Below are 284,910 nucleotides of genomic sequence, written 5' to 3'. Positions count from 1 at the left end.
AGCTCCTTACAGAAGAACAAAGATTTTTCTGGAGAGAACAGAGGACACGGTGGTCAATACTTTACTCACTAAGAAGAACATTGTAAAGAATACTGCAGAATTCATGTTCCAACTTTATTTACCCTCGTGTTGATCGTAATATATGACCTACCCTTCACTACAATGGATGATGTCGTGACCAGACTACCAGCACAGCATTTGTAGGAGCCACTATCAGAACTTCTCAGATCCTGGATCATAAGCTGCAGTTCACAACCATCCTGCTTCATCTCATACTTCTCTCCAGGTTTCAGAAGAAGAGCTCCTTTCTTCCACTGCACTGCAACTCCAGGTTTGGAGATCTCACAGCACAGCAAGGCAATTGTACCCTCTTCTACCTCCAGATTTTGAAGCTCCTTATAGAAGAACAAAGGTTTTTCTGGAGAGAACATAGTACATGCTGGTCAGTTCTATATCTCACAAAGGCGTAGTACCTAAAACCTATTGTCAAATGTATGCTTCACTCTTTGGTCAATCATATTTATTGTGATGATCACAAGAAACTACACACCTTTCACTACAATAGATGCTGTGGTGACCAGACTACCAGCACAGCATTTGTAGGAGCCACTATCAGAACTTCTTAGATCATGGATCTTAAGCTGCAGTTCACATCCATCTTGCTCCATTTGATACTTTTCTCCAGGTTTCAGAAGAAGAGCTCCTTTCTTCCATTGTACAGCAACTCCAGTTTTAGATAGCTCACAGCAGAACACAGCAGATTCACCTTCTTCTACCTCCAGATTCTGTAGCTCCTGGCAAAAGAACAAGGGTTTTTCTGGAGAGAGCAAAGAAGATGGTGGTCAGTTCTTTTCTCACAAAAATCTCATCATAAAACTTGTTGCCAAATTCATGTTCCAACTTTATTTACCCTTATATTCGCCATAGTACCCCACCTACCCTTTACAAGAATTGAGGCTGTCGTGGTGTGTATACCAGCACAACATTTGTAGGAGCCACTATCAGAACTCCTCAGATCATGGATCTTAAGTTGTAGTTCACATCCATCTTGCTTCATTTCATACTTCTCTCCAGGTTTCAGAAGAAGAGCTCCTTTCTTCCATTGCACTACAACTCCAGGTTTAGAGAGTTCACAGTAGAACAAGGCGGTTGTACCTTCTTCTACCTCCAGATTTTGTAGCTCCTCGCAGAAGAACAAAGGTTTTTCTGGAGAGAAAAAATAATGTCAGATTTTCTCACAACAACACAGTACATGAAGCAGACTGTCAAATTTATGCCCTCACTCTTTGGTCAATCGTATTTGCTCACAACAAATATGTCATCTAAAACCACATACCTTTCACTACAATGGATGCAGTACTGACCAGGCTACCAGCGAAGCATTTGTAGGAGCCACTGTCAGATCCCCTCAGATCATGGATCTTAAGTTGCAGTTCACGTCCACCCTGCCTCATTTCATACTTCTCTCCAGGTTTCAGAAGAAGAGCTCCTTTCTTCCATTGCACTGCAACTCCAGGTTTTGATGTCTCACAACTCAGCAAGGCAGTTGTACCCTCTTCTACCTCCAGATTTTGTAGCTCCTTACAGAAGAACAAAGGTTTTTCTGGAAAGAACAAATAACCTGGTGGTCAGTTCTTATCTCACTAAGATGGTCATCATAAAACATATTGCGGAATTCATGTTTCAACTTTATTTACCCTCGTGTTGGTCGTAATATATGACCTACCCTTCACTACAATGGATGATGTCGTGACGAGGGTACCAACACAGCATTTGTAGGAGCCACTATCAGAACTTCTCAGATCCTGGATCATAAGCTGCAGTTCACATCCATCCTGCTTCATCTCATACTTTTCTCCAGGTTTCAGAAGAAGAGCTCCTTTCTTCCACTGCACTGCAACTCCAGGTTTCGAGATCTCACAGCACAGCAAGGCAATTGTACCCTCTTCTACCTCCAGATTTTGAAGCTCCTTACAGAAGAACAAAGGCTTTTCTGGAGAGAACAGAGATCATGGTGGTCAAAGTTCTCTCCAAATGACAGAGTTCATAAAACTTATTGTCGAATGTATGGCCCCACTCTTCAAAAACATACCTTTCACTACAATAGATGCTGCAGTGACCACACTACCAGCATAACATTTGTAAGAGCCACTGTCAGAACTTTTTAGATCACGAATCTTAAGCTGCAGTTCGCATCCATCCTGCTTCATTTCATACTTCTCTCCAGGCTTCAGAACTATTGTTTCCTTTTCCCACTGCACGGAAACCCCAGGTTTCGAGAGCTCACAACACAACAAGCTGGTTTCACCTTCCTCTGCTTCTTGATTTTTGAGCTCCTTGTAGAAGTACAAAGGTTGTTCTGAACACGACAGATTAATACGTTGTTAAATAGTCGTGTAACCTTTCTCAGCTCTTGGCAGATTAATGCATGCATGGAGAAGGTAATCAGTGTAATAATGGAAAATGATTACACATACCTTTGACAAGAATGATCGCTGTGGTCGCTATGGTATCAGCATGACAACTATAAGTGCCACTGTCCTCACATGTTAGATGACGAATTTGAAGTTGTAGCTCACATCCATTCTCCTTCATTTTATACTTATCTCCTGGTCTAAGCAGGACTGATCCCTTCTTCCACTGCACTGCAACCCCAGGTTTAGAGGTCTCGCAGGTTAGCAAAGCAATTCCACCCTCCTCCAACTCCATATTTTGGAGTGCCTCATGAAAGAATACTGGTACTTCTACAGAGAATTCAAGGGTTATTACTAAAGTTTATTTTTACTAAACGTTATTACCATACTCTTAAATACAGTGCCCATTCTGCCAAAATGCCGTGTACCTTTCACTTCGAGGGATGCCACGGATTCAAAGCTACCAGCACAGCACTTGTAGGAACCACTGTCTTGATGTGTTAAGTTATGTATTTTAAGCTGTACTTTACAGCCATTTTGCCTTATCTCATATTTACCCCCAGGCCTCAGACGGGTTGTACCTTTCTTCCACAGCACTGGAACTCCAGGTTTAGAGAGCTCACAGAACAGCGAGGCAGTCTCTCCTTCCACTGCTTGCATACTTTTGAGTTCCTCAAGAAAGAATGGTGGCTGTTCTACGTGTACATAAAACATAAATACATCAGTTGATTTTACGTCACTTGTTTAGTTGTTAAATTACAGGGGACCAAAACACCAAGTGTAGGTTTCCATGATTTCAAGCTTCTTGAATGACCCGATTGCATCACTAGCGGTAATCTAGTAAATGGTTGACATTTTGCGAGTAAGAAGCAACTTGCTACATAATTAGACAAGCAGGTGAATGGATATTTTACTCCTTAACATGTTCCCTTCAGGCCGCTAGCATGGCTCAATTTGACCCACTATTCCTCAAGACAGAAGGAAGATTCGGCTCTGTCCTGGTACTGTGGTGGTGGAATGAATTTCCCCTGGCTGTCTTCAAGTAAAGACTGAAGACCTACCTCTTCACTGAGCAGTTAAATGAGCACTAATTAAAAAGAAAAAAAACATGTAGTAATTTTATTGCCGTACCAACTCGTACTTACTCATCTCTAAGGGTTTTAGGTTAATGGTATTCTTAGACCCTGGCTTATTTTTACGAGGATGAGGGTATGTTTTTGATAGTGACTACAAACACTTCTGTAAGTTGTTCTAGATCAGGGGTGTCCGATCTTATCCGGAAAGGGCCGGTGTGGGTGCAGGTTTTCATTCCATCCAATCAGGAGGCAGACCTGATTCCACCTGTTAGATGGCTTTCAATAGACTTTAGGTGTGGCTTCTGCTTGGTTGGAATGAAAACCTGCACCCACACTGGCCCTTTCCGGATAAGATCGGACACCCCTGCTCTAGATAGTTGGCCATCTGACATTGTAAATGTCAATTTTGGCTTTAGACAGACTCTTCTACCTGACATGATGATCCAAAAAATGCATTGTACATACCTTTCACATCAAGGGATGCTGTAGTCACAATGCCACCTGTACAGCATTTGTAGGTACCACTGTCGTGATTTGTTAAGTCATGGATTTTAAGCTGAAATTCGCAATCATTCTGTTTCATTTCATACTTAGTTCCAGGCTTCAGCACTACTGCTCCTTTTTTCCACTGCACTGGAACTCCAGGTTTAGAGACTTTACAGCAAAGGGAAGCGGTCTCACCCTCTACTGCTTCCAGATTTTGAAGTTCCGCATGGAAAAACAGGGGTTGTTCTGAAATTGTAAAATGGACAATCTTGAGCTGGATGACTTTACATACACACATATACATACATATATATACATGCAATATTACCCAGAGACTGGACATACCTTTTACCATAACAGACGCTCTAGTAACCAAGCCACCAGCACAGCATTTGTAATTTCCACTGTCCAGACCCTTCACGTCATGGATCTTAAGCTGCAGTTTGCAACCATCCTGCTTTAATTCATACTTGTCTCCTGGTCTAAGCAGCACTCCTCCTTTCTTCCACTGCACCGAAACCCCAGGTTTAGAAAGCTCACAGCACAAGAAGGCGGTTTCACCCTCCTCTAACTGCTGACTTTGTAGCTCCTCAGAGAAGAAGAGTGGTTGTTCTGGGGGGGGTTATTCCATTAAAAGTTGTTTAGCTCAGTTCCAAATATATACATCCAACGGAAAACTTGTCATTCCTGAAATTTTATATTCTTTACCTTTTACTAGGATATTAGCCGTTGTCTCTAGGCTACCAATACAACACCTGTAGACTCCACTGTCCTCACATTTCAAGTCATTTATCTGGAGCTCTAATTCACAACCATTCTGCTTCATCTCATATTTGATTCCAGGTCTCAGCAGCACGGTTCCCTTCTTCCACTGCACTGGAACTCCAGGCTTAGAGAGCTCACAGCACAGGAAAGAGGTTTCACCCTCTTCGGCTTCCATACTTTGGAGTTCCTCACGAAAGAACAGAGGTTGTTCTAGAAACAGGTGGCTTCAATTTAGACGTCATTAACAGAAAACATTTTTGATCATTGAATACGCTTGACACATTATGTCGAATACCTTTAACACTGAGACTAGCCTTCGTCTCAATGCTATCCACACAGCACCTGTAGATGCCGCTATCCTGAACTTCCAGGTCGTCGATTTGAAGTTGTACTTCACGACCGTCCTGCTTCATTTTATACTTGTTTCCTGGTCTAAGCAGAACACCTCCCTTCTTCCATTGCACTAAAACTCCAGGTTTAGAGAGCTCACAACGCAGGAACGCAGTTTCACCCTCTTCTACCTGTTGATTTTGAAGTTCCTCACGAAAGGAAAGTGGATGTTCTAGAACACAGAATATAGGTCCAGTTTCACCATCAACGATCCATGTACTAATAAGGCGCAATGGGATTTACGTTACAAATCATACGTACATTGACAATCTGCGTGATAATGTTTTGTAACTTTGATAACACTCTAGAACAAGGATGTGAAAGGTTCTAATGAAATTAATTTGAGATCCAAATGCCATAAATATCAAAAGTGTCTATATACAAAAACATATCATTTATAGATTCAGTCCCAGGTTGTACAAATATACTGCATATACCGATTTTTAGATTAAGCTTAATGAGTTTGACAACCATGGTCTGGAAATTATACAAGAACATACCCTAATGTTCATATTACATTACCTCTGATGGTGAGAGCAGCCATACTTTGCATGTCTCCTGTGTCACACATATAAGCCCCAGTATCCTCTTTCTCCACTCTATGTATTAAAAGTAGGTTGCGCTTCCCTTCTTTACGAGGTTCATACTTTTCCCCTGCCAGAAGGGTGACGCTGTTTCGTTTCCATGTGACGGGTGTGCAGTCGTCCGAGGTAACACAGGATAATGTGGCAGTATCGCCCTCAAAGACGACCATGTCTTTCAATTGCTCTTCTATCAAGACTGTGCAAACAGAAGGTCATTAAGGATGGATGGTATAACATATTATTGGAGAAAACTATTGGAAAACACTCTCTTGGCATCTGACTAAGCTTTAAATAAGTCAAGGTTTCACATGTGCAGTGTTTATTCTGTTTGATTGGAACCCTTGTATGTTCTCCCCTCTTTGTGGTTCTTTAGGCAAGTAAGAACACAGCAATCATGCTCCAGTGTGGACCAAACCAACCAGTCTGAGAGCATCTGAGTGAGGTCAGTTACAGTTAAATTTATATAGCGCTTTTCTAGACACTCAAAGTGCTTTACATAGTATGGGGAAGGGGATCTCCTAAACCACAACTAGTATGTAGAATCTACCTGGATGATGTGATGGCGGCCAGAACACCCATCACACACCAGCTGTTAGTGGAGAGGAGAGAGTGATGTAGTCTATTCAGAGATGGAGATTATTAGGGGGCCATGATAGATAAAGGCCAATGGGGGAATTTCACCAGTTATACCCCTACTCTTTACGAGAAGTGTCCTGGGATTTTTAACGACCACAGAGAGTCAGGACCTCGGTTTAACGTCTCATCTGAAAGATGGTGCTGTTTTTACAGTATAGCGTCCCTGTCACTATACTGGGGCATTAGGCCCCACACAGACCACAGGGTGAGTGCCCCCTGTTGGCCTCACTAATATCACTTCCAGCAGGTTGTTTCCATCTGTTTCAAAGCATACTCTAGCATGGTTCATTTGTAGTGCGAAAGTGATTCAAACCTGAAGTGACTCGACTTCAAGAGTATCAAAGATGGAAGAGGAATCAAACATTATGAGGGAGTTTTTAGCCATTTTTGGTTTTCTGGTTTCATTAATTTGATTAACATTTTCATTAATTGATTAAAATGTTAAATGTCCAGTGTGAAACCAAATCAAACCAAAAAGCAAATAAACCCAAAGTATTAATTTTGTTCTAATTCGGACGTGAGAACTCGACTAATCGGTGTGAAAGTGTCCTAAGGGTAAATAGGCAGCAGAAGGACCCTCACTTCCATTCTCACCTTTGGGTTTACTATTTACTTGTAGACGAGCTGAAGTCCACTCTTCTCCTACCACAAACGCCACGATACCCGACTCCTCGGGTGTTGTCATGGTAAGTGTCAGGTGATGCTCACGACCGCAACACCTCATCTGATTCATTTCATTTTCCTGCAGAACAGTGGAGTCAAGCCACCACACTCCATCTGTGACATCGCTATGTGAAAGCTCGCACACAAAATGAGCATTTTCTCCTGCAGTTACAGTCAGGTCTCGTAGCTCTCTCACAATTCTCACACGCTCTAAGAGATAAAAAAAAAATCCTTTAACACGACGATGGAAGCGTCGTCGAATATTTTACGCATTTCCTAAAAAGACTTTTGCCATTTACCGATCACTCTAAGGTGTGCTGATGTCGTCTTGCCCCTTGTGCTACATGTGTACACACCAGCATCCTCAGACCTTACTTTCCTGATCTCAAGCTCCTGTGTTGAGCCCTTTTGGTGTAGAGTAAATCGGCCACCTTGTGTGATCTGCTGTGAGTCTTTTTTCCAAGCCACTGGTGCATTAGGACTTGACAGCAAACAACTGAACACCACAGAGTTCCCCTCCTTCGCCTCCTGGTCCTGTAGTTCTTTCTCAAAGAACACAGAGGCTGCAGCTGTGTGTAAAGAGGAGTCATGAAAAAAAGGTTTGAATGCAGGATCTCACTTCTTTCTAAGATCTTAGAAAGTGATGTTTTTTTTATTTTATTTGAAGTGATATATGAAGCAAAATCTTTACAGATTCAGGTTTAGAAGAAAAAAAAAAATACGTCTCAGTGGTCCAACATGGTCGTCAGACGTCTTCTCTTCATTTAAAAATGGGTGCAACGTGAGAATGGGAATGTGTTTGAGCAGCACAGCATGAAATTTTGAACAACGAAATGTTCTGTACAATGATATTCCGTTCATTACATGATGAAGCAGGCGTATATGGGCATGTATAATGAGTAATGGATGTATAACGAACGAGAAAACGATTGCAATACATTTACCTGCATTTATTAAAATCAACACCTTCTCGTTTAGGAGATGAAACAGTCTGCACGGGACCTACCCCTGACGTTAACTTCAGCCGTTGTCTTTTGGTCTCCGATAACACAGCTATACTCCCCGACGTCCATAGGAAGCACGTTCCGGATGTGTAACTCAGCAACTAACCCATCCTGCTTCATCTTGTACTTAGATCCGTTACTAAGTTCCTCTTCATCTTTCCACCACTGCACAGGTACCCCAGGTTTAGAAAGCTCACAGTGCAGGACTATGATCCCTCCTTCTGGAGCCTCCTGGCTCATTAGATGTTGTCTGAATGTGACCGGAGTGGCTAAACAACCAAAATAGTTGGTTATGAGGAGGCAAAACATTTACTCAAGTGACAATAAAAGCTTGTGAAGACCTCGTCCTACCAGACACTTTGATGCTGGCTTTAGTAATCTGATCCCCACATGTGCAGCTATACACTCCACTGTCTTCAGGCATCGCTTTCTTGATCATTAGAGCCACTGTAGTATCTTGGTGTGTAATTTGGTATTTCAGTCCAGACTTGAGCAGTTCCTCCCCTTTTTTCCACTGAACAGGAACACCAGCTTTGGAGAGTTCACAGTGCAGGCGTACATTGCTCTCCTCTTCGACGTCTTGGTTTTTTAACTTCACTTTAAAGATAATGGGTGGAACTGGAAATAGTAGCCAAAGGGATGAAAAATGACTGAGAGGCTTAGCTTGCCTACGTTCTAATTGAAAGCCATGCAAAGCCTGAGAGCACAAGAAGCAGATTTATATACTATACGAAGGAAAGTACTTTGCCACAGCAAGCAAAGCAGGAGCCGTCAAAAGCTATCCGTGCTAGCTGAATGGTGCACACCACTGGGAAACCGACACGCCTTACCCTGAACCGTAAGCTCAGCGGTCGACTCAGAATCCTTGGTTTTGCATGAATAGTACCCAGCATCACTTTCCTCAATGTTGTGTATGATAAGCGTGGTGATTTTTCCATCTTGCTTAATCTCATATTTATCTCCTGCTTTCAGAATAACTCTTCCTTTCCTCCAGTCCACCGGTGCGCCAGGTTTTGAGAGCTCACAACTGAACACGGCAGTTCCCCCTTCTTTGGCAACTCCGTTTTGGAGCTCTCGTTTGAATGTGACTGGTAGAGCTACAAACCCATAGAAATGAGACATATCCATGTGGAACAATATGAACGAAAGAATAACGTGATACGTTTTTTAAATTAACCTGCCGTGAGTGTAGCAAAACCTACCCCGAACTTTGATTTCTGAGCTAGTCTTTTGGTCTCCTATTGTGCAGATGTATACACCAGCGTCCTCACATAAAACGTTCCTAATAACCATCTCAACACTCTTTCCCTCAGTCTTCATGTGGTATTTTTCACTGCAGGTCAGCTCCTCCTGACCCTTCCACCATTTCACCAATGCTCCCGGTTTAGAAAGTTCACAACGTAAAGTGATGCTCTGGCCTTCCGCTGTTTCTTGGTTTCTCAGGTTTTGTTTGAAGACCACTGGTAAAGCTGAGAACATTATACAAATTATACATGTGACATCAGAAGAATGCCAGTCAACATGTCTGTGTTATGAGGTATCCTGATGTAAGTGGTTTCATACCTTTTATTGTAACTATAGCATTGGATTTCTGATCCGGTCCTACACAAGTGTAGACACCACTATCTTGAGGTACTACTTTTCTGATGACAAGCTCCATTTTTGTGGCCATTTGTCTCATCTGGTATTTCTCCCCAGGCTTGAGCAGTTCTTCTCCTCTCCACCACTCTACCTGAGCTCCGGACTTTGAGAGTTCGCAACGCAATGTGACATTGTTCCCTTCTTCAGCTTCTTGGTTCTTCAGTTCTTGCTTGAAGGTGATTGGTAGAGCTAGACAAAACAACAGTTTACACCTACAGGAAATCTGCTTTTTTGCATTAAATGGTGCCCCGTATGAGGGTATAAGATGATCGACTATCAGCTGATGATAATCAGGCAGTCTTTCCTACCATTGACTTTGATGTGTGCCTCGGCACTCTGCTCTCCACAAACACAGCGATACACTCCACTATCTTCTGGCTGTGTTCTTCTTATTAAAAGTTCTGCTGTTGCATCTTTTTTTCTCAACTGATACCTCTCCCCAGTGCTTAGCATTTCATCTCCCTTCCACCACTCCACATGTACTCCAGCTTTGGAAAGTTCACACTGCAAACTGACGCTGTTTCCCTCTTGAACTTCCTGGTTCTTCAGAACGTTTTTGAAGGTTGCAGGAAGTGCTACAAAAAGCCAGGGAAATTGTTGGGTTTCAACATGTCCCAGCATAAGCATGACAAGGAGTCCAAGAAGACATTAGTAAATAAAGTGCTGATTCCGACATTTTGAATTTTAATTTAGTCACTTTAACCAGACCAGTGCAAGCGATGGGGTTGAGTGTCTTCCTCCAAGCAACAATGGAAGTATCTGCTAAAGGCAAATTTCTGACTATAGGAATAGGATGAATCTCTGAAAGGGGGTTAAACATGACCTTATGGAGAGAAGTTCAAATGTGATGTTCTGGCGCATCAAATCTTACAGTGGATCATGGAATCTTCAACAGAAGTTCTTCTGTTGCTAGTTAGTATATGGCATGCAACCGTCCAAGTTCTGCATAGAATTATGTGCAACACAGGTACTAGGAATCTATTGTGCAATCTGTTTTGTGCCTTATACGTCTTACCTTGCACAGTAAGTTCAGCAGTCGATTGTGCGTCTTTGGTTTTACAGTTATAGTTTCCAGAATCACGCGCTTCCAGGTTGTTTATTTCCAATTTGGTTAACCTTCCCTCCAGCCTCATCTTGTACTTCTCTCCTGGTTTCAAAATAACCCTTCCTTTTCTCCACTCTACTGGAGCCCCAGGTTTGGACAGTTCACAGATGAACACAGCCATGTCCCCTTCTTTACAAACCTGATCCTGGAGCTCCCGTTTGAAAGTAATCGGAAGAGCTGAGGCACCAGAAACAGACTTTTCAATCTAACACTGTAGATTACAGAATGCGTATTCAACTGATTCGAGCAAACCTTTCATGAGTACCTGTGATTTTAACCTCTGCAGAGCTTTTGTGCTTTCCTGTATCACAACTGTACATTCCAGCATCGCTAGGAAGAACATTTGTGATCGCCATCTCAGCAATCTTGCCGTCTTGTGTCATCCGGTACCTCCCACCTGGCATCAAACGCTCTTCACCTTTCCACCATTGCACAGGTGCTCCTGCTTTAGAGAGCTCACATCTTAGTACAACATTGCCTCCTTCTAAAGCTTCCTGGTTCTTCAGGTTTTGCTTGAAAGTAGCAGCCACACCTCCAAAAACCCAAAAGCAAGCCATGTAATTAAGGTAATTGGTAGAACTGTCATACTTTGAAAAATGAAACATAATACAACTGAGTAATAACTGACTCTCTTACCAACAATCTTTATCATGGCTTTGGTCTTCTGGGTTCCACATACGCATCTGTAGACTCCACTGTCTTCAGGCACAGTGTCGCAGATAATAAGCTCATGTGTCGCATCTCTTTCTCTCATCTGATACTTTTGTCCAGGTCGGAGAAGCTCTTCTCCTTTCCACCATTCCACTGGAACACCAGCTTTCGACAGTTCACAGCGCAAGGTCACTGTCTTGCCCTCCTCAGCGACCACGTTTGTTAGCTTCTCTGTGAAACGGATCGGTTGCACTACAGAAAACAATTCACCACAATAACAAAAGCGTTAACTCCAGACATACCCCTGACGATCCACAAATCAAGTAGAACAACCGGTGGAATTTTGTGACACTTACTGCTAACAGTAACCCTAGCTGATGTCTGGACATCGCCACATGAGCAGCTGTATACGTCACTGTCCTCGCATATCAAACTGAAAATCGTTAGCTCTAACGCACAACTGCGTTGTCGCATCCGGTACTTTTCTCCAGACTTGAGCAACTCTTGGCCCTTTCTCCATTCTACAGGAAGTCCATCATTTGATACCTCACAGTGCAAGGTGACACTGTTTCCTTCTTCAACAACTTGAGATTTAAGCTTCTGTTTGAAGGAAATGGGTTGGGCTAGGGGAACAAAAGTTTCAGGCAATCTTCTGGTATTTATAACACCAATGCTACTAATAATGCGCTTTTATTTACCAAGTGTCCAAAAACACTGCCAACCTTTTATCTTAATCGTGGCGTTGGTCCGTTGGTCAGTACACACACAGCTGTAGGTTCCGCTGTCCTCTGGCACTGGATTCCTAATGACCAGCTCATGTATGGATACTATTTGTCGTATCTGATACTTCATCCCAGGGCTGAGCACTTCCTCGTTCCTCATCCACTCCACTGGTACTCCGGCTTTGGAGAGCTCACAGCGTAATGTCACGGCCATGCCCTCCTCTGCTTCTTGATTTTTAAGTTCTTTGATGAATGTGATGGGAATATCTGCCGACAAAAATGGCAGATGTTACCCTACTGTCTTGCTATAAAGCAAAAACACTTAAGTGAGAATATTTTTTTTGTTTGTCATATCTTACCACGGACTGTAACAGTGGCCATGGTCCGCTGGTTTCTGCAAATGCAGGTGTAAGTCCCTGAGTCCTCAAGTTTCACGTTGTGGATTGTAAGAGAAAGATAGTTTTGCCTTTGCTTCATTAGGTATTTCTGTCCTGACCTGAGCGTCTCGGCTCCTTTACGCCACAAGTACTGAACGCCAGGTACGGAGAATTCGCAGAACAGCGTCACACTACTTCCCTCGTCAGCTTCTTGACTATACAGCTGCCTTGTAAACTCAGCAGGCACAGCTAATAATGATGAAACAGAGAACAGATTCAGGGTAAACATTAGCTGGACTCTTTTAAGGTTTTAGACCAAAGGCATGTTAATTTGGTAAATACTAAGGGGCAGGTATGAAAAGCTCAACTTCAAATTCAGGGGTACCAACTTTAAACAGTTGGTTTAATAAGATCTCTAGAATCTCTTGAAGTATCTAACCTCAAAATATGCATTACAGAATTGACGCTCTCACTATTACACTGTCATGAAGGACTTTTCCGGATGCAGAAAAACGGAAAGTTTTAGTGTTGCGTGAAGCTTCACCTTTAACAGTCACTGTCGCCTTGGTGCTGACGGATCCCGCGTTACACTCATACACTCCTGCATCAGTGTCCTTGACCTCGCGGATGGTCAACCTGGCCTCATTTCCATTGCGAGTCATGAAATAGCTGGAGGAATTCCACATTAAGCAGCCATCCTTATACCACAGGATATGGCATGGTTTTGAGGTCTTGCATAACAGATTTAAACTTCCTCCCTCTATAGCTTCAGCGTCCTCTAACGGTTTGATAATTGTTGGACGTCTTTCTGAAAAAAGTCCAAATTCAGTATATCAACCTCAACACCACTTTCAGTGTATTCTGTCTAAATGCTGTTTTACAGTGTCCGATTTCCTCATGATAATGTCTCGCAGACAAAAATTTCGTTCATTTCGGTCGAGATTTCTATCGCGCAAACGTCTGGACAAAATCTCGGAATATGATATTCCATCATAGGACAATCGGGAGAGAATCTATCATGTAGTCTGATATGGAAAAATATGCGAACATGAATTAGATCGCACGGCCGGCCACGGAAACGTTACCTCTTACCTCTTACTAGCAGCGAAGCGTAAGATCTCTTGTCCCCAGCTTCGAAAGATATTGTTCCTGTGTCTTTGCGTGCAAGCTGTTTGATGGTAAGCGTGTGGTAGCCACCACTGGTCATTTGGATCTCGTTTAAATCATTAGTATACAGCAGAGTCTCGTCAAGATACCATTTAACCTCGGTGAAGACACTTGGACAGATACGACACTTGAATACGGCAGTGTCCCCTTCCAGACATTTAACATCCTCCAGTTCATCCAAAATAAGCACTTTCTGACCTGAAGCAGAGATCAGCAAGGATATAAAGAGGGTTATATAGTGTTTATAAGAATTCCTCATATGAGCGAATGCAGAAAAGCCTTACCTTGTACCGTGAGTAACGCCCTGCTCTGCATCGACCCAACATCACATGTGTACAAATCGCTGTCACCCTTCTCAAGGCTGAATATGGTGAGTGAGAGGACAACACCTTTCTTCACCATCAGGTACTTCTGACCTGACTTTAGCACCACCATGCCTTTTAACCAGGTCACCTTGGCGGCAGGTCGTTTGGTCTCACACTCCAGGACTACCATATTCTTTTCCTCTGCAGTTACATCTCTTAGCTCCTTAGCAAATGTGTGCTGTAAGTCTACCAGGGAGAAAGGGAGAGTTTTGGACATAAAGTATATTATAAAAGCTCAGTAGGCAACTGCAGGAAGCGAATCAAACTTGGCCGATGCTTGGAGAATGCATTTTGCTGTCTGGTTAGATTACCTACGTATGTACAGTGAGAAAACAAACCAAAACGCAAACGAACCCAAAATAGTACATTTTGTTCTGATTCGGACTTGGCAACCGGAATAACAGTTGCCCTGAAAGGTATCTAAAATCTCTTGATGTCAAAGGATTCCTCCGTATATTTCATCATAACTTCACTTAGCTACAAGTTGCACAATATGACATTGCTGCACTCGCAGCAACGAGCCCATTTTATAATTACATCAACCAATAAATAATGCACTTACCTCTGACCTCTAACCTTGTCCTAGTGGCGATTCCGTCAGCCTCGCAGCAGTACTCTCCGGAGTCCTTTACAGTCGCATTTTGGACTACTAGTATAACCACATAGCCTTTTTGGACCATTTTATACTTAGAACTAGACTTGATCAACCGGCCATTTTTCAACCACTTGATGGTCGCTTCAGGTTTGGTAATCTCACAGCTAAGCTCTGGATCTTCTCCAGGTACTGCCTTAATGTTTAGCGTGTCCTTAAATACCCGTACAGGCTTCTCTGAGAACAGACGACACGGAATATGTTCTCAATTTTACAGTTAACCAAAACAGTGTACCTTCTTCAAAATCAAGATGTACAGTATGGTATACCTTTGACAAACAGCATGGTCCTGCAACTGAGATCCTTGATTGTGAAGACCACATCTCCAGCATCAGTAATCATAACCTCTTGGATGTTCATGGTGTACTTGCGCCCCTGGTTAGCAACTTGGATTCGACCGTTGCTGACGATCGGCTGGCCATTCAGTGTCCATGAGGGTTCATCAATGATGTCATGTGACAGAGTACATTCGAAACTGCAATATTCCCCCTCAAGAACCGAAATTGTCCGTAAGCGCTTGACAATGGTGATGTACAGGTCTAAAAAAGAAAAAAGGAAGTCAATTTGAATTACTAGAAATGCCATGTCTGTTAGTCGGTTGATTAGATTTCAGAGTTCAGATTGGACTTACCACGAACGACAACCTTGGCTTTTGTTTGGCTAGTCCCTACATCACAAGAATATTCCCCAGCATCGTCTTTTCTGAGCTTGTGAATGATCAGAGATAACAACTTTCCCAATTGAAGAATTTCATGTTTCTCACTGCCATTTAGGACCGTACCGTCTTTCCTCCAAACAGGGGTTACTTCTCGCTTGGAGACCTCACAGTGTAAGCAAGCTTTGTCACGTTCCTCAGCCACAACATCTTCCAAAGATCTAAGAAACACTGCTGGCCTTTCTGAGCAACGGAGACATACCAAATAAATTTCTTCTTAGATTTCTCATCGGAGTATAAATAAAAACACAATCCTTACCTTTGACCCTAAGTATGGTGGACTCACTGATGCCGACAGTCTTGAAGGTCACCCTGCTCTCCTGCTGGGTAAGCCTTTTCAGGACCAAAGTGTACACTTTGCCTGAATTTTGGATCTTGTTTGTGTGACTGGCATGAATTGCCCTGTCATTGAGAAGCCACTGGACACTTGGTGCTTCATGGTTTAGCTCGCAGGAAAACACAGCTGTTCCTTCTTCTTCGACCTCTACGTGTTCCAGATGCCGTGTGATCTTCAGCTGTTTCACTGAAACAAAAAACTTAGTTGTTTCTTACTATAAGAGCATTCCCCTACCCCCAGTTTTTTCCCCAATTTGGTCACTTTCCCATCCATCAGCTGTCATATGACAGCTACAAACCGGGGACACAGCTACCAACACATTCATCTGAAAGTTGTGATGCCAGCCGCCATATCTTCTCAAAGTGATGTTCATGCTGTGTCACAGGGCAGTGTATCGATAGGGTGAACAGTTTTCGGTTGCACCACTCTGGAGCCCCAGCACAACAGTATTTTCTTCACACCGTACAACTTGATTAAAACTTTCAGGCAACACAGAGGCTTTGGAAACATTTAGACCCATACCTTCTACATTGACTCGACCCTTGCTCTCAGCTCCACCAGCCAGGCACCGATATTCCCCTGCATCTGCAGCCTTCACATTCCTGATGGTCATCTCAATGTGGTTCTTCTCCTGCCTCATGTTGTACTTGCTTGAGGGCAGTAAAGGAGCTCTACCCTTGAACCAGCGCACCACTCTTGGTGAAGGACAAAACTCACACCTGAGAGTCACCAAGCAGTTCTCTTTAACCTCCACATCTGAAATGGGCTGGGTGACCACCAAGGGGCGCTCTGTTTGGTTAAATCAAGAGGTACGTATTAATTCGTAGCAGCAAACAGATCTCTGGATCACCCCTTTGCTTTCTTTACCTGTAACAGTAAGCTGGGCGGTCGACCTGCTCTTCCCTGAGCTGAACTGGACGATGCCACACATGCTGCTGTTGGTGTTGGTGAAAGTGAGTCGGTGTGATGTTCCTTTCCTCTCGATCCTCACCTCGGGGCCGGAACTTAGCAGCTCCCCATTCAAAGTCCACTTAGGGGCTCGTTCTGCATCAATGCTTGTCTCCACTCTGAAACACGCCTCCTTAGGCTCCATTACTTCGACTGAGCTCAGTCCACGGACAATGCTGATAGCCTGCTCTGGAAGGACAGGCATAACTTAGAATCTGTAAAAGTTAATCCAGTCTTGAAGGGCAGTTAGAGGAAAGGGTGGAGCTACTGTAATCACCAGGCTGGATTAGTACAAATAATTAGGATACTAGTTGGTACGTAGTAATAGTACATAATCTGAGAATCAGTACCTGCTAAATTTGGTCGAAAACATAGAAAACAACTGCATTGCTGGGTTTAAAAAAACAAAAGAACAAAACATCAAACATGAGACGTAGCTGAGCTCTGAGCCAGAATTTACACACCAGGAAGAACAATGACATACTGATACACCTCTATTACATGTCATATAAAACATGCTAAAACTGAAAATCCAAGCCAAACATGAAACCATGACTCTTCTGATTTAAGTCGAACTACAGTCCGTGACTCGCCTCACATCTCCAGGTTCTCTGGTTTGATCCCGAGGTTGGGGTACTGTTTGTGTGGAGTTTCGCATGTTCTCCACTCTCCCCCTGGTTCTCCAGTTCCTTCCCACCTCCCAGAAACATGGCAGGAAGTAGACCGACTATAATAAATTACCCCTAGGTGTGAATGAGTACCCTGAGATGGACTGGCTCATATTCGTCCAGGTGTACTCCTGACTCAGTGATCCCGGGATACACTGGTATATCGACACCATATTGTCACGACGACCCAAGGATGTACGTTTTTTTAAGATGCCTACGTTCTGAGATTGTAAGTGATCCGACTGTAAGTGTCTCACCCTCTACAAACAGTCGGCAAGAAGTCTTATCATCACCGGCATCACAGACGAAGGTGTCCTCGTCTGACGAGCCCACTTCTTCAATGGTCAGCTGCCTGTAAAGACCTTCACTAATAACCTGGTACTTCTCATCAGGTGCGATTTCTCTGTCCCGTTTGTACCATGTAACCTCAGCGTTCGCGCGGGAGACCTGGCACTCCAGCAGGGCGCGGTGTCTGTACAAGGCAATCTTCACCCGCAGCGGTTTCACAATCTGAACCGGAAGCTCTGAAACACATCGCTCGGTTTTAAACCTTGGTGCGTCACACATCCCAACGCTATGACCGGCTAAGCGTTTTTAAAATATCGCATCATTGATGTTTTTACCTTTCACTCTTAGCATTGCTGTCGATGACACTCTCTCTGCCACGAAGGTGATTTCACCAGCATCTTCTGGCTTGATGGCTTTGAAGATCAGTGAGTGAGTTTTACCTACATTTGTGTTTGGAGACAAGTTCACAAGAACAGGTTATGCTAGCGAGAAACCGCAAAGCGCAAACCTCGTCTGTTACGGCGTTCCCTCCAGGTGTTACAAAGAGCTGGCGCTGGAGACTCCTTCCGTAAATGTTAAACAAACGTCTCCTTACAGAAAACTCCACCATCTGACCAATCAGAATTCGTAAGTGCTGTAAACCCCAAGTTAACAACTATTCAGACACCGACACTCACCTTCTTGTCTAATTCTAACGTCGTCCCTAGCTTTAATCCTGCTGCTGTTCTTGAACCATTTTCCATCCACGTCCTCCAGGTTCACTTCACACACGAACGTCACGCTCTCCCTTTCCGTCACGCAGACATCCTGAAGATGTTTTAGGATCTGTATGTCTCTGGCTGGATGCAAAGAACAGCGGGAAATGAAAGTGGAAATAAAAATGCGTGTCTCAAAACGAGTTTCATAACGGTTTCATTAGCATTAATACAGTTCGCATGCACATTTTTTTTTTGCCATTTACGTGGGGAAAAAAAGCATTATTGCTGCTATCCTTATTATTCTCGTGCGACTCCATCAATCTGATCAGACTTTTCTCATTATTCTATGATTATATTTATACTACAGCATGTAAAAAAAAACAACAAACAAGCCCAGACTAACAATCTCATATAGTAGCGTATCTTTTTTTCATCCAGTAGCAGAAGTTTACAGCATAATGTACGACTCTGTCGTAATCTGTTTGAACTATAACAGTGTTTACCTGCTACAAAGTAATTTCATAGCTCAATACTAAAGCAATGGATATTCACTCCGTTTTAAATATCGTCATGACGCAAGTCAAAGATTGTATTTTACAGCACTCGTTTTATATAAAACATCCCACGTCACCATGCAAATTATTGACCTGAGCTTATATACGTACAGCACATTCCCATGCATTATACACCTTCTTTAAACGTTGAATAAACATCTCCTTACAGATAAACGTCCCACGTGTACTCCGTCTTGTTCGGTTATGTTTGATATGTTTTTTTTTTCAGGAGACGAGCTCACTTCACGTTGTTACCTGTTACCGTGAGATTAGCGAAGGTCTCCGCTCCTTCTGCCCGAAAGCCGATCAGGCCCATGTCTAACAGCGAGACACGTGTCAGCGTGAGAGTGTGTCTCTTCCCCTGCGTTGCGATACGACATGTGGGCTTCGATTTGAACGGCAGCCCGTTCCTCGTCCACACGCTTCGGACATAAGCGTGACTCAAAATCACCTCGAACGTCCAGGCTTCCTTTTCACACAGCGTCACATCTTCAAGACCTTTGATCACCTGGATCTTATTCACTACACAGCAAGCAACGGATGAGCAAGCATTTATCAATAAAAAACAAAACAAAACAAAGGTTTAACCCTAAACAAATATGCGTCCTTACAAGTCATGGTAAAGCCGTCTATTCACTCACAAACGCTTGCGTCAGTTTCCACCTGGGTCACCATTTCCTCTCCTGGTGAAAAAATGATTTACATATATATATATATATATATATATATATATATATATATATATATATATATATATATATATATATATATGCACATAAAATGGCAATTATATTCATGCACAAATTGAAAATCCTGGATATGATCGTAGAGTTTTGGTATCCTGCTGATTCTTCACTCTACTGCAGTCTACTCTTATGACCCGTTATTGTTTCTGGGTTCCTGGTCCCGTTTCACTCCACTTGAACAACTGCAGTTTCATCTAAGCCAGGGGTGTCCAATCTTATCTGGAAAGAACTGGTATGGGTGCAGGTTTTCATTCCGACCAAGCAGGAGCCACACCTGAGTCTATTGAAAACCAAGATCCAGTGATTAAACAGGTGGAATCAGGTGTGGCTCCTGCTCGGTTGGAATGAAAACCTGCACCAGAACTTTCCGGATAAGACCGGACACCCCCGATCTAAGCCCCGGTGCGTACACTTCACGAGAGATCACTACAACGGCTGCATAATAATCTGTCTACTCCTACAGATTTAGTGATAAAATACATTTTTTATCTTCGTATTCAGATTTGGATTACACGTTTAATACAAAATGGCTTCCACGCTTCTTATCCAGCAGTGCATAAAACAGCACCTGATCCAGCACGTCCCATTATTTTGCATTATTTAAAAAAAACAAAAAAAAAACAACATTTTTATACCGTTCATCAAGTTACTTGTAATGTGCTAGGTAATTAAGCCACGGTACTAAACCGGTCTCATGGCTTGAAGGATAAGCTGACCAAGCGCTCATTTGCTGTGCATACAATTACATAGCTCTCTGTAATTCAATTCGTAACTTTATCGGTAAATATTTCAGTTAAAAAAAAAAAAAAAAAGTAACGTCTCCGATTAAGTCTCCTCCGAAGACCTCTATATCCTCGCTTGGGTTAGGGTTCGAGTTAGGGTTAGTGATGATGACAAACGAGAAACGCGATGCTGTATAAACTGAAACATGATCCCAAGCTAGCTCACTGAATAACAACAACAACAACAACAACAACAACAACAGCGTATGTCTAAAAAAAAAAATTCTGGATTATTCACAAGTAAAAAATAAATAAATAAACATATGATTGAACAGCACAAGGTATTCACACACATCATTAAACATGATACCGTGACGTCAGTGTCATTTAACTTTAATTAATTACTGGCAATGTTTATTAACATAACCTGCCGCTTTCCCCCCCCCACAATTATGAATAAAATTGGTGCAAAGAAAATCCAGAGACACATTTCTGCAAGTAATGTTGTTCACGCTCAGACTTCTGCAGAATATTACATCAAGACGTTGCATATAAACTGACCGTCATGTTATTACTCACCCACTGCATTATTAGCCGAAGGTTTTGCACAAATCCCTAAAGATCAACAAAAACAAAAAAGGTTTGTCCAGAGTCTCCCGCGTCGCCCCGCGCACACTCCCTCGTTCCCCGAGCTACCACACGGCAGAAAGTGTTTCCTCTCGGGGTTTTTTTTTTCTTCTTCACTAAAGCTACACTAAAGCCTAATGCCGAACAGCTGACATGTCTATCCTCACGCTCTCTCTTTTTTTAAAATAGATACGCGTCATTACCCATAAAGATAGCAACGAGTGAGTATCGGCCTGCACGGAGCAAAGCTTTATGACCGTACCAGTCTGAAAAGTTAGAACTGTTCCGGCTCATATCGGACTATTTATTCATCGCCGCACAGAACAGGAACGAAACATCCGCTATCCGTCACTCTGATCTTTATTCTTAGTTGTTGTTTTTTTTTTTTTTTGAAAGAAAAATTTACTTTGACAAATAATCTGCTCAAATGACTACGTTTTTCATTGTTGCGTCATAAAATATAAGAGCCAATCACATTCCGTTATGCAAATACAGGACATGCGACATGGCTTTACCAGGGATTGGGGGGCGGGGTATGTAGGTTTGCAGGTGTTTCTAATTTGCATAATCAGAAAATAGGGATTTATTTGATGAGGGTGACTTTTGATTTGTTTAAATGATAATACTGAAAAAATTAAATGGTTAAAATAAAGATAGATAAGTGAAAAAAGTAGATATTAGGCAAATTTATCTAATATTTATTATTCGAATAATATTCTATGATCATTGTGAGATTTTTGGCTTCAAGTGAAATGACTGCATCTTATTGTACTGAATGATTCATTTGTTACTTTAAACATTTATAATTCATTTAGCTTATGGACGGAATATCCATCGAAATGGCTTGAATAATCGTATAATGATTCTATAATAAAGTACTGATCAGATCAGCTAGCTGTATTTGACTGTATACGTGATGTTTTCACCGCGGTTTCGTTTGTAGGTGTTGGGCTTTGCGCGTATAGAATTATAGCACCACGTGCTATAATTCCGTGAATTCTCGGATGCCTTTTGTCATCGGAGAACATCTCATGAGCACGAGTGGCACGCAGTGTGTCTCTGCCCATTAACCATCCATACTTCGTCGTCGTCCGAGTGACACGATCCATACCCGTGTGAGAGAGGTTCGATGGAAAGGTCAGGGAAGGTTACCGTACCGATAAATCGTCACTCACACGATCGTCGATATTCCTCCGATACCCCGCCCTCTCGGAGTACTTGGAGCGATCGTCATAGCAAGCTTAATATTTATCAGTAAGAGAGGACAAATGAAACCCTCCGCAGTGTTTTATTGGTCCGTTTTGGACTCCTGAAGCCTTAGCTTAGTAATATAAAGAAAACAAGACTCCATTAATGGTCCGTCGCTACGTTAAAAATAGCGCGGTGGAATGTGGCACGTAAGCTTTAAAGGTCCGAGCACGTTGTTATGCGTTTCACGTTTCCTGCGGTCCCGTTTCTTTCCTCCGTGATGACAGGAATCTTAACGACTGCGTACGCGGGTACAGAACCGACTCCAGACGTGATGTTATCGATGGAAATTCATCATCCGCCCGGACGTTTATAGAGCCAGCCATCGTTATTGCGGTCTCAACGTGAGCAGAGGTTGCGCAAGACCAAATCCGAGCACCGCTTCCCGTGACACCATGGGCATGCGGCGGGGAACCACGGAGAACCTGACCTTTACGGCATCGAATCGGTATCAGCGAGGCGTTTCTCACCAAACCGAACGAAACGTGAAAGTGCTTCATGTATCGTAACGGTGGTGAAGTTCAGAGAGCAGAAACACGGCAGAAACACACATGTATCTGGATTTGTGAACGCTGATCCCCTGGCCATTTGTTGCTCTGAGATAATCTCTTAAATCCCCCGTCTGAGGGGAGCGTCTCAGTTTCACAGCTTCACCCGAGACCAATCACAGAGCTGCGGCTCTAACCGAGGCCCCAAATCCCCTTCTCCTATTAGCCGACCTTGAAACTATCCCGAATCACATACCACCTCTTCACCGCTGCGTACGGCTCCTAGCTCTGGTGTAGGTTTCAGAAAGCAAGGATAGTCTTTTTCCTTCACGTGCACCCCGTGATTATTTACGGACGTAGTACGTGTTTGTAAATTCAGTATCGAGATCCGTTCAGAAATGTAAAACATTGTGCTCTCGGTTCCAATCCTAGTCCTGACATACATGTACTGTACGAGTGATTAGTTAAGTAACAAGCACACACTGTTGGAAATGCGACTGGATTTGTGAGGACTTCAGTACAACATGCACACAGTATTACTCAGCATCAAGCTATTCCTCCGATACCCCGCCCTCTCGGAGTACCTGGAGTGATCGTCGTAGCAAACTTAATATTTATCTGTAAGAGAGGACAAATTAAACCCTCTGTAGTGTTTTATTGGTCCGTTTTGGCCTTCTTGATCGCTGCAGCTGTGGACAAGCGGACTCCTGAAGCCTTAGTTTACCTTATAGCATAGTAATATATAAACACGGTGTATCCTCACGTTCATCCGTTTAAAAGACTCAAAGTCAAAAGTATGTTCATAAAACTAAAGATCCATTTTTTTAAGCAACGTTTTAATCGAATAAAACAGCAACGCACACTGCTCTCTGCGCATCGCCTCGGGTCGTATGCTAAAATATGCATTAACGATGAGTGAAGGCGGGTACTAATCACCAACTAATGTAGAGATAACCTTAAGGCGGTCGTTATCGACGCACGAATTCATAAGACTCGCATCGTAATCCAGGTTAGCTCGTGATTAGTTGTTGATTAGTGCACGCCTTAACTCGTCGTTAGATCGTATTTGAATAAGGATTAGTTCAGGTTTTAATTAGTGCATGATTATTCATGTACCGTTATTGTAAAGTGTTACCGATGAAACACCCTAACACACACACACACACACACACACACACACACAAGCGCGCGTCCTGAAATGTTTAATTCCTGTTAAAAACATGTTGTACTTTTTATCCGCATATAGTTACGTTCATCGGTGGCGGTAGCTCGGTGGTTAAGACAGTGGACGTCTGACTGGACGGTCGTGAGTTCGAACCCCAGCAGGACCGAGCTGACACCGCCGGGCTCTTGGGCAAGAATATTAACTGCTCAGATATGAAATAAGATAAACGTAAGGCACCCTGAACGAGGGCGTCTTCCAAATGCTCCTGCGCAAGTTCCTTGCGAATGTGTTTTTCTAGAAGAGAATTCCAAAATCTCACATCTTGTAGCTTTAAATGGCAAAAAAACAAAAAAAAACATTCTTAGGATATTTCCCATCGCTTGTTAGTTCTCTTACTAAAGGATTTCCTTTTGGTCTAATAATTCTAATCGACATCTCAGAAAACATCTCTGGAATGCCGACGTACTCATTTCTGTACAAACTTCACGTTTCACGTCCTGACTCCAGAGAAACGTGACTCTAAAAACGTGTTTTATTTTTGAACTGCACTGTTTTATTGTACGTGGAATGCGATACAGTCGTGGGTCGAGTCTACGTCCGAGTCACTTCTTTCCTTTCTTCTTGTCGTCTTTGCCTCCTTCAGCTGCCTCGTCTTCCTCTGCGTCCAGCCCTAAAGCGGCCCGCGTTCTCTTCTTACCCAGAGGAGTATTCGCATACCAGCTCTGTGGAAATAAACAAACAAACAAACAAACAAACACATCAGGCGTCCGAGTTACAAAACGCTGAACGTCCGAGTGCGCTACTGAGATCTGGTCGTATTTTAACGCCTTGCGCCGGGTTTCTCTGGTTTGTCTCGGTGGGGAAACCATGAAAATGTTCAAAGTAGAACCCTTAACTAGCCAAAGGACCCTTGAGGGAATCCCGAGGCGGGAAATTCATCATCGTTCACTACGTCACACGTTATAGCGCAGTCTCTGGAGACTGTGAAATACAGTATATTGTATATTCTGATATTTAAAAAATGATTTATTCTATCTCTGCCTCTTTCTTTCACACAGAGCCGGGGGGTTTGTGTTGTTACTACATCAGTATTCCTAATAAACTGGCCACTCAGTCTATCGTTTTATTCAATGCTCTTCATTAGTGGGATCTATAAACCATCCATCCATCCATCCATCCATCCATCATTGCATTACTTTGAGGGCTTCCTCTTTGTCCTGGAACACGGGGTCGATCTTGGCGAGAGGCGAGACGAACTCGGCGGCGGTCAGCGGGCGTTTAGAGAGCTGCTGAATGCGCCGCTCCGTCAGGATCCCCTTCACCACGCGCACCATGTGACCCGGCGTGTATCCGTCTGAGATCTTCACCAGGGAGCTGAGGTCCAGGGCGCTGGTCACAACGCCGCCGTTCCGCCGGATCAGCTCCTTCCACAAGACTACAGGAAAACACACGGCACCTACGCTTTTATTCAAACCCAAAACCTGCGGAATACGACTCGAACGATGCGACGAACTCCAACTGAAAACCCCTCGTATTAAAACTACAGCAGATCTGAAACCAGATCTTACTTATTATTTACACCACGGCGCTGTCGAATCCCGGATTCTGATTGGTCAGAAGGTGCTGATTAATTGTCTATAAGAGCAGCTCTGAAGGTAGTGCAGGTTTATATTAATTCGATCGTTCTTATACGTTATTGTTTCTATAGCAATAGTTACACCTCATTCACAGGTCCTCGTACGACACACGCGCCACGTAAATGGATTAAATACATTTTTTTGATACGTTTCAGAGATGTTTATGTAACGTTTACAGGAGGAGTCTCCAGTCTCGGTGCTCCGTAACACTCGGAGGTAAAGCCGTAACTTCACGCTCACGGGTTCACGCTTCTTTGCGGTTTCTCAGGAACACGACAAGCCGCGTTTTTTAAAAAAAAAAAAAACGTATTTATTTGAAGAGAGAGAAAACAGAGAGGGCTGATGAGGAACGACGGTTTATAGCTGCTGTAACGTGAGCGAGAACAGGAACGAACTCGTTTCACCGACGTTCCAAAACATTAAACGTAACTAGAAATGGACAGAAAGTACGATATCGCGTGAAAATCGTAAATGTTGGTAAATTGCTGTGGTGTAAGAGAAATAAAACACTTTGAGATGTGCCGTTATAACTCTGCTTCATCACACCACACCGTCACTGATTGCTGTGCGTTATATTTTGACTTATCTCTACTGATAATCTGAGAATTATTGTGGTTCTTGTAAATAAATAAATCGATAGAAAGAGGGGCGGACTTTACCATTAGGCAAAGGTCGGCAATCCCCCCCAGTCCCGCAAAACGCTATATTTTTAGTTTTATTTTTTATTTTTTGCTAATTAATTATGTTTTTCTAAAAAAAACAACAACAACAGAATGCTTAATTCATGACTGTCTCAAACCAAACCCCCCCCCCCACCCCCCACCCCCAGGTCCACCCCTGATTATGGCTATTAAAATGTAAATATCGGCGTCAAAACACTGAAACGAAGGCCCCATACCTATATTTCGCCTAGGGTCCCCGAATCCCTGAATCCGCCCCTGAATCTTCTTTTCAAAATATAATTTGACATTCATCGTATTCGTTTTTCACGTCTTATAAAGTAAAACTTATTTCTGCTACTGGATTTCTTCTGTATCTTCTTAACGAAACTAAATTAGCATGATCATAATGCGTCCAGGCATATATTTATACTCCTGAGTCGATACGGTTCGGATCACATACCGAATCGCGAGGCGTAGTCCGGCCGTGGTATGAGGATGATCTTGCTGTAAAGCTTACACAGAGACTTTAGGTCTGCGTTGAGAGGATTGTTTGTCGTCCCTACGATAAGGATACGGTCTTCACCTTTGAGAGTTTTAAGGATTTTGGGCAGATCTTTCTTGAGCCGCTTTGGATCTAACTGTAAGTAAAAATAAATAAATAAATTTTTAAAAAAGCAAGCAATGTGTTTAAACTTCAAACACTTCCATCCAGGTGTTAATATAGATTTATATAATTTAAGAATAACATTTTGAGCAAATTACCGCTTTCTCCTCCTTTGGTATTTTCTTATAAAACATTTTTTCAGCGTCTCCGATCCATACCACAGATGGCTGCATCAATCTGGCAACCTGGAGAGGACATGAAATTCCCAAAATCATTTCAATTCCCAATTCTGCTTATTATGGAAGTCCTTTATTAGCTTCAAACACTTGGGATCAACAATAAGTCTTTTTTTTTGTACTGATGAGAATAAAAAATGAGCTCATGTGACGCGAACACCGTAAAGCATTACAACGCTCTTACCGGTCCTAGCTAGTATCGGCTAACTAACCAGCGTAGCTTGGTATGGAAATGAAATAAAGACTGGCGTAACTCTGGTGGCGAGGAGGACGTCTGCGTTTGCTGTCGTTTTGGAGGCAGTTAGAGTGATTAAAGAAGTGAAAGAGATGTAAAACTCTCCGTCGATCTTCTAAGACCGCATATCTTATCTACGACACGGTAGCTTCACCTTAAACACCATGTGCAGCATCATCTGGAGCCCACTCTTCCCTGGATACTTCCCCACCAGGTTCAAAGGGGAAAGGTCAAACAGGTTAGCTCCCGTCTCCTGACAGATAGCATGGACTAGCATCTTCTTCCCCACTCCTGAAGGCCCCACCAGGAGTATGGACTTTACTAGAGGGGCTTTCTCATGGATCACCTGGGAACCTTCAGCAGAGCAAAAAAGACCGAGTGAGAACACGTGAGAGATCGAGAGAGATTTTCTTTCATTTAGCTCAAAACACACGGATCTGAGAACGGACTGAACTACGCACCCAGCGGTAAGACGGCACAGAGAGATATGACTTGGCGCACGTCCGATAACGAAGGCATGGGTTCGATGTCGGTCTGCCTCAGGGTCGTACCGAGGTAGCTGTAGTCTCCTGTAATCGGAGATTTTAGAGGCATTGATAAGCGCTTTATGACCAACTAGGACTGAGTTTCCCAAAAGTGTAGACAGTACACAGACAGCTGTTGAATGGTGGAGCGAACATCATGATGAACTCTCCTAGTCACGTCTTAAACGACGCACCCAACGCTAACACAACCCGGACGTTAAAACGTCCGTACCTATGAAGTCGTGTAGTCTCACGTTAGTGGATGGTTTCAGCAGGCCCTCCACCGCCAGCTCTTCATACAGCGACTCGACGCTCCTGGTGAGAGAATTAAAAAAAAAAAAATCAAATATACTTTACTTTACACTGGTGAATTCCGGATTCTGCAAATCACAGGTTTGTATTAATGCGCCCGTTCTAATACGATATCGTTTCCATAGTAACAGCTCGTTCACGGGGACGTGTGCGGCAGACGCACCCGCACAGACAGATTACAATATAAACCTCCGTAAATCGTTCACACGGTTGCGATTTCTGTAAGGAGAAATGTGTTTATTCGAGATTTAGGGAAGGAGTCTCCAGCGTCAGTGCTTTGTGACGGTTTTCCGACATCTTCAGGACAGAAGAGAGGGTATGAACAGAACGTTTAGAGCTGCTGTACAGGAACGAGCAACATTAAATGTAGCAACAAATGGATAAAAAGTACAACACGTGCCATCCTTTACTAAATAATTTCAGAATGCCACCGCGTGTTTTATTCTCTTACGTCAAACGCATATTTAAAAACACAGAGAACCAAGTCACCTGTCGGCTGTAAGGTCTCGCTCTTTCTTTTTCTTCTTCTCAGCCTTTGGTGGCTTCTTCTTCTGCGTGTAAAGTAAAACGGACACGTTTAACCAATCAGCGAACACGGATCTCGACAGAACGAGGTGTATTAGACGATCAGAACCTTTCCTGCAGGCTTGGCCTTCCCGCCTTTTTTTCCTTCCACGGATAACTTCCAACTAGCGAGCTCCTGCCTCATCAGCTCGTCCACCTGAACACACGAGCGTAAAAAGGCGCGTCAGGAAGTTTTTTCCGCCAGGGTCCTGCTTAAGATTTGGGTCTTAAAATGTAAGCATCCTGGCCACATTAGGAGGAAAAAAAGAAGAAAAAAAACACACAACAAGCACGTTTTCATTTGACCTGCAGTCTTATTTCCGCCTCGAGCTCTTTCCTCTTCTCCTCTTTAATGAGCTCTGCTTCGTGTCTTTGGCTGAAGTTCTTCGACTCGTCACGGTTTCGCCAGACCTCTGTGTGTGAGAACGTAGTTCAAGCTTAGTTGATGGACCGATATAATAAACGGCGAGATTTAAATACAGGACTGCGGAGACGTCTCGGGTAACGAAATGCTGTAAATTTGGCTTTAATAATGCATCGGTAGTCTCAGGTCTACAGACAGATCGTCTTTATACGACAGTGTGCTTGAGAGCTACAAAGCGGGTACACGTGAACACGCCCGACTCACCTGTAAACGTCTTGTGGCCCGTCTGTAGCTCGGACAGAAACTCGGACGGCGTCAGCTTCAGTCCAGGTTCCTTTTCCTGTAAACGGGCCAATAAATATCACAAGCTACACTCTACGCGCTCTACGGCGCACTATTCCGAGCGTCAAGAGTAAAAAAAAAAAACCTATTGCACAAGCATTCCCCGCATCGTTACACGTGAAGCTATAACGTGACGGGGAGACTGTCTGTGATGCTGAGATGATCAGATCGTGCGTACCTCCTCTTCTTTCCCGGTCACCTTTGTCCCTTTGCCTTTCTGCATTTTGTTTTCTTCCTCCGCTCTTTTAGCTGCCAGCTCTTCCATCAGCTGCATTCGGTTTCACAAAACAGTCAGACAACATCGTAGAACATTTATAGCTGCTATAACGCAAGTGAGGACAGGAACAAGTTTTGCAGACAATCCACAACGTTATACGTAACTACAACCAGATAAAAATAAATAAATAAACAAATAAATAAATAAATAAATAAGCATGACGTGTTGTTCTTTAATGAATAAATGAATCAGTTTGAGACATGTTGCAGTATTATGAAAGGAATAAAAACGCTTGGAGACGAGCTGTTACAGGAAGACAATCAGCTTCCGGGTGGTCAGAGTAACGCCGCTTCATCACAACACTCGGTCGTTGATTATTTTACTATAACAGCACGACACACAGTGTTTTATTCCTTAATGATGACACCAAATTAAAACGTTTTTTTGACATGGAGATGCTTCAGTGGTACTATATATTGTGTAACATATATACGGTACAGTATTAAAGCATATAATACATATGATATGTAAATATGATCTGATAGCACTGGATCTGACGCAATGTGACACAATCTTGATTCGTGAGTCAATGATTCGATATTTGACTATAACACCGGATCTGACATAATACGATACGAAGGCAGTGGTTTAATATTTAAAGGTATAATTGAACCTGATACAAAACGATACGCTACAAATTCGATTCATAAGGAAACGATTCGATATTCGACAATACCGCCGAATCTGCTACGATACGATTCAATCCATGAGGAAACGATTCAATATTCGACAATACCGCCGAATCTGCTACGATACGATTCAATCCATGAGGAAACGATTCGATATTCGACAATACCGCCGAATCTGCTACGATGTGATTCAATCCATAAAGAAACGATTCGATATTCGACAACACCGCCGAATCTGCTACGATACGATTCAATCCATAAAGAAACGATTCGATATTCGACAACACCGCCGAATCTGCTACAATACGATTCAATTCATAAGGAAACGATTCGATATTCGACAATACCGCCGAATCTGCTACGATGCGATTCAATCCATAAAGAAACTATTCGATATTCAACAACACCGCCGAATCTGCTACGATACGATTCAATTCATAAGGAAACGATTCAATATTCGACAATACCGCCGAATCTGCTACGATGCGATTCAATTCATAAAGAAACGATTCGATATTCGACAACACCGCCGAATCTGCTACGATACGATTCAATCCATAAAGAAACGATTCGATATTCGACAACACCGCCGAATCTGCTACGATACGATTCAATTCATAAGGAAACGATTCGATATTCGACAATACCGCCAAATCTGCTACGATGCGATTCAATTCATAAGGAAACGATTCGATATTTGACAATACCGCCGAATCTGCTACGATACAATTCAATTCATGAGGAAACGATTCGATATCCGACAATACCGCCGAATCTGCTACGATGTGATTCAATCCATAAAGAAACGATTCGATATTCGACAACACCGCCGAATCTGCTATGATACGATTCAATTCATAAGGAAACGATTCGATATTTGACAATACCGCCGAATCTGCTACGATGCGATTCAATTAATAAGGAAACGATTCGATATTTGACAATACCGCCGAATCTGCTACGATGCGATTCAATCCATAAAGAAACTATTCGATATTCAACAACACCGCCGAATCTGCTACGATGCGATTCAATCCACAAAGAAACGATTTGATATTCGACAACACCGTTGAATCTGCTATGATACGATTCAATTCATAAGGAAACGATTCGATATTCGACAATACCGCCGAATCTGATACGATACGAATCATAACGCAACAGTTCATCCTTTACGGTGATACCACTGAATCCGACACGATGCGATTCGATTCTCAAGGCAACAGTTGGATATTTGAAGATGCCACCGAACTTGAGGCAATACAATATGATTGAGGTTATCAGCCTCGGATTGATAAGTGACCAGCTTTGTTTTATATTCGACTTGTAATCGATTATAACCCATTATATTTCATTTATGAACTGTTGCATCAAGTATTCACAACGCTTCACTTTTCCCACATTTTGTTATGTTACAGTCTTATTCCAAAATGGATTAAATTTATTATTTTCCTAAAAATTCTACAAACAATACCCCATAATGACAACGTGAAAGAAGTTTGTTTGAAATCTTTGCAAATTTATTAAAAATAAAAAACAAAAAAAGCACATTTACATAAGTATTCACAGCCTTTACCATGACACTCAAAATTGAGCTCGGGTGCGTCCTGTTTCCACTGATCATCCTTGAGATGTTTCTACAACTTGATTGGAGTCCACCTGTGGTAAATTCAGTTGATTGGACATGATTTGGAAAGGCACACACCTGTCTATATAAGGTCCCACAGTTAACAATGCATGTCAGAGCACAAACCAAGCCATGAAGTCCAAGGAACTGTCTGTAGACCTCCGAGACAGGATTGTGTCGAGGCACAGATCTGGGGAAGGGTACAGAAACATTTCTGCAGCATTGAAGGTCCCAATGAGCACAGTGGCCTCCATCATCCGAAGAAGTTTGGAACCACCAGGACTCTTCCTAGAGCTGGCCGCCTGGCCAAACTGAGCGATCGGAGGAGAAGGGCCTTAGTCAGGGAGGTGACCAAAAACCCGATGGTCACTCTGACAGAGCTCCAGCGTGTCTCTGTGGAGAGAGGAGAACCTTCCAGGAGAACAACCGTCTCTGCAGCAGAGTGGCCAGACGGAAGCCACTCCTCAGTAAAAGGCACATGACAGCCCGCCTGGAGGACTCTCAGACCATGAGAAAAACAAAATTCTCTGGTCTGATGAAACAAAGATTGAACTCTTTGGCCTGAAAGGCAAGCGTCATGTCTGGAGGGAACCAGGCACCAGTCATCACCTGGACAATACCATCCCTACAGTGAAGCATGGTGGTGGCAGCATCATGCTGTGGGGATGTTTATCAGCGGCAGGAACTGGGAGACTGGTCAGGATCGAGGAAAAGATGAATGCAGCAATGTACAGAGACATCCTTGATGAAAACCTGCTCCAGAGCACTCTGGACCTCAGACTGGGGTGAAGGTTCATCTTCCAACAGGACAACGACCCTAACCCGATTGAACATCTCTGGAGAGATCTGAAAATGGCTGTGCACCGACGCTCCCCATCCAACCTGATGGAGCTTGAGAGGTCCTGCAAAGAAGAATGGGAGAAACTGCCCAAAAATAGGTGTGCCAAGCTTGTAGCATCATTCTCAAAAAGACTTGAGGCTGTAATTGTGCCAAAGCTGCTTCAACAAAGTATTGAGCAAAGGCTGTGAATACTTATGTACATGTACTTTTTTTGTTTTTTTATCTTTAATAAATTTTCAAAGATTTCCAACAAACTTCTTTCACGTTGTCATTATGGGGTATCGTTTGCAGAATTTTGAGGAAAATAATGAATTTAATCCGTTTTGGAATACGGCTGTAACATAACAACATGTGGAACAAGTGAAGCGCTGTGAATACTTTCCGGATGCACTGTAAATCGGCGCACCGGTCCAAATCGCCGAATTATTACACCCCTGATATTAATGCATACTTTAATGCATATGCTTAATAACATGTTTATTAGGCTCAAATGTGTTAATAACTGCATTATATTGTGTATACTAACACAACTATCGGAAGGTTTGTAAATTTCCGATTTACCTGCTCAGGTGTTTTATTAGTGAAAATACAAGCCGAGCCGCCCTCTTCCTCGTCCGGATATTCGGGAAAGGAACCCGTGGCATCACTGCACAAAAAATAAAGCTTTAGATATAGCGACCTGAGAAATGTAGAGTCCATAACAACATATTACACACACACACACACACACACACACACACGTAGGGTAGGTGCATGTATGTGAATGTCTTTGTGTGATCTAATCACTCACTGGTACTCGGTGAACCATTGTCTGATCTGATCCTTCATCGTCTCCGTCATGTCAGGACCCTCGGTCTCGCGCAGGTTCATGTAGATGGAGATCAGAGCTTTCTGATAATCCTCCTCGTGCTCCTCCTGCTTCTCCTTCCTCACGGCTTTTTCCTTGTCTTCAGCGAGGACTACAGTGGGGTATGGCGGACCCAGACTGGACTTCATCGACTACAGAGAGAACAGAGACACCAGAAACCAGACATCCTCACTACACAGGGTCACAGCGACCTCTACTGGACATTTATATTAGAATAACAAAAACTAACAAACAAACAGAACCTCATCAGTATGTAAATATGTAATTACCATATTTAACATTTCTTATATCAAATAATATAATTTGTTTTTTTTAAAATAACCAATTCATGTAAAATATATATTTTTTTAAAACCCTATTTAGATTATTTAGATATTTTATTACTTAAAATTGCCAAATATATATTGTCAAATATAACTTTCTTTTTCCTAAATATCACTCAATGAAAGAAAAAGAAATAAATAGATTGCCCATATGCAGGAATACCATAAAAATACCTGAAATAAAAAAAAAAAATCTTCCAGTGTGTTTATTAAAAAAATAAAAAAAGTTAACATTCAGGCCTAAAATATTTATGACCAGAATTACTTAAAAAATATCATTTTTGCACAAAATATAGCAAAATTTAGGACTGTTGCATGACGCAGTTAATTTCAGAGATGAATAAATAAATAAAATAAATAATTGTTTTTAAAAAAAAAAGCTAAGGCTGGCACATTTTCTTTTGATTTACGATGGTAAATGGTAAAATTGTCACGGTAATGATTCGTTTTAAAGGACGTAATGGTCTCAAGTGATTTGGGATCTTATCTTTCCCTAAAAACAGCTTTAAATCGACTCTCAGTTTTGCATGAAAGGGTTCAATAAAAATAAATAAAGACGTGCAGCTCTGAGAAACGACAGACGTTCAGCTCACCATGCCCAGCATAATCATCTCCTCTTCACGCTCCTGCTTCATCCTTTTCCTCTGTATGTAACCTTTCCACACCTACAGAGACGGAGATGAAGAAATTCCAGCTTTTTATTTACTCTGTATCCATGCAGTTCTTTAAATCCTCTCACAACCAGATTTTTTGATTTTTTTTTAATTAAAACAGATGTACAAATGCTGAATGAGACTTGTGGCTCAGTTACATCACCTTCTGGATTCGAACAGCAGCTTGGTGCGCGGTAGCTTCGCCGAGATCCTTGGCTTTAGTCTTGCTCCATCTCTCCGCATCCTTATGGATCTCCCGCATGATGCTGGCCCTCAGGCGACCCTGCCGCGCCCTCTCCGACACCTGAATGATCCTGATGGCCTCCTCCTGACTCAGGACGCGCACTTCAGTAGGCTAAGAGAAATACGAGAGGTTTAGAATCAGCACGACCATGTGATTAAAAAAAGAAAAAGAGCATACTTTCCACACACTTGTGCTTTCTCCACCGATCCATTTCGGTCCAGTAAGCTGGAGAGAACCGCGGCTCGCTCCTGCAGCTCTTTACGCCGTTCAGTAATGAAGTACTTCGGGATTGGAATCTCAAGATCCTCCTACAAACAAAGACGGAGAATGACACGGTTAAAAAAAAAAATCATAACAATGGAAACGAACAAACCGAAACCATTTGCGGGAGAATTAACACATGAGATGTGATATTCATGAAAATCCAGTTAGTGGGGGGGGGGGGGGGATAAGTTGGGACTTACTAATGTGAACCTCGAGTGATAGTTGATAGAAAGTCATTCAAAAACAATCCATAGACTAAGATAAATAAGTCTCGGCATTTAATCAGGAAAAACTAATGGCACCCTATAAAAGGAGGGAGAGTTAGTGTGTGCCTGTGTTGGCCGACACGCTGCGATGGCTGAGCTGCATTACTGGAAGTTTCTGCTGAGAGAGCGCTTTGCTATTTATGGAGTTTTGTGGGTGTGGTTAATGTAAATGTGGCATGAACGTGCTTGGTAATTTACGGCCGATTGAGTACGAAGCAAATCGGCATTACTGAAATTTTATACATACGTAATATGACCCCAATTCCAAAGACCTTATTTTTTTCTTAAAACAGTGCACTTCCTATTTTCTATGTTCTATTGTGAACAACATATGGGTTCATGAGATTTGCAAATCATTGCATGCTGTATTTATTAACATTTTACACGGCGTCCCAACTTTTTTGGAACCGGGGATTGTAAAAGATAAACGATGAACTGCGAACATTTGAATTGCAACCCAATTTTCCAACAGGGTCATAACCGGGACTACAAACGTACAGGCGTCAGTTTCAAATCCTGGATGATATCGTCCATGTAATGGTACTCGGAGTACTCCTTCTCCACCATCTCGTTCTTCAGCTCAATCACGCGTCCCATCACGCCATCTAGCACGACCCGGATCAGCCTCCTCTTCTGCGGGTGGATGTTCTGATCGTAGACCTCCTCCAGCTGCCTGAAGATTCTGACGTAGCGCACGTACAGGGTGACGAGGCGCTGGAAGAACACCACGCGGTCTCTCTCGGGCCGTAAGGGCTCGGAGGGAAGCTCCTGGCTCAGAAGATCGTCGAGTTCCTCATGAGCTTCAGTCCAGAGTTTGTTACAGCTGCTGCAATACACGAGTGCACTTAAGTATACAACATTCATTACAACAAGTGGACATCAAAACGTTTGCTAAATAAACACATGGAAAAAGTTTTAAAACTTTATTAATAAATGTATCGTAGAGACTGAAAAGTTTGTAGTAACACTGTGTTTATATGATTACATCCAAAACATAATCATGGGGGGAGATAGTGGTGGGGTGTTGGGGGGAGATAGTGGTGGGGTGTTGGGGGAGATAGTGGTGGGTTGTTGGGGGGAGATAGTGGTGGGGTGTTGGAGGGAGATAGTGGTGGGTTGTTGGGGGGAGATAGTGGTGGGCTGTTGGGGGGAGATAGTGGTGGGGTGTTGGAGGGAGATAGTGGTGGGGTGATGGAGGGAGATAGTGATGGGGTGTTGGAGGGAGATAGTGGTGGGTTGTTGGGGGGAGATAGTGCTGGGGTGTTGGGGGGAGATAGTGGTGGGGTGTTGGGGGAGATAGTGGTGGGGTGATGGAGGGAGATAGTGGTGGGGTGTTGGGGGGAGATAGTGGTGGAGTGTTGGGGGAGATAGTGGTGGGGTGAAGGAGGGAGATAGTGGTGGGGTGTTGGAGGGAGATAGTGGTGTAGTGTTGGGGGAGATAGTGGTGGGGTGATGGAGGGAGATAGTGGTGGGGTGTTGGAGGGAGATAGTGGTGGGGTGTTGGGGGGAGATAGTGGTGTAGTGTTGGGGGAGATAGTGGTGGGGTGTTGGGGGAGATAGTGGTGGGGTGATGGAGGGAGATAGTGGTGGGGTGTTGGGGGGAGATAGTGGTGGAGTGTTGGGGGAGATAGTGGTGGGGTGATGGAGGGAGATAGTGCTGGGGTGTTGGGGGGAGATAGTGGTGGGTTGTTGGGGGGAGATAGTGGTGGGGTGATGGGGGGAGATAGTGCTGGGGTGTTGGAGGGAGATAGTGGTGGAGGGTTGGGGGGAGATAGTGGTGAGGTGTTGGGGGGAGATAGTGGTGGGGTGATGGAGGGAGATAGTGGTGGGGTGTTGGAGGGAGATAGTGGTGGGGTGTTGGAGGGAGATAGTGGTGGGGTGTTGGGGGGAGATAGTGGTGGGATGATGGGGGAGATAGTGGTGGGGTGTTGGGGGAGATAGTGGTGGGGTGTTGGGGGGAGATAGTGGTGGGGTGATGGGGGAGATAGTGGTGGGGTGATGGGGAGATAGTGGTGGGGTGATGGGGGAGATAGTGGTGGGGTGATGGAGGGAGATAGTGGTGGGGTGATGGGGGAGATAGTGGTGGGGTGTTGGGGGGAGATAGTGGTGGGGTGATGGGGGAGATAGTGGTGGGGTGTTGGGGGGAGATAGTGGTGGGGTGATGGGGGAGATAGTGGTGGGGTGATGGAGGGAGATAGTGGTGGGGTGATGGAGGGAGATAGTGGTGGGGTGTTGGAGGGAGATAGTGGTGGGGTGTTGGAGGGAGATAGTGGTGGAGGGTTGGGGGGAGATAGTGGTGGGTTGTTGGGGGGAGATAGTGGTGAGGTGTTGGGGGAGATAGTGGTGGGGTGATGGAGGGAGATAGTGGTGGGGTGTTGGGGGGAGATAGTGGTGGGGTGATGGAGGGAGATAGTGGTGGGGTGTTGGAGGGAGATAGTGGTGGGGTGATGGAGGGAGATAGTGGTGGGGTGTTGGGGGGAGATAGTGGTGGGGTGATGGAGGGAGATAGTGGTGGGGTGATGGAGGGAGATAGTGGTGGGGTGTTGGAGGGAGATAGTGGTGGGGTGATGGAGGGAGATAGTGGTGGGGTGTTGGGGGGAGATAGTGGTGGGGTGATGGAGGGAGATAGTGGTGGGGTGATGGGGGGAGATAGTGCTGGGGTGTTGGAGGGAGATAGTGGTGGAGGGTTGGGGGGAGATAGTGGTGAGGTGTTGGGGGGAGATAGTGGTGAGGTGTTGAGGGGAGATAGTGGTGGGGTGATGGAGGGAGATAGTGGTGGGGTGTTGGAGGGAGATAGTGGTGGGGTGTTGGAGGGAGATAGTGGTGGGGTGTTGGGGGGAGATAGTGGTGGGATGATGGGGGAGATAGTGGTGGGGTGTTGGGGGAGATAGTGGTGGGGTGTTGGGGGGAGATAGTGGTGGGGTGATGGGGGAGATAGTGGTGGGGTGATGGGGAGATAGTGGTGGGGTGATGGGGGAGATAGTGGTGGGGTGATGGAGGGAGATAGTGGTGGGGTGATGGGGGAGATAGTGGTGGGGTGTTGGGGGGAGATAGTGGTGGGGTGATGGGGGAGATAGTGGTGGGGTGTTGGGGGGAGATAGTGGTGGGGTGATGGGGGAGATAGTGGTGGGGTGATGGAGGGAGATAGTGGTGGGGTGATGGAGGGAGATAGTGGTGGGGTGTTGGAGGGAGATAGTGGTGGGGTGTTGGAGGGAGATAGTGGTGGAGGGTTGGGGGGAGATAGTGGTGGGTTGTTGGGGGGAGATAGTGGTGAGGTGTTGGGGGAGATAGTGGTGGGGTGATGGAGGGAGATAGTGGTGGGGTGTTGGGGGGAGATAGTGGTGGGGTGATGGAGGGAGATAGTGGTGGGGTGTTGGAGGGAGATAGTGGTGGGGTGATGGAGGGAGATAGTGGTGGGGTGTTGGGGGGAGATAGTGGTGGGGTGATGGAGGGAGATAGTGGTGGGGTGATGGAGGGAGATAGTGGTGGGGTGTTGGAGGGAGATAGTGGTGGGGTGTTGGGGGGAGATAGTGGTGGGGTGATGGAGGGAGATAGTGGTGGGGTGTTGGAGGGAGATAGTGGTGGGGTGATGGAGGGAGATAGTGGTGGGGTGTTGGGGGGAGATAGTGGTGGGGTGATGGAGGGAGATAGTGGTGGGGTGTTGGGGGGAGATAGTGGTGGGGTGATGGAGGGAGATAGTGGTGGGGTGTTGGAGGGAGATAGTGGTGGGGTGATGGAGGGAGATAGTGGTGGGGTGTTGGGGGGAGATAGTGGTGGGGTGTTGGGGGGAGATAGTGGTGGGGTGATGGAGGGAGATAGTGGTGGGGTGTTGGAGGGAGATAGTGGTGGGGTGTTGGGGGGACATAGTGGTGGGGTGTTGGGGGAGATAGTGGTGGGGTGATGGAGGGAGATAGTGGTGGGGTGATGGAGGGAGATAGTGGTGGGTTGTTGGGGGGAGATAGTGGTGGGGTGTTGGGTGCTACTGTCTCTCGTCTGTTTTAGTTAAATTTTTAGTAAATTTTAGTATCTCGATATAAACACAAGATAAGTTTAAATGCACACTTCCTCATTAATTACAGTACGTAACGCTTTGCTCCTAGAACAGAATGTTCATTTTGGTTTAAACATTTTGTTCGTTCATTTTTTTTGTAAATTTGATATAATGTATGGTATAATACGATTCAATAATGAGCATCTCATTTCTATCACACTTTTTCTTCATTCTGATGTTTGATGTGAACGAAGCTCTTGACCTCTATCTGTATGATTTCATGCACTGTGCTGCTGATACACGATTGGCTGATTGGACAACCGCATAAATTAACGTGGAAGGTGAGTTTACTGCGTGACTTTAAAATGATATTAAAGTAAAAATTAGCAGTTGATATAGTACACCCCTGGCATTGTGATACATTACAGCTTTCTGCAATGTGGACCTGACTAACATGTTTATCATGGTTACAGCCCTGTATAGTTACAATATAGATATACAGTTAAAAAGACATTTCAGGTAACAGGAGACATTTTAAGTGGTGTAACCTTCCTTTTCTTTGAAAAACAAACTAAGAACTTTTCTGTTTTTATATTTTTATTACTAATAAAATGATACCGGATTTCAGATATGAATTATATGCATTATATATTTCATATTATGTGATATAGTGCACTGACAGGGTTTACTATTGAGGAAACAAATATTTTAGAAAAGTATACTGTGTGTATATATATATATATATACACACAGTATACTGTATATATATATATACTCACTTTAGCTTTCTCTGGACTTAAAAAAAAATATATATATATATATATATATATATATATATTTTTTTTTTTTTTTTAAGTCCAGAGAAAGCTAAATTGAGTCTGCAGGATACTCACCTGTGAGACATGGCGCTGTTTGAATATTAATATCCAAATACCGCAGGAAACGGTTGTGGTGGTTTTGCGCATGCGCAGATCACAATAATAGTAAATAAGGCGCTTGTGCTCGCGCTTAACTGCTCCAATGAGTGAATAACTGTCAGAAAATGTCCTTTCTGCTCAAAATACAGCGAGTTCTCTCTGTTTTTGTTTTTTTTGGTCAGCTTGACTTCACACAGTTCCCTTTGAAGCTTCCAAAAGGCAAGTCTTGACCTGTCCAAGTAGGAGTCTTTGTTACGTCAGTGGAAGTTCAGGACGCTTTGATCGTCACGTGATTCGTGGAGACTTCAGATAGATCCCGGAAGTACTTGGCGGTCTATTTGAATCCATAGAGTTAGAGAGAGAGAGAGAGACAGAACTTTGCATTTTTTGATCATTAGAAGTCAATACATGCATTGATTTAAAACATTTATATAACACACAGACTATGTGTATATAGTTACATCAATGATGTTAAAAAATAATATAAAAAAATCCATTAATATTTGAGGATTAGTGTGGCCTATTACCTGCCTTGTTAACACGCCATGGTTAAAGGCCGTGCTGCTGTTGTTTTAAATGAAATTAAAAACAAAACAAAGCCTGTTTGAACTGCCTCAAACTGCTTCTTATCGGTACACAGAAGTGTGTCATGCTCTGCGTTTCATACATATAGTAGTGGTTCAGCACAAGCACTTCAGAGCGCTCTCATTATTCTATCCTGCTTTATTATATCCTGTATTAACCATCTTTCTGTAATAAACCTTTTTTACCTTCAGAGGGCGAGTCTGCGAGTGTTGTCTAATTTACACGACAATTTGTCGTCTATTGGCCGGGCTGCGCGAGTCTTTCAGCTTTTCTGGACAACAAGCAAACCAGAGGAAGCTCGTGGAAAAGTTGGAAAAGTTTCACCCTGAAGTCTGTGTTGATGCGAAGGCGATTTGCCCTTTGTTGTGTAGAGTGAAAGACCGATGTAGCCTTACCACTGACTGGTAGGAGTCATCGAGAATTTAGAATTAGAATTTTATGAAGTCATTGTGTATTGCTGTCTCTATGGAAGGGAGTCAAAATGATAAAAGAAATGCATGTATTATATTGAGAGAAGTATTACATAGAGGCGATTTCTTATAAGAAGTATCAGGAACTTTGCCTCTGCGACGGCAGAGATATTGGTGTTTCTTAGATCACAGCTTCAAAACTAAGATATATACCGACGGGTGTATATATAGAGAGAGAGAGATAATAACGGTAAAAATATTTGCTAACGGAAAGAGTCCGGTTCGAGCAATAAATAAGTAAAGAGAGTACTTATTAAGAAGCGCGAGCGGCGCAGGATTATTATCAAGTGGCATGCCCCATTGACTCATTCCATCATATCAGCGGTACATGATACATTTGGCAAATTAAAGCCACAAGTAAATTTTACTGAGATAAATAATAATAATAATAATAATAATAATTACGGGTGAGGCACCTGGGAACAGAAGAGGTGACATCAGACACCCAAACTATCAGTTAGCTCACAAAGAACAGGAGTATATTCACAAACCCACATCCAACATTAGTCAGACTGACAATTCACAAATGTCTGAACCAGTCATGACCCTTAACCTTTTAAAGTATAATGCCTCTCCTTTCACACAGTTACCATGTATATCTCTTGTAGTTAATGGGCAAAGTGGCACTTTTTTGGTAGATTCAGGAGCAACGTATTCAGTGATAAAACACTGCGAATTAAAAGAATCCCTGAAAATGAGTTCACGGTCGCTGCGCTCCATGGGTGTAACAGGACATTCAGTATTAGAACGTTTCTCTGAACCGCTAGTTTGTGAATATTAAAATGGGAAAAGAGTAAACTACCAATTCCTAATTTTGTCTTCATGTCCAGTCAATCTACTGGGCAGGGACTTAATGTGTGTTTTACACTTAAATTTGATCTCCTCACCTCAGGGAGTAACAGAAACTGACGACTCATCTTTGGGAACTCCGTTTGTTAAAGAAAGAGTGCTCTGTGTTTATCAATGGTCCATGCATAACAAGCCTAGAGCCTGTTCTCGTTTGTTGACAGGTTAACCTGGATGTAATATGTCATGACAAGGGAATGTTTCTGAACCTTGGGACAAACCCCACACCCCTAGAGATACACCCACAATAGAACAAGGTGCCTCTCAGGCTGGGGGCCCAAGGGAAACATGACGTAGGCCTGATTAGAAGTGCACCACCAGTCGTGATCACGCCCAAATCTGACTTTAGGCCCAGACAATCTCAATACCCTCTTAAATCAGAAGCTAGTGAGGGAATTAGGCCAGTATTTAACTCACTACTAAAAGCAGGGGTCATTGTTCCCTGCCCGGATTCGTCAGTGCGCACTACAATATTTCCAGCATAAGAAGCACAAAAAAAACCAAAAAAACAAACCCTACCACGTGATGAATGGACATTTGTAGAAGATTTGTAAGCGGTTAATGCAGCAGTAAAATAGAGAGCTCCAGACGTGCCAAATCCTTACACTACATTACGCCAAGTGCCAGCAAATAGCGAATGGTTTTCAGTCGTAGATTTAGCTAATGCGTTTTTTTCAGTACATCTCTTGATAAAGACAGTTTGGGTTTGCATTCATATTTAACGGACGTCCTTACACTTTCACCCGCTCGTGTTGGGGGTATTGAGAGTCACTAACGATATACAACCAAATGCTAAAGGACAGCTTAGCACCTCCACCACGTTCTCCAGGGCACAGTGTGAAACTGACACCATTAATTTGTTGCAGAATCTCGCCAAAGAAGGACACAAAGCCAGTCCCTCCAAATTACAGTATGTACAACAAGAAGTGAGATTTCTAAGGCATGACATTTCTGCAAAGGGAAAGAAAATCTCAGCCGAATGAGTATCTGCAATCCAGAAGATTCCCAAGCCTCGGACGAAGAAACGGGTTCTATCTATCCTAGGCATGTGTTCGTATCGCAGAACTTTCATTCTAAACTATTCCAGTCTAGAAGCACCGCTCAGAGAGATGGCATATGCGACAGGTTGGACAGCTCATTCTCGGGAAAGTTGGATCCAGTCGCTGCAGGGTTTCCCCCGTGTGTACGTGCAGTAGCAGCAGCTGAGAAAGCTGTGGTGGCATCCAGAGACCTGGTAGGTTACTCTTTGAACCTTGTGGTTTCACATGAGGTGTTGCTAACTCCTACTTGAACAGAAAACCTCACACCTGTCCACTCAACGGTGGCTGCACCATAACACTACACTACTGTCCACGCCACTAGATGTCACTAAAAGCTGATCATTTATGCACAGACTGCAGGACTTTTTAAACAGCAGTTCAGGGCAGTCTGCATGTGTCTGTGTGGGGTTCAATCTAACACTCAGCTGGGGTTTGTAGATTAAATATGAGTTTTGTTAAAACCTTTGTTTTACTGATTTAAAAAAAAAAAAAGTTGCCTCTGCAAGGAGGTTAAAGTAATATTGTCTTCAATTTTGTTAGACATTACCCCCGCCCAAAAAAAGGCTCAGTGCTGTTATTCTCTCTCCAGATATGAATTCTGGGGTGCCAATAATTTTAATACCAGTGTTTTGCATTACTTTCAGCTTTTTATTATGTTAAAATTATCATTGGAATGGTGAGTGTGTGTGTGTGTGTGTGTGAGAGAGAGAGAGATGTTTCTTTTACATTTTTATGGAAGGAGTCTCCAGTGTGAGTGCTTTGTAACAGTCAGACGTGAAGCTGTAACTCTGTAAAACTGTCGTTTTCAGGGCAAGAGAGAAAAAAAAAGCGGTTGGTGAGGGGCCGACTGTTTATAACTGCTATACCGTAAGTGATAATTGTTTGAGCAAAGTTTCACAACATGTAAATGTAACTATAAAAGGATAAATATATAAAAAGGTATGCTGTGTCCTTCTTTAATAAATAACAAATTGTAATTGTTGGCAAATTTGTGTACAGTAAGAGGAACAAAACACTTTGGGGTAGCTACAGTAACTCGGCTTCATCACACCCACCCTGCTGCTGATGATTTTCCTGTAGCGGCACGACACACACGTGATTTATTCCGATGAAATGAATGTGTCTGAGACATGTGCAATCCAGATTTTAAATTAGGGGGAGGAGGTGAACGGAAGGTTTAGAGAGATCATAAGACTCATGAACACCACACACACACACACACACACACACACACACACACACACACACACACACATTGTGATACATTACAGCTTTCTGCAATGTGGACCTGACTAACATGTTTATCATGGTTACAGCCCTGTATAGTTACAATATAGATATACAGTTAAAGAGACATTTCAGGTAATAGGAGACATTTTAAGTGGTGTAACCTTCCTTTTCTTTGAAAAACAAACTAAGGACTTTTCTGTTTTTATATTTTTATTACTAATAAAATGATACCGGATTTCAGATATGAATTATATGCATTATATATTTCATATTATGTGATATAGTGCACTGACAGGGTTTACTATTGAGGAAACAAATATTTTAGAAAGTAAACTGTATAATTATTATTATTTTAAGTCCAGAGAAAGCTAAATTGAGTCTGCAGGATACTCACCTGTGAGACATGGCGCTGTTTGAATATTAATATCCAAATACCGCAGGGAACGGTTGTGGTGGTTTTGCGCATGCGCAGATCACAATAATAGTAAATAAGGCGCTTGTGCTCGCGCTTAACTGCTCCAATGAGCGAATAACTGTCAGAAAATGTCCTTTCTGCTCAAAATACAGCGAGTTCTCTCTGTTTTTGTTTTTTTTTGGTCACCTTGACTTCACACAGTTCCCTTTGAAGCTTCCAAAAGGCAAGTCTTGACCTGTCCAAGTAGGAGTCTTTGTTACGTCAGTGGAAGTTCAGGACGCTTTGATCGTCACGTGATGCGTGGAGACTTCAGATAGATCCCGGAAGTACTTGGCGGTCTATTTGAATCCATCGAGTTAGAGCGAGAGAGACAGAACTTTGCGTTTTTTGATCATTAGTAGTCAATACATGCATTGATTTAAAACATTTATATAACACACAGACTATGTGTATATAGTTACATCAATGATGTTAAAAAATAATATAAAAAAATCCATTAATATTTGAGGATTAGTGTGGCCTATTACCTGCCTTGTTAACACGCCATGGTTAAAGACCGTGTTGCTGTTGTTTTAAATGAATCTATTCATTTATATCTATATTTTAATATTCTTAAATTTGTAAGTTAGTCAAGCGCAATCACTAAATGTAATCTTTATGACTTTCAGACAGGGCAAGAGACAGGAGACTATCAGCGATTGTCGACTGACTGCACAATGGGCTAGCATGATGCTAAGTGTGCTGTCTTAGAAAGTCCATTGCAAATAAGTGAAAGGCAAATTTTAATTAACCTTAATGTTTACAATTCTCATGCAGCCCTGCACGTATTAAAATATACATGAATAGATCATATATTCCGATGGAAAAACAACTTAAAACACACGTTTATACACATATTATCATATATATTTGATGTCTTTTGACTTATGCTATGCACTCATTTACAGCAACGGATTTAGAAATAAATTTCGAATAAACTGAAAAGCACGTCAAGCGTTTTTTGTCCGTGTCGTTTCCTCAGTGTTGTCCTTGTGTACACCATGTCCGCCATGGTGTGCTGTGCTGCATGGGGATGCTCTGATCGATCAGAGAGAGGACGGCGAATGGATGGTTTCCCCCTCTACCTTTGCCATCAATTTAGAAATCACCTGGGCTGAAACATTATATAGACAGGTGATAGCCAACAGAATAACAATGCCTAAAACCCTTCACCTGTACGTTTTTGCTTACACAAATATGTAGCAATAGGATGCTCTCTTCCTACAATATTCCTGAAATATACGTGTAATAAGGAATAAAATGGATCCATTGGAGTGAACAGAGTTGAAGCAACTCTCTCTCTCTCTCTCTCTCTCTCTCTCTCAAAGGCTCTGGACCAAGCAAGACTTAACAAGTTCATTAAGTTATGAGTTTTTACAACTGGAAGGGTGTGCAAACTTTTTTCTCTTTTTTTTTTGCATGCAACAGTTCCTGTTTGTTTTCTTCTCTTTTTTTTTTCCAGTTCATCAAATATAAAGTTTTTTTTCTTCAGTGGTTATGTTGACTTCTTTTCACTTCATTTTATAATTAAAAAAAAAAAATCACCTATTTGTCTGGGGTGCTGAAACTTTTGTATACAAGTGTATATTATGTTACAATGTTAGTTTATTGGATATACATAGAATGTGTTGAAATAGTGAAATAATGTGTTAAATAAACTCTCCAAACTTTTACTCTTGTACACTCATACATATTGTTATATATGTATATATTTTTTACTTTAAACTCTGGTTAATGTGTTGATTCCACAAGGGACTACAGAAAACAAATTCTCATGTGAGCCAGTTGAAGCAGTTTAAAATCCACGCCACTAGATGTCACTAAAAGCTTTTTTCATTTATGCACAGACTGCAGGACTTTTTAAACAGCAGTTCAGGGCAGTCTGCATGTGTCTGTGTGGGGTTCAGTCTAACACCCAGCTGGGGTTATAGATTAAATATGAGTTTAAAATAACTATAGATTACCTTTGTTTTACTTATTTTTAAAAAAAAAAACAAGGTTGTCTCTGCAAGGAGGTTAAAGTAATATTGTCTTCAATTTTGTTAGACATTACCCCCCCCAAAAAATGCTCAGTGCTGTTATTCTCTCTCCAGATATTAATTCTGGGGTGCCAATAATTTTAATATCAGTGTTTTGCATTACTTTCAGCTTTTTATTATGTTAAAATTATCATTGGAATGGTGAGTGTGTGTGTGTGTGTGTGTGTGAGAGAGAGAAGATGTTTCTTTTACATTATTATGGAAGGAGTCTCCAGTGTGAGTGCTTTGTAACAGTCAGACGTGAAGCTGTAACTCTGTAAAACTGTTGTTTTCAGGGCAAGAGAGAAAAAAAAAGCGGTTGGCCGACTGTTTATAACTGCTATACCGTAAGTGGTAATTGTTTGAGCAAAGTTTCACAACATGTAAATGTAAATGTATCATCAGCACAAGGTGGGCGCATGGTAGCTTAGCAGTTAGCACGTTCGCCTCACACCTCCAGGGTCGGAGGTTCGATTCCCACCTGTGTGTGTGGAGTTTGCATGTTCTCCCCGTGCTGCGGGGGTTTCCTCCGGGTACTCCGGTTTCCTCCCCCAGTCCAAACACATGCATGGTAGGCTGACTGGCATGTCCAAAGGGTCCATAGTGTATGAATAGGTGTGTGTGTGTGAATGTGCTGATGCTCCCTGGGATAGGCTCCAGCTTTCCCCGTGACCCTGAAGGAAGGATGAGCGGTATAGAAGGTGGATGGATGGATGGATATAAAAAGGTATGCTGTGTCCTTCTTTAATAAATACCAAATTGTAATTGTTGGCAAATTTGTGTACAATAAGAGGAACAAAACACTTTGGGGTAGCTACAGTAACTCGGCTTCATCACACCCACCCTGCTGCTGATGATTTTCCTGTAGCAGCACGACACACACGTGATTTATACCGATGAAATGAATGTGTCTGAGACATGTGTAATCCAGATTTTAAATTAGGGGGGAGGAGGTGAACAGAAGGTTTAGAGAGATCATAAGACTCATGAACACCACACACACACACACACATTCACACACACACACACACACAAATCCCTCCAAACTCCCAAACTGATTCCTTTTCCTTGTGAGCGTGCCACAGCGGGAGCGCGCATTCAGCCTTTACGCGGGACCGCGCGTTATCAGGAATAAAAAGATACACATAAAAGGAAGAGGAGAATAAAATGTCAATTAAAAAAAAGTTGTGTGAGAGGAGAAGTGATGGTGTGATGCTTTGGAGCTGAAAGGTGGGGCGAGTGTCACTGAAGAAGAAGGAGGAGGAGGAGGAGGAGGAGGAGGTAATAATAATAAATATAAAAAAAAAAGAAAGAAAGAAAGGAAAAAAAAAAACCCTGATGGAGGGTAAAAGATGTCTGCGTCTCCTGCCACCCACCCGAAATCGATTGCGTTACATCCAGAAATCTCTCCAGTTTGAAGTATAAAACGAGGCGCATGGTGTGGAATAGTCGAGTGTGTTCTCCAGAGTCGAACAGGAATATACACACACTCATACACACTCACACACACGCATTCACACACACACTCACACCCACACACTCACACACACACCACCGGCTGCCACCAAGCTGTGTAAGTGTGCACTTTTTCTTTTTCTTTTTCTTTTCTTTTCTTTTTTCTTTTAATTCTAAAGTTGTTTAAAGTGAAAAAATGTGTTAGTTAGAAGTAGTGAAAAGAAATCCGCGCGTGCTTAATTCATAAACACCTACAGTACCGAGTTAACACCTTAACACCGCGTATCTGTGTCAAGCTGGACTTATAATAAGGTGACTGCTTATTATAACCCTCATCACCTACAGTATGTACCTGTTATTATACCCGCGCCTTTAATGTATAGCAGTCAAACGAACTGAACACAGGAGCTGTTCATTCAGTGCCGCTGCTGTTCATTCACTATAAGACACAAGAATCGATTCAGTGCTTTAAGAGTATTACAGGTGTCGGTTCCATCCAGTAATTAAAACGCAGGTAAATCTGAGGGGCAGTTAATTCATCACCGACGGTGTTAATGCGACACAGTGACTGCTGTAAAGTGTTCGGTTTAAATATAAGAGGTCATTAATCAACACCTGGGGTGTGTTTATTCTGTATAAGTCAGATTTGATTCAGTCCTGTAAGAGTAGGCTGTTCGAGGTGCTCAGTCAACACAGTAGCCCAGTCAGAGGTGTGTATTTGAAAACTTTTAATGTAAGTATTGATTCAGTGTTCATTCAGTGTAGTGAGTAAGAGCTGATCGGACACTATAAGAGTGGGCTTTTAATTCAGCCGTGCAGTTACATGCAGTAAATTAGACACCGCTTAGGTTTTAAATCCAAGTGGTATTTAATCAACACTGGAAGTGTTCAGTCGAGACACTGCTGTCTTGTGGTTTTTATTTCAGTAAGTGAGAACTGATTGAATACTTTAAGAGTAGGCAGTTGTAGGCGTTCATTCGACACGGTAACTGTGGTAATTAACATGGTAAGTATTGATTCAGTGTGTTGGGTGTTCAGTATAATAAGGAAGAACTGAGTATTAAAGGTGTTAATTCAGCACAATAACTGAACACAGTCTAACACAGGTAAAAGTATTCAACTGAAGTCTAACACTGCTGCCGGTGTTAATTCGATATAGTAAGTGAGAATTGATTTAGTTCGGTAAGAGTGGGCTGTCTGAGGTGTTGATAAACACAGTAACTGTTGAAATGTTTAGATTAAAAACTGAAGTGGTGATTCATCAGTACTGTAAGTATTGAGTGTTAATGAAATATTCGAGTTAAGAACAGAACTTCGGTACTTTAAGAGAGGGCTATTGGAGGTGTTCATTCGACACAGTCAAGTATTGATTTAAAATCTAAGCGTTAATGAATCACTATTAGACTGGAGGCATTAACATTTATTTCATCTGTAATCCAGACGTAAATTCAACGCTGTTAAAGTTTGAACTCAACCCTTAATGTAAGTTAACATAATGACTAACAGTTGAGGTGATACTTTAAAACGAAGCTGTTACCGGTGTTAACCCTTAAAACACTTTTAAAGTGCGAGAAGTCAATAATCAGCACGGTGTTAGTTCAGTATATTACGTAAGAGTTGACTCAACACTTTAAGAGTGTTACAGCGATGGAATTAAATACGGCGAAAGCATGACTTCAAGTCAAAGAGGTAATTCATCGACACTGTAGGTGTTAATTCACTGCTGCAGGGGTTCATTAAACACATTAAGGGTTTGCTGCAACCTAGACCTTCATTAAACTCGGAATAATTGCACTAAAACGAATCATTACAGCACTGACGGTCCACGTATAGACGCCGTATGTGTTAAATCAGCGCAAACCGATGTTAATTTTACACTGTAGGTGTTAATTTAACACTGTAAAAGTTACGCAAAGACACCAAAAGCGATCGTTTAATGCCGAACGTTCATTTATAGACGCCGTGTGTGTTAAATCGACACAATCCGATGTTAGTGTAATAACGTATGCTGCTGTATGTGTTAATTCGGTGTTGCCGGGTGTTCACTGAAGATCGTTAAACAGTGTAGGTGTTCGTTTAAACACTGTAAAGGTTAAGTAAAGACACCGAAAGCGATCATTTAATGGCAACAGATCGGTTATATAGACACGTTCGGTGTTCAATCAATACAGATACATGCTACTTTAATGCTGTACGTGTTAAGTGAAGGCTCTTATGTGTTCACTGAAGATCATTAAACATGGTAGGTGTTAGTCTAAGACTGAGGAGTGTAAGTCATTGTACTAAAATGAATAATTCTAAGGATAATAATAGGTTCAGTCATAGACATGACATTAACTCAACACGTATCTGTGTTAATTGAATGCTGTATGTGTTCAGACTGAAAACTGTTAAGCGGTGTAGGCGATCATTTAACACTGTGGAGACGCCATTTAATGCTAATAATTTAATATGAATAATTAATTTAGCGATGGCGTGGGACTAATGAGGAGTGTCAAGTATGCAACGGTAACATTAAATAAAATATGAATTAATCAGCCGTTAAAATATGTACAGTATACACAGCATTGTTTATTAACTCTATAGGTGGGTCAGCGACAACAAAAAAACTTTCACCGGACATCGGGTGGCACGAGCATGCACGAATAAATAATCATTATTTTCTTTTTAAAAAGTAAAAAAATATATAAATAAATGTATTTACAATTCACTGATAAATGCGGTTAATGGTCTTTATACGGTAGCGTCTGCATTTTATACGACGTCATACAGCGCATTTTTATTTGTTCTTTCACAGACACGACCGTGTTTTAAACATTCGGTCTCTTTTTAAAAATACAGAAAACAATTATCTTGGTTTTGTAATAAATAAATAAATAAATAAATAAATAAATAAATAAATAAATAACACGGAGAGCATGTATGAATTACAGAAGCTGTTGCACTTACAGGTCTCACGTGTGGGAATTTACAAGTTTCTGAAGAAACTCTTTCTTTGTTAAGCTTCAGATCGTTTTACGGATTTTGGGTCATGGCTTGTGTAGTTGTCTGGTGGCCTTGACGTGATCTGTCTAGCTCGTTAACACAGCGTTTAACCCTTTATAACTGTTTGCTTAGTGCTGTCGTACATCTTAAAGCACACTGAAATATATGGGGATCAAATGCTGTCAGATTGTCAGGGATTTTTGTACGAACGTGTTTTGACTGGGTTTCCTGTGCGTGTGTGTGTGTGTGTGTGTGTGTGTGTGTTTGTTTATCAGGCTGAAAAAGCCATGCAGGCTGAGAAGACATGGCACATATTGTTGAGTGTAATTCTTTTGCTCATCACCTCCAGCCAGTGCATGGACAGCAGGGAAGCGACGCACGGGGACAAGCAAACTCTGCTGGACCTGCTGCTGCGCGTGATCAGGGACGGCCAGCGGGAAAAGCTCAACACGCGGGAAAAATCCGCCCACAGCAGGCCCATAGGTGAGCTTCTGCTGACGATGATGATGATGATGATGATGATATCCGTGCTGTTACATGTTCGTGTGAGCGTTCTAGCATGATCTCTGGATGTAGCTGTGGTTTCACATGAGTTCTTATAATCCACTTCTAGTCCACTTCTGGTGTACTGACGGACTTAAAAGTGTGAGTGAATCAAGTCGCTTGTGATCGACCACGAGACGTCGTACAGGGTGAAATGCACGTACAAACGAACGCCGTAGGAGATCGTTCATTTAATGATTACAGTAAAGTTTAATCTGACACTGTACAAGCTGTAGTTACAGTCCGTTCAATATGACTGAATTCTCAAATCTCCAAAGTGTTGGTTATTTTTCTGTAACACCCCGGCTCTGACCCGGGTCCGTCTGTAATGTACGGTACAGTAAATAAGTCACAGGTTTACACGAACACGCTCGTTCTTATATGTTATCGCTTCCATAGTAACAGCTCTGTCCCAACACTCTGCATAATCTAAGGCTGATGATGAACAGGCGAAAAAAACATACAATCCTTAATATAGTCCTAACAGTTCGTGTTCACTGCCTCTAGTGGCAGTTGGATGTATTGCACCTACATTTTGTTCGTCCCATGCGAACATGGTGTACCTTCGATGCACAAAAAATGGTATTAAAATCTCTAACCTACGTAAAACGTGTCATTTATAATAGAAAATTGTTCATGATTCAGATCAGGTATATATTTCTGACAAATCGTGGCGTTGAAGCTTCCAACCCATGAACACATTCCTCCGACAACAGTAGTACACCTCATTCTAATGAAACAAAGACATTAAACGATAAAATAGCAAATTAGCGCCTGCTTTACTGCAGTGCGGTGGCGCTACGTATTCCACCTCGCTAGCTAGCAAGTTGTGGAGAGCTCAGACTATAACTCTTATGCTTTGCTGTAGCGCTAACTACCTAACCTCAGCTAGATATATCCACATAACATAACAGCCAAGTTACATCTATGTTCGTCTTTTAGGAATTTTTAGGAACTTTCTTTGGTGCTAATGATATCACTGAGTCACACAACACATTCAAAACAAATGTAGTACGCGCAAAGCTAAACTGGTGTTAGCATACTGGTTAGCTATATTAGCTACGTGATGTCTGTGGTAAAGGAAACCCTATGTTTAAAACTCATGCTATATTTAGTGCTGGTGTTTATTTTGCCCGGGTTGATGGTGGCGATTTGCGTGACCGAGCGTTCACTCGCTCCTCGCTCTAAGGAAGGAGGTTCGCCAGCTGCCGTAGCGATGTTTGGCTCAGAGCTCGAGCGCCGGCGAGGCTAACCTGACGGGTGATAATGATGTGAGAGAGCGTCGTACCGCCAAGCATTAAAGTCTGATCCAGAGGTAGAATTGTGTGATGGATACTACATTAATCTAAGGACTAATAATAAACAGATTAAAAGACGTGCACAGTTATTGAACCAGTTAAAGTGTATACGGAATAATATTATGGTTTCTATAGTAACAGCTCGTTCAGAGGGAGCCGTACGGCATGAACGGATTTTTAAAAAGCGTGTAATCGTCGATGTTTTCTAGAAGGAGGTGTGTAATTTAACGTTTACGGAAGGAGTCTCCAGTGTCGGCGTGTTCTAACAGTCAGACGTAAAGCTGTAGCTGTTAAGCTTTCAGACATTTTCAGGACAGATGTTTTATTTCTTATTTATTTGAATTTTACTTTCGATTTTTTTTTTTTTTTTTTTTTACGTGGTACGGTTTGATTAAAGACGAAAAACACGAGCCCTGATAACGCTCACGTGTGAGATCTTTGAGAGTCAGATTTCATTCTGTAGCCTGTGAAATGTCTGCAGAATGACGGATTATGTTGTGAAAGAAGTCAATTCTTCCTCCTAGCATCTGCAAGTTTTTGGGGTTCCCCCCCCCTTTGCGCTTTGGAGTTTAATTGATTACAAGCGGTGAGTCTGGCGCTGGACCACACACGCGCTGGACTTGAGCCACGTCAGAATATCTACGCACGCGTCACACGTACGACTCACGTGGAGGAAAACGTGTAAAGAGCTGTCCGTAATGTCACCGAATCCTAGCTAATGTTGCGCGTAATGTCCCTAATGGCCGGCTATTTCCTCTTTACTGTCAGAAATAAACCGAGTTACGCTGACATGTGAGCGCTTTGTGTTAATCAATCACGCTGTAAATTAACCATCCATCTCAAATTCATTCATAATACAGGGTGAGTAATCGCCGTTGTCCGCAGGAGGCTATAATTAGCAACCGCACGGATTTGGGCATCTGACGTTGATCAGCATTACAACGCTGAGAAATAATCTCCTTACAACGGGAGATTATTTAGGAGATGTTAGAATTTATAATGACAGGATATTTTGGACAAAAGTCACGCGTGAACTGTTTAAGCAGACCGCTTCTGAAGCCGTAGTGAAACCAGTGGATATTGCGTCGAAGCGTCCCCACTCGACTGTACAGCGCCCTCCAATAATATCGGCACCCTTGGTAAATATGAGCAAAGAAGGCTGTGAGAAATTGTCTTTATTTTTGAACCTTCGTTGAACGGCGCGTTCCAGGTTTATTCCCCCCTTTGCTGTTATAATACGCTCTACTCTCTCTTCTGGGAAGGCTTTCCACTAGATTTCGTGGGCGTGGCCGTGGGGATTTGTGTCGTGTCGTGTTCGGCTACAAGAGCGTTAGCGTTAGCGAGGTCCGGTTTGCCGTCGGCGTTCCAGTTCATCCCAGAGGTGTTCGGTCGGGTTGAGGTCGGCGCTCTGTGCGGGACTCTTCTACCTTCTCTTCCAATCTTAACACACCACGTCTTCACGGAGCTCGCTTTGTGGACCGGGGCGTCGTCGTGCCGGAGCGGTGTCCGTGCCTCGGAGTTCCCGTGAAGAGAAATCGCAATGCTACAGCGTACAGAGACGTTCGATACGATCGTGTGCTTTAAACTTCGTAGGGAAGAACCACATACGGGTGTACGTACTTTTGGAAGTATAGTGTATGGAAACCGATGGAGCCTTCACACCATCCGAGGTGCATTTCGAGTGTCGCTGCAACCTCAGAAGCACACGCTACTAAGGACTTTCCGTTTCACTGGAAACTCTGTGCCTGATACTAAACCTTCACCACTTCTACCACTGCGCTGAGACGAAACGCCGTGCAGCTGGATTCGGGAGGAATCCGGGCGTGGCTGCTGATTCAAACGAGGTTTGGTCGATGACGATATCGAAAACAAATACCTCCACACACCCTCACATATCATGCGCAGATATTCACTTATCTCGGTGTAATAACACGCAGATAAACAGGGCTCCTGATTTCCATCGGCTCTTCATCACCAGCGGGATAAAACATAATCAGCACGGATAGAGTCGAATTGTCTAGAGTGAAGCGAATAAGGAAGGCGCGAAGGTACTGACGCGTTTGGTCACGTGACTGAGAAACACATAAAAGCGTAAAAACTCCTCTGTCCTGAAGATGTCGGGACATTTACAGCGTTACCTCTGACGCTGGAGACTCCTTCCGTAAACGCTAAACAAACATCACTGTATCAGTTAAATAACAGTTTGCTCATCCTCTTAGCTGAGCTGTTACTATGGAAACGCTAACATATTAATAAAAATAATAATAATAATAATAATAATAAGAAGAAGAAGAATAAACTTTATTTTATAAAGCGCCTTTAAAAGCAGCTTCTCAAAGCGATGTACACAAAATTCGGAGGTAGTTTATAACATTGCAAGGCGTTAGCGTCGTTAACAAATAACCGGCTATCGCTAACATTACATGGAGCGTAACGTTCGCCGGTTCCACGGCAACAATGCCAGCCGCCTCAAACAAACATAATATAGGACCCGTCTTTCAGGTGCTTCGAAAAAAAACTCCAGGTGTTTCCTCGCTTTGTCTGAAATGTCCGATAGCATCGGTTGCACACCGGAAACCGATACTCGCTTTCCTCTCTTTTCCTCTCAACGAGTCGGGGCGGAGCTAAACTTGTTAAGCTAAGCTAATCTTCTGTAGTGTTTCCCGTGTGCTTGTAGGCGTTCTTCTTCTTCTTCTTCTTCACCGCTCGTGGGCCGACTAATACACTTACGCGTATCTGCTGCCCCCTTCAGTTCCGGAGGAATTGCAACCTCGGTACCTGCGGTACTCACGCAACTGCAGAGAAACAAGTACCGTCACGTTTTGAGCATGTTGGTACCGACTTGGTACCGAAGTATCGGTTCTGGTGACATCACTACACAGAAAATTAAAACGTATAAAAGTTAATAAGAACAACAACGTGAATAATAATAATAATAATAATAATAATAATAAAAGTAGACATCAGCAATCAAATGCAAGTTTAAAAATGTGTGTTGAGCTTTAAAAAGGCCAAAGGTCTGAGCTTCCCTGCGTTCAGGAGGAAGAGAGTTCCAAAGTGACCAGTGTAGAAACCTAAATATATTTGCATACTGTCAGAGATACTGTTATATAAAATTATTCAACACATTCTGACCAATCAGAACCCATTATGATGCGGTGTATATATGTATATATATATATTTAATTCGCGGCAGTCAATCTCACTTTCGAAGCCATTCGCAGGTTGTCTTTGAAACGTTTATCCTCGTAGGCACTTCTAAAAACCTTCCACAATCAGGCTGTAGCGTTATCAGTGCTAGTCGATGGAACGCTCACCCAACTGCTTCATCAGTGACCTGCCGCTCGCTCTCCCGGGCTCTCGGCTTTTTAGTATTTTGCTTGCGTTGATAACGATAACCGCGTTCTTATCGCCGTGACGCGCTCTACAACGCGAGACGTGTGTTTGGTGTCCGTGTGGTGATCTCGCGTACGCCTGTCTGCTTTACGGTGATGTTTATTTATCCACCCTTACGCTGTTTAAACCGGAACAGATCTTCAGAAACAGCGTACAGACATGTACGGAGAACCTGCGGGACCTAAACATCTGCTCACCTCATCTGGGATCTCTAACGTTCTCTAAAGTTGTCTGATGTTCTCCTCTGCAGCTGAAGGCGAGCGCACGCGTCAGACTGTTTCAAAAGCTTGTCTTCTGTTTTTGTGTGTTCATCAGAGATCGTCCTGAGAGACATCAGCATTAAAGACAGGTTTATAAAACATTTCGCAGGTAAGAAATCCTGATTTGCAACTTCCATCTTTTACATGAGTGACAATAGCAGAATAGAAAACGTCTGAGGTCTGATTTATGCTCCGTCTGTTCGTCTGCAAACGCACCTAATGTCATTAAAAAAATTTTTAAAAAAAGACCTAAAACTAGCACAAAAAAAACCCCAGATCTGGTTTTTCCTCTGCCGTCGTGCGTGGGGAAACAAGCTCACGCCTTTCTGAAGTTCTCCCGTTTCCCTCCGCACATCTTTGCAGTATAATCTCACGATAGAATCGGTTCCGTATGCCGTGAACACGCTCGATCATGCTCGGACGTGATTGACGTTTGACCATCGACACGACGTCACCGCTATCTTGGCTGTTAGATCCCGGTAGAAATTCAGCAAGCGTTTGAACCTCAGCAGCAGTAATTTTGCATCAGTTAGACGTTCACGTTCAGGTGACCCGGAGCCGTTTAAGCCGATTAATCGCCCCGGGTCCTGAGGCGGCCGCGATAAACGGTGCGAAAATCCATTATCCGGAAGCTAATCCGAAGAACCTGACACGCTTTATTGAAACGTTTAATTCTTCGGCCTCGTGCGAAGCGGGCGCCCGCGCTAATCCCTTCTTTCGGATCCCTGCACGGCTAAAGCGGGCCGACTCGCTTTTCCCGAGAGGATAAAGACATCCCCAGCGACGTGAAAAACGTCAGCTCTGTCGCCGTCAGCGGACTGTACGGATGTAAAACCGCGCTCGCGCGTCGACGACTGACGGGAGCGTCTCAGACCTGTGAAGTTTTCTTTCTTTTCTGTTAGCATGTCTGTTTCATAACCCTGACTAGAAAACTGTCTTTCTTTTAAGCAGGACCAGTCAAGTTCCCGTCGGAGTGCGGGATGCATTTTCACAGAATTTACCACAACACGCGGGAGTGCGCGAGACCAGAATGTACGTCCGCACGTCACCTTTCACCTTTCACATCCGAGTGGTGTTGAATTAGTCGTCGATCGGGGATGCGTCGATGCTGATACCGGTGTGCGGTACTGATCCGATACCCTGCTCCGATACCAGCAATGACAGCGATATAGAAATAGACTTATTTCTCTACGAATGATCAAAGCAGACTGCAAGCGGCTCTGCGAAAATATCAGAAGAGAACGAACTACAGCTTCGATCTTCTGTACCATTCGGAAGAATTCAATCCGGGACAAAACTGCCGTCAAACTAACTGTTAAAGAAACGACCAAAAACAGACAAGGAGGAAGAAGAAAAAGTGTCTGAAACTGAAAACAGTGAACTCAGCGTAACATGGGCTTCAAATAAACAGCGCTCTTGGTTAACAGCTTCCTTTTCCGCAAGTTTACCTCACGTGTGGGCGGGGCTTAACAGCGACGTACTCTCATTGGCTAGTGAGATTTGGATCGACAGCTTCCCTGACCAGGAAGTCGAGACGCCAGTGTCGTGAATTTTGGAGAGCGTTCTGGAACGTTCTGGTTCTCTGTGTAGTTCATTAGTGTTTGTACTTTGTAGTGGGAATGACTTCCTTACTGAGTCAATATATAAGTGCGTATATATAATATGTAAATATTTAAATATTTGAGGTTTGGGTACGACTCGTACGCCAATTTTTTTCTAGATGAGCTCTCAGGAGCGGCACGGAACGGCGTCATCATCATCATCAACGCCGTCCTCCTTCTCAGCTGGACACTCGAGCTGCCGATCCAAATCGCACTAGCCAATGAGAGCTAAGCCCCGCCCACACGAGAGATTTCTGCCAGAATCGGCGAACGTAAACGTGCGGATCATGACCGAGATCTCTGGCAGCGCGTTCGAAAAGCGAAGAAGAAGACCGCTAAGAAAGAACGCCGTTCAGTTGAAGAGCGGGTCCGATGTTCGCCGCCGAGTTCACTGTGTTCGGTTTCAGAGCGTTTTTCTTCTCTTAGATTTTCTATTCGGTTCTTTCCGGCGCAATCGCGAAGGACGCGTGCAGAGAAACTGCCGAGCACTTCAGTTCTGCAGCGCTGAAGAAAACGCTCCATGGCGTCCCTGATCGATTAATACGAAACAGGTTACTCATTCTCTGGTTGTGTAACTGTAATTTTGGAGGGAAGGGTGGGGTGGGGTGGGGTGGGGTGGGGGGGTGGGTGTTTTTTGTTTTTGGTTTATTTTTGCTTGATGCTGGAATGCACAGGGAGGCTTTATTAGACAATTTCACAATCTCTGTGCAATGTCTGCAACTTCAACTCCCAGGCTTCCTCTCCACCCTTTTTAAGGAGTTTTCCTCAGTACACTCACCGTCCAGGAGCCAAGATAAAGAGAGACAGGATTTATTTGTAAGGGTCGTACGGTGGAAAGTCAGAGATTCATTAAAAAAAATAAGGGATTAAAAGCAAAGAAGCGGCCGTATTTGAAAAAGGATCCTTAATACAGAAGGTTGCAAATCACTTATATACTTATATTGATGCTCTCGCTCTATCGCGTTATCGTTTCTATAGCAACAGCTCTTCTTTCACGTGGACCCAAACGGATGCGTAATTGTTGATATGGTGACCTTTTTGGGGTTTTTTTTTGTGTGTGTGTGTGTAAGAAGACGTTTCATTGAACGATTATGGAAGGAGTCTCCGGTGTCAGCACTTTGTAACAGTCAGGACAGCTTTTTTTTTTTTTTTGTCTTATTATCTTCAAGAACGAGAAGCAAAAAAGCGACGCAGGTAAAGGGAACGAGCGTTTATAGCTGGGACAGGAACGGACTCGTTTCTCCGACGTTCCACGACTTTCAATTGGACTGTAAATGGATAAAAAGTAGGATGTGTCACGGTCAGAGAAATCGCCAACAAGTCTCGTTTCGAGCGGCGTAAGCCCTACACGGAACGCCGGTTTGGACTAGCAACCAACCTGGTCACGTGACGTGTGTTTTCGGCCGTGTGGTGCGCACGGAGATCGTTTCTGAAGCGTGGACGAGGATCGTTTTCGTTTTTGAAATCAAAACGCACTCGTGTAAACAGCGTGATGTCATCCGTTTACATTCTAAACAGAAGGTAACACGGTGATGTATATGTATTTCAGAAGACATGCAGCAGCCGATGTAGATCGTGCCGCATCAGGACGTTTATCATCGTAACAATTCCGTGAGGAAGAGTGAAAAATAAAGGCAACAAAAGAGAGAGTGCTTGGATGACTAGGGGACACTTGAAGGTAAAGGTGTTTTATTTATTTTTTAAACCTGCTTTATTTTTTTCCTCCTCAGTCTATAAAAGATGCGCAAGATTGCTGATGAGGCTAGCGATGAGCCCGCTGTGTGCTCAGCCGTAGCAGAGAAAGTGTAAGGTAAGTCTGATTTCTAAATAATCCCCCTGTTAAAAAATGTTCCAAGTTTGCTGAACCGAATCAAAATGCAGATTGATTGGACTATTGAGTAAGACTTAATGCGAGTTTAATCGCAACCACCGGTCAGCTTTCTTGTATAGAGTGGATCCAGGCCAAGGTTGGACAAAATATTAAGAACCGCCGCAGCTGTTCGATGACCCCTTTGGAAACCCGATGGCAGGTGAACATATCCACAAATTGGCTGCTCTCTCGTGTCCTGGATTGATGTTTCTGTTTGGATGAAGATGAAATGAGAAGTAAAAAAAAAAAAAAAAAAAAGATGAATTTCAGCTGGATTATTCGTTCTTTCGCAACGCAGCATGTGTAAGCGTGACTCACCGCCCCAGAACTAAACACACAGAAACGTCTATATTTCGGTATCCGTGCCTCCAGGAGACGAGAACCTCGGAAAGAAGAAACGGATTAAGGCGTAATCGATGCAACAAATGTACGTCGTGGGTTCTGCGCCAACACCGTGCGTCGTTGCTGTTGTGTTTATTGTGTGTGATTCTGTAAGGACTGACGTTCTCCTGTTGAATTCTGGCTTCGCTGTTGTTTATTGTAATCAGGGGTAAAGATCAGAAGGGAGGAAAAAAGGAATGGAATAAGGATGAGAACAAACTGCTAAACTTTTATTAAAAAAAAGAAGAAGAAGAAAGAAAACACTGTTATTAAAATCTAGTCTGGATCCGAATAAATGACCAAGCGTAGGAGTCAGCTGTCATTTTAATTTTATTCTGATTTCACGAATTCCCCTCTCTGAGAGCAACAAAAGCTGCTTTGATGTTTTGTTTTTTTCCCTTTTCCAAGCTCTGCCCCTGTCCTGTCATTTGTTTGTTACCTGATTGTGTTCACCTGTTCCGTGTCTCGCCCTTGATTATTTGCAAAGTCTTTTTTTTTTTTTTTTTTTACATTTTTTGCGTTAAGTCCAAGTGTTTTTGCTCCCCGGTGCCGTGTGACACGTTTTCCCCGTCTTATGATTACGGATAATCCGAGTTTGTTGCACTAAGAACTCGGACAGTGATTTACGGATTCGCCGTGATAAAGCAAGCGCTTTTGTTTGCACGCTTACGTCCTGCCTTCTTTCCTTTCACCGTTTATTACATTACTACACCGTTAAGCGATCGTCAGTTCTTCGGGTCTTCAGCTCTATGTAGAAGGGTGTGTTTCTATACCATAAACGGGTCCAAGCAGAACCCTTTTCAAAAGGATAAGAATTACCCCTTATTATCCACTGAAAAACTATTGAGGAATTATTTTTCTGAGTGTGAGCTAAATGTTAAGGAAAATAACGTGCAATAATTTGGACTTTGTACCACAAACCTTCCCAGTTAATACACACGAAGGGTTCTTCAAGGGTTCTTAGCCCCTGAAAAGCGATCGGATCTTTGCGAGATCGTCGTTTTTACCGATTAAAGCAGAACTGCTGTCATTTTTCATCGGACGAACAATAAACCGATGACTAAAATCTGACTGAATCTAAATCCAAATGAGCTGTTAGAATTAACACCGACGTAATCCTCAAATGAGCTGAAGAGCAGAGTAGTATTCTTCCACCTGTGTTGTGACACGTGCGGTGGCAGTAATGGACGGCCGAGGACAAATCCTAACGCGTGAAAGCATGGAGAGTGTGGCTCGATTAGGAAATGAAGTGTGAAAGATTCACCCGGAGTCACTGTTCCTCTTGTGTTTCCTAAAAGCTAACAGAAATGTTCAGTGGGCCGTTGATATATTGAGTCAGTAATTGTCTGCGAATTAGTAAAAGACGTGTCTCAGGCACTTTATGACAGTTTGAGGGGTCGAACTTTAAACCCTCTCACACTCAGGATCGATTCTGGGCTTGTGCTTTGGGGGCGGGGCTTATAACGGCTGCTTTGCGTTCACTGGATTCACTGTATAAAAAAAAACAAAACAAAAAAAAAAACGCCTTTCTTGAAACTTTAAGCAAGACACGCTTAAATCTAGTTAAAGTGTACTAAAATAAATAAATAAAAGAAATAAAATCTGCCGGTGGGGTCAAGCAAAACTGACTTGGTAAGAAGTCTTGAAAATATCATAAACATCTAGTCATTAAAAAATGCAAGTGGATCTTAAAACTAGACAAAAATGCCAACATTTAAGCAAGTTGTGCTAATTGCGAGCAATGAATACTCGTTTATTCAAGGTAGACTTACTTAAAGTGAGTATTTGGTGGTTTGATTGAGCTGACTTTAAGAATTTATTCACATGACACATGATAACAACAAAAGCTTGACAATTATTGGGGGTAAGACAGGACAGGTGCGAGTGATCAGTGGGACATGTGACATGCTGGGGCTGATGGGTAATGTAGTTCAGTGTGGATTTCAGCATAACCATGACACATAGCTGCTTCATTGAAAATTTTGAATTGTGCAAGTGATCTCAGTCTAAAAATAAAGAAAACCATCTTGATCCACTGATGGAATGTTATGCAAACTGTTGTTGTAGCTTGTTACTGGTTAAATCTCGCTCAGTATTAGCTGGAGATATCGTATTAAGACAAAGTTAGCTATGTTTTCTTCAAATGAGATCAGTTTTCTAACGCAAAACATGCTCGACAAGATTCATTTTCTTTTTACACACAGAAACGAGGCTTTTTTTACTTTCGTGAAATGTTTTTTTTTAGAAAAAAGGGGTAGAGGGATGGATGGATAGACAGGTAGAGGGATGGGTGGATAGACAGGTGGGTGGATGGATGGATAGACAGGTAGAGGGATGGATGGGTAGACAGGTAGAGGGATGGATGGGTAGACAGGTGGGGGATGGATGGATAGACAGGTAGAGGGATGGATGGATAGAATGGATGGATAGACAGGTAGAGGGATGGATGGGCATACAGGTGGGGGGATGGATGGATAGACAGGTAGAGGGATGGATGGATAGACAGGTAGAGGGATGAATGGATAGACAGGTAGAGGGATGGATGGATAGACAGGTAGAGGGATGGATGGACAGACAGGTGGGGGGATGGATGGACAGACAGGTAGAGGGATGGATGGATAGACAGGTAGAGGGATGAATGGATAGACAGGTAGAGGGATGGATGGATAGACAGGTAGAGGGATGAATGGATAGACAGGTAGAGGGATGGATGGATAGACAGGTAGAGGGATGGATGGATAGACAGGTAGAGGGATGAATGGATAGACAGGTAGAGGGATGGATGGATAGACAGGTAGAGGGATGGATGGACAGACAGGTGGGGGGATGGATGGACAGACAGGTGGGGGGATGGATGGACAGACAGGTGGGGGGATGGATGGATAGACAGGTAGAGGGATGGATGGACAGACAGGTGGGGGGATGGATGGACAGACAGGTGGAGGGATGGATGGACAGACAGGTGGGGGGATGGATGGATAGACAGGTGGGGGGATGGATGGACAGACAGGTGGGGGGATGGATGGACAGACAGGTGGGGGGATGGATGGACAGACAGGTGGGGGGGATGGATGGACAGACAGGTGGGGGGATGGATGGACAGACAGGTGGGGGGATGGATGGACAGACAGGTGGGGGGATGGATGGACAGACAGGTAGAGGGATGGATGGACAGACAGGTGGGGGGATGGATGGACAGACAGGTGGGGGGATGGATGGACAGACAGGTGGGGGGATGGATGGACAGACAGGTGGGGGGATGGATGGACAGACAGGTGGGGGGATGGATGGATAGACAGGTGGGGGGATGGATGGACAGACAGGTGGGGGGATGGATGGACAGACAGGTGGGGGGATGGATGGAGAGACAGGTGGGGGGATGGATGGACAGACAGGTGGGGGGATGGATGGATAGACAGGTGGGGGGATGGATGGACAGACAGGTGGGGGGATGGATGGATAGACAGGTGGGGGGATGGATGGAGAGACAGGTGGGGGGATGGATGGATAGACAGGTGGGGGGATGGATGGACAGACAGGTGGGGGGATGGATGGACAGACAGGTGGGGGGATGGATGGAGAGACAGGTGGGGGGATGGATGGACAGACAGGTGGGGGGATGGATGGACAGACAGGTGGGGGGATGGATGGACAGACAGGTGGGGGGATGGATGGACAGACAGGTGGGGGGATGGATGGACAGACAGGTGGGGGGATGGATGGAGAGACAGGTGGGGGGATGGATGGACAGACAGGTGGGGGGATGGATGGACAGACAGGTGGGGGGATGGATGGAGAGACAGGTGGGGGGATGGATGGATAGACAGGTGGGGGGATGGATGGACAGACAGGTGGGGGGATGGATGGACAGACAGGTGGGGGGATGGATGGACAGACAGGTGGGGGGATGGATGGACAGACAGGTGGGGGGATGGATGGACAGACAGGTGGGGGGATGGATGGATAGACAGATGGATGTTGACAATTCCATGTCACTTTTGTGCAAACTAAATGATGGGCAGAAAGTCCATACTTTAATTGCTTGTTGTATTATTTTTCACTCAAAAAATCAAAAAAATTATTTTTCTCAAAATTCAGCTCTCAGTGGCTCTAATGGGTTTTAACACAGAACAACAGAATGTCGGATTATTCTTTAAATCATTTCCGAAACAGAGATGATGACATTTGAATGTATTTCGGATGAATTGTAGGTTGAGTGGTGAACATAGTTTGGGCTACGAAATGGCACATCTGCATTAAAACCATCGAGTTCTAATCCAGAATGCGTGTTTATGTTTCAGATACTGGATTTACAGAAGACGGAGCTCTGGGGAACTTGGAGCAAATTTATTTTCAGAGGAAGTGCCTTCCAGTCACACCAGTTAGAGCTAGAAATTAAAATATCTTACTGAAATAAAAAGAAATAAAAAGAATAACTCTTTTTTTTTTAAACCATTAAATAATTTGTGTCCATATTAAAAATCCTTCACACTATAGTTCGCTTTGAATTTTCTGTGTTATTTAACACAACAGCCGTTTATTTATTTAAATGATATGTAAATATGGAGTCCTGATAATCAGATAATATATATTTAAAAATGTACGTTTTGTTCTTGAAATATATTGTTTTGTGTCCCACAGATAGTTTTATAGATATTTCTATATCCTTCATTTTATCCTCATGTTTGATTTTGTGTTTTTGTGAATATGAAAGTTGCCTCTTATTTGTCCGAGTTGTTACGATGCTGTGGTTCCGGTGATGGTTAATGTGGCACTTATAGATATCATTTCAAACAGTTTAAACAAAGAAAAGTCGATAATGGAAAAATTGCACTGATGTTTTGAAAAAATAAAAAAAGATTCAAGCACATGACTGTAGTGAAATTGTTTAAGATGGGATTGAGCAGAAAGAAAGAAAGAAAGAAAGAAAGAAAGGTGGACATTTGGATGGATGCACAGACAGGTGGGGGGGATGGGTGTATAGACAGGTGGGAGATGGATGGGCAGACAGATGGGAGATGGATGGATGGATAGACAGGTAGAGGGATGGATGCACAGACAGGTGGGGGGGATGGGTGTATAGACAGGTGGGAGATGGATGGATGGATAGACAGGTGGGGGGATGGATGGGCAGACAGATGGGAGATGGCTGGATGGATAGACAGGTAGAGGGATGGATGCACAGACAGGTGGGGGGGATGGGTGTATACACAGGTGGGAGATGGATGGATGGATAGACAGGTGGAGGGATGGATGGGCAGACAGATGGGAGATGGATGGATGGATAGACAGGTAGAGGGATGGATGCACAGACAGGTGGGGGGATGGATGGGCAGACAGGTGGGGGTATTGGATAGATCGACAGGTGGGTGATGAATGGGCAGACAGATGGGAGGATGGATGGATGGATGGATGGATGGATAGACAGGCGGTGGGTTGGATGGATGGATAGGCCAAAACCAATAAATTCCACACTAAAGAATAAACCAAGAGTCAAAAGCACTACAACCAGCAGAAACATGTAAATTACCAAACACTCCTTAACATTGTTCTTCAGCTGGATCAATTATTTTTATAAAACATTTCTGATTAAAGAACAAATACAGAAAATCGCACTACAAATGTACAACCTGAGTCTGTGAATCAGGCAGTAAAGAAACCCAGCTAGAAATGCAAAAGATTTTTCGCCCCCTTGTACACAAACAATACAATTCATACAAGAACAAATGTACTAACTGGAACGCTGGTGCTTTGGAGCCAATTCTGAAATACTTGGCAACCCGTTCTTCCGTCTCGGGGGAAACACAATTTCCTCATAATCTCTGAAGAACAGCAAACCTCACGGTCTTCAAACGTGTAACAGCTGACAGAAGCGAGTCTCCAGCTCACTCATATATTTCAGATTAATACAGAGTGTATAACTTTCATACACTCACAGACTGAAACACTGAAATACTGAAACACTGAAATACTGAAACACTCAAATACTAAAATACTGAAACACTGAAACACTGAAACATTAAAATACTGAAACACTGAAATACTGAAACATTGAAATACTGAAACACTGAAACATTAAAATACTGAAACACTAAAATACTGAAACACTGAAATACTGAAACACTGAAATACTGAAACACTGAAACTCTGAAACACTGAAATGCTGAAACACTGAAACTCTGAAACACTGAAACACTGAAACTCTGAAATACTGAAACTCTGAAACACTGAAACTCTGAAACACTGAAACTCTGAAATACTGAAACTCTGAAATACTGAAACTCTGAAACACTGAAATACTGAAACACTGAAACACTGAAATACTGAAACACTGAAATACTGAAACACTGAAACATTAAAATACTGAAACACTAAAATACTGAAACACTGAAATACTGAAACACTGAAATACTGAAACACTGAAACTCTGAGACACTGAAATACTGAAACACTGAAACTCTGAAATACTGAAACACTAAAATACTGAAACACTAAAATACTGAAACACTGAAATACTGAAACACTAAAACACTGAAACACTGAAATACTGAAACACTGAAACACTGAAACACTAAAATAATACTGAAACACTGAAATACTGAAATACTGAAACATTAAAATACTGAAACACTAAAACACTGAAACACTGAAATACTGAAACACTGAAACACTAAAATACTGAAACACTAAAATACTGAAACACTGAAACACTAAAATACTGAAACACTAAAATACTGAAATACTGAAACACTGAAATACTGGAACACTAAAATACTGAAACACTGAAATACTGAAATACTGAAACACTAAAATACTGAAACACTGAAACATTAAAATGCTGTAACACTGAAGTACTGAAATACTGAAACACTGAAAAGTTTTATTAAATTTGACATTTTATACACTCAAAATGCCTCAAACTCAAACACTCCTCCAAAACATACCACCCATTTTTACATCACATAAACTCACTTATATTCACATATGGATATAATAATTAAAAAATAAATAACAACAAGTAATTAAGTATAAAATATTTTTAAAAACTCCCCTTTTCAAATATGTACAAAGATACGAATATCACTGGATTATAATTCACACTGGACTGTCAGGAACTTCACCACCTTCTGACTCCTTCAGAGTCCACTAATGTGCCCCATACTTTATAAAACACTCTCCGTTTCTGTTTCAGGGTTTTGTTAATAAACAGGAATTTAACTCTTCCAGACAAGTCTTCAAAGATGGTCTACATACAGCATGTTCTTCCCCGACGTGCGAATCAGGCATCTAGCACGCAGTAGGCAGAAATCCAGCAATTTACCTTTGCGTTTCTTAAGTGCTAATGTCTCAGGGTATAGGCCCAAAAGCGTACGTAGCTAGGAGCACAAGGGAATAATCTGGAAGAGAATTTTGGAAATATTTCCACTTATCTGTTTGCAAACATTCTGTATTACTACACACAAGTCCCTTGCTGTTCAGAGCATTTTATATATGTATCTGGGAGAAAAGCGTGTTAACTACTGAAGAAACGTCAGCGCACGGGGTCGCTCTGAGGCACCGCTCCAGCCGATCGTTTGGATTCATCGCTTCACAAACGGAGAAAATCTCAGTTCAGATATTACACTTTTGGGGGGGTTTTTTTTTCCACTGAAATTCTAGGAAATATGTGAAACTTTGTGGTTTCACATATCTAAAGGTACTTCGTGTGTAATTTAGTAAATACGCAGATGTCCCTTGTCAAAAAGGTCTAAATGACTCCAATAAGAAACATGTACAGGATTCTAATTAGAATGTCTGTCATATTTGGGAAGCATTCCTATAAGATCGCTCTAGGAATTGTCTAACAGGGCAAGACATAAATATGCCGTAGGACCCCTTCTACAGGAGTTTTTTTAAATGGGATCCATGTGGGTTCCTATTCAGGTCTATACGGGGATTCAATATGATAGTTTTAAGAAACCTGAAGGTGCACTTCCCACTGCAACTTTTTATTTTATCTTTATGGTATTTTGCAGACCCCCTTATCCAGAGCAACTTACAGTTATCTCATTGACAACCGAGCAGTTGAGGGTTAAAGGTCCAGCGCTGGGATTCGAACTTACAACCTTCTAATCAGTAGTCCGACATCACTACCACTGAGCTACCAGTTTTTACAAAACAACACTAAATATATTTCCAATGAGGTTATTCACATGAAATTTTCACCAGACATCTGTGTTAATTCCAGAAATCTGGGACTATAAAGAATTAGGCGATTGCAGCTGGTTCCTTGCGTTACCCTGCCTTGGAGAACTGTTGTTTCTTCGCGTGTTCAGTACTTTTTTCCCGTGTCATTCCACTTTATTACACGTAACTTTATTTATGGCCTTTAATGTTGTGAATTCTTTATATTTTCCAGATTTCTTGAATTTCTTGAGTTGAATTTCATGTGAATAACCTGATCGGAAATATATTTACCGAAGACAATGTTGACGCGACCGATACTTATTACCCCACCGCTGTATTAGTAATTTAAAGATTTAAAAAAAAAAAACTCTTAAAGAAAACTCTTTTAGGATTTTAAAACTTCCAAAGCACCCTCTGTAACTTCTTATAAGTTTCCGATAACAAGACATTATTTCCGATACGGTTCTAAAAATCGAAGACGAACCTACTGGAACAACTGCAATTTTTTTGGAAGGGGTGTGAGATGGTATGATGTTATTATAATGCGAGAACTTTACGAACCGCTGTAATGGTAGGTGATTATGGAAATCTCTCAGGAAGAGCTCGGGGAGGAATTTGAGTTGAGATGCTTATCTCGCCGCTTTCCTCACAGACCAGAAGACCGTTTTTGGCTCGCTCTCCACTATAACGCTTGTTTTTACATCAGCGAAGAACAACACAGACAGGACGTGACATCAAACGAGATGAATTTCTGTTTGCGCTGCTTGTTTGTCCTCATTAAACTGAATTGTTGCAGGCTGAATATACACTGTAGAGGTTAATACCGACACCAATAAACCGCTGAGAACTTAACCGTCGACTACTGCGGGAATAACACCCAGTGTGTCACAAAGTTATAGGAAGATAATCGGCGACAGAACGGTGTGATGAAGCAGAGGTACTGTGACCACCCTGAAGTGGCGCATTTACCTAAAACATCATGTCCTGAAGTGTTTTCTTCCTTTTATCCATCCATCCATCCATCTTCTACCGCTTACTCCTTTTCAGGGTCACGGGGAACCTGGAGTCTATCCCAGGGAGCATTGGGCACAAGGCGGGGTACACCCTGGACAGGGGGCCAATCCATCACAGGGCACAATCACATACACACTCACACACCCATTCATACACTACGGACACGTTAGACACGCCAATCAGCCTACCATGCATGTCTTTGCACTGGGGGAGGAAACCGCAGTACCCGGAGGATCTTCCTTTTATATCACATACATTTTTTAAAATTATGTTTAAAGTTACCTGTAATGTCGTAGAACGTCCACAAAGTTAGTTCCTGTCCTCGCTTATGTTATAACAGCTATAAACAGCAGCATCACTCCCACACCAGCCTCTCTCTTTTCTCTCTCTCTCTCTCATCACGTTACTGAGAAACCACAAAGCATGAAAATCAAAGCGGTGACACTGGAGACTCCTTCCATAAATGTTACATAAACATGTCAACAATTACACACATGCAAAAGAAAGAAAGAAAGAAAGAAAGAAAGAAAGAAAGAAAGGGATGGACTACGTTTGTTTATTTATTCCACTATAGATGCTAATTTATTCTGAAGAGTTAGCCAGGATTGGCTTGCTAACTAGCTAGCAGAGATTGTTGACCTTCTATCGGCTGTCCTGTTCAAGTAAAATAAATAGATAAATAAATAAATATAACATTCGAATCCATCATATAAAATGCTTACCGTAGAATAGAATTATTAGAGTAGTCATTCTGTGTAGAGTTAAATCCACTACAGATCATGAATTCCATATAGCACTGTGTATAGGCTTGTGTGTAGCTTTACTCTTAAACTGAAATAGTTCATGAGTGCTGAACGTTAAAATTAAAACATTAACATCACCGGCGTCCTGGTTTGATGTGAGGGGCTACAGAACAGGTCTCGAGATAGCGTGACCCTGCGAGAGACTTTAATTGTGGCTTAATGTGTTCTCCAAACACTCATAGCTCCCTAAGAATATCACCCCGGCCCAAAGCGGAGCTAAAACAAGCAACATCTGTGCCAGAAAAACCGGTCCGCACAGCATGTTCTCACGCCACGGAGTCTCTGAAGACTCCTCAGAAACGCTGGAGATCGTCTGAAGAACACTGAGCTAGTTCCAGACACGATCTCTTCGGATTGCTTACATCCACCGTGCTCCGATTCGCACGTTTTTAGGACTTCAGCTCGTTCACTTTGCAGGGGAAAGTAGCTACCACGTGCTCTAAAGCTAGCTAGAAGTGGCCAGACGATGTCATGGACTAATCTGCATGGTCGTTCGCATATCGAAACGTGTTGCGCGAAGAAGGACGATTTTTTAAATCTTCTAATCTTTCTAATGAGATAGACTAGAGTTTATCAGACAAGACAAGCATGGATTTAAAGGGGTAGTTCACACCAAAATTAAATTCCTGTAATCATTTACTCGTCGTCGTGTCGTTCCAGACCTGTACGCGTTTCTTTCTTGTGCGGGACATAAAAGAAGATATTGTGAAGAATGTTTGGTAACCAAACCGTTTTGGTGCCCATTGACTTCTACTGTATGGACAAGAAAAGAGAAAAACACAGACATTTCTCAAAATGTCAGCAACGATGACAGAATTTTCATTTTGGGGTGAACTATCCCTTTAACTCTGAAGCGGTTACGTTATTTTCAACCGCCGCATGTCTGGGGTGTGTATACATACCATACGTATATACTACAGCGTTTCACACAGCGCTGTTGGATACCGGATCTCTGATCGGTCAGGAGGTGGCGATGAAGTTTCTGTAACCGCGGCTCTGACAGTAGCGCGGCTGCAAATCACAGGTTTATTATTATCAAGGCGCTCCTTCTAATACGTTACCGTTTCTACGGTAACGGCTCGTTCACAGGGACTTGCTTTTATGGAAGGAGTCTCCAGTGTCAGAGGTTAAAGCTGTTTTCCCACGTCTTCAGGACAGAGGGGTTTTCGGGGAATCGTCGCGTTTTCTCGGTAACGTGACGAGCTGCGCGTTTTGGGTTTTTTTTTTTTGTCTTGTTAACTTCAAGACAGAGAGAATAAAGAGAGGGCCGGTGATGGAACGACTGTTTACAGCTGCTATAATGTAAGTGAGAACAGGAACGAATTTGTTTCGTGGGCGTCCGACAACATTAAACGTAACTATAATTGGATAAAAAAAAAAAAACGTATGATGCTTTGTTATTCATTAAGTGAAAAATTGTATTAATCTATACGGTTGGTTAGCGGTTAGCACGTTCGCCTCAGACCTCCAGGGTCGGGGGTTCGAGTCCCACCGTGGCCCTGTGTGTGCGGAGTTTGCATGTTCTCCCCGTGCTGCAGGGGTTTCCTCCGGGTTCTCCGGTTTCCTCCCCCAGTCCAAAGACATGCATGGTAGGCGGATTGGCGTGTCTAAATTGTCCGTAGTGTATGAATGTGTATGTGATTGTGCCCTGCGATGGATTGGTACCCCATCCAGGGTGTACCCCGCCTCGTGCCTCATGCGCCCTGAGATGGGCGCCGGGTTTCCCATGACCCTGAAGGATAAGCGGTATAGAAGATGGATGGATGATACAGTGGTTGAAAAAAAGGAATGAAACACTTTGGTGATAACAGCAACTCCATAACCCTATCTCAAGTGTTGTACTGATGTACCATAGCTTATATAGAATACCCATAATGCACCATGGTGTATGTATGGAAGATGGAGAGGAGCAGCATTTCAGACACAGAGTTAGTTAGCATCTGAAACGAAGTTTGTTACTCCGTCTAATTCTGACAACCCTGAAGAGAAGACCTCGCTCCGCCACTCCACGGTTAAAGATTTAAGGATTTAAAAACGTCTGAAAAGTTTCCAGTCGACGTTTATCATTTTTATCTCGGGTGACATTTTTTCTTTCTTTTTTTTACAGCCCTTTTTAGACCGTTGGCCAGACTGGTCCCTGGTCGGCTTTAAAAACCGTCCTCACAGTAAAACACCCGGAGTGTTTTCGTGAATCAACACAGTTTATTGGAGACCATCTGGATACCAGTGGACGACATTTCAACACGTAGCTGAACATCAGTGGTGCTAAACAGCCTAAAAAATTCATGCGTTCATGTATTCATTTCCTCTTTATAATGGAATTCGAATCAGGAGATGTTTTGGGCTGTGGTTACAGTATCAGGTGAAATGTCACGGATCTATATAGTTTGCAAAAGTTAAAAACAGTTAAACATGGTATAAGTCGTGATTAACGGTGTGGAAACCGTCAGCTCAGATGGGAGAAGCTGTCCATAGGACAACCACAACGCTGGACTTTACAGAAGAGTGGGGAGAAGAGAGGGGAAAAAAAAGAAAAGGAGACTCTGCAGACAGTCGGAAGAATGTTCTCGGGTCTCGTCGTGACGCGTACGTTTCAGGCTTGGGTACAGCGTGTAGCGTTTAGCAGAAATTCACGACTGCTCATCGTTCTGGGAAGATCGCCTGTGACGTGAAGCGTGGTGGTGGTAGCATTATGTGGCTTTCAGGGTGGAGGGAAGGATTGATGGAGTACAATACACACACACACACACACACACACACACACACACACCTTACTTAATAAAAAGTTCATGCTGCAAAATAAAGTCCTTTCCCCACATAGGAAGTCTAAAGTTTAACTTTATCAATCAGTCCATATGAGAGGAAGTAATGAAGAGGCCACGGTGCCAGGTGTATGTGTGTTCATGTGTTCGTGTGTGTGTGTGTGTGTGTGTGTGTGTGTGTGGACCCTTGAGAAACACACTAAACCAATTAGCAGGGCTATAAATAAAGTCACGTCCATCACCGGCCCCTACAGAGCGCCCTTCACCTGATCCCTCCCCGAGCTGGAGATCACTTTAACCAGGAGACAGACAGCACAGATTAAAGGAAGAGACAGAGGAGACACACAGGGGAATGTGTGTGTGTGTGTGTGTGTGTGTGTGTGTGTGTGTGTGTGTGTGTGTGTGTGTGTGTGTGGGAGGGTGCTAACACAATTACACACAACACACACACACACACACACACACACACACACACACACATGCTGCTTCTGCTTATGATCCTGTCTGATTTCCTGTTCAATAACACACACACACACACACACACACACACACACACACACGCTGAGTGGCAAAAACAAACACACACACACACACAAACATACACACACACAACTGTTCACACACACACACAACTGTTCACACACACAAACACACATACCTGTTCACACACACACACACACACCTGTTCACACACACACACACACACACACACACACACACCTGTTCACACACACACACACACACACACACACACAAACATACATACCTGTTCACACACACACACACACACACACACACACACACACACACACACACAGAGAGAGAGTGTTGAGCAGCACTATAACAGTGTGTGTTTCAGTAATGTCTGTGCATCACTCGGCCCTGGAGCTTCAGCACCGCGAGTGTAAACACTTTAATCCCGTTATCCGCTCCGAGGCTCCGAGTGAACACGGTGCTGTTATTTACAGCGCTCCCTCCGTGTGTTTATGGAGGCGGCTTCACTGCATCTGTTGGTGTGTGACGTTACTTTATGACTCATAACTCTTCATTCAGGAAAACAAACTTCTTTTCTGAATTGAAAAAAGCAGATGATTTTATCTGCGTGGAGCCTCACGAACATCTCTCTTACGTTTAATAAACGTCACGTTCACTTCGGTTCACTGCGATCACTTCAGCGCTAATCTCACAACCTCGACGTCACTCCTCAAAACTCTAGACAACAAAACTCACCATCAAAATGCACATCGCTCTAAACTCGGACACTTTTTCCAGTCGCTCGGACGCAATAAAGTTCAGAAATGACATTCGCCTTAAAGCGCATCTATTATGGATTTGAATCGCGCCTAATTTTGTTTTAAAGTTCTCATACGATAGATTTACGCGCATCCGAGGTCAAAAACACTTTCATTTAACGTGCTCATCATTTAAACTGCAGCGTTACGTTTTTCCCCCCAGTGTCACAAACGACTCGTTAAATGATCCGTTCTAAATGATTCGTTCTAAACTCCTCCTTTCGGAGAGCATACCCTGCTCTGATTGGTCAGCCGTCCCAGTCTGTCGTGATTGGTCTACCGCCGTCAGCGTGTGTTTCAGAAAGGAAACGCCCACTAGCGTAACGTGTTTCAGCTCCGTCTGTCAGCGAGCAGATAATGAAGACCGGAGGCGGGGCTTTGTGTTACAAACCTACGTAGGTTAGTACAGGACGTAAAGTCTGGAATCGCTAACGACTCGATTCAGCTGTTCAGAATCGGTTCCTTCGTTCGGGAGTCGATAACCCCGTCTGTCGTGCGCTTTGAATTTTTGAAACTTTGCAGATGTTTTTACATTCACAAACAGCTCCGTATATAACACACTACATGAAAGGGAATGTCTGAAAAACCCTAATAGGTGCGCTTTAAAGCGGCGCGTCTCGGACAAGGTGGACGCCATAAGTTTGACTACACTATTGCACGCGTGCTGAAAAGGCACCAGGTGTCTCTAAAGCATCTATACCGTGTGTCTTTGGAAAGAAGCGCAGACACGGTGAAGAAACTGAAGACCGGGTAGGTTCAGGTCTGCTCGGTTTCGAGATGCGTGCCGTGAAACTTTGAAGCTGGATTGCTGACAAAAACCATCCGGAATACATCTTTTTGGCTGGGGCAGGATTCTTCAACCTGGCCAAGACGAGGAGACGTCGGAATTTCATTTGGCCAGCGGGCAACCGTCCAAGTACCTGGACAACCTGGGGCCAACTTCAACATGGGTGGGGCTGTATTGGAAGATAGTGCAGTGGGATGCAGACCTAGTCTTAGATCATATCATGCAGGTCTCCTCGTAACGTCCTTGACGAGGTCTGTCGAGCTGATGGTGTGACCTGGTGTGATGTCATTGTGTGGGTTAATGTTCAGGATCATCCACAGTTTACCATCCTGTACTCACCCCCACTCTCTCCTTTCCTTTACCCGACTGAGGAACTTTTCTCCACATGGAGGTGGAAGGTACAGCGCGGAAATAAGCATCGGACGCGTCAACATTTTTTTCAGTAAATATATTTCCAATGAGGTTCCTTGCCTCGGAGAACTGCTTTTCCTTAGCGTGTTCAGTACTTTTTTCCCCGTCTCATTCCACTTTATTCCACATGACTTTATTTGATGGACTTTAACGTCGTGAGTTCTTTATGTGTGCGGATTTCCTGAGTGAATACGGACGTCTGGTGAAAATTTCATGTGAACGACCTCACTGGAAATATATTTACTGAAAAAAACGTCGACGCATCCGATACTCATCCCCCCCGCTGTGTCGTTATATTTCCACGAGATGCTTTCGTATTCATACAGTACACTGATGCAAAAATAAGACATTTTGAAGTATTTTAATGCGTATATTTCAGGATAAAGTGGAGTTACAGTGAATCCAGACGGTACATTTTGTAGATTTTATGAATGTTTTGCATTTTGTATATTTGTTGCTGTTGTTGTTGTGAAGGAAACTGCGTTAATGGTGTTTAAAATGTCTTCTAACTTTACTTTTCATGCACGTTTATAAATGAAATATCAACCAGACACAAAAGAAAAGCTGTCTGTCAGGTTGCCACATCCTCTTGCTTTTTCGTTTTATTAACCGTCTCGTTTTGCGGACATTCCACGGCAGCAAACGCGACTACAACGGATCGTTTTTTAAGTTCGTAGTTCATAAGTAATACATACGTTAGACATGCGAGTCGCTGCTAACTCTGTGGAGACGAACGTTAGCATGCTAGTCAGTCCTGTTGGAGATGACAGTTGGTGTGAGACATTTCCGAACTTGTAGAAAGGATGGGGTCAGACCTAATATCCATCCAAAACCCGATCGAAAGCGATCTACGACAAATCCAGACGTTAAGGCGGATAAATTAATACTAGCCGTTCAATCAGGACGAAAGTAATGGCGCCGTATACAAGGAGGAAGCACGAGGAGTTAGTGTGTTTCTACGGTGTTACCAAAACACGCTGCGGTGGCTGAGCCGCATTACTGGAAGATTTAGCACACGCCGCGCTTAAAGGGGCGCTTTTTCGTCCTTCGGTCGCCATTTTGTGTGCGCTTGGCCTTTTACGGTGCTCCGGAGGCGTGGCTAGATGTAAATCAGCTGTGCCGCGAACACGTGGCGATTTCACTTGGTAAACAGGTTGCCCTGAGAATGAAGAAAAAACAGCCACGCTTGTGTAAAGCTGGTGTGAAGCTTCAGTTCAGGCGGTGAATGCGGGGTTTTATGCGGTCAGTATTAACAGGAAAAGGACGTCAGGTGACGCCGCACTGTCGTCGTGCGTTCGGGTGTGGTGTGTCGGGGGAAAAGGTCGGATAAGGACACTCGAGCTGCGTCGGTGCGTGGGTGGAAAGGGGTCCGTTATCGAAAGGCTAAAATTAAAAATGCCAGATGGTCCTGTATAAACTGATGGGGACAATTTCCCAGGAAATTGTCAGAAGATCCGGTTGTGATCAAACCGGACACACACACACACACACACACACACACACACCCTCTAGAAATGTGAAACAAAATGTGCTTTCTAAAACGATTCTGTAATAACTGATATTATAATATCAGACTGTGTTTAGTATCACACACACACACACACACACACACACACACATTCTGTGAGTCATTCTGGTCATTTTTGCTGATTATAAACATTAATAGTTCTGTAATTCAGCACAGTTGTCTCGTACTGGCATCTTACACTAGAACCCTTAGTGTGTGTGTGTGTGTGTGCGTGTGTGTGTGTGATTCAAGTGAAAAACAAACAACAGAAAAGAAAAAAAAAAGAAGCAGTTTTAACTGGGGTGTGTAAACTTTTTACCTCCACTGTAGAGGCTCGCGGAGGTACGAAATCTAGACGCGGGCGTTTTAGTAGCTGTCACTCGACGTTACGTTTATTCGACTGGACGCCGCTTTTATGCAAACAGTCCGATCTCAAATCCGATCTTTAAACGAAACGGAAATAAAGGCCAGGAGCCGCTCATGCAGGGATGGATGGATGGAAGAAAGAAAGGCGAGTATAATACGATCTGATAATATTAAATATATCATCATAATCCATTAGGATTAAATAAAACATGCAATAATGGCAGCTCGTGAAATCTAAAACCGTATAAAAGCAAACAAATCAACTGAAACACACACAAACGTTTAAGAAAATCAAACTAAAAAGTAAAAAAAAACATCTCAGCTGACGCGGAGTTTCCTCGTACCGGGTCCTGAAGCTCTGATGTATCTGTGTGACAGCGGGTCCTGATTTGTTTCCGTCCTCTTACGCCACAGAAATGCCAAGAGTGAACATTTTTCATTAATCGAAAGGAAACGTCATCGTTCGGATCAGTTTGTGGTCGAGGAACGTCCAGGAAACAACGTTATAGCAGCTATAAACACTCGTTCCCTCACCAGCCTCGCTTCAAATCCATCATCATAATAATGATAATTATATAACAAACGCGTCCTCGGCCCTGAACACGTCGAGAAGCGTAACGTTCCAGTTTTACCTCTCACACCGGAGACTCCTTCTGTAAAGGTGAAATGAGTGTCTGGAACCCGCTGTGGTAGAAGCGGAACGGAACACGCAGAGACGTGCTGTTAGAGGAAAGTGACGCCGCCGATGGAAGGGACGGCAAGCTATTTGAATAAATAAGAAATAAGAAGAAGGTGAATAGCGTGTACTCGTGCAGCAGCGGAAATACGGACGATAAAAATACGGACGGGAAAAAAAAACGCAGGAGGAGGCGGGTGAGGAAACCGAGACCAGCGTTCTGATCGATCCGGTAATCAGAGAATGGGCTCGCTGTCGTTCCAGCTCACGGCTGCGTCCGTCCATCTGTAAAACCAACACACACACACACACACACACACACACACACACGTGTACATTTTTATATCGCGGGGATTGTCGGTTTTATGTTAGAGCTCAAAGCGTTTCAGAAACGGACCTGGTCCTGATGCAGAGCTCCAGTGGAGGCGTGAGGTCCGAATCCACATCCTCGGCGTCCGCCATCTTTACAGCCGAGTCTGGATCTGAAAACACACACACACACACACACACACACACACACACACACACACACACACACACACACAACACCATTCAACTCTTCAACTACAGTACAGATCGGATTTCTCATGTAATCTTCACTGATGTTTAACATTGTGGTTTGTTCGATGTCTTTTTTATAGAACTTAAAACGTGAGGCCTTACAGGCTACCTGTGAACCCCCGGGTGACCCCCCCCCCCCCACACACACACACTCCCAAGTAAAATCAGTCCGTACAGGATTTCGCGGCGTTTCTTTGCGATCGTTGCGTACAAAAACGCTCGATTCTGCGGCATCATTTTTTCCCAAATTTGCGACGCGACTTGCGGAGTTTCCGGTCTTTCCGAGTGAGACCTTTCAGCCGTACTCGTGTTCGACGCACGTGAACCCGAAGAGCGCCGAAACCTGCAGAAAACCTGCGGCCATTCCGAAAAAACTGCAAGCTCCTCCGAATACCGCGGAGTTTGCTGGATTCGGCGTTAATTCCTGCCGTCGCGAAATCCTGGAGGGACTGTACCACGGTTCGGGAACGCGCGTGTCGAGCTCCCGTGCACACTCACACACTGTTAATCGGACGGGTTCTTGCTGGTTGGCCAGGCCGTCGTAGTAATGCAGGTCAAACTCTCGCGGGCTCCGGCGGCTGGACGTCAGATCCTCGCACGGCGAGAACAGGACGCTGAAGTGACTCTCGCTGCACACCACCCAGATCGGAAACCTGGGGTTCTTCAGGTAAGAGCCGACCTGCAGCGGCAAATCACGCTCTTTCGTTACTTGTTACAAATAATAAACGATGGAGACGTGGCCTCCGCAGAAGCGTATTAAACCTCTGGGAAAACACGCTGGGAAAACTGGAATTCTCTGCGCTACGGAGCTTCCTGAACGTGGGCGGGAATGGAGGCGTGGGCTCGAGGAGTAAAAATAAATAAATAATTCAAACGTCAAACCAACCTAACTGTCAGAGACTTCATCTTAAAATAATAATAATAATAATAATAATAATAATAATAATAATCTTACCTAATGCATCTTTAAAGGGGCTTTTGAGAGTATTTGAGAAAGTGCTGTTATAGGAAAATAAACAACTTCAGGACGTCTTGAGAATAACTTATTGCATATGTATGGCGATTACACAGAAAATAAACACACACACACACACACACACACACACACGGTTTTATGATTTTAACACGAGGAATATGCGTTTAAAAAAACCCGTGTTCGTATGTAATCACGAACGCGAAGGCTCTCTCACCTTACAGATGTTGTAATGCTCGTATAACGACAGCAGTCCGAAGTCGCAGCGCTCTTTGATCCCCTTCAGGAGGGTGAAATTCCCGTTTCCCGAGTCGAGCTTCATCTCGTCGTCGAAGACGTTCGAAACCGCGCGTCCGCAGAGCAGCAGGTTTACCAGTTCCTGCAGAAAAGAGAGCGGATCCGGAGGCGTCGATGAGTTTTCTACAACGGCGGCTCTGACGCTAGTGCGGCTTGCCCGTCAGATACGCTAGCGTTTCTATAGTAACGGCTCGTCCACAGGAACTCGTACGTGAACGGGTTTTAAAAACGTGTGCGATTGAATGATAACGCTTGCTGTAAGGAGATGTTTATTTATTTACGGAAGGAGTCTCCAGTGTCAGTGCCTTGTACCGGTCAGAGGTTGAACTTTTTCGACACCTTCAGGACGGGGGTTCACGCTTTTACGGCACGTGTGAAAACGTAAAGTTACAGCTTTACCTCCGTGGTGTGTCGCTGTTTAATGAAGACACTGTTTTGTTCCGTTTATTAGGATGCTGATGTGATGATTATGAGCGTTTTATGCAAACAGCAAACACAGATTAGAGCCTTTTCTTGGATTATAGTGCTGATGCACGGCTTTAAAAAAAAAAATTCATTTTTAATTAAAGCTATCCTTTACGCTCCGTCTCATGTTTACTTCTATAGGATGAAAAAAGGGAACAGTTTGGAAGTCTGGAGTTTCTCCTATGAGCTTCGGACCCCTCGGCGTACGTGGTATGGTTCAGCGTCGTGTTATATCTAAACAGCTCTAAATCGTAGCACGCTGAATGATCGTTTTAAACGCATCACGTCGACGCTGGACGTGTCATTTCAGATTTTCCTGCAGGCACTGAGTCAGGCTTTCATTATTCGAGTTAAAACGACGGGCTTTCTGCGTATTTTTCGCATGGGTGCTTCAGACTAGTCGTCAGGGTTCACGCACCAACCTGCGTGCAGTAGCCGTGTGCGCCAATCAGAGTGGAAGTAGGGACGTCCATGTCCCCTCTGACCCTGCACACAAAAGGAGAAAGAAATGAATCCGCTGCTTTAACGCAGGAATGGACCTGTTTTAAGTGTTAGACTCTGTGTGGAACAAATGGAGCGTTACGTGTGAATCGTTCTGGACAGGACGGCAGAGACGATGAGCAAGACGCAGCCGAACGGACCCGACTCAAACTGGAGGAGGGGAAAAAAAAACACACACACACAATGGCCTGGATGAACGGCTGCGCCGATCTGGACACGTGATGCAGACGTTAGCCATATGGTGAAGCGGTACGCGTCAGATTAATGAAACGTACCTGATGAATGTGCTGTGCGATCAGCAGCTTTAAGTCGTCGAAGCTCTGAACGTCCACGCAGGTGATCTGAGGAGACGGAACAAATGAACACGCTAATACGTTATTTTCAAATCGTTAAACGCTTAAACAAACCGTGTGTAAATGTCAAACGAAGTTAGAAATCACTAACGTGAGTAATCATTTACTTATTAATCATACAACAACGATAACAAGCTACTTAACATTTGTAGGCGAAGTTAGCCCAGTCTGCCTCTTAGGAGGAGGCGTAGCCTGTGTGTCTGTCTCTTAGAAGGAGGCGTGGCCTGTGTGTCTGTCTCTTAGAAGGAGGCGTGGCCTGTGTGTCTGTCTCTTAGAAGGAGGTGTGGCCTGTGTGTCTGTCTCTTAGAAGGAGACGTGGCCTATGTGTCTGTCTCTTAAAAGGAGGCGTGGCCTGTGTGTCTGTCTCTTAGGAGGCGTGGCCTGGGTGTCTGTCTCTTAGAAGGAGGCATGGCCTGTGTGTCTGTCTCTTAGAAGGAGGCGTGGCCTGTGTGTCTGTCTCTTAGAAGGAGGTGTGGTCTGTGTGTCTGTCTCTTAGAAGGAGATGTGGCCTATGTGTCTGTCTCTTAAAAGGAGGCGTGGCCTGTGTGTCTCTCTCTTAGGAGGCGTGGCCTATGTGTCTGTCTCTTGGAAGGAGGCGTGGCCTGGGTGTCTGTCTCTTAGAAGGAGGCGTGGCCTGGGTGTCTGTCTCTTAGAAGGAGGCATGGCCTATGTGTCTGTCTCTTAGAAGGAGGCGTGGCCTGTGTGTCTGTCTCTTAAAAGGAGGCATGGCCTATGTGTCTGTCTCTTAGAAGGAGGCATGGCCTATGTGCCTGTCTCTTTGAAAGAGGCGTGGCCTGTGTGCCTGTCAGTCTCAGTGAAGGATGTGTCTGACGTCACACATCAGATCATTAACGACGTATCAGGTTGGGTATCGGATTGTCTCAGAAGGAGAGAGACACACCCAATCTCTGGACTCACAAATGAGAACTTTTTTCCCACAATAATCACGTTATAAAAGAGTTGATTTGAGAAAACTGAGCGAATTATTTACCATGTCCAGAACACCGTCAAATCTGTAGTGGCCCATGGGGGTGAACTGACTCCTCCCTGAGTTTCTGTAGACAGAACGTAAGCAGGTGAGGAGCTCTTTATTATTAAATTCAGTTACACACTTAATCATCCGTTTTTTGTTTTTTTTTACATGGCGACGGTGACGTTCTTCCTGTCTGCAGCTCTCCACAGGATTCCAGCCACGGCGTCAGTCAGGCACTTCGTCCTCGTGGCGTCGGACAGTCTCCTAAAAACAAAACCCTGCGTTAATAACGTAGTAATAACTCCCGCTTTAAACACGCCCACTGCAGTGACCGGTGCTGAAGCAGACTTTTACAGACACAACATACTTTTGTGATGAGAATCCGTGGCCCTTTAACGAAGGTGTTTAAGTGAAAGAACTCAACAGGGTTCACGGAAAAGCTGTAAGAAGGTCGAAATGACATTAAGAGGAGAACTGATGCGTGAAAGCGCTTACTCAGAAAGTGCGTCAGTGCTGGTTCCTTCGAACAGAAGCTTCTGGAGGACGGCGGCCTGAACGGCAGCCAGCACTCCACACGGCCCGCCCTGCTCACAGCATCACAACACAGTGCGCTTATTAACAGCGGCTCAAACCGTAACCTCTCAACACGCACTCTTAATCGCTCACGCAAGCGTGCGTTTGTGGAAACATTTCAACGTTGTGCGATTTGGTATTGTCTCTTTAGGAAATTTTCATTAACAAAATTATCCTAAGCATTTATTTACTAATTTATTGTTTTTATTATTTTTTTTCCCCCATTCATTCGTTCATTAATTCTATCTGCTGTTATGAATTATTTCATTGTTTATCATCATCAACAATTTCCAAAACATTTATATATTTATTTACTCATTTGTTTACTTTATTTTTAATTTTATTAATTTATCTAAGAATTATGGGTTGCTGTTTGTTTATTGATTGGTTTGTTTGTTAATATTTATTTATTTTTATTTTACTGTTCTGTTTGCTATTATGATTTATTTTTTAAATTTATAAATAATTTTATATATAATTATTTATTTATTTCCTTACATATTAATTTATTTTTAAAAAAACAATTATTAACGTATTTATTTATTTGCCTTTTTTTTTTTTTTTTTTTTACAATTTATCATGTTTATTTATATATTTCATTTGTTATTTATTTACTTGCTTGTGCCTATCGATTCATTTGCTTAAGGTGCACTAATATTGGCACCCTTGGTAAATATGAGGAAAGAAGGCTGTGAAAAATTGTCTTTATTGTTTAACATTTTGATCTTTTGTCCAAAAACTTCACAAAAAGACTCTGCTCTCATGGATATCAAACAATTGCAAACACAACACAGGTTTATATAAAAAAATATCTTTGTTAAATATATACACCCCTACGAATTCATATGAGAAAAATATATTTGAAGTATATTCCCGTTGATATGTTACATTTATTTTAGTGCACCTGGGTGACTAGGAACAGGAAATTGTTCAACCGTGACTTCCTGTTTCACAGGGGTATAAATATGAGGTAACACACAGGCCAAATTCCCTTAGTCATTCATAACGATGGGTAAGAGCGAGGAATATAGCTGTGATGTGCGGCAAAAGGTTGTTGAGCTTCACACAATGGGAAGAGGCTGTAAGAAAATGTGCTCACCAAGGGTGCCAATATTAGTGGTGGGCACTTCACTTATTAATTTATTTCAAACATTATTTACTTATTTTTAATTTTTTTTTAATTATTATTTATTTGAATCGTTAATGATCTTTTTATTTATTGAATCTGTCGTCATGAGTTTATTGTGTTTCAAAACATTTACTTCATTTTTTCATTCATTCATGAATTTGCTTACTTATTTATTTACTCATTTATTTATTCCCTGCCTTAAAGCTCTCTGTCGATCATTTAGAAATATTCATCTTGCCGTTTTGGAGACATTTATGTACCTGAACCCTTTTAATTGACCCCATTTTGCCATTTCTTAAACCCCAGACAGCGTTTTAGATTAGCGGCTAATGACCTTCTTCTGCACGATGCCGTATCTCAGAGCGGGTCTGCTGGAAAAGGTGAAGCTCTGACATCTCCATTCCTCGCTGAAGCAGGCCGCGGGGGAGCCGAAGATGATCTCCTTCAGTGCCTGGAGTTACAGCGGGGATAACATCATTGTCCAGGGGCAGGTCACATGGTACAGGCTCAGACTCATAAAGCGTAACGGGAACGTATTCTACGAAGCTAACACAGCTACGATGAATGTAAGTGCAATGTCGATTCTGGAGGTTTCATGCTGTTTATTACGTGAGGAATAAATCCCGCCGTGTCGTGCTGTTTCAGGACAATAATCCCTGATGCAGAAGCCTTAAAGCTCCAGTGTTACCTCTGTCTGTTACAAATCGCTGACACTGGAGACTCCTTCCATAAACGTTAAATAAACGTGTCTTTACAGAAAACACAGACGATTACACACGAATCTGTTAATCTCTTCACGTCCAATATACAAGCCCTGCACTGTATATAAACGCCCAGTTACTATAGAAACGATAACATATTAGAACGACGGCATTACAGCAGTTTTAGACAATTAACCATCGCCTTCTCTTCTGGCCAATCAGAATCGAGAATGTAACAGCACTGGGTTTACAAGGGATCATGTTTATCCTACCGTGACATCACAAGGTCACTATTCATTTGTATTAGCTAATATAAGCATAACGTCATATTGTTCTGCACCTTTTCACATTTAGGCTTCGATAATAATAATAATAATAATAATAATAATAATAATAATGTCCTTACGATAGCTGTTTTCTGGTCCATGGGACATTTATTCCAGTCACGGTGACGCGAGAAGATATCGATGGGAACAGCGGGCAGTCCGGTCGAGACTTCCCGATCGTCTACGTCATCTGCAAAGCAGATCAAACGAGTGTCACGTTCACGAATGCACGTAGATAGGCGTCATTAGATAGGAGGGGGGAGGGAGGGGGGGGGAGACTTTTTGTTATGCGTGTCTTTGACATTAAAGACGCAGTACCCAGGACCAATCCCGCCATGTGAAGAGCATCCGGTCTTGGACTAGGCGCCCAGTCATTTCTGAAGGATATAAATAAATAAATAAATAAATAACACTGAGTTCATGCACGTTTCTGATAATAACACGTACAGTCAGGATTCCTAGGCAGGAACGCGAGTTCACTTACTTGTGAGCTCTGAGTCGAGGTGTTCTGTCGCTCTGTCCACTCTGTCTGATCGACGGCGTGCTTTCTCGCTCGAGGGCGTTCAACTCGTCCGATCCGGTGTGTGACGCGCCCGTGGTGCTGCTGCTCCAGTTCCTCCGGTTCAGTCCGGATGAATCCTCTTCTTCGTTCTTGGGTAAAAGAGACGGAGACGCTGCGGTCTTTCTGACAGGACCACGTCTCCTGGCGTTTTCCTGCTGAGCGACACGTCAACATGAGCACGCCGTTTGAAAAAAAAATCTGTGACGCTTTATAAAATAGGGCTTTCAGAAGGAGTATTTCAGAAGCAATGCTGGAGCCTTACTCTCTGGAACAATAACACTGAACAACCTGCGAGACGGCAAACAAATTGGATACAGTCTCTGCTAACATCGTATTCGTGAACCGCTGGGATGTCTTCATCTGTCGTCTTCACTTTTACTTTATCTGCATCCCGTAGGTGCGCAAACTCGGTAAAATAAACCTCTCGTGTCGCCTTCAAACTTACGGAAAGCTCCCAGGAGCGGTCCATGACAACAATCACGACGACAGCGGGACGTTTTAAAGAGACACGGAGCTCGTCGGTTTGCGCTCGGCTGCGCATAAAACCGCTAAACAGGGACGTTTCGGCTCTAGAGGCTGGCGTACGTCGCTTTCGAATCATCGCGCACGTACGACACGCGGCGAGTGAGTGAACGACGTCGATAAGGAACCGGGCTTGGGCGGTTTCACATCGTGATTGTTGATATGGTGACGTTTTCTGTAAGGAGAAGTTCGTTGGACGTGTAAGGAAGGAGTCTCCAGTGTCAGCGCTTTGTAACAGTCAGAGGAAAAGCTGTAGCTTTACATTTTCCGATATCTAACCGTCGAGAGAGAGAGAGAGAGCGAGAGAGAGAGGAGAAAAAAGAGAGGCTGATGAAGGAACGTAAGTGAGAATGGGACTGTAACTGTAACTTTGCTTCTGTTGATTGTTTTCCTAACACGGCACGTCCTGGAGTGTTTAACTGCTTGCTTTGCTCGTGTATTAACACAAACTTCAGCCATGTTTTCTCTGGTGAATTTCTCAGTAAAAAGAAGCCACAAGAAATGATGTTAATCGGTAGACGTGCGGATGAATCGGTGCGAGGTACCTTAGAGGAGGCAGCAATAGGACCTGCCATGATGCCTCTCCTCATTCTGCTGCCTCTGCTTGTCTGCCCGTCCCCACCTCTGAGCGTCTGCTCCAAGCCCGGGCCTGCCGTCGGTGACATGGTGTTGAGGTTTCCTTCTATCTCTGGCGGAGACGAGGAGCCGAGCCGGGACACGGCGCTCGTCTCGGATGACCTGAAAACGTTTCGAAATAGAAATGAAATATACGCAGCGTGTATATTTATACAATGAACACTTTCTTTACGAAACACGTTAAGACACCTCATCTCGTCCGTGTGCGGTTGTGCGAGATCTCGTCCCCTTGTCACGCGATCTTCATCGGCAGCGGAGTCAGAACCGGGTTTCGACGCGGTACGCTCCGCGCTCCCATCCCCTTCGACTGGGTGCTTTTTGACGTCCCCGGCCTTCTTCATCCGCTCCTTCGTCATGATCTCCAGCATGGTTTTCAGCGGCCGATCTTCGCTCTACAGATTTTTCCGAAAGAAATTAGACAGAACCTACCGCGCCGGTCTGTTGCGTTACGCGCCGTGTTGCGTGACTCTTTACCTTATTCTTCTTGTACAGACTCTCCAAGTGGAGCACTCGGCACAGCTCCGAGCGGTTGTTTATGCTCGAGTTTGTCCGTGGAAACTCTTCGTCCATGCAGGCGATGGTTTTCTTCAGACCCTACGGAACAGGTTTAATTTTCGCCAGTGCGAAAGCATCAGAAATGTAAACGTGTACCACGCAGGTAGTCCGTCTAAAATTATACCCGAAGTTTGTTTTATTGATTTTTTGCACTGATTTTATTTGTTGTTGTTTTTTTTATATCCTAATTATACATCTAAATGAATTAATAAACATTTGAGTTTGTAACCGCCTCACTAACATGTTCGGGGGCCGGTAAGATCTTGCATTAAAGTAAACGACTGGTATTAAATCGGATCAATTCTCACAAACAAACACATGGTTATAGCAAACAAAGGAAAAGCGTAAGTGCAGACAGTGTAGCTGCGATGTACAGAAGCGTTTTATGTGGTATGATATAGAGATGGCACCGATCCGATACCCACGATCGTGATCCGCCGGACACCAGCTAAATGAATTTAATTCGATTCTGTAACAAATGGAAAAGACTGGAATTGGCTATGGAGAAGATTTTTTTCCCGCTTTGGAACTGAAAACCAGTTCCAGTTCATCCCAAAGGTGTTCAGTGGGGTTGAGCTCAGGACTCTGTGCAGGACGCTCGAGTTCTTCTACCTTCTTCCGACCTTCACACACCACGTCTTCACGGAGCTGGCTTTGTGCACAGGGGCGTCGTCGTGCTGGAGCAGTGTTTGGGGACTCTTATTTCCATTGAAGGGAAATTATAGCTTTAGAATTATGAAGACTAAATTCTACACAGTTGTGTACTTCCAAATGTGAGGAACCAGTTTGGAGAAGAACTACTTGTGCGTGTGCGTGTGTGAGAGAAGGTCAGGGGTGTACAAACTTTTGGTCATATAGGTTAATCATCTGCGCTCTGTTTATTAGCATACGTATAAGTGATGTATGTGTTAATAAATGTTCTATAAATGTTTATAACCAACTGATCCACTTTTATTGTACAGATATTAGGGTTCCACGCGTCTAAACACAGTGAAGTGTTATTATTTCAGCACAGAGACACGTGACACGTCACCCGGAAGTAGAAGGTTTATTAATTAATTTATTTATTAATTTATTTATTTATAACTTCAACGCATTGCTCAATTGATCAGAATCTGCTACAGTTATGTAGGCTAACCTACAGCTCTCTGTGATAAACGTTAGCTTATTTTTTAATTTCATCTTTTACCCACCTTTCTGCTGAGATATTCCCGCACCACAGCGGCCGCGACCTCCTCCACATCTCTCCCCATGATGATCAACACCGACACCGGGGAGCTAGCTTACCTAGATAACCTGTTAGCAAGCCGCCTAGCTCGCAAGCAAGCTAACAAACTACACACACGGTGGTGGGGGAAATAATAATCCGTTATTACTGTTAAAACATGTTTTTATGGCTGTAAGTTAGCCTGCTAGTCAAGCTACGCTAGCTAGGTCTGTTGGTATCCATGGTAACCTGCTTAGCGCGTTCACACGAACACGCTCTGTGCGTGTTTGGTGTAACTCCTGTCTGAATGGCTGATTCATGAAATGATTGACAGTAGCGCTAGCCAATTACACGCCCTTTGGACGGACGCGTTATTTGGCGCAGCAGCAGCGCCCTCTTGTGATTAAAATGGGTCACTGGTGCACTTGTGCTTAAGAAAAGAAGTAATGTTTTGCAAAGATAATATATATGTATATATATATATATATATGTGTGTGTGTGTAAACTTTTATTTTTTTAATTATACATATTTCTAGATTGAATCATTGTGTACTTTTTTTTTTCTTTAATTGTTTTGATTTTAATTTTTTGTGTGGGTGCCATTACTGAGTAACTTTCAAGATTCATGACTTGCATCAAAGGACGGAAATTTGCCCACGACACACCTTAAACAAACTTCAAATACAGTACAACACACAATGAACCCAAGGCGAACACAATGACCGAACACTATATAATCTATTTAATCTATATCATTAATCATTAAACTTCCTATAAATTAATTTATGCGCAGCACCTATAATTAAATCCCAATGTTAAACTTAATAATAATTCTAAGATTGCAAAATGACATATTTTGTAATAGATGAATAGATAGAATTTTGTATGGATTACAAAATTACAAAAAAAAAAAAAAAACACAATGGAAGAGTAAATAATGAATAAAAATGCCTTAGTATAATAAATGAATTAGCTTAAAATGGAATGTTGCATATTAATTAAAACATGTAGCATAAATAAACAAAGTATATATTATTATTATCTTACATTATCCTGAGAAACCCAATTAAAGCTAACGTTATTTCTGAATTTAAATGTACACCATTACCAAGGAGATTCTCCAAGCAGATATTTTGTTGGCTTTTATTATTATTATTATTATTCAAATTTTTTTTAAAAAGTTTTTTTTTTTTTATCTTGTCGAGAATTGCACCAAGAGAATTCATACTGCGTAAACACATACTTGAATTAATATCTCACTGTATTGCATTTGTGTGTTAATATTTGGAAAATCTCAAAGACTCTACAGAAACAGGACTTTCGTTGCTCTTCGGTTGACGATCAGGTCGTCGGTGACGCCAAAAAAATGACGGCACGCGAGGTTGAGTTTTTGTACATTTTATTAAAAGTTTAAATATCACAAATACCTTTTCCGTTTCTAACCTAACCTCACCGTATGCAAACCTCAGCAGAGTGTTTAATCACGATAGTCTTTAACTCAACATAAAAACACATGGCCTTATGAAAACGTGAACAATTCGTCAACTTTAAATCACAGACAGGATGAAAACCGTTGTTCCTGCATTGTTTAAAAAAAAATAATAATTAAAATAATAATAATAATAATAATAATAATAATAATAATAATAAAAGTACTGTTAAAGGACCGGATCACTCAGAAATCAGTGAGCTAATGACTGAGGAGTAACAACTGACTCACACGGGTGTTGATTAGTTTTCCAGAACGGCGGCTCTGACAGTAGCACAGCTTTATATTAATGCGCTGGTTCTGATGTGTTATGGTTTCCATAGTAACAACGAGTTACAAAGGGTACAAAGAAAATCGTTGACGCGGTGAAGTTTGGGTAACGCTTAAGGAAGGAGTCTCCAGTGTCAGCGCTTTGTAACAGTCCGAGGTGAAGCCGTAGCTTTAAGGTTTCTGACATGTTCAGGACAGAGGGGTTCACGCTTTGGCTGGTTTATATATATATATATATATATATATATATATATATATATATATATATATATATATAGTTTTAGATATAGTTTTACAGTTAAATAAACGTCACGATTTCGTGTTTTCTCAGATTTCTGAGCAAACCGATTCCCTTAAACAGTCGACTTTCCTTCATTCCTCCGTAAAAGAAAAGAAACAGCAGTTGACCCTGTTGCGTTATTCAAGACATGAATCTTTTTCGGATCGCGGTGTCGGTATGAACGACTCGTGGGAACTGCGCGTCTGTTTTTGGCACAAATTCGCCAAAAGTCTTCTTTCCGTTGGCGAGGGCAGCTTTCGCATGTAAACAACACGGCTTTCACTTCAACTTCGAGCGGATTCTTCGGAGGAATGGTGAAAACACACACACGCGCGCGCACACACACACACACACACACACACACACACACACAGGCTGCTTTCTTCCTCTGAAGAAGAATGTTTGGCCCTACCACGAGATATGAACGTCAAAAAGACATGAAAAAGACAGGGAAAGTTCCGGAGAGAGAGAGAGAGAGCGATGGGGCGCGTCAGTAGTCCTCAGCTGGAGAGAGAGAGAGAGAGAGAGAGAGTCATGATCATGAGGTAGATGAAACTAGATGAGCAGCGACGGATCATTCATAAATGATTCGTCCTTTATAAATGACTCCTTTACTCGAGTCATCAGGAGACTCGATACATAAAACAAGCGCTAAGGACTACATTCAGAGTTGGTGTTTTTTTTTCTTCTTCTTCCAAATGTAATGTTAATAGTGATGCAGGGAAAGTTCTGGGTATTCAGAGTCGGGTTACGCAGCTGTTCAACCCTCCTGTTACTTCCATGTTGGGAAAAAAAAAGTTACATCCATTATGTTATGGGTCGAAATGACTTCCACAGTTTTAAATACACAAAACACACAGCAAAGAACAGCTTGAAACCGTAAACAAACAGCTTAAAGAAGTAAACAAAGGGTCACGAACTTATATTTGTATATAAGTTCGTGACCCTAAATGAGGAAAGTCAAAACATTTCAAAGGGAAAAAGAGAGATGAACCAGTCGTTCAGACATCACAAACTGACCCATAACAGAACAGGAGGGTGAAGCTGATGTTCCGGGCTCTTTATTAAGATATTAAGCGAATAGTCTGATTATTAGAATTGCTTCCCAGCTTTTAAATACAAGTGCTCAGCTTTAAACCTAAAAAAAAATGTAAAAAGAAGAGTTAGGGATAGAAAATACGGACTGAAGACGTAAACAGCAAAGTTAACTTCAGAACTTTTTTCATAACTCGAGATGTTTGGGGTTACGTCTGAGGTCTGGATAGCGTTGTAGGCAATTTCGGGAATTAAATCCTCACCGCGCACTCGGACTCTGAATACGGCCCGAGGACTGAAGGTCTGAATCGATATATATAGAAACAGATCAGTGTTAAACAACATTTCAGAATTTGTTGACAGGAGAAATGACGTCTCTTTTGAAAATAGGCCTGCTGTCATGGCGTCTGTGTGTTACATCATACAACGTTAGCAAACTAACAGGGGTTAACTAGCTTACTTACGTTCACACTTAGCAAGCTGGCATTGGGTGAAAATTTGTTAGTGGAGAGAAAAAAATTCTGCTGTCAGTACATAATTATGTTTTAAAAAATGACATAAAGTTGGCTAGCTGAAGGGGTGTGGCCTCTAGAAAGAAGGAGGTGTGGCCTCTGTGTACATGAATGCAATTAAAGCAGGTGTGTCCCTTTGTCTGTGAGTAAGGTAAGTGTGGCTTCTGTGCCTTTAAGGCCTAATAAAAGGAGTCTTGCCATCTGTGCCTTTCAGTATTAGTAAAGGGGGCATGGCCTCTTGGCTGTAATAGTAAAGAAGGTGTGGTCTCTGTGCCTTTCAGTATTAGTAAAAAGGAGGTATAGCCTCTGTGTCTATCAGTATTAGTGAAGGAGGTGTGACCTGTTGGCTGGAATAGTAAAGAAGGTGTGATCTCTGTGCCTATCAGTATCAGTAAAGGAGGTGTGGCCTATTGGCTGTAATAGTAAATAAGGTGTGGTCTCTGTGACTATCAGTATCAGTAAGGAAGGTGTGGCCTCTGTGACTATCAGTATTAGTGAAGGAGGTGTGGCCTATTGGCTGTAATGGTAAAGAAGGTGTGGCCTCTGTGCCTATCAGTATCAGTAAGGAAGGTGTGGCCTATGTGAATATCAGTATTAGTAAAGGAGGTGTGGCCTATTGGCTGTAGTAGTAAAGAAGGTGTGGTCTCTGTGCCTATCAGTATCAGTAAGGAAGGTGTGGCCTCTGTGACTATCAGTATTAGTGAAGGAGGTGTGGCCTGTTGGCTGTAATGGTAAAGAAGGTGTGGTCTCTGTGCCTATCAGTATCAGTAAGGAAGGTGTGGCCTCTGTGACTATCAGTATTAGTGAAGGAGGTGTGGCCTGTTGGCTGTAATAGTAAATAAGGTGTGGTCTCTGTGCCTATCAGTATTAGTAAAGGTGGTGTGGCCTGTTGGCTATAATAGTAAGGAATGTGTGGGCTCTGTGCCTATCAGTATTAGTAAAGGAGGTGTGGCATCCATGCCTGCTACTCCCAGTGAAGGAGGAGTGGCTCTGTGTCTGTCAGTCTCAATGAAAAGGTGTGGCCTCTGTGACTGTCAGTCACAATGAAGGAGGCGTGGCCTGTATCTCTCACAGTATTACATACAGTGTAACTCGTACAGTATTGAAATCAGTGGCTACTTTAAATGTATAATTCATACATCATGTATCAAGATAAATTGTTGTAAATTATAAACGTGGCTTGTGTAATTATTATGTGAAATGTGGTTAATATGTTTCCGCTCAGACTCTTCACAAGAATAAGTGAATAAGTGAAGTGATTCAGAACACCCATCACTACAGAAGAGGATAAAGGGGAATGCAGTTTATTTGGAGTTAGTAGCAGGATTAGAAGGAACGCTGGCATGCGCTGGTTAACAGGAAGTGACATCGGCGGCGGCGGCTTACTCTCTATAGTGAGGATACACGTGCTGGCGGCGCTGCCGCGGCTGTTCACGGCCTTGCACATGTACTCGCCCTCGTCCTCTGGGAAGGTCTCAGGCAGGTAGAGGCAGTAGGTCTCGCCACGCTCGATGTACTGATAATCCTCGCAGTCCTGCAGCAGCTCACCCTCGAACCACCACGTCACCTCAGGCTTGGGCTCGCCCGTGATCTTCACCGTGAAGCGCACAGGCTCGGAGTCCACCACCGTCTGGTTCTTCAAGGGCTTTTTGAACCACGGAGCGCCCGACCGGCCGTGATCGTCCTCCTCATCGTAGGAGCCGTTCACAACGCTGCCTTCCTCTTCATCTTCATCCTCCTTTTTCTGACACACATACACCACAACATGTTTCAGGGTCCATGGAGAGAAAAATCCAAAGTCCAAAGCGTGCATGCAGATCCATCATGCATTAAGAGGGATGCATCAAACACAGTATCGTTAGGGGGTTTTGTCTGAGTTTGATCTGGATGAATAGTTATTAATATTCCAGACTGGTTTATTTCATGAGCTTCAGGAGGATCTAGCTAACTCTGATCACTCGTATGATCAGTGCATCTATTTCATTTACATTTAGGGCACTCGGCAGACGCCCTTATCCAGAGCGACTTACATTTATCTCATTTATATTTAACTGAGCAGTTGAGGGTTAAGGGCCTTGCTCGAGGGCCCAACAGTGGTAGCTTGGCAGTGCTGGGATTTGAACTCCTGACCTTCTGATCAGTCACCCAGATCCTTTAACCACTGAGCCTCCACTGCCTCATTTCAGCACCAACTCACTAACTGATCTGTAGGTAAAACACACACACAAAAACTAACGCGCATGCAACCTTCTACGCGAGCATGCTCCCCACAGCTAACACAGCCCTTTTAGTTCAAAGCGTCGGATTTCATTTCAGAATGAAGCATGACATGGAATTTCCCCCTCATCATGCAGAACGTCCAACAGTTATCTCTTAAACAAAGCGTCCCACAAGACTTTTACATTTTGGAGAGCGGCGTCGATTTCCTGCTGCTCGAAATGCATCCTCTGGAGCTTCTGCTCTTCGATCCTCCTCTTCTCCTCCTCCTCACGCGCTTTGGCCATCTGCTCGAACCGTGCGCGCATGTCCACTTTCTGCTTGAACGGCGCGTCCTCCGTTTTCACAGCGCCCTTCGTGTCCTCGTCCTCATCCTGCAGGGAAGAAAAAGCACACGTCACCAAAGACATTTGGGTTTGAGATCAAAAGATGTAGATGAGACGAGAGGTTAGGATTTCAGCTTTTATGTTTCTCCCTTCAGTCTCCTCTTCGGGTTGGGTGAAGGTCTGGTGATTGACTTGAACAGTCTAAGACCTTCCACTTTCTCCCCTGATGAAGTCCTTTGTTGAGGTGGCAGTGTGTTTTGGATCGTTGTCCTTCTGCATGATGGAGTTCCTCACGATTCATTCGGACGCGTTTCTCTGTAAATTGTCAGACAGGATGTTCCTGTAGACGTCTGAATTCGTTCTGCTGCTCCCATCATGAGTTCCATCATCAATAAAGATCAGTGAGAATGTTCCAGAAGCAGCCGTGCAACCCCAAGCCATGACGCTACCTCCACCATGTTCCACAGATCAGCTTGTATGTTCTGGATCATGAGCAGATCCTTTCTTTCTCCACACTTTGTCCTTTCCATCACTTTGGTAGAGGTTCATCTTGGTTTGTGGATCATCTCTGTATTTCTTTGCGAATTCCAGTCTTACTGCTGATGAGTGGTTTGCATCTTGTGTCATGCCCTCTATATTTCTTCTCTCGAAGTCTTCTTTGCACGGTGGGTTGTGATACCTTCACCCCTGCCCTGTGGAGGTTGTCGGTGATGTCACTGACTGTTTTGGGTTTTTCTTCACAGCTCTCTCAGAACGTTTCCGTCATCACCTGTTGTCGTTCTCCTCGGCCGACCCGTTCGGTGTCTGTCGCTCGGTACACCAGTGGGTTCTTTCTTTTTCAGGACGTTCCTCAAATTGTTATTGTATCGGCTATACCCGATGCTTGTGCAATGCCTCTGATGGATTTTCCCTCTTTTTCTCATCTTCAAAAACGCCTTACTGTTCTCCCATAGACAGCTCCCTGATCTTCATGTTGGTTTAACCTTTTTAACAACAAATGCAGTCTTCACAGGTGACATTGAAGGCTAAAACCGAGACTAGATGTTCAGAGCTATTTACTGTTTAAACAATCGATTGTTTGAACAGTCGAACAGGTCACACCTGGATAACAAGAAACACCTGTCAGGCACATGTTCCAATATTTTTGCTCGCCTACAAATTGGGTGGTCTGAAACAAAATGTGCTATGTTCCTGATAAGTTTCCTGATTAAAAAGCTCCTGGTCTAAAAAAAAGTTGGTTGTTTTCCCACCTCTACAGTTTGCTTTTGTAGTTGTGTGTATCGCGTGTTGTAATCCTGAAGCTCGGTATTTTCATCCCACTATGTACGCGGTAAATAAATAATAAATCTAGATTTGTCATGTTTGTGGCCCGTACCTCCACACAGCGCTCCGCTTCCCTCTCTTTGATCTCCTCATCGATGGCTTTCCTCCTCGCTCTCTCCTCTTCGATCTTCCTCTGGATCTCCTCCTCCGTGAGCTCTTTGATCTTCTCAAACTTCACCTTCAGGTTCTTGGCATGGATGGAGCCGGTTCTCTTCAGTTTTGTCAGCTCCTGGTACTCGGAGCTCACCACCTCCGTCGTCTCGTTGATCTCCTCCTGGGACACACAAGCACGCACACACACACACACACACACACACACACACACGCCACAGAATTAGTCGGGCATTGGAGTTTGTGTGATCACTTTGTAGATAATATACAGACTTCTACAGTAAGAGTAGTAAGATTGATATTTACCTCGCCCATCTCCTGACGTATCTGCTCAAACTCTTTCTTCTCTATCTCCATCTTCTTACGCCGTGCTTCCTCCTTCTTTTTCCGCTCCTCCTCCTCTTTCATCTTCATCATCTCCTCGAAATTGATCTCCAGTTTCCCAGGATGCATTGCTTCCTGCGATTCCGTCCTCACCAGGGTGTCGTCCTCGTCCTGCACCTGCAGGGACAGATGCAGGGATATAAGCTTATAAGTACAAGCACCTCAGGGCCAAGTAAGGTAATGTTAATAAACTATACATTTTTAAATTCTTGCACTTTAATATATATAACGTTTATGAGCTCTACGTATGATCCAATATGAGTCTCAACGCGAAAGATGCTAACGCCGGAGACCAAACACGTCCGACATATTTATAATTATCTGCTGCATGTAAAAAAAAACAAACAAAATGGAATAATTTTAATCCATGAGAGCTGAAACAGACAGCAGTCACTGCTTTAGTCACTTTAGTAATCAGCATCAGGCAGAATTACAGCCATGAGAATGAAAATACATCACAGTGTTATTTACGCTATTGAATATCATGCGTGCTCTATGCTCGTGTGCCAAATTATAAATAAAGACTTCACGAGTAGAATATAATATAACCGAACAGAACAGATTAATAGGATAGCTTACGGAACAAAATAAAACACGATAAAATTCAATTCATTAGAGGACAAGAGAAGAGAATAAAACTAAATAGAATACAATGAAATATAATGCAACTAACAAGAACAAAATGGAATTCATTTCAGTAGAATTGAACTAAATAGAATAAGAACGGAATCCACATTTTATGAGAATAGAATACACTAAAGAGAATAAAATTCAGCTGAATCCCAATAGAACAGGACCAAGTGGAATGGAATAGAATCCAGCCAAACAGATGAGAACTGAATACAACTAAAGTACAGTAGAATGGCAGAACTAAATAGCGTAGAGTGTAAGATAGTTCAATAAGAGAGAATAGAATGCAGCTAAAAGGAACAGAGTGAAATAGAACTGAATAGAAAGGAGTACAGCCACATAGAATAGAAGAGAATTTAATGGACTAGAATAGAAAATATACAAGAACAGAATAGAATATATAGAATAAACCTAATTTGACTCTGATAGAATAAGAGAATGTAACAAAATGGAATGGAATAGAATAGAACTAAATAGCACGGATCGGTAGATAATTCAATAAGAGAGGATAGAACACAGCTAAAAAGAACTGAAATAAACAGCAGAATAGAATGGAGTACGACTGAATAGAGTAGGACAGGACAGAATAGAATAGATTATGAACTAAATAGAATAGAGTAGAATAGAACAGAATAGAATAGATTATAAACTAAATAGAATAGAGTAGAATAGACAGACATAGAATAAAATAGAACAGAATGGAGTAGAATAGAATAGAATAAAACAGAATAGAACATAATAGAATAGAATAAAGTACTACAGAATAGAATAGAGTACACCTAGGTAGAATAGAATAAAATAGAATGGACCAGAATATAACAGAGTCCAGTTAAATAGAATCAAATAGAACATAATAGAATCAATTAGAATAGAATAGAGTACACCTAAGTAGAATAGAATAAAATAGAATGGACCAGAATATAATAGAGTACAATTCAATAGAATCAAATAGAATAGAATCTAATAGAATAAGAATAGAACATAATGGAATAGAATAGCGTAGAACCATAACGTAACAGAACAGAGTACAACTAAATAGAATAGAATGAAATAGAATAGAATGGAATAGAAACTGTTTTTTTACAGTCCAATCAAACAGGCTTGCATCTACCAGGATCCTATTACTTACATCTATTACTTATACGTACATATCATATTCATGAGGCTCAGTAACCATGACAACAGCACATTATTTTTATATATTAGTTTTGCCTGATATCCTTCAATTGTTAAATATATCTGAACTGTAGAGTTTAAATAGAAAGTGCCTTACTTCTCCTGCCCCGAGCGCCGGCGTATCGCCCTGATCCCGGGACCCGCTCTTTGAGAGACAAAATGCAGAGAAGCACAGCAGCGTCGCACCACGTGAGCACACCTTCATACACTTCATTACTGTGACAGACATTTCTACTTCCTATCAGCGACAGTGAGTCAGATTAGAGCTCTTTCCTCGTGTTTAACCTTCCGTTCTCTTCCAGTTTCATATAATAATAAATAATATCGGGCATATTACAGGTGCAACAGAAACCAGAAGGAAGGGGTTAAAGATAGGTAAAAGAATAATAATAATAATAACTATTAGTGTAAGTAGGAAAGTGACGATATTGTGTGCTCAGATGATATACGGGTTAGCAAGCATACATCCACCATGCAGACCCGCAGGCATTCTGGGTTATGGTTACATTAAGACTCTCCTGGCTAAATGTTTCAAGAATTGAACAAAAGATAAACCGGCCAGTCGCCAGTCGCACCAGTTGAACTTAAGTTTCAAGATGTAGCACTATATCAGAGTTTAGGAAAGAAACACCACATATAAACTAGCGTGATAAATCAGGATGAACCACAAAGTTAGCTGGCTGTACTGTAGCGAGCTAGCATGTTGAGCGATAAGCTACAGAGGGGCGAATTAATTCAATGAGATAGATGGAAAGATAGATATCGAGATAGCTGGAGAGAGATGGATATATAGAGAGTTAGATATAGGTAGAGAGACAGATGTGTATATATGGTATATAACGCTAGATTTATGCGAAATACTTTCAGTATAGGACCGGACAGAATTATTATCAAAACTAAGGTTCAGCTGGTGACAACTGACAGAAGGAGTGTTACCTCAGGGCCATCACCGAATAACCGAATCCAAAATGGCTCCCCAAAAGTGTGGAGGCCATTTTGTATTCAGCTGATATTAAGTCTCAGAGCCAACGCATGCAGATCCATGCTAATCTGGAAAGGATCGTCCCCATTTTCACCGTTTCGCCTCACCATGTTCTTGCGAGCCTCGGCGAACAGCCTCTTCTCCTCCTCCAGGCGACGCTTGGCCTCTTCCTCCTTCCTCTTCTGCTCTTCCTCACGTCTCTGCCTCTCCAGTTCCTCGAAGCTGATGGTCAGTTTACCTGGATTGTCCCCGGCGTCGACACTCATGGCAGCCAGCAGGATGTCGTCTTCGTCATCTAGATGCTGAAAACAACGCGAGAGCTGTGTAAGATGTGTTAGCAAACCGGGGATCATGACACGCAGCTCAATGCTCAAGTCTGCAGTTTATAACGATGCTATTTATGCTAACGTTCTCCGCTTCCGTCTGATGCTTCATGATCGCAAAAGATCTGACGGGACAGTCGAGATGAGCCCGATTGACCCCTTCATGCTAGGACATTAAAGCCCAATCCTGGTGTTAAGTCGTGCTAGCTCTGGCTAATTGTGAGTAATTAACACGTTTTGAATGCAAAAACTTTACTTTTGACCCACTTGTAACAATAATCCAGGTATTTTACTGTACCATGTACAGTTTATTCATAAATATCTTATCAAGCTAGCGATAAGTTAGCGATAACGCTAACTGATACTAAGGAATCAACCGTATTTGTTTTTATGCTAATAAAATAAAGCCATGCTAGCTCCTCATGGTTAAATCTGTGCCAATACATTTTAAAATTTAGAACAAATAGATTACTTAAGACTCATATTTATTCCAGGTATGTTACTGTATTATGGGAAGTGTATTTGAAAAAACTAGCATTAAGTCAGTGACTTCCTTATAATAGGATTCACGAACGCTAACTTCACTAAGGAATCAAGAGTTTGCACTTTTATGCTAGTAAAATAACAGTCATGTAGCATGCTAGCATTTATGCAAGTTTACACATAAAAAGAAAAAAAAAACATGCTACTTGGTGGCTAATGCCTTTTATGAACTTAATAAAAGTGAACAATTAACTAAATGCCTTTTATTATTATGTTTAGCGCAGTCTATTTATGTAATAAGCTAAGTTGTTAAGTCATGCTAGTACGACAGGACCGATGTTTGAGGAATTGAGAAATTTTCAGGTTTTAAAGGTTCGATTTCTTGACACTCAGACATGACATATATAACGACACTAATAATAAATCTAAAAACCAAAATGCTGATAAAACATGCTACTGTACACCTTGGCTAATATCTTTCATTTGCTGTTAGCTGTGTTAGCATGTTTGCTCTGCTTCTGAGCTCGAAGCCTTTCGTACACGTTTGTACGTCTTGAAACGGACGCGTTTGCATATTTAACTATCAGTGCAATGTGCGTAATGTGTTCAGGACCATCGAAATAAGGAAACGTTGGAGGTTTTTCGTGCTAAACTTTAGCGTATAGTGTAAGTGCGCGATCCGAGACGTAGCTATAGTTAGCTAGCTGTGTCAGCGATATATATTTAGCATGCTGTGTTTGTTTTTTGTTGTATTTTTTAAATTTTAAATCAGTGACTGATCTGACCATGCTCTTTCGGGCGTCGGCAAACGCCTTCCTCTCCTCCAGGATGCGTCTCTTCCTTTCTTCCTCCACACGTTTGTGTTCATCCTCCAGTCTCTGTCGTTCTAGCTCCTCGAAGCTGAGCCTCAGTTTCCCCGGCCGGATCTCTTCCTTCTCGCTCTGTTCGGTGGTCACGTCCTCGTCATCCTGAGGCTGGACCACGTGAAGACACAGTATTTGTGGTTTTGTAAAAACGTTACAGTATTTATTTTTTTTCCCCCCCTTAAAAGAATGTTAAATCAATCAATCAATCTGGTGTTCTTTCTTCTGAGAACTTTTATACGTAAGGAATCGGAAAGCAACACAATAATCAACAACACCTAGGTGTGATGAAGCGGAGTCGCTCAGTACATTCACACGGACAACAATAATCTGATATGAACCCGATTAAGACGATACTCTGATTAAGAAACTAGCATGTAAGCAGAGATTTCTGATGATCTTAATCCGACTAAAGTTATACACGGAGTAAACACAAATGACGTGTGGAGTATTCCTGTTTTAGTCGCATTACAGACATGTACACACCTTAATCACACCATTAACATCGTGTGGGAGTTTTCTCCGCATTGTGCGATGCCATGACATTCAGAATTAGTTTTGTGGACGTTAAGTGTAACTATAAAGAGATTTTTTAAAAAGGGGGCGGAGTATGGACCAAAAAGGGTGTTAAAGGGTGTACCATGCCCATTTTGGCCTCCTCGAAAGCTTTCCTCTCCTCCTGGAGCCTCCTCCTGGCCTCCTCCTCGGCCTGCTTCCTCTGCTGCTCCTGCCTCTCCTTCTCCTGCTCCTCGAACGTCAGACGCAGCTTCCCTGGAGTCACGCGCTCCTTCTCTTTCCCCTCGGCCTCCTCATCATCCTGCACAACCAAAATACATCAGATTAATCGTCGTCCCTGTTTTCTGAAGAAGCTTCACTGTGCTCTTTTCTGCTCTTCGTTCCAGTCACAGATCCACCTTTCCTACCCCCCACCGATCCTCCCGACCTGGTTTGTGGAAACGGAGCGTCGCTTGGCCTCTCTGAACGAGCGGCGGTTCTCGTCGTATCTCTTCTTCTTCTCCTCCTCGGTCCTCTTCTTCATCTCCTCCTCTCGACTCTTCTCCATGTCCTCGAAGTTCACTTTGATCTTCCCGGGTTGCTTCTGCGCTTTAGCCGGGACGACTCGCACCAAGACGCTGTTGTCTCCGTCCTGTGGACGGAATGAAGTTCACAAATCGAACGTCAGCATCGGACCGGCGTGGTGTGAAACGTACCAAAGTGTGCGCACCCTTAACGCGTGAGATCTTCGCCTAAACAATCCAAACTCCTTATTAAAGCACTCGAGTTCTTATTTTAAAACAGGTTTCTGTTCAAGATTACCTTACTTGCTCCATTACACTGCTCGTACGCTAAGCGAAATCCAAAAACGTGCCCATAGTTCTCCATGTTCTCACCTTTAAGTCTGCTGATATTGAGTCAAAACCAGTTATTAAGCCGTTAGCAGCAGGACATCACGACAGCAGATTTTCTCCACCTCAGGTTGGAATTATAAGCACAAAAAGAATAAATCCATCATGTGATCACTAGCTGGATCATTTCTCACCAACAGAAGTGTCTAGATTTCTCCAGATCTCCAACGTAACCCCTTTTTCTGTTCATATTGTCGATATATCATGTGTTAGCTGTTAAGAGATGGCAACGGAAATTTCGAAGAAGAAAAAAACATGAAGAAGAAGAAGAAGAAGAAGAAGAAGCAACGGGTGTGTGATCAGGATGGTTGTCATGAGCAGACGTGTTCCTGTATCCTGCTCTGACACACACACACACACACACAAAGAGACCCAGACGAGTTGTAGCTTAGCCCTCGCCGTCCTGCTGGCTCAGCTGTTTCTTCTGAACGAGTCCCAGCGCCTAATTCACTCCGAAAAAGTGGCTGACCTCTCGTTTTAGACCGCATGGGAAACAGTTGCCGGTCACATGTCGTCCGGACCTGCCAGATTTACTGCCTCGGTACAGAGTCAGAGTTCTGGGGCAGATGCGATGTAGACAATTGTTCCACGTGAGTGCTATGTTTATTTTGAAACAAACGATTTGGCCCCTTATTGTTCTCTCATTCCTGACCCACGATCGTTTGTACGTTTATGAAACGCTTCGGCCGGTACAGATCTAATTAACGGCGGTCTCAGCGTCTAACACGCTTCCGCGAGTAAAGAGCACAACATTCCAGGCGCTATTTTAAACCACTGTCTCCACACACCATGTGTTAGCGCTCTGAAGTGATGCTCGACGTTGCTAACGCCAGCCGGCCGGATACGATATCTCCAAAGATACAGAAACTACGCAGAGGTTTGTCGGCCTTCATTTCTGTTTTCGCTTTAATTCATCGGCGTAAACGAGGAATAAAGCCGTTATAGGAAAATAATGTCGTACTCTTTAATCCGTTTATCGTTACGTTTAATATAGGCGCTGTAAACAGTCGTTCCCAATCCAGCCTGTCTCTCGAAGACATAAAAAAACAAAAAAAAACGCGTGTTTGTCGTGTTAGCGAGAAACCGCAAAGGAAAGTCAGAAAACTTAACGTTAAAGCGCTGACACTGGAGACTCCTTCCCTAAACGTGCTCGCTCACCTCCTCCGCCTTCTTGGCCAGCTCCTTCTGAATCTTGGCCTTCTCCAAGGCCTCCTGAGTGACGCGCTTCTTCCTCTCTTCCTCCGTCTTCCTCCTCTGGTCTTCCTTCCTCTGCTTCTCCATCTCAGCAAACTTCCCCTTCACGCTGCCTGTGGAGACAGAAACGGGATTACGGATTAAAAGAAGATGTAGATTTGGATTTCTGGTCGCTTTCAGGACGCCGGTGTCTGCCTGTGTTTTTACGTCTTCCGACTCACCGATGATCTTGGGGACGTACGATTTCTCAACCTTGGCCGGTTGTACTTCCTCCTCCTCCTCGTCGCTGGAGGCGAGCAGCTCTTTTATCTGCGGAGGATGAGACAGCAGGTTGTTGTGAGGTTAGAAAGGGTTTATCTGGGGGATCATCTGCTTTTATACGGCCTGCGCCGTGATTACACCGTAATGGCTGGTAATCCTGTAAGTACAGCATGCAGCGAGGAAACCGATTGGACCTTCTATAGTCACATGACCAGCGGCTGCTGCAAAGTCTTTAAATATCCATCATTTTTTCTGAATCAGGACGCATGTTATTTAGTTTTTGGATACACCGACGCTCACATACTGACCATCTGCTTTTTGCGCATCCTCTCTCGCTCTTTGACGTACTGCTCCTTGCGTTTCTTCTGCTCCTCCTCGCTCCTCATGCGGTTCCTCTCCTCCCTGACCTTCTGCATGGCCTCAAACTTGCTCTTGACGTCCCCTTTGCTTGTTTTTGGGATGTAGCATTTCTGCACTGGTTTTTTGGACTTGAGGAGTCTCTTTGGGAAGAAAGTAAGAAGGATGAAGGACGTTCAAAAGGAGGACGTGCTTGAACCTAACATGACTTATCTGATTCATTGAAGAACCTCCAACGGGCATCCTATCGAGCCACGTCGTCTCTTTATACCACTTTGACATCAATGGACATTTATTGGAAAATCCCCCGATTTAAATATTTTATATTTCTGTGCTGATCAATCAAAGACCTTCATACTCTTAGGGAAGTGGAAATAAAGGTCTCCTCCATACCTCTTGTTTTAGTGCGACGTCTGTCGGGTTGGCTCCGCCCGTCTCCGTCGAGCCGTCCTCGAAGGTTCCGACGTCGTTCATGTTTTTCACCTCAGTGATGCCGGCGTCGGAGCTCTTCTGCGGCCTTTCGCGCTTTCTCGTCCTGCCGGTCTTCTTTGTCTCTGCTTCCTCCGTCACGCCGTTCATTTCCTCCTGAGTCGCGAGGTTCTTCGTGTCATCTAGGTGGCTTACGATGTCGGTCATTCTGGCGTCTCTGTTAGACGGGATGATGAGGCCTAAAGATGGATCCTTCAGATGAAGCCTGTGATGAAGCAGCGCGCCTGAAGGAAAGAGAGAACCAAATCAACAGACATCAAAGCAAAGCGGCGTATAAGGAAGAAGTTTAAGGAAGCATAATTAGGCACACCAATATAATAATCACACTTTAGGGAAAGAACCACCATCTTTATACCAGGGGGGGCAAACTGAATTTATGTAACATCAGATTAACCTCATTACATTAACATCGCCATAAAAAAAAAACCCCACGGTTTTACCATACAGTGTCTTGCATAAGTATTCACCCCCCTTGAACTTTTCTAGATTTTACAACCTGAGCTGAAATGGACTAAACTGGGATTATGTGTCAATCGTTTTAACCTTCTAATGAAGAACCACGTCGTTTTTTGGTCAGGTTTTGCCAGTAGATGAGTTTACAGCCCTGAGCTTATCGCTCTATTTTGCCCCCTCGAGACACCTAGAAAGAGACTAGCTCTGTATTTCTAATCTTTCAATTCGATTACGGTCCACAATATGACTTTAATTGATAGCATACACTCTGAATTCCTCTAAAATTCCTCTACATACATGCTTTGGCTTAAAGGAGAGACTTAAAGGAGGGCGGGGGGCTTTTTGGGGGGGGGGTGGATGGTCTAGGAACATAACCAAATACGAATACATTGTTGAACAGAAACTATCACAGAAATTCATCATAGGTTCCAAATGGTATTACAAATTTGCAACCATTACAAACCATCAGCTAGCAGTTAAAACCATTACCATTAATGGAATCCACTAGACATAACATGCCACCAACAGAAAGCAATAAACTCCCAGTAGTATCCCAGTAATAACAATTTCCATTAAAACCAGTACAATTCCCATTTTAACCATTAAAACCATTACCAATTCTATTCAGGTTTCTATTGTTTGTTTGTATTTCAGCGGGGAATACAGATACAGGTTGTTTTTTTTTAAAGAAGCTTGAAAGAAATCTCAGGGCCAAACAAAGATTACAACATTACCTAACGTTATTTAACACTGTTAATTAACAAGAAGGTGCGACGCCGTGAGAGATGCATTTACCGCATCCCTACTAACTGCCTGGTCAAGCTCACGGAGATTTCAACTAGACCACTAGTTTGTTTATAATTTGAGAAATACAAGCAGCCGAATCTGTTAGAAGATATTTCAAGTGCGTGCAAACAAAAGTAATAACGTAATTTTTTTTAACAGTCTTGCACACATCTCTAAGAGAGAGAGAGAGAGAGAGAGAGAGAGAGAGAGAGAGGGCTGTTATGAACTACAACGATGTAGCTGAGGTCGAGAATCTGTCAAAGCCAGAAATTCACAAAGCCACGCCCACTTCTGGTTTAAATTGCAATACGGATACGGATATTTGGAACACATACGGCGTTTGCGTTCGACCAAAACCCGAGCAAAGCGACAATACCAAACACATTTTTACGGAGACGTTATCAAACACGCAAACGCAACACGAGAGTTGGACGTCATTTCAAAGCTCCATCAATTATCCTTTATGTTTCTACGCCTTTTAACAACATCACAGTTATAACAGTGAACATGTGGCGTCGTAATCCTTCGCTTTTTTTATAGGAAAATCTATTTTAGCTGTGTGATGAAGCGGTCTTAATGTCATCACGCCCGAGTTTCCCAAGCGTTTCTTTCCTCTTACGCTATTACGACTCCCTCGCCTCACTTTCCCTCTCTCGAATTTAACGAGACAAGAACGAAACGGAACGCGTGTCTCGTTGCCGAGAAACCACGACGACGCGTAAACTCGTCCGTCCCTGAAAAGGTCGGAAAACGTGACGTCTTGCTTCGGGCTTCACCTCTTGAAGACCGTTACGAAGCGCCGACGCTGGAGACTCCTTCCACGCACGTTAAGTAAACGTCTCGTTACGGAAGAATTTCAGCGTGTTAGTTAGTCATCTTTATAAAGATCTGAAGTTATAAAGTTGTGTTTTTTTTTTTGTATACATTGAAATGAAGAGCGTCGCGACGGGTTTTGGCGACGTAGTTTGTGGAACGCTAACGACTAAACCTTCTAGCAACCTGTCGAATAGATTGAACGTCATGAGAACGTTCTCCACGGGGACGAAATCCCAGCACGATATGCAGAGCCTAAATTTAACTGCTGTCGGTGAGGGCCCATGTGACCCATGGCTATTTTTGAGGACAGCTATGTGGTGAGATTTGAGGGGGTCGGGGAAGAGGGTGTGTGTGGCGGGGAGGGGGGGTGAACACACACACACACACACACACACAGAGTTTATATCATTACACTTAAAAAAAAAGAAGAAAAAAAAAGAATGACGTTTTATAAATCCTTATTTTTACATTGAATTGTTTCCAGCGTAAATTCTATTCTAAGAACTGACCTCGAGTCTCTACGCCATTTCTACTTCACATCCAAAGGACAGAATATAACTGACGAGTCTCTGATAGCGACCGTATCGAGTCAGTTTGATGGTGAATGAATTTAAAAAGTCAGTTTTAGCACGTACATACATACGCCAAATAATTCGACGTCGATTATTATTCAAATGTCTGCGGTATTAGCGTTGTACCGAATATCGTATTGTCGTCATGTTCGCAGGTCTTTGTTCATCACACCGAAAACTTCATATATACATGATATTTTTTGTGAAGAAGAAGTCGTCTGGAAAGTATGTTTAGCTCAGATTAGCCTTTAATTTATATTTGATGTTTATACACGTTTATTTTTTATTAAAGTGGCTGTCGAGCGTGACCGTTACACACAGGTAAAGGTAGGTATTTTATTTAAATCGCGTTCTTTTTGTGAATCAGGGTTAATAACCGTGCCGTTTTAAGAATAACGTTGACACAATGTCAGGTTGGGAAAATGTATAAAACACAGTCCGTACGATGAATGAAATCAATTGGAAGAAAACTTCGTCAAAAACAAAACACAAACTGAGAATAAAACCGTAAAAATAGGCCAACAACAATGCAATAAATAAGAGCGTATATATATATGTATATATGTATATATATTAAGAACGTGCGTACAAATAGAATAAAAGTTTAATACTTTTTTTTTCTTCTTTACTTTTTTTTTATTATTATGTAAAAGTAAGGCGAATAATAAAAGCTAAGTTAAAAGTGTGAGAATAAATTTGTAGCATTTTTTTTTTTTTTTTAACCAGAGAAGCCTGACGTTATTATTATTATGATTAATTCTGTGAGAGACTCAGATATACATTTAAAATACGTTTAAAATTCCAGAATTTTTTTATCAATCGTTTCTACACATATACAATTATAAAATTTCACAACATTGAATTTTTTTTTTTTTTTTTTTTTTTTTTAAATCAATAATAAAACCTACCGGTTTGTAGTTCCTCCTCCTCCGAGTTCTCTCATAAGAACTTTTCCACAGCAAAAAAATAATAAACCTCTGGTGTCCACAGCGAGATCCAGATCCGTAATTCCACACTGCACTGTGTGTGCGCGAGTGTGTGTGTGTGTGAGAGAGTGTGTGATTGTATGTGTGTGTTACTTTGACAGACAGGAGAATGAGTGAAGCTTACAGACGGACCTGCCCTGGCCATAAAAGCCCTGTTATACTGACCACCGCATTCCGCACGCGTCACCACTCCACAGCTGTCACCCCACACACACACACACACACACACACACACGGCTGCCCTTTTTACCCCCCCCCCAGTTTCCTCTAACCCTGTCCTGTAGCTGAGCATTATGGGTCTTCAGAGCCATTTTTGTGCCTTGAGTAATTAGTGTTGAATCAACACCGGCAGTTTTACAGAGTTTCTATCGTTCCATGACTCAACACCGTAAGAGTTCCTTCAACACCAGAACACCTAAACTCGACCCAACACTGTCAAATGAATTTAGCGTCACAGTAATTCATTCAACACGGTGAGAGTGACTTCAACACCACTTAGCAACGCCGTGACAACAGCTACAACTCAACACTACTGGAGTTAGAAGCTAATTCAGCACCGTTATGAGTTCATTAAACACTGTAGGTGTTCGTTCACCAGCACGCGAGGTCAATCAAGGTCGTGAAATCGTCAACACCATTGATTTTAGGACTTAAATCGACAGTACACACTTTAATCCAAGACGGCGGGAGATAATCCAACACCATGCGACTTTATTGAACACCGTCGGAGTTTCTGTAACACTGCGGGAACAAGAATTCAGCATCGTGATTACAGTCATTCAACACGGTGTAAGAACCGAAGAGCTCGTTGAACACTGTCAGAGTTAATCCGTGATCGTGACAGAGTGAACTCTACACTACGCGGCGCCCTCCACTAATATTGGCACCCTTGGTAAATATTTGTTTGAACTTTTGAGCTTTTGTTAAAAAAAAATTCACAAAAATACTCTGCTCTCATGGATGTCAAACTATTACAAACACAACACAGGTTTATATAAATAAAATCTTTGTTAAATATAGTGTGCAACAATTATTGGCACCCTTTTAGTCAATACTTTGTGCTAGCTCGCTTTGCCAAGATAACAGCTCTGAGTCTTCTCCTATAACGCCTGATGAGGTTGGAGAATACATGGTGAGGGATCTGAGAGCGTTCCTCCAGACAGAACCCCTCCAGATCCTTCACATTTCGAGGTCCATGCTGGTGGACTCTCCTCTTCAGTTCACCCCACAGGTTTTCTATGGGGTTCAGGTCAGGGGACTGGGAGGGTCATGGCAGGAGCGTGATTTTGTGGTCAGTAAACCGTTTCTGTGTTGATTTTGATGATGTTTTGGATCATCGTCCTGCTGGAAGATCCAACCACGGCCCATTTGAAGCTTTCTGTCAGAAGCAGTCAGGTTTTCATTTAATATCTGTTGATATCTGTTGTTCATGATGCCATGTTTGCACTGGAAAGAGTTTGTTTGTTTGTTTCGTTGTTTATTTACATATTTATTATTGAATGTATTGAATTTGTTAAATAATGATATATTTTTTACATTTACTGTACAGTTGCGGTGTTGAGGATTGAGCTATAAACACAAGGTGTGTGTGTGTGTGTGTGTGTGTGTGTGAGGAGATATTAGTCAGCGTTATCTTCATGACGCTTTTTGATAACCTAAATACCACAGCTACTCAGAGCCACGCACACACACACACACGCACACACACACACACACGGTCACAGCCCTGTTTAACAGCTCAGACTCAGACTGTGTCAGTGTAAGTGAAATGGAAAGAAGATGGCCGTAAAGACCACACTAGATTACAGTTACTGTAGATCTTTATTTACGTCCAGAGTTCTTCCTCGGGAACTTCCCGTGTGCTGAGGTTCTCTCTTACTAAAATAAGGAGGCTGAGGAGACAGCTGTCCTGCTCAACCATTTTATCTGAGCAGAGCAAATGGCTGCAGCCAAGAAATCTCTGACATCTCTGCAGCCTCGAGCAGTCCGTGTGGGATAATGTTCAGAAGTGTCCACGATGACAGTGCTGCTGAGTTCTGGACTCTGATTGGTCAGAAGCTGGAGATTCATTTTTGGTTCCCAGGTTGTCTCACTGAGGGAATCTTTCAGTGCAGAACACTAAACAGAGTGATTCTCTATCAGAAAGAGCTCCATGCAGAACGCTTTTGGTGACGTCAAGAACCCTTAATTACCCAGGAACCCCTTTAAGAACCCCTAAAGGATGATTTTTTTTTTCTAATGGTGTGTGTATTACTGGGTAAATGTGGAGTACAAACTCCAAATTATTGTTCATTATTTTCTTCCTTTGTAGAACCCTAAACCCAATGTACACTTAAAGAATCTTTTTGGAAGCTAGGAACCTTTAATTAGACAAAGAACCCTTGAAGAACCTGTTTTTTCCTCTAAAAGTGTGTATGTTAGCTGGGTGAGTGTGTGGTGTCAACAGGTAAACATTCTGCATCTTAGTACTTGTTCTGTAAGGGCTCATTGTTTGATAATTAAGAGTTCTTCACCTTTTAAAGGGTTCTAATTGTTTTGTTTTGTTTTTAAACCAGGGTTCTCCTCGAGGGACAACTGAAGAACTTAAGGGTTCTAAGTTTCAGGCACAGAAAATGTGCAACTTCTTATGATTTATTTTTTTCTTTTGGTGTACATCAGAAGTTCTTGCCAAAGTTTGCACTCAGACTTCACGCTGGGTTTTTGTTGTTGTTGTTGTTGTTGTTGATTAAAGTATTGGCACCCCCGACTTTAAAACAATCTCGTTCTGATCCTGTGAAAGAAAACGTGACTGAGCCCCACACACGTTTGAACACATGGGGGGGTGGGGGTACATGGCCACTTCCATGTTTGTCTCTTGCTAGCATCAAGCTAGCCAGCTAACTTTAACGAGCGATGTATATTTTCCGCTGTATAGTCAGTTATAGATTGTTTACTGTTGATGCTGTGAGCGGCCATGTTGATTTGACGTCACTCGCTGAACTTGGAGTTAGAGAAACCATCCCGAGCTCCTGAGTAGGAATTCCGAGTAGTTGAGGAGCGTTTTCTTTGGGCTTTTTTTTTCCCCTACTCTGAGGTCTTTACGAGCCACAAGTCAAGACCTTGAGTCGAATGCAGCATATTCTTTTCTCGGCGATTATTAGAGATGGTCGATACTGAAACCTTTAGGATTCCTCACTGTCTTGAGGATGTGCAGGATTCGTCCCGACGATCTATTTCTGCTCGCAGCTCTCTGCACTTCTTCACGTTTTCTTCATTCTCAGAGACAGATGAAGTCTCTCCCCCTCGCTTCAGTGTTTCATTTCATACGGATGCTGTCGATTTTGTAGCTAAGCGCTGCTGCTGCAATCATAAAGACTGCCCTGAAGCTCATCTCAGGACTCTTACTCACAATATAACACACTCAGTACTGATTGTCTTTACTCTTATAGATCTGTATGCTGTAATGATTTACAATCAAACCCAGAGGAGTGTGATTCACTCCATTTCAATCCATTTCTGGATTGTTCATTGGGAATCTAAATCTATATCGGGATTTCTGTAAAGCTGCTTCGTGAGAATGCTTTCCAGACGTTGTAGTGCACTAGATGTTAAAGCAGGTAGCCATATTGGGAAAAGGATAAGTAATGGCTCCGATCGCAGCTGCTGACTCACTGACCGTCGGACTCATCTGCGTGGACTCGTCTGAGATCATCAGAGAAATGATTTCGCAAAGCAGATGGAGATAGATTTTGAGGTAAGACCGACTCTAATTTCGTCTGCTGCCCCTCCTCGCAGTGTGATTTTGTCCTTGAGGAAAGTCGACGTGTGAATAAAGCGGTGTGGAGCTCAGCACCGCTCCTGTAACCTGAGGACTGACCCAGCATGCATCTCTCTCTCTCTCTCTCTCTCTCTCTCTCTCTCGGGGACGCTGCGAGACACTTGGATTTCATTTCGAGTCAAAAGGCTGAAGGTCAAATCTGCACTACCTTTGAGGAGATTCATAAAATAAAGCACTGGATATGGTTCCTCTGTTCCTCAGGCCAAAGTGAAGTGTACAGGGCGACGGCCGAAAATAACACACACCTGTGGGCAGCGATCAGAGCAACAGGACAGCTAGTCTGCACACACACACACACACACACACACACACACACACACAGCTGCCATCGTCCCGCCTCCACACAACCCTCATAACGCTCCATCCTTTTTTTTTTTTTTTTTAGTCTTCCTTGTCATTGTTAAAATTTTCACATTTTCTGGAGTATATACCAGTTCTGGATTCTGATTGGTCAGAAGGTGCTGATTAACTTTCTAGAACAGCAGCCCTGACAGTAGCGCAGGTTTCTTTTAAAGCGCTCGTTCTAATACCTTACCATTTCCATAGAAACAGCTCATTCGCAGGGACTTGCGCTGCGGACGCTCCACTAGTACTAAACAGAATAAACAAATGTGTGTAATCACTGATGTGGTGAAGTTTTCCGTAAGGAGAAATGTGTTTATTTACCGTTTACGGAAGGAGTCTCCAGTGTCAGCGCTTTCTAACAGTCAGAGGTTCAGCCGGAAACTGTAAGTTTTCCGACATCTTCAGGAGAGAGGTTTTAATACTTCTTTTTTTTTTTCTCGGTAACATGACAAGCTGCCTTTATTTTTATAAACTGTTGAGGGAATGACGATGATGTTTATAGCTACTATAATGTAAGTGAGAACAGGAACTAACATGTTGTCACAACACTGAATGTAACTATCAATGGTTAAAAAGTATGACGTGTGCAGAAGAGCAGTGTATCCTCTGAAAATGGCGGCCCTGTGCTGAACAGGTCTCCGTTTCTGCTGGATGTGTTTACAGCAGTGCTATCGGCTCACAGTGGAGGCTAAATTAGGGTGTGTGAGAGAGCAGCGCTGGCCTCCTGCCCACAGTGACTTATCAATCCTGAATAACTTTCCCATGATGCACTGCTCTGATCACAGTTACACATCTAAAGCAGGGGTGGGGGGCAGGGACAAAACTGTACAACATGGTAGAGTAGAACCACAGTAGAAAATAGAATCGGAATGGTATAGAATTAAATAGCATTGCATTAAGTTGTGTAGAATAGGATAAAACAGAATGGAACAGTTTTATTCAACACAAAAGAACAGAAGAGAATAGAATCTGTGTGGAATAGAATAGAAAAGAACAGAAAAGGAGGGCTACAGAATAGAGTTCTGTAGAATACAATAGAATATGATGGAATACCGCAGAATAGAATCTGTGCAGAATGCAGTTCTGTAGATCCGAACAGAGTATGAATGGCATAGAGTAGAGTTGTGTTGAATAGAACAGAATAGGAACAGCAAAGAATGGAGCTGTATAGAAAATAATAAAAAAAAAAGGTTCTGTAGAATAGAACAGAATAGGAATGGTACAGAATGGAGTTGCATAGAATAGAGTTGCATAGAATAGAGTTGTGATGAATAGAACAGAATAGGAATGGTATAGAATGGAGTTCTGTAGAATAGAATCTGTGCAGAACAAAGTTCTGTGGAATAGAGTAGAATCCTGTTGAATAAAGTTCTGAAGAATAGAATTGTGTTGAATAGAGTTCTGTAGAATAGAACAGAATAGAATATTGTTTAATAGAACTTGAACTAGAGTACTGTACGATTGAACAGAATTGTATTTTAATAAAGTTCTGTAGAATAGAATCGTATTGAACAGAGTTCTGTAGAACATAATCGTGTTTAACAGAGTTCTGTTGAATAGAACAGAATAGTATTGAATAGACTTCTGTAGAATAGAATCGTGTCGAATAGAGTTCTGTACAATAGAATTGTGTTTAATAGAGTTCTGTTGAATAGAATAGAATCGTATTGAATAGAGTTCTGTTGAATAGAATAGAATCGTATTGAATAGAGTTCTGTAGAATAGAATAGAATCGTATTGAATAGAGTTCTGTAGAATAGAATCGTGTTGAATAGTTAGAATAGAATCGTGTGAATGTGTTTAATAGTTCTGTACAATTGAATCGTGTTGAATAGTTAGAATAGAATCGTGTTGAATAGAGTTCTGTAGAATAGAATTGTGTTGAATAGAGTTCTGTAGAATAGAACAGAATAGAATATTGTTTAATAGAACTTGAACTAGAGTACTGTACGATTGAACAGAATTGTATTTTAATAAAGTTCTGTAGAATAGAATCGTATTGAACAGAGTTCTGTAGAATAGAATAGAATCGTATTGAATAGAGTTCTGTAGAACATAATCGTGTTTAACAGAGTTCTGTTGAATAGAACAGAATAGTATTGAATAGACTTCTGTAGAATAGAATCGTGTCGAATAGAGTTCTGTACAATAGAATTGTGTTTAATAGAGTTCTGTTGAATAGAATAGAATCGTATTGAATAGAGTTCTGTTGAATAGAATAGAATCGTATTGAATAGAGTTCTGTAGAATAGAATCGTGTTGAATAGTTAGAATAGAATCGTGTTGAATAGAGTTCTGTAGAATAGAATCGTGTTTAATAGTTAGAATAGAATCGTGTTGAATAGAGTTCTGTAGAATAGAATCGTGTTGAATAGAGTTCTGTAGAGTAGAATCGTGTTTAATAGTTCTGTACAATTGAATCGTGTTGAATAGTTAGAATAGAATCGTGTTGAATAGAGTTCTGTACAATAGAATTGTGTTTTAATAGAGTTCTGTTGAATAGAATAGAATCGTATTGAATAGAGTTCTGTAGAATAGAATCGTGTTCGACGTCAAAGCTGAAAAATGGTGAAACCTGAAAGCAGCCATCTCACCGCAGTGTAGCTGATTAAAACATGCGCTGCTTCTCCGCGCCGCCTGGTGGCAGTAATGTCCTGCTCGGTCTGCGGGTAAACTAAACAAATATACGGTAAGCAGCAACGGGTTTCGCGAGTTTAGCCTGTAGCCTGCTGGAGCCTTAGAAGCATCGCAGCATTTTACAGAGTGCTGTTACTGATTTTATAACCGCGTGGAGCAGAAATTAAACTCCGAAATCCTGCCCTGGACTTCAATGGCAGCGAGGAGCCGCATCACGGTACCGAGCGTGTGCTAATGGGCTCGCGGGTTTAGGCACTGGGTGACACTTTGGCTTGATTTGCTTTCATTTATACCGAGCTGAGTGAGGTTTATTCAGTGGCTGTCTGATGGTGTTTAAGTGGTTTAGATACCGGCTTGCTTTAGTGTTACACTGCGCTGCCGTGTCGCTTGTTGGGAGTCAAAATCCGGGAAAGAAAGAGGCGTTTACCTGCAGCTGCGATAACATTTCCTCCATTATAAAATCTCACTACTATCCTATCCTCCTAACTCCTTCACGTCGTTTAGCACAACCGCATTTCTCACGCGTCAGCTTCTTTATTTTCTTCACTATTCACTACGTCTTTATTATCCGTGTCTGTGTTTTATTTACAGCTGCCGACTGTCAAGTGACCTGTTGTTTGCGACACTGTTTCCGGTTTCGCGAGCTAGCCAGCTATCTTGCTCTTTAACGAAACTCAATAAACACAGTTGACTCCTAATGAGATTCATTGAAGTGATTAAGAGGTTTACATTTCATGTTGTGTCCGTTTTCCTGCTAAGCTAGACCTGTAGCAGAAGCTGCGTTGTTGTCAGCTAACAAACACGACGTTGCTAACGCCGTAGCGGGGCTGTTCGATTCCTTTGCGCCGATTCCTAAGAGTCGATTCGGCGCTCATATTCTCGAAATGCGATCTTTTAAAGGGGGCGGGGGGTATATAAATAAGAAATTTGATGATAATTCTACCAAAAATTTACTCTACATAATAGAAAACGGATAATACACGTCAGTGATAGTGATACGAATGATAAGGCATGTAGACCGATTTTAAACCTTGGGAGTCGACTCGATCTTCCTGAGCCTTGTGTTCGACACATTTTTTTTTGCCTGAATCGATTCCCATTCCTAAACTGGTAGAGATCTGATGGTTAACACTAAATATATAAGGATTTCATTGTGCTGGCCAGTTTTGTTTTGTTTTTTGTCACGTTCATGCATGTCTTTACTATTTGTTTAAAATGTCAGATTTTAAATTATTGTCACGTATCGTGTTTAAAAAAAAACAACGACGTTTGACTTGCTAGCCAAACTGCATAGCTTGGCATAGCGTTGCATTGCAGTGCAGCACATTAATCAGAAAAACGACGCCAGCTTTCTAAACAAAACTATTAAATAGTCATTTAAAATAAGCAGTGAGACAATTTCCCAGTGAAAATTCATTATCTGAGGACATAACTGTGAATATATGGTCATGCTTCCTCGGTGCCTATATGGCTAACAAGCTAACATTTCAGTCAGATGCATTAGCAAGCGTGATTAGCCACCAGAACAAAAATAACTTCAAAAACACTTTATTGGATTAACGTGGTTTTATTAACTTAATCTTTTGGCTTGACCTATCAAGAGGTGTTCTCTCTCTCTCTCAGTGGATAATGTTATCTGTGCTCCCATTTAATAAAAAAATATATATATATTCTCTAATTTATTTCATTTTTGACATGAAAATGATTTCCAAGCCAAGTTGGAATTATCTCACGCTAAATGTTCAATAAGTCTTGTATTAATCAGGGCAGTATGACTAATCGGGTTTTTAAGCGTTTTATCATTTCATCTCGCTGCAAATGAGGGTTAATAATTTCCCCTCACAACTGAGCAGAGTCTCGGTAACGCGTAACTTGTCCCTCGATACGGTGAAGCTTTCTCCAAGGACGCGCTTAACATCCGAGGAAGGAGTCTCCAGTGCGAGCGTGTCGTGACGGTCCGAGGTCACGCCGTAACGTCGGACGTCTTCAGGACAGAGCGGTTTACGCGAGAGGAATGAAACACTTTGGGGAAAGTGATGTTTTAGGTCTCGTGGGAATGAAGCGCAGCGTGAGAGAAACTTCACACTGAAATCTTCATCACATCCGGTTCTTTACGTTCTATCTTCCCTAAAATGCGTTCGAAACAGGCTAGTTAGGTAGCTGAGAGTAGCTTAAGGGTGTTGTTATGGTTACAGTATTTTATATATATATATAATCAGCACAACAATCTCTTCAACCGGTTAGTCCTGAGCCGACACCAAAAACGCGCCCGTGAAGGAGATTACATCTTCGCAAGTGAAAATATCTTGAATACGGTCAAATTTAATATAATAAGATTCCAGTAAACCAATAAGTGTGAGTTATTTGCACAAATAAACGTTTACGTTATATTACTACATACAAAAGTATCTGCACCCCTGATCATCACACCCATGTGAGCTCGTTGAACGTCTCGTTCCAGGTTTATTTGCTGTTATAATGTGCTCCACTCGCTAAGGCTTGGGAAGGCTCTTCGGCTGGATTTTGGGGCGTGGCTGTGGGGATTTGTGTTCATTCAGCTACACGAGCGTTAGTGATTCGCTGTCTGGTGAGGAGGCTCCAGTCAATCCTGGAGGTGTTCATTGGGGATGAGGTCAGGGCTCTGTGCAGGACACTCGAGTTCTTCTACCTTCTACTCCAACCTTCACACACCACGTCGTCACGGTGCTTTCTTTGTGCACAGGGGTGTCGTCAGTAAAATTCTATATAATTCTGTTTGTTGAAGAACTACGTATGGGTGCGATGGTCAGGGCACACGTTCTAGAAACAGGCTGCGTGTTCCCCTATGGAGAAACAGTAGAGAATCTGTACTTCAGTCAGGATCGCTTAATTCCAAAACGGTTCTGGATCCAGCGTTCCCTGAATCCCTGAATTTAATCAGAGCAAGATTAGAACTCGGTTCTCTGTACTAACAGAGTTGTGTGGCTTTAAAAACAAAAAAAATGATTTAGGGTTTGAGGGGTTTTTTGGTTTTTTGTTTTTTTTGTAGAGCAGCAGTTTTTCCATCAGTCGCTGCTCTTTTTTGCCTCTCGCTGTGCACCATCTGTTATTTCTGCACCAGCGTTGCTCCATTACTCGCATCCGCGCTCAGTGCCTTCTCTAGTCCACTTCATCAAGATGCTGCGTGTGTGTGTGTGGAGAGAGTGTTTGATCCGTATTGCTGACTGATCGTTGTGTGTGTGTGTGCATGCAGGTGATGAGAGAAGAGCAGCTGCTGCCCTCGTGGCTGGCGGCTCAGTAAGGCCGTGGGCTCAGCATGGCACAGGGAGCGCCGCAGTTAGACTACCACGTCCTGCAAGACCTGAAGCAGCGTTTCCCCGAGATCCCAGAGAACGTCGTGTCCCAGTGCCTTCTGCAGGTGAGCTTGTTCTGGAGAATAAATAATAAAACGGGCACTCGAACGTAGCACTAGAGAGAGAGAGAGAGAGCGAGAGAGAGCGTGACCTGGCCTCGGCCTCGGCCTCCACCGCCGCCGCTGCTGAGTCTTTGTTCCCTTTTCTCATGTTTGCTCTCTGGTCAATAATTCATGATTAGATGAAGGAAGAAGCTGGAATTCTGATACCTGTTACAGAACGCTGACTCATCGACATGGAGCGCTTTAAAACCAACCCATATCCGGATCAAATATAAATCATTGTCATAAAACGGTAATAATTAAAAAAAAATAAATACATTGAACATGAATCATTATAAAAAGTTATATCCTTATATTGATCATGCTAAAACTAGAATTTTTTTTGTATATGTGTGTGAGAGAGATATAGAGCTAGAGATATATAATTTAAAAAATAAAGTTAATTTTAAAAAGTGACACAAATTGTTATTAAAAAAAACAAACGTTGAATTAATAATTATTATAAGAAATTTAAGATGCATCATTATTAAAAACAATAACTAATTACATTTTTTTTATATCACTTTGAATAAATATTTTTGACATTTATTGTAGTTTAATAGATTTCTTAGTGATGTAATAATACTATATAATTATAATTAAAATACAAAATTAATATTCATCATTGTGTAACTATGCGAAATTTCTAATCGAGTTAAACGAATATCGTTCTAAAAATATACAAATGAATCATAATGTATAATAAAAAAAGCATTAGCAATATAAAACGTATAACAATTAATAATAAACACATTTTAATCATGATAACTTTAAAACTGTTACAGAAATATTATGGCTTAGAAAATTAATCAAATGAATGATTATAATTATAAAACTATTAAATATATCTAACTTTAAAAAAAAAAAAAAAAAATTTATACATGTGCTCAGTCAATTGTCTAGCCTTATATTAGAGTTTACAATATTAAGAAACTAACTCTGCTGAACAGAATCGTGGGATTGCGCTCATCGCAATCTCAGACGCGAGATAACGTAACGCTCGTAGAAATTCGGTTTTGTGATTTTCTTTCTCTACGCAGAGAAACGTTTAAGCTCTATTATGTATTATTTTGCTGCGTCTGGAGGTCCTGGAGGCGCTATATTTTATTTAAAAGCATTTAAAAATTGACGCGTCACGTTTGTCGTTTATTTCTATACGTTCGTTGACGGGTTTTTTTTCCCTCCTTCTTCAGAATAACAACAACCTGGAGGTGTGCTGCCACCTGCTGGCTCAGGAGAGCAGTCGCTACCTGTACGAGGAGTTCCACAGCCCAGAGGAGGTGCACCTGAGCCGCAACCGCATGCTGCACATCAGCGTGGGCGGCTTCCCTCCGCCCGAGAGCAGCAATGCCAACGCCAACTCCAACGCCGGCTACACCAACTACTTCAGGAGCGACCATGGGCGCTCGGCCAGCACGCCCACCCCTCCGCCTGCCGTGCAGGGCATTTCGCCCACCTTCACCCCCGTGCCCGCTCGCTACATGACCCCTATCACGCTGGCGCTGTCCTCGAGCATCCCATCTGCCCCTCAGGCACTTCAGATTCCCCCCGGCGCGTATGTGAACAGTGGGAACAACCTGTTTATGCGCCCTTCCCCTTCTCAGAGCCCTCAGCCCTCGCCCTGGGCGTCGTCCGGAGCGCCCGTGTACTCTCCCTCGCCCTACAGCACTCCAACATACCAGTCTCCCTACAGCTCGCCCCAGCACCAAGTCTTTTTACCCATCAGCCCTCCTACCCTGCCCAACATGACGTACCAGCACGTCCCCTACAGGGCCTACATGCCCACCAAAGGCTCCATGAAGAACCAGATCGAGATCACGCTGGAGGGGCGGCAGCGCAGTAACTCCCCCATCCACACTCCGCAGGGGGCGCTCTACATGCCCAACAGCCCCTCCCCGAGCTCTCCATCCAGGGCCATTAGCATGGCACCACCCCCCGGCACCTCCTTTCACCCGGGCGTGTACCTGGGTGGCGCGCGCCCCCGCCCTGCCTCCTCTCCCCAAGCCGGAAGCTCCGCCTACATCAAGATTAAAATGGGGCCAGGCCAGCAGCAACAGCTGGGATCGGGATCACCGTCGCCGCCCGTGGAAACGGAGTCGCTCTTGAACATCGTGGATCAGGGCGAGAAACACGGCACTCCCGCTCCCATCCTGCCCATCTCGGCCACCTCGGGGGGCAGAGTCAGCCACGTCAGCCACATGCCCCGGCGCTCCAGCTCCGGCTCAGACGACTACGCCTACACACAGGGTTAACCCTTTAATGTCATTAATAATACTACAATAATGTCTTTTATCTGTATTTAGTTAAATCGTGTAGATACTGTAAATATTGGCGTGAGCCTTGACTGTTAATTGTTATCGTTGTCATGGTTACAAAGTATCAGGAGAATTGGTTAGAGCTGTGTGACATTGTAACTGTGTGACAGTATAAGAACTGGGAAACTATTCTTTATCATTTGTTGTCATTTACCATGTAACTTTGCACGTGAGTGCGCGTGGTATATTAATGCATGGTCACACGTGCTAACTATCAGGATGATCTCGCACGTGCTTATGGTTTATACGGTGTATACGTATGTGCTGTTTCGGGTCGGTTCTGATCTGAGCCTGTCGTCCGTGTGACCTGTAGCTCTGTTGCTGCACCAGCGCGCGAGGATGGAGCGCCTGCTGAAGGAGCTGCGGGCCGAGAAGCAGAAGCTGGAGCAGCTGAAGGCCGAAGTCAACGAGATGGAGTATGACGCGCTACAGAGGCGCTTCAGACGCGTCAACAGCTCCAGCTTCATCCCACGGGTGAGCGCACACACACACACACACACACACACACACACACACCCCAGAGCTGCTTGGGGTCCAGGTTCGACTTTATTTCCACCACCAGCGTTGCAGTAATTGACTTTAAAAGCAGTAGCGTCGTGGTTACAGTAACGGAACGCTGTAGCGCCATCATTAAAGGTGCGGTCAGTGATTTTTAAGTCTGTGAATGAATGATTATAATATTCAGACTATCAAACACATCCCGGATATGTTGTAACGTAATGCAGTATGAATGTGCACATGATGTTAAAGATCAGGATGTCGTTTGGAGTGTGTGTGTGTGTGTGTGTGTGTGTGTGTGTGTGAGAGAGAGCGAGATCATCAGAATGTGATTATTTACCATCATTATATCAGGTTCCTCATGATGGTGTTAGAAATCAGAGACTTAGTTATGAGTGATGGGGATGGTGCGCATGTGTTTCTCTTAAGTAAGTAAGTAAGTGTGTGTGTGTGTGTGTGTGTGTGTGTGTGTGTGTTCCAGCCTGAAGAGATAACCAGAGTCCGGACGCAGAACAGACAGCTTCAGATCGACATTGATTGCACCTTGAAGGAGACGGACCTGCTGCAGTCTCGAGGTAAAATCCCAATCAGTGTGAAGATGATTCTTTTGGATTGTTTGGTTGCACATAATTAATTAAAGAGCCAAGCCAGGGAACAAAAACAAAACAACACAACAACAGCATTGGCTGAGGGAGTTGGGGATGAAAATCTAAACCGGAACCCTGCAAAGGAAAAAGACATTTTAAGATGTCGAGCGGTAAAATGTTTTGTAGGATCTCTGTGGAATGCTTCTCGTAAACCAGCGAGTGGACTGATCACATTTTGGAGGCGATCCAAACAGGGTCAAGGTCAAAAATGTGTTTTTCTTCAGTACGTTCCTCCCCACGTAAACACGTTGGTAACTAGAAGGACTTGTTTGGCGTGCCCGTCCCCGTCGAGCTCGACTTGCTCTTACTTTGTTCGTTCCATCGATCTCATGTATAGTATTTTTCCAGAATATAATCGACGAGCCAATCGACATGCGAGTCTGGAGCGATTGACGGTTGCAGAGGTGTTTTGAACGCCCCGATACTAACACAGCGTGGAAGCTCCGCCCCCTTCCCCTTCTTTTATCTCGTCTCGATCTTGAATAAATTCAGAGTGTATCTTCGACCTAGCTAACATAGTGTATAGTTAAGATCGGAGGGTTTTTCTTTCTCTCTCTCTCTCTCTTTTTTTCTTCTCTCCTCGGTATAAAGATTAAATAGGCCTACAACAATGTGCCAGATCTAAGACTCTACAAATCTTTTTAATGGTCGTGATGAATTAGTTTACATGCGCTCTTTATTATTATGAATAATAATTACTGTACATAACATCTCTTCCTTTTATAGAACAGTCTCCTTGTAGTTGTTTTTGTGCGAACTGCGTTCCTCCCCGAGCCGTTTCTCTTTCCTTCCTGTAAAGTTTGTCCTGCTGTATTTAAACTCTTTTATTTCTAGCATCGTTCCACAGCGGTCTAATTTAACGCTGAAGCTTGGTTTCATGTCGTTCTCTATGGAGCTCTAATTAGTTCGGTCTCTGACACCCTTCTCGGTTTTCCATGACGAGTAAACGCTCGGTGCGTGGCCACGATGTAAACGGAAATGTCCCCGTTTTAATTATTTAGCTTAATAGGTTTTAAGGTTAACGCTATTCTTAGACGCCGGCCTGATCGTGTACGAGCTTTAGGATGGTTTTATTTATTTGTTTGTTTGTTTATTTAATGACTTGAACACTTGTGTTAATAGTTAATAGTCTGTTTTAATATGACTTCTCTAGCTTCAGCCCCGTGATGAGTCGGTCGGGGTCGGGGTCGGGTTATCTCAGCGTGGAGTGGGTTGTTAATGTAAACGTGTTCAGTTAGCTGTACGTGAGGAATAAGGCGATGTCGGGCGGAAGATGTCATCATCTGTCTGTTTTTTGTCTCGTTCTGTTCAGGCAAGTTCGACCCTAAAGCCATGAACAACTTTTACGATAACATCCAGCCCGGTCCGGTCGTCCCGCCCAAAAAAGGTGAGTTTTTACACGATCTCCCCCGCTCACATAGCTAGCTCGTAACGGAAGACGTTACCTAACTTTGTTTTCTTTTTCATTTTTCTGTGACTGTGAGCCACGAACTACGTGCGGTTCTTTACTGATGTGGTTTAGGAAACAGTGGGGCTTCCTGTCATCTAGAAAACAGCGGAACGTTATACTGGCGGCCATCTTGTCCGATCAGAATCGGTGGAAATCTGAATGTGATGATGATGATGATGATGATGATAAACTAGTTGTAATTTAAACTTAAATGTAAATATGGATCATCCCTGATGTTATGTTATAAAAACGTTTATTTAAACATAAGCTGGTATTAATAAACTTTTTATTTAAAAAATGTTAAAGTGCTGTTATAGGGAAAATAATGACTGACGGGTCGGTGAGTCGGAGCAGCAGAACCGTCACGTCACGTCACGTCCCGAAATGTTTTAATCCTTTTGTCCCACGGCACTTTGCCAACTATGAAATTTTTATTTTTTAGTAATTGAAGAATGAAACGTCACACTTTTTATCCGTTTATAGTTACGTTTAATGTTGTAGAATGTTGCGGAACAAGTTACTTCCCTGTTCTCAAACAGATCGTGTCGAAGCTCTTTAAAATCCGTCTACGTACACGTCCCTGTGAACGAGCCGCTACTATAGAAACGATGGCGTATTCGAGCGAGGACGTGTGTTAGTGTCAGAGCTGTGGTGTGAGCAGCAGTAGGACGTGTCAGAGCTGTGGTGTGAGCAGCAGTAGGACATGTGATCGTGTCAGAGCTGTGGTGTGAGCAGCAGTAGGACGTGTGATGGTGTACAGTTGCAGTGAGGACCTGTTGCACTTCATCCTGTGAGCTGCAGTAGGAGACGTCCTCCATCCGCTCGGCTCCTTTAATACCTTATTGATTTCCCCCCTCACTGGATTTAGCACTTACTGTCTTTCCCCTGCTCGCTGTCTCGCTTTAATTCTCTTTGACCTCCGCTGACTCTGAGATCGGGAGGTGAAGTGCTGCAATATCGCGTTACAGGCTTCTCGTCATCGCGGCATCTCTTTTCAGCACCTGAACGTCACTGCTGAATGATGTGAGGATGAGTCAGGAATGTCCTGTAGGTGTGTCTTGGTTGCGCTCTCTGTCCCTCTCTCTCTCTCTCTCTGCCTATCTTTCTGTTTAACTGTCTGGCTCTCTTTCTGTCCCCATGTCTTTTTCCTTTGTCTCTTTGGTTTATGTCTGTCTTTGTCTGTCTCACTCTTGGTCGTCTCTCTGTGTATGTTAGATGCAGCAGGAGGAGGAGGAGGAGCAGCAGCAGCAGCAGGAGGAGGAGGATCAGCACCGAGACCGAAGCCGGCGCCGCAGCGTGACGAGGACTTCGAGGGCGCTCAGTGGAACTGCGAGAGTTGCACTTTCCTCAACCACCCGGCTCTGAACCGCTGCGAGCAGTGCGAGATGCCGCGCTACACCTGAAGCTCCACCCCTTTTAGCACGGCCCCGCCCACGGCCCATCCCCCGACCTTCGCCTCACACCTCCTTTCCCATCATGCACCTTCGCAGGTCCTGCTGAGGGAGACGCGACCAAATCTGTGTACCCCGTCAGGCCATCCTCCCTCTTCATCTTATTCAGGCCCCACCCCCTGCCGGCCTTAATCGGGCCCCGCCCCCTCATCTGTGCACTTGTTCGAATGACTTTTCTTTCCTACTGAAAAATGATCAGGCGAGCCTAAGCGAACAAAACTGGACCGGTCGGCTTTTGAGCTGAGGAGGGTGTGGTTTAATTAAATGTCCGGGGGGGGGGGGTTGGCGGGGGCACCTTTCCAGGCAGAAATAGACAGCCATGTTTACACGTAGAAGGGAACCCGAGCCGACTGGACGGTAAAGCGACACAAGCCAGGCTCTGGTTGGTCTCACTGTAGAACGTCACACTGTATGTGCTCGTGTAGAGCCTCTCGCTGACTGAAGAACACTAAGAGACAAAAGTGCACATGATTTCTGTCCTTCCTGGTACTTTTATGCATATTATGCCATACTGTATTGTGTTCAAAGGTGTTGATTTATTTCCTGTGCAAATGCATCATGTTGCTGTACCTAATAAAGGAGTTGATTCTATGTGATGACACTCGCAGCCTGAGCTCTTGATTCTGAAAGATGATTGAGCTGAATGGTGAGGTTTTACATCCCAGTGTATGTTGCTTTTGTTGCTAGCCAAGCTGTTAGCTAGCTACTTTATCAAACTCCGTGTGTGTGTGGGGTGGGGGGGAGAAGGGTGTGGGGGGGAGAGAGAGAGAGAGAGAGAGAGAGAGAGAGAGAGAGAGAGGTGTGGGGAGGGAGAAACCTTTCTCCCTCCCCACACCTCTCTCTCTCTCCCACCTCTCTCTCCCAAAGGTACAGGGGTGGAGAGGGAGGGAGGGAGAGGGAGAGCAGTGTGGGGAGGGAGGGAGAGCAGTGTGGGGAGGGAGGGAGAGCAGTGTGGGGAGGGAGGGAGAGCAGTGTGGGGAGGGAGAGAGGGAGAGCAGTGTGGGGAGGGAGAGAGGGAGAGCAGTGTGGGGAGGGAGAGAGGGAGAGCAGTGTGGGGAGGGAGAGAGGGAGAGCAGTGTGGGGAGGGAGAGAGGTATGGTGAGTGTGGGAGGGAGAGAGGTATGGTGAGTGTGGGAGAGAGAGAGGTATGGTGAGTGTGGGAGAGAGAGAGGTATGGTGAGTGTGGGAGAGAGAGAGGTATGGTGAGTGTGGGAGAGAGAGAGGTATGGTGAGTGTGGGAGAGAGAGGTGTGGGGAGGGAGAGAGGTATGGTGAGTGTGGGAGGGAGAGAGGTATGGTGAGTGTGGGAGAGAGAGAGGTATGGTGAGTGTGGGAGAGAGAGAGGTATGGTGAGTGTGGGAGAGAGAGAGGTATGGTGAGTGTGGGAGAGAGGTATGGTGAGTGTGGGAGAGAGAGGTGTGGGGAGGGAGAGCAGTGTGGGTGAGTGTGGGAGAGAGAGGTGAGTGTGGGAGAGAGGTATGGTGAGTGTGGGAGAGAGGTATGGTGAGTGTGGGAGAGAGAGGTATGGTGAGTGTGGGAGAGAGGTATGGTGAGTGTGGGAGAGAGGTATGGAGAGGGAGAGAGGTGTGGGGAGGGAGAGGGGTGTCAGGTAGGGAGAGGGGTGTGAGGTATGGTGAGTGTGGGAGAGAGGTATGGTGAGTGTGGGAGAGAGGTATGGTGAGTGTGGGAGAGAGAGGTGTGGAGAGGGAGAGAGGTGTGGAGAGGGAGAGCAGTGTGGGGAGGGAGAGGGGTGTGAGGTATGGTGAGTGTGGGAGAGAGGTATGGTGAGTGTGGGAGAGGTGTGGGGAGGGAGAGCAGTGTGGGTGAGTGTGGGAGAGAGGTATGGTGAGTGTGGGGAGGGAGAGGGGTGTGAGGTATGGTGAGTGTGGGAGAGAGGTATGGTGAGTGTGGGAGAGAGAGGTGTGGGGAGGGAGAGCAGTGTGGGTGAGTGTGGGAGAGAGGTATGGTGAGTGTGGGAGAGAGAGGTGTGGAGAGGGAGAGAGGTGTGGAGAGGGAGAGCAGTGTGGGGAGGGAGAGGGGTGTGGGGAGGGAGAGGGGTGTGGGGAGGGAGAGGGGTGTGGGGAGAGGGGTGTGAGGTATGGTGAGTGTGGGAGAGAGGTATGGTGAGTGTGGGAGAGAGAGGTGTGGGGAGGGAGAGCAGTGTGGGTGAGTGTGGGAGAGAGGTATGGTGAGTGTGGGAGAGAGGTATGGTGAGTGTGGGAGAGAGAGGTGTGGAGAGGGAGAGAGGTGTGGAGAGGGAGAGCAGTGTGGGGAGGGAGAGGGGTGTGGGGAGGGAGAGGGGTGTGGGGAGAGGGGTGTGAGGTATGGTGAGTGTGGGAGAGAGGTATGGTGAGTGTGGGAGGGAGAGAGGTGTGGAGAGGGAGAGCAGTGTGGGGAGGGAGAGAGGTGTGGGGAAGGAGAGAGGGGTGTGAGGTAGGGAGGGGTGTGAGGTAGGGAGAGGGGTGTGAGGTAGGGTGAGTATGGGAGAGGGGTGTGAGGTAGGGTGAGTGTGGGAGAGAGAGAGGTGTGGAGAGGGAGAGCAGTGTGGGGAGGGAGAGAGGTGTGGAGAGGGAGAGCAGTGTGGGGAGGGAGAGAGGTATGGTGGGGAGGGAGAGGGGTGTGGGGAGGGAGAGGGGTGTGGGGAGAGGGGTGTGAGGTATGGTGAGTGTGGGAGAGAGGTATGGTGAGTGTGGGAGGGAGAGAGGTGTGGAGAGGGAGAGCAGTGTGGGGAGGGAGAGAGGTGTGGGGAAGGAGAGAGGGGTGTGAGGTAGGGAGGGGTGTGAGGTAGGGAGAGGGGTGTGAGGTAGGGTGAGTATGGGAGAGGGGTGTGAGGTAGGGTGAGTGTGGGAGAGAGAGAGGTGTGGAGAGGGAGAGCAGTGTGGGGAGGGAGAGAGGTGTGGAGAGGGAGAGCAGTGTGGGGAGGGAGAGAGGTATGGTGAGGTGGAAGAGGGGTGTGGGGAGAGGGGTGTGAGGTAGGGTGAGTATGGGAGAGGGGTGTGAGGGGGTGTGAGGTAGGGTGAGTATGGGAGAGGGGTGTGAGGTAGGGTGAGTGTGGGAGAGAGAGGTATGGTGAGTGTGGGAGAGAGAGAGGTGTGGAGAGGGAGAGCAGTGTGGGGAGGGAGAGAGGTGTGGAGAGGGAGAGCAGTGTGGGGAGGGAGAGAGGTATGGTGAGGTGGGAGAGGGGTGTGGGGAGAGGGGTGTGAGGTAGGGTGAGTATGGGAGAGGGGTGTGAGGTAGGGTGAGTATGGGAGAGGGGTGTGAGGTAGGGTGAGTGTGGGAGAGAGAGAGGTGTGGAGAGGGAGAGCAGTGTGGGGAGGGAGAGCAGTGTGGGGAGGGAGAGAGGTATGGTGAGGTGGGAGAGGGGTGTGGGGAGAGGGGTGTGAGGTAGGGTGAGTATGGGAGAGGGGTGTGAGGTAGGGTGAGTATGGGAGAGGGGTGTGAGGTAGGGTGAGTATGGGAGAGGGGTGTGAGGTAGGGTGAGTATGGGAGAGGGGTGTGAGGTAGGGTGAGTATGGGAGAGGGGTGTGAGGTAGGGTGAGTGTGGGAGAGAGAGGTATGGTGAGTGTGGGAGAGGGGTGTGAGGTAGGGTGAGTATGGGAGAGGGGTGTGAGGTAGGGTGAGTGTGGGAGAGAGAGGTATGGTGAGTGTGGGAGAGGGGTGTGAGGTAGGGTGAGTATGGGAGAGGGGTGTGAGGTAGGGTGAGTGTGGGTGAGTGTGGGAGAGAGAGGTATGGTGAGTGTGGGAGAGAGGTATGGTGAGTGTGGGAGAGAGAGAGGTGTGGAGAGGGAGAGCAGTGTGGGGAGGGAGAGAGGTATGGTGAGGTGGGAGAGGGGTGTGGGGAGAGGGGTGTGAGGTAGGGAGAGGGGTGTGAGGTAGGGTGAGTGTGGGTGAGTGTGGGAGAGAGAGGTATGGTGAGTGTGGGAGAGAGAGAGGTGTGGGGAGGGAGAGAGGTATGGTGAGTGTGGGAGAGGGGTGTGGGGAGAGGGGTGTGAGGTAGGGAGAGGGGTGTGAGGTAGGGTGAGTGTGGGTGAGTGTGGGAGAGAGAGGTATGGTGAGTGTGGGAGAGAGAGAGGTGTGGGGAGGGAGAGAGGTATGGTGAGTGTGGGAGAGAGAGGTGTGGAGAGGGAGAGCAGTGTGGGGAGGGAGAGAGGTATGGTGAGGTGGGAGAGGGGTGTGGGGAGAGAGAGTGGTTTGGACAGGGAGAGGTGCGGGGCGAGAGGGAGAGGGGTGTGGGGAGAGTTAGAGATCCACAGACCAGCACCTGCACAAGCCCTAACATCTGAGCCGAGAGACATCCATCAGATGTCCAGCCTCATCTGCTCACACTTCACGTCCTCGTCCAAAACCTGCTCCTGAAACTAAATCCCCACAGACCACAAAACATTCATCACATCATGTTTATATTCAAGGACTGACATCATCTGCCTTTGGACTCGAGAGCAAAACCTCAGACGTCCTCCTCCTCCTGCAGGAGACATGGAGCAGTACTTACACACTATACTTAGACAGATACTTTCAACACTTAGACACCATCTTCAGCCTGAAATCCCAAAAAGCATGCGGTACTGACGGCATCCTGATATTCCCACCGAATCCGTTCCTAAATCCGATTTTAGCGTCGTTCCGAAATAATCGCCTTTAATAGAGACCGCCCCCTTTTTCACTGACTAGCTAGCACGTTGCCAAACCTAAAATAATAGTGTAAAAAATACTTAACTATCTTCAACTGTGAGAACACGCCCTTCCACGAGAACAACAAAAATACTTTGAGTGAAAATGATTTGCGATGCTTCCAGGAAGCTGTAGTTTGCTTTCTTCCTGCCATCGTTTAGCCTGAACGGTGTGGCTCCGCTAGTCTAAACTCCGCTAGTTTTATCCTACAAACATTTTATTAATCAAGCTCCAAGTGAAACTTTCAGTGTAGCTCATGGTTGCTTACTGTTCAAAGGGAAACCCAGACATTGTTCCAGGACCGATGATGATGTCATACGTACTTTATATTATCCTTATATTACGTGTGCACGTTTGGTCATTTTATTACAGTGCGTGGACATTTCCTAGACATCTTAGCGGGCTAATTGTTGTTGTTGTTGTAGTTGTAGATGACGTCTCCTTCTTGCACACCCTGTTTGGAAAAACGGGTCCCGAAAAGCGTTGGGTTGTTAATCAGCTCTTTGAACGTCGACGCAGTATGACATGACCCGTGTGTGTGTGCGTGCGTGTGTGTGCGTGCACTGTGAGGAAATGTCTTTTTTCCGATTACAGCAGACGCATTTCCTGTTTTCAAGTAATGCGAGCAGTGTACGTTTTTTTTTGTTGTTTTTTTTTTTTAACTGTTTATTTTGTTAGTGTATAGAAATCAGATTCAGGTCACAGCTGCATTTTGGGGTTTGGGAAGAAAAAAGAAAAAAAAAAAAAACCCCAGCAGAATTCATACACACACTCTCTCTCTCTCTCTCTCTCTCTCTCTCATACACACACTCACAAAAAAAAAGGTGTTTCATGCCGTTCTCCTTCACACACACACACACACACACACACACACATTAAATTGACAGTGCTATGAAATACAGTCCTCTACTCCACCATAACAGAGTGTTATTAATACTTGAGTATGATTAATAATTTGACTTGTGAGATATTGATCAGAAGCTAGTCTATTAGCAAGGCTCAGCTAAACCACAAGACCTACAGGTTTCCTAGAACATCGAACGTTTTCTACACATTTCTGTACAGTTTCTTTTCCCAGTTGCGTCAAATTGTGTGCGTTTTTTTTTTTTTTTCCTAAGCGATAAGACACGTGCTGCTCATTAGTCATACGATGCGTGTGCGGGTGTTTTATTCCTCTTACACCGCAGCGATTTGCCAACAAGGACGAGCTTTTTATTCATTAAAAGAAGGATACGTCATTTTTTTTTTTTTTTTTTTTAAACGAAAATCAGTTTATAGTTACGTTTAACGTTGTGGAACGTCCACAAAAAACGTTCCGTCGTTCCCTCACGCAGCTCGTCACGTTATCGGGGAAACTAATCGGGCAGGAAGAACAAGCAAACTCCGCCCTGAAGATGTCGGAAAAACGTACATTTTCGGCGTTAACCCTGACTGTTACAAAGCGCTGACACTGGAGACTCCTTCCATACGTGTTACATAAACATCTCCTTACAGAAAACTTCAGCACATCGGTCGTTTCCCCAACGCCGTACGAGTCCCTGTGAATGAGCCGTTGCTATAGAAACGATGACGTATTAGAACAAGCGCGTTATTAGAGCCGCTGTTCTAGAAAACTAAATCGACGCCTTCTGACCAATCGGAATCGAGAAGTTCGGAGGCGCCGCGGTACAAACCGACCGCGTAACGGACGCGTACGCGATATCGGGACTGCGGATGATCTAAATCTCGCCCCGTGTCCGTAGGCCGCTGCGTTTCGGGGCAGTGTTCGTGCTTGCGTTCAGTAGGCAGTATGAGCTGATTCGGTTCAGCAGTACGGAATGAATGTTTTGCGCCACTAGGATTTGGAAATGAATTGTATTTTCAACTTTACATTTGATGTTAAAACGATTTCAATTTGTTTACAAGGGGTCCTTATTAGCCTGTTTAGTAGTAGCGCTACTAGCAGTAACAATAGTTAGCTGGGTATCTAGGCACTTCCTGTTCGCGTAGTTCGGGGTTTCAGTTGCGAGGTTCGTAGCTAGCAAAGTAGTCCCTTAACTCTCAGTGTGTGCATCTGGTCGTTACAAAAATCCGCGTCGTAACAAAAGCCTTGAAATTTAATTTTAATCGAAGGCAATAAGCAAAGCCTGATTTACAAAGTGAAAATCCATCTAGTAACAAAGGCTAGAAATTGAATTTCTATATAATAATAATAATAATAATAATAATAATGTCATTTTAAATTCTGATGACACAAACATTCAAGCAAACAATAGGCTCCGTTTCAGCCAATCAGCCGCCTCTGAATTAGTTGGATTCACCGTTTTGCCCATTTTCTTTCTCGTTTTTTTTTTTCCTTCTTCAAAATTGAATGTGATTAAATTGGAATCCAGACCTAAACTCTTAAACTAGGCATAAGAATAAACATCCAAATTTTAGTGGCACAAATCTTACTCCACATACGCCAAGCAAGAGTCCAGTGATAGTTTGTCATTAAATAAATAAATAAATACATACATTTTGTGATGGTGTACTACTCGCTCCAACTCGTACACCGAGTCATACAGTGATAACCCTCTCATAGCTAACGCTTTTTTTTCCTCGACATGACCTTCAAGCTGAGTAGTTAGTACGGACTACTGAATAGTGACTACTGAGTAGTGACTAGTGAGAACTGAGTAGTGTCTACTGAGTATTGAGTAGTGAATATTGAGTACTGAGTAATGAGTAGTGACTACTGAGTACTGACTAGTGAGTACTGAGTAGTGACTACTGAGTACTGATTATTGAGTAGTGACTACTGAGTACTGAGTATTGATTAGTGACTACTGAGTATTGAGTAGTGAATATTGAGTACTGAGTAGTGAGTACTGAGTACTGATTATTGAGTAGTGACTACTGAGTACTGAGTATTGATTAGTGACTACTGAGTATTGAGTAGTGAATATTGAGTACTGAGTAGTGAGTACTGAGTACTGATTATTGAGTAGTGACTACTGAGTATTGAGTAGTGAATATTGAGTACTGAGTAGTGAGTACTGAGTAGTGAGTACTGAGTACTGAGTAGTGACTACTGAGTACTGAGTAGTGACCAGTGAGTGCCGAGTAGTGACTACTGAGTACTGAGTATTGATTAGTGACTACTGAGTATTGAGTAGTGACTACTGAGTAGTGAATATTGAGTACTGAGTATTGAGTAGTGAATATTGAGTACTGACTACTGAGTACTGATTACTGAGTAGTGACTACTGAGTATTTATCATCAGGTGAGATAATATTTCCTGTTCCCTCCATTATCCTTTAAAAAAAACTGATAAGCCTCTAATTAAGGAATAATTTACTGTAGTGTTTTCATTGTTTAAATTTCAATATCACGGACCGTAATTAAATAGTTAAGCCGGTATTATGAGGTGACAGTTTTTACACTGGCACATGCCTACTTATAATAATTTCACTTTTAGATAACTTTTTTTTTTTTTTTTTTAAAAAACGCACTTTGCAATTGGAAGAAAAGAAAAGCTGTGACCACGGACAAGAATCTCAGGACAGACGGCCACGGTGTAGAAACAGTGAAGGCAGGTGAAGACGCCAGAATCTGAACAGCAAACAATAAAATCAGCTTTAGCATTAGTCATATTTTGGTCTCTGCTAAAACTGACAGGGAAAAGAAACAAACAAACAAACAAAAAAAACCAGAATAAAAACCCAGCTAGCCCTATTAGTTCCATAACACACACTTATCATAACGTGAATGCACTCCTTACAGGTGCACTAATGAACCTCACAGTTATTTCCAGAAAAGCTAATTAACCCATGTTGCTCCGTTTAGCATGCTCTAGCCATAAATCTTATTCTATTACCCTGACGTTAGCTACAATTTGGTGAAAATATGTTGTAATATGTTATAAAAACAAATCTATACCGAGCTCAAGTTAACCCCCAGGTTTCTCGCTGGATAAAATACCCTTTGGTAAGTCATCTCCGTTTCCCCGTACAGTCGAGTCCAAATGTCTGAGTGCAATTAAGCTAAGTAGCACATAAAATATTCCACAGTATTAGCAAGATTTACATCTTTGTAAGGGGATAAACCTATGAGAAGTTCATAGCTACTCAGCAAACTTCCCACAGCCGAACTAGCTGGCTAACAGTAGGGGAAATTAGTTTGAGAATATTCCCTTACAAAGCTAGCGAGGTAACTAGCAATTAAAAGCTAGATAATGTTTTTAAAAAATAAATAAAAATAAAAAGTCAGCTAGCTAAATAATATCTGATGGATACATATGAGGATATCCGCACACAAAGCTGCCTGATGTTAACAATTCATATTTCACAGCCAAACTAACTAGCTAACCTGAGAGAAAATATACAAATCTATCAAATTAACTAAACATTACAGTTGTCTCATAGCAAAACTAGCTAGCTAACATTAGTGTAAATCCCCTTTGTTAGAGGATATGCCCATAAAAAGTCAGCTAGCTAAGATCAAACAAGGGAGAAAAAGCTACACGGAGATCTAGATTAGCATCAGATTAGAAGAACATCAGATAACATCCCATTTGTTAAAGGATAAACAGTACTAATATAATGATAGATAGATTGCTCACGTTAGAAAATGTCCAACGGCAAACTAGCTAGCTAACAAATGTTAAGGAAAGTGCCATAGCAAACCCTTCAGCTAACATCAGAGAAAGGTGTATTTGTTAGAAGATACTCCCTACTACAACGGAAAAAAGTTCCACATAAAGACTAGCCAGCTGGCTAATGCTATTCATCAAGCACGAGCTAATGTCCAACAGCATAACTAGCTAGCGAACTTTAGAGAAAATCCCATTTGTTAAAGGCTACGCTAATATAAACATAGCTAGCTGGTTACCAAACATTAGTTAATCTCCAACAGCATAACTCGCTAGTGTATTTGAAAACTGTATTTGTTAGAAGATATCCGAATACAAAGATAGCAAGCTAGTTCGCAAACGCTACGAAATGTCTCACGGGAAATCCAGCTCGCTAACTTTAGAGAAAATCACATTTGTTAGAAGATATGCTAATATATAGCTAGCTAGCTAACGAACCGATATTAGGAACTAGCTAGCCAACGTTAAAGAAGCTGTCGATTGTTTGAGGATATCCTTATATGACAAATATAGACCGTGATTCAGCTGTAAAACTAGCAAGTTAGCGAAAACTAGTCAGTCAGGTACTTAACGACTCTGACACGGTCCTGCCGTCTCAGGCTTTGTGGAAATAACGTGTGAACAGAATGTCTGCGTAGAGACGTTTGCACTCAGACTTTTGCACCCTGCTGTCCAGGAACTACAAACCATTCCAGTGTTAGAATCTTCGTAACGCCTCCGATCATAGTCACTTCGCCGAACTTCGCGGACCCCGAAAATCTCCCTCACGCTCTCCATGTGCTCACACCGTAACCCTACGTTCACACTAGCAAGCCCCGAAGCGCCACGCGGCTGTTAATTTTACACACGTGCGCGACACAGAGCCGCGACTCGCAGTTTAGTTACGATTTTCTCAACTGTATGCAAACGAGGTACGAGTCAAACGTGTACAAACGCGTGCAGAGACATTACGAAGAAAAACAACACTTGTAGCAAAGACAGATCGTCGGTGCGTTAACCGGTCAGTCTTCGTAGCTAGTAGAGTTAGCCTGGTCTGCTAATCTAATCGAAAATCGTAGCGTCGTCGTAAATCGAAGAAACAACCTTCACACCGATTAGTGCGTCGTTTAATTTGTTTAAATAGTAATAGCGGTATATAAGAGCTCGATATAGCTATTACAGGCTTGTCGCTCGCTAGTGTGAACTAAGGTTAGCATATGTTCCGTGTTGTGCTTTCTCTTTACAGAAACCTAACACACTCTGCGTGATCTGTGTGTAAGTGGAGCTGTAAGTGTGTGCGCATGCAGCAGGTCCGATGCTAAACCCCGTTCCAGATGGAGCGCTCCGCAGGGATCGGCACATGAGTGCTTCCGGAGATCTCCCCGGGGCCCGATGCTTAAAGATCAGAGACGGATCGGTGCATTCGGAAATGTGATGGAGAGATGAGAACAGAGGGAACAGAGTGACACTTTAATAGGGAACCCTAAAAGGATGATGATGATGATGATGATGAAAGAACTCAGGGCGGTTGTCGGCGTGAGACTGGTCGGTCCGGAATCGGACGGGCTCCGCACCCAGTTTGCGTGTTTTTTTTTTTTGTTTCTCAGGAAGCAAATAAAAGTTCGGTGCGTGAGCTGTTGGGAATGCGAAAGAGCGTCGTACGGTGGGAGTGGGGAAGGGGTGTCGGTGAGGGAAGGGGTTAAAGGGGCGGAGTCGTGCATCAGGGTGGGTCAGTAGTAGTCGTCGTAGTTCTTGGGGTTCAGGCAGTACAGGATGGCTCCCCCAAACGAGAAGATGGTGGCGCCCCAGGCCAAGCCGTAACCCCAGTTGAACTCGTGGTATATTCGCAAGCTGATCGTCTCGATGAACTTGATGGGGAACAGGACCAAGCTACAGGCCTGCAGGACAACTGCGGGGGAGGGGGGAAAAACAAAACAAATGGATATCATGAAAGTTTGTTCTGACATTTCAGTATCCTAATCGTAAAAGTAACCTGATGTGGTAGCCAACACCATCTTCTAGCTTTCATCAGAAGGCAAACGTCAGTCACGTAACGCTGTGCGTCATAGCTTACGAAGCTAGAAGTATCTGGCCCTCAAGCGAAAGGCAAAGGAACGCCACAACTGTATGTTCTACGTACGGCGAGAAATATTTGATTTGATTTGAGATTACGAGATCGGCTCGCACATGGTCCGACGTTTCTTCGTTCCCCCTTCACCAATCCCCGCCCCCCGCCCACCCTCCCGCTCACAGCCTGCGTTCCTACTCTTCCTGTCTGACGCACGGAAACGGAGAAACGCTTATAACCGCGCTTTCATCTTATCCTGTCATGTAAATGTATACAGAGACATTAATGAAGAAAAATAGAAGCTTTGAGGAAGGAAGGAAGTAAGCAGAGATTCGTACGGACAAGGGGAGGAGTCACGGTCCTGCGCTGGGGGCGTTAGAGTTTTTAGAAAAAAGAAAGGAAAAGAAAAAAATAAGTGAGCAAACACAAACGAAGAATTCGACACACGAGTCTTTCGAACAAAACCCATAGCTTGAAGAGCAGAACCGAGTGGTGAAAGACGAGTAAAAAGTAGGTCGAGAACATAGAATTTTTTTTTTTTTTTTTTTTTTGAAAAACAACAGAGGGGATTTTTCGCTCCTCAGAGGGCGACGAGCTCCTCGACGAAGCAGAGCGACTTCAAAGAACATCAGAAATCCACTTTTAAGTGTACGTGATTAATTCGAAACGAGGAAAGGCTAATTAAGCGAAACGGCTGTGTGCCGGGATACGACGCTGTCACAAACTTCCCGTTTCCGCTTTCGCTCGCCCCGAGGACGCGTCCCGCTAAGCCGTCCTGCTCCGTTAATACGAGCGCCCTCGTTTAGCGCGTACGCGGAGAGGCGGACGACGACGACGGATCCGGACAGCGAGCGGAAGCGTTACATCGTTCCCGCTTCTTCTCCAGATGTAACCGATCGCTCAGCACAGGGTCTGACGTTTCTGCTCCGGAATTTTCCTACGTCGCTTAGCAAATCCACCATGAGATGACGTACGCCGGATTTACTGATCGTGATCGTTAGAAACGGGATAATTCACCTTAGAGCTGGGTTAGTTGAGCCGGATTGAGTTATCTGAGATTACCACGTGAACTGGAGGGGGCAGATTTAACGTTCGTTCTTTCATTCATTCGTTTAGCCAGTTATTCGTTTGTTCGGAACAAAACACGCTAGTCGGCATCGGCGTTAACGAGGTAAACGTGTCGGGTCAGCGTGTCACTGACGATCATTAAAGGTCATTAAACTTGTTCTAAATGCACGATTTTGGTTCACCGCGGTACTAAATCGGAACCTGGAAATCGTAATACGTACTTTATTTAAGCGGGCGTAGTTCCATCTCCGTTTTGAATAGACTCTCTTTTTAAAAAAAAAAAAAACACGTTTAAAATATTATCTTCATGCAATTATGTTGGGAACGGTAACGGGATTAATGCTCATATCCTCATACTAATACTTTAATTAAAAATCTCTCTCCGTAGACATAACCCCATAACGAGACGAGACGAGAGCACGAGTCTCTTTAATCCGAGGATTTGCAGTAACGAGTACATTAACGACCTCGATTTACTAATTAGGAAATACACTTAGTAATATATATATATATATATATATATATAAAATAATGTATATACTATGGAAGTGCACAATTTACGTGATATTCTTCTAAATACGCGATCTAATCTCGTTTACGGTGTTCAGCAGGTTCGAGCTTACAAGGCCTGTCGTCTTGGTAACAAGTCAAGACAACGTCCAGTACTATTCCAAATGGTTAACGGTCCAACGCAGCTAACTCCAGGCACGAAGAGCGCCCCCTGCGTGTGCTACGAGTGCGTCACAGTCACCTGCGGCGAACAGCATGACGGCGACGGGTCTGTAGAAACGCCTCCTGCTGCACGTGCACACGGAGACCAGGGCCACCATGAAGGAGATGAGGATGAGGAAGGCTCCTCCGTGCAACAGCGCCAACGTGGCGATCTGCCAATCTGCAACACAAAAAAACAAACAGACACGGGTCACGTTTACCGGACGGGTTCTAGATCGTCCTGTCCGTTAACGCTGTAGCGGTTCCGCCGGTTTGCCGTCCTCCTGTCGGTGGCTTTTAATCTCACACGCTGAGGGTTTACACCTCGTACGACGCTCGCCAAACAGGCGGGACAGCCGCAAATACGCTAGCGGCGATGGCGGAGTGTGAACGAAACGAAAAAGAGATGCTTGTTACCTAAAGATGTTTATGCGAACTGAAATCTTTACATTCTGGACCTTGCACTCTCGTCATTCCTGGGTGTTCATGGAATGTTAAAATTGTCCTAAAGCCCTTGCAATGCCTGTGTGTGTGTGTGTGTGTGTGTGTGTGTGTGTGGACATTCCCAATAACAAGTGACGAGCCAGACTGATCACCTGATGCGAAAGTGACACCTTTGCACAATGTGTCCTTTGTCCGTAATCCTCCGGACGCTATTACTGTTATTACACACTTAACACTCGTTCTGAATGACTCCGCCCACTCCTGCTCTCGTATAGCTGCTTATTAACCCATGGCTAAGGTGAAGTTTGACATCGGTTTCGGGTTGGGTCTCTGATTCGTGAGCTTTTGTCGCGTGGTTTCGGCTTGGCTACGTGTGGACGGGTTAACGTAAAAGTGCGTCCGTGCGCGAGGGTAAGCTCGGCGCGTTCAGCATTTCTGAGGACGTCCTGGTTCGGTGAGTAAACGTTTGCTTTCTGCTAGGATGCTACCTGAGAGTCACAGCAATTTTTTTTTTTGGCACGTGATTCGTTCAGGGTGGTGTGTCTGTGGGGGGGGTGGGGGCTGATTGGTGTTGTGGATCGGCGGCGACGCTGAAAACAAAACCGTGTGAAATGTTACCATGGTTACAGAACCGAATATCAGTTTTGGACATATTTGATATTTGCTCGATCAATCATCCTGATATTATAAAAACATGTTGGGATTGTAACCATGACAACAGTTCTGAATATATCCCACAGCGCTCTGGATTCTGATTGGTCAGAACGTGTTGATTCCTTTTAGTAGTACTGCTTCTACTGTTGTCGTTTGTGGGCGTGGCCCACAATCTCAAATCAAATCGTATATTTCTTTAATCTTTTTAGTAGTAGCTATATACAGCTTATAAACCTAACTAGCTAAACCTAAATTAAATGAAGCAATAATCAGTGTGGAAATGGTTGGTTTGATTTACGTTACGTTACGGTGTCTCCTTAGATATCAAAACGTTTACATTTTTCTCTTGTTGAATAACGTGTTTTTTTTGTTTAGTTTTTTGGCGCGCCTGCCGTGCGGGTCCCTCCGAATGAGCCGTTGCTATAGAAACGATAACGTATTCGCGCCTGCAGCTGCGCTACCGTCAGAGCTGCTGTTATGGAAAATTACAGACCAATCGGAATGGAGAACACAACAAGGCAGCGACGATTAACAGACACGGACAGTATTAATAAATACGCTCCTCTCGTGACGAACCAAATAAACGCTCGTTAACTCTCGCGTGTAATCATTTGAATAATAAAGTTAAGCAGAAAGCACATCCCGGGCACCTGCTGTACCCGACGCTTCTGTTAATATTACAGTACCTACGTCGTGCTTTTAGAATACATTCATAGCAATCGCATAAATATTTTATAAAGGCATGCTGAAGAATTTATGAAAGGCCTCATAAAAGCATGAACGACGATCATCAGGCGTTTCGTGCGGCTTTTTTGTTTTACGTGGGAGAGGATACAACAGCCGACAGCGATCGTTATGACCTGACTGACATGTTGTTTTTTTGTATTTTGATTTTTTAATTATTATTATTATTTTTTTTATCTATATCTTGTTTTTTTTATTACTAACATCACATGACATGAAGGTGTATTGGACTGGGGCTAAGAAGTAGATACTGTACAGTATGCACAGTACGCAAGTAAGCAGCAGGAAGGAAAAAGGTTTGTTTGTCCGTCCCAGACCGGGTACGTGCCGGTCTGGGAACGAATGCACGTGTTGAAAGAACCGGGGGGGGGGGAGAGGACGGAGAATGTGTGTGGTGAGACAAAAAAGAGGTTTTTTTTTTAAAAAAGAAAGAAAAACGCTCAGGTTTCGGAGTGAGAAAGGAGCGGGGGTGTGGATGGATTACACGGGCACGGATAACAACAATGTTGTGTAATTAACCACACTTTCTCTCTCTCTCTCTCTCTCTCTCTCTCTCTCACACAGTGTTTTTTTGCCTAATTGTAAAACAGTGAACCCTATTGCACCACTGAGAGCTTATCACTGACTCTGTTCGGATAAATGGGGCGTCACATAATGGATGCTCCACACCCTCCCTCCCTCCCTCCCTCTCTCCCTCCCTCCCTCCCTCTCTCCCTCTTTCTGTATTTTTTTCCCCTCTGTTCCTCTGTCTCTCCATCTGCCTTTTATTCAGAAGCACTCTAAAGACACTCAACTGGAGTGGGGCCTAGAAATAGCACCGAATCCTCCACGGAGCACTGACAAGGAGCGAGGGGAAGGGTGTGGGGGTGTAGGAGGGGGGAGGGTTGAGGTGGGGGGTGAAGAAAAGAAGATAGACGAGAAGAAAAGGAAAGGAGGAGATGTCAATGCATGGGAAATGGATATGGCAGCCCTCGTCGATGACGGCGCGTACGTAAGAGCGAACGTGAAATCTCCAACGGCGTGCCGCTGGAGAACGAGTCGATGAGGAGGTGCTGGGATGAAAACAGAAGCAAAAACAAAACAAATCCGACCCACGCGACCATACGGACGTTCCTGTATTACGCAAAAAAAAAAAAAAAATATATATATATATATATATATATAAAATTTCGGATGATGTTTGAACGTTTCAGCGTTCGAGATTTAGAGACGGCACGAGACGAAGTCGCACCCCGGCCCCGGTTTTAAGAGCTCAGGGGACCGAATGACGCGTTTTCAGCTTTTCGTCTGTAGTGTATCGGACGTGGACGACAGTCTGCGACGACAACTTGAGAAAACGTGAAATCAAATCACAGCCCCGTTCACGAGCTATCGATCTGGCTCAGGGTTTCACGCCACTAAATAATGAGTCAGCACATTTCCGGCTCGGCGCTGGTGACAAAGCACGGACTTTGATAAAGGAGACGTCGCTCGTCCTGACGCCCAAAACGCTTCCCTCTTCGACAAGCAGGCCATTACTCTGCTAATCTACCTCGCTAATTAAAGTCGCTACGGGTAATAAAGCGTTTAAACTCATAGCCTCCGAATCTTTTTGGCACTCGGTTATATAAGATATGAATATGCATGAACATCTGAAGTTGCACGACTGTCTATAAACAGATTAAAAAAAAAAAAAAAAGTACAACGGATTATTTTAAATCGAGTACTTCGTACGTAACGTGTACGCTACACATTCTAGTCGCTGCTCTGTTTAGCACGTGTACAGAGAGTGGAAACCGACGTTAGCATGCTAGTCGGTACCGTTAGGTTAGACAGGATAGCCTAGCGTGAAAGATTTGTGTAAACTTGTATTTCTTGCGTCGTAGAAACGACGTTAAATACGGCCAGACCTTAGAAAGGTCGTTTACAGAGAGCGAGCTAGTCTACGGTTGCGGAGCTAGACGTGCTAAACGAGTTATAAACTTCACGCATGTTAGAACACCCCTGAAAACTCTAAAAACGGCTGCTCGACTCAAGATCACGTCCGTGTACGTGTAGAAATGACGAGCGGCGAATATCAAACGCAGGATTAAGAATTAGCCTGACTTGCTAGCAGGATAATGTCACAGAGGAAACGTGAGGCGCATAGAAATTTTTCAACACGTTAAACGTGGATAAAAACGTACTTTTCTCACAGCCGAGGCCGATTTCTTTTACTTCCGACCTTTTTCCGTTTGCCGCTCTGTCTCGACACGATGGAAACTTCTCGTCGTGATAATCGCGGCATTCTCGACTCGTTATCGACCCGATTTGTGTCACGTGACCCAACAACAAGCCGAACCTTGTTTAAATTAACCCCGTGTGTGTGTGTGTTTTTTTGTTTTTTTTTTAAATTTGTGTGTAGTTGTTTTAAAACATTCGCTAGGTAATTAGCTAAGTCTTAGCATTTTCTAATTCACAGTCAGACACGTCCGATGCACGTACGGTTCCTGAGAAATGAGGTGCGAACCAGTCTGTTAACGACCCTGTCAGTTACTGAGGTGGAGGATGGATGTACAGTATAAACAGGGTTTTGCGTAAAGCTCTGGGCTAAGCTCAGCAATGCTAATAGGCCAAGGAAATAAACAGCCTCATGAATCAGATGCTAAATAACCCTGCCGCAAGGCAGAAATCGCACTGACGTCCCGATCGCAGCAACGTTCCATAAAAGATGCCCGCGCGTGAGAAGAAAACATTTTAAACCACAACCGGTATGCGCTAATAGCAAAGCAGCCAACAACAGCGAATGTTGAAATAACGCCTGGACCCTGGGAGTTTAGCCGCACATTAGCACGAAGTCGTTCCTGTAACAGTGTCGTGTTCGACGTGGAGGAAAAACACTCCACCGAGGGACGGTTGTTGTTGCAGATATTTGCGGTTTGGCTAGTTAGCGTGTGTGGAACGAACTCGTTTATGGCGGGTTTTGAGTCCGAAGGTTAAGAGTTTGCCCGTTCACAGCGACTCGTGGTACGGTGGACGGATTTTAAACACGAGCTCTTATTTAACCACGAAAAACGAATAATGATCGATGTGCTGAAGTCAGTTTGTAAACGAAGCTCTGTATTTGTGTGACCGACTCTCTTAAAGTCGGCACGTCAATCAAAATTGACGTTGCGTGGCTTTTGGTATGAATTTGCTCCAAAACAACGACAAACTTATAACATATAGAAGATATACGCGTTCAAAATTGACAGTCTCTCTCTCGAGCGCCGATACGGATCAACGATTTTGATGACATCATTCTGCACTTCTGTCCAATCAAATGTGCTCTAGAATCTGAAGTGTCCCGCCCCCGAGCTAGCTAGATGCGCTAATTTCAGTTTAACTAGCCAGGTCAAAATTGACAGTCTCTCTCTCGAACGCCGATACGGATCAACGATTTTGCTGACATCATTCTGCACTTCTGTCCAATCAAATTTGCTCTAGAATCTGAAGTGTCCCGCCCCCAATGTTATAAAAATCCACGCTTCTAACCGTCATGTACGGTTTAGCCCGGGGGGAGTGAGGTGAGATAAACGCTACTTGCTCCCCCCGCCTTTTTTTATTTTTTTTTAATAAAGGGGGCGGAGCCACTCGATATGTCCCGCCCTGACTTCCCGTTTCAGTGGAAATTCGAACCCATCGAAGAACCCTGCGCGTGCGTTTCAAGGCGAAAAGACGGAACATTTTAAGAAAGAAAACATTCTTCGTGGTTATTCGTGTGGGTCTGATGGACAGAGCTGTAGCGCTCCAGGAGCAAAAAGACAAACGCTGGATGGGACATAAAAATGTTTTCATGTTATATATTTATTATCGAACTTTTTAATAAGACTCATCACACTGAAACCTCAATAACTCAAAAGCGAGTCGGCCGATAAGCGATTTCAACTTGGACCTACCTAAAGTGTTCTTAAATGACCGAAATATACGAATACGAACCTGTGGATTATGTTCGGTGGGCCAGTGAAACGTATTTTACAGTTAAAATAACTTTCCGGCCGCAGAACGTTTAAGAAACCTCTGACTTATAGAACGATGTAATTCAGTGTTTGTTTGGATGATTTTTATGATTTTTTTCCGTCGCCGTATTTCCATAATAGGTGTGAACGTGTCCTAAGAATTTATTTTTCTCTCCCTGCCTCATGTTAACCGCTACATTCCAGTCCTATTTTTATCCTTCAGCAAGGTCCTGTGGCCTGAAGAAATGAACATTCCAACATTCTTCCTTATTTCCCCTGAGGCCTGTGTGAAACTGCTGTATATGGCACCATCACTGAAGATGGATCTTTTTTTTTTTAAATCACCCAACGTCGACGGTAAAAAGCTCAACCCGAAGAACGACATCACTTCCTCCACCATAAAAGCAGTCGCTTTTAATACGTGACGTTCGTAAACGGCTTCGGGGTCCTCGCGATTAAACAAGCCCACGCTACCATATAAAAGGTTCATCGTTTTGAGTCATAACAGGAAGTCGTAACAGAGCCGTCCCGACCCGCCGTCTGTCAAACCAGGCTCTTCCGGGAGTCTGAGCTCTCAGATTGTCTTTCCTCGTCCGAAAACGCGACGTCTTTGAAGCACCTTGAGACGTGCGTTTGGAGGAACCCGAGCAGGACGAGATCTTTATCCCAAAAGAAACAACAACAACAACAAAAAAAAAACCTTCAGGATCACAGAATGGGAAATGCTGATAAGAATCGAAAGGTTAATTAGTGAAATCTATATCTCATCCGCTTACTGCGACGCCCTGCGGTCCCTCAAACGGAGACGACTGAGAGCAGGAAAAAATAAAAATATACCAACACGCGTGATGAAAAGAGGGACGAGAGTCGGCCAGGAAGACGCGAGTTGCGTTCCAATATTGTTCTCAACACGCCCTGGTCGACTTCCCTTCTCCATTTCCCTCTTGGTGAAATCAGCGCCGTTTCGGGGTGCCAATACTTTAGCTGCACGTTTGAAGTTTGACGGGAAAAAAAAAAAAAAAACTGAAATTGAAGAAATAAAATAAAAAATACAACCTTGACATATAATAAATATATAATAAAATAGTTTAAAAAATTATTAAAATTTTTATAACACCTATTTTATTTGCACGTGACATTCAACGTAACTTTATTACTTATTTATTACTAGTTAACAAGCTAGCTACTTTACACACTGACTAGACTTACCAGAACAAATCGACAAAAAAAAAAATCGACAAATAATTTTTTCCTTTAAATCTTAAAAACGTTAAACGCTACGTGGCCTAACAAAATGCCGTAACAAGGGCAATTTTCAACATCGTTGACGATAGCTGAAACGGCTAGCTAGCTTAGCACGCAGTTCCCGTGGCCACGTCATCATCTGTGAATAATCTGCGTATCAATTCTGATTGGCTCAAAGCCGTTTAAATGATTTCCTGCATCGTCATTTCCTTTTCTTTTAAAAAAAAAAAAAAATCTATTTAACAAACATAACCATCATTTTGTTCGTCATTAAGCTAGCTAGCTATTTTAGCTAGCACACAGGTTCTGTGGTCAAGAGTTCCCGCCTGCCTCGTCGTCATCCGGGGATAATTTGCATATCGATCCTGATTGGTTCGGAGCTGCTGTGTTTATTTTCTGCATCGTCATTTTAACAACCCCCGTTCCCATAACAACCGGCTAGCTAGCCTATCACGCAGGCTCCGCGGCTAAAGGTTTTCGGGAATCGTGTTGTCCTCCGTGGATAATTTGCATATCGATCCTGATTGGTTTAAAAGCTGTTAAAGCCCCGCCCCCCCCAAATATATCGAAATCCGACCGAGAGGAGTTTAAACATCATGATTAAAATGTCACGATGTGGATATTTGGCACTCGTGTGTGCTGGTGAGGGAAAGCGGACAAGGGTGTGTTAAAAATAGTACTGAAACAGGGACGGGGACAGGTCCACACACACACACACACACACACACACACACACACACACACACTCTTATGGAAAGAAGAAATTAGCTTCACACACACCCTTCACATTCTGCATCAGCACAAAAAGTACATTCTCACACACTCTAACCAAATTCCTCTGTATCCTGTGTGTGTGTGTGTGTGTGTGTGTGTGTGAGAGAGAGAGAAAGCATATTAATGCCTTAATTTAATAGTTAATCCTTAATGCACACCCAGAACAAGCTGTGTAGTCAGCACGTCGATCGAGGCGTTCTGTAGAGGGCCACGTTAGCCGAGCGGTAATTGCGAAGCTAATGAGATTTGTTTAATGCACAGTGCATGACACACGGGGAAAGTACGAGTATAAGCAGAGTGACAGATTATGGTGAGGTTCGGATCGATAAAGCTCTGGAGTGGATATGGCTCCGACTCGGACTCCTGCTCCGGATCCATCTCTGCTGCTTCTGGAGTTTAGATGGAGTCCGGTTAAACGTTGTATTTGTCGGACAAGCAACACAAACCCCGGAGGAAAAAAAATAAATAAATAAAGGGTTGTTTTTTTTACACGACTGATGAACTCTAAACCTTCAAAACATCTCGACTATTCACTCTTCCTCTCCATTTCGGACCGCCAGTACGTCAACCTGCAACAACAGAGTATCTTGAGTTTCTTGAACTCGGTGGGAAATGGGCCACTTGTTGCCGTGGTAACTAATCTGCGTGCACACTAACGTCTCGGGGGAGTTAGCGTGGCCAAGTTAGCCTCCCTTCTCACTGAACCCTGACAAAAAGCCCATTTTCAGGGCAACAAAAGCAGAAAGAAATCCCAGCTGGGCCCGCTGTGACATTCCCACATTGTCCGAGCGCAACGACTGGTGAATTAAAAAGAGAAGAGCAGAAGAGAAAATGAACTCGCGATGAGTGATTAACGCCCGCCGTAAACATTTCCTTGGTCGGAACATTCCGTTTTTTAAACCCGTTAAACTGAATGTGTGATGCGTTTAGAGGTCAACAATTTTCAGTAAAAAAAATAAAAAGGATTTGTTTTTTTGATGAGGTGTTCGTTCAAAAAAAATGCAAGTTTTAGCTAGCCAGATGCGCTAGTTTCAGTTTAACTAGCCAGATGCGCTAATTTCACTTTAACCAGCCAGATGCGCTAGTTTCAGTTTAACCAGCCAGGTGCGCTAATTTCAGTTTAACCAGCCAGATGCGCTAATTTCACTTTAACCAGCCAGATGCGCTAGTTTCAGTTTAACCAGCCAGGTGCGCTAGTTCCAGTTTAACCAGCCAGGTGCGCTAATTTCACTTTAACCAGCCAGGTGCGCTAATTTCACTTTAACCAGCCAGATGCGCTAGTTTCACTTTAACCAGCCAGGTGCGCTAATTTCAGTTTAACCAGCCAGATGCGCTAGTTTCACTTTAACCAGCCAGGTGCGCTAGTTTCACTTTAACCAGCCAGGTGCGCTAGTTCCAGTTTAACCAGCCAGGTGCGCTAGTTCCAGTTTAACCAGCCAGGTGCGCTAGTTCCAGTTTAACCAGCCAGGTGCGCTAGTTTCACTTTAACCAGCCAGGTGCGCTAGTTCCAGTTTAACCAGCCAGGTGCGCTAGTTCCAGTTTAACCAGCCAGGTGCGCTAGTTCCAGTTTAACCAGCCAGGTGCGCTAGTTTCACTTTAACCAGCCAGGTGCGCTAGTTCCAGTTTAACCAGCCAGGTGCGCTAGTTCCAGTTTAACCAGCCAGGTGCGCTAGTTCCAGTTTAACCAGCCAGGTGCGCTAGTTCCAGTTTAACCAGCCAGGTGCGCTAGTTTCAGTTTAACCAGTTTAACAGTTTAACTAGTTTTAGGACAGTGCTGAAGATAGGAAGGCTGAATATTGTTACCTTTAGTCACATAAGGATCTGAACAGCGAGCAATCCTGTTTAAAAGCTTGTGCAGGATTTCATTTTTGGGACCAAACTTTTAGATCTGGGCCATATCACTCCTGAGATACGGCCTCATTAGGGTTAAGTCATGGGGTGTCCTGGCAGCCAGATTTAGAGGAGTTCACGGCCATCATTTCACGCCGTGTTGTGGCCCGTCGAGCACCGAATGGTCCGAGACGTCCCTTATAGCCCTTACTTAAATTCTGCCACAGTGATTTGTCCATTCAGGGGCTTGTTTTGGGCTTGTAGTTATCTCAGAATGCACACAGATAAAAAGTTTCAGTCCTGAAGCATCCTTTGTTTGGGGTTTGGTTTTTTTTTGGTGTTGTTCTCGCGCTTGCTAACTGCTGTGCTTTTCAGGGATGCACATTTTTTTTCAACAGGAGTATGAGGACATGTTTTTGGTACTGATACCAAAACGAGTAACGTACTTGGCACGAATCCATCAGGGACATGGTGGAACACGTTATTTAGCTCTGTTCGTGTTCTCACTATGTCGAAGACGTCATGACATTCGAACAGCGTGTTTAATCAGTCCGTACAGCGAAATCACGAATCGGCGAAATCGCAATCGCACGAGATTGTTTTGCGCGGTCTTTCGCAGCGATGTTTGCTGGTAAATGAGACCTTTTAGCTGTACTCGTGGGGGTTTTTTGGCCCAATGCACGCCGTGATGAGCTCCCATGACACGTCTTGGTGAAAATCGGCGGTAATTTTGAAAACACTGCGAGCTCCTCCGAATGTCGCGGCGTTTGCTTGATTCTGCGATCGCAAAATCTAGGACGGACTGTTTAACAGAGGCCGTGAGGACTGGTGAGTATCGACGAGCGCGGTCATTACAACCTGCGCCGTGATACGTAAGGAAGGTGTAAAGGAAGTGTGCATCTCAGAACTCAGTACTCAGTGCTCGCAGAGATGAACTGCGATCAGTTTCGTCGCACCTAACCCACAAAATACCTTCGTACAAGCGTTCATTTTTCACTTTTTAAAAAATTTATTACGAGTATGAGTAAACGAGCACAACACTGGAAGGATCCCCGATACCGCTACGCGTTTTAACACATCGCTAGTTTTTCTCCGAAACCCATTTTTGACCCTTAACAAAACTCGAGGATCCTTTTTCCGAACGTGACGAACACGTGAACGCAATGCTCCTTTAGACTTTATGATGATCGTACCTGGCGTGTGACAACAAATTCTTATGCATCTTATGGGGCAGTGGTGTCTTGGTGGTCAATGCTCTGGGTTACTGATCAGAATGTCGGGGGTTCAAGCCCCAGCACTGCCAAACTGCCACTGTTGGGCCCTTGAGCGAGACCCTTAACCCTCTCGGCTCCAGGGGGCGCTGTATCATGGCCGACCCTGCGCTCTGACCCCGACTTCCTGACATGCTGGGGTGTGCGAAGAAAAGAATTTCACTGTGCTGTGATGTATACGTCATCAATAAAGACTCATCATCATTATCATCTCAGTGGATGCATCTCAGCCATACATTTCCATATTCTCTTTTATTATTTATTTATTTATGCAACCTTAAGTTGACCCTGAAGTGACAACTCCATGCCTAAGGACGTGTGTATATATATATATATATATATATAGATAGCCTAATGATATTATATTATTACATAACGACATAACCTAATGACATTGTTTACATCCGAATCGTCTTAAAATTACCGATCGATACGCCGACGGATGCCGAGCTGCACTTCTGTAACATGATACACTCTGGTCTATAAAGCAATAAAGTCAGACAGACACACAGATACGTCTTCTACTGACCGTCCTCAGTCGACTGTACTGCAGAAAGTGAAAACACTCTTACCTTTTAAACGCTCTATATCGTCTAGACTACAAATATCATTCCAGACGTGCCGAAGAACCGTTGCTTCAGTCCACAAATATATTGAGATATGGAGATATAATTGATTAATGATTTCATTTTTAGCAGAAACATATCAAGTAACTGATCTACAGAAGGATATACAGCGATGTCAGTGCTTTAGCGACGCTGTAACTTCATATTTACGTCAATAAACTCACTCAGGACGCTGGCGTGGGCAGAAATATCCGTGAAATCTGTCTCAGTATTACTGCCTTAACAATAAATGATTAACAATAGCAGTGCAATGGTTCTGTGTTAGATTCAGTGTAGATCTAAAGCGAGACGCTGACGTTCATTTTAACGTTAAACACGAATTTTGGTCAGATTTTCGGATAAATTGCGCCTTTTCTTACAATATAGTAAGAGAATATGAGAATTCAAACAGGGAAAAAATGTTTAGTTTACTGTTTTTGTCATTTTTCGGACGCAGCGTTATGCGAAATGTAAGCTCCGCCCACTTCAAATTCACGTCATGCTATATATCCATGAAAAGTTTGTTTCCTGATGTATATCTCCTTTATAAAATCACAATCACGCCTTCATTTCTATCCCTAATTCGAAGGATGTTACGGGTGAATTGATGAAATGTCCATTCACGTTAGATTTTATACCGAAAACGACTTTTTTTTTTTTTTTTTGGAACGGCGCGTGTTATTTTCTTGATTCAAAATTTTAAATATATATTTTCCAACAAACTTTCCTGTAAAATGTCTTCACAGTGAGTGATTTTTTTTTAATTCATCCACTGAGTACATTTTTGTTTTCAGTAAGCATGCAAATCGGTGCATATTTGATTAAAAGAAGCCTCATTTGCATAAAGAAATGTCAATTTAAAAAAAAAAGTTTTAGTCTAAATAAACATCAATTGTGGAAGATTAATTATAACATGGGGGGTGGGGGGGGGGATAAAGAAGTAAACAATAATAATCAATAACCGCGATATTGTGACACATTTTATCGTGATATCGATGTTCTATCGTCATAGAGATATTCAGGATGAAACTGCGTCTTTGTTTGTTTATTTGTTTATCGTGTGTGTGTGTGTGTGTGTGTGTGGATAGCGCTCGCTCACCCGTGTTCAGCGTGCCGCTACACTGCCACGCGCTCGCGCCGGCGGACTTCCAGCACGACTCCCACAGGGACAGGTAGTACTGCTGGTCGGCGGTGACCCACGCGGGGCTCAGCACGGCGCCCACGTCTAGGCATAGTGCCAGGAACACGCACACCAGGCCCACCAGCTTGAGGGGCGTGGGCGCCGACGAGGACGCCGCACCGCGCGCCTCCTCCGTGCCGCTCGCGGACGAGGCCATCAGCATGGGGGGGCGGCGGCTGGGGGGCTCGCTCTCTTCGGCGCTCAGGCGCGCTCGCGGGCCGACGGCGCGGTGGTGATGCTGCGGCTGTGAGGCTCCGCGCGCAAGGACGAAAGGCGGAGAGAGCGCAAGGGTGGGAATCAGGCGGATGGTCGCGCGCTCTGAGGATGAGGATCCGCACTGCACATTACTGAACACTAAACACGGCGCACCTGCAGGGTCCTAAAGCCCGCCTACACGCAGCACCCCATCTGTTCTCTCTCTCTCGCTCTCTCTCTCTCTCTCTCTCTCTCTCTCTCTCTGTGTGTGTGTGTTTCTGCTTCCACTAAATCAATTTCAATTTCAAAGAACTTTATTGACATGATTTTTTCTCTCTATATCCCTCTACATTTCTCTTTACTCAGCCTCTCTCTCTCTCTCTCTCTCTTTACTCAGTCTATCTATCACTTTCTCTGTCTCTACTTACTCTCTCTCTCTCTCTTCTCTGCCCCTCTACTGTACATTTCCTCTTTTCTTGATTCAGTGAAATTTTTTCTCTCTCTTTCTTCAGCCCACTCTACATTTCTCTCACTCTTTTTTTCCTGTTTCTACTCTTTCTCTCTCCTCTGTATTCTCACCATTCCTTAAAAGTAATAACAGCAATACAAAACAACAAATCTTATTACTACTACTACTAATAATAATAATAATCATCATCATCATCATCAACATAAATAATTGTTGTAAATAATTGATTTAAAAAATAATCTAACCATCACCAGTGCAATGAAATAATCAAAACACTGCTTTAAAAAGTACAACACTTTAAATAAATTCTAAAGTGATCATTAATTAATTCATTAGTTAGCAGAGTTTTAAGAGATTTTATTAAATGCTAGTCAGGGTGTTGGGTATTTCCAAGTGGAGCTAAACGTAATCTAGGAGAGTTGCAGCGCCCCCTGTCGCCATCATCGTCATCATCATCACTACCATCATCATCATCAATATCAAACTTTGTCCATTTGGGGAGGCTGATGGGGGTCAGAGGGTCCACTGTATGATGTTTTCTGTCACTCACTTCTATGTCTCTGAACTCTACTTTGTATGGTGATAAGCTCCATAACATATTACATTAGTGGCTTTTAAGAAAGTTATTACACGTCATATTTTATGTCTAACAATAGCAAAAAATATATTTTTTCTTCAGTAAATGCAAAGCTGAGCAGATTGGAGGAGCTTTAATCTCTGCTCCAGGGTGTGTGTGTGTGTGTGTGTGTGTGTGTGAGAGAGAGAGCGAGAGAGAGGGTCGACCACGTCCTCTGGCAAAGTCTTAAAACCTGACTGATTACTGATTGCAGGCAGAGAGGAAAGATCCGTCGGGGGTGGGGGAGGGGGTGCTAATTAGTGCTAGAGACTTCATCAACTCATCAATATTCATACCAGGAGAATTTCTTGTCAGTGTTATGAGCAGTATATTTCGTAATTCAGCAAATCATTTGTGCCTAATTTTGTGTCAAAACCACCACATTAATCATTAAGCGCAGTATACAGGATAGCAAAAATATCATTTTTTTTTATCAGATGATATACCTGTGTGAAACACCTGTAAAACATTAAATCATCCTACAGTACATAAAGAAAATAAAAAAGTCAACACACCACCTTTCACTCTTTCAGGTTTGCCAGAGCTGACTGGTTTACTCTGAGTTTGGGTGATTTTGATCATGGCATCATATTATTTAATCATATTATTTAATCTTTTTTTTTTTTTTTTTTTACCTAAATACTCATTGCTTTCTAATGAGGTTAACGTTGGCCTTGAGGATACAATCTGCACTACAAAGTCTGAGTAACTGGTGATATTTTTACATGAAGTAGAGCGAATGAATCGTTCTTTTGAACCGACTCTTTTTATTGAATTGAACCGGTTCACAAGTTCATCTGAACCGAACATTTTGTGACCCAGTGTTAGTGTTAGAAGAATTTCAGTGCATTTATATAAATTATTTAACTATAACTGGATCAACACAAGCTCACTGACTTGAAGGAGATTTTGTTTTTGTTAAATACACCGTATCCGTGTATGGTCAAAAGTATGTGCACCTTTGACCAGCACACATGATATGTGCTTGTTGAGCATCCCATCCCAGATTCATTCCCCTTCTTTGCCACCATAATAAGCTCCACTCTTCTGGGAAGGCTTTCCACTACTTTTAGATTCCCACTAACCCTAGCAAAATCAACACGACTTCTAGTCCAGCGTTCGCACTGACATCTCCGCTACTTGTACTTATTGGATTTCTCATTAATATGAATGTTGAGCATCGCTGGAAAATGCCAAGTGACAAACGATGCTCTTGCTCTTTATGTTTTTAGGAGCTGTCAGTGAAACCAGACCCTCCTCCCTTATGTTTGAGTTAGTGGAAACTATTACATGCTGTCATAGCTGGACAAAACCACCACTGAGAACAACTTCTCACAGAAATAATGAAACTACAAGAACAATTAGAATCAGAATAGCTAATTAACATCACAAATATTCCAATATAATATAATATATATATGTTTTAAACTCCACTTCAGCGTGGAATTATTCTCTAAGCTAATGCATGACAAGAACCAATCTGGCAACCAACCATTTACGTTATTGACTGTGCAATCTGGCAACCTTGCACTCATGAGAGACGCTCTCTCCGCAGTGCGCATGCGCAGTGTCTTAGGCATCTGGGTGGGAAAAAAAATACACACTGGGGCGTAGTTTTGAAAATTAGTACCTCCTCTGTGTGTGTGGGGGTGTTTAAAGATGTTTGTTGATTAGGTGTTTCGGATGTAGAAAGAAGTTTTTATTTATTTACTTCAAATAACGGCGTTTTTTTGTTGATTTGTTCGGTGCGCGAGCCCGCGTCGCTCGCGCGGATGGATTAACGGTAAATCACTCGGTGTCAGTTAGCGGAGTTAGCGTAGCTCCACGGAGAACGTTAGCGCTTTATAAACGGTACGTACCGGGAGATTTTCTTTCTTATAAATCTGTGTTTTAGCTCGGGAAAGATCATTTGCAACAACTGTCCTTTTTAAATGTGTTTAATTAATTTATTTCTTTGGCTAAACGAAGCTGTGTTCGTCCTCCAGTGTCCGCGCGAGCATCTGTGTGTAAACAAATTACTTTATTTATTTATTTGTTGTTGTTGTTGTTTATAAATCTCTTTTCTCTAATTACAAAATACTAAAATCATTTAGTTTGTGCTTTATGTCTGTAATTCTTCCATAAATCTAGATATCCCTCATTATCTATCTATCTATCTATCTATCTATCTATCTATCTATCTATCTCTTTATAGTTATTCAACGTTTATAATATCTCTAATATTATTTAATACTTATTATTAAATGTCTATGTCTCTGTCAGTAATAGTATTGTATAAACACGTGATGTATATATTTTTTATTTTTAAAAATCTATCTGTCTATCTATCTATTTATCTGTCCATCTGTAAAATAGTTTATTTCACTGTGTATAAAGTAATAATATATTTCTGTGTGTGTGTGTGTGATCTTGTTTAAGGTTTGCAGAGCTGCAGGAATCATGGGAGCGGGTACGTTCACATCGACACTGTACCTCACCTCTTCGTCGTGTGTTCTCCTCGTGTTCGTGTCGCAGTCCAGTCAGTCACGTTCATCAGCGTTCTGGAAAAAGGCAGTGACGTCTTTGTGCTCGTGTTTACCGCGGGGTTTTTCCTATTATTCCTGCATGTTAGTACAGTTCTAGTCTGGACACGGCGAAGAAGATGGATTGACGTGAATGACTGACATTTTGTGCGTTTTCTATAAGCCGTCGTGATTGTGTGTGAAAAATCGTCAGTAACGGTATCGCCAGTTTATGTTTAAAAACATGACCGACAAGTGTGTGTGGTTTATTCTTTTACTTTTAAAAAAGAATTAATAATAATTTAACTGTAATTTGTTATTTAGTGAAACAGTAAACTGTCAGGTGTAAAGACAAGTGTCTGGAATACTGAAATGTCCAGGATGCTGGAATTTCAAGGATACGGTAGTGTCCGCAATACTGGAGTGTCTGGACTACTGAAGAGGTCCAAAGTACTGAAGTGCCTGGAGGACTGATGTGTCCAAGTACTGAAGTGATTGCAAGCACCTCAGTATTTAAAGTGTCCGCAATACTAGAGTGTCTGGATTACAGAAATGTACAAAGTACTGAAGTGTCTGGAGTACTGAAGTGTCTGCAGTACTAGAGTGTCTGGAATACTGAAATGTACAAAGTACTGAAGTGTCCAAGATGCTGAAGTGCCATGAATATTGAAGTGGTCCAGAGTACTGAAGTGTTCAGAATACTAAAGAGTACTTACAACCATGTGTTTGGGATACTGATGAATACTGAATTTAAACATTTTTTAAAAAATACATTTTCTTTAAAGCTATTGGTTGAAATTCTGTCAGAAGGCATTTTAATTGGTAGGTAGATTTTACAGAACCGGACCGATGATCACAGCTCGTATAAAAGAGAATTGTTTTATTTACACATAAACATCAAAACATCGTTATGCGTTGGCGATCACACATGAAGACCTTCGATGGTGTTTGTTGACCGGAGCTCGGTCTCCGGTGTGATCCGTATCTGACCCGAGACTCCCGGTGCTGTTCTGATCTCCGTGTAGAGGTCAGAGGAACAGCGGGCCTCTCTGTCCTCCCACACACCGAGCCGAGTGCCGCTCCAATAAAAGGGAAGGACGCCGATTCAAAGCGGCTTTTGTGCTTCACGGGAGTTCACACTCTCCTGGGCTTTTCCTCTGTCTCGCTTACATCCCCAGCCATCTCAGTGTGTGTGTTTCGGTTCCTCTTTCTTTCAGTGTGTGTTTTGGGTGCCGCAGGAACACACACACAATACACCAAAAACAATCCGTTTTTTTTTTTTAAATTGGAAAAAGGAATAAACGTCCAGGATTCTGAAGTGTCTGGAATACTGGTGTCTGCAGTACTGGAGTGTCTGGAATATTGAAGTGTTTAGGATCTTTATGTGTCCGGAATACTACTGTGGTAAAAGGAGTCGCACGTTTAAAAAAAAGATTTATTTCTAAATAAATTGTTAGTTTTCTAATGAAAGAAACGAATACGTCGACACGATTATATTTTTGTCTGCGCCACCGATTTCACACGTTTAATCGCACACCTTCAGATCAGAAGCTTTTTAAGATCGTGAGATCAAGAACAGTTCAGTCGAGTGTCCACAAACTTTTGACCGGTCGTGTGTATATCACATGAGATATTATACTGATATTATAATTTGTGCTGTATTGCCCATCCTTAGCTACAACACGCAGCACCTCTGCTTCAGCCACATGCAAAGCCTCATCAGAAAAGCCTTGTGTTTTAAATTCAAAACATCCTCTTGCTCTGCGCAGTGTTCCTGTCAGCGGACGCGGCGCACGCCGTGCTGAAGAGGCTCCCGAGGGCCAACTTCTTCTTGGAGGAGATGAAGCAGGGAAACATCCAGCGCGAGTGCAGGGAGGAGATCTGTAGCTATGAGGAGGCCCGAGAAGCTTTCGAGAACGACGAGAAGACGGTGAGCTGTTAGGGCAAGTCGCTATACACACACACACACACACACACACACCCCTAAAAGTCGAACGCGCTGTTCTTTGGAATTTCCTGCTAGCAGGAAGCACGTTATCAGCAGGAAGTGAAGCTGCTCCCTTAAAATGTTCCTCGGAGACTCGATTGTGATTCATTCTGGGTTAAAGGGCATTTCGTCATGCGCAGTAACACGTTAAGGATCTTCTGGAGGAAGTTGAAATGCAAAGTAAAGGTTGTTTGGAGCATTTCGTCAGTCTGTCGTGTCACGAGTCGGAGGTTTAATATTCCAAACATGCCAGATCCGGTAAGAGCACGAAGAACAGTTAGAATCAATGAAACCAACAACAATCTTCTGTCAGTAACACCTCAGCAACATCCAGCAACCAATCACAGTTCAGCAACAACACTCAGCAACCAATCACACCGCAGCAACAACACTCAGCAACCAATCACAGTTCAGCGACAACACTCAGCAACCAATCACACCGCAGCGACAACACTCAGCAACCAATCATACCGCAGCGACAACACTCAGCAACCAATCACACCGCAGCGACAACACTCAGCAACCAATCACACCGCAGCGACAACACTCAGCAACCAATCACACCGCAGCGACAACACTCAGCAACCAATCATACCGCAGCGACAACACTCAGCAACCAATCACACCGCAGCGACAACACTCAGCAACCAATCACACCGCAGCGACAACACTCGGCAACCAATCACACCGCAGCGACAACACTCGGCAACCAATCACACCGCAGCGACAACACTCGGCAACCAATCACACCGCAGCGACAACACTCGGCAACCAATCCCACCCCAACGACAACACTCGGCAACCAATCCCACCCCAACGACAACACTCGGCAACCAATCACACCGCAGCGACAACACTCTGCAACCAATCACACCGCAGCGACAACACTCGGCAACCAATCACACCGCAGCAACAACACTCGGCAACCAATCACACCCCAGCAACAACACTCGGCAACCAATCCCACCCCAGCAACAACACTCGGCAACCAATCACACCGCAGCAACAACACTCGGCAACCAATCACACCGCAGCAACAACACTCGGCAACCAATCACACCCCAGCAACAACACTCAAAAAAAGTTAAAAAGCAAAAAAAGCAGTGAACATTGTCTTTTTTTATTTTTTATGTCTTAACATCTTGAAAAGTGATGCACCTGCTTCCCCTGACTACGGTTTACAAACAACTCGGAGGAAATTTAGCTTTTCTCTGTCTCCTCACGCTTCAGGACTCGAGCGCTGGGTTGTAAAGCAAAGTGCAAATTGGAATTTACTCTGAACTGTTTACGTGACCCACGGGGAAATGGGTGACCCAGCTTACAAAAACTACATAAAAAACCTCCCCGCCCTTTCCTGAAAATCATACAGATCCCAGGTACAGCGTTTTCACCCCTCAGAGAGCGCTGCGTGTATTCTTCTCTCGAAAGCCGATAGAAACGTGACACGTCTGTGTCTGACATCTGACTGATTGTTGGAGGCCTGGGAGTTTCTGTACAGCCTGGAGCGGAATCTAAAATTACACACGCGGCTTTAGCTCAGTAAACAGTCACGTGTTGTGGACGTGACAAACATGTAGAGGTGTTGAAATCTATACCACAGTTCACTAAACCTCCCACATTTACACAACGGTAGAAAGGAGACAACTTTTCACTGATTTTAATACAGTGCTTTTTCAGAAGATTACTGTCACTATGGTAACGACGTCGTGACCTGTTGTATTATGTGTTTTGCTTTTTAAAATGATTTGGTGGGAGTTCTTCTTATGTAGATTTTTTTTTTCATGGGTTTTACTTTTTTGTAATTGAGGGTTTGTGAGTTTTATGTGGTTAATCCAACCCCTCCCTCCTGCTCTGTGATTGGCTGCAGCGGCGATTCTGGGAGGAGTACCAGCGCGAGAGCAGCCCCAAACCCGGAGGACTTCAGTCCATAGTGGGCGGAGTCAACTCGCTGTACTTAGTCTTGCCCCTGCTGCTGTTGCTGCTGCTCATCGCCGCCGTCTCGTTCACCGCGTGGAGGTGCCACATGCGCAAGAGATCCCAGCGCAGCCCCGCCATCGGCCAGAGAGACTCCGCCCTCGCCGTCGTTTCCATGGACCAGTGGGGGCAAAGCTACCAGCCTGACCCCGCCTATTCGGGTGACGACATCACGCCCGGGCAGGTCAGCGTCGCGGATCCTCCTCCGTCTTACGAAGAAGCCGTGGGTCACATGGATGTGCACGTGGAGACGGAGCCTCCGCCCCAGTACGATGACATCGTCAGAGACTCTGCAAGCAACGTCATGATTGGGCAGGCCAAGTGAAGCGCGCTCCAATCCCAACGCACCCTCGCTCCCGAGGTCTACTCCACGCCAATCGCTGCTTCTGTTAGCGCTCTTCACAACGAGAGTTTACTAATGCCAGCAAACTGCAGGAATCAGGACGCTAACATTGATCAAGTTCTAACAGCGAAGAAAAACAAAAATGGGTTTGTTTTCCAAATGCAAAAAAATCCCACACACTCAGTTTTCCACAGAATATATAAGATGCAAATTTTTACAGTCTGCTCACGGAAAAATATATTAATGTCGCGCGATAGGCATTTTTCTTTTCTTTTTATTATTATTTTTACATGTTGCCATAGTTACTGAAATTCCTAAATTAGTCACTTTTATGCTGGGGGGGGGTGCATATATTAGAACACATCCTAACCAGCAAAGGAAACCGTGACGAGGAGAACAAAATGGTTTTGTTTATCAGGAATGAACTTGAACAGGAAGTTAATAAGAAGTGTAAATATAACAGCTGGTCCAGTGCTGCTGCTGCACCGTGTTATCCGAGTGAGCCGTCTCGCTGTCGTTCCTCATCAGGGTTCACTGCCGCTGGGCCCGAAACCCTGACGTCGAGCCAAACCTCAGCTCTCGGGTGCAAACAGCCTGAGTCATAGGATCCGGAAAAGCAGAGGAAGCGCTCTTTTCTTTTCTTTTTTTTCTTCTTTACACCTTAACTGTCCAATATTCCGGCTCATCACATAGTGCAACAGTAGCACCCATAATCCGATAGCTGTAATGCAGAGTGTGTGCTCTAACACACTCCTGATCAATAGGAAACCAGTGTGCGAGAGTAGAGCAAGCGCTAACCTGCGCAGTGCTTTAGCCAAACTAGCATAACGCTAGCATTCCGCTTCAATCGCACCAGCAAGTGACGGCTCGTTTTCTGTGAAATTTTGCACGTGACTGTGAAATTAGAATTCTACCACGTTTTATGGAAATCGGTTACGACGAAGACGTGAGCGATGGCGCGGCGTGTCGGGTTTTTTTTAAAAATCCATTTATAGTTACGGTCTTGTGTAAATGTGACAGTGGAAAAGCACTTTGTCAGCACCTTAATTAACTTTAAAGCTGCTATAAAGTAAGTGAGGAACTTAGAGGAACAGGTGCTGACTTGATTCAATGTAACTATAAATGGATAAAAAGTATGCTTTTTTTATTTTTTTACAATAAATTTAAGAAGTAATCGTCTGCGAATTGCTGTGGTGTAAGAGGAATAAAACCGTTCGGGACGCACCGTTATAGAAACCTCTTCATCACGCCAAGCGGGTCATGGACGACTTTTCTCTAACAGCACGACACGTAGCGTTTTTATTCCTCTTAATCATCCGCAACTTCTCTTCTGGCTCCCGGTCCTGACGCGCCGAGATCGATCACGCTTTTACAGAGGAAAGTAACGATTTTAGAGGTTTAACATAGCAAGAAAACGCCATTTTCTTTTATTTTCTCCGTTGCGGCTGCGAGTCACGTTAAAAAAAAAAAAAAAAAATCAAAAATCGGAATATTCAGCCAATCGTAACGCAGCGTTAGGACAGCCGTCTTTCAGGACGGACGTATCGAAAGGCTGGAACGTGGAAGTCCTCTGTGGACGTTTGTAAAAAAAGAAATAAATAAAATAAAAAAACGACAGATAAAAATGATCAACTCATCAGTTCATTTGTGTAGCCTTTTGAAAGAAGAAATACAATCTAATATGGAGAGCCATGCTAAAAGTTACGCGTTTATCGTCTGTGAATCGCGACGCTCAGTACGAAGGATGACGAAAGACGGAAAATTTGCTATGCACTATTTTCTATTAAGTGAATTTGTTGATAATGAAACACTTTGCTGCAGGCACGTCAGGGGAATATAAACTCCCAGACTGTACTAACTGTCCTTTAAAACATCATCATGCAGCTCACTGGGGTTTTTTTTTTTTTTTTGCTTTCATTTCTTTTATTTTTGGATGAAAATGTGTTGGATTGCAGGATTTCACGAACACTGTTTTTAACCTCTGAGGTGAGAATGTGTATCTGTGTAGGACTCTTCACTATTCTTTGTGTGGAGTGCGTGTTGTGTTGTGGTGTTTTTTTTTTTTTTTTTTTGCTTTTTTAATCAGATACACTATAAGTATATATTTCTCCTGGGAAAATGAGGATTTACTTTTTTTTCTTTCCCACCAAAAAAAAGCCATATTTGGACACAAGACATTTCTGAAGATGTCCAGAAGTTTACGTAGTGTTTAAAGTTAAAAGGAATTGTTTTGGTTATCAAAAAAAGAAAAAGAAAAGAAAGACAGAAATGGACGCAGACGATTCCTTTACCCCGAAACGTCGTCCGTGAGCCAAGCCACGTCCCCCAAAACCTTTTCCTAAAACTGTAAAATAATAGCGAACGCTGTACGGTCGTCTACATCTCTCTTCTAGAGTTTTACACCCGTTGTTATTTTAGGAGGCGAAGGGGTCATTTAAGACGGTGGCGTTTTTGTTTAGTTTATTTGTTTACAGATTACAGATTCGCACCGTGACCCGTGGCTACGTTATCCTCGTAGCTCTAGTGCCAAACTACAGAAGCAAGCTTCCCACAGTGAATGTTCAGTACAACACGTGAAGGTGACGTTAGAGCTGAAATAATAAAATTAATTAATTAATTAAAGGTAAACTCCACCCTGATCAACATCATTTGACTTTTCTGAGTCTGTTTTTGTTTGTTTGTTTGCTTTTACGTGATAGCGTTGCGGTGGGATTAACGCCGCGTTCACGACAACCGAGAACTTTTCCCAACTTGGGAAAATGCGTTATTAATAGCGCTGAAAATGACATGAAGGAGCAGTTTGATCAAAACATCTTGCAGTTCTCAAAGTATCCCTCAGTTAAACGTTAAGCGATGCTGAATGGGAAAAGATGATCTTTGTTTGTCTGGTTTTTTTTTTTTTCCGTTTGTTTTGTTTTGAGGAGCTAACAGCCAAACCTGACCGTTAGCAGTTAGGTTCGAGATCACTGAAATGTTTTTCTCCTGTTAAACTCCGTGACAACGCACCCCTGTGACATCAGAGCGGGACACAACCACCGGCTTCTCACAGGGATGAGGAAAACACAACAAATCGGCACCAGAATCACTGAACACGTCACAAATAGTTGAAGATAAACATACTTCATGTTTCAGGGTGGAGTTTTCCTTTAGCGTCATGTTAACTGTGTGTGTGTGTGTGTGTGTGTGTGTTGAAACTGATGCTCACTACCATTTATTAGGAATGCACTTTGGTGCTTTTGGGGATTTCGGGGTTTGCTGTGCTGAGATTTGGAGATGTAGCGCCTCCTACAGGATGAAGTGGATAGTGGTTAGTTAAAAATAAAAAGATTTGAACGCTACAGACTGATTGTCTGAGAAATGAAGCATGCTTTGAGAAAGCCTTTATAGGATTCTGTGTGTGTGTGTGTGTGTGTGTGTACACTATAACAACGTAACAAAATGCAATTTTTTTATCATTATGCGATGTGTGAATGCACTTTTATAAGAGTAACGCTTACTCATTACCACGTAAAATGACCATTAGAAATAATACACGACACGGCGAAGGCTGTTTCTCTCCGTCTCGCGTCTTTTTCCTCCCACGTTCTTTCACTGAACCAGTACGCGTCAGAACCAGTGACTTTTCATTTACTGTTCTGTTCGTTTGGCGCGTGAGGAAAGTGATGCGAAACGTGACACGGCGTGGCTTCAGTTAAGAGTGTGTACTGTTCTGCTTAGGCCTTATTCAGAAATATTCAAACGTGTGTGTATAATAATGGAGAAAAAAATATTTTAGTTTTGTTTTGAAAATGATTGCGCTTGAATTTTTTTAACGTAATAAATGGTTTTTTTCGACCCATGTCGTTTTGGTTTGTTCGCTTTTTAGAGACTCGACTTTAGTGATATTCGCTAACCGACCTCAGCGCTGTTGAATTCTCAATTCCGATTGGTCAGAAGGCGTCGGTAAATTTTCTGTAACCGTCTGTACAACAGGTTTATATTAATGCGCTCGTTATCGTTTCTATAGTAACGGCTGATTCACAGGGACTTGTCCGCTGATGGAACGACTGTTTATGACTGCTATAACGTAAACAAGAACAGGAACGAACTTGTTTCTTGAATGTTCCGCGACGTTAAACGTAACAGTAAACGGATGAAAAGCATGACGACGTACGCGAATCGTCGTGGTGTAAGAGGAATAAAACACCTCCGGACGTTGTGGTGGTAAAACAAAAGGGAGGAGATCATGAGAAGGCTTCGTTACGAGGTAAAAAAAAAAGAAAGCCGCAGGGGAGCCAATGAGATTTAAAGGTGTTTTTCCAGCACAGTGATGCTGAATTCTCCGTTCTGATTGGTCTGAAGGATGGGTATAAAGTCAAACATCTTTAAATAGTGTTGGATGCATTTTAATTTCAGATTTGTCAAAATAATAAAATAAAAAAAACAACAAAAAAAAAAAACAAACAATGCACATTATACGAAGAAATTCTCGTTTTTATTAAAAGCAAAGCTAAAATCATTTTAGAAACGTATTCCCCCGTAATAAAGGCGTATGAACATGTAATAATAATACCGTCTCTTATGGAAATCATGATGAATCATATGAACACACAGTTCTCTAAAGCAAAGCCAGAGGTTTTAATGTCGTATTTCAATTAATGCAATTTTATTTGAACGTTTAAAAGGAGCATCCTCAGGAATTTCTCCACGTTTCTCCAGCAGGAAACCCGTTAGATCGCTTAGAACGGGGGTCTGAGGGCAGCTGTCGGATATTTCTCATAAAGGTTTTATTTTAAGGAAAACTATTTTCCCGTAAATTTTTCAGAAGGTGTTCGTCACACATAAACGGAGCTCTAAAATCGGTCCGATCCCGATCCGGAACTACTTTTTCCCGAGGGAGGAAGGTGTAACTGCGCTAACGTTACAGCGTAGTCGTAGTCGTGGCTCTAATGGCGCACGGATACCACGAGAATGAGACGGAACTACTTTTTTTTTATTTTTTTACTGCATCTCCAGAACTGGAAAGTCAAACAGCATAAGAACAGATTTAATAAAAGACGTTCTCTCGTCTCTGTCCGACCTTTAGTCTCTTAAAACTCCATTTTACAATCGTGTGTTTATTAACGAAGATCGACAACTGCCCTCAGACTTCTGTCCTACGCCAGTAGTAGCCGAGTTCTTGTTCCCGAGTACAGGAAAAACGTTCGTTAAAAATCCTCGTCTGTGCTTATAACATACGCTACAAGTGTGAACGATGGGGATTAGGATAAAAAATAAACACTGTTCAAGTATTCCTTTAACATCACGATGCCACATCTTCACCCACTCTCAAGAGGCGGACGGTCCTTTTACAAGAATAACATTTATAATCGTCTATAAATTCGATCTTATAAAATAATTACAAGTGTGTCACATGAGCAGTAGAATTCACGTCGTACAGCCCGGTCTCAGACGCATACAGCTCCAACCTGAAACGATACCGCAGGAGACGAGCAGCAGTTCTTCAGGCCGTGAATCAGCAGAAATCACTCGCTAAGCTAAAGAAGAAGTGTTAAAAAAGGAGACACGGGTGGGTGAAAAAGGACATGTCCCGTACAGACCAGGGTTAGTATGGGCAAGGCGAGTCTGAAACAGACGTCTAGAAAGAAGTAAAGGCAGAAGAACGCCGAGGACGAAGTCTCGGTTACGAGCCTGAGAGCGATTCGACGATGACATCATCACCGTTATAATGACCTGTAGTGTCTCCGCGTGTGACTTCAGACCCACTCCTTAGGGTTGCGTAAAACTTCCAGCATCTCCGCTTCTTTAGTGCCTCGAGTGGGCTCGTGCATGTACTCCCATCTGCACAGAGAGGAGAACAGTTCAGGAAGAGCTCACCGGATTTTCTGGACAATGTCTCTAAGGCACTTCCTGTGCATTCAAGTCCGAGATTTCCGCTTCCTGTACGCTTTTTTACACAACTATTGAACTACCTGTTGCTGCATAATAAATAAAAGAATATTCTTTGCACATCCTATAGAGCATCCTCACCTCATAAGTGACTATCTTGGGGGCGGGCCAAAACATTCTCTCTCTGTCTTAAACACACACACACAGAGTAACTGACCGTGCTGTGAGAGGTAGAGACATGATGATGCTCTCGACTCTGGAGCCGGGAGTAGCGAGGCCGAACTTCACCCCGCGATCGTAGACCAGGTTGAATTCCACGTACCTGAAACACACCGCAGTTACGAGAGATTTTGAGATAGCGATATCTAGCATGTTATGATGTCGTACGAAGAAGGTTACGAGCGTCACTCGCCTGCCGCGTCTGATCTGCTGCCAGTCCTTCTCCTGCTGCGTGAACTTGTCGTCGAGGTGTTTGCGGACGATGGGCAGGTAGCACGGCACCACCGTCTTGGCGCAGCTCTTCACAAAGCTGAACGCCTCCTCCTGATTGGGCGAGTCCAGATCGTCAAAGAAAATCCCGCCGATGCCCCGGGTCTCACTGCGATGCCGGATGAAGAAGTAGCGGTCGCACCTGAAGAAGGAGGAGGAGGAGGGATTTAACGTCAGAATTCCTCTCTCTGACACTGGAGACTCCTTCCATAAATGTTTAGTAAGATAGAAGAAGTATTTTATATCATAACGTTCAGAGTGACTTTAAAGTAAGTCGACTGTATCGAGATTTCTTAATACTCCCCGCCTTCATTTACACCGGCAGCTCGTGTGCGTTTAAACACCTCATATTTCTATCCTTGGGGGGGTGGGGGGGGGGTTTGTTCTCCCCCCACCAAAATATAAATTTCTAAACTGTGACACCACCACTACACTACAAGACCGATCCGTTCATACCCGTTACTGCAGTCTGATTCGAACTGCGTGACTCAGAACATCTGTAGCTGGATATAATGGAGCGTGTCTCAACACTGAAGCACGCTCTGTGTTCACCCAGCGCACACACACACACACACACACACTGTGTGGAGGTTCGTACCACTTCTTGAAGTCGGGGTAATACTGCGGGTTGTGCTTGTTACAGGCGTCACGGAGAACACTGTGGAAATGAACAGCATCTGCCTCGTCAATGTAGACTGGAGTCAGATCAGTTCCTCCTCCAAACCACCACTGCTTACTGCCTGAGAGAGAGAGAGAGAGAGAGAGAGAGAGAGAGAGACGTATGCGGTTGTCAGATAACGCATTTCTCCACACAGATGCTGGGAGCTGGATGAGGAGATAAAACTCACCGTCTGCTTCCTCCACCTCAAAGTATCTGTAGTTGAAGTGCACTGTGGGAATGTGGGGGTTTTTGGGGTGGATCACGGAGCTGACGCCCATAGCGATGAAGGGCAGCTTCCCTGAAACACACAGATAACGCGAGGGCCGTTACAACGACTACACACTCGCGTCACGTAAAACGGCCGCATGGGCCAGACCACGCAGAGTCTCTCTCTCTCACACACACACACACACACACACACACACACTCGAGATTAGTGTGAGTATTGTATACCACATCGCTGTTGAATTCTGGATTGTGATTGGTCAGAAGGTCCTATAACAGCAGCGCTGACAGTAGAACGACTGTTTACATTCATCCTGGAAATTTACCACAATTCCAGCTCTCAGATATGACGTCTCTTTGAAGTAAAAGCCTTTCATGGCATCACACGCACACACAAACACACACACCACCCCCATGTAGGCGTCACGAGTTCAGACTGGACCGTATCCAGCACTGCGTGTACGTGGGAGAGGAAACAGGAAGTCGCTGCCTCACCGTCTTTCGCCTTCAGCTGTTTTCCGCGACTGCGCATCTGTTTGGCCGCTTCTTCAGACAGGTGACCGAACACCACCGAGACGTTCACGCCGGCCTTCTCAAACACCTTACTGTCCTGTAACACACAGCTGACTCCTCCGCCACCTACACACACACACACACACACACACAGTGACAACATATTTTTTTAAAAATAGATTGATGTGAAAGTACAGGTGTTTTATTCCTAGTGTACTGCAGCTACTGCACCATGATGTCTGTGACCATATCGCCCAAACCTCTCAGAGCTCCCTCACCAGTCCAGGACCGAACCTTGGATTGATGTTGTTGTTGTTGTTGTGTACAGTACAATAAATAAACACCGGACATCACCTTCCTCACGGCTCCAGCGGTCCACCTTGAAGGTTCCTCCATCCACCTCCTGGAGCGCTCTGCAGAACTCAGCCTGGGTCTCCATGATGAGCATCTCCATCCTGCTGCTCATCTCCTGCTTCCTCCGCTCCAGCACGCGCACGTCGGTGACCGGAGGAGACATGAAACTCCTGCATCTCTCCGCGACGTCTCCTTCCTCCTCTTCCTCCATCTTCTTCACCCTGGTTGCCATTTCAGCCTGCTGGAGATGACACACGCCTGCAGCGACGGTACCGAACACGCCGGTGGCTATCAGCACACCTTTTCTATATTTACCGGAAGCAGGTGATCCACGCGCCGCCTCGGTCGTGTGTGTGAACCTTGAAGACCATCTTGTAGACCATCTTCCTCCTGCTATAAAGTGGGATTTATACACGACTTTGGGTTGAGACACGTTACAGAGTCGCGCTGTAGAGCGTAAGCACCTGTTTAAGGTGGACAACAGCGAAGTCATTTTAAACTTTAAACAAAAAAATCCACGACAACTCAACTCGAGACACCTCGACAAACTTAACTGACTGCTCGTGTCATTTCGCACGTACCTCGCATTGTATACCTCTGACAAATCCCGCCCTTCTTAACTGTGATTGGCTGGTAGTATAGGCTTCCTCGCTGGGATTGGCTAGACGGTGCACAGCTTTTTAAAAAAATGTCATTTAAATACTTCCGGGTTTTAATTCAATCGCACTATAGAGTCAGAAATGAATAAAGCTTCCACACAACGAATTGAATATATATCACTAAATATACCACTCTCACATTCTCAACACAAGATTATATTTTAATCCCGCGAACTTTCATTTTAAGGCCTTACACTTGCAGATAAGGTGTCAGTTACGTCTGGTTACGTCAGTGCGAACCGCTTTACGGCAGCCGCTGTAAAAGTTTTGCTAGCGGTTTTTTTTTTTGTTTGTTTTTTTAATAAACAAGAAACAACAAATGTTTCGTTAGTTGTTCTGCAGGGTGGCGATAAGACATATCACTACCATATACAATTTAACAAATAGCCCAATAACATATAAACAGAAAATGTTAAACTCGCTGTGCCTTTTTTTCTATTCTCTGAGGCGCAAACGGTTGTCATGGTAACCGGACTCCACTGTAGTGCTAGCAACTAGCTAGCAACTGTTATATAGAATAATAAACAAATATATATTACAGTATATTTGAATTTATGTGTATTTAGTTTGACTACATTCATTTTTTTAATGCACAAGAATAAAAAGCCCAAGTTGTTAAATCAGGTTTATTTCAAGTTGTAACCAAATCAATTTAAATCAAAGTTGAGTAACGTCAGTGATAAGGGGCAAAAATGCAGTTTAATCAGCTCAAATATTTTTTATCACTGAGTTCTTTTATCACTAAGCAAACAGATAACAGCTCAGATGTCTGAATATCCTTTTGAGGAGCCATAGAAGTCCTTAGACCAGTGCTTTGGTATATGATGTTTGGTCCAAAGCAGTCCAAAGACATGCATGGTAGGCTGATTGGCGTGTCTAAACTGTCCGTAGTGTATGAATGGGTGTGTGAGTGTGTATGTGATTGTGCCCTGCGATGGATTGGCACCCTGTCCAGGGTGTACCCCGCCTTGTGCCCCATGCTCCCTGGGATAGGCTCCAGGTTCCCCGTGACCCTGAAAAGGATAAAACGGTATAGAAGATGGATGGATGGATGGATGGATGGACCACCAGCGGCTAACTAATTAGGACAAGGAGGTGTACCTGTCTGTCAATTCAGAAAGCCACGCCTCTTGCTCCATCAGTTGCTCTATCAGAAAATATACAGTATACAGTATATGCAGACTTCTGCTGTTATACTCAACCTTTATGACAAAAGCACAAACATTCTAAAGGCTTTTCTTAACCTTTCCCACCCATATCACGTCCGTATAAGCTAACACAGCTACGCTTTTGTGGCGGTGTGTTTGATGTATTTCTTCTTTTATGTGCTTATATTGTGACTACATGGCCTTGTACTGAACATAAAAGTTGAGTTAAAAACAGGACGATGAATGCGTTTAAATCAGAAATCTTTTCTCCAGTGCAAATCAGTTAACATGAGGGACATATCAGCAGCAAAACCAGGATATTTTCTCTCCAGACTCCAGGTCAGGCTGAAACCCAATCAAGACTCTATATTACTGAGCAGAAATGGTTTAGGTTGTATTCAGTATTTTGAATCATCTTTACTTTGGCTCACTGTGGATTCGATATCACCAACGGGAATAGTGTATTTCATGAAAAGTAAAAACAAACAAATAAATAAATAAAATAAAGATTGGGCGAGATTTCAGTGTATTTTCTGGAATTTGCTTTCCTTAAACTCATATATATGTATTATAAAGTCCTTTGGAACGACAAACAGTACAGTTAGGTGTCTGCAATTACTATTATTATTATTATTATTGTTATTATTATTATTATTATTATTATTATTATTATTATTATTATTATTATTATTATTTCAACAACAATGAACTTTTAAACACCGGAAAGAATGTGCATTTACTACAAGAGGATTTCAGCCTGTCTGTTCATATGAAGCGCCGGTATTATGCAGCTGCTCTCTGATTGGATGAAACCCCTCGCCTCATTAATTATTCATCAGTTTCCCTAAAACTCGTGTGCTCATGCGCCGGGGATACGGCAGGCCGTGTTGAACGTCTCTATAACGACAGGCAGCTTGGAGAGGATTAAACTTCTACTGTACACACAAATACACACAAATACACACACACACACACACACACACACACACACACAGGAAGTTGACTGATAAATAGTCTGCTTTAGGAACAGAAACGCTTCTGCTCTCCATAAACGCAACAGAAAACATAACATTGTCTTACAGGTGAGTTGCATTGTGTGTGTGTGTGTGTGTGTGTGTGTGTGTGTGTGTAGGCAGGCCAGTGTTGTGACACATTTTGACTAAATGTACCACATCACAAAAATATATCAAGAATTGTAACTAATAGTTACACTAAAAGTAAAAAATAAAATTGTTTTGTTTGTGTGTTTTATAAATGTATTATTATATGTAGTAAGAAACCCTTTAAACATATTCTTCTTTTTTTTTTTTTTGGTAAATATTTGAACCTATTAAATCCACCAGCTTTTGGAATAAATAACTTGTGTATGAAGGTCTATAGGAAGCGAGGGGAGTTTTCAGTGTTTGTTAAATCAGCTAGCTCCATCTCGGACTCCTTAATCTATTTATTATTTACTGGATTAACATGATCTTGAAACATTGCATATTCAATGTTTAATGCAAATTGTTCTTAAAATGGAAAACAAAACCATTTTACCCAGTCGTTCTCTAACACCGGTTTGTTGCAGTTTAAATTCTGACCCATCCGAGTCAGCGTCTTGGTCTCGATATTTACGATACGTCTGCGCTGATATAAAGCTGTGTGTGTCAGGTAAATAATGTTCAACAGTGGTGACTGAATGACTGTCTATGTGTTGGGTAAATCCAGTACTCAGTCCAGTACTCAGTCCAGTACTCAGTCCAGTACTCGGCATGCTCAGTTATTTTTGATCTCTAACCTTTATGAAGTGATTTATTCCTCTTATCCTGTAGCAATTTGCCAACAATTAAAACGTTTATTCATTAAACAACAACATACTTTTTTTTTTTATCTATTTATAGTTACATTTAATATTTTGGAACGTCCTCAAAACAGGTCTCTCTCCAGTCTCAAATTTTCTCTCTCTTGAAGTTAAAAAGCAGCTTGTTACGCGTGTTACCGAGAAACCGCAAAGAAGCGTAAACTCCTCTGTCCTGAAGATGTCTGAAAACCTAAAGTTACAGCTTTACCTCCGACTGTTACAAAGCGCTGACACTGGAGACTCCTTCCGTAAATGTTATATAAATACCTCCTTACGGAAAACACGTTTCTTAATTCATTTCAAATTGGATTCTCTTTAGAGAGAGAGAGAGAGAGAGAGAGGGGGTTGGAGAGAGAGATGAGCGTGGCTGTGAGCAGTAACACTCAGGTGGAATATGAGGACGACTTTGAGAAAGATCTGGACTGGCTGATCAGCGAGGAGGGCAAGGACGAAGAGCAGGTAAGTGTGTGTGTGTGTGTGTGTGCGCGCACGTGAACGCTGAAAATGGAGACAGATATATAAAGAGGCTGCGTTTAATAATGTATTGCGGTGAGACATAGTTCTGCATTTCTGTGAAAGTGTGTGTGTGTGTGTGTGGATGGATTTCACACACTCAGCGCATGCTCGTACCTGATTCTTACTTGTATGTCACACACACTCACTGCAAACTCTTTGTTCATGCTCTACACACAAACACCTACACGGAATGTCTTTTTTCTGATTACCTTTGACCCGTAACTCGACTGCTTGAATTTTTAAATGCCTTAAATAAGAGTTAATAAATGAAACACGTCGGGTTTTAAGTCATTAGTGTCTTTAACGAGGCCGAAGTCATTAACCAGAGCAGGTTAAGAGGGATGCAAACTTTTGTACTTGTTAATAAAGAGGACCGTTGACGTAGATTTAGTTCCTAATGTCATTAAATAAACGTGAAATTCTGGGTTTTTTAAAAAATTTTTTAAAGACAAACAGGAAAATAGAGGTACAGCTTTCATTGTTTTTCACCCAGAAACCAAAGGGGGTGCAAACTTTTGCACTCAGCTGTATAACCGTAAAAGTAAATTTGCTGCTTTGAGACAATGTCCATTATTGAAAGCGCTATACAAATAAATTGAATTGAAAAAAAAAGAATGGGACAGACTTTATTTGCTGACTTCCCAATACAATTCCAATAACAGTATTGTGGATTTAATTATAGATATCGCAATGTATCATAAATCTGATTATTGGCACACACCTCGCCGTTTTAGATGGTCGCATTCCGTCCTGCGCGTAACCGATCCTGCTTTTTCCAAAACAGGATGACGAGGACATTGAAGCCCAGCTAGACCACGAGCTGGAAGATGAGGAACGACGGAAGGAACTTGACGAAGGGCGGAGCAAAATTTGCACGGACGACGATGGAGATAACGAAAGATGGCCGACGCCCATGGACCCTTTGGAGGATGCGTTCGACGTCGACGGCGATTCTAAACATGAGCAGGATGAAGAACAGGTGGAAGAAGAGAAGAAATTCATCCAGCAGAAGATCGAGCAGGCGAACAGGCAGCTGAAGGACCAGGAGGCGCCGGACGAGACACGTCGCCGCCGTCTGCACTTCAAAGACACCCTCGTGGACCTGGTGGTTCCCGCCAGCGACCTGGAGGACAGTCCGGCAGACGTCTCGGGCCACATGCTGAAGTTGAAGATCTCCTCTCGGGAGGAAAGTGGCGGAGGAGACGCACGCAGAGACGGCGCGAGAGAAGGACGAGTGCTGGTGGAGAAGGACGGGAAGTTTGATCTAGTGAGTCTGAAAGAAATGGAGAGTCCAGGATTGCTCCCGCCTCTCCCCGAGACTCAACGAGAACCCGGCAAGAGTCCGTCCTCCTCCCCGAAACTGCTCTCCAGCTCGGGTTCTTCAGCCTCATCCGAGCCTCGCTATGCGCCCAGGCCTCCAGCACGACCCCGGTCGCGTCCCAATTCAGCGAGCAACACGCAGAGGGCAGTGTATAGATACGGCAGCAAGCGTAGGGTTCAGTCGGCCAGCGGGGTTTCATCTCATGCCACCTTTTCCCTCTCGCCGCAGCAGAAAGAGCTGCTGAACAAACAACAGCAGATGAGAGAGAAACTCGCCAGAGAGGTTGAGGACAAAAATTACATTCACATCCTGTCTAGCAATTACAAGGATGTGTAAAACACAACTTAATGAATCGCAAATCTCTGTGCTTCTGTATTAAATGTATGATCCAGACCTCTTTTTTTTCTTCTCAGGAGGAAGAGCGGAGACTTGAGGAGGAGGAGCAGAAGCGTCAGGAGAACGAGCTGGCGTTCAGGTCGTGGATGATGAAGAAGAGGCAGCAGCTGCGGCAGGAGAGGAGAGTGCAGAGAGCTCAGGAGATGGAGAGGATGAGCGGAAAGGTGCATATCAGGAGCATATTCACAACAAACAGATGTGCAGTAGAAAGTTCTGGCACATTTATAGATTATATTTTATTGTGTGGAGTGTGTGTGTGTGTGTGTGTGTGTGTTTGTGTGTGTGTGATTAGTTAACGCTGCAGCATGTGTATCCATGTCTCTGGATGTGCACAGAGGGAGTGCTGTGATGCAGAGGAAGCGTTTAACCTCTGGCTGCAGAAGAAGCAGCAGCAGCAGCTGAAGGAGCGACAGCTGGAGGAGATGAAGAAGCTCGAGATGGAGAGTAGCAGCTACCTGCACCAACCTGAGGAGTGTGAGAAAGCCTTCAGACTGTGAGTCAACAACACACAACACACCCACTCGCCATATTCAGTGTGAACATCTGATGTTACGTTACATTGTGTACAGGATTTTGCTCTTCTCATTCCTCAATATGTAGAAATCATCCAAACATATTTGGCTTTTAACATTTGGAGTTAAGAGTTCTTCATTTGTACTCTATTGGTGTTTATTTCCTACCAATCTCAAAATGCATTATGGGTCATCTGTATACTGTGTTTAAACACTGTTATATATTTTTTTTATGAGTACAGGTACCAGGACTGTGTGTTTCTGTGCAGGTGGTTGAGAAGGAAGCGGTTGGAGAAACGGCTGGAGCAACAGGCTGCTCGAGAGCGCTCCCGCAGGCTGTTGATGGAAGAACGACGCGCCAGACGCATGAACGACCTCTACTACCCCGTCAACGAGATCCAGTCCCTCCTATTCAAACAGCCCTACAGCCATCGCTTCTAAACTCTTCCCAAGTCCATAATCACCATGGCTACCGCGTCTAAACTCTTCCCAAGTCCATAATCACCATGGCTACCGCTTCTGAACTCCTCCCAATTCCATAATCACCCCGGCTACCGCTCACGGAACTCGCAGTTCTATAATCACCAAGGCTGCCGTGACCGAGCTCCACTCAGTTCCAGGCTCCATTTTACAGTGGATCAATAAAATCTCAGTCACCATGCTTACTGCTTTTGAGCTCTTCCCAACTCTATATTCAGCGTGTATAACATTACTAAATTCCTCACAATTTCCTAGTCACTATGGCGACTATTTCTAAACCCTGCCCATTCTCAGTAGTTATTGTTGGTTTCCATCTCTCAGCTTTACACATACAACCCTGTAACAGTATATCCGATAGTTTAGCCAGAATTGATATTTTTAGCGTTGTACTACACATTACACTGTAAATTATGTATTATTGATGTTTGACAGATAAGAGATAAGTTTCAGATTATATTTACATTATAGTTTACTCATCCTGTGTGGTGGGGAAAACTATATTATAGGTGTATGCTTATCATTAACAAAACAGTAAGCAATATTTTCTGACAAAACGTCTTTGGCTTCATGTTTATATCTATTTTGTAAAAGTGGGAAATAAAAACATTAAAACGCGACGGTAACGCCGTGAAAAACTTGCATACCCCGCGCATGCGCACAAATGATTTCTATGCATTGTGTTGGTATGTTTACGGTATACTTTAAAGGCATTTTAAACAATTTGTGGTGTTTCATTTATTTATTTATTTATCTATTTATAAGATTCCTTTTCTGAATGTCAGAGTATAGCCATTTTCACTAATTGTAGTCCGGACACGTTTTAAAAACTACACCTCCCATAAATACTCGCTAGTCTTCGTTAACTATTAAGCTAGTTCGAACATAGCAGCCAAGGGTCTCTTTGAGGAGGTTATTTGTATATACGAAGTTACACCTTCTTTTGGTTAGACAAGAATTAGTTAGTAAGATAAGTATCTAGCTAAATAAATATGAAAAGCTTTTCTTATTTAAAATAAAAATAATAATAATAAAAAAGGGCTAACTGGTTAGCTAGGGGTTGTGCAGCCAGAAATGCCCGGATGAGATACTTGCGTCTGATTGGCCCAGATAGTGGCGGGGTTGCTATGCGACTATAAAAACGATATTTTTTTCACTTTCTTTATCTTCGGTTAGTGTAATACGTTAAAAAAAAAAAGCGAACAAACTTATACAAATGTTTATAAATCGAATTTGATTATACCCTTGGCTCGTTTAAAAAAAATAAAAATAAATCCAATTTAAAATGCACTTCCGGTACCGGCGATGACGTAATCCCGCACCTCTGAGCTCTGTGCCCTGTAACAGCATCATCAGTACAGAAGCAGCTCCGCAGGATCTGGGATAAAAATAAATAAACAAATAAATCCTTCTAAAGCGTCGGAGTCACGGTGCTGCGACATGGACGAGCAAAAGGTGAGAGAGAGAGAAAGAGAGAGAAAGAGAGAGAAGAGACTGAAAGCGCTCGTGATGTTTTGAGGATAACAAAGAAAGCAAGCAGAGTTGATGCATGAGGCTCTCCAGCTTTATTATCACTGCAGCCGCCCATCAGGACAGGACACAAGGACACAAAGTAAAGTCTTTATCAGGGGGGAGATAACCTGCGAATACTGCGTATATACAAATAAAAACACTTTGATTTGATTTGAAGTTCTATAGGAGCAGCAGGTGCATGTCAGAGGCGAGGTCATATATAAATACTCGTGCACGTGCTGTAGATCTGTCTTATTTATATATAGGCCAGTCTATACATTTATATAACGTGCATCATCATCATCATCATCATCATATAGTGTTCCTGCATTGCTTATTACAGTCTGGATGTTATGGTCAAGACCTTTTAGCAGTCCTGTGTAGGATCTCAGGGTGATCAGGGCGTGGAGGACCATCATCCCTGCACATCAAGCTTTTCCTCCCTTATACAGACTTTATGCATGCATTCACAGCATTTTGAAATCTGTTCTAATCCCTCCTAAAAGAATATATGTGTTGCTGGTTTGGCGGTCAGGCACGTACTCGGTAATCAGTCACTAAACTGGTCGTTTTTGTGCTTTAAAGTGGACAAACTATTAACATCCAACATCTACACCTCTAAAGCTGAGCTCTAACAGGCGAAATGCGTATTCAGTTATAAACAGCAGATCGTAGACATCTTTAAGCTAATTTGTTCATATCGGGTATTGCAGATCTTACAGGAGTTAGGAGAATCATCTTGATTCGGACTTTAGACGTCGAGTCCTGGGAATTAAGAGCTATAAAAAAAAATTTCCGAAACATAAACGGTCCTTCGGTTGGTCGGTCCTTTAAGCTTTCCTTTTCAGAAAGGGATACGATCTAGAATCAATATACGAAGCAAAAGAACCCTTTGGGAACCTGTGTTTGAGATTTCGTCACATGACTGTTTCGCATTGGAACAGGAAGTAAGGTAGTAGTTTTCCTAATCAGATCACCTCTGAAGCTGGGCACGATACTTATCAAATTCTTTCATTCTCGTTCTTATCGGTGCGCAGGGATGGTGCGTGAAAATGAGCTCCTTCTGTTTCAAGGAAATCGTCATCATCATCTTAAAGCAGAATATTTGGGATTTTTGCAAATGTTCTGAAAAGAAACCCACGCGGAATCATACGAAGAAGCAAGACGCTGATTTCCGGGGCTGATTTCTTTCTTTCTCGCCCAGACCGTATAGATTCATGCAGCCAATCAGTGTCGGTCGTGTCAGGTGATCACACAGAGAGACACGCCCCTTAGATTTGGTCGAGAAGATGTGTATATAGAAATAACGAACAGGAATGAAAGAATTGAGAGATGGCTACCGTGTGTGGGTTTTATTTTACGTGTGTGTGTGTGTGTTTCAGGAGTCTCTCCACAAGATCGTCAACACGTTGGCGCTGAAAAATGAGGAGATCCAGAACTTCATCTGCTGCCTGAAGCAAAATCTGCAGAACCTGGAGGTGATCAGTAATCAACTTCAGGATGGTTAAAGTAACTGTGATTTATCGCACCACCCTGTCGTTGATTATTTTCCTATAACGGCACGGCACGAGTGTTTTATTGAGTACTTTTACACCGTACATTGTACGGTGTAATAAGTCACCGATGTGATGAATGACTTGCTGAAAACTGTCGAGTCCAGCACTCTCACTACTGAAGTTTGAGAACTCTGTAGTAAAGCGTCAAGACATCAGCTTGATAAATGCCTGGCTCGAGCCAAAGCTGTTCTCACTGGCCCTGTGTATGTGTGTGTCTAGGCAAACTCCACCCGTGTTCAGGAGGATCTGGAGTCGGAGTTCAGCTCTCTGCATGCTGTTCTGGACGAGCTGAAGGAGGGAATGGTGACCCGAATCAAACAGGAGCGAGCCAGTCGCACGTATGAGCTGCAGGTGAGGGCTGGTTTCTCTTCTTTAACACTAATGAAGCTTAAACATCAACTAAAAACATGTTTTGAATATTAAGTATTACATTTCCCTGCATGATGACTCCACAAAAAAAACACCACTAGACAGCAGAAAAGGCACAGAAATCTCTGCACGTTTCCGCTGATTAATAAATCCAGATTTAATGAATATGCAAAAATGGACAAGAAGACTGATGCACAATTAGTACATGCTTACATCATTGTGCTTGACAGACACAGAGGCCACGCCTCCTCCTCCTACTTCACTGTGACTGACACACAGAGGCCACGCCTCCTCCTCCTACTTCACTGTGACTGACACACAGAGGCCACGCCTCCTCCTCCGACTTCACTGTGACTGACACACAGAGGCCACGCCTCCTCCTCCTACTTCACTGTGACTGACACACAGAGGCCACGCCTCCTCCTCCTACTTCACTGTGACTGACACACAGAGGCCACGCCCCCTCCTCCTACTTCACTGTGACTGACACACAGAGGCCACGCCTCCTCCTCCTACTTCACTGTGACTGACACACAGAGGCCACGCCCCCTCCTCCTACTTCACTGTGACTGACACACAGAGGCCACGCCTCCTCCTCCTACTTCACTGTGACTGACACACAGAGGCCACGCCTCCTCCTCCTACTTCACTGTGACTGACACACAGAGGCCACGCCTCCTCCTCCTACTTCACTGTGACTGACACACAGAGGCCACGCCTCCTCCTCCTACTTCACTGTGACTGACACACAGAGGCCATGCCTCCTCCTCCTACTTCACTGTGACTGACACACAGAGGCCACGCCTCCTCCTCCTACTTCACTGTGACTGACACACAGAGGCCACGCCTCCTCCTCCTACTTCACTGTGACTGACACACAGAGGCCACGCCTCCTCCTCCGACTTCACTGTGACTGACACACAGAGGCCACGCCTCCTCCTCCTACTTCACTGTGACTGACACACAGAGGCCACGCCTCCTCCTCCTACTTCACTGTGACTGACACACAGAGGCCACGCCCCCTCCTCCTACTTCACTGTGACTGACACACAGAGGCCACGCCTCCTCCTCCTACTTCACTGTGACTGACACACAGAGGCCACGCCCCCTCCTCCTACTTCACTGTGACTGACACACAGAGGCCACGCCTCCTCCTCCTACTTCACTGTGACTGACACACAGAGGCCACGCCTCCTCCTCCTACTTCACTGTGACTGACACACAGAGGCCACGCCTCCTCCTCCTACTTCACTGTGACTGACACACAGAGGCCACGCCTCCTCCTCCTACTTCACTGTGACTGACACACAGAGGCCATGCCTCCTCCTCCTACTTCACTGTGACTGACACACAGAGGCCACGCCTCCTCCTCCTACTTCACTGTGACTGACACACAGAGGCCACGCCTCTTCCTCCTACTTCATTGTGACTGACACACAGAGGCCACGCCTCCTCCTCCTACTTCACTGTGACTGACACACAGAGGCCACGCCTCCTCCTCCTACTTCACTGTGACTGACACACAGAGGCCACGCCTCCTCCTCCTACTTCACTGTGACTGACACACAGAGGCCACGCCTCCTCCTTCTACTTCACTGTGACTGACACACAGAGGCCACGCCTCCTCCTGCTCCTTCACTGTGACTGACGCACAGAAGCCACACCTCCTCCTCCTTCAGTAAATACGTGGAGGTTTTTCCTCATTAATTAAAAATGTATCATAAGTGTGTGTGTTTGCTTTGTTCATATGTCTCTGAATTGAACTTCTGATTAGATTTTTAAAAGCAGTCCTGATAATGGTGTAGATAATGAATTCATCATGAATAGGCATGAGTGTTTAGTATGCACTCGTAGGAACGGACACACCTGGAGAGTGTGTGAGACGACTACTCTCTCTCTCTCTCACACACACACACACACACACACACAGATTCTAGCAGAAGCTAGCTATCTTTTTATACAGACAAAATAACAGCACAATGATCGAAGAAACACAAAAAGACAAACCTGTTCACATTAATAATGTTCTCCTCAGGTGTGTAAAACGTACTTGTATCTCAGAGCAGTCCGAAAATGTTTGATACCACCAGAGTGCACTGTTTGTCTAGAAACTTCTTGTAATCACAACGAATCATCTGTAACATCTGTTATAGAATGATAGTTTAGGTACATGCTCCTTTAAATGATTTTTGCTTGGTACTGAATTTGTAGTGTATCTGAAATCAAATTCGTATCTAATAATTAGCAGTAAAAAATACTGGAAAACGGTGCATTATTAAAAATTTGCAAAATTCTTGGCAAATTCTAATTAATGTTGGTGATTTCTTTAGATTCCACACAAATCTAGTAAAAAATAAATAAATCTATGAACGCTAACTTCAAACAATCTTAGGCGCTCCTTTAATACTCAAATACTCAAATGTAAGAAACATGCAATGACATATTTCTGCCACAGAGGTCGCCAAATCCCACACATTTACACATTTTTAAAAAATCTTCTTGTACCAAAGCAAATTTAACAAATGAGTGGTTAATACTATACAGTGAAGTGTGTGTATGTGCGTGTGTGTGTGTGCGCGTGTGTGTTTCTGCACCATGTTTCCTTAGAATCAGCTGAGCGCCTGTACAAAAGCCCTGGAGAGCTCCGAGGAGCTGCTGGAAGTGGCCAATCAGACACTCTGCTCGTCTGAGACGGATGGCTTCACTCAGGTACACGCCCACTCAGAACATGGCAGATTTCCAACCATGAATCCAACAAAAATTGAAGCTGAGGAGAAATGTCTGAGTGGTCCGTGTACGTTACGTTCATTTGAAATGAAAAACGGGAAAACAGCTTTTTATTTTTATTCTTTCTTGGCAGAGTAAAAAAAAAAAACGAAGTTCATTGATTTTGTTTTTAAAATGATTTTACAAATTCAAATATTGACTCTTTTGACAAAGCCTAGAAATCAAATATTCATGATTTCAAATATGGAGTTCTTCTCCGAAGGAATTTTGCCTGGCATTTAGCGATTTCGCGAATGTTGCTGACCTAGTCACCCACAACCCATGTTAATTGAAAGGCTAATATCACAAAGCTTGTTACAAATGCACTCTGTAAATTTTCAGTAGATTAAAGTATTCTTAAATTGCAGCACTTGGAAAATCCCACTCTATTTATTTATTTGTTTGTTTTTTCCGGCCGCCATTTTGTCTGCGTTTACCGCCGCTATCTAGATGAGTTTAATAGCGATCGTGTCATATCAGCAGTTCATCCGGCGCTTACACCAACCCTTATCCGCGTCATTCAAGATCGTTAAATAAATTTAGCCTCAGAATGAATGTGAAATTATGGAAAAGGAGTAATATGAAGGCTTTTTTGTAATAGTTATTTATTTTAAAGCTATACACTGTTTTGAATTTTTTTTTAAATTTCATTTTGAGACAAAAAAAACCCCCCAAATGAACGCTATGTACCCGGACCCTGAGTCCATCACTAAAAACGTTTATTTAAACATTAGTCTCTTCTTATATAATGCACAAAATGTCACCAGTTTATTTCTATTTCATAAAGGATGTGTTCTTTTTAATATGACAGCATGTGACAACTTTGCATTAACGTTCCTGATAATAAAGGACTCACGATCTCTTTGTGACCTATTTGTGATTTTATATATATATATATATATCAAATCCTTTTTTTCCCTCAAGCTCTGCTGCAGTAACATGCCCATGGCTTGAACATGACATAATTACTGTAACAGAGTGCCACTTGTTGCCGTCACCGCTCGTCTCGGCCGTCTCTGTGCTCGTAATGACTGATGTATTGTTTATTTCTTTCTCGCTCCCTGTCTCTCCACCTCTCTATCTTTCTCTCTCTCCCTCTTTTTCTCCTTCTTCTCTGCTTTCAGGCGGCTAAAGACATAAAGGATAGGTACGGTACACCTGGAACACACCGAGTCTATATTGAGTTTTATTTAGAGCACTGCACCGCTTACCGTTTTCCCTCCGAAACTCTTAAAGGGGAGCAGTCATGCCATGAACTGATACCTGAATTCTGGACTCTGATTGGTCAGATTCGTTTTCTCTAACAGCACCTTTGACAGTAGCACAGGGTTTAAATTGACGCGTTCGTTCTGATACGTTATCGTTTCTATAGCAACGGCTCGTTCACAGTGACTTGGAGGAGTCATTTATCTGACATTCAGGGAAGGAGTCTCCAGTGTCAGCGCTTTGTAACGAGCAGTCCGAGGTAAAGCCGTGACTAAGTTCTCCGGCATCGTCGGGACAGAGGAGTTTACGCTTTTTTTGCGGTTTCTCACGAACACGACAAGCTGCGTTTGTTTGTTTTTAATCTTGCTAACATCGCGGGAGAGAAAAAAGAGGCTGGGGTTGAGGAACGAGTGTGAACAGGAACTAACGTCTTTCACGGAAGGTGCACAACATTAACCGTGACTATAAACCGACGGGACGGGTCGTTGTTTAATAGATGATTAAACGGTTGTTGTGGTGTAAGGGGAATAAAACACTTCCGAACATGCTGTTACAGGAAACTAATCTTACTAAACTACGGCGGGAGTGTTTACATTTATTTCTTACGACATTTATTTTAGTGGAAATCTGACTGATCCAAAAACAGCGTGACTGTTCCCTTTTAGGTTAAAAATAAATGTGTAAATTAAAAATAATAATAATTATAAAAAAGGGAAAATGTAAAACTGTGCACTAGATTACAGAATGTAGATAGGAATACAATCCTCCTCCTCCTCCTCATCATCACCACTAGCCAGTGCTTTTCATCGTTTCTTATTCCCTCCCCGTGTTCTTTTCCCTACATCACCACTTCCTGTCTCGTCATCTACATTCTCTCATCTGAGTGTTTAGTGTAGTGGTTTAACGTGATCGTGTTGACGCAGAGTATATGAGCGGAGCGGAGTTTTATTGTTGAATTGTTTTTTGTTTTTTTTCTAGATGTGAGCCGCTAAACTGCGCAAAAGGAAAGAGTTGTAGAGTTTTGATAATGATAATGAGTCTTTATTAATCACATATACATTACAGCACAGTGAAATTCCTTTCCTCGCATTTCCCAGCATGTCAGGAAGTTGGGGTCAGAGCGCAGGGTCGGCCATGATACAGCGCCCCCTGGAGCAGAGAGAGTTGAGAGCCTTGCTCAAGGGCCCAACAGTGCTGGGCTTGAACCCCCGACCTTCAGATCAGTAACCCAGACCCTTAACCGCCAAGCCACTGCTACCTCCTTTTACAAGGACGTTTTTTGGGGGGGTTTTTTCCCCTTACCCGACACATACCTCACACTGTGGGTTGTAATTATGTGCAGTGTGAAACCAAACAACACACCGAATTATCCATAAGAACCAGTTTCGCTCTGATTTGGACTCCACGAGGTGTCGAAGCGCATTTACACACACGTCGTCAGTGAAAACGTAATAACGACTCATTGTATCACCCAACTGATCTATCGGTCAGGTCTAACATTACTACTGGCTCACGATAGAAGATTCATTTAAGTGATGTCTGACGAGTTGTTACGGAAAACTTGTTCCGCTTTATTCCTCTCACATGCTCTGTGCTGTGGATCGTCAGGGTTTCTGTTCCGCATGATCGCTTTATTGTGCACGTTTACTGAAGTTCTTAAAATGTGTTATAGTGTGTTAATTGTGTTTTGCGTGTGTGTGTGTGTGTGTGTGTGTGTTGCGCAGTGTTACCATGGCCCCAGCCTTTCGCATCTCTTTAAAAGCTAAAGTGAGTGACAGTATGAGTCACCTGATGGTGGACTTCACTCAGGAGCGTGAGGTGCTGCAGGCCATCAAGTTCCTCCCAGGTCAGCTTCACACCACAAACACTGTTAGTAGAGAAGTGAGTTGTTGTGATTTGATAGATTTAGCTGCTGCTAATATAAAATGATTGAGAATGTGATCTCCGAGACTCTGAGACTAGTTTAGTTCGTGAAAACAAAAGAGGTAAAAGCTAGGTTTTTCACCCTGCGACGGAAAAGCCTGTTCACCGAAAGGGAAAGGACGTGAGACATGAACGAGGCACGTTCGCTTCTGGTAGCAGTTACCTTCGATTTGCTCTGACTTTTTATTGAGTTGAACTCTGACCTATGAATTTATCATGAATATCCAATGGAACACAAGAAGGCGGGACTGTGTTTGGTTTTTAAACGAATAATAAAAATTGGAGGAGCTGCTTCACAGGAACAGGGCTGGGATGGCAGGCGTGACCTTTCTAATTTGCATATTCATACATATTCATATTCTGTATGGTTACTCTCTCTTGGTCTGTTGTTTCTTCACCCATAGTTCCCGCTACTCCAGAGATCCAGGAGTCCGAGTGTCAGGTGTGCGATAACTCCGTCACGGTGCTGTGGACTTTACCGGAACCGGACTCGAAAATCGACCACTACATCATCGAGTACCGGCGAACGAACCACGAGGGGCCGCCACGCGCTCGAGAGGAGCATCCCTGGATGGTGGTGGAGGGGATTAAAGAGACGGAGTACACGCTCACAGGTAGAACGAGGGATATCATGGATATTTCTTTTATATCTTTCAACTCTGTGTGAAACTCTTACTGAGTTACATTCATGTGTGTGTTTGCTTTTTTTCTTTTCACTTTATTGTATTTGGTCTGTGTGTAACGCTGGGGTGTGTGTGTGTGTGCGTGTGTGCGCACAGGCCTTCGCTTCGACACGCGCTACATGACGTTTCGGGTGAAGGCGTGTAATAAAGCTGTAGCAGGAGAGTTCTCCGAGCTGGTTACTCTGGAGACACATGGTGAGACACACACACTTAGAAGCGTACACACACTTAAAGATTAACGAGGCATACGGTTATTGACCGGTGCAAAACATCTGGGCTGATGTGCCGTGAGCTGTACGGCTAAAGACAGCAAACACACTCCAACGTTTTAACCAACTTCAGGTTGGGATATTAATTTTTTTCCCAAACATCTTTCCTCAATTATAATTATTTTTATTCAATTATTATTTCCTCATGATCATTTGTTTAGTTATATAGCACATTTTCCTACACACAAATCCTTTTTATGATATTTAATGGAAACAGCAGAGTAAAATAAAAATAGAACAACTCCAGAACTAAAATGTATACGAGTAGAAACATGAATATATGACAGAATATAATTTTATTATTAAAAGAAAGTAATAAATACTGTGTTAATACTGATAATATGACTGACACCGACACTGGTGTGCAAAACTTTCCTCTCAACTGTATCATTACGAAGCAAATATTTCTGTATTTTTATTTTGATCTGTTTCTCCTCCTCGCGCCAGCGTTCGTGTTTAAGCTGGACGCGGGTTCGGCCCACCAGAACCTGAAGGTAGAGGACCTGAGCGTGGAGTGGGACAGTAGCGGGGGGAAAACGCCGATCCAGGACATCCGCAAGGAAAAGAGCAGGACCAGCTCTCCTATGCACTCTCCGGCCAGGTCCGTCCCGCTTCTCCTGCTCCAATCAGAAGCTTCGATTTTGATTTTCACTCCCGGTGAAGGAGGCGTGGCCCATGTGGCTGTAAGTTTCAGTGAAGGAGGTGTGTCCTCTGTGCCTCAGTTTCCATGACGGGGGCGTGACCTCTGTGCCTCAGTCCGGTGAAAGAGGTGTGGTCTCTGTGCCTCAGTCTCAGTGAAGGAGGCGTGGCTTCTGTGCCTCAATTTCAGTGAAGGGGGTGTGGCCTCTGTGCCTCAGTCTCAGTGAAGGAGATGGGGCCTCCCATTTCTTTCTTATTTTTTAAATTTATTTATTTAAAAAGGAGTGTTGCATCATATTGATCAGATTGAAAGAAAGAAATGTTTCGGAAGAGAAGGATAGACACACATCCTTTAGATAATATTGCCTAAGGTAATGCATTATAATCTAATTCTTCTATGTTATATGTTGCGTATCATGTTCGTTGTCTTTGGAGGCGATTGTGCTGTTGGGAAAACGTTCCTCTGTCTGCGTGCACTGCGGAGGTGTGTTAATGTGTGCTTATCTCCACAGGACGGCCATGATGTCTCCGAAGAGAGCGCCGTCAGCCCGGGTGGGTCGAGACCGCTTCACGGCCGAGTCCTACACTGTTCTGGGTGAGTCTGGAGGAGAAATAACGTCATGTAGAGAGGATAAAGACTGTTTTGAGATGATGGTTACTGTAGCGTTTACCGCATTCTTCTGTTGTTGTTTGTGTAAAAGTCTTTGTTCCTGTGCGCTTTAGTGTGTAATTAAGGTTTATCGATTTAACGTGACGGAAAGATCGGTGTATCTCACCGTGATTACTTGCACGCAGGTGACACCATGATTGATTCAGGGCAGCACTACTGGGAGGTTCGGTTCGATAAAGAGAGCAAGGCGTTCGCTGCGGGCGTGGCACTGCGTTCGCTCGGCCGATTCGATCAGCTCGGGAAGAGCAGCGCCTCCTGGTGCGTCCACCTGAACAACTGGCTGCAGCAGAGCCTCAGCGCCAAGCATAACAACAAGGCCCGCACGCTGGACTGCCCCATCCCCGAGCGCATGGGCGTCTACTGCAACTACGACGAGGGTGAGGACACCGAATAAACGTGCGTTTCAAACACAGGAGTAAAAGTCGAAACAGTTTATGGATTCTGATTGATCAGAAGGTTTGATTTTTAATTTTTGTAGGGGAATATTACAGTTAAAGACCTCAGACGGGACCAGATATGATCAATGAAGACCAGGAGTCAAGAGGTGCAATCAATTGGAGAAAGTTCGTAGGCCGCTCTGCGTACACACTCATTACAGCCACGATTATACTTTCACCCAATCACTAAGCTAGACATTACATCAGGTCGAGCCATTCTGATTGGTTAAGGCATAGATAAACTTTAGGAAATTTCCACGTATGGGCTGTGATTCAGAAGAATTTCCTCATCGATTATCTGGACGTCCTCTTGTCTCGTCAGATGGTCAGTTCACCTCCGAACATCCTGTGACCAAAGACTGCTGACACACACACACACACACACACACACACACAAACAGATACACAAACAGATAAACAGGTTGGATTTGGTCAAGCTGGAAACGTTCCCAAAACATATTGATTAGATAACTAAGAATAATCAGTAGGCACTGATTATATACAGTTGTGCCCAAAAGTTTGCATACCCCTTGCAGTATCTTAACACTGTTAACAAAATAAGACGGATCATAAACATCCCATGTTGTTGTTTATTTAATTCTGTCCTGAATAAACTATTTCACATAACAAATGTTTACATAAAGTCCACAAGACAAAATAACTGAATTTATAAAAATTACCCCGTTCAAAAGTTTACACACCCTTGATTCTTAATCCCGTGTGTCGTTACCTGGATGATCCACGATGTGATGTGTTTATGTTCTGTGAGAGTTCTTCACGAGTCCCGTGTTTGTCCTGAGCAGTTAAACCGCCCACTGTTCTTCAGAAAAATCCTCCAGGTCCTGCACATTCTTTACTTTTCCAGCATCTTCTGCATATTTGAGCTCTTTCTATCAGCGACTATGTGATTTCGAGATCCGTCTTTTCACACTGAGGGACTCGTACACGACTATTACATTCACTGATGCTCAACAAGGCAACATGATACATTAAGAGCCAGGGGGGTGTAAACTTTTGAACAGGATGATCGGTGTAAATTGTTAATACGCAGGGTCAGGGGATTCCAGAATCCACCTTTCATTTTCTATAACAGCAGCTCTGACAATATATTATTATTGTTATTATTATTATTATTATTATTATTATTATTATTAATGCACTCGTTCTGATACGGCATCGTTTCTACAGTATAGTACATTTTATTTAACATTTTATGGAAGGAGTCTCCAGTGTCAGAGGCAGAAATGTAATGTGTTCTTGGTAACATGACAAGCTGCAAAATTTAAATTTTTTTGTCTTATTAACTTCAAGAGCGAGCAAAAAGAGAGGCTGTGGCTGTTTCATGGACGTTCCACAACTTTATACAGTATGTAGCTATAAACTGAGGATAAACACACGCCATTATCTAATTCGTTAACCTGTTAAACCGTAGGCAAATTGCTGTGGTATACATGCAATAAAACCCTTTGCTGTTAAAGGAAAATAATCACATCCCCAAGTTTTATTCCTTACATAATAAACTATCTAGTAAAAATATCGGCTAGACATGCGTATAATAAAATGTCTACCAGGATGGGATGAGTATTTGTATTTGTAATAATAATAATAATAGTATAATGTAGTAACAGTATTAGGATTGACCAAGCACATGTGACAAGGGCATCACATATTTATATTACTTTATAGGGATTTCTTTTTAATTTACAGTGTGTGAAATGTAAGTTTATGGTTCGCGATAAAGATATCAGTATTCTAGCTGTACCTTGAATCATTATCATTTTGACCCTAGATAAAGGAAATGGGTCAGTTGTAATCAATGAAGAGGATTAAAGGTTATAATTACAAAAAAAAAAAAATGAACAGAACTCCAGTGCCAGGTAATAAAGTACTGAGAATGTAGTAGTATGGTTTGGTGTCTGTCTTAACATATACCTTAATTGATCAAGTTTATTGATACTTTTTTAGACAATTCAAAATGTTTTAATTAACTAAGAGGAAATAAAAGGAATAAATTTTATATATAAACTAATTCAAATGAAGTGCAAAGTGCAGGTAGAAAATGTTTACCTGTTTAAAGTCTGTTAATAATTTTCATTTAAATCTACATACAAGTGATTACTTACTAATTATAGTTCATTCATAATTATACAATGTTGTGTTATTGTGTAATTATATGTATAATCCTTTAATCAGACTGCATGCCTTTTACATTCCTAACATCATTTATTAAATTTCGGACTTTTTTGTTTTCCCCGCCCTTCCAGGCACAGTGTCTTTCTACAACGCCAAAACCAAAACACTTCTGCATTCCTTTAGGACCAAGTTCCAGCAGCCGGTTATTCCAGCTTTTATGGTAAGCAACTGCAAACCTGTCTTCTGGTAAACACCTTAAAGTATCCGTGTGGGATTGACTTGAAGTGACTGAGTGAAACGTCAAGAAAGAAGCGACGTCATGAAAACTTGATGCCCTAAAAGGCGAAACAACTGAATGAGTCATACTTTGTTGTTGTCAAACTGGAACAAAGCATCTCTGAGAGTTTGTACAAATTCAAACGCGAGACTATATTAATATATTCTTTTATAGTAATAAAAGGTATGAACGCTAGCACACTCCTAACCCAAACCTTAACATTCATCATATTAATAGTAATTAAGTTGAGCAATTTTTAATTTTTTTAATACATATTTGTAAGCATTATATCATGGTCTTAGTTCCAGGAACCTTTTAGTTCCTTTTCCAGAGCTTGTAAATTTGTTCCAGAGCAGGAGGTATTGGGGTGGAGCTTCTGTATTGAACATCACTGTTTGCTCCAATGGAAACTTTACAAAATAAACCAATACTCTCTCTTGAGGCTGCTTTTAAAAGATCTGTAATAGCTAAAGTCGCTGAAGTCAAACTTCATTTTCTACGTACACGTGCAACAATAAGCCGCCATTTCAGCGACAACAGCAAGCCACATTTGAACTGAGATTTTCACTTTAGATTTTTTTTTTTAGGTATGGTGCGCTAAATCGGGAAAAATCCAAATGACTGGGTTCGGGTTAGGGTTAGGCTCGAGTGATTCCTTGCGTCAGTCCTATGCCGTGTGCGGGGCGACGTTTCTACAGTTCTCCATTCACAACTTGAGTTCCTACCTGCAATTAGTTAGCCAGGTAATTAGGTAATTAGTACCTGCCAGATACTGTTTGAAAACTGTGGTACTTCCTACCAAGAAAACTAAAGCTTGGAAGGAAATAGCAGAGATCGTTGGTCCCTCTGGTGAGTGTGTGTAGCGAGTACTGTTAGCTTGCTTTGCTAGTCTAATTTATGAATGTAGCTAGTACAAAGCCGAGCACGTAACATGTAAATTAACCAGACTGATTAGTGTGTGATTTAATTTCTGGTTAGCTTTAGAAGCTATATATAGCTACTACTTTTCTCATCGGAAGTAAATAAAAAAAAAACCCAAAAAAACGTTGGCTAGGCCACACCCACAAGCGACAACAGTAGCCATCGCTACACTCGCACAAGAGACAAACTACATTCTAGTGCGAATGTAAAACAAGGTGACTCGTAAGGATAATTTTTTTTTGTTGAAAATGAACAATAAAAAGTACAATTTTTACATTAAAAAAAAAAAGTTGTTGTGTGCAGGTGGTTGAAAACGCTATATTAACGTCATGACATCATATTTGGCCGATAAAGAAAACCTCAAAGAACAACTTCAATCTTAATGTTCTGGTTCAAAAGAATTCTAAAACACTAGTTCCTCAAAAAGGTTCCTGAACCTCCATGGAAGTTTGCCTGTTTTAACTCCAGAACATTTCACGTGAACGTATTGAGGTTTAAATTCTAGACCGAAGACGTTTCAGTTCATCACGGATGTGGTAAAGATGATCCTTAACGTTTCCTGCTTTGGGACTGTGTGTAGGTGTGGAACGGGAGTTTCTCGGTTCAGACGGGTCTGCAGGTTCCAACCATAGTGCAGTGCGGCCAGAAAAGGAACAGCAACGCCAGCAGCTCCAACGCCAGCCTTACCTAGACCTCCACTCACCCTCCTCCACCGTCTTCCTCCACTGCTTCGTAGAACTGTTGCCTGTCACTCAGGCTCTTAGCGGCAGCGGAAAGTACACACACGTGGTTTTTTTTGTTTGTTTTTTTACTCCGGTGTCTGGAAATGGAGAGAAGAAAAGAGAGAAGCACCAACTATCTGTGCCTTTCAGCTTTCTCATTTCATCCATGAACTTGTGAGACTTACACACAGCAGTATGACTGTACTTAAGTTGCATGGTTCTGTCAAGTCATTTTGTGTCACTGAAGACAAAAGCGAGGTGACATTTAGGCTGTTTACATCTTGAAATGTTCTCACATATACACCAAAATGTGCCAGGTGAATTGGTTTACACGCGAGAGTTTGTAGGTGTATGTGAGGTAAAATTGCGAACAAGGGTTTCTTTGTGAATTCTGTGCAAGAGTATGTTGTGGGTGAAGGTGGGTGTTTTTGTGTGAATGCGAAAGCGTTTTTGTGGGTATATATGAGGTAAAATTAAATGCGAGTGTTTTTGCTCAAATGCAAGTGCATTTTGTGGGTGTATCTGAGGTATAATTGTGACTGTGAGCCTTTTTTTGTGAATGTGAGAGCATTTGTGAGCCTATTTGAGTATAAGCGTGAGGGGGAACATTGTGAATGCAAGTGATTTTGTATGAACGCGAGAGCATTTTCTAGGTGTGTGTATGAGGTAAAATTGTGAATGCATGCGTTTTTGGGTGAATGTGCGAGGATTTTATGGGTATATCTGAGGTAAAATATTGCGAATGCGAAAGCATTTTGTAGGCATGTGTTTTTGTGTGAACGTGTGATTATTTTGTGGGTATATCTGAGGTAAAATATTGCGAATGTGAAAGCATTTTGTGGGCATGTGTTTTTGTGTGAATGTGTGATTATTTTGTGGGTATATCTGAGGTAAAATATTGCGAAAGCATTTTGTGGGCATGGGTTTTTGTGTGAATGTGTGATTATTTTGTGGGTATATCTGAGGTAAAATATTGCGAAAGCATTTTGTGGGCATGTGTTTTTCTGTGAGTGTTTGATTATTTTGTGGGTATATCTGAGGTAAAATATTGCGAATGCGAAAGCATTTTGTGGGCATGTGTTTTTGTGTGAATGTGTGATTATTTTGTGGGTATATCTGAGGTAAAATATTGTGAATGCGAAAGCATTTTGTGGGCATGTGTTTTTGTGTGAATGTATGATTATTTTGTGGGTATATCTGAGGTAAAATATTGCGAATGTGAAAGCATTCTGTGGGCATGTGTGAGGTCAAATTGTGAGTGCGAGTGTTTTTTTTGCGTGTGTGTGTGTGTGTGTGTGTGTGTGTGTGTGTGAACATGAGAGCAATTTATGGAAATGAAAGGTAAATGCGAGTGTGAGAGCATTTTATGTATTATTTAAGGACATTTTGTGGGTGTGGAGGGATAACATTTGACGAACAGCCTGAATGCCACCTCATAGCAAACCAAAATATTATATATTTATATATTTTCTTTTTTTTTTTTTACACTTCCAACGAGTTCCTTGTGTCTGCTCGGCCATTTAAACCATTTCAGTTGACTGTCCTGTTGTGTGGCTTTGTTTGAACACATTTTTGCACTGAATGTCTTTTACTCATAAGGCGTCTAATTCTGCTGAATGCTTCTCAAGTGAAGTTCGCATTATATTATATTCAGAACCAATTTAGCACACTAACTTAATGCTTGTAGTCAAACGATTCCTATCGAATATATACAACATTGTTGTTCCAGCAGACATCCATATGGAGGGGTGGAAGGGACCACAATAGACGAAAAGTGTGTATGATTGTGTGTATGAGTGTGTCTGTGTGTATGTGAGAGACGATGTACCTTAGTGTATTGCTGCCTTTGTAATGGCGAAGTTTTTACGCTTGCGGCGAACAGGTCGTACTTGTTTTTGTTGCACACAGATGTCGGACAAAGGTGAAAATTCCAGTTACCTCCACAAATATGTACACTATTTTATCATGTTTTTCAGATGACGTGCGCGGTGATCATGTTACTAGATATTACACTCTGCTGTTCGGTTTTTATTCTCGCTAACAGCCTACTGCAACGTACTATACATCTCTGTATATAAACCATTAATGCTTTAATGCTGAAACTGTTGTATTATAACACGCTGTAACGTCTTCAATCTTCCTCGTGTTGTACTCCTGAGCAAGGTAATAAAAAAAAGACAGCCATTTGCGGATGTTTGCGCATGTTAACAACCTTTTAAAGACTTCATCCCAGTTACAGTTTCGAGCTGGTTATCAGAGAGATGTTTTATCTACTGCAGTAATATGTTGTCACAGCGACAACAGTTTCATTCATACCTGAAATGACCTGATGCTTAATACAACCCCAATTCCGAAAAAGTCGGGACAGTATGGAAGATGCAAAAAAAACAAAAAACAAAAAGAATCATTTGAAACTTGAGTTCACGCTGTACTATATTGAAAACACATTATTAACACATTAGTCGATGTTTTACTTTGGGAATTGAATTTATTTGTGAAAATATACTCTCCTTTCAAATCTGATGACTGCAACACACTTCAAAACAGTTGGGACATACCATGACAGACGCTGGGTTTTGGACCTGATGCTGATAACAGCTCGGACGGTCCTTTTCCTCTTTGGCCTGGAGAACACGACGGCTGTTTTGTCCAAAAACAATTTGAAACTTCGTCTCGTCGGACCACAAAACACGATTCAACTGTTCTACTGTCCATCTCTGATGAGACTGAGCCCAGAGAAGTCAGCGCCGTTTCTGGACAGTGTTGATGTACGGCTTCTGCTTTGCATAGTAAAGCCTTAACTTGCACCTGTGGATGCAGCGGCGAATCGTGTCGACTGACAAAGCTTTACCAAAGTATTCCCGAGCCCATGTCAGGATCTCCATTACAGTCTCGTGACTCTTGAAGGACTAGGCCTTTTATGGAGGCTCCTTATATACTATGATTAGACGATTGCCTCACCTGTTTCACATCACCTTTTTATTTCAACTTGTCACATCGGTATTAGCTATTAAATCACCCCTGTCCCAACTTTTATAGTAAGTGTTGCATGCATCAATTTCAAAATAAACTTTCATCTTCAAAAAAACTATGCAGTTGATTAGATAAAACATCAAATACCTCGTCTTTATACATTTTTTTGTTTAAATACAAGTCAAAGTACATTTACAAAATCACTCCTTTTTGTTTTTATTAGCATTTTCCAAACTTTTCCGGAACTGGGGTTGTAGTATAATGAATATGATAGTTTGGCAGCAGCAAGCTACCATATTGTCAGAAAACTTAGTTGCAGCATTAGTTACCTCTGGCTGTTACATAGCCAGCCCTGGCACTGGAGACTCCTTCCATAAATGTTCAATAAAGATAATCTTCTTAACATATCAATGATTACATGTTATTACATGCTGTTCTAGAACATTAATCAACACTTTCTGACCAATCAGATTAAAGAATACAGTCAGGGCTTTGCTGTATTCTTTAGAAAAGGCTAATAGAAGAAAATTCCAACAACTAAATCGTTTGATTGATTGATTGATTGATTGATTTCTTTATTCACATTTATTGTGCTTTTCACAGACATCAGTATGAGAACAAAGATAGAAATTCCTTCCATTTTAAAGAATGCTGTTATGCTGTATTGTGCTTAACGTACGCCGTTTATTACAAACACAACCAAATGATTAGTCACTGTAAATGATGATCACGGTTAAGTAGGAAAAGAAATGCTGCATTATTTACTCTAAATTAGAATACTGTTAAAAAAGGAACTAGGTTTATAAAGAAGACAAAAAAAAATTAGCAATAATGCTATACAGAAGATTAGATTTCGAATTAGCAAAAATGCTATACATTGATTTACTGTCTGAACAAACTGTATGTCAGATGCAGACGGTAATGTGGCAAAGATATGCTTTTACTTCCTGTTACTTCCTGATTTACACTGAGGAGGAGGCATGGTATAAACTAAAGCACAGGATCAATAAGCTGTTAATCTTCATTATGCTTCATGAGCATCCAGCCAACTGGACAACACACACACACACACACACACACACAGAGCACTCTGTAGTCTATTCCAAACGTACATTCTTGGCTGCGAATCGATGGTATATTTTACACTGAAGAAAAAATTGCTCAATTTTGCAAATTTTCATCCTTCAATGTCTCCTTCATTTACAAAAAAAATAAAATAAAAAAAATCCTTCATTTATATATATTTATTTTCGACAAGCTGGTTGGCCAGGGGTCAGAGGTTACTCTGAAACAGCTATCGATTGCAGTTTTTTCTTCAGCTCTTCATTAAAACCTGCGTAGAAGCAAAAACCAGACGATTACTAACATTTCAATGTACAAAACATTTGACATTTTCTGCTCAGTTTTTAATAAATAAAGTCTGTAAATATTTTGATGATTTACATCATAGACAGGTCATTTCTTAACGTGATATTGTGCAAAAACCAAAAATATAATAGCACATAATATGTAATAACTTGTCTTACTACAGGTACTTTATTTAATGAACTAAAAACTAAAATTTGTCTTTAAAAACAATGACAATAATAAAATCATGAATATTCATGTAGTGATTAATGCGAAGTAAGATGAATAATGTGATCAATTACTTTTTTTCTTCTTTTTTTTAAAATCAACAATGCAGTAATACTCAGCTCCATAATAATTCCAAATTATTAAAACAAATCAAATGCTTCACATCTGATAATTAATAAATTACCATAAGTGGAAATCTGGTTTATATGATCATTTCATTTTAATTTTAATAATAAAAAAAATTAAATAATTTCTAGTCTAGTTGTCTTCCCTTTCCTTGAACGTCTAAAATAGGATTAAAAGAATCACAGGATTCAGTGGATCACATTACAGGTTTCTGTTGACATTTTTCTGGCCCTGAAATGAACTCCGCCCCCAGCTGGAATCTTTTTCTTTTTTTTTCTTTTTTTTTTTTCAACAAACGGGGGATTCAGGGTCCAATGAGATGAAAGGAGGAAAAGCTTGTCAATGTTCTGTAATTGCAATTCCCTTCACAGACAGCAGAGGGCCTTAAATATGAAATCCTGAACTTTAATAGTTCTGAAAGTCATGGATATGAAGGAGTTGACTCTTACTATGAGAAATGCTGTCTGTGACAGGCAGTGATGTTACCGGCCTTCTTGGCTTTGTTTCGGTGGTCACAGAGACGCTGCGTGTGCGTGCAATTGGTGGAAGCAAAGCCCCGCCTGGAACAAAGATTTCATCAACGTGATTTTTTTTTCTTTCTGGAGCAGATTTGTATTTCAGTCAGGAACAAACAGTAACTGTTCCACTTGTATGGTCTATTTTCCTAACGAGCATTCTAATTAGCTAGTGACAATACAATAAGCACAATGTAGCTGAAGTGATTCGTTGGTCTACTGCTAACTAGCTTGCAGCATGAATACTGTAAGATCACAATGCCTTATGGGTAAGTTCTTCTCCTGAACTCTACACTTATATCATATTTAAACACACAGCGTTTTATTCCCTGTTATCATCATTATTGCTGATATTAATCTTTATATCTACAATATAATGCAATGAAAATAAATAAGAAGCAAAAGTCAGGTCACCTACCCGGACCTATCTGCAGTTCAGGAAGAGACATCTGATGCACCAAAGGTTTCACTGTAAACACACAACAATGTTTCTCATTATCATATAAAACACTTTCTCCCACCTTTTCCCTCAGAATTTGTCTCGACCTTAAAGTCTTAGAGAGTGACCGGAGTAAACAACAAGCTAAATTCAAGCTAAATGGGACCTTATGACCACATATCAGCACAATCGTTAACCTAGTTAGCTAGTTTGCCAGAAAACCAAGCCGATGCTATTTTCTTGTGCTATTGAAATGACTGAAAATACAAGTCCTCAATCTAAAACTTGCACAAGATCGTTCTTGTAAGTCATAATTACAAAGTTGGAGCTTCGGATAGAATTTTGCAACCCAAGCTTCTGGGGTTTTAAAGCAGTAGCTAAGATTTCTAGCGAGTTATCAAGTAACTGTTGTAGGGAGTAAGCCTGTAGCTTAGGGTGACCACATGTCCTCTTTTTCCCGGACGTGTCCTCTTTTTCGGTCCTTAAAAAAAGCATCTAAATTTGAGAAAATGTCCTAGATTCGGCTTTAGTTATGATTATGATGTGCTTATGGTCTAATACTGCATCATGTGTGCGCATGTTTGCATCGCTTTAACCCCTCTCTGTAATTCCCGCCTTCCCGCACACCGATTGGTCGATTATAAAAGGCTTGCAGGCAACTATTGGCCAAATTCCTGCCTCTCGACCTTTTGCCTACTTTCAGCGAAACAAAGTCCAATTATATATATATTAACCAGATTCACTCACGAATTAGCTAACATTAGGTTAATATTATTATACTGTAGTAACCAGGCTCACTAGCAAACTAGCTAACATTACCTAGACTACTGTATTGTGTAAACTAGCAGTCAATGTCACTAGCAAACTAGCTAGCAAACATTACACTTACTAGACAGTTGTACTTGTGTAATCCAGTAGTCAAGCTAGCTAACATTTTTGCTGAAAACAAGCAAACTGTGTAAAGTATGAGCCCTGTTCACTAGCAGGATAGCTAATATTAGGCTATTAATAAAGCTAGTTGCCAGGTTTGCTAGCAAACTTGGCTAACTTTAAGCTTATTACTATACTGTGTAAAGCAATAAGTAAGCTTGCTAGAGAAACTGGCTACTAGTTTTATTACCCAATACAATAGCTAACCTAATATTACATATCTTGCTAGCAAATTTGGCTATTACTTTACACAGCAAAACAGCTAACATTAAGCTAATTATTATATTGTGGGAAACAGTAGCTGAGTATGCTACTACAGTAAGTCCTAGATATCATGCTGTCTAATTTCAGTTCTCCAAATATTCTTCAAATATTATTGTTCATATTTATGTTTTGTTTTTTTTTATCTGTCATATTTATCGTATTTACGACCTTCTTACAGCTGTTTGTTTACGAGCGCTAGCAGTGTCGTGCTAAAATCGCAAGTTCTTCATTTGAGCTTAAAGATTCTTTAAAGCGCGTTCTTTACCTGGGGCGGTCCGAGGCAAGGTGAGCGGAGGAACTGAATCAACGTTGTGCTCATCCTCATCTGAAATATACACACACACACACTTTACACACACTTTACACACGCGGCGCAATGAGATGAGAGGGGAAACAAAGAAATGACTCAGGGACTGACCAGAGGGGTTTTGGTAGATGCTATTGTCTGGACCAGAATTTTTCTTCTTTGGAGCTAGAGGGTTAATGTCATTGTTAATATCATAATGTTAATGCCTATATTTGTGTTTTTTTTGTATATGTATACATATGTAGAGTGTGTGTGTGTGTGTTATAAAAACATGTGTAGTACCTGGTTTGGGGGGTAGTTTAGGGGGCAAAGGGCTGCTGGATGCCAAGCGCACACTCTTCTCTCCGTTCTCCTTATCGTCCGTTACATACTCTGAAAGAAAAAAATGACACGTTGTGGATTACAAGAGAAGTCGAGGCATTACTGGGCATGCTCACAACACGCACAAACACACACACACACACATTAAAGCAGGAGAAGATCTCTATATGGAGATTGAGAAACAGGTACAGTGTGGAGAAACCATTAACGCTAGGCCAAAAACTATTATTATTGAGTACAGCAGTATAGCAAGCTTGCTAATATTTGGCTAACAATTATATTGAATAACAGAACCATTGGCCAGGTTAGCTTGTATACTCCGAACTATTATGATTCATCTTCGTCTCCCTGAGACGATATGAGGAAGAAACCGTAAGAGGAACCAGACTCGAAAGGGAACCCGTGCGTGACAATAGAGAGAGTGATCATTAATAATTCCCGTCTATAACCGTGTAGTAACATGGTCCGATAGTGCAGCCGTGTAACCAGGAAGTTCATGAAAGTTCTCACGTGAAGCCTGTTTTGTTGAACTTATCTTCATCACTGATGGAGACCTGAGTGCAAGTCTGTTCGTAAACAAAACAAATGTACGTCTGATATCGATAAGAAGTATCAGATCAGATCAGATCAGATCAGATCAGATGCGTGCAATCCGGTTCCTTTCTGATTCCCAGATTTCAAGTGAATCGATAAATGCTTCACTGAGCACGCGATCAGATTCGCACACACACACGCACGCACACACACACCCACACACACACACACACACAGACATATCAGTCACACTGATCTCCTAAACGCAGTTCTAGGAAAGAGATGGGCTGAACACAAGGTTTATGTGCGTTTACATCTCTCCTGGTGCCATAAACCTATGTCACAGAGGTCAGAATCTGACCTGTCAGATTATGAAATATTTTATACAGGCTGCAAAAAGGGCGAGCTGATACAGGTATGGGTGTGTTTTCTTACAGTAAACGCGCACCGACCTTCCCAAACACTGCAGAGGCAATGCTTCCTTATCAAGAGACAAGTCGTGCGTCTACGTGAGTCTACGCAGGCAGAAAGTTGTGATTAAAGCGTTCTTTATCAGTCACAAGCACAAGATTCAAATCAGATTAGATTGGGTTTGTGTAACTATTTTGCAGAGTAGTTCTAAGAACTTATATAAGATTATAAACAAAATCTAACATGGAAAACGCTTGTGTGGGCGTTCCTACAACAACAACAACAACAACAACAACAACAACATCGCAGAAAGATTTTTTAAACGAAACTAAAATTCTAGACGTCCCGGGAACCACGACGTTCAGAAAACTTTCTGCGGACGTTAAAGTGTCAGCTTGGTCTCGACCCTGTTGCCGTTTCGTCATTCATTCAAATCAGACGCTTACGGTGCTTCTCGTCACTATCATTTTCACGTGAGCTTCTTACCGATGCTTTCTTCGTACGTGTGCTCCAGAATCAAGGGCTTGAACGCTCCTCCAGTCTTCTCCATCAGATAGTCTATCACATCATGGAGTGAGGTGCAATGAACCTGGAACAAACGAGTGCAGTGTCGGATCAGTCCTGCAAGTTAAAGCCTACACAATGCTAGTTATATATGTAAGGAATAAAACCCAACGGGGCGCACGGTGGCTTAGTGGTCGGCACGTTCGCCTCACACCTCCGGGGGTTGGGGGTTCGATTCCCGCCTCCGCCCTGTGTGCGCGGAGCTTGCGTGTTCTCCCCATGCTTCGGGGGTTTCCTCCGGGTACTCCGGTTTCCTCCCCGGTCCAAAGACATGCGCTGTAGTCTGATTGGCGTGTCCGAATTGTCCGTAGCGTGTGAATGTGTGTGTGAGATTGTGCCCTGCGATAGGTTAGCACCCAGTCAACTAATATAAAGAAACACTTTTCACTTGTTTACGAGGCTCGTCCTTCGTACTGTATACACGCTTACTATAGAAACGCTAACGTATTAGTAAACCTGTGATTAACGAGCTGCTGTTAAAGAAAATTCCTTCGCAAACCTCTGACCAATCAGAGTCGAGCATTAAACGGCGCACTGGGTCTGTGCCTCAGTTGATTATTGTATTTAAATTTGCCACATCCACTGTATTTTATACCGAGCTCTTGGATCTCTATCTTACGTTCATGCTCGACCACAAACTTTGTAACTATGCAAACCCGTATTGCGCAACAACAATAAAGTTCACTCATCTGCTGCAACCAAATCTTAACAATACTTCAGGCAATCAAAAAAGCCGACTGGCGCTTCATCTCGGTTTGCATGGGTTAGAATACATTTGAAACTAACACAGCTTTATAAAATGGTAACCCAGCAATTACTCATATACAAAACACACACAAACACACACACACATTAATGTGTGTTATGTAAATTTTTGACTGATCATTAATCAACTTTATGATAGCGTTCCCAGAGACGCTCAAGCTCTTTACTTCCTTGTACTGGAAAGTACCGTGCACAGTAAATGCCCTGGCCAAAACAAATACCGCTGTGTTGAATATGAAAGCATTGTACAATACACTGACACTGAAAAAAATAAATAAATAAAAGGAAATCTTGTTATGCTCAGGTCAAAACGAGCATCAAGAGCACTCTATGATTTTTAAAAAAGATTTCTATAGTCATTGGACTGAAAGAGAATGTTCTGCGCTGTTCTTTCTAACAGTGTTGTACTCACTGGATTGTCAAGAGCAAGGGCAAATCCTCCATCAGGGATCCGTGTCACCCGGTAATGTCGGACAACGGGCCTGTTCACGGAGGGAAAAGGAAAGAGAGACGTGTCATTTTAACGTTTCATTCATTTCAGAGTCACTCATCACAAGGTATAATATTAACAACTATGACACATAGCCAAAGGGAACGCAAACACATCCACAGAGTGTTTACGTAACACCCATTACATCTCAAACCGGTTTATATCGGACCTGATACCTGTCACGGTCCTTTTATGTATGATTTTATTATAAAAGTAGGTGTAAAAATACATGAACGTGCCTTTGTGCGTGCATATATGTGTGTGTGTGTGTGTGTGTGTGTTACCCGTTGAAGTCCTGCCGAGTAGTAACAGCAAAAGAGTTTCCGTCTCGGCTGGGTCTGAGCAGCAAGTTTCCTTTTCCTTTGTACTTTTCCAAAAGGATCTCGGCATCCTCCCGGACCACCCTGTGAAAGCACCTGCAGAGCAACACACGGGTTTGATCGATACGGTTCACAACACTCAACACTGTAGGCTAAGAGCAAACAAAAACCACGTCTACTTCTCACTGAAACACAGATTATTTGGCATAAAACGCGCGTATCGCTGGAATATTAGCCAACAGGTGCAAGGAAACTTATATATGTAAAAGAAAAAAAAAAGAGTCATTTATTGAAGACCAGGAGTCTGTACTTCAATCAGCCAAGAACATCAAGAGTCTGAACATCAGCATTTAGTTGCTTGGGCTATAAAGGCAGGAGTCTGAACTTGCATCTGAATTTACACTGGCATATCGTCCAATCAGATGAGGAGTCTGAGACTACACTGGTGTATTAATCCAGTGGTTTTCAAAGTGGGGGCCGCGGCCCCCTTGGGGGCCTCCAGGGGGCGCCCGGGGTCAACAATTTGGTATGAAAAATAAATAAATACATGATTTTCTCTTTCTGACTTTCAGACAACCGCACACACACAATCAATTCCTAATGTAATGTAATGATGTAATTATTAATAAAAAAAAGGGGGATATATTCAGAAGTCTGTATTTTTAATGTGTTTTAAAGACATCTTGCAAAAGGGTGGCCTCGGTCAAATGTTTAATGCCATTTGGGGGGCCTTGCCCTGGAAAAGTTTGGGAACCCCTGTATTAATCAGTGAAAGGAGGAGTCTGAACTTACGCTGGCATTTCGGACAGTACGGACAGGTAATTGTCAAGGTCTGGGGAAGCTACTGTTATAGAAGGTCGCGCAGATGCAGTTTTTTCAGTGATGTCTTTGAGTCTCTCGATCTCTTTCTCCACAGCTTCTCTCAGCATGTGAATCTGACCAGGCAGCAGGTTGAGGGTGGTGGGCACTTCCAGCTGTGAGACACAAACATCTGCAGTTAACCCTCGTGTAAACCCTGCTGTTTCTGTCTTTCGCTGCAAAGACATATCGTACATCTTTTCTTAATCGTTAAGTCTGAGCCATTTTCAACGGGGTATTTCGAAAAGAACGTAATAGTAACGAGATAGAAACTTGACGTAACGCGATAGCTAAAAAGATCACAACGATTAAAGGCATTTTAAAAACAATGAAACGACCAAAACAAAACCACATGCTTACAATAATCTGGCACTCACTTGAAAACAAGAATGAGGACAATGCAACACAGGGGAGTGTAAGTTACAGTCAAAAGGAAAAGACACGGAATTTTGTGCTTGTAAATTAAATAAGGTCGTGTCGAGATGTGGTGTAACACACTCCGCTGGAGAAGCATGCAGTTTGGAATTCATTCAGGGAAAGGAATAATCAAATTTGTTATGTACTTTGTGTTGACATTGTGTTGAATGAAAGCATTTTTGTGGTGGTTTGTGTGGTGGTTATCTGTTCAATACCAAGTTACAAGTACTGTCGTGAATAATAAGTCATAATTCTGAGAAACATTCTGATTATTTTACTAAGGCTTCATACGAGTACGCTTTATCCATCCATCCATCCATCCATCCATTTTCTACACCGCTTATCCTACAGGGTCGCGGGGAACCTGGAGCTTATCCCAGGAGGCATGGGGCACAAGGCGGGGGACGATTACATACACATTCACACACCAATTCGTTCACTACAGACACTTTGGACATGGATACTCTTTAGCTCAAAGTTTATTTATCCAACAGCAAGAAGAAGAGACAGTAGAAGAGACAGGAGATGTCGGTAATAGCTAAACCATGGCAAGTCAGCCAATAAGGCCAGGAGCCTGGATATGGGGAAGAGGATCTGGGATATCAGCCAATAATAGCCGATATGAAGAGTCTGAACACATGATGGCATGTTGGCCAATAGGAAAAGGAACCTCAAGCTATCCGTGACATGGAAGAAGAAAGGAAGAGTCTGAGGTCACTTTGGCTCACTGGCTAATAAGATGAGGAGTCTGAACTTATGCAGGCATATCTATCAGCCAATAAGATGAGGAGAATAAACCTGTGCTAGCAATAAGGAGTCTAAATCTTTCTGTAAAGCTGCTTCGTGACAATGTCCATTGTTGAAAGCGCTATGCAAATAAAATTGAATTGAATCGAGTCTTGGCATTCTGGGGAATAAGAGGAGGAGTCTGAATCTGTGCTGGCCTATCATCATCATCATCATCAACAGTAGAAGAGCAGAAAAAAAGGACACTGTAACCCCAAAACATGTGACTGCCTACGGAAAGCCTTACTGACCTTAACAATGGAGAGGATGAAGCCTTTCCACAGCTCACGGGCTTCTAGACTTGGAGCCTAAAACGTTAAGATTAACAAAGAAACACTGAAATGAATGACTGAAGATTAATCCTTAAGGTTGGAATGATATGGAAAATGAGCAGCCGTGAATAAATCCTTATTCCGTGTATTATTATTGGATTGTGAAAAATAACAAATACACTAGTGTTGTCTCCATTCATACCGCATCGATGCTGGATTCCGCATTCTGATTGGTCAAAAAGGTGTTTCGTTCTAACACGTTGTCGTTTCTATAGCAACAGCTCGTTCACAACATCTTTATTTAACGGTTCTGGAGGGAATTTTGATCTTTTCTGCGATTGATATCGATGAATCAAGCACAATACGACTCGTGGAACACATTAAGGAGGTAAAAATTGTGATTTCGGGATTTTGTCTTTAACTGTAAATCGTTTAAAAGGTGTAGTCGAGGCGCCCTGATTGCTGCTGTTCTCTGCCAGGTACTGATGAGTTTCTGATCCTAACGATTCGATCTGACTCTGCATAAAGATCATACATGAGTGGATCGGATTGGAATCGATATATTTTTGGATTGTGATATTTTTGGACTGTAATAATTAGAACAGTGTAAACGACTTCATAATAATAATAATAATAATAATAATCTGTGAGGCAGAGAATGTTAGCTAAAGAAATAAATGCGTGATTAGCGACTGCGTATCAAAGCTGGAACTCTCACAGTGAGGTAGATGTCGTCGTCTTCTAAGCGCAGGTGGAGTCTCGCGTTGTCGAGTTTCCGATCGAGACTGGGGTCGTCCGTCAGAGAGATGAAGGTGGACAGATCCTGCTTTTCCACATACTGCTCGCACGCACAGACAAATAAATGTGAATAAAAACCTGTTAGACCGCATAAAATCCTTAAGAACACAATGTAAAAAAAGAAATGAAAGTGAACTTACGTTATTGTCCTTGCTGTGGTTGTAGAAGAACAGCGAGTCCCCACACAGTTCAGCCCAGAACCTGCGACCAGTCTAAGAAGAACAACACAAAAACGTTGCTGTGTTTCGTACGTCGCAACATGTCTATGTCCATCTTAACACATGGAGTGTATGTGTGTATATGTATATAATGTTTAATATTTAGCACAAGCAATATGTTTTTATGTATTTTGTTTAATGATGGACCCTTCGATGCTTTTGTCTTCCTGTGTTTAAACATCTGGCATATACTCATGGCCTTTCAATGTCTGATTAACCCTAATAATCCCACGTGTCCATCCTGCATCGAGTGATTTGTGAGAAATGCAGAGGGGAAAAAAAAAACAATTCTTATACAGCCTACAAAGACTGGAAGCTTTTTTTTTCTCCGTTCTACTGTTGCTGCATTTTTCCTGTCATAAGGTTATACTGTCATATTCGGCCGCTCAGAAGTAAAGAATGATTAGCGGCCGAAACGGCCGAACAGGTTTGAGGAATGAGAGGAACGAAGGCAAAGGTTTCCTATTCCTTCCTGCCAAAAGCTGAACCTCGATCGAGTTGGTTGCGATTGTTTGTTTGGATTCTTACGGAATCACTCGGCGGTGTATTGTATCGCGGAACGGAAATATTCTGCAAATCACTGACACGCTTTCTTTCTGGACTCGTTTCGAAAATCTGAGGAATCCTGCCCCTGCATCAGTCCTGGCAATAAACAACAAACCTGTGGCTCGGAGGTTTCATGCCAAACGCATTGTTAACCTTTAAAAAGCGACGTCATACAATACGTTTTTATCAGTTCTGGACAACTGGACATTTATTTCATTAAAGTAGTCAATTTTGCTGATATTCGACCTTGGACGGTCGTGCAGTCGGTGTAGGAAGTATTTGACTAGTTAAGAATTCTTAGCTTCCGTGTTGTTGTTGTTGTTGTTTTTTCACTCAGAGCCCTCGCTGAAAGAGAACCTTCGAGTGTTTCTGCACAGCGACAAACTGAAGAACCGGTTAAGGCTGAGGTGCCAGCAGATAATAATGATAATGAGTCCTTATTGGTCACAGTGAAATTCTTTTCTTCACATACATACACAGCATGTCAGGAAGTTGGGGTCCGAGCGCAGGGTCGGCCATGATACGGCGCCCCCTGGAGCAGAGAGGGTTAAGGGCCTTACTCAAGGGCCCAACAGTGGGAGCTTGAACCCCCGACCTTCTGATCAGTAACCCAGAGCCTTAACCACTAAGCCACTACTGCCTCAATTGAGCCCATTGACATTTGCACAGGTGTCTTGAACTTTCTGATATGAACTGACTCTATCTGGAAGCCCCAACCCTAACCCCATAACACAGGGGTGGGCAGTCTTATCCGGAAAGGGCCGGTGTGGGTGCAGGTTTTCATTCCAACCAAGACAAAGCCATACCTGAATCTATTGAAAGCCAAGATCAACTGATTAAACATTTGGAATCAGGTGTGCCCCCTGCTTGGTTGGAATGAAAACCTGCACCCACATCGGAACTTTCCGGATACAAGACTGGACACCCCTGCCATAACACATGAAGTGGGCCTCATGGGGAAAATGTCTCAATATGTTTGTTAAAGAAATCTTTTTCCACATTAATAGTGCAAGCTTTCATTTCAATTCTGTTGGGGGGGGACCCTACAGACCTGCCAACCTGGTGATGAGCTACGGGTGAAAACCTTCTCAGTGGCCCAGAGGAAGGTCTTGGGTACGACTGGGATTCAAACCCGCAGCCATCTGGTCAACAGCACAGAGTATTAAGCGAACACTGTTTCCATTAGGCCAATCGTGCGAATGCCATAAGAGCCTACTGTATCTGCTGTACTGGCTATAAACCAAAGCTATAGAACGTTCCCCGCTAAGCTGGGAACCGCAACGATAAACAATTTAGTAACCTGAATTACTGAAAGACAAAAGTTCATACAGGAAAGCTCATTTTCATCTACCCGTTAAATACACAAACACATTCCACTGTCTGACGTCCTAGTTTTATCTAAACACATCAAACAAGCAGATTTGTGTGTGTGTTAGTGTGAGTGTTTGGGTAAAGGGTGCGGTGTGTGTGTATGGTGTGTGTCTGTGTGGGGCGTTTGGTGGTTAAACCAGTTCTCATGGATGTCTGGTGACACTATATGGCACTAGATTGTGTCAGAGGTACGCTGTCACTTAGTTAAGGGGAACTTAGACGAGTCTCTCAGTTAAACGGTAAGCCTGAACAAAAGAAATATCATAAAGGCGTGTGTCGCTTGTTTATTCTGTGCTGCTTTGTAACATACAGGAGGAACCTCGAGGCTAAATTTAGCACAGACAACAGGTACAGCGGATATATAAAAAATAAAAAAATAAAAAGTTTACACACCCCTGTTAAAATTGCAGGTTTTTGTGAGGTAAAAAAATAAAATAAAAATCATGTCAGATATTTTCCCTCAGAATTCAAGTTTAAAAAATATAGAAAAAAAAGAAAGAAAAACTACGGAGGCCCTGAAGTGTGCAAAAAAGTTTTTTTGTTTTTTTTTAAAAATCCCGGACACTTTTGCCTGGTTGCGTAAGTATGCACACCCCTTAATTAATACTTCGTTAAAGCACTTTTTGCTTGTAATACAGAACCCAGGTTTTTGGGTAAGAGTCTACCACAGAGTATGCTCCAGATCTATCAAATTACAAGTGCACAGCCCTCTTCATATCATTCCACAGTTTTTTGGGTTGTTGTTTTGTTTTTTTTTAGAATATAGATCTGGGCTCTGACTGGGCCGTTCCAAAACGTCCATCTTCTTCTAAAGCCGTTCCTTTGTTGACTTCAATGTTGTGCTTGTTCTTTAGCTGTTTAACAGAGGAGGCCTGCAGGTTTTGTGCCAAAATGGATTAGTATTTGGAGCCATGCACGATTCCTTCTATCTTGACTGGAGCCCCACGCCCAGCTGAAGAGAAGCAGCCAGAAAGCACGATGCTGCCACCACCATGCTTCACCGTGGCGAAGTTCTTCGGATGATAAGCCGATAAGAATTATGAGTGAAACGTTCTAGCGTGGTCTCATCAGACCATGACACATGTAAACGTAGTCATGTGAATAATACAAGAAATTGAAGACTTGCAAGAAATTCTTGCTATATCACATTAAAGCTGGCGAAAGATCTTGATATGATTTCTTGGTTTCATTTTTTTTTTTTTTAACATCACGGAAACCTGCGGTATTAACACGGGTGAGTGGACTTTTTATATCCACTGTATAACTAACTGTGATTGGTCCTTATAGGGCATCATAGCCCAAATATAACACAAGGAGGGACTGCTCATAGAGTAATAGAGTAACCGCTAATCATTAAGTGGTGTCATTTGTCATCTACTGACACAAACGAACTAGCGAACTAGCTGGCTAACATTACCCTTACGCTCACTCGAAAATCACGGCACACCAGCAGCGTTCGTAAATCATCTGACCGCTGCTCCACCCCAGTGAAGACAATAATGAGAGCAAAGTCCAGAGTAACTGCCCAATAAATACATGTAAATATTATCACCCTTATTATGAGCTCTGTCAGGCGTGTTAAGGCTCCAAAAACCCCTTTCATGGTCCTTTGGACGTTTCTAATTTACAGTTACAACAAATTATGCCTCATTTAACATATCTAAGGTAAACTGATTCTATATCCTTGATGCATATATATATATATATATATTTAATTTTGCCCACATCACCATCAGCAAAGTGTGGACTGGAGGACCACAGAGTTTATTGCACCATTTGGGAACAAAGTGGAGTCAGGTATCATCATGCGCTGACCTTTATCGCCTGCACAGCCCAGTATTGAGCTCAGAGACTTACTAAAACGTCTGCTTGACCAGAAATATAATAAATTCTTCAAAATCCTCTCTGGGTTCCATATGACTCAGTTATTAGCTTCATTCTGATACCTGCATTTTTAACTTGTGCACAAGCTGCCATGAAAAGAAAAAAGCCTGTTGGCTTAGAGCTGGGTGACGATATGAGAAAAAACATCATATCATGATACTTGAGGACGTTTCTACGATATATACTTTAGCTAAAAAAACTGTACTAAACTGTCTTTGATGGTGCATCAAATCAACGGCATCCATTCGGTACCATTTCCATTCGTAATTATTAAAAACATTCAAGAGAAATACACCACCATACCAACGATATCTCAGGAAAGTGTACCGTGTAATCATTTATCACGATACTGATATTATATTGATATTTCGCCCAGCCCTATGTTGGCTAATACGTATCTAAATGACTGCAAGGTTGTAAAACAGTGATACTTACAGTATATTATAGGTTCGGATGGATGCTAAAGTGGCTAACATTGTCAAAAAAAAAAAAAAAAAAAATGAACACTTGGAAAAGTTGAAATAAAATTAAATTACTTTAAAGAAATTAAAACAAAACATATTGATTGGCTATGTCCGTATTGACCGTGATGATCGTAATGATCGTTACTGAAAGATATACGGTGCATTTACAATAGTAATTAACTTAACACTCGTGGAACATAACACCATTTTACAGCCTTTTACATCAGAATTGAAGTTTCATTAAACTGTAAATATACAGCGACTTGCAGTAAAAAGGATTTCTGTCGTTTTACAGCTGTAGCTTTCTCGCAGCTTATAAAAGGCAAGGAATATTTGACTGTAAAATCTACAGGAAACCTTTCTCCAGCGTAACAAATGTCTAAACGTAAACGTAAATAACGAGCAAAGCCGAGAGCTGGCATGGGAGATAAAGTTCAGACGTGTCGTCCTAGATTTTTTTCTTCTTCTTCTTCTTCTGGTAAGTCATTCGAGTTCTGAGGAAGAAATTTGAGCTAAACGAGGAAGCCGGGGAATCCGGAAAGCGATTCAGACGTTGCGTGACGAGAAGGGTTCGGTCGATGGAGATGTTAGGGAAACACAGAAAAGGAATCCCTGCACACTGGGAACACCCCACAAGACAAGACCACTTCGGCACTGTCTCGCTCAGATCCTTACGCTTGCCCATTTTTCCTGCTTCCAACACATCGACTTCGAGGACCAACTAATAAATATACCCCCCCCCCCCCCCTCGCCAGGTGCCATGAGATAATCAGACAATCCTCTGCTTTCACCGCTCAGTGGTTTTAATGTTCTGGCTGATCGGTTTAATTACCTGTTAGAATGTTGCACATGTACTTTAAGCTCGTTTAGTATCCAATATGAAAAGCACAAGTCGTTCCACAAATGACTACAAATGACCTCAGTGATGTGTAATTATGCAAATAATACCACATGCTTACTGCAGAGAACAAAAAAGAAGTGCTGCTGAAAACCTTTCTCTTAATCTCTGTGTGTAAATATCGGACTAGAAATATATATTTATATAAGTATATTTATAGAACAGAATAGTTCAGATTATCTATAATTGTAAACCTCTGGTTTATGTTCATTTATTCTGAACTGTTTTAGGTAAACACAAACCCTCTGTGAGTTTAAGTTTACGTTCTAGTAAAAATTTGGGTTTAAAATGAGTCGTTTAGTACGAGTTATTTTGATGGTAGCGGCGGTTTATTCGGCGCAAGCTATAGCGCTGAAGGTCATGAATTCAAATCCCGGCGCTGCCAGGAAAAGCCTGCCAAAAGCCATAACCTTGACCTGCTCAGGTGTATCCCGCCTCAACTGTAAACCTCTTCAGATGAAAGCATCAGCCGAATGTAGTAGACTTTTTTTATTTATAAAAGCGGTCATTTTAGCCGACTTTGGAGCTCTATTTCTGCGACGGAACTTGTTATGTCCCCCCGCTTCAGACACTTTGTTTATTCCATCAAAATGTATTTATTTATAAGATGTATTTACATGTACTTATTTATATATACATTTATTTCGTTTTACGTGGCGATTTTTGATTTATTTCGTTTCGTTCAGACAAAATAAACAGCACGTCGTTTTGCACGGTCCATGATTCAGAAACAAATAAAGGAACCTTTTCTTGCGATTTTTTTTCTTCCTTCGAATTTCGTTCACAACGATCTCAGAAGCGAACTGAATGGAAACCGTGACCGGAGTGGATCCATACACCCCTAGTAAATATATGGCAGTACTTTACTGGAAATGTTTTTACTCTGTACACGTGTGCTGCCAGCAAATCAATGCACATTTTTATTTATTTACAGTATAGACTATGAATATATATCATATCCCATATGGGCTCCTCCAGGTGTCCTGTATGTTCATTTAGAGAACTACCTCAGTGACTAAATGAAATGTAAGTTGATTTGCACAATAAGTGTGCATGAATGAATGCATGAGAGAGGAAACTCACTTTATTCTTTAACGACCTCTTTTCCAGAAATCCCTCATAGTAGACTGGGGGCAGCTGAGATTTAGTCCGCTGCGCGCGCCTCATCGCCGCCATGGGCACGTACAGGAACCGAAGAGCGCGAGGAAAGAAACTTTATCTCTCTCTCTCTCTTTCTCTCTCTCTCTCACACACACACACCTACTGAACAACTCGTAATGACATGTTAATACACCTGCGCTGACGGATAGACGTGTGTGTGTGTGTGTGGATAAGAGTGCGTCCAGGTGTTTTCTTCAGGTGAGTCGTGACAGGAGGAAGTAAGCAGCGAGACCCCGCCCCCTCTGTTGAAACGATTGATTGGTTATGAGAAAACGCCAAAGGCAAAAAATAGATTGATTAATTATGATTTATGTCGCGTGTAAATCGGTCACACCCGAAACAGCCGAGCAAATATGAAGGCCGGTGGGTGACTCACTTGGTGTGGAATGTAGATCTAATTTAGTTCTTAATCTTACCTGCTTCTGTTTTTTACAATACAAATTTTTGCATGATATATCACTTTTGAGAGCTTATACAATCATGTAATTTGGGTGAATTCAGGTCATTAAAAACGTTTTTCAGATATAATTTACATTATATATATATATATATATATATATATATATATATATATATATATATATGTGTGTGTGTGTGTGTGTGTGTGTGTGTTTGTATATATAAACACCTTGAAGATTTCAGAAATGTATCATGTGGTCGGGGATTCTGTTTTTGTTTTTATATTATTATTTATTATTATTTTTTAAAAGTGCCAATTTGTCGCCACCTGGTGGCTGAATTATTTAAAGCAAGCGATTTCGCGTTACCGTAACTCCCTTATTATAAGCACAGTGTTACTGTTATTCACCTCGACTAATAACCTGCTCATTGTAAACCGGTTAGAAAATCTCACACTCTGAATATACGAATAAGTTACGATTAATCACATAAAATCAGTCCTAATCGTAAAATCAGGACGGTTGTAATTCATTTCAGTCTATCACGGCGTGTCGAATCGGCAATTCCGAAACGCAGGGGTGATTTGTTTCATTTTTTTTTCTTCTCCCATGGATAAAAATATGGCGGAATACTGGGCAGAGGGATAAAGGGGAGGGGAGAGAAGGGGATGGTGGACATTAGAGCTACAAAAGAACACAATTTGGCTTTATAAACGCTCGTACGCGTTAATAACAGCGCCGTCGTTTTGCTTTCGAGCTCTAAATCAGGACACTTCCATACCAAAAACCAGCCGAAATAAACACCGCGACAACCACCGGTAGCCATGGCTACGTTCCAAACCGCATACTACCGTACTAAACAGTATGGAGCAAATCAAACGCCTTTATAGCTGACGCACTAGTTTAGCATACTACTTAGTAGGTTAGGATGCGGTTTGGGTTTCGGCCGTGGCTTTTATTTGAGTCAGAGCTTCACTACAGACGCGGGGGGACAAAATTGGGCGCAAAACAAAACAAAACAAAACAAGCTTAGAACCGGAGACCTGGCAAATAAAAGCGACGAGTCTGGTGAAATGGGTGAGAACTCACACTCAATCATGATACTTGGTTTTGTTCTTATGACTGACTTGAAAACAAAAACAAAAATCCCAGGAGGCCACGAAGAACAAAGACACGAGCATCAGGCATTTATACCGAACATAACAAGAATTCAGGAGGAATAAAGTCTGATTTATTCCCATTTCAGCTCATAAAAGCGTTATATCTCTGTCGGGAACGGTTTAAGAACGCTCAGCTGTGTATGTTGTGTATAATGTGTGTGTGTGTGTGTGTGTGTGTGTATAGTCTGAACGTGTACCCAGTGATCAGAGGAAATATTGCATTGAGGACTGCATGTACTTTTGCATTTATTGAGAAAAAAAAAGAAAGAAAAACAACATAAAGAAGGTTGTTTCCTGTGACACGTGGTTTCCTGTTGAGTATCCCCCCCATTCTTACACTGTTTTGTAAACATGTCAGCTTATAACACTTTATAACACACACACACACACACCTGATCCATGGTGTGATGACACACTGAATCGTCCTTCGTTAAAGCGTCATGATAAAATGTCGAATTTTTTGAAATTGTCTTTGTAATGCGAGATCTAGGCGTCGACTTTCGTGCGAGGAATCTGTTTCTGTTCGTAACGTATTTGGATAAGAGTCTGTATTCGTGGTTGTGTTGTTTTAGGGGAGTCGGGGCGGTTGTAACGCGTTAGAGTAAATAAAATCGGTTTTACGAGCTCGTATGGTGGGATTCAATGGAGGATCGATTTCCAGATCACGGCCTGAAGGAGTTAGGATCGAGGAGGGATCGCCTTTAATGAGTTTTAGGACACGCCTTTGGCGTCTGCGCTGGAGTGTGCTCATCACACGTTTTTATCGACTTCACGACGTGCGTCGAAGAGGGACTGACACACGTGTTGTGTGTGTGTGTGTGTGTGTGTGTTTTTTTTTTTTGCCGCCTCTCCTGTCAGGTTCCGAGCCGCCGTCGTCTCCTCAGCTGGTGGACGAAGGAGTGGACGAGGATGACGAAGAGCTGAGCGGAGGAGAGGAGGTCGAGCTCCGAGTGTCGTCCGGGCGAGGATCGGTGCTGACACGGAGAGGAATCACGCTACGCGTGCTGCTTAAGGACGGCCTGGTGGAGCCGGGAGACGCCGTGCTGTCCATACACTACCTGGTACGGGTACCTGGATACACCTGGAGAAGTCCCAGAATTCTCGTTAGATTTCATAGCAATATCACTGAGAAGCTTTACTTTAAAACCCACGGGCTGCCATCTCTTCATCGTAACGGTGGTTCGTATCAGCAATATGAATGAGAACATTTTTGGGGTTGTTTATTTGTCCTCCCCGTCCTTTTTAGCATTTTCTCCAAGTTTGGTTGTTTTCCAAATTTCGCCATCTATCACACGTTCAAGTCGGCGCAAGATGGCGGCGTACCTTCTCTTAATTAACTCCAAAAAAAAATACACAAGTTTTCTTAACTCTACTTCTAGTAAACGAAGAACAAAGAACGCGCATCAGATGTGTTTCTATTAATTTACGAGTCCGCCGTAAACGTAGCCCTTTATATCGTTTTTGTACGATACTGTCGTGTTTTTTGTACGCAGTAATCTTTCGGCAAATTTACCGTCAACGACAGACGACAGTCCGCTGATTCCGCCGTGCTATCTTACCGACACGCCCCCGACTCGATTCCGCCGTGCTATCTTACCGACACGCCCCCGACTCGATTCCGCCGTGCTATCTTGCCGACACGCCCCCGACTGGATTCCGCCGTGCTATCTTACCGACACGCCCCCGACTGGATTCCGCCGTGCTATCTTGCCGACACGCCCCCGACTCGATTCCGCCGTGCTATCTTGCCGACACGCCCCCGACTGGATTCCGCCGTGCTATCTTACCGACACGCCCCCGACTGGATTCCGCCGTGCTATCTTGCCGACACGCCCCCGACTCGATTCCACCGTGCTATCTTGCCGACACGCCCCCGACTCGATTCCGCCGTGCTATCTTGCCGACACGCCCCCGACTCGATTCCGCCGTGCTATCTTACCGACACGCCCCCGACTGGATTCCGCCGTGCTATCTTGCCGACACGCCCCCGACTGGATTCCGCCGTGCTATCTTGCCGACACGCCCCCGACTCGATTCCGCCGTGCTATCTTGCCGACACGCCCCCGACTCGATTCCGCCGTGCTATCTTGCCGACACGCCCCCGACTCGATTCCGCCGTGCTATCTTGCCGACACGCCCCCGACTGGATTCCGCCGTGTTATCTTGCCGACACGCCCCCGACTCGATTCCGCCGTGCTATCTTGCCGACACGCCCCCGACTGGATTCCGCCGTGTTATCTTGCCGACACGCCCCCGACTGGATTCCGCCGTGCTATCTTGCCGACACGCCCCCGACTGGATTCCGCCGTGCTATCTTACCGACACGCCCCCGACTGGATTCCGCCGTGCTATCTTGCCGACACGCCCCCGACTCGATTCCGCCGTGCTATCTTACCGACACGCCCCCGACTCGATTCCGCCGTGCTATCTTGCCGACACGCCCCCGACTCGATTCCGCCGTGTTATCTTGCCGACACGCCCCCGAATGGATTCCGCCGTGTTATCTTGCCGACACGCCCCCGACTCGATTCCGCCGTGTTATCTTGCCGACACGCCCCCGACTCGATTCCGCCGTGTTATCTTCCCCGACTTGGGGAAACTCGGCGCTGAAAGAACCTTTCGACCTTGTGGTGGCGTTCGTGCGCGCTCAGCTCGTAAATCCGATCTTTCCGACGTGACTCGAACGCGCAGGAACACTTGCTTCCTCCGAGACCCGTGAACGCGGCGCATCTTTTCGAACTGCTGCTCATGCTGCGTCACAGAGAAACCGCTACCCGCCCTCTTCCGCGTACACGAGCTCTCAGAAACGCCCGCGATTGGTTAACGCCACTGTGATGGACAGTGGAGCGAGGGAACACGCTCTCTGAACGATTGGTTCTTTTTTAACGCGACGGTTTCTTAGCGAACCTGCTGTATATATCCCGCTGCCTGTCGTGTGTCATAGAAACGTCTTCAGGTATCGCGTTATATCTCACACGCTGTCCCCTTCTGTCATCATCTCTGCAGGGGAAGAACTTTGTGGGTGACCTGCTGACCGATGGGAAGATCCGCTGGGTGGAAACCGGGCAGGTCTTTAACTCCCCGAGCGCCTGGGCCACACACTGCAAGCGCCTGGTGAATCCTGCCAAGAAGTCGGGCTGCGGTTGGGCGTCGGTGCGCTACCGCGGGCAGAAACTGGCCCAGTACAAAACCAGCTGGCTGCGTAAATACCAGCCCAGTGCTGACATGGTGAGGGAAACACTTCAGCAGGGTTTATTCGTCAAAACACAGGATCTCCAGCGTTACCGTATTTTCTGGACTAGAGCGGCTGCTGAGATGTTAGAATGATCCAAGTCTCTGTTCGTGGCTGATCTTCCTGTTCTCTCTGTGTGTGTGTGCGCTGTGTGTCAGAGCCTGGCCAGCGAGGGAGAGGACGATGAGATGCTAGACGACGAAGAAGACGAGGGGAAGACGACTATTCCAGACGAAAGAAACAGGAAGTCCAGACCAGAGCTCCACGGTGAGCAAACGCTGGTGATGAATAAACTGAACCTCGTGGGTATTTATCAGGGTGACGTCCTTTAACGCGCATGTCCTGGACTGTTTTATTCCTCTTACGCCACAGTCATTTGCCAACAATTGCGATTTTTTTTTAACATTTTTATCAAAGAACGACTTTAAACTTTTTATCCGTTTAATCTTGTGAGTTCCCGTTCTCACTTACGCCATAGCAGCTGTAAACAGCTGTGGGATACCGCAAAAAATAAGACTTCCCCCTGCCAGAAAACGTTTAATAAATGCGAATAAACACATATAGTATAACGTGTGCACATATGATGTAGTATAGTATACAGGATATACATTTAAAAGGTGCACAAAACACAGCCGGCTGCTGAGCAGAGACTCAGAGACATTTTTGGGGGGGACACAGCGCCAGTTACGGTATTTGAGACATAAACGTACGTGTGTGTGTGTCACAGATGTCAGTGTGGTGCACAGGAGAGGAGACAGAGAGAGAATCCCCGTCAGATACTGCACACTGGGAACCAGAGACATCGCCAGGTAATAAAGCTGTAATATGACACGTGACTGATGGAAACGTTAAGTTACATAATATACAGCGCTACGCTGCAGGGTTATAGAGACGTATAATATACAGCGGATATAAAAAGTCTGACCCGGTTGCCTACGTACAGTAGACACACCCCTAAACTAATACTTTGCTTTATTAAACTTCATTACGGTTACACGGCGGTAAACAGTCGACTGTCCCGATTTTTTCGGAATCGGGGTTGTATATGCAGTGTATATAGTCAAATATCATGTTAACAGTGTTAGTGACGTGTTAAAGGACAGCGCTGTGATTTACTCGCTTTGGATGATGTATGGGGATGAGTAATGGCTCGAGATCCAGATAGCAGACGGAATGAAATACGACGAGAATGTTTACTACAGCGTACGCTCGCTGGGGAACCTGGCTCGCGCCCAGTCCGTGGGAAAGATCGTTATATAATATAATCCCGCACGTTATTGTCCTCCTTCGGGCACAGGGTGTCACTGCGTATGTTCTAAATCTCCACAATCTCATAACGATAGAAATATCCGCTTCATCCGACTGTATTCAAGACGCTGTCGGGTAACGTGATGTATGATAGCGAAAGTGAGTCGATGAACGTGGTCTGTCCTCAGAGATCCTCACACACTGGTGGAGCTGTCGGCTTTCTCCGCCATCAACCGCTTCCAGCCGTTTAACGTCGCCGTCTCCAGCAACGTCCTGCTGCTCATGGTAAACACCGCACGGATGTCAAAACAAAACAAAACATACAGGCAAAACAAAAACAACAAACGTGCAGAATATAGACGAGTGTTGTCTTATCATGTATTTTTGACACGTTGACAGATTTCCATCATTTCCGCTTTCCTTCCATTTACACGTTAGAAATGGAACCCTGCATTTATTCATTGCACAATTAATTAATTAATCAATCGGCTTTGTAACCAGATTAAACTACGTAACGACGTTTTAATCTTTGTAACTAGATTAAAAAACGTAGCATCTTTCTTAACGATCAGACGACGGGGCTGGCCCCTGTCATTTTAATGACACGAGTATTTGTTCGATACTACGGTTTTAGTTTCTCTATTTAGTATCCATACACAATGAATCGTTCATCTTGACCTTCCTACTCCTTATACAAGTGCACCACATCATCAGTAATGCAGTGAAAGTCTTTATGGCGGTGAGTTACATCAGTGCTTATCGTTTAATCTCGATATCAGTTTTATTGGCTCTGATGCTGTTATATTTCTTCCTGATTTACTCGCTCCTTTTTTTCCCCCACCCTCAGGACTTTCACTGTCACTTGACTACGAGCGAGGTGGTGGGCTACCTCGGAGGCCGATGGGACACTACGACACAGCGTAAGGCTTCATCACTCGTCACACTGCACATATATATATTATGTATATTTTTTTTATATATATATAAATGCTGTGAGGAAAGACGCTTTTTTCATTTCCTCACGACAGTGCTGACGGTCTTGCGAGCGTTCCCGTGTCGCACGCGATTGGCTGACAGGGATGCCGCACCTGCCGTGGAGGAAGAGGTCAGTGCGGGTGTCTCGCCGTATGAACACGTCGTAAGATATTAGACGAGCGGCAGGTTGGTCATCCTGAGCTCGGGTTATCATCTGTGCGGAGTTCTTTTGTTCTTCCCGCGTCCGTGTCGGTTTCCTGTGGGTTTCCTCCCACCATCTGAAAACATGCCAGTAGGTGAATTGGTGACTCTAAATTGCCCACAGGTGCGAATGAGCTGACGTGGTGGTGAAAGTGAATACGGACGAAGGAATGAAAGGAAGAGTTTCTCCTGACTAATACGTGTGCATGTCTGTGCAGATTTGTCAGAACCTGTTCATGAGAGGGCTCTCATTGGTGGGCTGGTACCACAGTCACCCTCGAGGCCCCGCGCTCCCGTCGCTGCAGGACATCGATTCGCAGATGGACCACCAGCTCCGCCTCCAGGGCAGCAGCAACGGCTTCCAGCCCTGCCTGGGCATCATCTGTGGTGAGAAACAAACATTTCACCACATCAACGATCACACACGTTTTTAAATCTGATTACACGACGAACGTGCTGTTGCTATAGAAACGATAACATTTCCGTAGCTGCACTACAGTCAGAGCTGCTGTTAATTAATCAACACCTCCTGACCGATCAGAATCCAGAATTCAGCAGCACACACGTGTATAAATACAAACTTTGTTTTACAGGACCTTATTACCATGGCAACCAAGGTGTGGCGTCGACCATCACTCCGTTCTGGGTGGTTCCTCCTCCAGAAGTAAGTGCAGCTCATTGGAGCGATATTTCCAATACAGAAACAGTTTTACAGAATTTGGGAATGTGGGAAAGTTTTCCACTCTCCGGAGTCACGTGACTAGAGCGAGCCCTAGGGCTGGGCAGTATGATGATATAATAGCGCTATTGTGATAAATGATGTCACGATATACTTTTCTGAGACGTCGCGATACCTTTTTGTAACGTTTCTAAAAAAAAAAAAAAGTTTTTCTAATAACAGATACAGTCTCAGACCGAAAGCTGCTGATGAGACGGTAAAAAAAAAAATCCTTCTATGATATCTCTGTTGTATCTCCCAGCCCTAGCGAGCAGGCTCCCCCCTCCCCCCTCCACCCTCCCCCCAAACCAACAAAGAAAATGACCATTTCAATATGCACGAGGACGAGAATACAAAAAGTTAGGTTTTGTGAAACCTAGGACTTAACCCTGCCCTCTCTTCTCTCTGTTTATCCTTCTGTCTCTCCCTTTTCTGTCTCGCTGTCTCTCCCTCTCTGTATATCTCTCTTTCTGTCTCTCCCTCTCTGGGTCTCTCTTTCCGTCTCGCTGTCTCTCCCTCTCTGTATATCTCTCTTTCTGTCTCTCCCTTTTCTGTCTCGCTGTCTCTCCCTCTCTGTATATCTCTCTTTCTGTCTCTCCCTCTCTGGGTCTCTCTTTCTGTCTCGCTGTCTCTCCCTCTCTGTATATCTCTCTTTCTGTTTCTGTCTCGCTGTCTCTCCCTCTCTGTATATCTCTCTTTCTGTCTCTCCCTCTCTGGGTCTCTCTTTCTGTCTCGCTGTCTCTCCCTCTCTGTATATCTCTCTTTCTGTTTCTGTCTCGCTGTCTCTCCCTCTCTGTATATCTCTCTTTCTGTCTCTCCCTCTCTGGGTCTCTCTTTCCGTCTCGCTGTCTCTCCCCCTCTGTATATCTCTCTTTCTGTCTCTCCCTCTCTGGGTCTCTCTTTCTGTCTCGCTGTCTCTCCCTCTCTGTATATCTCTCTTTCTGTCTCTCCCTCTCTGGGTCTCTCTTTCTGTCTCGCTGTCTCTCCCTCTCTGTATATCTCTCTTTCTGTCTCTCCCTCTCTGGGTCTCTCTTTCTGTCTCGCTGTCTCTCCCTCTCTGTATATCTCTCTCTCTCTGTCTCTCCCTCTCTGGGTCTCTCTTTCTGTCTTGCTGTCTCTTCCTCTCTGTATATCTCTCTCTCTGTCTCTCCCTCTCTGTATATCTTTCTTTCTGTCTCACTGTCTCTCTCTCTTGCTGTCTTGCTATCTCCCTATCTGTTTCACTGTCTCTCTTTATGTCTCACTGTTTGTCCCTCTGTCTGTCTCTCTCTATTCGTTTCTCTTTCCCTGTCTCTCTCTCTCTCTCTCTCTCTCTGTCTGTCTCTCAGCAAAGGCCGAATGATTACGGTATCCCAGTGGCAGTGGAAGTCACGTACGTGCAAGACAACTTCCTCACTACAGACGTCCTCAATGAAATGGTACGATCATTTAACACACAGCAGCAGCTGGAGGAGATTTTAGGTGCTCAGATGTGTGAATGCTCACTTCTACAGGTCTGGGGTCAGTTTCGACTCGTTCTTATATTAATCAATAAACTGGAGTTACCAGTGAGTGTAGTGACTAGGTAAGTGTAGCTAATAAACTAGCAACAATATATACAGTATGTATTACAGTCAGTCATATATGTGATTAGTGGAATAGACCTGAAGGGAATCACCATCCTCATCCTCATCACCATCATCATCCTCATCATCATCCTCACCATCATCCTCACCATCATCCTCACCATCATCACCACCATCATCCTCATCCTCACCATCATCCTCACCATCATCCTCATCATCATCCTCACCATCATCACCACCATCATCCTCACCATCATCCTCATCCTCACCATCATCCTCATCATCATCATCCTCATCCTCATCATCCTCATCACCACCACCGTTCTTGCTCGTTGTGTTTCGATGTGAACGCTTGAACACTTGTGTGCAGATGATGCTGGTGGAGTTTTATCGAGCAGCTCCAGACCTGGTCAATTTTAATCAGATGTGGTGTTCTGACACATCAATACTGGAGAAAATGAAGGTTTGTCAACACACAACGTGGCCACACACACCAAATATTCTTTCCTTTTAATTTATTTAACCACTTATTACAACAGAACGAGACCATTTTAACGTGAACCAGTTGAAAAACCCAGTGGTTTAACGTAAGTGAGAACAGGAACTCGCTTGTTTCACGGACGCCTGTGGTATAACCTGCGGAGTAACACGCCTTGTGGTAAAAGTAACTCCACTTTCACACCGCTGATTATTTTCCTGTAAACGCACAGCCCCGAGAGTTTTATTCCTTACGTGTAACCACGTACCCAGACGTGTCGTCTTACTGTCTGTACACGTTCTCTTTCTCAGGCGTCCCTGAGTGGCCACGCCCCCAAAGACCAGGCCTACTCTCAAATCCTGGAGCACGTCTACAACCAGCTGCGCAACATGCAGTGATGGAAACATCGTCTCTGTCTTCTCACTGTGGATCTGTGTGTGGGATCAAAGAACATCCCACTTTGATCTGATACACACACACACACACGCACACACACACACACACGCGCGCGCACCGACGCACTGAGGAACTGAGTGCTTCTGCATCATCATGGCTGGCTCCTTCATTACAGACATGAATATGTCTTCCATTTCTGTAGACAGAATAGTGTGAATAGGTTAGAATAGGAAAAAAAAAGTGTGTTCTTTCATATTTATCCAGATAGCACATACACACACACACACACACACACACACACACACACACACACACACACAGCCAGCATGCACAGTTTACATCTCAACGATGTCACACGCAGCTAGTTTACTCATTGGGAAAATGCAGCATCATACCGTTTTGGTCAGTTGTTAACTTCTGCGCTTAATATACCTCATTTTATGGCTCAAGCTCCGTTTCCCGGTTCAATCCTGCGTGGACTTTCACACGGCCTCCCCGTGTCAGCGTGGGTTTCCTCCGGGTTCTCCGGTTTCCTCCCGCTCCCAAAAAAAAAGAACAACAGGTGGATTTCCGACTCTAAATTGCAACTAGATGTGAACGAGCGCGGGAATATATCCGTGTGCATGGTGCTCTGATGTACTGGGGTCCCATTCGGGGTGTATTCCTGCTTCGTACACACTCCGGCTCACCAGGATAATAACATAGGAAGGGGAGAGAGATTTAATAAAATCCTCACGTGCATTACACTCAACATGCCTGAATATCTTCAGGATCGTTGAGAAGTAAACCGCACCCTGCGCTGGAAAAGAAGACCTACTGAATATGCTAAATATACACTGGAACCTGTGGAGTTACCCGTCTGTCCGATTTCCTTTCTAAACAACGGGAGCGACGGGAATTCAGGCTCATTTAACTCGCCGATAAGAGTCGACTCTTTCGGCTCCCGAGTTTGTTCTAAACCCAGACGGACACGAGAACCTTATTTTTCGAGTAAACTGTAACGCGGAAGACGCAAGTCACGCGTCTCAGTGCTGTGTCTTTTTCAAACGAAGGAAAACGACATCGAAGCGAATCAGTCCTGAACGTTCACCCAGAAGAGTCGAGTCAAAAACGGCACACTAATTAGAACTCCGAGAGAGAGAAACGTTTCTAAATAATAAACACTAGAAGAGGGCATGTGACGATAAAGAAATCTCCGGATCCATTCACACATCGTCATCGACTTTTGTGCAGCACCACTAGTCCTCCTGTTACCGTGGAAGAGTAACAGAGTCCAGACGTAAAATCAGAAACAAAGGAGACGGCAATTATCGTATTTATGAGAGCGTGTGTAGAAAAATGGCCTCCTGTACCCTGTTAAAAATAAAAGTACCAAACTACTTTTCCTTTTGTACTTCTCGTGTGTATCTTTTACCTGGGAAGGTGCATGTGGTGTACTTTTTAATTAGCTGTTAAGAGAAAAGCTTTAAAGATGGATCAGTCCACTTATGTATGGTGTATTATTTGTAAAGCTACACTAAATTAAGATGTTCCACAGCAGATCAACGTTATTTCTGAGACGGTCCAGTCGATGTGTAGCCGGTGACTGCTGGTCCTGATAGAATTTTGTCATCATTGACCCGATAATGAAATTAGGGTTGAGGTTCATGAGAAGCCCATGAGGGCTTTGTTGTTGTTGTTGTTGTTGTTGTTTTTTTCAGGAACCAGAGACATGTGGCACAAACTGTTAGAACACACACTTACTAAAATACACATAGACACATAATTGGATTTGCGCATCTTAAATGTGTAATCATCTAAATGTATTTTGTAGGTAAATTCTTGCCTATACGGTGCCCTCCAATAATATTGGCACCCTTGGTAAATATGAGCAAAGAAGGCTGTGAGAAATTGTCTTTATTGTTGATCGTTTGTTCAAGAAATGCACAAAAAAATACTCTCCTCTCATGGATATCAAACAACTGCAAACACAACACAGGTTTATCAAAAAAAAAAAAAAAAACACTAATTCCTTTCTTTAACCTTTTAGAAATAAACAAAGAAACTCAAATGAATCTGCTTGGCTGTTAAACTTTCACTTTTCTACTATAATGTATTCAAGTCATGAAATATCGCAGTATTTTGTGTAAATATTGTGGAGTTTGAAAGGTTGAACTGGTCCTTATTGACGTTCTAGAGATCCAGGAAGTCGGGGAAACGCTCCTTACAGGCTAACCAATAGGATGCGTCGAATTCGATCACGTGATTTTTTTTTTTTTTTTTTTTTTTAAAAAGAAGTCGCTAATTGGCGGGCTGATTAAATCGCTTGGTTTAAATTGAGCAGTCGCCATTTTGTTTCTGTTTAATCACAACGTGTAGAGATTATTCACGTAAAAATGGCGCAGGAACGTGAAGAGAAGAAAGAGAAAGAAGCAGAATGAACAAAACTCTTCGTGTGAGTTTCCCCCACACCTGCTCCTTCTGGTACTTCATCTCTCTCTTCTGGCTGGAAAGACCACTAATGGCCAACGGTTTACTCCTTTTAACGCACCCGTTAATGAGGTAATTAACTGCTGTAATTTATGATGCATTGATTTGGTCTTTTAGAGGATTTAAAATCCTTCATTTGCTGTAAGGAAAGTCGAGAACATAAAATCAGTCAGTAAGCTGAGAAGCTTTGTTGGGGGTTTTTAATTTATTTATTTATTTGTGCCTATTTTTGCTTGTGCCAGTGTTTACACACAGAGCTGTGATTTGTAATGGCTAATTGAGGTTAAGCAGGTGGGAGACAGCATTACTGACCACCACACCACAACCAGGCTACTGACTGTTTAAAGCCTTCCCAACTCTTTTCAGGGGAAAGTTACTAATGCATTGCTCAAAAAAGCAAAAAAGGTAAAGCCAGTCAACGTCATAGACTCATTTGCATATTCATGGTCAACGTCACGCGTATTTGCATGGCGAAATGCTTACAGAAGGAAGTCGTCTTTGGTCATGGCACCACAAACTATTTCACCTAACCAGAAAACTCCGTCATTTCTATTAAGAACAAAGCAGTGGTAGTGCGGAATCAGGAAACGTTTTGTCATGGACCGTCTGTTTATGTATAAAAATCTAAAACAACCTGATCAATCTGGGCGTTTTACCTTGTGGTAGTGTTTTTCAGGTCATCGCGGTGTTGCCATGTGGAGAGGGATGGAGAGAACCTTTTGTTAGTGTTCCGGTAGAACGAGAGTGTGAAGATCTACGAGACGATGAACGGTGAGAAGGTTTGAGAGGAGCCGAGGGAGCCGGACAGACTAAAGCGCCGCCGCATCGCTCCTCTCTATAGGTAGAGATGAAGTGAAGCCTGCACCACTATCAGCAGGTAGTCGAATGGCATCGTGGGTAATCTAGGAAACTTGTATGAAATGAACAGCGCAACATGCAAGTGAAAGAAGTTTACTCTTCATCCGATATCATGTCGTTCTGTGTGACTCGAACATCCGGGTTTGAAACACCCAGCGCTTTTCTTATAACACACGACACACACTTTACGCACACGTGCATTTCGTCATCTCATGATTACACACGTGGTCCCAGGGCGAGGTTTTTCCACATTTATTTACGTAAAAGATGGGGAGAAAGCAAGTACAAATATTCAGGTGTACAGGATATTCAGGAATAACAGGATAATCTAGTTAGTTGTTTTTTTTTCCTTTCAAGACAAACCAGATTTTTTTTTTTTTTTTAAAACAAACTAAAACATACATTAGCAAGCTATCATATAGACCTAACATGCAAATAATTAATTAAAAAACAGATGTGTACATAGAAAAATAATATAATACTAAAGAAGACTACCGGAATAATTTTTTTTAAATTGTTTTTTTTTTTTTTTTAAGTGTGTAAAATTATTCTGGCACTCTGGTGGATTAGATGGAAAAATAACTCCTTTATTTTACCAACTGTAGTGTTGCTGCGAAGGCACATATGTACTCATGCTTGTACGTCTGTACACAGCTCATGCCGAAGCCAGAAACACACCGAGCCCTTTTTAAAAAAAAACAAACAAAAAAAACAAACGGTACGAGGGGACGGAGAGAAAACACGGTGCCGATGGGAATCCGTTTGGTGTCCTAGCGTTCTCGTTCGCGGCGTCCTCGAGGCACGCGAGCCGGCTCGTTCTTCTCCATCTTCGTTTTATGTTGAATAGGAATTTCTCACACACACACACGTGTGCGCACACACACTGTAAACAAGGCAGTGAAAATGTTAACATTACCCGGGCAAGTGACTTTAAAAACGAAGGACTCTAGCATGCGAGACGCGTCGAGGTCGAGGCTCAAAACTTTTGCCGCCTGCGTCGTGAAATAACGCGCGTCACGTTATCATACACACTTTAACACACGCATCCAAAGCCTGAAAATCGTGGTACTCCTCTCATTGTGTGTGTGTGTGTGTGTGTGTGTGTGTGTACAGAAGCCCTGATCCTGGAGATCCATTTCATTATTTTCACTCGATATCTGTCTGTCTATATTTCGACACGTCACTCAGGCTTGTGCGATGTTGATTTTTTTTCAACCCGAACGTGCGTACGATGATGGAATTCACTTCATATCAATGACCTCGAACTATTCGTTTACTGCGTCAGAGAGAGGGCGACCGGTCGCGGGCACCACGGGACGAGATGGGAGGGGGCGGGGCTTCCCGGCGGTGTCGCTGTTCATAACGGAAAGTTTAAAGGAGTCATGGCGTGATTTTCCTGACCTACGAGGAGGTTGTTCCATTAAAACGTCACTCAGGTTTCACAGCGTAATACGTCCTCCTCGGTTCAAAAAGAGCGTCTATTTAACCGAGCAGCAAAAAAAACGGCTCGTTTGGATGTGGCGGGATTTGTGACGTCACACGGGCAAATAACATTTGCATACCGACTGCCCCTTGCAGCAAGATATCGACACCTACTTTTACATCATCACACCGTCGGCCCTGCCCACTGGCGCGGAAAAGTTATTTGTGTGTGTGTGTGTGTGGGAGGGAGGGGTGGGGCTGGGGGGGGACACTGCCTGCAGTATCATCTACACAGATTACAGAAGCTCAAACCAGGCAACACGTTAAAGCCTAACACATCCTGTACACTGCGATAGCGCAAAGCGGTTTGGCCGTTTTCCTGCACGCGCGCGGTCACGTTCTCTCTCAGCTCACTGTAGTGCGGTGATCTCCTTCCTCGTAATAAAAGACGATTCCGTTTCGCTTATTTCCCAGGAGACGGGGTGGTGTAGTGTTTTTAACTGTTCACGTAGTGTACACGGGTTATATTGTACAGAAACGACAAGTTCTGTAAACATGTTTCTCAGCAATCCCTCGCTGTGGCGAAGCTGCACGGTTTAGTGTTTTTTCCTCCTCTAACACACCGCACACTTCCTTCATCACCTTAATGAGGCGAATCAGTGTGTCAAGATGGGCGTATTTTCCAGACTATAATCGCACAACGATATCGGACTGTGTGTGTGTGTGTGTGTTGGTTGGTTAAGTCGCATATGTTTTTACTTTGCGTAAGCGCTGCCTCTAAAACAGCACTTCAGCGCCCTCTACAGGTGCGGTCTAGTATAGTGTTTGTCCTGTGAGTGTCGCTGTAACGCCGTGCTGAATTTTTATTCTTGTTTATTAGCCTTGAGGTGAATCCTGAAAAATCAACAGTAGTTAAGTGTTCGTAATTTTAAAAGAAATTTTTGTATGCAGAATTCAGGAGCCGAAAAAGATCAAACTAACTAATCTAACTAAAGCCGGACTGTCGAAAACCTAAATGTATTAGTTTGGTTAGTGCATGAGTTCTGACACACTTATAGTCTGGAAAATAGGATAAGAAAACCACTAAAGCAAATATAAAACAACTTCTTACGTGTGTAATTAATATATATATTGAGAGTTGTGTATGAAGCTCCTGTACGTGTGTGTGTGTGGCTCAGGAACGCTACACACTGAGCGGCTGTAACACACGCAGCCCACAGTGCCAACAGAGTCAACGTCCAAACAGTCCTTAAAATCACACCCTGACCAGCAGGGGGCAGTCAGGAGGCGTCGGGTCAGTCAGAGGATCTCTATTTGAGGTTACAGTACAGAGTGTTTTGTTTTTTTCCCTCCATCAACACTAGTCCTGGATTGGATTATGGGATCCCTGCCCTTAACGATACACTAATGGTACATTTGTAGAGTTTATTTATTTATTTATTTATTTATTTATTTATTTATTCTCGGTTCCTTAGTGTAGCTTTAAGGATAAAAACAGCGAGTGGACGATGTGGCGAAAATATAATCTCACGGAAGACAGGAAGATATTTTCAAAGATACCCGACGCATTCGATTTATTTATTTATTTTTTTTCTTCTGAGGGTTGCTAATGAGCAGGAGTGCGGCATTCATGAAATAAAAAAAAAAAAGATGAAAAATGATACATTTCTTCGTTCAGTGCTTTAAAAATACTTTACAGGCGCTTTAGAGTCGGTTTAAAACGTTTCCGAAGGACTGATATCCTCAATAAAAAAGCGTATTGTGACCATCGATCGCAAGGATGAAAGAGGACCACACCCCTGTGCTGAAGTGTGACGTGAGGGGAGAGGTTGAAATTTAAAATCGCGCGATCAGACGGGAGTCGCGTTTAACTGTCAGTTCAGTGAAAGTTAGCGTACGGTGAGCGGAAAGTGCGTTAAAGTCACGTTAGTCCGTCCGACTTCTACCAGGTTTAAAATCGGTCAGTCCCAGTCGTCAGTCGCTCGTTCCTTTCTTCTTCTGGAATGTGAAGAAATAGTTCTTTCCTTCATAAGAGGTCAAAGTGCCAGAGTTCAGGTGCTGACATGGCTGTAAAACCCTCCGTCAATCCCTTCTTTCGCTGTCCTCTCTCTCTCGCTCGCGCTCTCTCTCTCTCTCTCTCTCTGTTTAGCGCGACAGTGGGACGATCACCTCGACGTAGTTGCGAGGGAAGAATCCCGACTGGCCGCGCAGCGCGCCCTCGAACCAGTTCTCGTCGATCTGGCTGGTCAGGGTGATGACGTCGCCCTCGCGGAAGCCCAGCTCGCCCTCGTTCTCTGGCTCGAAGTCGTACAGGGCCTTACAGCACGGCTGCTCCACTGAAGCTACACACACACACACACACACACACGGAGTGAAAAATGTTAAGAGGCGTAAGGAGACAGAAGACGACAGGTTGTTGGGGTGGTGTGTTAGGCACTCGGTGCACTCGTGTTAGTTTGAAATAAAAAAAAAAAAAGTGAAAACGTTGCATTTACAACCTGGATTAATGCTGCCTTCAAGTCCTCAGAAGTTTGTAGGTGTGTGTTCAAAGCATTTTGGTCAAGGAGGGGGAAAAACTTTTTTTTTTTTTTGTTCCAAGACATGACGTTTGCTGTGCCTTTTCTTATTGGCACGCCCCCAACTCACAGGAAAATACGAGTTCCTGAGTGGTGAGTGCGATATTTCCTACAGGACTTGAACGCAGCATGATCTCCTGCTGCAGTCTGGCAGACAGACACGGCTCGTTGTTGAACTCGCGAGCACGAAGCCGAAGCGCGTCGTTCTTATCGTTGCATTAAGTGCAATGACGGCAGACGGCCTTCTGGGAAAAACCTCGTCCCAAAAAAAAAACCGTCGGCCTTCAAACAACATGTCGAACAACATTTACATTCCTCCCTCGCACCTTCTGCTGCTAACTTACTAACTAATGTGCTTTTAAAGGGTCGTGAAACCCCCCCTCTTTCAGCTCAGGTCTACCTCACAATCATTTTGAAAAATGCAACTTAAATGGGCGTGGCCGGCTGTGAGAAGAAGGGAGGGGAGTGGGCGTGGCGAGGCAGAGCCGGAAGAGGTGGGCGAGCAACCGTCCTAGGAAAGCGATATGAATAATTAAGACGCAGCATCTTCTCATTAAAACGAACGGATGCTGACGTCGTCTTTTATGACGTGCGACACGAGCGCCTGCGTTAACATCTCAGAAAATGTAATTTAGTGATTCATGACCCTTTAAGAACGGTGACTAGATCCTAAACGCTCTTCCCTTTTAAGGTAAATAAAACCGTTTCCGCAGCGCTGGGAGGAAACGCGATAACGGGACCACGATCTCCTGCATGCTTTGGTTTCGATTCACCGGATCCTCCTGTTGGGCGACGCGCACCCCTTCGTCCTGCCGAGAAACCCGCACGTCCGTTAAATCTCCAGAAGTGCTTAAGCAGCGGTGCGACGTGTGTTAGTGAGCGGAGACGAAATCAACCCCACTGCAGTCACCGTGTTAGTGTGAACTCCGGGTGAAGCCTCGGCCCCTGAGCCACGTGCCAATATCATTGATCGATCTGTGTTTAATTAACTTCAGCTGAAAGGTCATTCAGCAGCCTGGCACGCCGCCGCAGAGCCGTTATTCACCCTTCATCCCTTCTTTCATCCCTTCTTTCACGCTGACAGTGTGAAGATGAATTTGTTCTTAACGACTCGCCCGATTTAGTTAAAGGTTAACTATTGTACACGTTTAAACTGTCGGAGTACGGTGCGCGTTTTATTAGCAACGCGTATAGTTACGCTGATTCTCGTGCTAATGAGAGGGAAATAAAGAGGTGAGAAAGGACGGAAAGGAGAAATACAGGAGGATGGAAGGAAAGTAAGAAAGAGGAAAATTTAAAGGGGGAGTAAGAAAAGGAAGCAAATGAGAAGAAATACAAAGAAAGGAGGATGGAAGGACAAAGGGAGGATGAAGGGAAAGAAAGAAAGTAAGGGACGAAGGAAAGAAGAAAAGAGGGGAGGAACGGAGGAAACAAAGAATGTGGGAAAGAAAGCCGGAAAGGAGGTTAAAAAGGAGAAAACGTAGGAAAAGGAGGACAAATGGAGAGGAAGGAAAGAAAGAAAAGGAAATGTAAAGGATTAAGAAAGAAAGACAGACAGACAACAGGAGAAAGGGAGGAAAGGAAAGAATGAAGGAAAGAAGAAGAAGAAGAAATAAAGAAGGAAATTAAAATAGGAAGGAGAGAAGGAAGCAAATGAGAAAGGAATGTAAGAAGGGTGGGAAGGAAGGAAGAAGGGAAGGAAGGAAGGAAAAAAGAAAGAAAGAAGGGAGGAAGGAAACGATGTAGGGGGGGAAGGAAGGAAAGAAAAATAAGGGACAAAGGAAAGAAGAAAAAAGGGGAGGAATGGAGGAAACAAAGAATGTGGGAAAGAAGGTAGGAAAGAAGAAATAAAGAAGGAAATTAAAAAAGGAAGGAAAGAAGGAAGCAAATGAGAAAGGAATGTGAGAAGGGCGGAAAGGGAGGGAGGAAGGAAGGAAAAAAGAAAGGAAGGAGGGAGGAAGGAAACAGAATGTGGGGGGGGGGAAGGGAAAGAAAAGGACAAATGGAAGAAAAGAAAAAAGAATAGAAGTTAGTAAGGAAAGGAGCACAAGAAAAAGAAAGGAAGAAAGCTGTAGTCCGGTGAAGCCGCCTCTCATTTCTGGCCAAAATGTGACACGTTCCACTACAGTACTCCCTCCTCCTGCACTCAACACAGGGATGTGATCAGGGTCAGGCAATATATCCTTATTCTATCCATGTTCTATCGATGTTGCGATATAGAAATGCTGCAGTACGCGCTGCTGAGAGTATCGAAGCTATCAACGGTACGTTTATATAACAATCCTAGAACAATGCGTAACTACGTTTACGTGTTCATGATAACGCTGTCGTGTGATTATACTGTATACATGCCTACAGCTGTTAAGCACACACACACACACCCCCAGCCCCTCCCTCCTCTCCTTGTCCTACATGTGCGTGTAAACATGGAGGAATCTCAGGCGTGGTGTTAAGCAGTACCACTTGCGCAGCACGATCCGCTTCTCTGGAACTCGTTCGGAGGTTACGTAACCGACCGTCCGGTGCGTGCCGTGCTGCAACAGACTTTGTTTGAACAGTGTCATGATAAAGCCTGCAGGCCTCATTGAGCCCTAATTCCAGGCCTTCCTGGCTTTATCCCTCAGCGCTCCACACAACAACCAGATTCAGGCAAAGGGCGGGGCATACAGTTTGGAGGCGGAGCTGTGCGTCAGAAGTCAGTGGTATCGTCAGACATCGAGTGTAAGAACTGAGAACGCCTCTCACGGAAGCCTGAGCTTTACATCCCTTATTTAAACCACATAGATTCAGTCTGATTTAGACGGACTTGTACTGCTTATTTATTTATTTACTTTTAATATAAACGTTATGACGCAAACATGTACACTGTAACTAAACAGCGTCTTCTGAGGCGACCCGCCGGACGTTTGCACGAGATCCCTTTCTCGTTCCGATCCGTCTTCACGTCTTATTTCCCCCTAAAACACACACACACATGCACACATGCACACGTTTACACGCTCCTCGGACTCACTCAGTCTGGGTTTCCACGCCGACCGGCCGCGCTTGAGCAACTGATCTGATGAGGTCAGAGGAGGAAAAACAAAAACGGGGTCACGGAGTGATGAGAGGCGGACAGCTGCCCTCTCGTCCTGCCATCTCTCTCTCTCTCTCTCTCTCTCTCTCTCTCTCACACACACACACACACACACACACACACGCGGCCAGGCGGCGGTATCACACCCTGCCACCGACCCATAACAACACACACACAGTGTACATTGTCTCTTTAACGGTTTCTCTCATCGTCAGTTTGTGAGCGAGGGGGGGGAAAAAAGTGGTAAAGATCAGAGAGTAGGAATTAACTCGCGGCACTGGTGTCATAAAGTGAGGAATAAAACACTCCGTGTCATGCTGTTCTAGGAAAATAATCAAGGACAGAGCGGTGTCTGTCATCACCATGAGCTTGATCATTTCCCTGTTTCAGAATGTCTGTTTTATTCATGTTCCACATTTAAAAAATATATATACATATATTTACTTATTAAAAAAAGACAGGTCAAACTTTTTTTTAATCCATTTATAACTACATTTTAATTAGTGGAAACTCAATATATCCACCATATTTGCTTACTGGTGATATTAGAGCTTTAAACATCATATTTACATGTTTTTCTTTTTCATTATTATACTATATATATCTCAATTTTCTTTTACACTCTTATAGCATTATTGAATCGCATATCATGTTATTCTTCAATATCATGCCGCCCTAGTGCTCATGTATTATATAAATAAATTGAGGGAAAGACTTAATAAAACGTGGCCTAAATAATTATTCAGCCAGTGGAGATGTAACGCGATAAAGGTCTCCTCTCTCAGTCCTTCAGCTGTGGAACGTTTAGGACGATCTAATCCTGATACGCTAGTCCATGTTATATTATCAAACGATTATTTCATCAAAACAATTAGTAAATGTTGTATTTAAATTCCGACTGCACTCTTAACTGCTCGTACTGTCCGATGACAGAAATCCGTGGTGCGGGCGGAGCGCCTGGCGTCGGAGGGAGGTCACACGACTTACCTGTAGTCCGGATGGGAGGAGGAGCAGAGGACACGGGCGTGAAGCCTCCGTTCGACTGCTCGTTGGTTTCTCCGAAGTCGAAGACTGGTTTGGGTTTGGGGATGTACTCTTTACGGGGATGAGACTGGGCCTCGTGAATCCTACACACACACACAGAGAGAGAGAGAGAGAGAGAGAGAGAGAAGTAATGAGCAGGTCATTATGCCCCGTCATGCAAACTTCTGTCTAGAGTGAACACTTCCTCTCTATTCTATATTCAGGGTTTCCCATAGGTCCGGCATCACCGGGGTTAACGAGGATATTTTTACAGGCCATGATGTATCTAAGCAAGGAAGAACAAATCCGAAAAATTCTACTCTCAGGAACTGTGCGCCGAGAAAAAACGCTGGACGTTTCGAGCAAGTTCCGTAAATAAGAGCGTCTCTTTTGCCTTTTTTTTTTTTTTTTTTAAATCCCTCTCTGCTGCTCTGTGTGTATATACACGTTAGTTATATTTTGATGGGCTATTAAAGTTACTCTAAGGAGACAGAGAGGGGGGAAAAAGGAGGGAGAGAGAGAAAGAAGAAAAGAAAGAAGTGAGAAAAGAAAGAAGAAATAAAGAAGGAAGGAAAGGAGAAAGGAGAGAAGTAATAAAGGGAGGAGAAAACAAGAAAAGGACAAATTAGGAGGAAGAAAGAAGGAAATAAAGAAGTAAGGAACGGGAAAAGAAAGAAAGGACAAAGACACAGGAGGGAGGAAGGAAGGAGTAAAAGAAGGACAAAGGAGGAAGGAAGGAGTGGAGGGAGGGAAGGAAGTAAGGAACAAGGAAACAGGAAGGAAGGATGAAATCTGTCAATCACACACCCCTACCTACCTACCTGTCTTTCAGTTTGTCAGAGAGCTCTTCGAGGATCAGTACAGCCTGTTTGTGATACTGTAACTGCGCCTCCACCAGTGACGAGAGCTGGCTCACCTGCTCTATCTGCAGAGAGAAACACACACACACACACCTTATAAATACCCCTTCTTCACTTGATCAGTCGCACACACACACACACACACACACATTCCTTTTCCCTATCAAAAAACAAATAGTTTCTGTCGCGTTAATAAATAACTTTCTGTTTAAAAGCAGAGAGGAAAACACACACACACACACACACCCCATGTGTGCCCTCATTCAGATCCTAACATTCAGAAATCTGTCAGCAATAACACCTGGAACAATAACCCTCAGTTATTTATTTCATCCTTTATAAACAAATCAACACAAATACGTCAGTGCAGTGTTCTGATGATCCAGTAGGGGGCGCTCTGAGCTCTCCAGGGACAAAACCCAGAAATAAAAACAAACCCAGGATCTTCTTACAGACTGTGAGAAAGATCTGCTGCAACTTTAGAAAAGTGGGCTGGGCTGTGAGCTGTGACTAAACCACTGTAATGACACACGGCAGGCTGGAGAACCCAACCCGAGGCCCGACCAGCGTAGCAATAAAAACATCAAACAACCTCTCAGATCAAAGTCTACAAGAAGCCGCGCAAACAAACACAGCCCTGAACTACATCCCAAATGTACCTCTCATACCCATAAAGACTTTCAGTAGACTCTGGATCGTGATTGGTCAGAAGGTGTTGAGGAAGTTTCTAGAACAGCAGCTCTGAGAGTATTTTTATAGAAGGAGTCTCCAGCGTCAGCGCTTTGTAACGGTCTGAGATAACTCCGAAAGCGTTTTATTTCTCACGCGGGCCTGACGGGAAACGCCTCTAAAGCGATGTAAGGATGATCACCCAGACCAGGATGTCAGAGCCGTTCTGGTTTGCTTACGTCAGTCTCCAGCAGGTTGTACATGCTGATCTCCGCCACCTCTTTGGACTCGTGGAACTTCTCCAGCGCCTGCTTCACCTCCTCGTCCGGGATTTTGCCCAGGCGCTTTTTCTTGTAGTCGTAATCCAGCCGACGACCTTCCAGCTTCTTCAGATGATGCTGCAGGACCAGGGGGGGAAATAAAAATAAAAAAAAAAGGCTTTTAAAGTCGTTCACGTTCACGTCACGTTCCCAGCATGGTTCCTACAGATGATTCATAATGAAATTCCAGGACTTTCAAGGATTTTTCAAGCACTGACTATACAAGAAACGTCAATCATACATATGCTTTACTTCTTCTTTTTATAAATTCCAAAATAATAATAATAATAATAATAATAATAATAATAAAACACAACCTAAATATATAATGCACCTTTTCCAGCCAGTATGTTGGACTGTATTTGCATTTCCCAGGCATTGCTTCGTCTTCACCGTAACGTCAATACGCTCCAGGTGAGTGACGGTGTGACGTCACGCGCTAATTAGCATATTCATCACGTCATCCTGCTTAGCGTCATAGTTGTCAGCCCTTCACACGTGTGCTTCTTTCCTACTCCCTGTGCTCAAGTACTGTATTTCAATACAGCCGAATTCCTAATAAAGCTGTTAGCATTTACAAGCCGTTCCCAATACCAAAAAAGTTGGGACGCCGTGTAACGTCTCAATAGAAACAGAATGCGACGATTTGCAAATCTCATGAACCCGTACGTTGTTCACAATAGAACGTGGGACAACATATCACATTTTTTTTTTAAAAAAAGGTTTTGAATTCGACGGCCGCGACACGTCTCGAAAAAGTCAGGACGGGGCGGCGAACAGGCTGGAAAAGTAAGTCACGATTTTATAAACGTGCCAATGCCCGCCCAGTTTCCTCAGCTAAACCAGTGCTTTGTGGTGTTGATTTGCATACTGAAACCTGATTGGCTCTCATACTGTATTTTATACTGTAATTTTTCTTTCTAAAAAGGATCATTACGAGGACCGAGTCTTTAGTTTTCCAGGTTTATCTCCGTGTCCGTTGCCGGTCGGTTGTTCAGGAAGCTCGTGTCACCTGTATCTCTCTCAGGTCCTTGTCACACAGGCCTTGTAGAGGGTCGATAAAGTTCTGCTTGACGTCGATGTCCAGCGAGTCCTTCACCTCTGCGAGTCTCTTCATAGTCTCACCGGCGTCGATCAGCGCGGCTCCTGTGGCGAGAAAACGCCGCGTCGGTTACATCATCGTGGCGTAGCGGAAAGCCGACTACGTACTACACTCCTATAGCAGTGTTTTATTCCTCTTACACCACGGCAATTCTCTGAGGATCGAGAGTGTTATTAATTAAAAGCACGATACGTCACGTCGGTCAGTCTGTAGTCACTTTTAATGTTGTGGAACATCTGTGAAACAAGTTACTTCCTGTTCTCACTTACGTCACAGCAGCTACAGACAGTCGGTAAACGGTTGATCGAGTTTCAGAAAAAACTCGATTAATCCGTCACACGTCCCTGTGAACGAGCCGTTGCTATAGAAACGATAACGTATTAGAACGAGCGCGTTAAATACCGTATGAACCCGCGATTACAGCAGATGACTGAACACCTCCTGACCAATCGGAATCCAGAATTCAATCGATTACAGTACAACACAAACTCGTTCAGTTGGATTCAAGATCGGATCAGTGATACGATCGTTTATAACGCAAGTAATTACACTACATCAGTCGGTCTGTCGTGTCTGATGAAAACGAGAGTCTGAAGCCCGGGGGATTTTTCTGCGCTAAACATCATTATTGGTTTTTAAGAAGACGCAAGGACACAAATGTCAGCGTCTCCATGGAAACAAAGCGGATGAACACAACAAGCCTGTCCTTTTTAAACGGCCAACCTCGGCCTATATTTAACTTCCAGGGAACCGTATCGTTTGTGCCGTCAAAGACGAGTCGCTCCGGACGGAGATCCGTTAACGAAGCCGTAACCTTTCGTCCGACGTCGGCTGAGTCAAACCGAGTCAAACCGAGCCGCGTGGGTTTCTGAGCTTCACGGTTCGTTCTCGGTTCAGTTTTAATCCTGGTCAGATGTTAAATATAACACCGTGTAATTTCTGCTAAAGGAGGCTCCGGAAGCAACACCCTCCGAGAGAATACCACGATATGGTTATTATAAAATAACAAGTCCCGAGAAGGACGCTGAGGGACACAAAGATCACAAATTCACGTTTCTCTCCAGTTCTAAAGTCGAATATTGTGGCACGTACAACAACAAGACGTCGGGAGGAGTCGCGCTCTGAACTACGCCTTTTTATGATCGCGATCCTCAAAATGCAGCTCCTGAAGTTCAAATTATGTATATATAATTATATATATATATTTTTTTTTTACAGTGGAATGGTTGGATGGATTTTGGTTGAAAAGCTTCCAGACCCTCACTGATGCTTTGCTCCTGTTTTGCACAGATTAACGGGATGAAGAATCAGGATATTCCTGGTTGCCTCTGTCAGGAGGTTACGTCCGTTTCCATGACGGGTGCCGATCATTTTGAAAGCGACCGTACGCGAACACGCGCACGTCCAGAAATGCTCCAGGTTCATGTCTATACGTCAACCGCACGTACGTGCGTGTGCTACGATTCTGGACTCTGATTGGTCAGGAGGTGTCGATTCGTTTTCGCCAGAAATCATCATAATAGTAACGCAGTAATTAAGGACAATCCTCAGCTCACACTGCTTTTCAGACGTCTGTTTAACGTGACCGTATTCTCTAAAGATTGGGATTACTTGTCCAGTACGGTCGGCTGTTGAGGGGGTGTGGAGTGTGCGTGTGTGTGGACTCACCGAAGTTGGTGTCCTCTCCGAGGTCACGGCCGTATTTGGCCATGCACTCTCCCAGCAGTCCCTCTGCCTGCGGGTATCCGGGGCTCTTCACCTGCCCACGGATTTTGGACATGGTGTTCAGCATGGAGAGCTTGGCACGGGACGCTGACACACACACACACACACACACACACACACACACACACACACACACACAGAGAGAGAGAGAGAGTGAAACTGACTAACCTCCCGAACGTTAAAAACTCAATAACGGGACGCTGTATTTGAATATTTAGCCCTGAGCATGCTCAGTAAGACCTGCGAGAGAATATAATTCACGAGGAGAGAAAATAAACGGCCTCAGCACGCGGCGCTGCTCTTACCTGGGTTGGGCTGCAGGTACTCCGAGGTTTTGGAGATGACCTCCACCACGGCTTTGCTAGTCACATCCACTTTCTGCAAAAAAACAAAAGAAAAGAGAAACGAGAGTCACTACACAAAGCGACACACACTCATGTTCGTACTACACACACACACACACACATGCGCGGTTTGTCGTCGTTGTCGCTTGCGAGGCAGAAAACCGAGAGAATTCGGGCTGCTACGGTTAAAGTTGGACGTCGCGTCACGTAGCGGTTCCGTTCATTACACTGGAATGTTGGGAATGAAATATTTTAAATCGAAAACAGCGTAAATAACTTTACGTCGCCTCGCTAAAAGTCCACGGCATACTTCATGCGGAGATGACGGTCGTCTGGCTTCCGTGAGAAACCCGATGTAATCGCGGAGGAAACGGACGGCGTGCGGGGGTTTTTCGCCCGCTGTGTCGTGCGCGTTAGCAGCAACGCTCGCTACGTAACCGAGCCTATGAACGGTCGTTACAAACGAAGCGTACCCAAGCTGATTCGTTCCAAGATGGAGGACTCGGAGGAACGGCGATCTTCTTCCTGTAGTTGTTGAAACACTCATGACTTTTTTTTTTAAAAAAAACAGCGCCACCTGCAGTACTGGAGTAACTGTACGGGACAGCCACTAGGATACCGATGAAAGGACGTAATCCCTGTTCCCCCGAAAGTTGTGAATTGGTGATTGGTCGATCACGTGGCACGTTTCTGAAAAGGTTTAATCATTTTCATCTTTCAAATTGTGTGTGTGTGTGTGTGTGTGTGCGGCAGTTGTTATGAGTGGCTGTAACAGGTGTCACTTCCCACAGCACAGAGAGCAGCGGGTTAAGTACAGCTGACATTTCCCTCAACGGTGTGTGTTACAGTAGCATTACATATTAATACCAGCATTACATCAACACCACTGAGCACGTGAGTCGCTGTGTGTTTAATAATTACACGCAGCTCAGTGCAAAAGTCTGCATACCCTCAAGACAAGAAGGATCTGATACAAGCGACACGTGTAGTGCGTAACGTTCCGGATACGCGCAGCGACTAAAAGATGACGTTATTAAACGTTTGTAGTTTTCTCCCTAATTTAGTCTCGGCCATTTAGTCTTCCCCTCCGTCGTACCGCGGCGACCAACTGGGGAGCGTGAACGCTAACACGTGCTTCGTCCGAGACTAACCGCATCTTTTCAGACTGCTGCGTCAGAATCGGAGGAAAGCGCTATCCGCCCTCTTCCACATACACGAGCCGTGATTGACAGAGGACGAGGAGTATGCCCCTCCCACTAAGAGAGCATGGTCGACTTTGACGATGGCTGTAGCTGTCCTATACAAACACTGTGTGACCTGCTCTATATTTTCCACTTAGGCAGTAAACACTAGAACTTCTGCTGTGATGGGTGGGGGTTTAGGACGGAAATTCAATTGGAGTCCTGGAATCCTCCAAACACTTAAACACTCAAATTCAACAAAGGGGTTAGGTGTAGGATGTGAACAAAACACCCCGTTCCAGCTGCCAGGAGCGTCTGACTGTGAAATCCGATCCGCCGTGTTGTGCAATAACAGCAAGCGCACGAGCCTGGGCTATAAACACCGAACGGAGAGATTTCGCTGCTGCTTTTGTTCAACAATAAAAACGTGTACACAAGTGCCAATAGTTCTAACAATATAATCCTAACAGGCAGAGAGATAAACAGGATATTACCCCAACTCCGCCCCCTCCGACCCCGCCCTCAACCGAACTCGCGTCCACATGAACCTGCACAGCTGTAGTGAAAGATATTTACCCACTTATTTATACAGCTGAGGATCAGGTACAGTACAAAAATCAGAATTTGGACACGAAAGAAAAATACGGGACAAATCAAATCGCTTTCGGCCCAAACAGGAACACGGAATACTCGAGATATTAATTAGAAAAGAAAAAGAAAATTACGTTATTTCTGTTCAGAAAACACGCCGTATACTAATCTTATTAACTGCCACAATAAAACGATAACGTTTAAACTCAGTAGGCTAGGTAGAAAAAGAATGACTTACGGCAAATAAATAACCTCAGTTTTGTTAAGACTGAGGTCTTAAAGACTGGCTTTTAAGATTAAGGTCAAAGTTCACCTAGGTAAAGTCAAAGTAACCGCGAAGGGAACGCAAACGCGCATCTTTGACGTCTCACGTCCTTTCCCCTTCGGTGAACCGGCTCAAAAATCGCAAACGCCGCGGCTAAAGCGTAAACGTTGGCCCCTTGATTGGCACGTACGATCATCGCGCAGGTGTTCAGTTTTACTGTACGTCTCTGAATCTCAATCCGCGTTCGGTTTCATCAATAACATTATCCACACTTCAGAAGGAAAGAAGAAAAAACACCAAACATTCTTACTCTCTCCAGGTCTTTGAATTCTTCATCCAGCTTGGTTCCTTCTGCTCCACCAACCTTCTCGCTCACCATCTGCAGACGGACAGAGTTCATCATCGGTTAGCAAAACCTGCACCCCGTATCACACAAATCGAGCAACATAGCAAAGTAAATGTGAGGAATGAGGAAGATGATGATCATGAATTTCACCAGTACTGGAGAACTGGAGCAAATCCATAACAAGACCACGAAACCAAAATAATCGTGCGAGAAATAACATCTTCAAAACATTTTTTTTATTGGAAGCTGTTAAATAATGCTGTGCTGAAAGATGTCAAGGTTTTTTGTTTTTTTTTAAAAATCTATTCATATAAATTTTTTTAATTTACTAATACGGATGTGGGCGGGGCTAGAAACACGCACCGCATGAACGCACTTGAGGACGTCTCGGAGTTTAGCCACTATTTTTTTTTAACCACTTTTATGATGTCCGTCGTGTTTGGGACGTGTCTTAAAATGGCTGCTGTCCTATGGGTGCGTCTCAATCAGCTCCCTAGTTCGGTAGTCAGATCGGTGAAGCGGCCATTTTAAACGCTGTCTCAATCGCAGAATCCTTCAAGTGCACTGGAACGTTGACTCCCTAAATTAATCCCACAATGCACCGCAAAAACCATGGGAGCATCGGCGCTCACTATGTTCCCTTACTGGAAACGACGCCATGTTTGCTCGAAGGAAGAAAAAAAATGGCGGACGATCGATCAGCCAACTTGGTCAACAAATACGTAGCTTTGTTATCGTTGTTGTATGATTTGATAAGTAAATGATTTACTTACGTTAGCGATTTTTAAGTTTATTTGACGTTCTGTATACGGTTTGTTTGCGTCTCACGACTTTTAAGCGTCGAACGAGTATTATTTAAAAAATCCGCTAGCCCTAGCCTACGATCCTGCTTGAAGTACCGTGACGGAAAAGTGTGTGATTAAGCCAACAGATTTATACGCCATATAAAGTCAGAAAGATATCGGTCACCGCTGACGTTTTACAACGCGAGTACGTGGTCACGTCTCCGGAAAAATCGAGTCATCGGTGTCCCAATGTGCAGCGAGCCAGTGTCCTTACCAGTGCCTCAACTCGTGCACATGATGTGCTGATTCACCACCTAGAGACCTGATTGAGACACGCCCCTAATTAGGGCGTTGATATTTAAATATCTCTATACAGGTTTTAGTTTAATTCAACATTCAAAAATTCAAATAAGGCGTCTGTAGTTTGGAAACATACGTTGGTATCCTCCTCATGTTGTGCCTACGTATAAGTAGACTCACTAATTGAAATAAATCCTTAAATTAAGACTATAGAAGTATAGGTATTCAATGAAGACGAAAGTAACGGCACCCTATGATGGGAGGAGGAGGAGCTAGTCGTGTGGGTCCGTGGTAGCCGACACGCTGCAGTGGCCGAGCTGCGCTACTGGAAGATTTAGCGCTCTTTCGCCACTTAGTCGATTTTCAGCTCTCGTTGCCTTTTATGGAGTTTTGTGGGTGTGGCTAAAGGTAAGCCTGCGGTCAGTATCACGAACGAGCTCGGTAACCCGTGGCCGATTTCCGTCGTTACAGAAAGTTCTGTACGTCTGGTTTTAAGTTTTGTACCGTTTTGATTTCAGTTGATGCTGTGAGTCCGAGTGCATACAGTATAAAAATTACTACGCTACGTAGACGTTAATTCGGATATTCGGGACACGCCCAGAACCCGAAACGACTGTACAGGATTTGCTCTCCTTTCCCTCTTTTCTCCCTCTCTTTACTTTCCAAAATGCTTGCACCATATTCTTCATCTGCAGTGAACGTGTTTAATAAGCTCCGCCTTCAGTCCCACGCCCCAGAAAGTTAGTGCCGACCCCCTGGTCCACGACACGCGCTCGTCTCTCGGGCGATCCGGATGAGGATCCCCCCTCTCCCCCTCCCCCTCGCGCTTTAACTCAGCGTTTTATCTACGCAGTGACGGCGCTGCGTGTTTCTGAGACCACGTCAGCTGAACGCTAATTTCAAACATGTGCTCGGTGAAGAGGAAGACGGAACTAATGCGAAGAACATACTTTTTTTTCTTTTTTTCCCCCCCTCCGGGCATTTAAAATGACATTTACAGGACACGTTTAAATCCGACGTTTTCTCTGGCGTCCGTTTTACTTCAGTAAATCTGTCGCTGTGGAAAAGGAAAATCTGATGAAACATTTACACACATGTACAAACATCCCACACACACACACACACACACACATACCCACACGGTGACCAGTCTCAGAGCTCAGGGGGAAGAGAGAGCGAGAGAGAGAGCGAGAGAGAGAGAGCGAGAGAGAGAGAGAGAGAGCCAAATTTCACTTTCACTTAATAGCCAATTTATTTCCATAAATGTTTTCCCCTCCAGTTTTAGCTCTTGCCAGTTCCCACACACTCTCTCTCTCTCCACTGTTACACAACAGTGTTCTTAACACCTTCTGACAAGACTTTGTGCTCAAACTCCTCTGTATTTTCACGAAAAGATGAAAGTATTGGCACCCTCGACCGCGCCGGGCGGTGTGGGCGGCTGTTAAGCGAAAGTTTTCTCTCGCGCCCTCTCTACTTTCTGCCGATGTATCCGTGCGCCGTGATTAACACGGACTCCGCGCTCTGCTTCTTTTAACGTCAGAACTCGGGAGGTTTCCTTCCGGAAGCGTCTATCTGAGTTTTGAGTAGTTACACCGGATAACCGTCTCCTCCTGCTTTTATAGGTAAAGTCCTGTAACGGGAACGTGATCCCCTGATGACACGCACGGCAAGCGCTTTTCTAACAACCCGGCTCGGAAATAAGTGGTTTCCGCGGAAACGCCCACAACGCCTTAACGAGTATTTAGTAGCCTAACGTATTCCGTTCGTCTTATAACTAACCGTGATTACAACGTATATCCGTATATCTAAAACGAATGCACCAGATTTGCTGTTTATTTCGCTGGCTACGTGTGACCTACGTGTGACCTACATATGACCTACGTATGATCCACGTATGACCTACGTATGACCTACGTATGATCTACGTATGACCTATGTATGATCTACATATGACCTACGTATGATCCACGTATGACCTACGTATGATCCACGTATGACCTACGTATGATCCACGTATGACCTACGTATGACCTACGTATGACCTACGTATGATCCACGTATGACCTACGTATGATCCACGTATGACCTACGTATGATCCATGTATGACCTACGTATGATCCACGTATGATCCACGTATGACCTACGTATGATCTACGTATGATCCACGTATGATCCACGTATGACCTACGTATGACCTACGTATGATCTACGTATGATCTACGTATGACCTACGTATGATCTACGTATGACCTACGTATGATCCACGTATGACCTACGTATGACCTACGTATGATCTACGTATGATCTATGTATGACCTACGTATGATCCACGTATGACCTACGTATGATCCACGTATGACCTACGTATGACCTACGTATGACCTACGTATGATCTACGTATGACCTACGTATGACCTACGTATGACCTAGGTATGATCCACGTATGATCTACGTATGACCTATGTATGATCTACGTAAGATCTACGTATGACCTACGTATGATCTACGTATGATCTACGTATGACCTACGTATGATCCACGTATGACCTACGTATTATCTACGTATGATCTACGGATGATCTATGTATGACCTACGTATGACCTACGTATGATCTACGTATGATCTATGTATGACCTACGTATGATCCACGTATGACCTACGTATTATCTACGTATGATCTACGTATTATCTACGTATGATCTACGGATGATCTATGTATGATCTACGTATGACCTACGTATGATCTACGTATGATCTACGTATGATCTACGTATGATCCACGTATGACCTACGTATTATCTACGTATGATCTACGTATGATCTACGTATGATCTACGTATGATCCACGTATGACCTACGTATTATCTACGTATGATCTACGTATGATCTACGGATGATCTACGGATGATCTATGTATGATCTACGTATGACCTACGTATGATCTACGTATGATCTATGTATGATCTATGTATGATCTATGTATGATCTACGTATGACCTACGTATGATCTATGTATGATCTATGTATGATCTACGTATGATCCACGTATGACCTACGTATTATCTACGTATGATCTACGTATGATCTATGTATGACCTACGTATGATCTATGTATGACCTACGTATGACCCACGTATGACCTATGTATGATCTACGTAACATTTTCTGTGAGAGTCGTAATTATAATCGTATATAAGCGTCGATATCATGCTATAAAGCTTTCCTAAACACTACATGACGCTTTCACTCAGAAGATACATATGGAATAGCCTTCCAAAATGTCTGGGCAGGAAAAAATCCTAGAATTCTTGTTGAACATCGTTGATGCTGTTGAAAAGTCATACGATTTTATTGTTGTAATACTGCAGGAATCTACCTACCTCCATACTGGCACGAAAACAGGACAATTAAAAGAACAAGAAGTCATAAAGCATTCGTAAGGCGTCGTCCATCTTATAAACGCGTTACCGTTTATTACACGTCGGTAGTAGCAGTGTTCATAACGTATTATAAAACCATTACCAAAGAAACCAGAAGGGAATTTCTTCGGGATTAGTGACGTACAGTAACGTGCTATAAACGCTGCTTATAATGCATTATGTTAACGAGTTATAAACGCGTCATAAACACTGCTCTACGCTGCATAAAATGTCTTCGTAAATCATTATAACACTGTTGCTCAGTTGTGTACATGAGATAATTGTAAGTCGCTCTGGATAAGGGCGTCTGCCAAATGCTGTAATGTAACGAATAACCTTATGAAAGCATTATAACGGGTAAATGAACGCACAGGAAGTCTCCATACATACATACATCGGTGGGGAAACGAACACCTTTTAGCAAAAGCTAAAAGCAAAGCCTTTAAGAACGCCTCTGACAAAAGAAGAACGTATTGAAATCACTCTCCCGTCGGATCGGGAAGCTGTGGCGAGCTTGCGATGGACTTCAAGGGGAAACATGGCGAGCGCGTCGCACACACGACGCTGTCGCCAAACTTCAAAAAGACTGGAAGGGGTGTTCCGGACCGACCGGGAAGAAGTGGACGTCGGGTAACATGCACTGACGGACACATGACCGACGTGGTTCCAGCAAACATAACTCCCCTGCGTACGGAGGCTTGTGGGACACCCTGTATTCGTAGGACAAAATACATGTGGACGTCGTCGTCGGAAATCGCCGTACGGTACGTCCTGCCACCCTGTCCCGTTCCTCACGCGGACACTCCGAAGGAAAGCCATCAACTCCGTTTAGACACAGTAACGTCCATCGTGAGAACTTCATTCCAGCAGCACAGGTCAAAGGTGGCAGCAAATGAAGTCTCGTTTGATACGCGTGCGTGCGCACGTGTGCGTGTGTGCATTTTCCACCACAGATAAACACACACGTGTGGCGTCTGTGCTCTGGGATGCGCTCGTCAGCTGGCGAATGTAAAACAGGATTAATAATTAAAAGGCCATTCGTGCTGAGCGAGAAACAGTTCACCGCTTCACGGTGCACACGCTCGAGGGGACGGAAAGAAAATAAATGCCTGACCAAAGCGTCTTACGTTTTTTACGCCTGCGTGAGCGCTTTCGTACGTTTCGAAAAACGCCAGCGTGGACGGAAAGCATCTTAAAAACGTTTTTCAAAATACGGTTTCCGGATTAACGCGGACGTAACCCTAATCGGAGTTCAGAGATTTACGAGTCGCAGCGTTACGTTTCCTGGAACGCGTCCGTAGCAGTTCTGATCGATTCACGTGGGAAAAGCGAACTCTGTAGACGTCACAGAAATGGGCGTGTCTTCACGCTGAAAAAACGCACTAGGAATTCCACACGTCCTCAGACCACACACACCTCTTCAAACTGAACGTATAACATAAAGTCGATAACGGTATAACTATCGGAGCGTATTAAAAACTTTCGCACGATCGTTATTAGGTCACGTGACCATAACACGTCCACACGGAGGTAAGAAAATAATCCCGAGCGCCGACTTCCTGTTTCTGAAAATCGAGCAAGCTCCGCGGTATTCGTTTTCGAAATTACCGCAGATCCGGGCCAAGACGTGTCATGCGACGTCTCCGAGTCACGTGCGTCGAACACGAGCACAGCTAAAAGGTCTCGTTTAGCAACAAAAATCACCGCGGAAGGCCGTGCGAGTAGCGATGTCGCCGATTCGAGCAAACCGCGTCAGTTACGAGTCATCGTACTGAACTTTTTCATTTAAAAAAAAAACAATCGTCCGAGGCTTCGATTCTTCAGCGATCACATCCAGAGAGACGAGTCGTGCAGAAATCCCCTACACAGGAAGAATCCGTTGTGTGTGAAGTCCCGCCTGACTCATCCTGCAACTGACGGAGCCGTTCAATCAGCCGCTGGAACGTCTACGACCTCGTAACCTGCTCTGAGTAACAAAACCACAACCCGAACAGCTTTACGAAACGAAAGAACCCGCTGGACACGACACGAATCGCTCACTCGGTGCCGACTCGGAAACGGAGCCAGATTTGAGGAAAGTCTTCAGGCAAAAATTCCATCCGATTGTTTCCCGCGTGTTTTATTACACAAAATCCGATCCAACGCACGGGCCGGGTCTGGTCTCTGGTTTTTACGAGGCATCTGATCCGCGTTAATTCACTCCGAGCTCCATCATTAACTCGTACCGTGGGATCAAAACCAGAGATGATGCGTGTTTATGTAGGAATAAATAATACCGTTTAATACTGAGGGACTTTTTTAAATAGCTTTCTCTAAAAGCGCGTGTAGTACATAAACCCTAGACCAGCGTTTCTCAACCTTCCGTGAGCTCCGGACCCCGAGCATCTTTCGAACAATCCACAAGGACCAATTACAGGCTTATATATTAAACAGTCGTTTCTATATATGTTACTTTTATTTTGTTAATATTTAACATTAACAGTATTTACATTGGACATTTTAAAGTTGAATCCAAACTTTTCAAGATTTTTTAATTTTTTTTTTTTTTTTTTACATTTTATTGTTGGTGCGACATTCAATTTGACTCTCTGAAGGATCTTTCGTTTATTTTATCCGTCAACGCGGCGCTCGAACTTGTCTATCGCTCGTAGGGTTTTGCAAATTAGCGTTTCGTTTGCGAATAAATTTTAAATAAAGCCGTCGATGAACGATCGTCAGCTCGGCTAGCGTGATGATTGTGAATGCATGCTAATAACGCAAATTGGTTCATTTTAAATTATTACATTTGATGGGCGTGTGATATATTTGAATATATTTTGATACACTTAGCAAAAATAAATATATATATATATATATAAAGATATTGTTTAAACATTTTTAACTTTCCCACTGACCCCCTGCAATTCCGCCACACACCACTAGGGGTCAGCGGATGTCGATTATTTAGTTTTTTATTCCTCTTACACCACAGCAATTTGCCAATGATGACAGGTTTGAAAAAAAAAATCTGTTTATAGTTACATTTAACGTCGTGGAACATCCATAGAACAGTTAGCGCCTGGTCTCGCTTACGTTATAGCAGCTATAAACAGTCGTTCCCTCACCAGCCTCTCTATCTTTTTGTTCTTTGTTTCTTCTTCTCCTCTCTCTCTCTCTCTAAGTGAATACGATTGAATAAATGCAGCTTGTCACTTTACTGAGAAAGCGTAAACTCCTCTGTCCTGAACGTGTCGGAAAACTTACTTACGTTACTGCTTTAACTCCGACTGTTACAAAGTGCTGACACTGGAGACTCCTTCCGGAAACGTTAAACAAACACATTTCTCCTTCCGCGAAACTTCACCACGTCGATTATCCGATGACACGCGAACGAGCCGTTACTATCGAAACGATAACGTGTTAGAACGGGCGCGCTGATATAAAACCTGCGTTACTGTCAGAGACGCTGTTCTACAGAATTAATCGACACCTTCGGACCAATCAGAGTGCAGAACTCGACAGCGCTGTGGGGAAAATCTGTTTAACCGTACTGTAAAGTGTTTTTAACGTTTCCTCCAGAGCACGACTCGCGCTCTTTATTACTGCAGATTGTTTTTGTTTTTTAACGACAGGATCGTGGCTCGCCAACGGAGTGTATTTTTTTTAACTTTGCGTATCGTTCCCACAACGCCAGCGTTAACCTGATCCGAAATCAGTCACGTATTAGGGATCGCAGTGCGTAAACTAACCCTTTAACGTGAAATGTAAAGGGTATAACTGGTGTACGTACATTTAGCACCTAAACCCAGTTTGCTGTCTATCCGTGTGGAATGCAGCAAAGCATCACGGGAAAGGAAAAGACTACGAGGCGAAGGCAGGACTGTCGCTGACCGACTTGGTCTTTGGCAGCGTTTCTCTCTGAGCTGTATTGATTATAATGGAACTCTGGCACGAACTGCATGCAGCACCACTGCAGTCCAATCACTCTGACAGCCAGGCCACACACACACACACACACACACACACACACACACACGTCTGTTTGCTAGCAAATACACAGCTCCTCTTTGGCCTAAAGCCAAACAACAAAGCAGGGCTCCATTTTGTCCTGCTCTAACTCTCCTCTTCCTCTCTGTAGGACACGCTCTCGTTCCTCTCTCTCTCTCTCTCTCTCTCTCTCTCTCTCTCTCTCTCTCTCTCATGGGGGAGGCCATTCCTGACAGGAAGTTGGGAAGCGGTCAGCCAGCTGAGTTTCCCGCTACAATCAGCGAAAAGGAAGTGAGAGGTTAGACGTTATACACACCCCAAAAATCTGCTTGACCCCATTTTACTGGATTAATGGATTTGTTCCTGTTTAAAACAACACCTCTGACTGCGTAGCTTTCAACCAACACACACCAGGATTCCTGAAAGAAATCGGATTACTGATTGAACCGTGTAAACCCGAGTTTAGGAAGAAATCGGATTACTGATTGAACCATGTCAGTCTGGAGTTTAGAAAGAAATCTGATCACTGATTGAACCATGTAAACGTGGAGTATTCCCATTATTAGATTATTTAATTGCATGTAAACATGTTGGATGAAAAAAAACCCAAAAAACCCTGATTTCGTTCTGGAATATCAGATTTTTTTTTTAATTTTTTTTTTAAGTGTAAACACACTCACTGATCTACACTGATTTAACGTTTACATACAGAAGGTGTACGATATCACCTCACAAACACACACACCTGAAGCACAGCGAGTCTACAGTATAAAAGAAAAAAAAAAAACGTGAGAAACAACGTATGCGGATTTTAAAACGCTCGTCACAATGCCGTGAGCTGGCACAAACACCGCCTTCCTCAAAGTGAACGAATTCGAATTCTTCGTTTCCTTCTTACCCGAGACACGTTTACGCAAAGACCCGGGCACGCTGTCGCGATTTCTCTCGCTCGACAACGCCAACGCTTTTTACAATGTTGGGGGAGGCGGCCGGACACTTCAGATCCTACAGAGCGTCTGATTGGACAGAGAATCTGACGAGAAGCTGAAGTGCAGAATGATGTCATCAAAACTGTTGAGCGACTTTAGATCTTTTGGAGATAGCCTCACGGCGGGCATCTTCGTACTAAACGCCACAAAGATGTTGATTTCATGAGGGACGTTGAGACTTGGATTATGTGTCTCAGTAAGAAATGAGCAGGAAAATGAACTGCTTTCCAGAACGGGCGCAGCAGTGGGCGGCGAGGTGAGGTGAGGCGAGGCGAGGCGAGGCGTCTCGAACCCAGAACCCTACTGCTCTGAAAACAGAACCAACCCAAACTTCTGCTTAATAAAGGGGAAATTTTTTGAAGGTGCATGATGGAGGAAAACATGGTGAAGTGGTTAAGCAGACTCAGCACGATCCTGAGCTTGACCCACATCTACACACACTTAGATGTAGCTTTCTTTTTTTCTTTTTTTTTTTTTTGTTCCAGGCCAGTTATAGCAAACGTGGCACATATTTTCCTAACTGGTGTAACCTCAAAACCAGTGTTATGGCATTGCAGTGCAGATCAACCCTGTTATTTAGTGTTATAAAGCTTGTTAAACTTGTCACATATGCAAATTTAAACTTTGCTGAATGCATTTTATTTATTTTTTTTGTGTGTGCAGGAAACCCTGCAAGAGCCCAGCTGTGACTTCTCAGCAAAAACACTTCAAAGTTAAATCAATAGTTCAACAACAGAATAAATAGGATTTTCCCCAACATACACGTCACTGTTCATGGCTGTGTATGCGTTATAAATACAGACATCAAGTTATAAACCGTTATAACCCAGATATTAATCTAATCTAATCTAATCTAATCTGACTGAAACACCGTGTTATGGTTTAATTACAGGTTTCCTGACGAGACCTAGACATGAAATGATGTGTTTAAAAACATTTTTTTTTTTTTTTTTTTAAATAGATTTTAGTTAGAAGGAGAGAAAAAAAAAGGAAAGAAAGAAAGTTATAACAACAAACCTGGCTTGCTTTGTAAAACTGCTTCTTTAAACCCGCAACAGACATCTTTAAACGCGGCTCCTTGGGGGGGTTTTTTCGACGTAGAACTCTGATAAACTTATAAAAACCAGTCCAGAGTAAAGAAAACACGGCGTTAATGAGTAAAACAGGCGCAGAAATCGGATCTGAGCGCGGTGGGAATGTGAACGTTAGCTAGGCAGCTCCTCTCTCCTACACCAGCACGCGCAGACATCCAGCGGCTAACGGGCTGGGGGTTTTCTTTTTGCTTTTTTGTTTTTTTTTGTTGTTTTTTCTTGTAAATGTTAATCCAGCGCTTGTGGTGCACAGTATTTTTTTTTTTTAAAGAGTTGTTGGATTTGGAAATATCCGTAAAAATGTTAGAGGTTCAGTAGAGACGTCCTCCTGGTTTTACGGCTCAATGGAGCAGCGGTTCAGAAGCAGAGCCTAGCTAGCGGTCCTGTACTCCGGAGTTACCGTTCCTTCCCTGCGCATGCGCGGTGCCGTTTCTGAGCGCAAGTTGGGGGGAAATGGCGTACAACACCACCCTCTGGTGGACTCGAGCTGTATACACGAGCTGGTACTTTCTAGAACAATGACATGGTACCTAAAATACTACTAATAATACTACTATTACTAATACTACTACTAATAATAATAATACTAATGCTACTGCTACTAATACTACTACTACTATTACTACTACTACTACTAATAATAATAATACTGCTACTAATACTACTACTACTACTACTACTAATAATAATAATAATAATACTGCTACTACTACTACTACTACTACTACTACTACTAATAATAATAATAATACTGCTACTAATACTACTACTACTATTACTACTACTACTAATAATAATAATAATACTGCTACTAATACTACTATTACTACTACTACTACTACTAATAGTGATGATGATTATAATAATAATAATATTACTATCAATACTACTACTACTAATGGTAGTGTAAACACTATTACTATTACCACTATAATAGTAGTGTCACTACTACTACTACTACTAATAATAATAATAATAATAACACTACTACTACTACTAATAATAATACAACTAATACTACTAATACTAAATACTACTACTACTACTACTGTTAATAATTATAGGATACACAGTGGCTTATTGATGAGCACATTTGCCTCACATCTCAGTGGTTTGGGGTTCGAATCCTGCGTCTCCCCTGTGTGCGCAGAGTTTGTACGTTCTCCCCGTGCTTCAGGGGTTTGCCTCCCCCAGTCCAAAGACACGTGTTGTAGGCCGATCGTTTCCAAATTGCCTGTAGTGTACGAGTGTGTGTGCGATTGTGCCCTGCAATGGGTTGGGACCCCGTCCAAGGTGCCTCCCGCCTTGTACCCAGAGTTCCCTGAGATAAGCGGTACAGAAAATGGATGGATGGATAATAATAATCTGTTACTAATCTGACTGAGAGCTCATTCAGAATCAAAACGTTTATGTATACACCTAAATCGGAATACAGTAAATCGATTGAGAATAATGTGAATAAGATTTCTGACTGACTGAATGAAGTGGGTTAATGTGCTTATAATAATCTGTTAAATAGCAGAGTGTATAGTTGTGTATAGTTAGTTTTACTATAGGAGTCTGCGTGTGTGTGTGGGTTCTAAAGTTCAGCGTATAATATTCACCGAACATTCAACAAGGATCTAGAACATTCTCATGTTTAAAAAGAGAGAGAAGGAGAGGGGGAGACCCGGGGGGGTTAAAAAACTTTGTTAAAAGCTCTGTCTTGCGTTATTGCCAAACAATGGGCCTTTATTCATCAAATCTGATACTAATTTATTCGTAAGTCAGTCGTAGGAGTTTTACATTTACATTTACACCCTTGAGGAAACACTGCTATTCAGAAAAGTACTTTGTAGACGCTATTGAAAATATTCTCATGCTAATTCATTGGGTCAGGGACAAAGAGTAGCATCTAGCTAAAAACCCTGCTGGAGGAGGTTACTGCAACATGAAAGAAATTTGGCGTTCATGAAAATCCAGTTAGTTCGAATCGTACGTTTTGTGCCTGAATTTTGAGTAAATTTGCATATAAATTGGTATAAATGAGTTAATATAACTCCCAATTCTGCTGCTGAGAAATTCCTTTTCTTTCTGCATTTTTGTTCTCATTGAGCACCTTCAGCCCTCTGTGAGCTCGACCTTTTATGGAGTTTTGTGGGCGCCACACAATGCAAACGAGCTGTAATGTGCATGTGCCTAAACGTGTTCCTAAATGTCGGGCAAATATGAAACGCTGAGCAACTTTACAAGCTTTGCCCTTAACAGTCAAAATATTTAAATATTTTATGATGCTTGTCAGTGAGGAATTTTTCTCTTCACACACTATTCTTCTCTTTCTACACCTTAAAGGTGTTTGTTTTTTTTTTTGGTTTGTTTGAAACTTCACACTTTATAAAGCAGCCTTGAGTGTTAGAAAGGCACTAGATAAATCGAACACACATAATTGTATATACCGTATGAGTATTTGCAATAATAGCACGGACAATTCACACAGTTTACATTCATATCAACGTTATCACATCACACAGTCGGTGTTTTTTAATGTCATTACTACGGTTGCATTTTTAAAATTTATTTTATTTATTTATACTAACGAACCCTGATAACTGCAGTTCACATACTGACCACAGGAGGGCAGCAAATCTTGCATGTTGTTGTATTATGATTTTATATAACGTAACATGATTGTTTAGAATAACGTTGTTTAAAAAAAGAAGATACCATACAAGAAAAATGTACATCAGTAATTAAAATTCGGAAATATTTTTTATTCGATTTTCTAAATATAGTGTTCTACAGTTGTGAAAATCAGCATAAAATAATCAGAAAAAAAAAACACACCACTATGCTATGTAAAAAGCCCATTTATTCCACTTTATTCCACATATTGTATCCCCAAAATACAACTCTACATCATGTTTGTCTTTTTTAATGCTTAATAATAATAATAATAATAATAATAATAATAATAATAATAATAGTAAAATCCATATAATAAATTATAGCTATTAAAATCTATGTAATTTTTTTTTTAAACAATAAACAATCCAGAAATGAAGAGAACAGAAGGATCACGAGTCAGGTTTTCTGTCTTAAAAACATTCTTTAAAAAACATAATTACATTTCGTATGGACGAGGACAACACTAAAAGGGTGAGGAAAGTGGAACACTGCAGGAAAAAAAGACAGAAAAACAAACAAGATTCAAAAACTAGAATTACATCTTTATATATCATTTTACAACTATACAAGATCCTATTTAATTAAAAAAAAAAAAAGTGACACTTCTGTGGGAAATCTTAACATTCAGGAAAGCAGTCACTAACACACAGTGATGGAGGTTCGAGGACTTCTGCAGGGTTAAAGGTGTCCAAAGAAGACGGTACGGGACCGAGAGCCCAGCTAACTCCCTGAGTGTGTGTGTGTGTGTGTGTGTGTGTGTGTGTGTGAACTAGCAAGACGGGAGCCATGCAGCAGTTTGTGTACACAATCTAAAAACCGTTAAATACATCATTTTATAAATCACACTTTGCCATCATTTTCCTTCACCTTACAGTGAATCTGTGCAATAGCACTTACAATATATGTATGTTTAACTTTAGACCAAATTATTCCGCTAACTGACGCGTGCTAGAGTGAATCTACATCGTATCTATTGCACAGTCCCATTATGACACTGTCGTAAACACCCAGAGAACTGTTTTTTTTATAACCAGATTTTTTTTCATTAGAAAACCACAAAGAAACCAGTAACTCTAGGTTGAGACGACTGCTATTGCAGCAGTGCAGGAAAAACACGACACGTGAAGCAAGTGTCGACGGCCGGGACGATGAAAACAGTCTTGAAAACAGATCTTTTCGCATGTCGCTATTGAGGGGGGAAAAAAAAACGTTCTGTACTAGATTTATGTAACGAGTTCACCCCAAGATATGGCTATATAACATACTGAACAAGTGCCCACACATAATGGGCCTCATTTAATAAAATTGTGTGTAAATGTTTTCGTAGTCCAATCTGAACTTAAAATTCACGTTTATTTCAGTAACGTGGATTTTCTCACACGGCCAATGTTGACAATGCCAAGTCACTCATAGTCCTTCCAGGATTTTGCGATTTTGCAATCACCGAAATGAACGCGCAAGCAAACGCCACAATATTCGGAGCTCGCAATAGATCAAAATTACTGCAGGTTTTCCTCGGATTCGGGCCGAGACGCGACAAGTGACTGCATCACGACGCGCATTCAGCCGAAGCCCTCGACGATTCACGTGCGTCGAACATGAGTACAGCTGAAAGGTCTCGTTTACCAACAATCACTGCGAAAGACCATGCAGAACGATTTTGTGCGATTGCGATTTCACCAATTCGAGTAGTTTTCCGCAAAATAAGCACAAAAAAACTCAGTAAGATTCATCATTCAAATCAAAAAGATCAATTCATTCAAATTTTGGAAAAAGCCGCAGCAATAATCAAGCATTTCTGGCCGCGATAATCGCAAAAAAAACAACAAAATCCTGTACGGACTGATTTACAGTATCATCATCCTCACATAAAAGGTTAGCTTATAATTAAATTTTTATTTGTATTAAAATACAAGTCTTCAGGCAGAAATAAGCCTGAATTAAAGACTCACATTCTGTAACACATTTAACCTACGAGCAGTAAGCAGGCCCAATTTGGCTCTTTAGCCTTACTGTAGCGCCATCTTCTGTTGTGAATAAATAATACGTTTGGAAATACAACATGGCTCCATTTTTATTTAAAAATGAGCAGCTGATCATCGGGCTAATACAGCACATCTCCCTTCGGCCTGTGCGTCAGTTCCATTTCACATCGTGTCAGACCAAAGTGTGACTTGTAGTCTGTAATATACAGTATGTGCTTCAAATACACACTCGGAGGCAGAGCGCGTTAAACAATAGTGGGCCGTAGCGGAAGGGGGGGGGGTGTCTACTGATCTGAGAGAACAGCAGAGTGAGGGGAAAGACCTGGAGAAAGCTGGTGTGTTTGAATGTGTGTGTGAGAAAGCACACGCAAGCACGAACTTGAATATCACCTAGCCTAAGGGTGAGAGGGTGTACTAACTTTGCTCATTTGTGGAGGTGTAAGATCTGTAAGTGCTATTTACCTGCTTTTAAAATAACAACAAAAAAGAAAGCAGCGTCTCAGCTGGTCAGCTTGAGTCAGAATTTATATTATTATTATTATTATTATTATTATTATTATACTTCATACCACTGTATTTTCCAGACAAGACACGCTACAAAATTCTGTCTTAGGGTTAACCCTAACCCACGTCATACTACTGTTGCAGGCATTTTTATTTTAACTTTAAAATGATACTTCAGCGCCCCCTACTGGAGCAGTCCAGTTCATATATTTTCTTCCATTATTATTATTATTATTGCAGTAACCATATTGTTTCCTCTCATTCCCCTATAATATCCGTAATGCCGCCTTTTTACTGCACACGACGTCTGGATACGACGGACTGAATTCGCCTCCTAGCGACTTTCGTATTGCGTTTAAATTTCAGTAGCTAGAGATGAACATGGCACAAGTTTATCAAATTCTGTAACCTAAATAAAAACGTGAAATGATAAAATTGTTTAATTCTCTTCATGTAAATAGTTTTGACGAACATACGATTTCTTGATGACAACTTGAATGTTGTTTGTGTCTAGCTAGTCGCGGTATTGCCGCATTGCTAATCGTGTAACATGAGCTAGCTAGCGTCTATGTTAATAAAATATGATTGATTATGAAGTAAATGCATTTCAGTCACTTCCTGTCTAGTCGTAGGAGTTGAAAGCTTTGTTGGAAGCAGTGAAAAGGCAGCATACGTTTATATTTTATAAACGGGGGGGGGGGCACCCTTGTGATTCACTTTATATACTTTTGTTTGTTCGCTAAAGCGTATATATACCTATACCGTAAAACCACTAACAAATGGGCTAATGCAAAAAATGATAATAACGATAACGTGGATGTTGTCTGGAAAATACGGCACTTTGCTTTTCTTTGATTACAAGAAAATCAAAACCAAAATAACAAAATACTACACGTTTCATTCTAGAGTGGCTTTTCCAGGAAAAAAAAAGAGAAACGAACCATTTTTTCATTCTAAATAAAAAATAATAAGGAGAAAAAAGGTCAGAATGAAGACCTCAACCGATTCCTTCACATGCCTGCGTATAAAACCCTAAAAGAAACAAAAATAATACATTCTGTCTCTTGCTCGTAAGGCTGTACTACATTTCCACTACATTCAGAAAAATTGTTGGGGGGGAGGGGGGAAGAAAAAAGTAGTCGTGTCCCACAGAGTCTCCCAGAGACTCGAGCTCTGATCCTATCCTACACGCTGTAGAGGGATCGAAAGTGACCGGGCGAATGAATAGTTAAGAAAAGGTGCCAAAACTTTCCTGCAGGGTTGTTTTATGTCATGATAGCAGACAACAGTCTGGATTTTCCATGTTTCTGAACTGGATTTTTTAGACGAGGGTGCCGAACAGCTCGTAAAATAAAATACGACATGCGTCACGCAAAAGTTTGATAACTGATCGTTAGCTAGCTAACCGCTGGTAACCATAACTCAAATAAATATTAACCTAGTATGATTAAATTTGTCCCGATTTAACGACGGTAGTGCTTTATCACAGTTTTCTTGCAGTTACCAGCGTGATGATGTATGCAATCACCACGGCAACGTTAACACGGCCGCATGCAAGCGTTGGCCATGTAGCGTAGCTGTTTACGTCCATCCTGTTCTCGTCACCAACTTAAGCCAGTATTCGAAAGACCGATCTGTTCTGTTCCGACCGAACAGATCGTTTTGACAGAATTTGTAGCTACAAGTAATGCATAGTTTCACACAGGTCAAGAACATTTCTACATACGTAGGCGAACTCAAATAAGCCGCCATTTTTCCGGTATCCATCGTCTGAACTTTTTATGAACTATTTATTTCTCCTCGTCAGTTTAAAATAAAAACGATCCTCCAAACCGCTGCTCTCTTTTAAAAGCCCCCTTGGGTAATTTCATTCAGGCTGTATTGTCCATCACGTGTTAAGGAACGAGCTCAGAGACAGGGATCGAGGGATTCGGAGTCCAAAAGTGTTGTGTGCGGGATTGTCAGTGAGCTGCTGGTCTGTTAATGACGCTTCACGTCTACCAGTCCTTCGTTTCATCCCTACATCCTTCTCACTTTCTCTCCTCGAGCACCAGTTTCAGTGACACTCTGGCGCCGTCTAGCCCTTGGTGGAGTCGGGGGAGGTGCTCTCACTACCGAACACCTCCCGATACAGCGGGGGGAAGCTGTAGGCTGTTTCTGGGTGGAGCAGGCGGAAAAACTCCAGCTTGTCGATGTGGAGGTTGCAGATCGACTTTATCGCGGGAAGCTTAGCCAGCATCTAAAGATACGGGGGGGGGGAGGGGGAACAGAGACGAGAATGTAAAAGATTTGTTCGTTTATATAGTTAAACTCATAGTCGTAGTATTTTGATAACATTTTGTAAATCTTTAGTTATATGCTGTCATGTTTAAAAATGGTGGATATGCATACCTTGTTGAGTTTGTGCTCGTTGGCGCCCTCTCTGTTCAGACAGCGCTGCAGCGCCTGATAAACTTTCCCCTGCAGCCTCTGAACTGGCTGTCTGTCTGTAAGCCAGGGCCGATCTGTTTTAAAAAAAAAAAAACAAACACACACATCCCATAAAACATTCAACTCCTTCGAATCTCCTAACCTCGACTCCCACGTCAATAAGCTTGATAAAGTCACTAGTCTTAAACAATTTTTATCTCTATGTCAAGGTCACCTACAATCTCGTCCATATACATCTATACGTATACACTGAGGCGGCCGTTTACTTAGTTACGGTTATTCAATATATTCTGTCCCTATATGTTGAAATATAGCCTTTATAGTATAGTTGAAATGTATAAATATAGTTGAAATTTAGCACTTATCTCTAAACCTGTGCAGTTTTATTTATTTTCTTAATTTCATTGTTTGGACCATTCTCAGAACAGCGCACAGTTCTACAATCCATGCGTTGTTGATTCAAAATAAATAAATAAAAAGTCTTGCATGAAAAACTTAGTCTGTCATAAGAATATGCAGGTTTTTTTGTTAGTTTTTTTTGGATCTATGCTTTTGTAATATATTATGAAAGTATTTTATGTAGAAATGGTGCGATGCCTTGGACTAAAAGGGTGCTTATAGGCTTTCGTTACGTATTGGCTAGCTACCAGTGCAGACATGAAACATACCTTGGTTAACTGTTACGAATACATATACAATGAGAATAAGTGTGTAGTTCCCCACCAAGTCAGTAAAAAAAAATATTAAAAACATGTACATATTAGAGCTCGACGGACTGAACGCTTTTGCAGATTAATCGGCACGGATAACTGACTAAGTATCGGTTTATCGGCAAAAACCACACCGGTAGTTTTTGCGTCCGTCACGGGAGCGGCTGAGAAGGGTACGCTGTCGTTATACAGTACGAGAGCGGCCTCTAGAGGCGGAATAAAAAACATCACTGACAAATTTTGTTGTGTTATTTGAACTGTTTTTGAACATTTTGGATCAATTTGGATGTATATCTTATTTACAGTTAATATATTTATTAATATTTATTTCATTTAAAAAGTACAGTATACATTTTCATGGCACAGTCAGTACTGTTTATTTTTGTAATAAAGTTCAGCAATATTTTACTTCGAGTGTTTTCATTCAGTATCAATTTTAAAAACTATCGGTTGATTAATCGGTTATTGGCAAGTACCGCCCAACTTATTTATATATATATATATATATATATATATATATATATATATATATATATATATATATATATATATATATACACACATATACACACATATATACACACACACACACATACATGTTAAAGATTTTACAGTTTAAACGTTGTCTTTAACAGAGAGTGCGCTTGCCAATACATTCGTGTGTGTGCGCTATTCACAGCAATTTTTTTTATTTTTATTATTTTTTTTTTTTTATGAACACGCTCGCCGATACTGCTCCGCGTGCTCAGGTCGACCGTCCTCGTGCTCTTTATTAAACACCATTAAGATCCGGTTACGCGTACTGTAGGAACACGATGTAGTTGGAGCGCAGTGTGTAGTCTTCTCTGCTTTGGTCATTAATCGTGAAATACGTCCAGATCGCTGTCATCTGTTCATTAGTGCTACGGCGGATCGTAAGCCTACGTCACATTGCGGTCACCTGGTGTCGGATGTTCATACTGGAACATTATTAATGAGTATGGTATTGTACCGGTATCAGCACCTTTATCGATACATCCCTAATAATAACAACAATAGTGTGCAAGTACTGTAGATTTTATGCAATGCGACGGCATCAGGGTGCTGTAGGACAAATGAAATTTTGGATATAGGATTTAATTTAAGACCTGGGGAGAACAGGACGACGGCGCTGAACAGAGCCATTTCTTCTTCCGTGAGCTGCAGGCGGCTCATCGATTTAGCGAGTTCAAACACGGCGTTCACCAGGTCATCACAGCCTACAGGACGAAGAGGGGGGGGGGGGGGTAAATCAAAAACGTGTTCCCATAATCCAGCACACAGAGGCTCTCGAGCTCTAGCTCATGGTTGGCTGATCATCAAGCACAGCACAGCACAACACAACACAAGTCAGTCAGGTGTAGAAACTTCTAAAACGCACAGAACGTGAAGAAGGTGCTTTTAATTGGCACTTTGAGTAAATATAGTAATTAAACCAATGAACCTGTACCCGGTGGCAGCGATGCACAACATTTTAATCATACAGTATGTGTACTCAGCTCGTACAGGATATTCAGGTTTGAGAATATCCCGAGAGTTATTGAGTTATTAGTGGAAACTGCGTGCCAGCTGGCATCTGCGTCTGCGTTCCTGAATCACACCCTGCGAATACGTAACCGCTCCATAATGACACAAACGCCACGTACCAAGAGATTTGAAGAGCTGGACGCTGGCGAACTTCCCGTCGAAGAGCAGCGTGTGGTTCGTGGCGTTGTAGGCTCGACACATCTGAATCAGCAACACGCTCAGACATCCTGCGGAGAGAGAGAGAGAGAGCGAGAGAGAGAGCGTGAGAGAGAGAGAGAGAGAGAGAGAGAGAGAGAGAGAGAACACACTGATTCAAATCCAAACATATTTAAATGCAACCGTTCAAAACACAATGTCTAATGCACAGGATTATTGAGCTTCATTTGGGCGGCTGTGGTTCAGGTGGTAGAGCGGGTTGTCCACTCATCGTAGGGTTGGTGGTTCGATTCACAGCCCACGTGACTCCACACGCCGAAGCGTCCTTGGGCAAGACACTGAACCCCGAGTTGCTCCTGATGGCAAGTTAGCTCCTTGCATGCTGTGCGAGTGTGTGTGAGAATGGGTGAAAGAGAACCAGTGTAAAGCGCTTTGTAGAACCGCCAAGTTTTTATTTTCTCCATTTTTAAAAAGCACTGTATAAGTGCAGACCGTTTACCGTTTAGTCGCCAACTGAACGAATCAAACTGCTTTAAAACGCTCAAACGCCCAGAAGAAACGTTCTGGAAAAGGCTAAACGAATTGAAGGCAGGAAATGAAATTAGGAACTGGAACAGGATTCAATCTGAAGAAGAATCGTCGTGCGGTGTATTTCAGTACAGACAGAAGCCGTAGGAAAAGTTAAGCTTAGTACACAACATTTCCACGGAAACCTGACGTTAGGGATGTTTCCCGAGAAATGTCCTGTTTCTATGGAAACTTTCTGCAACACTTAACTTTTACTACATCCACTACTGTGTGTGTGTGTGTGTGTGTGTGTGTGTGTGTGGGTGTGTGTGTGTTCTCTCACCTGCTTTGAGCAGGATAATCTGGTCATTCTGACACAGCTCCATGAAGCCGGAGATGCGCTTGGCGAACTCCACCACGTACTGGATGGCATTAGTGAGGTGCGCCACACACTGCTGCCACATCGCCTCCATCGGCTGAACAGGAACCAACACAGAGTGCGAGTGAGCGTGTGTGTGTGTGTGCGTGTGTGTGTGTGTGTGTGCGTCATACACGTCTTACACTGAGCGCAGTTTGACTGTTTTGGATTTATACGGTACGTTTCAGGGAAGGTCATAACCACATTATGAACTGTTATAACGCCTATGAACTGATTGAATTATTCGAGATTTAAAGGGACGAGTACCTTGCTCTGGTACGTGCGAGTTTCCTCGGCCGTGTACAGGTTCCACGCGAGCCGTTTCAGTTCCTCTGTACTGTACTGACTCGTCTCTACATGTGACTTCACCACACTCTGAGCCATGCGTTCTGCAAATCACACACACACACACACACACACACACACATGAATATACCACAAGAGATACCTACAATCCAGCCTTTTTCACTACAACAAAGAAACACTTCAAAATGAAGCAAATTAAAAGAAAATTGGGTCTTAAACGTAAAATTTCATTATATGCGTCATAAATGAATTTCCTATCACGACGCTGTTGAATTCTGATTGGTCAGAAGGTGTTGATTAATTCTCTACACCAGCAGCACGGGTTTATATTCATGCGCTCGTTCTGATATGTTGCCGTTTCTATAGTAACGGCTCATTCACAGGGACTTGAGATGATCTTCCTTTACGGAAGGAGTCTCCAGCGTAACGGTCTGAGGTAACGCTTTAACAGGAAGTTGTCCGACACCTTCAGGAGTTTGTGGGTTCTCTGTATTGTGTAGAGTAAGGTACAGGGCGCTGTAGGAGACGTAGCCTGTGTCTGGGATGCGAGACTGACCTGTCTCGAGCAGCGAGAACCCCTCGCTGAGCGGCGAGTGCGTATGAAGGAGCTGGTATTCGTGTTTTAAGACTGCGGAGCCGTGTGAGGACGGGTTGCCACCTCCGCTGCTCCCTTCTCCGCTCGTCCTGCTGTTGCCCTGCAGCTCCAGGCCGCAGTACTCGTCCTCGGGGGTCAGGGGCAGGTCGAACAGCAGGCCTCCGAGGTCGTCGAGGTCGCTGAGGGCCGTGCTGGAGCTGCGGCTGCAGGTTCGCGTGTGTCCGTCGTGGCTGTTCTCTCCGGGTTCCTCCACGCCCACGGCGCCGGGGGACAGGACGCTGCTGACGCACTCCTGACCCTGCTGATGTTTCTGTACCTCAGCGTACAGGCTGTCCCGCTGCTTTTTAGACATGCGGCCAAACTTCACCGCTGAGAGAGAGAGAGACAGAGAGAAAATGTCCTTTAGCGCATGATGGCGTGTTCCCTGAACGTCCGAGACTCTCGAGCACGTAGTGTATGGCGTTAAATATAGTGCACAGTGTGTGATTTGAGACACAGCCTTACACTAGTCACTAATGTCCACAGACCGTCCCATCACTGACCCTCTATTATTCATATAACTCAAGACTTCTTAATGGTCACTGCTTATAAAATTTTCATTATGAAGTGTTAATAATAGTGTGTTGATTTACGACCGCGATCTTAGTAACGGAAGAGTCGTAGCGACGTAAGGAATAAAACACTCCGTGCTCTATAACAGCACGTCTAAAAGAGTCTCGTTCCCCTTATACCACAGCAACCTGCCGACAATCACACGCGTGTATCGATTAAAATTTCAACCAAACATCACACTTTACTTTTTATCCATTTATAGTTACATCCAATGTTGCGGAACATTACCGAAGCAAGTCGGGTCCTGTTCTCGCTTAACGTTTAATAAGACCTTGTCGCGTTACACAAGAAACTCCCCCGTCCCGAAGACGTCGGCTTTACCTCCGACCGTCCCAAAGCGCCGACGCTGGAGACTCCTTCCATCGACGGTCCCCTTGCGGAAGACCGCGCCGCATCAAAGACGTCTTAATGAGATCGTTTATAAAGTGGAGCGTCCGCCGTACGAGTCCCTGTGAACGGGCTGTCGCTATAGAAACCATAACGTGTTAATATAAACCTGCGGTCTGCGGCCGTCAGAGCTGCCGTTAAGAGAAAATGATTCGACACAAGCGGACTTTGTCTCACCGTCGCGGCTCATGCCGAGCGCCAGGCATTTCTGTAACCGGCAGTGCTGACACCGGTTCCTGTTCGTCCGGTCGATCATACAGTTCCTCTGCCGAGAACACGAGTACGTGGCGTTGTTCTGCTGACTGCGGCGGAAAAAACCCTGCAAGGGAAATTGTTTTTATTTATTATGAATTGAATCGTATCGCGCGCGAATAACCGACATTTAGGGGGGAAAAATGAAGTAATAAATGTGCGTTACGCGATTTTAATGCACGACGCGGAGACCACCTGACGTGACCCCGGTATAATTACTTATATTTCAAAAAGAAATACATTTCGTAGTCGTATACATTGTACATGTATCTATAGCAAATCGCAAAATAATAGGATCGGATATTATATATATATATATATATATATATATATATATATATATATATATATATATATATATATATATATATATATATATATATATATATGTTTACGCATTTTTACTGAGAGAAAAAAATTAAAATGTCGACGATACTGGAAATGATTCCATAAAGGACGTGGATTTATTCAGAGACGTTCCATACATCAAGCAGCATACAGGTTATTTATCCAAAAACATTCAGGAAATTATTATTATTATTATTTAAAACTGTCAGGTGAGTAAAAATAGACACGTTAGAAAATGGACTTTTTGCCTTTGAATATATGAAAATTCTTTCTTACAGCGTTAATGGGAATACATTTAATTCCGGATTTTTCACGATGGATGAATATAATAATAATAATGTTTCAAAGCAGCGAGTGATCACACTGTATCCGTATTTATTAAATTACTGACAGTATCATTTACACAGATGAGAGAGCGAGAGAGAGAGCGAGAGAGAGCGCGAGAGAGCGAGAGAGAGAGAGCGAGAGAGAGGTGTGCTGATTTATTTATTTGTTTTTGTTTGTTTGTTTATTTTTAATGCATGAATCTACCTTACCTTACATCCTTCACATGTGATCACTCCATAATGGATCCCTGATGATTTGTCCCCGCAGATCTTACAGGGGATCACCTCGATTTGAGCTGAGAGAGAGAGAGAGAGAGAGAGAGAGAGAGAGAGAGCGCGAGAGAGAGAGAGAGGTTCCTCACAAACAAAATCAGAGTTCCTGAAACATATTTGTGGTCATATAAACCGCTTGTACCGGAGTGTGATCTCCTGTGTCCTCGTATCTCTTTCATTTTGTTCACCGGCACGTCACGCCGCATTTGAATCACAGAAGAGAGATATAACGCTACGCTTAATGTTCCGGTTTTACCTACAGTTTAAACTCGATCCCCGTTTCGTTCCTTCACTCGCGTACCGAGCGTCCGTTCTACGTCCGTTTCCAAGACGATTCAAATATTCCGTAAAGCGTATTTAAAGCGAACGCTCGCACGCGAATCATTCGTCTCGATTCAGAGTCAAATCGCTCTCTCACCGCAGTTCACTCGTTTCCCTTTCAAATTGAAGTGGGCGGGGCTAAGACGATGCCGTTTGTCCCGCCGACAAAGCATTCGTGAGTCGCTACCGCGTTAATTCTAGAGCCGGGCAAGTTAGTGCACGTAGGGTTGAAAACCGCAGATTCTCGAGTGTCAGTCGTACAAGCCGATTAAAATATTAAGCCACGCCCATCGGGTCAGTCGTCTTACGGGTCTGTTTAGGCAATTCAGCTAGTGATTCAAACGCTGATGGACGTGAGGTACCGTGCCATCGTTTCTCATGTTCTGCAATGTGCTCTTTGAGTAGTTACGGGTAAAGAGGGAAAAGGAAAAAAAGGAAGAACGAAAAAAAAAACCACCTTTCGGTTCACGTGACTGTGTAACGGTGAGCGCCGACCCACTTCAAGGAAATGCTTCATGTACAAAAAGAGTATTTCAGGTTTGTGTGGGTTTTTGTGTCTCGGAGCATTCTGTTGAGTAAATAACGCACTTCTTAAGGACGACAAGGCGATCGTGCGCTATGCCGTACGTAGGAAGAATATATTCGGCGCAGCTTTGGAGGAGGAAGGAAGGGAAAAAAAAAAAAAAAAAAAAAAACGATACTGAGAAAGCAGAGACGAAACTGTGAACTACTAAACCGTTAGACGTTAATCGTCGTATCTAACGCGTTTTAATCCGTAAGTTCTAATCAGGTGTGAATGAAGAGAGTCTTTGTTGCAGCGGGGTGGAGAGAGTGTGTTCCTGGAAATATAATCGGAACAAAAACGGGAACAGTAAGCCATCGCATGCGATGATAAAGCCCAAGGCGACGTTTTAAAAACCACCGCCGACGTTCCAGAGACGCGGCGTTCTACGGCGTTCTGCTTATCTAAACACCGGAGTCCTCTCTGTCCCGCAAGAGCAGGTCACGAGGACGAGTGACGTTATAAAGTTTCCTTCGCTGCACTTTCTGGAAGCCACGAGAGAGAGAGAGAGAGACTATGTTACAGCAGAGCAGAGCAACACAGACTCATCCTGATAAAGTGTGTGTGTGTGTGTGTGTGTGTGTGTGTAGATCGTAATAGGTTTGTGTGTGATGACGCAAGCTGTTAGATAAGGCCTAGTTTATTAAGATTTGAGGGAGGAGGTGGGGCGCTGAATATCCGGGGGTCACCGGACAAACACTCGAACACAAAACACTCGAACCCTATTATCACAAGGAGGAACTGTGATTCAGAACACGGAGCGTACGCGTGTACAAAAAGGTAACAACAAAAAAGATTGAGTGAAGATTTAAAAAAAAACAAGTCCTGGTGATGTCAAACGTTCTCCTTTCTTCTTCTGTCCTCCTTCCTGCTGTTACATAAGCCCTAGCTGGCTACTTCCACGCAACGGGAGAGGACGGTCACCATAGCAACTGTAGTGATGAGTTTCTCCCCGTTTTGTCCCACCCCTTCCCTTTGAACGAGCACTCTCGGAAACAATCAGCCTCCGATTGGTCAGGATAACGGACAAGTCGCGAGCGAAACCGCGTCTACCGACACGTTTTCCAACCGGAGCAAGCGAGAGGTGTCATTTCAACGCCATTTCTATCCGTTTTCAACGTTTCAAATCGGTTGTGAACATCAGACGCACCCGGTTGCCAATCCTAAGAATGCCGACACTTTTTTTTTTTTTTTGTCCATTTATAGTTACATGTAATGATGCGGAACGCCTATGAAAGTTTCTGATGTCAGAAAAGGTAAAGGTCAGAGCTTTACCTCTGACTGTTACAAAGCGCTGACACTGGAGACTCCTTCTATAAATGTTAAAAAAGTAAACGGCTCCCTGCAGAAAACGTCACCACATCGACCCTTACACGCGTTTTTTTCCAAATCCGTCGACGTGCAGCGTCCGCCCTGTGGATGAGCCGCTACTAGAGAAACCATACTGGAACGTGTTGTAACGAGTACGTTAATATAAACCTGCGATGTCGTAGAAGCACTGACGATACACTCGGATATCGATATCGCGTCGCCCGTCATATCGTCCAGCCCAACAGCGCGTTTCACAAACTGATTCAAACCCTACCGGAGACGAGGCCCCGTCTCTCTCCAGCACGTTCTTAAAAAGTCCTAATAACTCACGCTAGCTCGTGACTTGTGACAGTACATCAGGAACATGTACTCGTAAAACTATTTTTAAGCCATGGCGACACGGCCGAGACGAGCCGCGATGTCAGAACCAGGCCTCGGCCGATTTTCCCTAGAAGACACACCGCTCTAGGGCGCTCACAATTAGGTTAATCTGTCCAAGCTGTTTCCTTGTGTCTACACCGTTTGGTTTAAAGACTCGCATTGCTCGGGGGTTAAAGTGGAGGAAAAAAAAAAAAAAAGTGCTCCTATTTCTGGCACCCTGGTGTTACCGGTTTAAGCACACGGTTATGTAATACTGAAGCTCTGCGACGACACGCTAATTCTGTAACGCGCTCTAGCAGACGAGACGGCTTTCCGTGCACTGTTTTATCTCTTCATTTTCACATTTCAGTGGATATCATGGTTATACGTGACTTTATACACGCTCTAATGACAGCGTGGGCTTGGTTTAAAAAGTTTTAAAAATCCATCTAGCAAACAAAATGCATTTTGATTAGTGAAATTTGGACTAATAGTTTTAAAGAATATAGGAAAAAAAAATGTCCAGCATCTCTTTAAGCACATATTATCAGGTAATGTAATAATAATAATAAGAAGAAGAATAATAAGAGAAGAAGAAGAAGAAATTCTACTACTACTACTACTAATAATAATTTAATTTGGCCAAGTAACTAGCCAAGTACTGTTCAAAATGGACAAAATAGACACGTTTGAGTTTTCTTTATCTGTGGCACTCCTAAACTAAATAGTAATCAGTCCCTCCAGGATTTGGCGATTTTTGCGATCGTAGAAATTAACGCAAAAATCAAGGAGACTCCACGATATTCGGAGGAGCCTGCCATTTAAAAAAAAAAAAAATTACCGCAGATTTTCTACAGATTCGGACCAAGACGCGTCGCGCGAAACGTGTCGTCGCAACGCGCGTTCAGCCGAAGCGCTCTCCGGTTCACGTGCGTCGAACACGAGTACAGTTAAAAGGTCTCGTTTATCAATAAGCTTCACTGCGAAAGCCGCGATTTCGCCGATTCGAACGGTTTTCTGAAAGAAAGAAAAAAAGCACAAAAAAACTGCATCGCAAATTTTGAAGGAAAAAAAAAAAAAAAAAACGCAGAAAAATGAACCATTTTTGGAAAGAAAAAACCCTCCACGAGATCCTGTACATTCTGATTAATACAGAATAGCGCACTGCATAAAGATTACAAGGCTGTTATGTGTTATATCCTATGTACAGAGCATTTATACTGAATAGGAAGCCATTTTTGATACGGCGGGGGTGGGGGAATTGCTGTAGAGTTAAAAAAAATGGGTAGATTTTGTGTAGAAACTCAAGAATGGAGCCAACAACAGTGGAAAATCTACAACATATTTACACTTATGATGAAAGTGACATACTGAATTGTGTAACCGAGCCACAGTTCGGAAGAAATTCACCGTGAACGCCAACGCCGAAGCGATTATAAGCACCGCCCCCAAACGATCCCAGAATCTGTCCTGTGTGCGGTCTCGAATATTCTGACCAAGTGTAAAAAATAAATAAATAAATAAATAAATAAATAAAAAACGCCCTCAGACATAATTACATCAATATAAATATTAAGCATTTGCATATTCAGCTCGATATTATTTGCAACAGTTTTAAAGGAATTTGAACTTTAGTAAACTCGTATTTACTTGGTCAGGGATAAAGATTTGGACCCAAGTCTCTCCAGTGTGCTTTCAATAAAGCGCTCACGTTGAATCTGCGTCAGGCTTTGTTTAGTCACAACCACGGGAGGAAAAATTCATTTGATTCGGTGCGTTCGGCACGGCTGTGGTCACCACCGAGAGCTAATTAAGGCGAGATTTATTAGGGTTTGTGTTTATCAGGAGAGAAGCTGTAAGTAATCTTACACTCCTTATCTCCACGCCTCTCTCTCTCCCTCTCTCTCTCTCTCCCTCTGCATGTAATCAGTGTGTCAGTGCTGAACATCCAGTTCTTTCTTTAAAAATAAAAAATAAAAAAACAACAAAAACATGTGAACGAGCCTGGCAGAAACCCAGAAGGTCTTATTTACCATCACTGTGTATTTACATCAGAGTACAGAGAGCTAAAGCATTGCTAACACCGAGGGGCTGAGATCTGTACACCGTGTACACCATGGTAGGATAAATTATAGGAGCAGAGTGCGACTAGCTGCACTGAGACATTCAGCTATCTAGCCAGCTAGCATAACACTTTTCCTCACAAAATAACTAGCTAGCTTTATTCTGGGACACTTTCTACTAGTACCTAGCTAGCTAGCTACACCTGGCCATAGTCTCTGACATCATCTAGCTAGCTCTGTGTCAGCATATTTTAATGTTAGCTAGCTGGGAATATTTTAAATAGGTGGTTGACTAGCTAGCTAATCTTGGAAATAATTTCTAATGTTAGCTAGTAAACTAGCTTTATTTTAAGGACTTGTTTTTAAACAATATAAAGGGCAGCTAGCTATGCTTGGGGATGTTTTCTAATGTTAGCTCGTTAGCTTTGTTTGAGATATTCTCTAATATTATCTAGTGAGCTAGCTTTATTTTGGAATATTTTTCAAATACAACGGTGGTGATATTTTCTAATTTTAGCTCGCTAACTTTGGGACATTTTCTAACGTTAGCTCATAAAATAAACAGCTTTATTTTGGGACACTTTTAAATATGTAAAATATATATTTTAAAAATATATCCATCTATGCTTGAGGATTATTTTTAATGTTATGTTTGGGCCTATTCTTCAACATTTGCTTAGCTAGCTTGGTTTGGCATGGTCTCTATTATCTAGCTAGCTTGTTTTGGCTACAAATGTCGGGTCTTCTAATGTTGCATTTTTTTTGGACATGTAATTTCTAAACATTATCCAGCTAACTTTTGTTTGGGTTATTCTCTACTGCTAGCTAGTTAATTGTATTAGCTAGTCAAATCGAACATTATATAGCTAACCTTGATTGGGTTCCTAAATTTAGCTTTCTAGCTTTGTTTGGACATGTTCAATAAAGTTAGCACGCTAGATTTGTTCGATGTTGAGGATGAGGATGTTGTGCATGATTTAAAAAAAATATATTATCGAAAAATAAAAGTGAATAAATAAACTTCAGCTTGGCCTCTCTGAAAGTCCTTTTTTAATTCTCCCCACGCCATTTTTCACAGCTCATAATACAGATCCGTGAACACTAGCAGCTCTGAATGATTAGCACGATGGTTTTACAAGCCGGCAGAAAAGATTATTTAACAGGAATGAATGTAAAACTGTGAGGTTTCATACATTTTTTGGGTTACGTCTCGTGATATGTAAAAAAATTTTTACTAGCCTTAAAGATGAATGTAATTCAAGCTCGCTTTGTAGTCCATGAACGCTCGTGTTTTCTGCCTCAATGTCTTTTTTTTTTTTTGCATAATTAAAATGTTTTTGTTTTTTTTAAATCCCAGTTTCCTTGTTACAGCTTCACCTGCGAAGCAGCGCTAACCGACCTTGTCCCTCCAGATTCCTCTTCAAAATAAACAAACAAACAGTACGTACTATACTAAAGAGACTACTGTATATAATGCCTCGTAATTGGACGTGACTGTGGAAGTAACTCATTCAGTTATCCAGTTCAAACTAAGTTTGATCAAACAAAGTGATGGTATGTAATCCTTAAGATTGTCCTCTACATATTTTAGCATGGGACTGATTAAACCTGTAGGAGCACCGGAGCTGGTAAAGTAAGACGGTGGAATGACACCACTGCTCCTCATTAAATATGCACACGGGGATGAAATCGCGCTTCAGTATAAGTAACAGGACTGAATTAAAGCTCTGGATGTGTGTTGGTGTTTAATTAGACGCCGCAAGCTAAAAAGAAAAAAAAAAAACGAGCGTCACTAATATATTTTTAATGGTTGTGTTTTACTTCTTACTCATTTCAGGTGTTTTTTTCTAGTTATTATCTATACATAAGCTTTTACTTTAATAACATGTCAAGGTATTTATTTCTGTTCTAAACACATTTAGGCTTGTAGAGAGAGAATCTGCACACGATATATGCTTAAAGCACGTAACTTTTCAATTTCTGAAATATATCACCATCTTTACTATTTATTATCAGAATTTGTAAACATGGACTGTTTATTCTTAAACTATTTTAATTCAATTCAATTTTCATTTAAATGTGACGCTCTTACGAACCCCTGTTGGGGGGGGGGATTTTCTCTAGAAGGGTTTAAACCACTTCACAAACATTAGTCCATAACAGCCTATATTTATGTTTATATGTTACAGTGTTTAGAAATAGAAAATGTTAACAGGCATTTCTCTAAACGAATAAATATTAGAGCACAAATTTTTCTAGGTTCATTCGATTTATTGATTCCTTTTTCTTTCTTTTTTTTTTTTTTAAACGCATCTCAAATTTCCAGGTTTACGCGCACATCAAAATATCAGAAATAGAAACCCGACTTCTAGAGAAGCTTCACTAGTCGGTTTTCATGTAAACAAGAATCTAAATACGAGCACGGGAAGCGTTAGTTAGGAAGGGTCGCTACACAGGTCTTACGAGTGTGACAGTGTGACGGTATACGTCGAGAGTGAAACGCGTGATACGGGTATAAATGACGACTTTACAAATCGACCGTATACATCGTTTGTAAGCGAGGCACTTTGTTTCGTATACGCGAGATATTTCTACTATGATACTCTCAACAGCTCTAGCGGTTTGTGTAACCGATCGTCTCGCAGGTCGTCCTCCGAGAACGGGAAAAACTGTGATGCTCTGAAAATGTTCATTTCGATCACACCATGAATTGCTCATAGCACCCCACACCTTAAAATGTCTAATCTGTTCAATGAGATCACCCATGACAGTGGCGAGGCGAGAGAGGAAGAGCGGCAGCCGAGCCCCAGGCAGCCCGAGGACGAGTCGGTATCAGTCCACGCTGTACTCGCTCATAAAACATTAACACAGGGGCCCGTATCTTTAAGTCGAGCCCTTTGTCCTTAAGCGTGTGTTTGTAAAAGAGAAGAAGGAGCAGAATGGTTTAGTCCAATTACACACGGAACACTGCTCAAGACCAAACCGCTCAGAACAATGCGGCTATAAGAACATATTTATTACAATTATCAGCTCAGTCCCAAGCACAAACACTGCCTAGTTTAATTACATACTGAAATGTCGGGCGTTTCTTAACTCCTGGACTAGCTAGATAGATAGAAAATTGATGTACAATCATCATCGCAATCCCAAACACTGCCTAGTTTAATTACATACTGAAATGTCGGGCGTTTCTTAACTCTCGAACTTTATAACTAACTAGATAGATTTTAAAATCGCCTGCAAACCAGAGAACTCGCGTAAAAAAAACTCTGTAAAATATATTATAAAAATAAACGATTTAAACTTGAACAAGACAAAAAAAAACCATTAAAAATATATATATATATTTTAACATATTTGCTATCAGTCTGCTTAATGTCGTAATACCTATAATATCCACAATCCTCTCAGAAAGAAATGTGCCTGACCAAGAACTGGTTTATAAATTTGAAGCTTGAATAATTATGTAAAATAATTAAGCATTACAGATGGCCTTTTGTTTTTGTTAAGGAGTGGTCAGGCTGAATGGGGAAGAAAAACAAAAACAAAAAAACATTTGGAGTTTCAACGGGACAAGACGCAGGAATGTTGAAAACGATTTTGTCTAGCCAGTAATAGTTAAGTTTACATTTATTAATTTCGTCTGCGTGATGCTTTGATCCAAAGAGCATACAACTAAGTACTTGAAGGTTAAGTTCCTCACTCGAGGAGCATGCTGGGATTTGAACTCGGAACCTTCCAATCAGTAGCCCAGATCCTTAATCACGCAGCCATATAGAAAGGCGTTAATATTTCATAAAGATCAAGGTTTGGTTTACATTTGTCTCAGGTTGTACTGCTTTTGTTATTAACTTTGGGGGGGGAAAAAAAAATATCCATGGTTTTTGAAAAGGCTCTAAATAAATTAGTAGCATTATCATCGGTGCTGAAATACTGGCTGGTGAAAATGACTTTAAAAGAAAATGAAATGTTCACTGGAAGCTGGAGTCGTTTTTTTGTTGGAAATGACAACTCCGACTAGCGAAGATTAAGATTCTCACTCCGATGGACAGTTACACGAGCTCCTCAAGGCTACCGAAACGTATACAAGTGTCCAAGACGGTTCTGTGCAGCTACGGTTTCATGTCCTTGAATATAAGTGCTGTACTTCAACATGGACGGGAGTACGTGGAAACTCAGCCAAGACGTGTCGTGTCTGAAGTTTGCTTTCATATTCTCAATTCACGCTAGCAAGTGACAACACGACGGCTCATTTTCTAGAGTCGATACTGTACATGCATGGCTCATAGCCAAGACGTCCGCGTGCGACATCAACCGACACCTGAATTGAGATTCTCTCACTTCTGTGCAAATTAGCTACGACACTTTAAAGTTCAAAGGATTCACCTTGGCGAAAGTTTACGACTGTTACTCGTCACACCGTACGACACGATGCCAATAAAATCTTGGTTAAATCCGATATCAAACTGTGTGATAACGTGTGTTCTCCAAGTCAGGTTACAGGGTGAAGATCCTCTAACGATAGACCTACGATTCATCGGCGCAATCCAGGCTCAAGCAGAAATATGAACAACGCCAGGCCTCTGTATGAAAGTAGCCGGGCGGAAACACTTTTGAAAGGAAAAGACGACAAGTTTGGAGTCGTTCGTGGCTGGGGAAAAGACAAAACCTTGGAGTGTCCATTCTTCAAGTGAGCTTGAGGTATTAAGGACCTTTCTTTCTGTCCGTTCGCACGCATGATAGCTTTGCAACTAACTCATCGTACAAGGGACCCGAGCATGCTGGCCGGTAAAGTTATATTAACGAATGTGATTCATTCGCATTTGTAATTGTATTCGTCGCTGTCCCATGAGTTTGGCGGATGGATTGATGGATTTTAAGAAGCAGAAAATTTCAGACATCCGAGATCTCTTGGTTTTGCGGTGACACTGAATGGGTCTTTTACGACGTGCGATTTCTGTGTGTGTGACAACAAAATCGAGGCTGATAATCCCACAGGGTAAATCCGGCTTATACCCCACCCCCTCCCCCGATTACCATGTATACTAGCTCGGTGAAATCACCTCACCTCACTGAGGTGGACTCTGTGACCCTTGCGTTCGCGTCATATTGACCCACGGTGGTAATAACACTCTTCCGCCATAGAGGCCGCTGTTTCTTCCGACCGACTTATTTTCTGTGCAAAACTTTTTTCTTTTCTTTTTTTTGTTCCAATATCCATCCACAATGAGGCTTTGTCACTTCCGGCACAACATTTTTTGTGCTCAGAATAGACAGAGCAGTGGATAACAGTGTGCTCTTGTTTATCGATTTGCCCAGTTTCCCTGTGTGAGATTAATCCTCACAGACAGAAGTGGGTCAATGGAGCAGCGGGCTGACACACTTCACTGCTGCCGCCATGTTGTGCGACACACACACACCCTTGCAAACTGACACACTTTCAACAAGACTTCATATTTGTCATTAATGAACAAACAAGCGGCCGTTCAGTCAGAACAACACGGCAGTGCTAAATATCTCAACTAAGCTAGCTAACAGATACATCTTAAACGACAGCAGTTTTACGGTTACACCGAACACCAACTAGGATAAAATATCATCAAATAAACCCTTGTGTTTACAACCTATTGTGTAAAATGAAGTTAGGAGACATTTTAAGACACCTGTATTTATTTATTTATTTATTTATTTATTTTTAAATCACGCTGGTTCCCCTCGAGTTACATAACCTTAAGCCGTATCCCAAATCACCACGCACCAGACGTTGAGTGGACTAGGTAGGGTGTACAACGCTAGTGGATGTAGTGCACTTATAAAGGGAGCATGGAGACGATTAGGATTGAAGCAGATGTCCAAGTAAACACTGAGTTAAACGTCACTTTCATGGCTGTCAAAAGTTCCCTGCGGCTTTGCAGGGAATAATGTGTATTAAAAACAACAACAACAACAACAACAATAATAATCTCAAAGCAAAGTATGTAACTATTTACAGAAAATGCGTATGTATGTATGAGCAAATTGAATATAAAATCAATGTGTGTGTGTGTGTGTGTTGAACTCACCTCTCATGCTGATATATTTTTTTTTCTTTTATATTATCTGTAAATAATGATGTAAACTCCAGGACATTTGAACATTATATGGAGGCAGGAATGGGATGAAATTAAAACCGTTAAAGCAACTAAACCGCATGAGGTTCACCGGAGAGTCGCGCGCAGAAGACAAGAAAGCGATCGAAGCGGCTGGAGTTCATTTCCGTTTCAATCCTCGTATCGGTGCTTCTTTCCCCCTGCGGGGTGTGTGTGTGTGTGTGTCTCTCTCTCTCTCTCTCTTTCTCTAACCTACTTTTCAGCGCGTGGACTCTCACATGACCTCGCACCGCCGGTCCGGCCCTCCTTCGTTCTCCTTCAAGCCAATTCAGAGCACGCGCCTTAAAAGGGGCAATAGGTGTAAAAACCGGGAGTCCTAGTGGTTTCAAGCGGAAGTACAAAAACATTGAAAGTTTTTTTTTCTGTTGGTTTTTTTTTTTTTTTTTTTACTTGACTCTACCTTTCATTCCTGTTCATGTACACAAAGCCACGCCCCGTAAAAAAAACAAGACAAACAAACCCAGCAACAGCAAATGTTTTGCCAGCAGATTCTTACACGTTATAAACATCACTTTCAAGCCTGTGAAGGGCTGGATTCCTATCCGGGATATTCCACCCTTTGCACCCCGGTGTTCCTGGGAATAGGCTCTGGATGCACCAGAACCCTGACCAGCGCTGACTGAAAAACAGTTTGGTCATGTACCACAGTTCCTAGCCACCAGCCAGCTCTCCAAAGGCGAACACACGCTTACTCGACTCACGCTGCGTCACACTAGCTATGTTTCCATCCGAGTTGGGAATTTAGCTTATGAGATCGATTGGAATGTCGCATAAATCGTTTGCGAATGAAGCACCGTTTCCTTCCGACGTGTTCAAGAGAACAAAACAAAAATCGTCACTTCCAGGAAGACTGGCACAAAGTGGGGTGTGGGGGGGGGGTCATGAAACGTGATACACAAGGAGTATTACTTTTCTTTTGTGACACGAGGACATGTCGCACTGAAAAGCAAAACCATCACGTCGCTCGATCTCATCAGTGAAAAAACAATCAGCAGGGGCTTGGGGTTTTTTTTTTTTTTTTTACACAAATGAAACATTTACAGAATTTGTCAGACGCCCTTATCCAGAGCGACTTTACATTTATCTCATTTAAACAACTGAGCAGTTGAGGGTTAAGGGCCTCGCTCAAGGGCCCAACAGTGGTAGCTCGGCAGTGCCGGGGCTTGAACTCCTGACCTTCTGAACGGTGACCCAGAGCGTTTAACCGTTGAGCCTCCACGGCAACCCTTGCCGTGCGTCAGACGTGAACATTATCCACCTTTAAAAGCAAATCAAACCACGCCCCTTTTGTGCGTGGGCGTGGAAGCAATTGAATCTCGTGGCATTGCTTTTCGTTAGTGACCTACAGAAAACGTTTCACACTGAAAAGCAAGACCTTCATCGCGTTTCTCTCATGTTAATCCGCAGGGGGTTGCTTTATTTTTTTGGGCGGGCCGGGGGGGGGGGGTCAGACGTGAATTCAATCCCTGTGTCGTGTTCATCAGTGCGTTGCAGTCGTGCCACACTGAAATGCAATCCTTGTCCATTCACAGCCCTGAGGCGTGGTTGTGATCTCCTCTGAGAAGGTGAGAAGTTCCTGAAAGCGTTGGCGTCTATGTTAAAGGAACGCCCTTAATCATCCAGCTTGAAAATAATAAGCGCTTCATTATCAAGCTTTATTTATTGATTTATTTTTTTTAAAAATTACTACTAACACATGATAAAAATGCATTCAGGCTAAAATTAGGACGTGCGCTGGTTTAAACATTAGACCTGAGGTCATGTACAGTGAGTGATGAGCTCTACGGAACTGTGTGAGAGTTAAAGAATGGACATTTCTGCAGGTACACAGGGACTTTTGTTCTTTTTTTGTAGTGATCTGTTTCAGTGTGTGTGTGTGTGTGTGTGTGAGAGAGAGAGAGAGTAAATTGTGGCAGTGGGTCAACACGCCAGCCGTGTGGGAATCTCACACACTACCTGCTTTCTGCTCTCGCTCGCTTTGTTCACAGGTGGACCTGCAGGGATCACGCTTGGGGAAGAAATCCGAAACCGACGGGTTAAATGACATGCGTGTATACGGAGTTGTTCGTTTATCAGTAACGTGATAAGTGTACAGCATATGTGTATAAAAGAGAAAAGTAATGTTCTTAAAAACATTCCACATGTTAGAATTGCAATGCTGACGGTTCTTACAGCTGTTAATCTGGCAATATAGTGATAGATGATGATTACGAAACCTTTTAATAAGCATATAATACACGAATAAATAAAAACAACTCTAATGTTAATTTAGCAAATAATCATCATCATATTAAATAATTAATCATATTAAAATCGATCAATATATATGCTACTAGTAGAGGAAATATAGCATTAGACTTTATGAAATGCTATGTAAAAATAAAATAATGTTTTAAAAAATAATAATAATCTAAAAATAATAATAAAAAATGCATTTGTAAAATTTCTCAATAAGTATAAAATTACGTCAAGGAACACACTATACAGTGTATACTGTATGTAATATTGTATTGTGTAAAAAAAAGTCATATTTTTAAATATTTAATTCAGATTTTAATATTTTTAAATGCTAAAATTATAATGACGATTTTATTTCTCCTGCCTTTTTATTACTTTTTTTTTTTTTTTTTTAAATATCTGGCAACTTGGTGATAAATGATAGAAAAAAAATAAAATAATAAAGTATACAATACACAAATAAATTACATTTAGAAGAAACCACAGCATCACACTTTATAAAATCCTACATGAATAATAAAAATATATATATATATTTTGCAATTTGTAATGTTTGTTTTATTTATACTGAGTAGAAAAGTACTTCACGGTATAAAATATATGCTGCCAAATCGTTGTTGTTTTTTTTTCATGCGTATGGTCATTAATGACTGATAAACCGAATATCTAATGTGAAATGAATGTTCAAGTCCATGCTGCATGCCATTTGATATTTTTCACAACTTTTTAATGAGACGTCTGTTTAAATGATATCAAAAAATTGTACTGCGGTAGTTATACATATAGTAGTTCACCAGGTTATAAAAGTGTTCTGTTACGTTACTATAATAAGTCTGTATGGACAGACGAGACATAAAGGATTATTATTCTCGAATATACATGAACATCAACGATCCTCAACAACAACTGCTGAGATTTCTTCAGCGAGCGTGTGAAACGTGGCCAAGGAAAACTGTGACATAAAGAAAGAGCGAAAGCGCCGGGGGGAGGTGGGAGGGGGGACGGTGGGGGGGGGAGGAAGAGGAAAGGATGAGTGTGTTATTTAACCTGGGCGTGATGATTATGAAACGAGAAGTGATTTATAGTAAGTAGGTTAGTGGAACGAGACCAGAGCTTCATCATCCGCTCTCAGCTTTGTTTACACGCCGATGATTCAGAGCACCGAGGAAAGAGTGGATAATTGAAGGTTTGTTATACAGCGTTTAATGTGGAGGAAAAATAACACCAGGTTTTAAGATACAAACATGAGCGGTTACTGTAAACGTCCATCTCCACAGCCTTTATTACTGGAAGATGATGGTAGAGAAACATAATTAGGCGTAGTTGTATCCCTCGTCAACAGGGACGTGCAGAAGGGGGCGCTCTAGAGGCTCGAGCCCCTCTCGACATTACTTAATAAACAATTATATTATGTAAAAAGCATTCGAATTCAAATCAACACGAGAGCGTGCACAAGGAAGTCTGACGATTTTCCTATTTATTTGTCCGACTCGAGTCTGCCGTCAGATAGTGTCGTTGTCGTGATGCAGTCGCGATGCGTGTCGCTTCAACGGGCGGGTAGACAGGTATGCTGAGACCGCTAGCTCTTCTGCTAACCTTTTCATAATATTAGCAGCGTTTTATACGCTTATCGCCGGTAGTTTTCAAACTGACCGAGAGGGAAAGTGTCGGTGAGGACGAGCTACTCGAGTTCGTTACATTTCCAGACACGCAAGTCGCTTTGTTATATCATATGTATGTTATATAGTCAGTAAAGGCACGATGCCGAACAGACAGAGGCGGCAGGAAATTAAAGAAAAACTGAAGGAGGAGGCAGCGAAATGGACCGCTTCATTATCAACATGGGTGAAAAAGGTGAGCTAGCAGGAGGCAGAGTTAGGCTCGCTGTGATAGTCGGTGTTACGCGGTGTTCTGTTCGGCTATACTCCGATTACCCTTGACCCACTCTGGCACCGACTATCACTAGTCAAATTAGCTCTTTGGTGATCTAGCCCTTTTTGACATTTGAGCCCCTGCCCCTGAGGAACTCTCTTCACGTCCCTGTTTATATTTTGAAAGAAATATAAACAGTCCTGGGTTCCTGTTGTAGGATTCTGCATAGAACCTGCATAGAGAAGTGTGTGTGTGTGTGTGTGTTGAAGTGTGTGTGTTGAGTGTGTGTTATGACCGAGTGCTACAGGAACACACACTACAGCTCTTAGCTCTTACCACCAGTGAATAATATGCAGCTTTTCCCTCTGAGAGGATTATTTTGGAATCCAGCTCTCCTCACCATAATCCACTCCCTTCCCCTCGCTCTTATCCTGATAATCCTCAGAGTCCCCTCCCCCATCTCCAGCACCAGATAATCCCTCCACCCGTCTCCGGCACGCTTTCATCTCCCTCAAGCCAGCCTCTATTTTCAGCAGTCCTGCATCCTCAATGTAGCCCACATCAATAAACATTTAGGCACCACTCAATTACTGTAAAATAAATAAATAAATAAATAAATAAATAAATAAATAAATGTGTGTGTGTGTGTGTGTATATATATATATATATATATATATATATATATACACACACACACATCAAATATAATCAATCAGTCCAGAAACATTCAATGTCTGATGTTTGTTTGCTTTTGTACTGGAGCTGAGATGTTCATATGATAAAGGACTAAATCCTGTTCAGGGCCACGGTGGATCCAGAGACTATCCCAGGAACAATGGACCGCGCCACCCTGTAATGCACTATACGTCACCCACAATCTTTTTTTCAGTGAAAACGCGTCCAAATCCTCATGCATAATATTGTTAAACATCATAATAACATTTGACAATAAAACCATTTGTTCATATTCATACAGTATAGTTTAAAGAGCGCCGTGATTTTCCACCTCGACGTTTAGGAGCCGGGGCCTAGAGGGGAGAATGATACAAAATCCTGATAAGAAAAACTTGGACATCTGTTGTCCAAGATGGCCGTCCTAATAAGCCCATAACCCCCCCCCCCCCCCACACACACACACACAATCCCCCCACCCCCTATTTAGTCGTTTGCTAATTCCCACTCACGAGCTAGCTCTCTCTCGTCATGTGCTACCTCCGAGATATGTGAAGACACTGCGTATTTTTGCTGTACTGCTCATGCTACATCACAGGGCAGCATAACTGCGCTGTCTACCCTCTTCTGCATACACGAGCTCACAGAAAGCCATGATTGGTTAGTGTCACAGGAGAGAGAGGGCAGACATTTTTGCTCTCTTGGATTCCCAGGTTGGTTGTCGGGATTTGTGAAGTTTTGATCATGTTGTCGGGCATGTCTCATGGGCAGCAATGTGATTGGCTGTCGTCGGTATCAGGAGTTCAATGGTAAAGCTAAATGGGTGGGTGGTGGGGGGTGGGATTGAATGGCAAAGCACACTGGGTTTAAAGTGCGATGAAAGCCTAGCTCATGGAACGCCTGGAAGGACTCCTACTTTGCGCAATCCGCAGTATGTGTTTCCAGTCACAAATATTGCTTGTGTCATGTAATAACCAGATGATAATTATTTTTAATTGTGTGATGCCCCGTCCTTGCCCTTTACGATACAAGACGAGGAATTTTGTACAAGCTGCTTTCTGTTTTCGGTTTTAAAAGCAGTGCGTGTAAGGTACGCCAAGCTTTAAAGGGGTTTAAAAAAGGCACCTCCGTCATCTCTGTAAATAGAGATGGGGTTGATGTCCCATGGTTAATTACAATCATTGCTTTTTTTTTTCCTTTTTTTCTTTTCCCCCTGAAATAAGATTGTACATGCTGCTGAGTTGTCCTCCTGCTCGGCCTCGCTCTGTCCAGATGGAGGAATCTGCGTCACGCTGGCATTTGTTTGAGGAAGAATAACAAGTCGAGCGCTGAGTCACCGAATCAGAGTCACTCACGAACACCGAAACAAAGGAAGCGTCACAGACTGCTCCTCGTCTGTGAATCGAAACGAAGAGAAATCGTGAGCTTGGTTTAATTGATGCTTGTTATAATGAGCAAAACGTTTTATTCTTGTAACCTATAGAGCTCTCTGTGTCGGTGTCAGTGAAGGAGGTGTGGCCTCTGTGCTCGTCAGTCTCAGTGAAGGAGGCGTGGCCTCTGTGTGTCGGCGTCGGTGAAGGTGTAGCGTCTGTGCCTTTCATTTCCACCGGAGGAGACACGGCCCCTGTACTTGTCTGTGCCAATTAAGGAGGTGTCGCCTCTGTACCGGGCGGTCCCTATAAAAGAGGCGTGGCCTTACAGAATATTAAATTGCATAATTTTGAACTGCTCTACTGCTTTAAATGTATCTGTAGTTTACACATCAATACACGCATCGTATCACACACTCGACTTGTTTATCTGTAATTGATGTTATGGACGTCTTGCATTGTTCGCTTCTCTTATTTCTTTCCCTATTTCTGTCACACTTTTTCCTCTCTTTTCCTTCAGTTTCCCTATGAATTCTCTTTCTCTCATCACCGGCCGTCATGGCAACCAGGAGAGTGGTTAACCAGGGGTGCTGTCGCTGTAATGATTTGGCTTGAAGGTCAGACCTCAGACATATACACGTTGTTATAGCACTTACAGCTCAGCGAGCACTCGGAGGATGACAGCAGCTACACTGAATTACAGGCTTCTCTAAGAACCGAGAACTTCACAAGAGAACGAAGGAGAATGGGAAAGTTTGCTCCAGTGGAACACGCCCTTATCGTAATGCCCTTAACCCTTAATCAAACAGTCGCCAATAAACTCAAACAAAGTCATTACACAACACTGCGCAAGGCACAGAAAAATAATACCTTTATCCACTAAATATGCAACTCTACGTACCCTCTTCCTGTAATTAATTAGCACTGAATGGTGCTCGAGTGAATACTGGAATCTGATTGGTTCTTTAAGAAAAAAAGACAAAAAATTTATTCAATAACAACACTTTTACCCTCAAATAAAATTTTTATAAATATGCAACTCTCCAGTACATACTCCTTCTCAACCAGCATCGAAACACCCTCATTTGCATACTGGAATCTGATTGGTTTTTATATTTTATGACACAATAATACTCACCGATCCCATTTTCACACTTATAAGTCCACAACAGAGAACACTTTTCACACAATACACACATTCGTTCATCCATCTTCAGGAACAGTTTTATCCTGTTCAGGGTCGCCGTGACTCCAGAGCCAGTCCCAGGAACCCTGGGCGTGAGGCGGGACTACACCCTGGACGCAGTGCATGATTTTCTAGGTGCTGATATATTTTCAAACCTGTTTGAGGTTCTCTGCAATAAATCGTGCGTGGCTGAGAAACAGCCAGCGTGAGTCCGAGAGGAAAAATAATTCATCTCCTATCCCGTGCAGCAGATCCCTGAATCCAGTTTATCATCCACTTATCAGTGTAAAGGTGAGGACAAAACCTATGCACGAAAACAACCCAAACCCAAAAGGTTGTTCGAAACAGCACAAATAAATATATGCGACTTGAGTCCTGGCGGTATTTGGTGTAAAAATAGCTATGATTCGTGGCACTGTAGCTCCAGTTCTCTTTGCAGAACAGACGATCGTTGTTGCCTGCGTCTCCGCAACCCAGCCTTCCTCCACGTTATTTCTCTTTGTCTCGTAATAGTGCCGAATCGTCTACCGCAACCAGTTTATCAGGCTCCGTTTCAATAAAGTAACATGACAGACCTAGTTTATTTTTGGGAGATATTTGGGGATCAGACGCACTTCGTCTGGGATCTCTTCAGGTGAATCCTTGCATCGGAAATGGGAATTTAAATGCGATGATCTGAGCTGGAAGGTTCATTTGAGTTTGTATCGTATCACGTGAGTTTTGAACTGAAATTGAATTTCATGGTTTGCCAAAGAGCGATTTCAGTATGAAAACGTTTCTCCCCCCTTTCATCGTAGCAGATTTAAAAAAAGAAAAAAGATTCTAACATTTTGAATAGCATCGATTTGGACCTGTTGGCTGATGATAGCGTTACAGTCCCTCCAGGATTTCGGGAATTCGCAGAAGTGAACGCGAAATCGAGTATTCGGAGGAGCTTGCAATTGTTTTCAAAATGAGCGCAGATTTTCCACAGGTCCGGGCCGAGACGTGTCGCGCGACGTCATCGTCCATGCGCTTTCAGACGAAACCGTCTTCGATTCATGTGCGTCGAACAGGAGTACAGCTAAAAGGTCTCATTTGAGTCTTTAGGGCTCTGAATCTCAGGCTCTAGTGAGAGGGGAGCTGCTAAATTCTGCTAGATTCTGGAATTCATCCAAACAGGGTCAAGGTCAAAGCAAGGTCAAATGTCTGAAATAGTTTTCAGTTCATTCAGTAGCTTCTCTCCTGTCTGAAGTTTATTTCTAGGGGTGTTCCAGGCGTACACGTATAGATCAAGAAGGACTAGACTCGTCGGCGGTGAAGGCATCCGCGTCCACGCTACTGCTGTCGAGTTTCAAGTGTTTGCGCTTGTTTTACATAGGGTGCCAATAATTCTGGAAAAGCAATGTATTAATTGTGTTACTCACTGCTGTGGTCATATCACTGAGCCGCTAAAGATTTCTTCTTTCGATGAGATTTCTTTTTTTTAAATACTTTTTCCCTCACAGTAGAAAATATACACAGCCCCTAGTCCCCTGACTCCAGGCTCCTCACGACCCTGTGTAGGATAAGTGGTATAGAAGATGGATGGATGGATAAATACCTCCGTTATTATTATTGTTATGATTATTATTAGTCATGTTATCATGTAGTCATTTTCTGCTACAGTGTATATATATATATAGCTCTGGAAACTGCATGTTTGAACCAAACTCTGTGTTTACACATATCACAATCACAATTTCTTAAGTTTCTGGACTTTGATTGGTCAGAAGGTGTTGATTAATTCTCTATAACAGCAGCTCTGACAGTAGCGCAGCTGCAAATCACATGTTTGTATCGATGCACTCGTTCTACAGAAACAACTTGTACGGCAGACGCTCCACATAAACAAATAAAATTTAAAAAACCTTGCATACAGTTCCTTGTGAACGTTCCCCATTCCCACAGTGAAGCATGGTGGTGGCAGTATGATGCTGTGGGGATGCTGCTTTTCATTGGCAGGGACTGGAAAACTGGGCAGAATTGAAGGAAAGACGGATGGCACTAAACACAGGGCAATTCCTGAGGAAAACCTGTTTCAGTATTGCCAGAGATTTGAGACTGGGGTAGAGGTTCAACACTAGGTCCAGCACTACAATGACCCTAAACATACCGCTAACGCTACAGTCAAGTGGTTTAAAGAGAAACATTTAAATGTCTTGGAATGGCCACGCAGTCAAAGCCCCCCCCCCAAGGCAAGGCACTGTATAATATACACTGCGGTATGGTACAGTATATCGTGTACGGGTTTATCCATCCTCAAAACTACACAAGCTGAAAGCACACAAAAGGTGAACCGGATGAAGGAATTCGAGGAGTCAGAAACGCTGCGTAACTTACATAAGCCCATGCACTCCGACAGACAAAGGAATTACCGCTTAATGGATATACTTACAAGGTAAAGGTGTGAACTCGCACAATAAGGGTGTCATTAAACACATTAAACAACCGGTTCTAGCTGCCGAAGTACAAGTGTGAACAGGCGTTAACTTTTTACAGACGTTCCACAACATTAAATGTAACATCGAATGTTCTTTGGTAAGACATTTTAATCGTTGTTATTTTGCTGTGGTTATATTCGCTGTGGTTATAATTAAACACATCGGGACATACCGTTAAAGGAAAGTAATAGCCGGTGTTTTATTCCTTACTGAACTACAGCAGTTAGGGTTCGTGCAGTGTGTACCGCGCATACTGGGCTT

The 284,910-nt window shown here is 43.0% G+C and overlaps 15 protein-coding genes and 4 long non-coding RNA genes across 40 annotated transcripts in view; 8 read left to right on the top strand and 11 right to left on the bottom strand.

Moving 5' to 3' along the window:
* The window catches only part of obscna (obscurin, cytoskeletal calmodulin and titin-interacting RhoGEF a), a 50,076-nt gene extending 30,490 nt beyond the window's left edge, over positions 1-19,586 (bottom strand). The window contains exons 1-42 of the mRNA XM_053625923.1: positions 19,518-19,586; positions 19,162-19,428; positions 18,332-18,493; positions 17,990-18,094; positions 17,624-17,890; positions 16,618-16,887; positions 16,273-16,539; positions 15,673-15,936; positions 15,330-15,596; positions 14,968-15,237; positions 14,609-14,875; positions 13,966-14,232; positions 13,607-13,879; positions 13,059-13,322; positions 12,497-12,763; positions 12,138-12,404; positions 11,772-12,038; positions 11,401-11,667; positions 11,030-11,296; positions 10,648-10,941; positions 9,968-10,234; positions 9,582-9,848; positions 9,221-9,487; positions 8,849-9,115; positions 8,370-8,636; positions 8,021-8,287; positions 7,314-7,583; positions 6,946-7,224; positions 5,654-5,911; positions 5,037-5,303; positions 4,685-4,951; positions 4,322-4,588; positions 3,956-4,222; positions 2,843-3,109; positions 2,478-2,744; positions 2,093-2,359; positions 1,727-1,993; positions 1,337-1,603; positions 940-1,206; positions 551-817; positions 152-418; positions 1-28 (exon numbers count right to left, since the gene is read on the bottom strand). The exon at positions 1-28 is cut by the window's left edge and continues 239 nt beyond it. Coding sequence (XP_053481898.1) covers positions 1-28; positions 152-418; positions 551-817; positions 940-1,206; positions 1,337-1,603; positions 1,727-1,993; positions 2,093-2,359; positions 2,478-2,744; positions 2,843-3,109; positions 3,956-4,222; positions 4,322-4,588; positions 4,685-4,951; positions 5,037-5,303; positions 5,654-5,911; positions 6,946-7,224; positions 7,314-7,583; positions 8,021-8,287; positions 8,370-8,636; positions 8,849-9,115; positions 9,221-9,487; positions 9,582-9,848; positions 9,968-10,234; positions 10,648-10,941; positions 11,030-11,296; positions 11,401-11,667; positions 11,772-12,038; positions 12,138-12,404; positions 12,497-12,763; positions 13,059-13,322; positions 13,607-13,879; positions 13,966-14,232; positions 14,609-14,875; positions 14,968-15,237; positions 15,330-15,596; positions 15,673-15,936; positions 16,273-16,539; positions 16,618-16,887; positions 17,624-17,890; positions 17,990-18,094; positions 18,332-18,493; positions 19,162-19,428; positions 19,518-19,524 — 10,487 coding nt within the window. The 5' untranslated portion in view covers positions 19,525-19,586. The remainder of the gene's footprint in view (positions 29-151; positions 419-550; positions 818-939; positions 1,207-1,336; positions 1,604-1,726; positions 1,994-2,092; positions 2,360-2,477; positions 2,745-2,842; positions 3,110-3,955; positions 4,223-4,321; positions 4,589-4,684; positions 4,952-5,036; positions 5,304-5,653; positions 5,912-6,945; positions 7,225-7,313; positions 7,584-8,020; positions 8,288-8,369; positions 8,637-8,848; positions 9,116-9,220; positions 9,488-9,581; positions 9,849-9,967; positions 10,235-10,647; positions 10,942-11,029; positions 11,297-11,400; positions 11,668-11,771; positions 12,039-12,137; positions 12,405-12,496; positions 12,764-13,058; positions 13,323-13,606; positions 13,880-13,965; positions 14,233-14,608; positions 14,876-14,967; positions 15,238-15,329; positions 15,597-15,672; positions 15,937-16,272; positions 16,540-16,617; positions 16,888-17,623; positions 17,891-17,989; positions 18,095-18,331; positions 18,494-19,161; positions 19,429-19,517) is intronic.
* A 4,336-nt stretch (positions 19,587-23,922) lies between these two features.
* On the bottom strand, positions 23,923-45,087 carry zgc:153738 (uncharacterized protein LOC558115 homolog). Of its 4 annotated transcripts, none has more exons than XM_053625946.1 (20): positions 44,848-45,087; positions 40,259-40,616; positions 35,873-36,200; positions 35,033-35,152; positions 34,764-34,955; positions 34,541-34,612; positions 33,547-33,755; positions 33,318-33,402; positions 29,561-29,650; positions 29,305-29,380; positions 28,983-29,089; positions 28,747-28,833; positions 28,602-28,663; positions 28,033-28,115; positions 27,738-27,845; positions 27,431-27,630; positions 26,964-27,050; positions 26,662-26,839; positions 25,099-25,337; positions 23,923-24,624 (listed from the first exon to the last, which is right to left on the bottom strand). In XM_053625946.1, exons 2-20 carry the CDS (start codon positions 40,267-40,269, stop codon positions 24,505-24,507), a joined length of 2,454 nt encoding a protein of 817 aa, XP_053481921.1. In that variant the 5' UTR covers positions 40,270-40,616; positions 44,848-45,087; the 3' UTR covers positions 23,923-24,504. The 4 variants fall into 4 exon arrangements, with proteins under 4 accessions (XP_053481921.1, XP_053481923.1, XP_053481920.1 ...); XM_053625948.1 differs by lacking the exon at positions 44,848-45,087 and adding an exon at positions 41,053-41,260 and having other exon boundaries at positions 26,719-26,839; XM_053625945.1 differs by lacking the exon at positions 44,848-45,087 and adding an exon at positions 41,053-41,259.
* On the top strand, positions 41,375-45,850 carry LOC128608346 (uncharacterized). The gene is made up of 5 exons (XR_008386051.1): positions 41,375-43,417; positions 44,033-44,090; positions 44,223-44,585; positions 45,070-45,194; positions 45,537-45,850. It is a non-coding gene; the product is annotated as an uncharacterized LOC128608346 (long non-coding RNA).
* Positions 45,851-45,903: 53 nt separating this feature from the next.
* On the top strand, positions 45,904-46,580 carry LOC128608348 (uncharacterized). The gene is made up of 2 exons (XR_008386053.1): positions 45,904-46,041; positions 46,236-46,580. It is a non-coding gene; the product is annotated as an uncharacterized LOC128608348 (long non-coding RNA).
* A 1,480-nt stretch (positions 46,581-48,060) lies between these two features.
* Positions 48,061-65,509, top strand: alkal1 (ALK and LTK ligand 1). 5 transcript variants are annotated; one of them, XM_053626022.1, is made up of 6 exons: positions 48,061-48,498; positions 51,715-51,848; positions 56,918-56,971; positions 57,811-57,894; positions 60,194-60,273; positions 65,016-65,509. In XM_053626022.1, the coding sequence occupies exons 2-5, from the start codon at positions 51,722-51,724 to the stop codon at positions 60,256-60,258; spliced, it is 330 nt and encodes a 109-aa protein (XP_053481997.1). In that variant the 5' UTR covers positions 48,061-48,498; positions 51,715-51,721; the 3' UTR covers positions 60,259-60,273; positions 65,016-65,509. The 5 variants fall into 5 exon arrangements, with proteins under 5 accessions (XP_053481997.1, XP_053481995.1, XP_053481992.1 ...); XM_053626020.1 differs by having other exon boundaries at positions 51,641-51,848; positions 57,814-57,894; XM_053626017.1 differs by having other exon boundaries at positions 51,641-51,848.
* Positions 65,510-76,275: 10,766 nt separating this feature from the next.
* Positions 76,276-89,362, bottom strand: mindy4 (MINDY lysine 48 deubiquitinase 4). Of its 6 annotated transcripts, none has more exons than XM_053625954.1 (18): positions 88,819-89,362; positions 87,545-87,664; positions 87,260-87,462; positions 86,980-87,172; positions 85,835-86,067; positions 85,669-85,727; positions 85,431-85,540; positions 84,658-84,774; positions 83,117-83,205; positions 82,790-82,885; positions 82,640-82,703; positions 81,571-81,636; positions 81,378-81,445; positions 81,217-81,280; positions 80,250-80,411; positions 79,558-79,738; positions 78,896-78,980; positions 76,276-78,783 (listed from the first exon to the last, which is right to left on the bottom strand). In XM_053625954.1, the coding sequence occupies exons 1-18, from the start codon at positions 88,876-88,878 to the stop codon at positions 78,735-78,737; spliced, it is 2,019 nt and encodes a 672-aa protein (XP_053481929.1). In that variant the 5' UTR covers positions 88,879-89,362; the 3' UTR covers positions 76,276-78,734. The 6 variants fall into 6 exon arrangements, 4 of the variants coding, with proteins under 4 accessions (XP_053481929.1, XP_053481930.1, XP_053481931.1 ...); XM_053625955.1 differs by having other exon boundaries at positions 85,835-86,064; XR_008386040.1 differs by lacking the exon at positions 79,558-79,738 and adding an exon at positions 80,015-80,058 and having other exon boundaries at positions 78,747-78,783.
* A 1,486-nt stretch (positions 89,363-90,848) lies between these two features.
* On the bottom strand, positions 90,849-108,664 carry nexn (nexilin (F actin binding protein)). Of its 3 annotated transcripts, XM_053625942.1 has the most exons (15): positions 108,479-108,664; positions 104,848-105,167; positions 104,406-104,597; positions 104,058-104,145; positions 103,801-103,949; positions 102,180-102,383; positions 101,877-102,053; positions 101,159-101,347; positions 99,675-99,869; positions 98,683-98,730; positions 96,702-96,896; positions 96,337-96,558; positions 94,821-95,009; positions 93,805-94,162; positions 90,849-91,375 (listed from the first exon to the last, which is right to left on the bottom strand). In XM_053625942.1, the coding sequence occupies exons 2-15, from the start codon at positions 105,088-105,090 to the stop codon at positions 91,362-91,364; spliced, it is 2,463 nt and encodes an 820-aa protein (XP_053481917.1). In that variant the 5' UTR covers positions 105,091-105,167; positions 108,479-108,664; the 3' UTR covers positions 90,849-91,361. The 3 variants fall into 3 exon arrangements, with proteins under 3 accessions (XP_053481917.1, XP_053481918.1, XP_053481919.1); XM_053625943.1 differs by lacking the exon at positions 98,683-98,730; XM_053625944.1 differs by lacking the exon at positions 108,479-108,664 and having other exon boundaries at positions 104,406-104,595; positions 104,848-104,919.
* Positions 108,665-112,510: 3,846 nt separating this feature from the next.
* On the bottom strand, positions 112,511-113,150 carry LOC128608347 (uncharacterized). Its single transcript, XR_008386052.1, has 3 exons — positions 113,040-113,150; positions 112,909-112,965; positions 112,511-112,653 (listed from the first exon to the last, which is right to left on the bottom strand). It is a non-coding gene; the product is annotated as an uncharacterized LOC128608347 (long non-coding RNA).
* A 1,942-nt stretch (positions 113,151-115,092) lies between these two features.
* Positions 115,093-125,745, top strand: tab3 (TGF-beta activated kinase 1 (MAP3K7) binding protein 3). 3 transcript variants are annotated; one of them, XM_053625965.1, is made up of 7 exons: positions 115,093-115,407; positions 118,588-118,752; positions 119,982-121,035; positions 121,417-121,577; positions 122,083-122,176; positions 123,561-123,635; positions 124,914-125,745. In XM_053625965.1, the coding sequence occupies exons 2-7, from the start codon at positions 118,651-118,653 to the stop codon at positions 125,099-125,101; spliced, it is 1,674 nt and encodes a 557-aa protein (XP_053481940.1). In that variant the 5' UTR covers positions 115,093-115,407; positions 118,588-118,650; the 3' UTR covers positions 125,102-125,745. The 3 variants fall into 3 exon arrangements, with proteins under 3 accessions (XP_053481940.1, XP_053481938.1, XP_053481941.1); XM_053625963.1 differs by lacking the exon at positions 115,093-115,407 and adding an exon at positions 115,419-115,572; XM_053625966.1 differs by lacking the exons at positions 115,093-115,407; positions 124,914-125,745 and adding an exon at positions 115,419-115,572 and having other exon boundaries at positions 123,561-123,925.
* Positions 125,746-134,036: 8,291 nt separating this feature from the next.
* On the bottom strand, positions 134,037-151,276 carry tmem47 (transmembrane protein 47). The gene is made up of 3 exons (XM_053626016.1): positions 150,881-151,276; positions 138,299-138,439; positions 134,037-136,320 (listed from the first exon to the last, which is right to left on the bottom strand). The coding sequence occupies exons 1-3, from the start codon at positions 151,122-151,124 to the stop codon at positions 136,142-136,144; spliced, it is 564 nt and encodes a 187-aa protein (XP_053481991.1). The 5' UTR covers positions 151,125-151,276; the 3' UTR covers positions 134,037-136,141.
* A 2,516-nt stretch (positions 151,277-153,792) lies between these two features.
* prrg1 (proline rich Gla (G-carboxyglutamic acid) 1) lies at positions 153,793-162,881 on the top strand. Of its 2 annotated transcripts, XM_053626014.1 has the most exons (5): positions 153,793-154,092; positions 154,227-154,243; positions 154,660-154,690; positions 156,512-156,672; positions 158,597-162,881. In XM_053626014.1, the coding sequence occupies exons 3-5, from the start codon at positions 154,681-154,683 to the stop codon at positions 159,026-159,028; spliced, it is 603 nt and encodes a 200-aa protein (XP_053481989.1). In that variant the 5' UTR covers positions 153,793-154,092; positions 154,227-154,243; positions 154,660-154,680; the 3' UTR covers positions 159,029-162,881. The 2 variants fall into 2 exon arrangements, with proteins under 2 accessions (XP_053481989.1, XP_053481988.1); XM_053626013.1 differs by lacking the exon at positions 154,227-154,243 and having other exon boundaries at positions 153,794-154,092.
* A 26-nt stretch (positions 162,882-162,907) lies between these two features.
* cpox (coproporphyrinogen oxidase) lies at positions 162,908-167,981 on the bottom strand. The gene is made up of 7 exons (XM_053625974.1): positions 167,157-167,981; positions 166,785-166,928; positions 166,252-166,362; positions 166,002-166,143; positions 165,327-165,545; positions 165,132-165,236; positions 162,908-164,866 (listed from the first exon to the last, which is right to left on the bottom strand). Exons 1-7 carry the CDS (start codon positions 167,647-167,649, stop codon positions 164,782-164,784), a joined length of 1,299 nt encoding a protein of 432 aa, XP_053481949.1. The 5' UTR covers positions 167,650-167,981; the 3' UTR covers positions 162,908-164,781.
* Positions 167,982-170,937: 2,956 nt separating this feature from the next.
* Positions 170,938-173,989, top strand: ccdc181 (coiled-coil domain containing 181). Its single transcript, XM_053625967.1, has 5 exons — positions 170,938-171,262; positions 172,104-172,922; positions 173,054-173,200; positions 173,372-173,529; positions 173,818-173,989. Exons 1-5 carry the CDS (start codon positions 171,056-171,058, stop codon positions 173,987-173,989), a joined length of 1,503 nt encoding a protein of 500 aa, XP_053481942.1. The 5' UTR covers positions 170,938-171,055.
* LOC128608345 (uncharacterized) lies at positions 171,927-173,835 on the bottom strand. The gene is made up of 3 exons (XR_008386050.1): positions 173,595-173,835; positions 173,035-173,501; positions 171,927-172,877 (listed from the first exon to the last, which is right to left on the bottom strand). It is a non-coding gene; the product is annotated as an uncharacterized LOC128608345 (long non-coding RNA).
* Positions 173,990-175,400: 1,411 nt separating the features above from the next.
* On the top strand, positions 175,401-192,292 carry fsd1 (fibronectin type III and SPRY domain containing 1). The gene is made up of 13 exons (XM_053626029.1): positions 175,401-175,480; positions 176,920-177,015; positions 177,313-177,444; positions 180,070-180,171; positions 181,353-181,375; positions 183,159-183,280; positions 183,762-183,971; positions 184,137-184,235; positions 184,757-184,910; positions 185,461-185,543; positions 185,744-185,995; positions 188,320-188,408; positions 189,967-192,292. The coding sequence occupies exons 1-13, from the start codon at positions 175,466-175,468 to the stop codon at positions 190,075-190,077; spliced, it is 1,488 nt and encodes a 495-aa protein (XP_053482004.1). The 5' UTR covers positions 175,401-175,465; the 3' UTR covers positions 190,078-192,292.
* Positions 192,293-193,526: 1,234 nt separating this feature from the next.
* Positions 193,527-210,509, bottom strand: stap2b (signal transducing adaptor family member 2b). The gene is made up of 14 exons (XM_053625980.1): positions 210,238-210,509; positions 203,914-203,985; positions 203,694-203,813; positions 202,955-203,011; positions 201,435-201,616; positions 200,607-200,738; positions 200,245-200,314; positions 198,990-199,092; positions 197,520-197,609; positions 197,349-197,402; positions 197,196-197,255; positions 195,716-195,766; positions 195,232-195,342; positions 193,527-194,414 (listed from the first exon to the last, which is right to left on the bottom strand). Exons 1-14 carry the CDS (start codon positions 210,328-210,330, stop codon positions 194,362-194,364), a joined length of 1,248 nt encoding a protein of 415 aa, XP_053481955.1. The 5' UTR covers positions 210,331-210,509; the 3' UTR covers positions 193,527-194,361.
* A 438-nt stretch (positions 210,510-210,947) lies between these two features.
* mpnd (MPN domain containing) lies at positions 210,948-222,162 on the top strand. Of its 5 annotated transcripts, XR_008386044.1 has the most exons (15): positions 210,949-211,790; positions 212,732-212,934; positions 214,880-215,101; positions 215,264-215,372; positions 215,833-215,914; positions 216,542-216,638; positions 216,988-217,092; positions 217,201-217,273; positions 217,382-217,458; positions 217,748-217,916; positions 218,123-218,193; positions 219,576-219,665; positions 220,183-220,275; positions 220,352-220,470; positions 220,602-222,161. XR_008386044.1 is itself a non-coding variant. In XM_053625969.1 (14 exons), the coding sequence occupies exons 1-14, from the start codon at positions 211,787-211,789 to the stop codon at positions 220,370-220,372; spliced, it is 1,416 nt and encodes a 471-aa protein (XP_053481944.1). In that variant the 5' UTR covers positions 210,949-211,786; the 3' UTR covers positions 220,373-222,162. The 5 variants fall into 5 exon arrangements, 3 of the variants coding, with proteins under 3 accessions (XP_053481944.1, XP_053481943.1, XP_053481945.1); XR_008386043.1 differs by having other exon boundaries at positions 210,948-211,790; positions 220,183-220,470; positions 220,602-222,162; XM_053625969.1 differs by having other exon boundaries at positions 220,352-222,162.
* A 2,087-nt stretch (positions 222,163-224,249) lies between these two features.
* Positions 224,250-250,461, bottom strand: sh3gl1b (SH3-domain GRB2-like 1b). Its single transcript, XM_053625993.1, has 9 exons — positions 249,992-250,461; positions 239,478-239,546; positions 237,092-237,164; positions 236,730-236,873; positions 234,972-235,105; positions 233,879-234,037; positions 232,932-233,035; positions 232,075-232,214; positions 224,250-227,777 (listed from the first exon to the last, which is right to left on the bottom strand). The coding sequence occupies exons 1-9, from the start codon at positions 250,034-250,036 to the stop codon at positions 227,581-227,583; spliced, it is 1,065 nt and encodes a 354-aa protein (XP_053481968.1). The 5' UTR covers positions 250,037-250,461; the 3' UTR covers positions 224,250-227,580.
* Positions 250,462-252,717: 2,256 nt separating this feature from the next.
* rorca (RAR-related orphan receptor C a) lies at positions 252,718-275,181 on the bottom strand. The gene is made up of 10 exons (XM_053625973.1): positions 274,763-275,181; positions 264,021-264,106; positions 263,062-263,203; positions 261,847-262,254; positions 261,252-261,373; positions 260,910-261,042; positions 260,023-260,130; positions 259,486-259,596; positions 257,610-257,722; positions 252,718-257,457 (listed from the first exon to the last, which is right to left on the bottom strand). Exons 1-10 carry the CDS (start codon positions 274,767-274,769, stop codon positions 257,296-257,298), a joined length of 1,392 nt encoding a protein of 463 aa, XP_053481948.1. The 5' UTR covers positions 274,770-275,181; the 3' UTR covers positions 252,718-257,295.
* Positions 275,182-284,910: the final 9,729 nt, after the last annotated feature.

The sequence above is a fragment of the Ictalurus furcatus genome, chromosome 5 (genome assembly GCF_023375685.1).
Source record: "Ictalurus furcatus strain D&B chromosome 5, Billie_1.0, whole genome shotgun sequence".
Taxonomy (NCBI): Eukaryota; Metazoa; Chordata; class Actinopteri; order Siluriformes; family Ictaluridae; genus Ictalurus; species Ictalurus furcatus.
This window is presented reverse-complemented; position numbering and strand designations above follow the sequence as displayed.

Bases quoted from the DNA above. Each gene is read 5' to 3' on its own strand.
- rorca (XM_053625973.1), bottom strand. The intron at 263,204-264,020 runs GTAAGGTAGATT...TTTCCCTTGCAG, and splicing joins TCACATGTGAAGGATGTAAG to GGTTTTTTCCGCCGCAGTCA. The intron at 260,131-260,909 runs GTGAGAGAACAC...CTCTCTCCGCAG, and splicing joins GATTATCCTGCTCAAAGCAG to GATGTCTGAGCGTGTTGCTG.
- alkal1 (XM_053626017.1), top strand. From the start codon at position 48,361: ATGGTGTGGAATAGTCGAGTGTGTTCTCCAGAGTCGAACAGGAATATA. The intron at 48,499-51,640 runs GTAAGTGTGCAC...TTTGTTTATCAG, and splicing joins ACCGGCTGCCACCAAGCTGT to GCTGAAAAAGCCATGCAGGC. The intron at 57,895-60,193 runs GTACGTCCGCAC...TTTCCTCCTCAG, and splicing joins GGAGTGCGCGAGACCAGAAT to TCTATAAAAGATGCGCAAGA.
- nexn (XM_053625942.1), bottom strand. From the start codon at position 105,090: ATGACCGACATCGTAAGCCACCTAGATGACACGAAGAACCTCGCGACT. The intron at 104,598-104,847 runs GTATGGAGGAGA...TTCTTCCCAAAG, and splicing joins ACGTCGCACTAAAACAAGAG to AGACTCCTCAAGTCCAAAAA. The intron at 98,731-99,674 runs GTGAGGCGAAAC...TGTCTCTCAAAG, and splicing joins CCGAGGCTCGCAAGAACATG to AGCGGGTCCCGGGATCAGGG.
- sh3gl1b (XM_053625993.1), bottom strand. From the start codon at position 250,036: ATGTCTGTTGCGGGTTTAAAGAAGCAGTTTTACAAAGCAAGCCAG. The intron at 239,547-249,991 runs GTTTGTTGTTAT...GTCCGTCTGCAG, and splicing joins AGTTTTACAAAGCAAGCCAG to ATGGTGAGCGAGAAGGTTGG. The intron at 235,106-236,729 runs GTGAGTCCACAC...TTCTCGCCACAG, and splicing joins CGGAGAGGACACCAACTTCG to GAGCCGCGCTGATCGACGCC.
- zgc:153738 (XM_053625946.1), bottom strand. The intron at 27,631-27,737 runs GTGCGTAGTTCA...GCTCTGCTGAAG, and splicing joins CTGTGCCGTCTTACCGCTGG to GTTCCCAGGTGATCCATGAG. The intron at 24,625-25,098 runs GTAATGCAATGA...TTATTTCCACAG, and splicing joins ACAAAGAGGAAGCCCTCAAA to AGCTGGTATGCGAATACTCC.
- mpnd (XM_053625968.1), top strand. The intron at 215,915-216,541 runs GTAATAAAGCTG...GTCTGTCCTCAG, and splicing joins GGAACCAGAGACATCGCCAG to AGATCCTCACACACTGGTGG. The intron at 219,666-220,182 runs GTACGATCATTT...ACTTGTGTGCAG, and splicing joins CAGACGTCCTCAATGAAATG to ATGATGCTGGTGGAGTTTTA.
- ccdc181 (XM_053625967.1), top strand. From the start codon at position 171,056: ATGTTATATAAATACCTCCTTACGGAAAACACGTTTCTTAATTCATTT. The intron at 173,201-173,371 runs GTGCATATCAGG...GGATGTGCACAG, and splicing joins TGGAGAGGATGAGCGGAAAG to AGGGAGTGCTGTGATGCAGA. The intron at 173,530-173,817 runs GTGAGTCAACAA...GTTTCTGTGCAG, and splicing joins TGTGAGAAAGCCTTCAGACT to GTGGTTGAGAAGGAAGCGGT.
- tab3 (XM_053625965.1), top strand. From the start codon at position 118,651: ATGGCACAGGGAGCGCCGCAGTTAGACTACCACGTCCTGCAAGACCTG. The intron at 121,036-121,416 runs GTTAACCCTTTA...TGTGACCTGTAG, and splicing joins CGACTACGCCTACACACAGG to CTCTGTTGCTGCACCAGCGC. The intron at 122,177-123,560 runs GTAAAATCCCAA...CGTTCTGTTCAG, and splicing joins GGACCTGCTGCAGTCTCGAG to GCAAGTTCGACCCTAAAGCC.
- cpox (XM_053625974.1), bottom strand. From the start codon at position 167,649: ATGACTTCGCTGTTGTCCACCTTAAACAGGTGCTTACGCTCTACAGCG. The intron at 166,363-166,784 runs GTGAGGCAGCGA...TGTGTGTTTCAG, and splicing joins ACAGCTGAAGGCGAAAGACG to GGAAGCTGCCCTTCATCGCT. The intron at 166,144-166,251 runs GTGAGTTTTATC...TCTCTCTCTCAG, and splicing joins TGAGGTGGAGGAAGCAGACG to GCAGTAAGCAGTGGTGGTTT.
- mindy4 (XM_053625954.1), bottom strand. From the start codon at position 88,878: ATGGGGAGAGATGTGGAGGAGGTCGCGGCCGCTGTGGTGCGGGAATAT. The intron at 80,412-81,216 runs GTTGGTGCGTGA...TCTTTTCTGCAG, and splicing joins CACACGGCTACTGCACGCAG to GAACTGGTAAACCTGCTGCT. The intron at 79,739-80,249 runs GTGAGAGAGCCT...TTGCCGCTGCAG, and splicing joins AGCATTACAACATCTGTAAG to GTCGGCTCTTACCTGAAGAA.
- stap2b (XM_053625980.1), bottom strand. From the start codon at position 210,330: ATGGCGGCGATGAGGCGCGCGCAGCGGACTAAATCTCAGCTGCCCCCA. The intron at 200,739-201,434 runs GTAAGTTCAGAC...GTTGCTCTGCAG, and splicing joins GTACTGTCCGAAATGCCAGC to GTGCTTTCACAGGGTGGTCC. The intron at 197,256-197,348 runs GTCAGTCCCTGA...TGTATATTTCAG, and splicing joins CATCTACCAAAACCCCTCTG to ATGAGGATGAGCACAACGTT.
- tmem47 (XM_053626016.1), bottom strand. From the start codon at position 151,124: ATGCTGATGGCCTCGTCCGCGAGCGGCACGGAGGAGGCGCGCGGTGCG. The intron at 138,440-150,880 runs GTGAGCGAGCGC...TTTGTGTTGCAG, and splicing joins TAGCGGCACGCTGAACACGG to ATTGGCAGATCGCCACGTTG. The intron at 136,321-138,298 runs GTGACTGTGACG...CCTCCCCCGCAG, and splicing joins CGTCATGCTGTTCGCCGCAG to TTGTCCTGCAGGCCTGTAGC.
- fsd1 (XM_053626029.1), top strand. The intron at 180,172-181,352 runs GTACACGCCCAC...CTCTGCTTTCAG, and splicing joins AGACGGATGGCTTCACTCAG to GCGGCTAAAGACATAAAGGA. The intron at 183,281-183,761 runs GTCAGCTTCACA...CTTCACCCATAG, and splicing joins GGCCATCAAGTTCCTCCCAG to TTCCCGCTACTCCAGAGATC.
- prrg1 (XM_053626014.1), top strand. The intron at 156,673-158,596 runs GTGAGCTGTTAG...GATTGGCTGCAG, and splicing joins TCGAGAACGACGAGAAGACG to CGGCGATTCTGGGAGGAGTA.